The 261,166-nt window shown below is 34.4% G+C and overlaps 4 protein-coding genes across 10 annotated transcripts; 3 read left to right on the top strand and 1 right to left on the bottom strand.

The window, feature by feature from the left end:
- Positions 1–1,214: 1,214 nt before the first annotated feature.
- On the top strand, positions 1,215–4,460 carry LOC148947870 (uncharacterized). The gene has a single exon (XM_089095506.1). It carries the CDS (start codon positions 1,339–1,341, stop codon positions 1,999–2,001), a length of 663 nt encoding a protein of 220 aa, XP_088951632.1. The 5' UTR covers positions 1,215–1,338; the 3' UTR covers positions 2,002–4,460.
- Positions 4,461–31,625: 27,165 nt separating this feature from the next.
- Positions 31,626–105,790, top strand: LOC148947869 (uncharacterized). The gene is made up of 9 exons (XM_089095517.1): positions 31,626–31,712; positions 43,292–43,438; positions 55,334–55,480; positions 58,603–58,749; positions 74,121–74,267; positions 77,029–77,571; positions 86,770–86,943; positions 100,665–102,318; positions 103,483–105,790. Exons 2-9 carry the CDS (start codon positions 43,294–43,296, stop codon positions 104,108–104,110), a joined length of 3,585 nt encoding a protein of 1,194 aa, XP_088951643.1. The 5' UTR covers positions 31,626–31,712; positions 43,292–43,293; the 3' UTR covers positions 104,111–105,790.
- LOC148947868 (uncharacterized) lies at positions 94,889–157,832 on the bottom strand. Of its 7 annotated transcripts, none has more exons than XM_089095509.1 (5): positions 156,500–156,531; positions 142,104–142,182; positions 137,185–137,331; positions 135,554–135,700; positions 94,889–95,468 (listed from the first exon to the last, which is right to left on the bottom strand). In XM_089095509.1, exons 3-5 carry the CDS (start codon positions 137,327–137,329, stop codon positions 95,452–95,454), a joined length of 309 nt encoding a protein of 102 aa, XP_088951635.1. In that variant the 5' UTR covers positions 137,330–137,331; positions 142,104–142,182; positions 156,500–156,531; the 3' UTR covers positions 94,889–95,451. The 7 variants fall into 7 exon arrangements, with proteins under 7 accessions (XP_088951635.1, XP_088951637.1, XP_088951641.1 ...); XM_089095511.1 differs by lacking the exon at positions 156,500–156,531 and adding an exon at positions 147,727–147,802; XM_089095515.1 differs by lacking the exons at positions 142,104–142,182; positions 156,500–156,531 and adding an exon at positions 157,651–157,832.
- A 43,505-nt stretch (positions 157,833–201,337) lies between these two features.
- Positions 201,338–255,779, top strand: LOC148947867 (uncharacterized). Its single transcript, XM_089095516.1, has 9 exons — positions 201,338–201,471; positions 205,732–205,878; positions 207,381–207,527; positions 216,026–216,172; positions 235,489–235,635; positions 236,783–236,929; positions 239,686–240,228; positions 250,140–250,313; positions 252,399–255,779. The coding sequence occupies exons 1-9, from the start codon at positions 201,405–201,407 to the stop codon at positions 254,678–254,680; spliced, it is 3,801 nt and encodes a 1,266-aa protein (XP_088951642.1). The 5' UTR covers positions 201,338–201,404; the 3' UTR covers positions 254,681–255,779.
- The last annotated feature ends 5,387 nt before the right edge of the window (positions 255,780–261,166 follow it).

The following is a 261,166-nucleotide window of genomic DNA, read 5'->3' as shown; positions in this document are numbered from 1 at the left end:
GAGTCTCTGGTAGGTCTTTCAGTACAACGGCATAGGATGGCTTAGTACTGACATGAGCATGACCATTATTGATAGAGACACTGTTGATAGAAACTTCAGTAGTTGCAGATATATATATATATGTATATATATATATATATATATATATATATATATATATATATATATATATATATATATATATATATATATATATATATATATATATATATATATATATATATATATATATATATATATATATATATATATATATATATATATATATATATATATATATATATATATATATATATATATATATATATATATATATATATATATATATATATACATATATATATATATATATATATTAACGAATATTTAAGCCTAGTATTTGACATGTTTGCATGAAATAGTTTGAGGTTCAATTTACAAATGATTGGAATTATTATAATGGAATATGCTAGTATGTAAATTAGTTGATTTTAAAATTAAAATATTGACTAGCTCGTATTTAGAATAAAATTTTGTTAATAAAGATTTTTTGCGCCATTTTAAAATTTTAATTGCAAATTTAATAGATATGAGACGAAATCAAAGGTGTCTTTTCGTACACCAAGGAAAGTATTAGGAATCCCACTTCTATTTTTTGCTACCAGGCTTAATACAGTGGAGTTTCCGAAACTAACATTTCCTAAGCCAACTGCCTCTTTTCTGAAAAAAGGGCCGGATTTTAGGGTTTGTACTAATAGATACATGTTTCTTGTGAACAAAAAATAAATAAATAAAAGCACTTTAGACATTTTTTTCTTTGTAATCTCATTAAAATGAGCCTTGAAATTCCTTAAGTTTTAAAAATAGTTTTAGCGACTTAAAAAAAAACTGATATCAGTAAAGAAAAAACTATAAAAAAAAGTGGCAGATTAGCTGTTATGTATTAATTACTTGAGGCAAAGTCATGCAAATGTCTGCACGCTGAATTTTTAATCTACTGTTGCAGATCAATTTTTAAATATATTGTTAACGAACAAACATAAAAAGCAATAATTTAGTTTGATTTTTTTTAGACATCTCTGTTTCATCGTTGTTTGAGAATGATCTACCCAACCATGTAAATGGAGTACCTAGTATGCCTGGCTTAATGAATATATGTCTAAAACAAGAAACAGATTTTCAACATGGGGTATCAGATCGCATCCAAGTGATGCATGATATGTCTGAATACCAAAGAACTCATTCTGGAGAAAAGCATTTTGAGTGTGAAACGTGTGGAAAAAATTCAGTAATAGTTCTAATCTATCGAGACACCAAATACTTCACACTGAAGAGAAACCTTACAAGTGCGATATTTGCATGGAAAAGTTCAACCAAAGTTCTGATCTGTATGAACACCAAAGAATTCACACTGGGGACAAACCTTTCAACTGTGATATATGTAGGAAAAGGTTCAACCACAGTTCTTATTTAACAATACATCGAAGAATTCACACTGGGGAGAAACCTTTCAAGTGCCAAGTATGTGAAAAAAGCTTTGCCTCTAACTCTCAGTTGTCTCGGCATCAAAGAATTCATTCAGGGGAAAACCCTTACATGTGTGATATATGTATGAAACAGTTCCGTCAATGTTTTTACTTAACAATTCATCGAAGAATTCACACTGGGGAGAAGCCTTTCAAGTGCCAACTATGTGAAAAAAGCTTTGCCTCTAACTCTCAGTTGTCTCGGCATCAAAGAATTCATTCAGGAAAAAAACCTAACATGTGTGATATATGTATGAAACACTTCCGTCAAAGTTTTTACTTAACAATTCATCGAAGAATTCACACTGGTGAGAAACCTTTCAAGTGTCAAGTATGTGAAAACTGCTTCATTTCTAGCCCTGAATTATCTAAGCATCAAAGAATTCATTCAGGGAAAAAACCTTACATGTGTGATATTTGTATGAAAAAGTTCCATCAAAGTTCTTATTTAACAATGCATCGAAGAATTCACACTCAGGAGAAACCTTTCAAGTGACAAGTACGTGAAAAATCCTTCATTTCTAGCCCTGAATTATCTAAGCATCAAAGAATTCATTCAGGGGAAAAACCTTACATGTATGAAATATGTTTGAAAAGGTTCTGTCATAGTTCTTATTTAACAATACATCGAAGAATTCACACTCAAGAGAAACCTTTCAAGTTTCAAGTATGTGAAAAAAGCTTTGCCTCTAGCTCTCAGTTATCTGGGCATCAAAGAATTCATTCAGGAGAAAAACCGTACATGTGTGATATATGTATGAAACAGTTCCGTCAAAGTTCTTATCTAAAATTCATCGAAGGATTCACACTGGTGAGAAACCTTTCAAGTGTCAAGTATGTGAAAAATGCTTCATTTCTAGCTGTGAACTATCTAAGCATCAAAGAATTCATTCAGGGGGAAAACCTTACATGTGTGACATATGTATGAAAAAGTTCCATCAAAGTTCTTATTTAACAATACATCGAAGAATTCACAGTCAGGAGAAACCTTTCAGGTGTCAAGTTTGTGAAAAAACCTTTACCTCCAACTCTCAGTTATCTGGGCATCAAAGAATCCATTCAGAAGAAAGACCTTACATGTGTGATATTTGTATGAAACAGTTCTGTCAAAGTTCTTATTTAAAAATTCATCAAAGGATTCACACTGGGGGGAAACCTTTCAAGTGTCAAGTATGTAAAAAAGGCTTTGCCTCTAACTCCCAGTTGTCTCGGCATCAAAGAATTCATTCAGGAGAAAACCCTTAAATGTATGATATATGTATGAAACAGTTCCGTCAAAGTTTTTACTTAACAATTCATCGAAGAATTCACACTGGGGAGAAACCTTTCAAGTGCCAAGTATGGGAAAAATGCTTCATTTCTAGCCCTGAATTATCTGAGTTGAAAGAATTCATTCAGGGGAAAAACCTTACCATGTTTGATATTTGTATGAAAAAGTTCCATATATCAAGGAATTTGCACTAAGGAGAAACCTTTCAAGTGTCAAGTATGTGAAAAAAGCTTTCCCTCTGACTCTCAGCTATCTGGGCATCAAAGAGTTCATTCGGGAGAAAACCCTTAAATGTGTGATATATGTATGAAACAGTTCCGTCAAAGTTTTTACTTAACAATTCATTGAAGAATTCCACTGGGGAGAAACCTTTCAAGTGTCAAGTATGTGAAAAATGCTTCATTTCTAGCCCTGAATTATCTAAGTATCAAAGAATTCATTCAGGGGAAAAACATTACGTGTGTGTCATTTGTATGAAAAAGTTCCGGCAAAGTTCTTATTTAACAATTCATCCAAGAATTCACACTCTGGAGAAACCTTTTAAGTGTCAAGTATGTGTAAAAAGCTTTGCCTCTAACTCTTACTTATCTGGGCATCAAAGAATTCATTCAGGAGAAAAACCTTACATGTGTGATATTTGTATGAAAAAGTTAGTCAAAGTTCTTATTTAACAATTCATCAAAGGATTCACATTGGGAACAAACATATTAAGTTCCAATTATATGAAAAAAGCTTCACTTTTAACTCTAAATTATCTGTAAATCAAAGAATTCATTCAGGGAACAAATTTTACAAGTGCGATATACAAGCATGTACCGTGTGAAAAAGTTCCGGGAAAAGTATAATTTATCTGTACACTGAAATATTGTGTGAGTAAATAGTTATTCGAAAGCCCAGGCTTCCATAAAGCTTATTTAATAGGAGATAATTATCTACTAGATGACTAACCCAAGTGAATCCACCAGTAAGATTCTGTTAAGTTAATCATACTCATTATCATCAGCAATGTAAATAACAATATCCTTCCTATTGTCAAAAGAGTTCTATTTTTTTGTGTTCAGAAAATGTTGGACGTCTCTAATCAATGCAAATTTTATAATAAAATGTTTTAGAATAGAATAAGGCTTTATTTTTTAAACTTTTCACAAGTGATAAATCGCTGAATGTTAGTTCGTGTCACAAAAAAGTAAACAACAACGATGGCAAGCACATCAATGAATTTAGGATCAGGGACACCAAAACATTAAGAAATATAAACAGACAAAATATAGACAAATAAAATTAAACAATTAAGAAAAATATTAAAGTAGCTAAATTAATGTCATATCAAACAGGTCATACATTAAAGGTAAAAATTTAGTCATAAAACGGCATATAATATAATAAGTAAAAAAAAAAACAAAAAACAAGAGTGTCAAAAGAGTATAAAAAATAATTCATTAAGAGGTATTGGAGGTGTTGAGTATTTGAGTGAAGTTTGGTATAAAGCTGTCTAAATATCTTTTGTTTTAGTCTTTACAGGTTCTAGAATGGGGATGGGATTTTTTGCCTCTCTTGGGAGAGGCTTCCGTTCAGGATTATGGGGAGGCGGAAAAAGGTCTTCAGATCGGATGTTGGTTCTCGCATTACCACCAAAAGTTATATTGAATGAGATCCATTTTATGGCTATTTCGTCTCATTAAGGTTCAAACCAGCACTAGAAAAGAAGTTTGAATTTTTTTCATAGTTTTTTAATGCAACCAAATTTGACTTTTTAACTTGTTATTTTCAGTCTGAATAATTTAACAACATTTTTCATATTTTGTGAGTTAAAAATATTTTAAAATTAGGTAGCCAACAATTAGAGCCTTTCTAATCATCATATTATTACCACTTTAGAGTTCAAACATTTTCCAATCTTTGTGCTGGGGGTCCATCCATTATTATCACCAAGACCGCGTCAGAGTGGATTGCCGGGTATAAATAAAACTTGATGGGCAGGAAAAGCTAGTGCCATATTTGTGCTTTTTTGGGGTTCATTATCGGTTATACCTCTCTGGAATAGGAATAAGAGAAAAGAGGCGTTGATTTTTCCTTGTGATCAGATCGTCTATCGAAAAGGGAATTTGGGTTTCAACAGAGTGTGGCGGAAAAAAGATGTGCGGTTTTTGTAGTTACAATTAGATTACTGTAAGAAGGATCTCTAAATAATTGTCGTCGTGACACCCACCAGAAAAAATTATTCAACTCTGGAAAGAATCTGATTAGAGTTAACAACTTATGTTCTAGTTTATTGTTTCAGGGAGCCATGGTCAACCTACCCTGTGAGGGTGAGGGATAAAGGGTAAATAATTTATATCCCTCAAGACTTTTACTAAAAGTCGGATCTTACTAAGCTTAGTCAGGAGTAACAGTTAACGTTCTATCTATACGATTTTATCACTTAGGATCGGTTTGACTGATTATGGGGACAGTGAAAAGGTCACTAATCTTTGGAATCATTTATACAAAAGGCATTTTTGGAAGGGAGTCATTCTTAGCTATGGTCTTAATTTATACTGTGTAAATATTCCACCACTAAAATATTACTTGATTCGGTACTTGGTTATTAATGAAACACACTCAAGAATTGCGCTCTGTAAGATCTGTTGAATTTTTAAACAACCAGTTTACTGTCTTAGCTCTAGCTTTGGCTCAGTGAACAACTAAAATGTAGGTATGTTTAATTAAATATTTAGTATTTAGTCGGTTTTTTGGTTAGGTTTGTTTAGGTTAGGTGTTCAATATAATGCGTTCTGGGCAGCCTGCTTTCCATAATTCTTTGTCGTAGTCTCCATAAATTTGTTAATAAAGCATTATATTTTCATTATATTTTGGTATATTTCATTAGGATTAACCATTAGGCAAACCGGTTTTTCATCACATATTACGTTCCGTAATTCTTGAGTGTGTTTTATTCCATTAACAAGTACGGTGGTCAGTGTTCAAAAATTGTGCTACATAAAAGCTGCGACGAATCATTCTATATCAGCAACATCATTGATTCCAAAGTATATAGTCTGGCACCTCAACCATCAGCTATCAGTTGATAACAATGTTATAATCTTACACTGAAACATCATAAACTATATGACTATAGAAGAATAGCATGCCGAAAAAACTGGAAGTAACATAAAATTAATCATTCCTAATAGGAACATTCCTAGTTCTAGTCTGGTTGTAACCCCCCCCCACAAGGAATATTTAATTATTTTGGTGACTATTTCCACATTCAACATTCCCTGAAAGTAGTCACAAGTAGATATTGTAGCAGTTGCAAGCATTCGTATTCACAGTTGCAAGTTATCCGAGTCGTAAGTAAGTAGTATAGTAAATTTATGTTCTGGACCACTCATCAAATCAATTAAATTTACCCCCTTTTCAGTCGAATTTAAAACATTTTAAATGAAAATCTGCAACATTTTAACAATTTCCCTCATAACTTTTAACATCAAAAAAGCTCTTGTGAAATAAGAACTTGATACATATTTTACTTATATTCAATATTTTATATTATATACTACTACATTTTATATACTACTAGTATAATTTAATATTTTAAGGATATTTTGATATACTGCGTCAATATAAGTATCTAAATAATTTTGATTATCTTTCTCTTTCCTTTCGATAATCTTGAAAATCCTACCTTTATCAATTTTTTTAAATTTATTTTCAAAATCAGCTGCTTTAGAATTAAAACGCTTAGATGTAAATAGATCAACCATTTCGCCTTTAAATCAATAGTGATAACGAGTTTATTTCCATATTTAGTTGTAACACATTTCACTGCTTTAATTGTATATTCTATTCCAATGTCTAAATCTTCTTTCCTAATAGTCCGATTTATTTCAATTTTATTTCGCTAAAAAGTTTCTTTATTTATTCGTAAATTATTTTATTAAAAAAATATCCAAATCGAAAATAATTTATATATTAAATATATAATTTAGTATCAATGATTTCCATGATTGCTTTTCTTTCTGAAATTAGATTGCAGTAAATGTTGTATTGATTAGCAGGTACTTGATCTAATAAAAGTTTAATTTCTATATCAGCAGTTGATCCACTTCGGTAAATATTATATTCATGCTTTGAAACCTCAAAACGAAATAAATGTTTTAAAACCATTGTAACTTACATTTGTTCCACTATCAACATTTTTATATTTATATCCTGTAAAAATCGTTGATAAGTGTTAAAATAATTTTCCATATTATAGCTTGAGTCACATTAAAGATCTTCTTGTGGATATCTATTATCATATACTCTCACTGTTAATTTTGTTAGTGTTTACATGGCCAAATACCATGATGTTATACGTATAACTATTTTTTTTAGATTTCTGTAACACAACAACGATTTTAGTTGTATTATAGCGTTCACTGACTAGCATCCATGTTAATTCTTTATCCGTTTTACTGTCACTTTAATAGGTATTACATGCTTTCCAAATCTTAATTCAAATGAGCTGCCCTTTCCTAATCCAGCTTTTAATTGTTCTGCCTTGATCGTTAATCCAGCTTCTAATTGAGTCGCTATGGGTAAACTGGGATTTAATACTGGTAACATCCATGATAAATGCATTACATCTACTTTAAAATTTGGAGCTCCAGATTTTATAATCATATTGGAAAGATAGTTTTTTTATATATAATTTGATGTGTAACGCCTCTAAAAATAGTATTAATGTTTTGAAACATTCCAAAAAAGCGTTTTAATGGTAAATACATATTAACCACGTGACTTTCTTTTGTTTTATTCAATCTTTTAAATAAACCAATATTAAAAGTATTGTTTTGTTTTGTCGTAATTGTTCCACCAACTGCTGCAACAGGTGTAAAAATGCTTTCAAACTCGTTTTTCTTTTTTAAAGGGATCAACGGATGGGGTTATATCCTCATACAAAAACATATAAGTAGTTGCGCTTCGACTGTAGTCATCTGAAAGTTCTAATAAATTTTTAACAGTAGTCGTTATACCTAGATAATCGATACTTTTAATATATTTGCCATTAAGAATATATATTTTTAGTAATATGTTTTAAGCATTTCTAAACAAATTGAATCAATTATTTGTTAAAGTAGCTTCATCATTATGTCGCATATTCGTTCCATCCAATCGAGTTGTTTTCACTTTTGCATAAAGATAACTATCACTTGGAAGAATCCAAGATTCCACATATTTTAAAATGAAATTATAATTTAATTGTTGAGATTTATTCACATTATTTTCTCTAATTTGTAGAATCATCAATAATAGGGTTTTCAAATATTTCCCAATAAGGAGTAACAATTTGATTCACTGCAATCTTTTCCATATTCAATTTTAATAATTCTAGTCGAGGTTTAATCATAGTATTATACATGAAACGAGATTCATCTTTATATTTTTTATGGACATCTTGAATAATTGAGAATTGGTGATATTTTTAAAGAAACTACCAATCCTGCTACCATACTGTTTTGCATACAATAACTGTTTCTGATGGATCAGTATTTATTATAGATAAATTTTACTAAATAATTTCATTCAACTTTTTTCAAATCCAAAACATATTCAATATTCTCTCTATTCAGATCAATTAACCTACCTAATTGATCAATTATAGTCATTTTTAGCGCGTTATTATATTCGTTTTGATTGATTGGAAGATATTGTCTCTCTATAGGAATCTCACAGACTAGCGTTCCAGGTTCTGTTCTTCGAGCAAAACTCCAGATCACATCAGAGGTTGTATCCCCATTCACAATTGAGCTATACACTAATGAACTGTGAATATGTATTATATCAACTAATCTTGCAATATCTGGAACTTTAGGACCTTCATTATATTTACTACTTAGTTCAACTCCATTTCAAAGCCTAAAATAAAACATAAATCACTATTAACCCGAAATTTATAATTCTCTTCTTAAAATAATTACAAATTTTATTGTTGCTGGATTGGATGATATGATATACTGATTGGGCATAGATCTAGGGATGAATTGAAATAACAACTTTAAAAAATAATTTAAACCCTTTTCATCACACAACCCATTGGGTATAACAACGTTTACCCATTTATCCTTATTTTTCCCTGTATTCAAACATATTCTTTTTAAATTGATCACTAATATCATACCATGAACAACATATTGTACATTGAGTTAAAGCTATTTCATGATCAGTTTCGATCTAACGTGATCGGATTACTTGTATAAGACTGTTCTATTTCAATTTTGTTACCACTAATAATAATCAAAACCATTTAATAGTAAGGTATTTTTCTTCATAAAATTCAAATTCTGAGACAGTTGTTGTAAATAGTATTATAGTCCCTTTTCTGAATAATTTTATTTTCGAATAATGAATCGAGCAGGTCAATAGCTTCATTTCTCACTTCGTCAGATGTATTTCCAGCAGCTCTGCTACCTAGCAAACTATATAATTTTTGAATTATATCATTTCATGTAAATCCTAGTTCCTTGCTGAGGATGTATAACATCAAAATTACCTTTAGCAGCTTTTAACCTTCTACTGTAGATTTTTACGAATTGAGACCTTTTTCTAATTCACTAGATTTCACACATTTCATCTTTCCTCCATATCTTTGATTAAGTGTTCCTGATTCATCTATTGTCTCTTTTAAAAAATGTCAATTTTCGAAATAAAAACTAGGTATTTCAAAGTTGAATCTTTTAGGATCATAGTCCTTATTGATCTCTCTCAAAGGTTCTTCATATATCCCAGAATCAACATTAGCAATTAAACTGGTTTGTTCTGGGGTAAAATAGCTTGACTTGAGTGAGCTTTATTGCTTGCTTGAAAACTTGCTTGTTGCTTAAAAATTGATCCAGTTGTTGAAATCGTCTTCTTAAATTAGTGTCATTTCCATGCAATTTATCACTAATCATATTTGCATTTTGATCTTCTGCTTCAATGATTGGAGCACCCAACTTTCGGTATGGTCACGAAATCAGCTTGCTCTAAGGTAAGTTCTTGAACTATATTTCTTTGTATTTCTCTACTTTTCACTATACTCGCTAACAATTTATTTGACTTTATAGGATCCATTTATAGAGTGAAAGTTTTTATTAAATAGCTTTCGAGAGTTCGTTTTCCTAAAAACCAACAATAATGAGTTCACCAGTTTTATTCGAGTGTTCTTACGTAATAGGGGTAGTACGTTTCTCAGCAGGTGTTTGAAACAGTTTAGTCGTGTCATTGGGTAGGTAACATTTATAGAAAACACCCTTACTTTTATTAATTCTAATCAAGCTACCAGCATTGTATTTGTTTATGGATGGTTTTGAACTTCGACATCAGGAAATAAATTAGTGTACACTTTGTTTTCATTTCCTTTTTTACTCGCTTCTATTGGTTTCGTTTTTATTAATCAAGGATAAAAATTGTTATTACTATCAACGAAAGAGGGTAATACATCAATCCAGCGTTTTATACTGTTACGAGAAAAACATTTCCGAAATTTCTCTTTGATTCTTCAATTAAACCGTTCAAGAGTTTTATCTTGCGAGTTACTTTCAAACGAGAATCAATGCACTTTATGACTCTTAAATAATATTTGAACGTTACTCATAACAAATTCATTACCTTTATCTGTTTGTAATTTTTTTAGGCTTTCTATTTTTAAATAGATTGGTAAAAGCATTAATAATTTCCTTATCCGTTTTATCCTTTAAAGGAATACACCAAGCATATATACTAAAACAATCGATGACTGTAAAAATATAATTAAAATTACTATTTTAAATTTTACACAGCTGCATATCAACCAAATCTGCTTGCCACTGGTCATTGACACTGGAATGTAAACGCGTCTTCTTTTAAATGTATCATAAACTGGATGGTGTAAAGAATAACTATTTCGATTTTGCTACACTACTTTTATTTTAGTTTTTGATGAAAAATATTAATAAAAACTAAAAAATTTCCACGCTCTCAAAAAAGTCTCAAGAATAGTAAATAGCAAGCAATAGAATTCCTCAAGCTTGACTATGAGGAATATAGTCAAGATACCATATTTGGTATATATGGTTCTCATGGAAAGGATGGTCCTATAAACTTAAGAGAGGGCTCATTTGATTGAAATTGAAAGTTCTATATCACTTTTGCAAAAGATTCAAAAGAGATCCAATGGCAACTACCCCCCCCCCCCCTCATGCCCTTTTTTCTCTAAACTGATCCAGTAAAAAAATTGAGATAGCTATTTTGTTATAAATAGTTCAAAGATCAGATAAGAAAAACTCCGGTGTTGATACAACATCCCCCCCCCCAGGGCCTGAGGGATAGGCGTTGTAAGCTATATTCTGGGGGTGTATATGGTTCTTATGAAAGGGATGCTCGTATAAACTTCAGAGAGGGCGCATTTGATTGGAAATTGAAAGTTCTAGTTCACTTTTTAAGAGTCAAAAGTGATCCGAGGGTAACTAGCCCCTTCAGACCCTTTTTTACCCAAATCCATCCGATAATTATTTTGAGATAGCCATTTTGTTAAAAATAGTTCAAAGCTCAGATAAAAAACTCAGTGTCAACGCAACCTCCCAGGGCCCGGGGGTAGGCTTTGTAAGTTACGCTCTGGGGACATATATGGTTCTTATGGAAGGGTCCCGAGGGCATATAAGGTTTTATGCAAGGTTTGGTCGTGTAAACTTCAGAGATGACTCAGTTTGATTGGAAATTGAAAGTTCTAGTTAGCTTTTTAAGAGTCCTCAAAAGGGATCGGAGGGTATCTACCCCCTCCCACGCCTTTTCCTCCAAAACATCCAATAAAAATTTTGAGATAGATATTTTGTTCAAAATAGTTCAAAGGCCAAATGACTATGCTTTTGGGGTTGAACGCCCCCCCCCATGCCTGGGAAATGGCTCTGAGCTACAGAACTTAATTATTGTTACTTTGATACTTTGATACTTGGATTTAGTGATTTACGTGGTATCTTGGATTTACGGGGTAAGGGCTGTAAGTTGTGCTTGCTTATTGTTAATTTGATACTATGTTTACTTTGATACCTTATTAACTTTGATCCTTTCCTTAATTTGATACTTTGGTACTTCGATATTGTTACTTTATACTAGTTTTGATACTGAAAGTTTGATGTCGAAAAAAAAATCTTATTTTGAAATAGGGAGTTTTTTTTAAACTTGGAACTTTTTGCAATAAATAACGAACAAAAATTAATTAAAAAAAAATTCACGAAAGTTTTTTCACCCAATTCTTTCTGGAGGAATTGAGGTGTGCTTCTAATGAATGGTGTCTTCACTACAAACAAGAGTATGGCTACTGCCCGTTTCCCTAACGGTAAAAGTATCATTCTTTTACTTAAATAACCAGTTCTCTTACTTAGAATTATCATTCTCTTACTTAAGTGGCTACAAAGTTTTGCAAAATCAGTTTACCTTTTTTTTTTATTATAATAGTTAGGAGAACAATTAAAACAAAAATTGAGAATTGGATTAAGGATTGGTTGTTAGATTGCGGTTATTTTCAGGAAGTAGGGGTTATGTACTTCTACGGAATAGTGTCTTGACTACAAACAAGAATATGGTTACTGCCGTCTCTCTAACGGTAAAAATAAGGCCTGCTACGTATTTGGGGCTTAACTAAAAGGAATTATATTACTAATATTTTCTTTTGTTCTTATTACAACATTGAAAATAAAATGAAAATTGCCGTGAAACCACACCAAGATTTACCAATAGCCCCACCAGGTCCTGCGGCTTTCACTATTCCCGAAGTTTTGGGGATTTACCCGAAAATCTTGCAAAAACGGAGCAGCAAAAACACTTGTGCCTATATGCGTCACAGCTTTAAATCCAGCCTCGGTAAAACACAATCTTGAGGTGGTGAGCTTTCAGCAATTAATATGATTATATATCCAATATTCAGTTTTATTTATTAGTTATTATCAAAATTGTTAATTTATTTTGGAATAAAAAAAAAATATTTGAAATAGGGAATTTTGAAAAACCTCAAATTTTGGCAATCGAACACGGAACGGATATTAATTAAAAAAAAAACTCTCCAAAAAAGTAGTTTTCTAAAGAAAAGTAAAGCCCACTTTAAACATAATATCAGAAGAGATAGAAAGCTAAAATAAATCAAACTCAGAACAGCCAGAACCTACTTTTAAATAATAAATGAAACCCACAACAAACAGAAACCAAATAAACGATCACAGCAAAAAAACTTAAAACAGGTACTAATATAAATGAATAAATAAATCTCAAAATGAATAAAGCTAAAGTTGAATGTGCAAATCAAGCTTAAATCGAACAAAAATATTGTGCTATTGAGGCATAAATTAAACCCAATACGAACAGAACTTAAATAAATAATCATAGGAAACAAACAAACAATAGTTAGTAATATAAATGAGTAAATAAATCTTAAAACAAGTGAAACTTAAATTGAATATGTAAATCTAGCTTGAAACAAAAAAAAAATCTTCACAAAGAAGACTTTGGATTTTGCCTCCTCCTTCCGCTGTAAAATTCTAAAACCTACTTCGTCATTGGCACTTTACTGAAAACAAATGATGTTACAAATATTTTCTTTTATTCTTATTACAACATTGAAAATAAACTCAATGATTACCTTAAAATTAAAAATTGAAATGATGATCTTTCACCAATTGATATAATTATATATCAAATATTTAGTTTAATTTTAATAGTTGTTTGCAAGACTGTTTAAAACAAATATAGCTTCACTACAAACAAGAATTTGGATATGGCCCCCTTCACTAACTGCATAAGTCTAAAGCCGTCTACGTCATTGGTGCATCACTGAAAGCGAATTATATTATAAATATTAATTCCTAATTATTCACTGAAAGCGAATATATTACAGACTGAATGTCTAATTATACAAAATAATTAAGTATACACGCCCCTAAGACTAAATTGGGTTATAGAACAAAGTTGAAGCTTAAAACAAACAAAATTATGACCCCTCTACTTGTACTGTCATAAAATTGACTAGCGCTTTAATGAAAGTAAGATAATGGAATAAAGATTGTTCTCTCAATTCCAGAAAAAAAACAGCCACTTAGTGGGCAGTACCTATTATCAATTATTGTCCATGAGCCTCTGGAGCATATTTATCTGGTAAATTTGGAAGTGATATGCTAAAAGCTTGGAACAAATTAGTGCAGAGCCAGAGAGCTCTTTTTGCTTTTGACCTATACTTGTGTGTACGTTATCTGCCCTATTATTGTGTAGGTATATGCGCTATTACTGGTCCTCAATTCCAGTCTTCAATCAGTTTAAAAATTTTGGAGGAAGAAGAGGCTTGGCTCCATTCTTTCCATACCCATCTTCTGGATCTCTATGATTATAAGCAGCCATCAAAAGAAATGTACCTTTCATCTCGCATCCTTTCAACTTGTCTCTTTCGTCTTAGATGTGGCCATGAAAAGACAAAATCAACACTATTCCATTGGAAAATGGGCCCTTCCTCCAACCACGATACATGTGGAGTGTATGAAGACATACTTCACATCATCTTCAACTGTAGAAAACATGAAAAAGAGGGGGAAACACTAAGGAATTGCTGTGAGAAGGCATTCACAAAGCGTTCTGTTCTGGGACATCACACATCTCCTCCTTGGGCTAGACGACTAAGAACAAACCTATTGGGTAGATTTGTTAAGACTACTGGTTTGGTTCATTCCCTATAAGTTTTTTTCCCCCTATAATAGTTGACTTGAAAGTTATCATATTTACTAATTTATTTGTTTTTACTATCTTATGTTGTAAAGCTTCTAATTAAGTCAATATGGAATTTAGTAAAAATATATTAAGACGCAAATACAAAGTTTCGAAATACCACTTTTTATTAAGATAAGCAAAAATATCCTACAAAGTTTTCTGCTTAACGGGAAATGGAGAAATCATCACTTCCTAGCTAATTGCGTCGGTTGGGTACAGGAAGGTGTGGTTGATAAAAATGTATAAAAGATACATTCTATGGGAAGGGGGAGACAGATACTAACTTTATGCCGGACTGACCTCTGGTCTGTTGATTTAGAAATACCTTGGAATATTGTAGGACCATTGAAAGTGTCTAAGGATCTTATTATATATTATTGTAGTTTTCTGAGACTTGTGGTCTACTTGGGGCAGCCAGTCCCAGTAGAATATATATATCTGGTATTAGTATATGTTAACTGAATAAAAGTATTGTATTATAGCCAACCTCTCTATAATCTACTTTTAGTCCCTCGAACATACCCAGCTGGTACGCCTCATTAGTCCGGCCATAGCCTAAGGTAAGCTACCAAAGTTTAAATACCTTAGGGCCAGAGTTTATCTCCCCTATAAAGGGAGAATAAAGGCATCTACAACAGCATCACCCAAGTACTGGTGGCCGTTGAGAAAACTGGGTCCAGAGGGCTAGATAAAAATAGTGAATTGAAATAAAATGGCTTTACCAGAGGAAAAAATGACTTCCCTATCAAAGATACTTAAAATTGCAAAAATGATACCCAAATATGCGGGAATTTCAGATGTAGATGAGTTTATCGAAAAATTGAAAATTTTCGACGAACTAACTGAATCATTTGAGGATAAGGTCAAAGAGCAATGCGTTGTAGCCAGATTAAAGGGAAGCGCCGTTAAACATTTTGAGGCAATTAAGGAAAAAGAGCCCAATGACATCAGTACTCAAATTGAATCTTTTAAAACAAGATTCGTAGAGACAAGCATCTCCGAGAGGCTAAGAACAGAGGTAGTGACATTCAATACCTCACCTAGTATCAGAGAATATGCTGAAAAAATTAGTAGATCTGTATGCTTACAGTTAGAGAAAGGCGGAAATGACGAGACAGTACAGAAAGTAAAATTACATACGTTTACCCTAGGGTTACCAAAAAAGCTATTAAGACTAATATTATCACGGAAACCTGACAATTTAGAGCAGGCTATAATACTAGTCGAAACAGGTAAAAATTAACGAGGCTATGATAAAGTTTGATCAGATGTCAATAAATAACACAGGAACCCAAGAAAGTATAAAATATGAAAGAGGACAGAAGCGGGTGGACTTTGAGGAGCCAAATCGTGAACCAAAAAGCCGCGACGGAGGCCGAGGGTTGCCGTCTAGGGAAATACCTGACAGATTCCATGACCTTGAGAGATTAGCAGCTAATAACTGTAGAAAATATGGGCACCCTCCCCCACCAAAGACAGATAGTTGGGGAACCAATAATGACAGATCAAAAATATTTAGAAGTAACCAGGAAACAAACAAACAACTTAAGAGAAAATTCAATTGCTATTATTGTAGCAAACCAAACCACTATTCAGCAGATTGCTGGCATAGAATACACATAGAAGACCAGACGTAAAAGACAAGACATCAGTTCAGAACGCAGGGGGTAGAAATTTAGGAAGGCAGAGAACAAATAAAACTTGGCAAACACCTAATAATATTCCTGAATTTAGGCTAGGAGGCAAACAGTTAACAATACCCAGGGTCAAAGTGGCGACGCTGAAGAAAACTGGGATAACCCCAGAAACTTTTGGCCAAACAGTGGGCATTTAAACGAGGAAACCAGCCTGTAAGGGTCGACAGAGCTGTTTCCTTACAAAGACCCCTATACAGTTTAGAATGTTGTGATACAAATGCAAATATTAATAGTCTACCGATTTTGCGTTGTTTTAAAATTGAGTGTTTTCAAAATTTACCATGCTTACTAGATACGGGTGCAACAAAATCATTAATTCGAGAGGAAGTTTTTAAGAGGTTTCCTCCTAGTGTCAAAAATCGCGTAAGCAGATGCCAGAATACTCTGACATCAGTAACAGGACACAGGCTGACAATCTTAGGGGAATGTCCATTAAAATTTAGCACAGGGGATAAGGAAATAACAGTAACAGTGATAATATGCAAGCAGCTACCATTTCCTTGTATTCTAGGAATAGATGCTATCAGGAAATATGGGATCGTATGGGAACCCATATCTGATACAATAACCAAAAACCAGGCAAATAAAACTAATAGGCAAATTTGCGTAACAACAGATAAAGAGAGTAACGATTCGAATTATAACCTGAAAATAAGCGGAAAAATTACAATAGAAGGGGGAACAACTGCTCAAGTTCTAGCGACATTAAATACAAAAGAAGGAAAGGTTAAAATGATAGACGCAATGATAGGAGGATACACCTTAAAAGAATACCCCATGATTTTCGTGGAAAATCAAGTTATTAAAATTGAAAATGGTATCACATACTTAAAACTATCAAATCTAAGTAATAATAAAGTAAAACTGAACCAAATAGAACTAGGATCAGTGGAAAAGATTTCAAATTCAGAAATAAAATCTCTAAACAGTCCAGAATTAAGCGTAAATTTCACTAGCCACGAACAGTGATCCTCATTAAAACTGCAACCACAAGAAAAGTATGGAATGTCGAAAACGAATTTTTTTTCAAAAATTTGATTTCAAACATTTACCGAAAAGCGTAAAAACCCGTTTGGAAAATATGCTTTGGGATTTTAGATGGACTTTTGCAAGACACAGACCGGATTACGCATTAACTCTCTTAATCACGCACAAAATATCAACAGAGGGCCCTCCAATTAAAGAGTCACCGCATAAAACACCTTATCATTTAAAACCATGGCTGGACGACCAAATAAAGGAAATGGAAGAACAGGGTATAATGAAAGAAAGTGTTAGCAATTGGTGTTTTCCACTAGTAATAGTCAGAAAAAAAGATAATACATGGAGGTTATGTACAGATTTTAGAGGGCTAAAGGCCGTCACGGTAAAAGACGTGATGAAGTTACCAAGAATTGATACGATTTTAGATTCGCTAGGAGGTACAAAATACTATACTTGTTTTGACATAATAGCAGGATATTGGCAAATAGCTTTAGATCAAGAAACAAAGCATAAAGCCACAGCGATCTTAGACGATGGAAGAACGTTCAGATTTGAACGTATGCCTTTTGGCTTATCCTTTAGTCCAAATTGTTTTAGTCGACTAATGAATTTGGTGTTAAAAGATAATGAACCAGGAAGGAAAAAAGTCACCTTGCCTTATTTACATGATGTAATTTTGTTTAGTGAAAACCTCGAAGAACATTTATTGGGACACATAAAAATACTGAAAAACTTCTAAAAAGCAGGCTTAAAACTAAAGCCAGAAAAGTTAAAAATAGTAGTGCCAAAACTGGGTTTTTTTGGACATCTGATAAACCAGGGTACTATTTCACCAAACGCAAAAAATTTTACAGTCCTAGAGAACTTACAGCCTCCTAAAGATCAAAAAAGTTGCATATCAGTTTGTGTTTTCTTAAGCAATTTCAGACAATATATTACAAATTTTGCATCAATAGCGCAACCTTTGACAAACCTCTTGAAAAAATCAGGTAAATTCGAATGTCCAGTGGACGCAAAACAAGGGCTGGATGAAATAAAAAGGCAATTATTACAGGCACCAATACTTAAACTACCAGATTTGTCACAAGACTTCTGTTTACAAACAGATGCTTCGGGGTACGGTATTGAAGCCATATTATTAAACATATATTCGAAAGGAGTAGAATCAATAGTCCAATACGGCAGCAGGTCACTGACGGATGCAGAAAGATAATATTCGACAGTTGAAAGGAAATGCTTAGCAGTTGCAGTTTTTACAGAATATTTTCGACAATTTTTACTTGGAAAAAAATTCATTTTACGCGTAGACCACAAATCACTAATTTGGCTACATACGATGCAAAATACTTCAGCACGGCTGAAACGGTGGATAATACGTCTGCAAGCATATTAGTATACCCCAATATATATAAAGGGCCGTACAAACATTTTACCCGACCATTTGTCACGAAATCCTGATACGGAAGGAAATTTGATAACAACCATCCGGAACGAACTGGAAGGACTAGAAATACTATCTAATGAAAATATTTCGAATCATCAGGATAAAGATGATTTTTGTTTAGCGATGAAATCCTTTTTATCAAAAGGAACGAAACTGCTAGAGCACTTTAAACATTTTTTGAAGGACTTAGATAATTTTGATCTTGATGAAAGTAAAAATATTTTGGTAAGATATCACAGACCATCGCAAGAGTATAGAAAAATTGACCTAAAAATTATTCCAGTAATTCCAAAATCATTGGAAGGAGAAATTTTACAGATGGCACACGCAACGATTTGCTGTCACAATGGAGAAGCGAAAACTATGGGGAGGCTAAAGGAAATTTTTATTTTCCAAAAATGTGCTCAAAAGCAAAAGCATTCATACAAGGCTGCCAAGAGTGTGCCAAAAAAAAGTCGCCACCAAAGACGCCTAGGGCCAAATTAGGTCTCTACCCCACCCCTTGAGGGGTAGGAGAATTAATGTCAATAGACATTTGGGGAACAGGAGGAAATTTGCCAGTTTCCAGGAAAGGAAACAGGCGTGTACTAACCCTAGTAGACCATTTCAACTCGTACTTATACGCTTTTCCAATTAAAGACGAAAAGACAAATACCATTGCGAAAGTTTTAGTCAACCACCTCTTTTTGGAACACGGAATTTTTCCTAGAGTTTTACTTAGTGACAGTGGGCCATGTTTTAGAGCCAAATTATTCGATGAAATTACGGAATACCTGGGGTGAAACGATGGTTTACCTCGTCTTAAATGGCATCAGCTAATGGAAAGGTTGAACGCAAACATAGGGAATTAGCTTACATGCTGGGGATACATGCAAGAGAGGAAAATGAAAATTGGAATGAACATTTACCATTCGTAGTCTTTGCAATAAATACGGCTTTTTCACGTACCTTAAGAGAAACGCCATTTTTTTGCAACACATAAGGGATCCCAGAATTTTTTTATACATATATATTCATATATGTGTGAAAAATATTTGAAAATTTAAAAACCAAAATTGTTATGTGTAATTTATCCAAGGCATTTCTAAACCTGAAAAATAAGCGGTATATCAACCACATCACACAAATAAATTGAATTATTAATGGGAAAATTTAAACTCAAATAATTCATAAACGTTTCTAACATAACTTGAAATATAATTTAAGCAGAACCACTAATATAATGTTTAAGCCACTTGGGTTCAAGCTAAAACATAAGATGCATATGAAAAGGATAAAAAGAGTATTCTTCAGTCCAAGAGACAGAGAAAAAGAGAAAGAAGGATGAATTTCAAATTGAAATCCTTCGACAAAAAAAAGAACATTGCTTTTATTTGACCTGCAACCAGCATAATAGCTGTAAACAAAAATTAAGTTGTTTAAAAGTAAAATATTGAGAGTTGGGACAGCCCTTCTTTAAACGGGGAGTATTGTGGTAAAGCTTTTAATTAAGTCAATTTGGAATTTATTAAAAATATATTAAGAAGCAAATACAAAGTTTCGAAATACCACCTTTTATTTAGATGAGGAACATATCCTACAAAGTTTTCTACTTAACGGGAAATTTAGAAATCACCACTTCCTAGCTAATTGCGTCGGTTGGGTACAGGAAGATGTGGTTGATAAAAATGTATAAAAGATACATTCTATGGGAAGAGGGAGACGGATACTAACTTTATGCCGGACTGACCTCTGGTCTGTTGATTTAGAAATACCTTGGAATATTTTCGGACCATTAAAACTGTCTAAGTATCTTATTATATATTATTGTAGTTTTCTGAGACTTGTGGTCTACTTGGGACAGCCAGTCCCAGTAGAATATATACATCTGGTATTATTATATGTTAACTGAATAAAAGTATTGTATTATAGCTAACCTCTCTACAATCTACTTTTAGTCCCTCGAACATACCCAGCTGGTACGCCTCATTAGTCCTGTCATAGTCTAAGGAACGCTACCAAAGTTTAAATACCTTATGGCCAGAGTTTATCTCCCCTATAAAGGGATAATAAAGGCATCTACAACTACATCACCTTAATAAAATAAAAACCACCTTATCACACTTATCTGTTTAGATTCTTATATATGTGTAAGGTATAATATAAATCTGTATTATTTATTTTAATGGTGTTGTATGTGTATTTTAATTGATTTATGACAAAGCACAGCTGCATTATTCTGATTCCCGTTTTTCAACGCAGGCAGTTGCTGCAGGTGAATATCCCTACCAATATCAATCAATATAAGGGATATATGATCCGGTTCAGTAATTATTGACTGATATGACATCCAAGCAAGATAGTGATTACAGAAAGCACAGAATAACAGAGTGATACGAACGAACATGACCAGTGTTGCCACTACTCGTGATTTATTACCAGATCTGGTGATTCTTCATCCTGCTTGTGATTTTTCTGGTGATATCCTTGAATCTGGTGATTTCTGATGATTTTCTTTTTAAATTTGATTATTTTTGGTGATTTTCACTTAATTTGGTGATTTTCTACAAAAGTGTTGACATTCCATGCATGATTGGTTTCCACTATCTTACTGAGGTGAAATAATCAGTGACTTTCATATTTCATGTCTTGCTTTTATTCGTTATTTCTAAAGAATGGTATTATCTTGAGCTTTTCTGTGTGCTTTTAGCTTGGCAATCGGCTTCCCCGTAGTTACAAATTTTAATTTATAAATAAATAGGTGTCCCATGTGGGTCATGTGTGCTATAAACGGATTAAGGCTCAGAAACGAAAAAAAGTAATTTCTCAGGTAAAGAAAGCATAGTCCCATATGAACATAGATTCAGCAGCCTATTATAATTTTTTTTTCAAGGGAGTTAACAGCTTCAGGGAAAGGAAAGAAAAGATACTAGGTTTTGAACGCAACATATATTTTGTTTTTAGTGTCTTGAACACAATAAACAGAGAAATTGTCATAATTGATTTTGGTTCTTTAGGCTTTTGTCAAACCTACTTGTCTACGACACATACAGAAACATGCATAGTTCACTCTTACCAGGACTGAGATTAGGCCAGAGACAGGTCCAGGATTTTTTTTAGGGGGGGGGGCAAAATAGGTTGATCCGATAAGCTTGCGTTAGGAGCAAGTATATTTAACACAAACTTGCGTTAATTGAGAAAATTACACTACTTTAGACTACTTTAGGGGGGCACATGCCCCCCTCCCCCTGGATCCACTAATGGATTAGGTTTAGCGTAGCTAGGTTTCTGATGGGATTTTCCTCAGAAATTACTCTTTAGCATTAAAGTAAATGGACCCTTGAGGGAGAGGTTTAAAAACTAAATTTTTATCTGATGTGCAGAATGTTGATATGGGACAAGCCTTACTAGAAATGTGTCATGGTTGATGCTTCATTAAATTTAAGTCTGATATTCTTGCTTTGGCCTATTATATTCGTACTAAGGGTTGGATTCAAAACATTCACATTCCCTGTGCTTGCTGGACTTTAGGCTGAACTAACTTCGGTATAAGAGTTCTGTTTTATTACTCTTACAGTTGGCAAGTAATCATGAGACAAAGAGAGGATACATGCTTTATTCGTTTCTTTCAAGTCCTTTTTCACTGGTGTTTCTGGCCAGTTATATTGTATTACCATTTTGTGCTTTGCATTCAGCAGATGCAATCAGGAGTGTAAAGTCAAACAATATACATGGTTACCAAACAAATGTTTTTAGGCATCAATAAAGACAAATTGAAGTTATTGACGATAAATTATTAGTAGTTCATTGGTCTTGATCTTTGACGCCTGAAATCTAAATTTTGATCTTGAGTACATTGATAATTTTGCAGTGTTTTTGGCCATTTTCTTGTCTAGGTCATAAGGCTAATGCTCAAATCTTCATCATCATCTTGTAGTTTCTTGTCATGAAGTCGTGTCAACATCATTTATATGCAGTCATAGATCAAGAAAGAAAAGTACATGAATCTTAACATTGCTAATTTGGACAGAAAGTTTCGATCCCTGAAGCACACAGACGATACAATCCTTTCCAAAACTTGCGACATTCTAGCCAAGTTTTGGTCATTCCTGTCTGAATGTAAGAATGGAGAAGGCGATTTTCTTTTTCCTACCTTGCCGAAATTAATGGGTATCCTGATGGCACTGCCACACTCGAGTGCTGCAGAAGAGAAGCATTTTTTGCTGCTACAGGTAATCAGAGGTCCCCTCAAAAATAAATTAGAGCCAGAAACTTTAAGTGCTGTGATGCATGTGCACAGGTTTCTTGAAGACCCAGCAACATGGGAAATATCATCATCACTAGTCACAAAGGCTAGGCTGTGGAAAAGGGAAGACCAGAAGCACAAAATATGTTCCTTTGGGACAAACTTTAATATTTTTTATCTATTTCTGTTTCATACTTGAAGAGCACAAAATTTCTTTTTCATTTAGGTCTTCTGCACAAACTTCTGCAAATTAATATGATGCTACATATTTAATATGATTTATTATGATATTCTGTATTTGATATGATTTTATTTGAATTACAGATTTTGATTTGATATTATTTGAATATTGACAGATTTGGTTTTCTTGTGTATAATTTGTGCTGCTTTTTAGGACTAGTACATAATCAATACAAGATTTTTGCTAAACTGTAGTAGAAAGGAAGGGTAATTAAAGTATATATATTTCTGCCTAATATGGAACTAATGATTAATAGTAAACGTTGCTCTGTTCTGTAAATAGTTTGTCTCCGGCTAAAGTCCTCCTTCTCACTTCAGATCTGAGAACAGGACTCACGGGTACCTATTTAGATACTATAAGTATTCATGGTCCCCTTTTTTATGCCTACACTGCTAATCTAACTTGTTAGCTTAAAAATAAACTGTAGCATTAGACCTAAAATTCTTGAAGATTCAAAGTAGGTCTTTGGCATTCATTCCCGAGGTCACAAACTGACGCATTGATTAATGGAGCTAACGACAATAAATTTATTACAGGGGAAGGAGGCCAACCCCACCAAGTACATTTTGTGAAGTTTAGGGTTCGGAAAAGGAATGCTGTTAAAAACTTAATGATGAAATCTATTTCTGCTGGCTGGTAGAATTGCGTGCTCTCTGGCCCATGCGTTTTTTTTTGCTAAGATGCTTCTTTTTTCTATACTCCAAATCACAGTATTTAGATGGTCGGGTTGCTCTGGGTTGCGGGTTGCCCAGGTTCGTCTTGTCAAAGGAACCAGGGAAGTAGGATTTATCACCGCTTGTCCGACATTTCAGCTTAGACCTGACCAATGACAATTTTCCAGAAGAACAGGAAATATATAAGAAATCGACACCATTTGAATGGTCTTTTTCAGAGATAAAGTCTACCATTTAGGATACCAACTGTGGCAGGAGGATTAAAAACGCTAATAAGCAAATTAAATTCGATTTGAGGACGAAAGAGGAGTATTGTGCTGATTTTTTTCAATGGAAGCCTAGAAAAAAGAAAAAGAAAGATTTCGCAAAGTAAAGACAAAGAAAAGTAAAAAAGTAGTTAAATAAATAAAAAGATTCTTTATGTTCAGAAACAGGATTTTCGGTCAAAACTTCAATTTTGGCTAAAATTCCAGTTTTGGTATAGATTTTCTTCCTTCTTGACCTGTAGCCTTTGAAAAACATAATGACTTAGCTCAGGGTGCCCAACGCGTCTTTTTGGTGTGAAGCCTATCATTATTGACCACAGATTTTTGGTGATTTTGGTGAAATACTGGCGATTTCTGGTGATTTTCTTGGTGAAAAACTGGTAATTTTTATTTCTTTGTGCTGGCAATCATGCACATGACCTTGTTGGAACGCGTTAAACCCGAACAACAAGAACAACAGCAACAAAATAATCTTTTAAAATTACTGTTTTGAGAAGAAAGGGACTAAAGATGCTTTGACAGCACCAGGGTTGCCACCGAGGTTACGTTCGTACCATTTTTAGTACGTTTTAAATATTGTGGTACGTTTTACGTTACGGTCAAAAAAACGTTACATTTTTGTTACGTTTTTGAATTTATGGTACAATTATGTTACGCTTTTAAATAATGAACAAGTTTTACATTTTTTGAGTAATATATTTTTTCCCCTGTGAAAAAATTCATTGTTCGCATTTTCATTAAACTGGCATGAGTATTTACGTTCTTTCAAATCACGGTCATTTAGACTTATACAACAATCCCTCGTCTATTTGAATGAGAAAATACCCACTTTGGATAACTAAATTAAGAACATTCTCTCTCGAGCAAAAATTATCATTCGCTTAGAGACAAGTGACAAAATTCAGCTAGTCACCAATTTTCATCAGTTGGTTTTGAACTTGAGTCTTGTGCCGCAAACAGTCATATTGAAATTATATTGAGAAGTAACAGACTGAAGCCAGGAAAGAAAATATTTGATAAAAACAGGTAAATAATGGAAGAAGCTATTTTATTTATAATTTCTTTTTAAATATGTGATTATAGGCTATATGTATTATTCTTCGGGTAACAACACTAAAAACCTCCCCCCCCCCCCAAGGCCGTACCCAGGATTTTTTTCGGAAGGGGTTTTACACAAATTTTTTTTTCGGGGGGGGGGTTACACAAAAAACTTAAAAAGCACATGCAAAATTTGTTTACATCCATTTTTTTTACGTTTTTACGAGTCAAACAAACATTTCGGGGGGGGGGGGGGTGAACCCCCCCTCCTCCCCGCGGGGTACGGGGGTGTCTCCCCCATCTGATTGGTTGGACGTAATATCTGGTTATATACAAAATTTGGTCTCTTTATATGGGATTATGAATGGCTGATATTAACAAAATATTTGAAACTGTAAAAATGAGCCATTTTTTGGCTATAACCAAGGCTATATCCAAAAATTGAGAAGGGGGTGGGTTAGTTGAGCCGGAATTTTTGATTTCATGCTAGACTTTTTCCATGCATCATGGTCACTTTTTTTACACTTTACCCCCCGCACATTCTGACGTCCCATATATAGCTGTGTAAATTTGTTTCATTGTTATGTAGAATCTTGTGATGGCATTCTTACTTGCAATATTCTTTCATGTTCTTTTATATTGTAAAGTAAGAATTTGATTGGTTGATTTCTTTTAATATATTCCTAGGACTATATCCCGGACCATCAAGGGGGTGGGTGTATTTTCAGAATAAAGCCATCATATTTGGAAATACTATAAAATAAAGAATTCACTGGTTCTGCTTTTGCGTATTTAGCGTGTTTTTTTTCAGAAAAGGACCATAACTAAATATTTGGATTTATAAAAAGACACCTGGACTAGTGCCCATCTTATGAAGGAGATTAACAGTTTTGCCTCAGTTAGGGTAGACTTAAAGTGTGATTAAAAACTTATGCCGTGGGACCACGTGGAGGGTGCGGGGGCCACGGACTCCAAAAACATGATATTTAGACAAATGTATCGGTATTTATTTATTAGATTTTATTTCTTTTTTCAGCCCCCAAAATTTTTTAAATTATTTAATTCTAAATATTTTTTTACTAAATAACTTATTTGTTTGTTAAATAGTCAATTTATTTCTTAGTGGAACAATTTTTTTTAACTTTTGTATTATATTTAACACAAGCCAGAATTTTCATGTAAGTAAAATTTTGATAAGTGTTTAACAGAGATAGGAGCACCCCCTAAGGCTCTGCTCACTTAGATTTTCAACCACACAGTTCAACCTCAATACTGTTAGCCTCAAGCAGTTTTGAAGGGTTTCACAAGTCCGGGCACGTAAAAAGAATTTTTAGGGGAGGAGGTCAAACAAACAAACAAAAAAAATCAACTCATTTTCAAAATGAACTAAAAAGCAGATAATTTTTTTTCTCAATAATATATGAATATAAATGAACAAATCAAAAAGTGTTTTGTTTTACATAACATAAACACAAAATTTTTTTTGTTTTTAATTGCATAAACGATAAAAGTCGATGAATTGAGGACATAAGTAAAAAAAATCAACTTATTAAAAAACGAGTCGATTTTTTGGCCGTAATTTTCAATTATGTTTATAGATTCTGAAGAAAAAATATTTTCAGATTTTTATTTTCCAATTACAAAAAAAAATATTGTGTCTCATCCAAGATTAAAACCTAAGTTAGCACAGCCTCAGGAAGTGCTCTTACCGTTGTGCTATACTGATAAAAGTGTGAAGTAAGTGAACATTCGGGAGTGGTTGAAAAATAAGTCACAAATTAAAAAATTGTGTCACAAAGAAATAAAACCTAAGTTAGAAATAATATTCTCTTATTTCTTGTTTTCTTTTGGTTGGGAGTTATGATTCAAATTACAAAAAGAACAAATATATTTAATGTAAAAATAACTGCTGTTTGAAATAGGAAGTTAAGACAATTATTGAAATATATTTTGTTTAATAAAGTAAAAACAAAACAAAAATTCTGTCATTCAGAATTCCTCAACTCTTCATGTTGAAGTGATGCGAATTTAAGGCTGGAGGAAGTGAGACTGAGACCGAGCCAATCTAAAAAATTAGACGGGAGGGGAGCGATTAAAATAATTTTTAAGGTATTTTTAAGAAGCTGGATTTATTAAGATCGGTTTTTATTGAAATTTAACAATAAAAAAAAATCTAGTTGGTTATCTGGTTTTCTGAAAAACTCTAAATTGTCCTGTGTTCATTGATTTACCTTTTATCTTGTACGTATTACTCATCAACTTTTGGTTTAAAACACCAATAATGGCAATTAAAAACAACAACAAAATAAGTAAAATAGTAGCCTGAAGTTATATACACGCGTTGAACAGGGGGAGAGGAGGTGTTTTTTTGTTTTGCAGGTAAACCGGAAGCACAAGTTGCAGTTGAATAAATAGGAATTTCTTAAAGGTAAAGAAGCATAAATTGTTATTATTGTGTATTTTCATTTCAGTAAAGGACATAAGCGAAGTCTAGATCGGTGTTAAAAACTGAATGATAGAAAAGTAAATAAAACAGTTCAGGAAAAAAAAAAGATCTCTTAAAGACCAAAGCAAGCTTTAAACTTTGGTGGAATGCACTAAAGTTGGGGAGAAATTAAATAGAGGAAATTTCAAGCCTTTGAATGATTGGGAGTGGGGATGCTGAAGTCAAATAAAACATGATAGAATTTTAATGTGAGTTTCTTTTATATTGGTTTTTCTTCATTTGTTTTGCTGAGGACGGCCCTTGGATATAGGGTCGAAATATTCATTTAAAGTTGCGTTCCAGTGTCTTATATAAAAATGTTCCTATTGTTATACTTTTTGTTTATGTGGGGGTATTTTTAATGAGATTTCGGTAAAGTATATTTTTAAAATTATACAGGCAACAAATGTCCCCCCCCCCTGAATTACCGGCGTTGTTAAAAAAGTCAGTGACCCCAGCCTTGAAAAAAGACAGACTAGTCAAATGTTACGTTTTAATATTTTGGGAGGTACGAAATGTTTTGGTCTGGCGGCAACCCGTACCATTTTTGGTACGTTTTAAATATTGTGGTACGTTTTACGTTACGGTCCAAAAAACATTACATTTTTGTTACGTTTTTGAATTTATGGTACAATTATGTTACGCTTATAAATAATGAACAAATTTCACATTTTCTGAGTAATATATTTTTCCCCCTGTGAAAAAATTCACTGTTCGCATTTTCGTTACACTGGCATAAGTATCGATATTCTTTCAAATCGCGGTCATTTAGTCTTATCAAACAATCACTCGTCTATTCGAATGAGAAAATACCCACTTTGGATAACTAAGTTAAGAACATTCTCTCTCGAGCAAAGATTATCATTCGCTTAGAGACAAGTGACAAAATTCAGTTAGTCACCAACTTTCATCAGTTGGTTTTGAACTTGAATCTTGTTCTGCACGCAGTGATATTGAAATTATATTAAAAATTAACAAACTGAAGCCAGGAAGGAAAATTTTTAATAAAAACAGGCAAATAATGGAAGAAGCTATTTTATTTATAATTTATTTTTAAATATGTTATTATAGGCTATATTTATTATTATTCGGTTAAAACCACTAAAAACCCCCCCCCACCCAAGTCCGTACCTCGGATTTTTTTCGGAAGGGGTTTTACACAAAAATTTTTTCGGGGGGGGGGGGGTTTACACAAAAAAACTCAAAAAGCGCATACAAAATTTGTTTATATCCATTTTTGTTACGTTTTTACGAGTGAAACAAACATTTCGGGGGGGGTGGTGAACCCCCCTCCTCCCCTCTGGGTACGGCGTTGTCTCCCCCTTCTGATTGGTTGGACGTAATATCTGGTTATATACAAAATTTGGTCTCTTTATATGGGATTATGAATGGCTGATATTAACAAAATATTTGAAACTGTAAAAATGAGCCATTTTTTGGCTACAACTAACGCTATTTCCAAAAATTGAGAAGGGAGTGGATTAGTTGAGCCGGAATTTTTGATTTCATGCTAGACTTTTTCCATGCATCATGGTCACTTTTTTGACACTTTACCCCCCACACATTCTGACGTCCCATATATAACTGTATAAATACGTTTCATCGTTGTGTCGAATCTTGTGATGGCATTCTTACTTGCAATATTCTTTCATGTTCTTTTATATTGTAAAGTAAGAATTTGATTAGTTGATTTCTTTTAATGTATTCCTAGGACTATATCCCGGACCATCAAGGGGGTGGGTTGATTTTAATAACAGGGCAATCATATTTGTAATTACTATTACAAAGAATTTAATGTTAATGAGGTTGCTTGGTTGGCGTGTTTTTTTTTTTCATACATTTAACAAAAAGCAAAATTTTTCGTCTTAAAAATAAACAATTAAGAATGCCCATTTTTATAAATAATATAAACAGTCTTGTATCTGTTAGGTTAGACTTACAGTGTGATTAAAAACTTATTGAGAGGGATCACGCAGAGTGGGATGGGGCCCCAGTCTACTGAAAAGTAAAGGTATACAAATTTTTCATTAGTTATGTACGCGATTTTAGGTTTTTTATTAAAACTCCTATTTTTTTTAAATTAATTCATTCTCAATTTGCTTATATTAAATATTTGATCAGTTTTTTACATCGTTCATTCTTTGTCGCACAATTTTTTTTAATTTGTGAATTATTTTTAAACCACTAACGATTGTTCAGTTAATTCCAAGTGTTATAAGTGTATAACAACGGTAAGAGCACTTCATGAGGCTGTACTCACTTAGGTTTTCAATCACACAATTAAACCTCAAGAATGTTAGCCTAAGGCTGTTTTCAGAGTTTTCACAAGTCCAGGCACGTACAAAGAATTTTTTGGGGAGAATGTCAAACAAACAAACAAAAAAATAAACTCATTTTCAAAATGAACTAAAAAGCAGATAATTTTTTTTTCTCAAGAATATACGAATATAAATGAACAAATCAAAAAGTGTTGTGTTTTACATAACATAAACACCATATTTTTTTAAGTTTTTAAGTGCATAAATTATAAAAATCAATGATTTGAGGAAAACAAGTAAAAAAAATCAACGTATTCACAAACGAGTCTAGTTTTTTCCCGTTATTTTCACTTGTTTTCATAGATTCTGAATAAAAAATATTTTCAGATTTTTTTATTTCCAATTACAAAAAAAAATAATGTTTATAATACCATCTTAAAAAAAAAGTTTTCAATGACTCAGGAAGTGCTCTTACCGTTGTGACATACTGATACCACTGGGAAGTCAGTAAGAAGTTGGGTGTTGTTGATAAATAAGTCACAAGTTAAAAAAATTTTGTCACAAAGAAATATAACCTAAGTTAGAAAAAATCTTCTTTTATTTCTTGCTTTCTGTTGGTTTGGAGTTATGATTCAAATTACAAACAGAACAAATACATTTTATGTAAAATAACTTCTGTTTGAAATAGGAACTTAAGACAACTATTGAAATATATTTTGTTTAATAAAGTAAAAACGAAACAAAAATTCTGTGACTCAGAATTCCTCAAATCTTCATGTTGAAGTGATGGGAATTTAAGGCTGGAGGAAGTGAGACCGAGATCGAGCCAATCTAAAAAATACGACGGGAAGGGAGCGATTAAAATAATTTTTTGGGTCTTTTTAAGAAGTTGGATTTATTAAAATCGGTTTTATTGAAGTTTAACAATAAAAAAAAATCTAGTTGGTTATCTGGTTTTCCGAAAAACTCTAAATTGTCCTGTGTTCATTGATTTGCCTTTTATCTTGTACGTATTACTCATCAACTTTTGGTTTCAAAAACTAATAATGTCAATTAAAAACAACAACAAAATAAGTAAAATAGTAGCCTGAAGTTATATACACGCATTGAACAGGGGGAGAGGAGGTGTCTTTTTGTTGTGCAGGTAAACCGGAAGGACAAGTTGCATTTTAATAAATATTAATTTATTAAATTTCAATAAGCATAAGTTATTATTATTTTAAATTTTTATTTCAGTAAATGACATAATCGAAGTCTAGACCGGTGTTTGAAACTTAAGGGTATAAAATTAAAAAAAACATTTCAGAAAAAAAAATGATTTCTCAAAGGCCAAAGCAAGCTTTAAACTTGGGTGGAATGCACTAAAGTTTGAGGAAAATTAAAGAGAGGAAATTTCAAACCTTTGAATGATTGGGAGTGGGGATGCTGAAGTCAAATAAAACATGATAGAATTTTAATGTGAGTTTCTTTTACATTTGTTTTCCTTTATTTGTTGTGCTGAGAACGGCCTTTTGATAGAGGATCGAAATAGTCATTTAAATGTAAGGTAATTTGTATTATTTAAAACTGATCCTATGGTTAAGCTTTTTTTTTATCATGGAGGTTTTTTATTGAGATTTCATGACACTCTATTTTTTAAATTTTCACTTACACCCCTGCCCCCCCCCTTAAGTACCGCCTTTGATAAAAAAGTTAGTGCACCCAGAGTTGAAAAGAGACTTTCCTATCAAAAGTTACGAAAAAGTTACGTTTTAAGAGTTTGGACGGTACGAAATTTTTTGGTCTGGTGGCAACCCTGGACAGCACCACTGAAAAGTGATAACATATCACGAATTTACTGTTAAAACTCATAAATCTATTTATTATTTCAGCAAGAAAACTTTCAGACTTGCTAAGTAGGCTATAGAACCTTCTAGTCTTATGCCAAAAAATTAGCAAATGATCAGCCATTGTAACCTAGTGATAAATTTTTTGCAGTTCATATTATTGACTTAAAAATAAAGTAAACATACTATTTGATGCCTTTTATTATGCTCTTTCCAAATATAATAATCATTTTTGGTGAAAATTAATTTAATCCCTGCTCCTAGCCTATATATACCAATTTGGTAAAGTTCTACCAAATCATAGGCCTATTATTGAGTTAGCCTAGGACAAAAGTGGGTAAAGTTCTATCAAATCATATTATTGAGTTAGGACTAAAGTGAATACACCATTTGATGCCTTTTTTTATGCTGATTACGAATATAATAATCATTTCTATCAGAAATGATTATGATTTCACACTCCCTTCCTGATGGTACACTCACCAGTCACAATCAAAGAAGTAACCAAACAGCTTAAGGACCTTGATCCCAATAAATCGACGGGACCTGATGGTCTCAGCCCATGACTGATGAAGGAATTAAGCCCTGCAATATCAGCCCCACTGGTAAAACTTCAATCTGTCACTGGCATAAGGAAAGCTTCCCTTCCCAATGTGAATTGGGAAGGGAATAGTCATCCCAATTCACAAGAAGGGTAGCAAAACTTCTGCAGCAAACTACAGACCTATCAGCCTTACATGTGTGGCATGCAAGGTCATGGAGAGAATCATAAACAAGTGTATCATTAACCATCTTGAGGCCAACTCACTTATCAGCAGTAGTCAGCATGGTTTTCGCTCAAAGAGATTGGTGGACACAAACCTTCTTGAGTCATATAGTCTTGTAACTGACCTACTAGAGAGAGGATTACCTATGGATATAATATTGTTGGACCTAGCCAAAGCATTTGACAAGGTTTGTCACCAATACCTCATTCACAGGCTACTTACTCTATCTGTTAGTCCACAAGTGGTCAGTTGGACAGAGGACTTTCTGAGGGACAGAACACAGCAAGTGAAAGTGATAACCAGACCAAACAGCCATGTCCTTTTTGACAAAATCAAAGTCACTAGTGGGGTTCCCCAGGGCAGTGTCCTGGGCCCCACCCTGTTCAACATCTATATAAATGAGCTACCCCTCATCACCAGCAACAAAACCACCCTATATGCAGATGATTTGGAACTCATAGGTCCTGCCAACACCTCTTCTTCCATCCAATCCCTCCAAACTGATCTCAACCACATGTGCTCCTGGGTCAAAAGATGGCTGCTGGAATTCAACGCAGAAAAATGCAAGGTCATACACTTCGGACACAAAAACCCCAAACATCAGTACCTCTTGACCCAAAATTCTGGAAGTCACCACACAATTGAGCCTGTCCAAGAGGAGAGTGACCTTTGCGTCATTGTTGACTCCCAGTTGAAATTCAGCTCCCACTCACAGAAAATCTCAGCCAATGCTAGTAGAGCCCTAGGCATCATCAAACACAGCATCACCAGTAGGAGTAAACACGTAATCACCAAACTCTACAAAGGATTAGTGAGACCTAGACTGGAGGTGGGGACAATACTGGCCACCCCTTGATTCAAAAAGGACAAGGCAGTTCTTGAGCAAATCCAACAAAGGGCCACTAAGATGATTGCCAGCATGGAAAACAAGACATACAGTAAATGGCTGAAGGAACTCAACCTCCCCTCCTTAGTATACAGACGGAAACGTGGAGACATGATCCCAGGTGCACAAACTCCTCTCAACCAATCAAGAAAATGAGATCCTGGAGATCAAGACCTCCCACAAAACACAAGGACACCCTAGATGAATCCGCAAACATCACGCTACAACTGGAGCAAGATGCAATTTCTTCTCGAATCGGATTGAGAACCTCTGGAATAACCTCAAGGAGGACACTGTTGCTGCTGAATCAACAGATGCTTTCAAACGCCATCTGGATGCTGAGTGGAAAGATACACCATGGAAGTTTGACTGGGAAGCACCAGAACTTAACCAACTACAACAGTCATCATAAGGCGTGATTCAACAGGATCAAAAGTCCTTATTTCACTCCAAGCTGTGATTTAAGGTAATGAATTTCAGCCCCCCTATATTCCAACCTAACCCTGAATTGGCATATATTGGGGGGGGGGGCTGAAATCCATCTCCAATAAAAATGATTATTATATTCATAATCAGCATAAAAAAAGGTATCAAATGGTATATTCACTTTAGTCCTAACTCAATAATATGATTTGGTAGAACTTCACCCAAAAGTGAATACACCATTTGATGCCTTTTTTTTATGCTGATTACTAATATAATAATCATTTCTATTGGAAATGAATTTCAGCCCCCCCCCTATATATGCCAATTCAAGGTTAGGTTAGATTAAAGTTCTACGAAATCATATTATTGATTTAGGACAAAAGTGAATACACCATTCAATGCCTTTTTTATGCTGATTACAAATATAATAAGCATTTCTATTGGAAATAAATTTCAGCCCCCCCCCTATAGGCTATAGGCCAATTCAGGGTTAGGTTAGGTATAGCCTATATAGGGGGGGGGCTGAAATTCATTTCCAATAGAAATGCTTATTATATTTGTAATCAGCATAAAAAAAGGCATCAAATGGTGTATTCACTTTATTCCTAACTCAACAATATGATTTTGTAGAACTTTACCAGGTTAGGTTGGGTTAGGTATATATAGGGGGGGGCTGAAATTCTTTTCCGATAGAAATGATTATTATATTCGTTATCAGCATAAAAAAAGGCATCGAATGGTGTATTCACTTTATTTCTAACTCAATAATATGATGTGGTAGAACTTTACCACCAATTCAGGGTATATATTTGCACATTATAGGAAGTGGGGGTAAAGTTCAGGTAAATTTTTACCAAATAATATTATTGAATTACAAATAAAGTGAATATACTACTCAATGCCTTTTTTTAAGCTATTTCCAAAAATAATAATCATTTTTGTCAGAAATTAATTTTACCCCCACCCCTATATACCAATTCAGGGTATATATTTGCACATTAGGAGGGTAGGGGTAAAATGATTATTATATTTGGAAAGAACATAAAAGAGGCATTGAGTGGTACATTCACTTTATTTGTAAGTAAATAATGATTTAGTAAAAATTTACCAAAGTTTACACTCACCTCTCATTTACATCAGAAATAAAATTTATCCCCCCCCCTAATGTGTAAATATGTACCCTGAACTGGTATATATAGGGGTGGGGGCAAAATTTTATTTCCAACAAAAATGATTATTATATTTGGAAAGAGCATAAAAAAAGGCATCAAGTGGTATGTTTGATTTATTTATAAGTCAATAATATGAACTGTGAAAAATTTACCAACCTAGCTTGGTATAAATTTGGGACCAGTACAGGCCATAAGACTTGAAAATCAAAATCAGAATTGCAGTGTATATATTTGCACATTAGGGGGATGGTGGTAAAGTTTATTTCTGATGCAAATGAGACAAAAGTTTAAACTTTACCCTCACCCCCCCCCCCCCTTATGTACAAATATATACCCTGAATTGGTATATATAGGGGTGGGGTTAAAACTCATTTCCAACAAAAATGATTATTATATTTGTAAAGATCATAAAAAAGGCATTGAGTAGTATGTTCACTTTATTTGTAAGTCAATATAATATGGACTTCAAAAAATTTACTGGCATCAATACATGGCTAATTGTAGAACAAAGACATGACAGATAGTTCCAGTAATTAAAAGGCAAAAATGTTTAAATGGTGAGAGTAAGTATGGCTCTCTTATTGGACAAATACTTGTGTATTACTAGGCGCACCTGCCTAGAGTCTCAGGTAGGTTGACCAAGAATTTTAGAGAGCACAGGACCATTAGATTGCTTGGAATGAGAGGTAAACAAGGCATGCCCACCTATGGTCTTAGGAAGGTTGATCAAGAATTTAGAATTGACACAGGACCATTTGCTAAGAATATCAGGCAAACAATTGTTTAAAGCCATCTTCATCTTCCAAATAATACCTATTCATTGCCTAAGCTCAGCCCTTCATTCTGAGCCAATTTTAATTTTTAATAAATTTTCAAATTTTTGGGTCTCTTGCCCAAGACTCAGGGCAGGTGGGTGCCCACAAATATTGTTCCAAACTTCTCTCTCAATTTAGCACTTTTTCATGGATTACCACCATCACCAATCACTTTCCAAATAGTATCTATTCAATGCCTCAGCTCATTCCAGCATTCTGAGTAAATTTTAACTTTTTGCAAATCTAAAATTTTTAGGTCCCTTTTTTAGACTCTGGGCAGGTGGGCACCTCCAAAAATTGTCCCAAATTCCTCTCACACTGTAGAACTTATTGATAGATGCCTAAAGCCATGAAAGCTTAGACTGTTTCCCTAGTGGTAATCATGTGCTACACACATACCAACAATATTTGTTTCATTTTCAAATTTGTTCCAAATCTAGCCCATGTCCATTCCTTAGCATTCAAGCCTATTGGAAAGGCATGCATGCCTAGAGTCTCAGGCAGGTTGACCAAAACTTAAAATTGACATAGGACTGTTAGATTGCCTGTAATGAGAGGTAAACAAGGCACATTGCACCTATGGTTTGGTAAGATTGACCAAGAATTTAGGATTGACACAAGACCATTAATTTGCTTGGAATGACAGGCAAACAAGTGTTTAAAGCCTAATAGCAAGGGGCGTCAACTACCTAAAGTGTCAGTCAGGCAAGTGACCTGCAAACTGAAAATTAAGCTAAGTTGTTTTATCTAATTTCTAATTTTATTAATATTCTAATTGCCTCTGAGAGTATATTTTTGGTCCTGGATTCATTACTGAAAGTTTCATTTTCCTCACTTAACCCCTTTCCAAGATAGCAAAAACTAGCTAAATCAGAGTTTTGCTTGTAGCTTCTTCAGGAATTGAAATTATTATTTTCCTTAATCTCATTAGTAAAATGTTACTTTGAATTCCTGCAATTTTTTTCTTTAATACAACATTTTGCTGTTAAGACTGAGGAAAACAATAATTACCATTCTTGAATCAGCTAAAATTAGAAACAGGATTTAAACCTTAATTACTATGGGCTGCTTTGAGCCCTTTTACTGCTTTCAGAGTTTACCATGTAATTTACCCAAAAAAAATGATTAAATTATGAAAGGGCATAAAAAGGGCATCAAATGATATATTCACTTTTGTACTAGCTAAATTGTGTTGTTAACTACAAATTTACTAAGGATTTTTTATTGAATGTAAATAAATTGCTAATAAAAAATTTATAGTAGTGTATATTGACTGAAAAACTAGTACGGTGCCATACTAAATTTACAAAAGAGTTGGCTACTATACCATGTGATTCGCTATTCAATTATGTTTCCAAATGCAATGCCTACTGCTGTGACAGTTGCACATCAGGAACTAGGAGTCCAATATACTCCTAGTAAATATACAAATCTTGATAATCCTGTTTAAAGATTTCCTCCTAATAAATAAACAGTAAATCCTCTAATTAACATAATACTGGGATAGCTTTTAGAAGCAGAATTTCATCCTGTATCATAATTTAACATTCATTTGTGTCAGAAAAGAACTTTGCATCACCCCTCAAATGTTCAAATATATACCCTGAAATGACTATGCAGGCCTGTATCCAGGGGGGGGGGATGTAGTGTGTTTTGAACCTACAATTATAAAATTACTGTTTAATTAAAACCAAGTAAGTAAAATTGGTAAAATAAGGTACTCCCTAGGAAATATAGGGTAAAAATTCTTAAGATTGTCTTTAATTAGTGTTGTAAAATTACTGAAAAATACAAATTTGGTGAGTAAAATTTTGATTTTCCTAGGCTTAAATAAGGTAATGCCTTTTGGTCTAGAGTTTCATCAATTTAATTAACAGTTTAGTTTATCCATTTGGTAATCTTGTACCTAGGCTAATACTTCAGCACATGGACAATGCTGGATATTGGACATCCATTGTGTAATAAATAATGATAAAAAAACATCATTTGGGAGTAAAATCACATTAGCAATTTTTTTTCTTATATTTAAGCCTAAGAAGTGTTACCCTAACAGCCTTGCATATTTAAATAGCTACATTTTTTGTATCATATACTTGTTACTTTTCATTTATTTATAAAAGCACAGAATACAAGTACAGAAGTGGTTTGTAATAAATTGATGACTTTGATAAACTAAGCACTGAATCATAATAGCAGAACATTCAATCGCTTTTAGTCATTAAGACAATCTTCAATGGAATCCGCTGGCAAATCCATCCCCTCTCCTACAGACTTGGATTTTGATTCAAATGACTATGCCTGTTCTGATGCCCCTGCAACAAAGTCCTTGATATAGCCCTAAGAATTATGTATCAATTTCTACCCCCAACCTCCCCTCTGTTAGACCTAATTCAGTATTTATCTGAAGATTCTTTCAAAGCAATTGCTGGAACACAAGGTCTGTTACACTGGAATAAGAATTTCTTAAAAACACTGTGGTCATTAACAACACATTTGGTTGAAAAGGAGGTCAAACCTTAGAAAATGGCACTGGAATTTTGAATTTCCAATTGATTGAGCCCCTTCCAAAATTTATTCAAACACCCCCTCCACATGAAGTGCATCTGGGAAAAATAAATGAACAAATACTAATACTTTGAACCCTTATTTGTTGTTTCTATGGGCAATGCTAAACAGTTGCCTTTGACTTGAACAGGAGAGTAGAAATTTTGATTCCCCTTCTAAAGAAAATCTGGAATTATCCATGGGGGAAATGGGGGGGGGGGATTTTCCAGAGGAAGGGCAAATGTTGGCTCCTAGGGGAACAACAGGATGCAAGCAAGATGTCTCTGGGATGTGAAATTTAAAATAAGAATTATAAATCCTATATTGTTGACAATCCAGTTCTTTTTGATGAGGCAACTTTAATATCTGAAGCAAATTTTCTTACCACATTCTTTTAGGAAGGCAATTGAAAATACAAAAAAAATCCATAAATACCTTGCTTTAAATAGAGATACTAGAGGTATTCCTATAAGCCCAATTTACAATAATTTAAAATCAAAGGATTGAAATAACCTTTTTTCTTCAGTTTAAATTAAGATCATCTGACCACACTTTTAATGAATATTAGGTCAGTAGACCAGCTAACCCAATCACTAAGCAGAAAATTCTTGCCCAATCTAATTGGTAAATAGTCTTTTGTATATTCTTGCTTGGTCTAGTCTTTCTTCTGCTCTGTTAAGAGTTACTTCAAAAGGTTAGTTTCCCTTCTTTTTTTGAGCACTGAAGATGGATGGGCGGAATTCCATGACAAGATATATGCTTTTGTCATTTTTCTTCTTTTCTGTCCACTGACTGATATTACCCTGGCTTTTCTGGGGTATTCAACTTTATTATTATTTTTTCTCATTTGTTATATGTCAATCCTGCTTGTAGCCCTTTCTGTCTTTAACAGCTCACAGAACTAGTAAAATTTTATTTCTTCTAATAGTTCACCATTTTAAATTATAATTACTTGTACTGTAATACACTGTTATTCTGATAAAAAGAGACTGAATGCAGACCGACAGCCTTTTGAACTGGGTAATAGAGCTATACACAAAACAAAGTCATATCCAAAACTGTTACTGCCAGTCTCTTTGGCTTTTGTGCTGTCAAAACTGCAAGCCCTCATAAAATATGTAACATACTACTAAAATATGTAAAATACTGGTAAAATAGTAAATTACGTGAAATAGGTAAAATACCAATTTTACAGGGGTTTGGAAATTTATGGTAAAATATGTAAAATGTCCAATAACACCATGATCAATTTTACCAGGTACAACACTATCTTTAACCTCATACAGAATTTTGTTTCAAGTAATATTCCAACATCTCAAAACTATCATTTACTGTATTACACTTTATTGTCCTGAAAGGCCTTGTTCAGTCAGATGGCCTTTTAGGCCAAAGACACACTTGGTGTTTTTTTGTTTTTTTTTACCAAGTGGTTCTTAGAAGTGTATAGGATAGGATTGCGAATGACACATTGGGCAGTAACGTACTCTTTAAAACAAAAGTCAATGGCAGCAATGCAGCCATCCATTGTCACTATAATAAACAAAGGGCAAAATGAAAATTTTTTTATTTTAAAGCATATGCTGAGATGGAAAAAGAACTATATGGAAGGGGGTACACTTGACTTACTGTTTTTTTCTTCGTTTTTTTTTTACAGCTGATGACTACTGATTAATGAGTGTGTATGCAGAGGGTTTATCATAAAAATAAAACTAGATTGAAAGTGATAAATGATTTTTTTTTTCTTCCTGGGAAGGGAGAGGATGATTGTAAAACAATACTAGATAATTTGATTTTGGAGTGTCCAGTGAATCAAAGAAGTTTGAAGTGTCAGGGGATTGGGCCCAAATTAGCCCCTGCCTCTGACCCTAAGCAAATACAAGCCTATTTATCAGAAGTGTCAGGGGATTTGCTCCAAATTAAGATTGATCCAGGACATTTTTGAAACTGTTTAAGGTTTCTGATTTCACAACTATTTCTGGGAGTGAGTTCCAGTCAGCATCTCCTTGGACACTCCAAAAATTGGCCTTTGATCTATCTACTGTTATAGGTTTGGATATTTTTGGTACTTGTCTGTTATATAAAAGAAGCTCAAGAAGTGAAATTTGGTAAATGCTAATGAAGTAAAACAAAATATGATGAAAATATAATGCTTTAGTAACAAAATTATGAAAACTACCACACAGAATTATGGAAGGGGGGCTGCTCAGAGCACAAAACCTAAAATAACTTAACCTAACCAAAATACCAACTAAATATTGAAAGAGAAAAAAGCTATAATGTGGTTTCTCAACAAGCCAAAGGTTATTGTCTGGTATAGATAGCATGAAAAACCGGGTATTTGCAGTACGAGTTCTCAAGTGTGTTTTATATTTTAGACAAGTACCAAATTTTTTCATGGTATCCTCTTGTGGTTTTTATTTTTGAAGGGTGAAAATACTTCTGGAAACACAGTTTTTCCAGGTTGTGCTTTACTTTGTACAGCTGTATCTGGTATCCTTTCATTTGTCTATATTTCAGGGTGGGTATGTTCAGTTTGAATAGCTGTGGTTGATTGCTTAAGTCTCTTAGGCCAGGAAGAGGTTTGGTGGCATGTCATTGGATGCTTTTCAGGTTGGCTGAGTCTGTTTTATAGTGAGGTCCCCAAATCACGCTCCCATACTCTATTGGAGGTCTGACAATCCCCTTGTAGAGTTTTACAAAAGTATGGTTATCCGAGTGCTTGAAACTTTGTCTGATCAGCCTGATTAGCTGTGATACCTGGGAAAAAGTTTTCTGGGTGTGTCCATGAAATTTCAGCTGCAAATCAACAATAATGCCAAGATCTCTTTCAGAGTCAGCAATTGCCAGTGGTATTCTGCTGCCCTCTTTGATGTTTATTGTTATTTGGGGCACAGAAACAGTATTTTTCTTCCCTATCAACAGGACCTTGGTTTATGATGCATTGAAGCTGAGACCAAGGCTTTGGAGGTTCTAAGTTAAAGTGTCAATATATTTTTATAGTGTTGTTACATCTTCAGATATTATTATCTTTTTGTGTCGTCTGCATATATTTTGGTAGTGCTGATGATATTTCTGTTGATTTTGTTGATGAAGAGTATGAAGAGAAGAGGAGTAACCACCACCCTGCTGGTCACTTTTTTTGATCAGATATGCTATCACCCCCTCTAACTTTTTAAGCTTGATTTCTGAGGAATGATTCTATCTAGGATAGCATTTATCTTGGACAATTGTACTGTTGGAGTTCATCCATTAGATTTGCATGTAATGCTTTTTTGACATCAAATTGTATGTGTCGAATCATTGAACGTTTCTAATAATTGTAATGTACAGCTTTTGTTTGGTAGAAATCCATAATCATCAGGATTTATCATATTGCTCTGTAATATGTGGTTAATTATCCTGTCTCTTATGCATCCTTCAAAAAGTTTACTGACTAGTGATGTCAGGCACACAGGTTGGTAGTTTTCCGCTTATGATTGTTCACCTTTCTTATGGATGGGGACAAAAATTGCTTTGGACCACCTCATGTGGTCCTTTGTCTTGTTTAAAAGATTTCTAGCAAAGGTTCAACAATATAGTTTACACTCTCTCTGAGCTTTTTATCTTAAGCAATTTCTGCCAATTGGTTTTTAGATTAGACTTTAGTTTAACTGCCCCCCCCTCTCCCTGAATGATGCCTTTACATGTAACTAATTTTTACTTATTCAACAACACAAAACGCTTGGTAAAAAAGCTAAGTATGCCTTGGGTCTTAGACCATATAACAATGCTACAGACCCATGGACCCAATGATATTGCTTTCTGAAAGTTCCTCCATTTCAGGATTTTGATGCAACATCCCTGTTAAGGCACAACTCAAACTTCTCTGCATATTTACCAATGGTACGCTTAGCGGAGGTACCAACCAACTGCAATTTGTAATTATTGCAAGATCTGTTGTTAAAAAAAGCAGGAAAATACGATTTTGGGTGTAAGTTCACTAGAATGTATTTTAGACTTGGAGAAAATGAGCTGGGGAGGAGAAATGTGCATATTTTTGTCTGTTTTCTTTTCTTTTGCCTAGATTTAACATCTTCATTTAGGATAATTATTTCTGTTCTTTTGATTAGCTTTCAATTATCTTATATTCTTCAAAGTTTTTAAAGCATAGGCAGTGCAGTCGGCATAATGTTTTTTATTTTATTTTTTTTTACCAATGCACTTCCTATAGAAGATATTCTCGTAGAAAGTTCGAAAGATTCTCATTTGGCTGGAAACTGAACGTTCCGGTGCTCATTTTTAAGAGTCAAAAGTGATTGGAGGGTAATCAGTTCCCCATGCCCTTCATTTCCCAAACAAATCCTATCAAATTTTGAGATAGCCATTTGCTTCAACATTTTGAAAAGTTCAGTAGTTATGTATTGGGGGGGGGGGGGGGTTCAACCCTCATAACCCTTAGAGTTAAGGGCTATAAGTTATAATATTTGTCCCTTATTAATATAAAAAGTTTTAAGGAAGGAATGATTGTATAAATTTCGGAGGGAGCTCATTCAATTGAAAATCCGAAGTTCCAGTTCACTTTTTCAGACTCAAAAGTGACTGGATTGAAACTACCCCCCCCCCTCCGCCATGCATCTGATACAAATTTTTAGATAACAATTTTGCTCAAAATAGTCTAAAGGTAATATAATAAGGCCTTCGGGTGGTGACAAAACTAAGTCTTTTTTTTACCATTTTCGAGAAAAAGGCAGTCACATTTTAAATTTGTTCATTTTTTTCCAATGGTTTAGCGATTCTCATTTTGACTGGATGACAACCCTTGTGAGACTCACAGAGATTTGAATGTTTTTTGGATGTCCTCTGGTCCTCTTTGATGTCTTCTAGGGTTGGCGCTAATGATAAGAAATTACTGATGCCCTTTCTCTATTTAGATTGATAGCTTTTTTGAAGTATTTTTGACGTGTCAGTTATTATTGACTTCATGTTGCCTCTACTCTTTGCTAATATTTTTTCTTTCATGTCCTTTGTTGCGTTTTATGCATCATCTTGTATATTTCAGAAATGATGGATCATTTGCAAATTAATACTGATGAACCCTTGGAAGTTCCAAATATTGTTCATTCATCCTATGGTTTGGACGCTCCTGTGAGCAATTCTTGCAGCACGTCCCGGGTTCTGCTTGGCTCTTTTACATTAAAGGAAGAAGGTATGCTTTCAAAAAGGAAGAGTGCAAAAGCCTCGTTTTGTTTATTTTAGCCTACACATCGTTTTTTTTTTAATAAACTGAAGCGTAAACATAGATTTTGACACACTTTGTCTCTGTCCATATGAAACTTGATGGGATTGTTCTTTTCATTTGTGGGAGTAGATGCCTATTTTTTTGGATATAAAATAGTTTAAATGTTTTTATTTTCCAAAAACATCCAAACAAAATTTTGAGATGACCTGTTTGTTCAGCATAGTTGAGTGGTCCAGTAACTAAGTCTCTAGGGATATTGGCTGTCAATCTCTTATAGCTATGCATTTTTTCCATTATGCCTTAAAACTAAATGTTGCTTTAAAACTGAATTAAAAGGCGCTGTGTGTATGCTGGTTGCCCATAAAATATCTCAGCAATATCCCAAGAACGACTGAGGGTATTAAGTTGAAACTTTCAGACCATTACTATTATTACATCTGCTCTTGCAATTTCATTTAATCAAAAAAACGTAAGTGCATCCAGCCTGTCAAAGAGCATAGAAAGAATATTTTGGGAATGGTATTAAGTTTTATTTTTCAGGTCAACTTGAGGAGGTATAAAACTAAAGTAAATAATACTATTTATGTCCAGGTTTTCAAAACGGTGTTTGTTGTTACAAAATTTTCTCCAACATGCAAATAGCAAGCCAAACTATGTATTCTTATAGATAAGTTTGTCAATGAAAAGTAAAGAGCTCCTTTGGACCAAATACGAACAGAAATAAAGTTAAATAATCTTCCAAGCGTTAAACTACCAAAAATCGCCATCAATAAATAAATGAAAATAAAAAACCAACAGAAATTACAATAAACAACACAGTCAAATTCAAAACGAGCAGAAACTATCATGAGTAGGGTTGACAACCCCCATGTCTTCTCAAAAATTGCAAATGATTTGTATTTTACTGAAAAAAAAATGAATATTTGTTGACAGTTTAATATACATAAAGTAATATTTATTTCGTAAAGTCTCAATAATTTCGGATTTATCTAAGTTAAAAATGAAAATATAAAGCTGATTATTGCAATGTTTCTTTTCTAAAAATTACAGTGTTAATGTAAATACGAAAAAAATTTAGCCCTTTCAAAGATTTCTCCTTCTCAGGGTTTTGATGTTTGCCAGATTTTTTTTTTTAAGCGTCTGAATTTTATAAATGTATTGAGAATGAAATAGATTTAAAGCTAAAGAAAAAACGCTTCTTTCTATCCTAACTCTGATTACTTCATTTGAACTAACTTATCATTCAACCTACATTTTTCATGAATATAACGAACTTTTCTGTATGCTGACCAATGAAATGCGTAGTGCAGGTACCAATCAATTGCAATACTTTTCTTTTTTTTTGTTTATACTTACCATCGAAATTTATAACAGTTATTTCTGTTCTTCTGATCAACTCTGATCAGCTGATCAAGTGTTTTTTGTGTCATTCAATCATATTATATTTCAGAAATCGCAGATCCTTTCCAAATTAAGAATGGTTAAGCCATGAAATATTCAAATTTTTCTCAATCATTATATGACTTTGCCACTCCTCAGAGCAGTTCCTGCAGCTCGCCTCAGGCTCTGGTTGGCTCTGTCATATTAAATGAAGAAAGTATACTTTCAAACAGAAAGAATGTAAAAGTCTTTCCGTCCTTTTGTTTATTTTGCATTAGGCTAATTTTTGTTGTCAAATATAGTATAAACAGGTATTTTGACACACTTGGTCTCAGTCGTTATGAAACTTGACGCGATTCTTTCTTTCATGGAATTTGATTTTGTAAGTTGCTGATGAATATAGAGAAAATGCTTGCAGTGTCTAGATGCTCCCAGAGGGTTTAAAAAAAAATTAATGCAAAATTTGTCATAAAAAAAAATCCTGGGTGCAAGTGTCTAGACTAAGAGAAAATTAACTTGGGAGGGTAGGGGAGGAGGAGGAATAGCGATGGATTTTACTGACTGGCTAGTCATTTTTATAGACTGATTTGGGTGATACTGCTATTAAAATTACTTATTTTTTTTTTCACCAATTGAGAGTGATCTTCTTCCATTGATTTTCCGTCATTTATATTTATCATCTCGTTTACCAAAGAAAACAAGATTTGAGATAGTGAAATAGAAGTGCTTCGTGCCATTGTTTTACCGACTGGCTTAAAATATCGGGGAGGGGGTGGGGGAGGGTGAGAGTTATATGGAGTTGGGTTGAAAAACAGCAAAGAATCTATTCAAGGAACTGAAACCTACAAACCGTAAAGTAGGTGTGCACAAGGGGGAAGAGGGTGGTACCCCGGTAACCATGTTACTCGGCAGCCTTCATGGTTTAGTGGAATTTACTGAGAGATTTTGTCAAAAAAATGTTTTACGTTGAAAAAGCAGTTTTAAGATAAAACTTATTCACATTTAATGAAGCTTTTAAATTTTTCATTCTTCCCAGCTAGGATTTAGCTGATTGTCAGCAGATTTGGCAACTAATGCTTGAAGCTAACATAGTTTATTCTGCAGATTTGGTCAAGAAATGCCAAAGCCAAAAAACTGCTTGAAGTTTTAATCCAAAAATTCTTCCAAAATTGTCATTGCCAGTATATGTAACCATGGTATTAACGCCACTCTTTCGAGATGTGACTTAATCCTGACCGAACCAATTGAACATTAACCAAAATGTTATAACAAACCTCTCTAAAGTGGCGTTCACAAGCGTGTCTAGCTGGAATCCCATGTCTAAACATGTGTCTATCCAGAATTCAATGTCTAGGCAACGACAGTTCACAAGTAAAATATGGTGCTTAGCTAAAACTAAAAATTTAGTTTCAAATTGTCATTTCTAACCAATCAAGAGAGCTTATACGGGCAAAACTTTCAAAATTCTAATCCCTATTTTTACTGTCACAAGATAATGGATGAGATGAGCGAAACAATTGCCTTAGTGTGCTTCACCATTATGCCTGGTGTTGCGTATTTGCCTAAAATGAGAAAAAACATTTAATGAGAAAACAAAAATTAAATTTCAGTTTAAAAATGTTAACAAAAATGATGAAAATAGTGGAACTTGACGTATTCTGATTGGCTGTAACCGAAAATCCTAGACATTGAGTTTTAGAGTCTAGAACTCGATGTCTAACCAAGCACCTTGTCTAGGGTGTCTAGCTAAGCGCCGAATTTTACTTGTGAACGGTCGTTGCCTAGACATTGAATTCTGGATAGACACGTGTCTAGACATGGGATTCTAGCTAGACACACTTGTGAACGCCGCTTAAGACAAAGCAGCTCATAAGAATCTCCTCTGCAAACTGTTTTTTTTTTTTCAGTAAAACAAGATTTGCATAGAGTAAAACAAGACCAAAAATGTGCAAATCAAATATTTTCCAACACTTATAGAGAATAAACAAATGCATAAATTGTTACGATAATGTTGTAAAATTTCAGTATAAGTAAAGTACATAAACAAAAACCATTTAAAATATGAGCATGCAACATCTTAGAAACAAGACGAGGGTTAATTTAAAAGCTTGACAATTCCTTCCCAGAGTGTATTTTTGGCCCTGGATTCTTCTCTGAAAGTTTCATTTTCCTATCCTAACCCATTTCCAAGGCAGAAAAAAGTAGCTAAACTAGAATTTTACCTGTAACTTATTCAGGTATAGACATTATTATTATCTATGGTTTTATTTTTGTAAATGCTATTTTGAATTCCCGCAATTTTTCCTTCAAAATAACATTATGTCGTTAAGACTGAGGAAAACAATGATTACCATGCCTGAATCAGCTAAAAATGCCAATTTTGTTCTCACTAGGCAGTTTTTTAGAAACAGGTTTTAAACTTTTAGTTACTATAGGCTGTTTTCAGACCTATTAGCTCCTTAAGGCCTTGCCATGTAAATTACCCTAAAAGCAATTATTAAGTTATGAAAATGTATAAAAAAGGACATCAAATGATGTATTCTCAGTTATGCTAGCTAATTTGTGTTGTTAATTACAAGTTTACCAAGGATTCTTTTAATGAATGTGAATAAACTCCTAATAAAAATTTATAGTACAACAACTTAAAAAATAAGTACTATACTATATTTACAGAAGAGTTGGCTACTACACCATTTGATTTACTATTCAAATATGTCTCCAAATACAATGGTTATTGCTGTGACAGTTGCATCTCAGTACCCCTTAAGGAGTCCAATATACTTCTATTAGATATACAAATTTTGATAATCTTGTTTAAGATTTCCTCCTAATAAATAAAAAGTAAATTCTCTAATTAACATAATATCAACATAGCTTTCAGAAGCAGAATTTCACCCTGTATCTTAATGTAACATTCATTTGTGTCAGAAAAGAGATTTGCCCCACCCCTCAAATGTTCAAATATATACCCGGAAATGTCTATGCAAACCTGTATCCAGGGGGGAGGGGGTAGGATGTTTGAACCTACAGTTGTAAAATGACTGTTAAATAAAAACTGAGATAGGAAAATGGGTAAAATAAGGTACTCCTGAGGAAAAATAGGGTACAATTATCTAGATTATCTTTAACCTCGTACAGAATTCTATTTCAAGTAATATTCCAACATTTCAAAGCTATATTTACCTCAACTTTATTACACTTTATTGTCTTTATATTCTTTGTTTAGTGAGACGGCTTATTAGGCTTAAGACACACTTGGTGTTTTTTTTTACCAATTATTTCTTAGAGATGTATAGAATAGGATTGTGAAGGACACATTGGGCAGTAAAAAAATGCTTGGTCAAACAAAAGTCAATGGCGGCAATGTAGCCATCCATTGTCACTGCAATAAGAAAAGGGAAAAATGAACAAATGTTCATTTTAAAGCCTATGCTGAGATGGAAACTGAACTGTATGGAAGGGGATACACCTGACTTACTTTTTTTCTTTTTTTTACAGCTGATGACTACTGATGGATGAGTGTGTTGCAGAGGGTATATCGTAAAAAGAAAACTAAATTAAAAGTCATAAATGATTTTCATTTTCCTGGGAAGGGAGAGGATGATTGCAAAAAAAAAGAAGCTAGATCATTTGATTAGGAAATGTCCAGTAATTGTAAGAAGTTTGAAGTGTCAGGGGATGGGGTCCAAATTAGCCCCTGTCTTTGACTCTAAGCTAATCAAAACCTATTTATCACAAATAAATAAAATTAGTGTTAATCCTAAACTTTAAACTAAATAGTATTTTAACAAAACTTGAATTTCTTTTAACTTACAGGATTAACTCGCAGGTTTCTCAGTGCCATAAGGGACACGTCCCTGTTTCACCGCTCTCTAGATGGCTATCAGTTGTTTCATCACAGTCTGCAATTTTAACCAACGGGAAATGTCTCCCTTACCCTAGTCTATGAATCATGAGTGTTAAAATGTTCTTTCCAAAATCAACCCAGGCTATTTTTGAGATTTCACAACTATTTCTGGGAGTGAGTTCCAGCCAACAACTGCTCAGACACTCCAAAAAATGGCCCTTGATCTATTTGCTGTTATGGGTTTGAATATTTTTTCATGGTATCCTCTTGTGGTTTTTATTTTTGAAGGGTGAAAATATTTCTGGAAAGACAATTTCTCCCGGTAGTGCTTTACTTTGTACAGCTGTATATCGTCTCCTCTCATTTTTCTATATATCAGGGTGGGTTTGTTCAGTTTAAATAGTCGTTCTTCATAGCTTAAGTATCTCGAACCAGGAAGAAGTTTGGTGGCAGGTCTTTGGACCCTTTCCAGGGCGACCCAATCTGTTTTGTAGTGAGGTTCCCAAATTGCGTTCCCATACTCTAGGTCTTACAATTCTCTTGTAGTTTTATACAAAAGTATGGTTGTCCAAGTGCTTGAAACTTTGGCTGATCAGCCTTATGATCTGTGAGGCTATGGAAATAGTTTTTTGGGTGTGCCCATGAAATTTTAGCTTCAAATCAACAATAATACCAAGATATTTTTCAGAGTCAACAATTGTCAGGTTTCTACTGCCCGCTTTGTCCTCTATTGTTAGCTGGGGTACAGAAGCAGTACTTTTCTTCCCTATGCACAGGACCTTGATGTTTGATGCGTTGAAGTTGAAACATAGGCTTTGGAGGTTCTCAGTTAAAGTGTCAATGTTTTTTTGTAGTATATACAAATTAGATTATATGAACCTCCTATAGACTTTTGTATCATCTGCATAGATTTTGGTTGGGCTGATGATATTTCTGTGATTTCGTTGATGTAGAGTTTAAAAAGGAGAGGACCGATCATGGCACCTTGTATCACCTTGCTGCTCACTTTTCCTGGATTGGACCTGCTATCACCCACTCTATCTTTTCGACTTCGATTTTGTGATGGATGATTCTATCCGGGAAAGAATTTGCTTGGAAAATGTTACTGTTTGAGTTAATCCATTAGCTTTGCATGTAATACATTTTCGAATGCTTTTTCGACATCAAATTGTATGTGTCTAATCATTGAACGTTTCTAATAATTGTGTTTTACAGCTTTTGTTTGGTAGGAATCCATAATGATCAGGATTTTTCATATTGCTTTGCAACACAAGGTTCAATAACCTAAGTCTTATGCATTCTTCAAAAAGTTTACTGACTAGTGATGTCAGGCACACAGGTTGGTAGTTTTCCACTTTTGACTGTTCACCTTTCTTATGGATGGGGACAAAAATTGCTTTAGACCACCTCGATGTGGTCCTTTGTCTTGTTTGAAAGATTTCTAGCAAAGGTTCAACAATATATTCTACACTCTCTTTGAGCTATTTATCTTAAGCAATTTCTGGCAATTGGTTTTCAGATTAGACTGTAGTTTAACTGCCCCGCCTCCCCCTGCATGATGCCTGTACATGTAAATAATTCTTACTAATTTAACAACACAAAAACGCCTGGTAAAAAAAAGGCTAAGTTTGCCTTGGACCTTAGACCATATAACAATGCTACTGACCCATGGACCCAATGATATTGCTGTCTGAAAATTCCTCCATTTCAGGATTTTGATGCAACATCCCTGCAAAGGCACATAGAAATTTTCTTTGCAAGTATGATTTTTCTAATCTTATTAAGAACAAAATAGATTTGAAACGCAAAGAAAAAAGGCTTCTTTTTATTCTAACTTACTTAGTATTTGAACAAACTTGTCATTCCAACCTACATTTTTGATAATTTTAACTCAAACTTCTCTGCATGTTTAGCAATGGTACGCTTAGCAGAGGTACCAACCAACTGCAATTTGTAATTATTGCAAGATCTGTTGTTAAAAAAAGCAAGAAAAAAAATGTTGGTGCAAGTTCGCTAGAATCTATTTTAGACTTGGAGAAAATGAGCTGGGGAGGAGAAATGTGCATATTTTTGTTGTCTGTTTTCTTTTCTTTTGCCTAGATTTAACATCAACATTTAGGATAATTATTTTTGTTCTTTTTATCAACTTTAAATTATCTCATATTCTTCAAAATCATAGGAACTGCAGTCGGCATAGTGTTGTATATTTATTTTTTTCTGGCCGTCTATTTTTTTTTTCTTAGACACTTCCTATCGAAGATATTCTCGTTGAAAGTTCTAAAGAAGCTCATTCTGCTGGCAATTGAAAGTTCTGATGCTCATTTTTAAGAGTCGAAAGTGATTGGAGGGAATCAGCCCCCACGCCCTTCATTTTACCAAGCACATCCTATCAAAATTTTGAGATAACCATTTGTTTCAGCATAGTCAAAAGCTCCAGTAATTATGTATTTTGGGAGTTTTAACCCTCATAACCCTTAGGGTTAAGGGCTATAAGTTATAATAGTTATTATAATAACTTATAGCCTTCTTAATAATACTTATTTAGATATAAGGTTTTAAGGAAGGAATGGTCGTATAAATTTCGGAGAGAGCTCATTCGATTGAAATTCCGAAGGACCTGTTCATTTTTTCAGACTCAAAAGTGACCGGATTGCAACTCCCCAAACCCCCAAGCATGTGAAGGAAATTTTTAGATAACCATTTTGTTCAAAATAGTCCAAAGGTAATATAATAGTGCCTTCGGGGGATGAAAAAACCTAGAGCCTGGGGGCAAGGGTTGTAAGTTATGCCCCGGGGGCTTATAAAGTTTGTATGAGATGGGTTATCATATTGGCCACGGTGGGGGATCATTTGGTTTAAAATCGACAGTTCTCCTTTTTAAGAGTCAAAACTGATTGGAGAGCAGCTAGCCATCCCCGCTCATCATTTCCCAAAAACACATTAAATAAACATTTTGAGGCAGCTATTTTGTTCAATATTTTTCAAAAGGTCCATTAATTACGTCTTTGGTGATATTAACCCCCACACACCTCAGGGCAAGGGCTTTTGGTTAGACAATTCGTCAGTGGTTCACATATGGACACATGCAAACATGTGGGAACATGCTATAAGCATGTTTGACTTTTACTTTCCAAAAAGACGAAGGGCATTCAGGTGAGCTTTTCAAAGAATGTTGAGGAGAGTGTCTAGCTAAATCAAAACATGTCGTTTGGATACGGATTGTCAAAAGGACGGAACTCAGGAGTGACTGAGTATATAAATTTGCGTCCCAGGAAAAGACAAATGATATGATCAATTAACCAAAAAGGCAATATTTGCAGGTTACCATAATTACGACTACTACTACCTCTAAAACTACTGCTTCTTATAAAGCCTGAGGATATCGAAATGAACATATGAGGAAATGTTAAGAGAGATGTTCAACTGACCAAAAAGTCACATGTACCTGCTACTACTGTTATTAATAATGCTGTTACTACTGTTCCTACTACTACTAATGCAACACTATTACCGCTCCCACTAGTACCACTACTACTATCATACTACTACTATTAAGGCTACGCGTATGAAGGTGAAAATTTTACAGAATATTGATGGGGAATTTGAAATAAAGCAAAACACACTTTGTGCATTCTGGTTGTTAAAAGGATGGATTCTAAGAATTTATTTGGATATTAAGTTGTAACTATCATAGAATGGTTCAAGAAGAAGATCATTTTACCAAAAGGTAATATGCAAATGCTACTACTAATACTTCTACCCCTGCTACTACTGCTGCTACTAATCACTTCAACTTTTACTACAATTGCAACCACTTGTACGGTTAAGAGTATTAAGAGGAAAAATGCGTCAAAAGGGGTTCAAAAGGGCCCATCCGTAATGTTGTTTCTTTTTTTCTTTTTTTTTCTCACCAAGGTACTTCGTATAAAATCGTAGAAACTTCAAAAGAAGCTTGTTTGATTGGAAAATAAAAGTTCTATTGCATTTTTGTAAGTCAAATAGATTGGACGCCAACGAGCTCCCTTTTCCCACACCCCTTGTTTCCCAAAGCACATCCTATCAAAATTTTGAGATAGCCTTTTTTTTCAGCATAATTGAAAGGTCCATTTATTATGTCTTCGGAAATGTCACTCCCCCCACAGCCCTTAGGTCAAGGGCTAAAGGTCATACTAGCTGCCCTTTATTAACATATAAGGCTTTTAAAGAATGGGCGGTCGTATTAGATTCAGAGTAGTAGCATTCGATTGCAGGTCGGAAGTTCTAGTGCCCTTTTAAGAGTCAAAAGTGATTGAAGGGTAATTAGCCCCCCCACGTTTTCTTTTCCCCAAAAGCATCAGACGTGACTTTCGATAATAGCCATTTTGTTCAAAGATGTCCAAATATCATATAACAAATCATTCAGGGTTCTCCCAGAACCTGGGAGCAAGGGTTGTAAGTTATATCCTGGGAGCGTATAAGGTTTTTATAGAAAAGGTGATCGTATAAACTTTAGAGCAAGTGCATTTAATTGGAAATTCTTAAGTTCTAGTTACCTTTTAATGCTCAAATGTAATAGGGATAATAACAGAACTAATCCTGAGGACACTAGTCTTCCAAAAACATCCCATCAAAATTTTGAGATGGTCATTTTGTTCAGCATAGTTGAACGGTATAGTAACTAAGTCTCTAGGGATATTGGGTATGTCAATCCCATACATTTATGCATTCGTTCTATTATGCGTTAAATCTAAATTTTGCTTTAAAACTGAATCAAAAGACACTGTGTGTAAGCTGGTTGCCAATAACATATCACAGGAATTTCCTAAGAACTACTGAGGGTATTAAGTAAAAACTTTCATGCTACTACTGTTACTGCATCTTCTCTTGCAATTTAACTTAAATAAAAACGTGTAAGTGTATCCAGGCTGTCATAGATAGAATTTTTGGGAAATGGCATTAAGTTGTTTTTTTTTAGGTCAAATTGAAGAGGTATACAACTAAATTAAACAATGCTATCTGTGTCCAGATTTTTAAAAGGGTGTATGTTGTTACAAAATTGTTGAACAATTGTCTCGAACATGCAAATAGCAAGCCAAACTATGGATTCTTATAGAAACAAAACTGAAAAGATATAGAATATTATTTACTTTTTCCATAAAAAAGATTATATAAAAAAAAACAGAAATTAATTTTAAAAACTTTTCTAGTAAGATAAGTTTGTCGAAGAAAAGTAAAGAGTTAAACCAAAGATGAGCAGAAATAAAGTTAAATAATTTTCCAAGCGTAAAACTACCAAAATTCAGCATCATTATATAAAGGAAACTTAAAAAGAGCATGAATTACAATGAATAACCCAGTGAAATTCAAAACTAATAGAATTAACATAAGTAGGGCTAAAAACCCACATACCTTCTCGAGACCTGAAAATAAAAATAAAATGAATATGTATCGACAGTTTAATATAACAATCTTTTTTATATGTTATTTTATAATATAATTATTTAATAATTATAATTCCTTAAAATCTTAATAATTGGGTTTATTAAAGTTAAAAATGAAAATTACTCCTGATAATTGCGAGATTCCTTGTTTAAAAATTACAACGTTAATGTAAATACGAAATAATTTAAGCACTTTGAAAAATTCCTCCGTTTTGGGATTTTGATACAACATCCCTGTTGAGGCACGTAGACTTTTACTGCGCCATTTTTTTTTTTTTTTTATATGCCTGATTTATTTAAACGTATTGAGAATGAAATTGATTTAAAACTAAAGAAAAAACTATTTTTCTTCTTATCCTGACTAAACTTACTTAACATTTAGCTTAGATGAGCAGTAAATTCGTTTACCAAGGGGTGAGCAAAAAAGATAATAGATTCAAAAATGTTAAAGGATCGATTTCTTTTTAAATATGAAAAGAGGATATAAAAAGTTTAACAACACTTTTACTGGAAATTAAGCCATGTCTTAATTTAAGCCATGTCTGTTGCAACGACTTTCTATGTAAAAGTGAAAGTCATTACACAAAAAGACGGCAACAGTATACAGACTACAAAGAATTAGGGTCGAAATTTACTCGAAAAGTATAATAATTAGGGTCGAAAATTATAAAATATATAACAAGTCGAAAATTACACGAACTTATCATTCAACCTACATTTTTAATGATTATAACTTAAACTTATTTCCATGCTGATCAGCATTTCGATCAGCATTTAATCATGCTGATCAATTCGTAGTGCAGGTACCAATCAATCGCAATTTGAAATTATTGCAAGGTCTGTTGTTAAAAAAAGGAGGAAAAATAATGTTTGGAGTAAATTATTCACTAGAGTCTATTTTAGACTTAGACAAAATGAGCTGGGGAGGGAAGGAGAGGTTTAACATATTATTTAGGATTTTCTCTTTTCTTTTGCCTAGACGTCTCCTCGAAATTTATAACGGTTATGTCTGTCAATACAAAATAAAATTTACATAAATAATAATTAGGAAATATTAGAACTTAAATCCCAAGCAAGGCGTACGAGGTAATTTTCAAGCCAAGGCTTGTCCTTTGAGAGAATGCATATAGTGTTCATTGTATAATTTACTACACTTTCTGTTTTGTCATGTTTTCTGTAGTTCTTTTTCTGTCATTCAGTCACTTTATGTTTCAGAAATCGCAGATCCTTTGCTAATTAAGAATGATGAGCCCACGAAACTTACAAATTTTTCTCAATCATCTTATTGTTTGAACACTCCTAAGAGCAGTTCTTCCAGCTCGTCTCAGGCTCTGGTTTGCTCTGTCATATTAAATGAAGAAGGTATGCTTTCAAACTGGAAGAATGTAAAAGTCTTTCCATCCTTTTGTTTATTTTCCATTAGGGTATTTTATTTTATCAAATCAAGCATGAACTGGTATTTTGACACACTTGATCTAAGGCATTATGAAACTTGACATGATTCTATGTTTCATGGAATTTGATATTTGTAATTTTTGACGATTATAAAATACTTTACAAATGACAGATCTAGTGCAGACCTGGGGAATATTAATTAAAACAAAAACCTAAGTTCCTCTAATTGAAGTAAAGAGTAAAACTTAAAATAAGCAAGAATTAGTCTATTGCTTTGCACCTATTATAACATGTATCTGTAAACTGGTTCATATAAAATTGCTTGTGACACCTTCCTTTAGTTGTAGAATTCTGTAAAACTGGCACGACTATACTGAAAACCCAAATCCAAAATAACAGAATAGGAGCAGGAAAGACCTCAGGTAGACTGCAGAAAATACAAGACTAGTTTATAAGACTCTCAATAGTATTTTGTTGTATATAGTTTAGTTCCCCAAAAACTTAAGCAAGCTCATTTTTGTGCAAACTGTTAGTTTTTTAGAATGCTAGAATATAGGGAAATATCACAAGTCAGTTTATTTGAGCAGGTTTTGTAGAACTGTGTAGTATAAACTGTAAAGCAACAATTTTTATTCGCTTTAGTTTCTGCTTTGCTTTTTACTTCCATTCAGAAAAAATCTCTCGTTTTTTAAATGAATATTGGGTAGAATCAACTAGTTTGTGATAGCAAGACCACCAAAAAAACGATCTTCATAGGTAACAAACTTGAATCACCAGAATCAATTTTGAATCACCAGAATTAAGTTCCTGAATCAATTTTGCATCTCATCGTTTATTGGCTCCTATATATATTAAAAAAAGAATATTTTCCGAATCACCAGAACCTGAAGAATATTTACACCATGGTCTTTGTATCCTTTGTTTAAGAGCCAGGGTTAACACCCTTAGTTATGTAACACTATTTGCTAGGGGTCTTTTCTTGCCGTTTTTTTAGTAATTTTTTTTGCTACTATTGGGGATTTTTTTATGATCAAAAGAATACCGTAAACATCAATGGAAATGGCATATAAAGGCTTGATTCAGAATAAAATTAGTGATGATATTCCAGTTTTGAGGAGACATTCTGAAAGCAAGAATGGACATATTGCCACACAAAATGTACTATTGTTTTCATTTACCTGACCCATTCATTTAATGCCTACTATGTCTTATTTTTTACGATAATGTATCAGAGCGTTATTAATCCGGACCATAAATCAAAAGGCTTTATATGCGTTGGGTGGGGGGGGGCTGCCTTGAAATATTTGTAGCTAGTCAGAAAAATCGTGACCCCAAGGAGTATAGTTTTGCTGGTTCGCTATATTAATTGACTGTTCAAAAATACAAGAACTAATACAATTGCAAGATGAAAATACTGACACCAGAACCACCGAAACTTCAAACTGCAAAAATCTTATTCATGGTCAATTCCACCCACTCAATTTCTAGATTAGTGAAAAAGATGAATTTAAGAAATTAATTTGTGGGATTAAATACTAACAAAACATCTAACATGGTCTACATAAAACTCAGTAACTATAGCGGTTGGATTATTGCTTTTAACTGCAAAACAACCAAGTAACTACACAAAATAAAAATGTTAATTTTGCTGACTAATCGATAATAAATTAGTGCTGCAAAGTGATATGAAAACTCGTAAGTTATTTGATAGTTTACATAGAATGTTTAATTTGATTTTTCTCGATATTCCTCTACCCGAAATAAGTTGATGCTCCTAAGGTCGTTCTGGTACATTCAACATTCGTATTGTTTCTTTCTGCATCCAAATTTCAGGAGAGTTGAATGGTTGAAAACCGAGAAAAACTGAACAAACATTTTCAATGATGATTCCATATTTCGAAGGGAAATCATTGAAGGATTGGAATTTTTTCCGTGTTATTTTAATTAACAATGGCTTCGGAAGTATATTAGTAAATGGCCTGTGTGAGTTAATCCCCAATGTCTCCTCTTTTCTGGAACCAGTATACTATTTGGCAAGGTCTTTTCTGCAAAATAAAAGCTACCCTACAGGAAAAGGCCTTAATCCCTTAGGGATCAGACAGGGTCGTACCCAGGTTTTTTTTTGGTTGGGGGGAGGGGGGTTTACAAAAAGATTTTTTTTGGGGGGGGGGGGGTACAAAAGAATTTTTTTTGGGGGGGGGGTGTTTACACAATAAAATGTATAAAATTGGGTTTTTATGCGTTATAAGGCCTTAATACCTGCCCCCCCTCCTGAATACGGCCTTGGAATCAGATATCTTGATCAAAACTGTAAACATCCCTGATTATCTTAGCACCAGATCCTGTGAAAGTTAACAAACTGCAAACCTAGTTAAACTCAGACTTCTATTTTACAAAATCAGAATATATCTAATCCAATACTACAGTGTTAAATCTATCTGGCACTATCCAAAGTCTCGTTTTGAATATCTAATTACTTCTACAGATTCTTCCTACTGTAGAGCAATGCAAGAAGCAATTCTTTTCTACGTTATAAGGTATGAAAGACACGGGTATTTTGTGAATTGTTGATAAAATAAAATCTTCTCGTAAAAATACCGAAAAGTTAGTAAATTTACGACCCTCGCCCCAAGTATTTTGGCTAGTGACACTCTGCCTAAAGCTGGCATTTCGCCATCATATTGTCTACTGCGGTGATAATTTCTGAACCTTCTGTTGCTCCACATTCGGATCACTTTGCTCTTTGCCCTCGTTGGCATCACCAGCAATAACATAACTGACCCTTGTATTTCCTAAAGAGAACTGACTTAAACTTTTTCTGAAGTGATAGAGATTCAAAACAAAGTTTTTCTACCTTTTTTGGGAATAAAGCAGTCGTATTAAACATTTTTTTCCAAGTGTTTAATCTTTTCTGGATGCCGTTTTGTCTCCTTTAATGTCTTCTAGACATAATGCTTGAGTTGCCTACAATTGTGCTTGAGTTGTCAGCCATTATTGACTTGATGTTGCCTCTGCTCTTTACTAGTATAGTTTATCTTATCATGTCTTTAGTAGTATATTATGCGTTGTTGAATCACTCTATCTTTTAGAAATTGTCGATCCTTTGCAAGTTGAGACTGATGAACCCTTGGAAGTTCCAAATATTTTTCATTCATCGTATGATTGGGATGCTCCTAAGAGCAATTCTTGCAGCACTTCCCAGGTTCTGGTCGGATCTTTTACATTAAAGGAAGAAGGTATGCTTTCAAAAAGAAAGAGTGCAAAAGCCTCGTTTTTTTTTACCCTTAGGTCAATTTTTATTAGATGAAGCATAAATTGACCTTTTGACACAGTTTGTCTCAGTCCATATGAAACTTGATGGGATTATTCCTTTCATTGGCGGGAGCAGTGGGAGGTGGGAGCCTAATGTTTTTTTTGGACTCACAAAATGGTTTATGTCTTTTTTATTTCCAGATTATTCTGAATGAAAATTCGGATTTTATCTTTTTAATATATGAAAAATTCAAAGGAATGAATACAGTCGCTAGAGAAGGTTAAACACAATTATGTTGATTGATTCATTTAAATTCAGTATATAGACAGCTGATTATTGTGAGATTCTTTGTCTAAAAATTATAATGTTGAATGCAAATGCAAAAAATTTGAGCCCTTTCAAAATTCTCCCATTTGAGGTTTTTGATACAACATCCCTGTTAAAGCAAAATTATCGTTTATTTTTTTGGTGTTTTAAAAAAAACTAAACTTGTGGGGTTTTCAACCCCCAGAGCCCTTATGGCAAGGGCTATAAGTTACACTAGTTGCCTTTTATTAACATATACGGTTTTCAAAGAAGGAATGGTCATATAAACTTCGGAGGGGCTCATGTGATTGGAAATTAGAAGTTCTATTGCACTATCTAAGACTCAAAAGTGATTGGAGGGCAACTAGCCCTTCCTCATCACGTCGTCTTTTGTCCAAATGTATCTGATACAAATTTTGATATAACCATTTGTTCAAATTAGTCCATAAATTATATAACAACGCCTTCGGGGTTGACAAAACCCCCTAGAGTCTAGGAGCAAGGGTTTTAAATCACCACCACTACTAGCTCTAAAACTACTGCTTCTGTAACCAGTACTATCAAGGCTGAAGATAATGAAGTGAACGGGGGTCGCTTATACCCCCCCCCCCGGCGAATACCCCCCCCCGGCGATTACCCCCCCCCCCCCCCGGGAAATACCCCCCGTGGAAAATAAGGCTTTCCAAATTTGAGAATTTTATTTGAGTTTTATTTTTTTAGCTTCGGTAGGGGGATGGAATTTTGGTATTTGTGTATTATCCGCCAGTCACTCAAGTTTACGCTGTGTAAAATTCGAGAACACGCCGTTTTTTTGTTAGTTTCTTCGTTACTTTAGAAATAAATTTGTGCTATAGATTTGCACATTAGGGGGGTAAGCATAACGGGTCTGCATGCAAAACAAAATGTGTTTGGTACAATTATTCTGCATATTTGATAGATAGACAAATAAGCGTATTTTAAAGCCAAATATACGGCCATGAACTCAGTAAAATAACATAAATGAATATAGTGGATGGGGAGGGGGGGTTTAACCCCCCAAAAATGCCCTCCCCCCCAAAAAATACCCCCTCACCTCCTTTGAAAAGTAGCACCCGTGGGAAAGACCCCCTCCGTGGAAAATACCCTCGTGGAAAATACCCTCCCCCCCTGTGGAAAATAATGTTTCTAAATTTGAAACTTTTATTTGAGTTTTTTTATAGTTTCGTTGAAAAGTGCTAAGGAACGGGAAAAAGAGGAATTTGCACACCAGAAGTGTCTTAAAAACTTAGAAAAAAAGACAAATCCATTTCTGTTGAAAAGACTTCCAAATGAACTTCTGCAATTTTTGGCAGTAGTGGGTGCCGAATTAAAAAAAATTGAAGAAGAAAAAAAAATTAGGCGAACAATGATCGATATTAAGCAGAAACACATGGCAACAAAAAGTTTAAGAAGATGTTGCTATCCTTTGAAAAGATAGTTGCTTTTGGGAACCAACAAATTTTAGACTCTTTAAGTTTTTACGGACGAAAGCGCCGTCAAATTCTTCGAATTTGTTTTTTTGGTTTCACTAGTGTTGAGTTAATACAAAAACCCATTAGCCAATGAGTGAAATCCAACAATAACTGGAGTTATAGAGAAGAGCCAGTCTAAGCTCAAAACGAGCGCAGTGTAAATGGAGTGTGGCTGACATACTCCGTGCATCATTCGATCAAGATAATTGCATGAACTTTAATTAAAAAAAAACGTGTATTGTCAGTTTGATATACATATTCTGATATCTATTCCTTATAATCTTAATACTTCTTTATTTGTTGAAGTCATAAAAGTGAAACAATTTGAAACGTATTTTTTTGGTGATGTTAGATATGACTTTTATGAAAAGAAAATAATAATCAAAGTAAGTATTAATTTCAGATATGAGCATTCTGGACCCAAAGTTCTTATTTTTATATTATTTCCAAATGGGTTTCCACCAGTTAACAATATTGTACTTTTATTAATATCTAACTCCACTCTGGCTAAGCACGCTGAATCTATTTATCTGTAAACTCAAAGCTATAAAAGAGCTGACGCATTTGTAGTAGTCTAAATGTAAGTGTTTGGGGATATGATGGGCGTGGAGGAGGGGGGGGGGTGTTGTTGCCCTCCAGTCACTTTCGACTATTTGAAACGGCACTAGACCTTTCAATTTCCAATCCAATGAGCGTGTTAGTTTTACGACTTATTTTTCGTCGACCCAATGGTCCTAGAATTTTGGAAGTCTGATGATTTGAACGGAAATTAAAAGCTCTACTGCCCTTTTTAAGTGAACAAAAAGATTGGATGGTTACTACTCTCCCTCCCACGCCCCTTTTCCTTAACGTCGTCTGACAAGAATTTTAATAACGTCATCAGATTGAGCGTATCAAAGAACCCTACTGAAGTCGTTTCAAGCTCATATCATCAAAAATGTGGAATTTTGTAATTTTTACGAGAAGATAAATCACGGATGCGTGTTTATTTGTTGTTTTTTTTCCCCAGGGGTCATCGTATCGACCCAATAGGCCTAGAACGTCGGGATAGGGCTCATTTTCATGGAAATGAAAAGTTCTTGTGCCATTTTCAAGCGACCAAAAAACTTAGGGGGCAACTAGGCCCTCTCCCACGACACTTTTTCCCAAATCGCCCAATCAATATTTTGAGATAGCTTTTTTCTTCAGCACAATTGAAAGGCCCGATAACTTTATCTCGGTAGATAAAATGACCCCTACAGCACCTTGGAAAAGGTTTTTAAATTATAAAAATCGCCATGTGTTTTGTGTGGTATTGGGAAGTATATATACATTTTTTAGGTGGGGAGCGGAGGACGAATTTTCTGAGATGAAATTTTAAGAAGAAATTTTACGCTGGGTGAATTTGCAAGAAGGCATATACGAAATTTCTTTTTATGTCTTGCTTTCTCTTTGCCGATTTAATTTTACGCGTGGGGATGTTAATGGTAAATTTCCAAATTAAGTTTTCGCCAGAATTGATTTGGCTGGAGAATAATATTATGGGGAGGGGAATTTTTCTACAGACGTGAAAGCAGTTATCTTGCCGTTATTTAAAAAACGATGAGAAATAAAAAAAACAAGTTTTTTCAATTGAAAGTAAGGGATAAAATTAAAACGTAAAACAAACAGAAATTATTACGCATATGAGGGGGGTTGCCCCCTCTACAACATCTCACTCTTTGCGCTAAAGTTTAAATTTTGTCCCAATTCTTTAAAAACGATCCCCAAACCCAAGGATCGTTTAATTAGAACAATAAGCAACTTTTTTAAACTTCCAAAAACTTGTAGCTTGAATAGCAAGGTGTTTAGGAGGGGCGCAACCGCCCTCACATGTGTAATATTTTTTTTCATTTTAAGTTTTAATGTTGCTCCTTACTTTCAGTTGAAAAATTTTTTTTTATTTTCTTTATTTCATGAAGATTAGAGGCAAAAAATTTTCTAAAGGCAATAGATGTCGATTAAAGTAAAAGTATTTAAAAATGAAAAAAGTAAGTAGTTACAAAAGATAAAAAAAACAAGAACCTACTTACTCAAACTAAAGTGCAAACTCCCAGCATTAAGTTTTATTGAGCAATGGGGGAGTGTTGGATGGATATTTTTTAACAATATCGACAGTTATGAACTTGGTTATCAAATACCAAAAAAGTTAATGCCTTTAGACTGAGTGTTTATAAAAAGTAACACATTATCAAAGTAACTTGTTCAATGCAGAACATAAAAATTAAGATTAAGAAAATCACATAAAATTATGTAATTCAATACCTTCCATATGCTTTTGAATGCCAAAACCCAGTTTATTCAACAACTTTATACTTCATAACTGTAAAAAATTAAATTTTTTTCAAAGTGACAATTAAATAAAAACAGTCACTCCTGGAAAAAAATTGATAATAAAACACAAAAAACGTATCCGTTCAGGGGGAAAATACTGAAATATAGCATTCCATCCAGGGAAACATTTCTGATTATTGTGGCTTCATAGATCAGCTTATGGGTACTCTTGCAATGCAATCAAAAGTTGACGGCATATTTGTACCGAAATCGCCCCTTATTAAGTTGTTTTCCTTGTGTTTTCTATAATTATGCAAATTTTCTTGTGTTCTAATAACTACACTAATTACTAATAAGCAAATACATATTTAAAATCACCATAAAAAAGCTGATTCTTTGATTAAATAATATCAAAAGTGTTAGGCTCTTATACTTTCGTTATTGACAAGGATCAGTATTTACTTACCATTCATTACTAAGAAGAATTTTTTGGTTGTTTTTTTTTTTTTTGCTCCAACGAAATCATATAAAAATTTTTTTGTGGAAAACTTGTTAGGGTCACTCAGTCACAAATTGAAACTTATATTTTTCCTTATTATGGGTCAAAATCTATTGGCAGGGAACCAATAATGGGGCGACTAATATTTTTTCCATGGTTTTTCTCTGTTCTGCTTTTTCTCCTTTGGTTTCCTTATAATAACTATGTAGTTCCAATTTTCCCTGTTGGGGTCATGACCCCCCCCTCTGTCCCCCTTGCTGGTGCCCATGGCCTCGTTAAGCCAAAAATGAGTAGAAATAGATTCAAACAATCCTTCCAAGCGTAAAACTACCACAAATCACTATGAATAAATTAATTGAACCCAAAACGAACAGAAATAACAATAAATAACCTATTCAAACTCAAAATAGCAACAGTTAGCATGAGTAGGGCTGACAACCCCCACATATCCTCAAGACCAGAAAGTAATTTGCGCTTTACTGAAAACAAAATACATTTTAGATGTTTTCACTTTTTTGACTTTAACAAATAAAGAAGTATTAAGACTATAAGGAATAGATATCAGAATACGTATATCAAACTGACAATACACGGTTTTTTTTTTTTTTTTTTATTTTTAATTTTTTTTTTTTTTCTTTATTAGTAAAGTGCAAATCATGTTCTGGTCTGAAGAAGACATGGGTGTTGTCAGCCATACGTATTATAATTGTTGCTCGATTTTAGTTTGTCTAGGGAATCTATTATAATTTCAGTTAGTTTTGGGTTTCATTTATTTGTTAATGGTGATTTGTGGTAGCTTTACACATGGAAGATAAGAAAAACAAAATTTTAGAACCTGGCAATGATTTCGTGAGCAAAAACTCAGACAATCTAGAATGTGTTGGTTCCCAAAACCAACTATCCTTTCAAAGGATAGCCAAACCTTCTTAAACTTTTTGGTGCCATGTGTTTTAGCTTAATATTGATGATTGTTTGCCCAAATTTTTTTTTTCTTCTTCAATTTTTTTTTAAATTTGGCACCCACTACTGCAAAAAAATTGAAGAAAATCATATGGAAGTCTTTTCAACACAAATGGATTTTTTTTTTCTAAGTTTTTCAGACACTTCTGTTGTGTAAATTCCTCTTTTTCCCGTTCCTTAGCCCTTTTCAACGAAATAAAATAAAACTCAAATAAAAGTTTCAAATTTAGCAACCTTACTTTCCAAATAGGGAGAGGGTATTTTTCAAGGAGGGGGTATTTTCCACGGGGTTTACTTTCCGTGGTGGGGGGGGGGTTCCGAGGGGTTTCAACACCCCCCTCTCATTCACTATATTCATTTGTGTTATTTTACTGTGTTCATGGCCGTATATTTGGCTTTAAAATACACTTATTTGTATATCTATCTAATATGCAGAATAATTGTAGCCAACACATTTTGCATGCAGACCCGCTCTGCTTACCCCCCCCCCCTAATGTGCAAATCTATAGCGCAAATTTATTTATAAAGTAGCGAAGAAACTAACAAAAAAAAAACGGTGTGTTCTCGAATTTTACACAGCGTAAACTTGAGTGAGGGGCGCATAATACACAAGTACCAAAATTCCTTCCTACGGAAATTAAAAAAATGAAACTCAAATAAAACTCTCAAATTTGGAAAGCCTTATTTTCCACGGGGGGTATTTTTTTTTTGGGGGGGGGGGTATTTTCCGCGGAGGGTACTTTACGGGTGGTATTTTCCGGGGGGGGATATTTGCCTGGAACCGAAATGAACATCTGAGGAAATGTTGAGAGGGATGTTCAACTGACCACAAGGCAACATGTACCTGCTACTACTGTTATTATTGCTGCTGCTACTACTGTTACTATTACAACTAATGCAACGCTATTACTGCTAATACTGCTCCTCCTACCATCACTATTACTATGATACTACTGCTGTTGAGGCTACGCGTATGAAGGTGAAAATTTGACAGCATATTGAAGGGGAATTTGAACTAAACCAAAACACATTATGTGCATGCAGGTTGTCAAAGGGTGGATTTTAAGAATGGATTTGGGTATTAAGTTGTAACTGTCAGAGAATGCTGTAACTCAAAGAGGAAGGTCAATTGATCAAAAGGTAATATAGTCATGCTGCTCCTAACATATACCACTGCTACTACTACTGCTACTCAACTGCTCTAACTTCTACTTCAATTGCAACTACTTGTAAGGTTAAGAGTATTAAGGTGAAAAGGGGATCAAAAGGGAACATCAGCAATGTTGTCTATGTTTAGTAAGGTTTTTATGTAAAACGTGGTTGTACAAACTTTAGAGAAGACGTATTTGATTGGAGATTGAAATTTCTAGTTCACTTTTTAGAGTCAAAAGTGATTCGAGGGTACCAAGTCCCCCCCCCCCCCCTGATACCCTCATTTCCCCAAACACTTCTGATCGAAATTTTGAGATAAGTATTTGTTCAAAATATTCGAAAGGTGATATAATGATACCTCAATCATTAAAAATCTAATTTATGCCAACTGGAATGATAATTTCGGAAAATATCAATTTAAAAATTAAAAAGTGAAACTTCGCCAAAGCTTCACATCTGTAGGCAAGTAAAATCTTATTGCAATTGTGTCTTTGGGGATGTCATCCCCCCTCACGGCCCTCAGGGTAATTCGTCCATTGTTTACACATAGTATATGATATTGTGAAAGGTGAGCATGTTTGACCTCTACTTTTCATAAAGACGAAGGGCATTCAGGTAAGCCTTTCAGACAATATTGAGGGGAAAGTTGAATTAAATCAAAACACATTATGTGCGTACGGGTTTTCAAAAGGGTTTCACTCAGGAATGACTGAGTGTATTAATTTGGAACTTTCAGGAAATAATTAGCGGGACGATTCATTGACCAACAAGGCAATATTTGCACGCTACTACTGCCACAACTATTCCTATTTCTACTGCTACCACTAATCCCAGTAAAACTACTGCTTCTGTAGTGAGTACTACCAAGACTGAGGATATTGAAATGAACATATGAGGAAACCTTGAGGGGAAAGCTGAACTAAATCAAAACATACTATGTGCACACAAATTGCTGATGCAGGTGTATCAGCAATATTTTGGAAGGCTTACATATCAAGATGTAACTTCTGGCTCATCGTGATGGAGATATTCAACTGACTTAAAGGCAATATGTACCCACTACTAATACCATTAATAGTACTGCTACTACTGTCACTGCTACTACTAATGCAACACTATTACTGCTACTACTGCTCCTACTACTGCCACTGCTACCACTATGCTAGTACTATTGAGACCACATGTATGAAAGCGAAAATTCGACTGAATGTTGAGGGGGAAGTTTAATTAAATCAAAGCACACTTAGTGCATACAGATTGTCAAAAGGGCTTTTCTTACGGATGGATTTGGGTATTAAGTTGGAACTTTCAGAGAATGCTTAAAGGGGAAAATAAATTTACCAAAAGGCAATATGTGCACGCTACTACGGTTGCTGCTAATACTACTACTGCTACTTCTATTGCAATCTTTTGTAAAGCTAAGAACATTAAGATAAAAATTTCAGGAAGTATATGAAAATACAGGTTATCAAAAGTATACATCGGCAATGTCCATAGCAACAGCTATTTGTATTAAGTTGAAACTTCCAGAATTTATTTTTTATGCTACTACTACTACTACTGCTACTAAAACTAAGGTTACTATTTAAATTCTACTGCTACTACTACTACCACTTTTAATGCTGGTACTAATACTGCTACTAAAGTTAAGGGTATTAAGGCAAAGAAATTTGGTAATATTGAAGTTGTACTGAACTAAATCGAATAACATTATGCCCATACAGGTTGTCAAAAGAGTGCATCAGCAATGTATCAGGGAATATTATGGCAAATGTTGAACTAAATCAAAAACAGACTATGGTTATGTAGACCGTCAAAAGGGTGACACAGCTATATCTCAAAAACGGTTTACATTATTAAGTTAGACCGTTTAGGGTAAGTTGTGGCAGATTTTGAACTAGCCAGAAGGCACTATATGTACTTTTAATACTACTACTACGATTATTGTAACTATTGACGCAAAAGGTACTAAGGTGAAACTTTTAGGGAGAGCTTCAATTAAACGAAAAACGATATATGCAGCTTTTCAAAAGGGCATGTGTGCAGCTTTTCAAAAGCGGATATAAGTAATATCATAGGCAGCGCCGCTCTATCATAGATAGCAATTTCATTGAAATTTTTAAAGGAGCTAACTCGAATGAAATATAAAGGCTCTAGTGCCTTTTTTAAGAGTCAAAAGTGATTGGAGGGCAAGCAGCCCTCATTCCAAGCCCACTAATTTTCAAAACACGTATTATCGAAATTTTGAGATAGTCTTTTTGTTCAGCATAGTTAAATGGTCCAGTAACTATTTCTCTAGGGATATTGGCTATGTCAACCCCTCCCAGTTATACAATTTGTCCATTATGCATTAAAACTAAATGTTGCTTTAAAACTAAATCAAAAGGCACATTATATATGCTGGTTGCCAATAAGATCCCAGCAATATTCCAAGAACGACTAAGGGTATTAAGTTGGAACTTTTGTGCTACTACTATTACTGCATCTTCTCTTGCAATTTAACTTAATTAAAAGAGTGTAAGACTATCCAGGTTGTCAAAGAGCATAGATGGAATTTTGTGGGAATAGTCTTAAGTTTATTTTTCAGGTCAAAATGAGGAAACTAAATTAAACAATGTTATTTGTGTCCGGATTTTCAAAAGAGTGTATGTTGTTAAAAAATTTTGAAAAATCTTCTCCTACATACAAGTAGCAATACAAATTATGGATTCTTATAGTAAAAGACTGAAAAGATATAAAATGTTATTTTCTTTTTCCCTGGAAAAGACTGAATCAATAAAAAAACGAACATAGATTAAATCGAAAATTTTTCCCATAAAATAAGTTTGTCAAAGAAAAGTGAATAGCTCAATTAAATAAAATGAGCAGAAATAAAGTCAAATAATCTTCCAACCGTAAAACTACCACAAATCACCATAAAAAAATAAAGAGAATTCAAAACGAACAGAAATTACAATTAATAACTGAGTCCGAGCAGAAATTAACATGACTAGGGCTGACAATCCCCATGCCTTCTCAAGACCAGAACGTAATTTGCACTTAACTAAAAAAAAGTTGAATGTGTATTGACAGTTTAATATACATATAAGTCTTAATAATTTCTTAAAATCTTAATAATTTCTAATTTATTAAAGTTAAAAAAAAAAATGAAAATAGACAGCTGTATGTTGCGAGGTTCCTTGTCTAAAAATTGCAATGTTAATGAAAAATGCAAAAAAAATCAAAAAAAAAAAAGTCAAAAAAAAATCGAGCCCTTTCAAAAACTCCTCCATTTCAGGATTTTGATGCAATATCCCTGTTTATGCAAGTAGACTTTTTCTGTGCCAAAATTATTATTTTTTTTTTTAGTCTGATTTTTCTTATGCTATTAAGAATCAAATATATTAAAAACTAAATAAAAGAAGTATTTTTTATCCTTACTTAACCTACTTAGCATTTGAACAAACTTACATCCATCCTACATTTTCGCATGCTGACCTTAAACTTTTTCACATGCTGACAATAGTGTTTGTAATGCAGGTACCATTAAATTACAGTTTGAAATCATTGCAAGATTAAGGCATGATAGAGAATGCTGTAACTCAAAGAGGAAGGTCAATTGATCAAAAGGTAATATAGTCATGCTGCTCCTAACATATACCACTGCTACTACTACTGCTACTCAACCGCTCTAACTTCTACTTCAATTGCAACTACTTGTAAGGTTAAGAGTATTAAGGTGAAAAGGGGGTCAAAAGGGGACATCAGCAATGTTGTCTATGTTTATGTAAAGTTTTTATGTAAAACGTGGTCGTACAAACTTTAGAGAAGGCGTATTTGATTTAATTAAAAATCAAATACGAATTAAATTTGATTTAATTAAAAATAAATTAAAAATCTAATTTATGCCAACCGGAATTATAATTTCAGAAAATATCAATTTAAAAATTAAAAAGTGAAACTTCGCCAAAGCTTCACATCTGTAGGCAAGTAAAATCTTATTGCAATTGTGTCTTTGGGGATGTCATTTCCCTCACGGCCCTCAGGGTAATTCGTCCATTGTTTACACATAGTATATGATATTGTGAAAGGTGAGCATGTTTGACCTCTACTTTTCATAAAGACGAAGGGCATTCAGGTAAGCCTTTCAGACAATATTGAGGGGAAAGTTGAATTGAATCAAAACACATTATGTGCGTACGGGTTTTCAAAAGGGTGTCACTCAGGAATGACTGAGTGTATTAATTTGGAACTTTCAGGAAATAATTAGCGGGACGATCCATTGACCAACAAGGCAATATTTGCACGCTACTACTGCCACAACTATTCCTAATTCTACTGCTACCACTAATCCCAGTAAAACTACCGCTTCTGTAGTGTGTACTACCAAGACTGAGGATATTGAAATGAACATCTGAAGAAACGTTGAGGAGAAAGCTGAACTAAATCAAAACATATTATGTGCACACTAATTGCTGATGCAAATGTATCAGCAATATTTTCGGAACGGCTTACGGTATCAAGATGGAACTTCTGGCGCATCGTGATGGAGACATTCAACTGACTTAAAGGCAATATGTACCCACTACCAATACCATTAATAGTACTGCTACTACTGTCACTGCTACTACTAATGCAACACTATTACTGCTACTACAGCCACTGCTACCATTATGCTAGTACTATTGAGACCACATGTATGAAAGCGAAAATTCGACTGAATGTTGAGGGGGAAGTTTAATTAAATCAAAGCACACTTAGTGCATACAGATTGTCAAAAGGCCGTATCTTAAGAATGGATTTGGGTATTAAGTTGGAACTTTCAGAGAATGCTTAAAGGGGAAAACAAATTTACCAAAAGGCAATACGTGCACGCTACTACAGTTGCTGCTAATACTACTACTGCTACTTCTATTGCAATCTCTTGTAAAGCTAAGAACATTAAGATAAAAATTTCAGGAAGTATATGAAAATACAGGTTATCAAAAGTATACATCGGCAATGTCCATAGCAACAGCTATTTGTATTAAGTTGAAACTTCCAGAATTTATTTTTTATGCTACTACTACTACCACTTTTAATGCTGGTACTACTACTGCTACTAAAGCTAAGGGTATTAAGGCAAAGAAATTTGGTAATATTGAAGTTGTACTGAACTAAATCGAATAACATTATGCCCATACAGGTTGTCAAAAGAGTGCATCATTAATGTATCAGGGAATATTATGGCAAATGTTGAACTAAATCAAAAACAGACTATGGTTATGTAGACCGTCAAAAGGGTGACACAGCTATATCTCAAAAACGGTTTACATTATTAAGTTAGACCGTTTAGGGTAAGTTGTGGCAGATTTTGAACTAGCCAGAAGGCACTATGTGTACTTTTAATACTACTACTACGATTATTGTAACTATTGACGCAAAAGGTACTAAGGTGAAACTTTTAGGGAGAGCTTCAATTAAACGAAAAACGATATATGCAGCTTTTCAAAAGGGCATGTGTGCAGCTTTTCAAAAGCGGATATAAGTAATATCATAGGCAGCGCCGCTCTATCATAGATAGCAATTTCATTGAAATTTTTAAAGGAGCTAACTCGAATGAAATATAAAGGCTCTAGTGCCTTTTTTAAGAGTCAAAAGTGATTGGAGGGCAAGCAGCCCTCATTCCAAGCCCACTAATTTTCAAAACACGTCTTATCGAAATTTTGAGATAGTCTTTTTGTTCAGTATAATTGAATGGTCCAGTAACTATGCATCTAGGGATATTGGCTATGTCAACCTTTCCCAGTTATACAATTTGTCCATTATGCATTAAAACTAAATGGTGTTTTAAAACTAAATCAAAAGGCACTTTATATATGCTGGTTGCCAATAAGATCCCAGCAATATTCCAAGAACGACTAAGGGTATTAAGTTGGAACTTTTGTGCTACTACTATTACTGCATCTTCTCTTGCAATTTAACTTAATTAAAAGAGTGTAAGACTATCCAGGTTGTCAAAGAGCATAGATGGAATTTTGTGGGAATAGTCTTAAGTTTATTTTTCAGGTCAAAATGAGGAAACTAAATTAAACAATGTTATTTGTGTCCGGATTCTCAAAAGAGTGTATGTTGTTAAAAAATTTTGAAAAATCTTCTCCTACATACAAGTAGCAATACAAATTATGGATTCTTATAGTAAAAAACTGAAAAGATATAAAATGTTATTTTCTTTTTCCCTAGAAAAGACTGAATCAATAAAAAAACGAACATAGATTAAATCGAAAATTTTTCCCATAAAATAAGTTTGTCAAAGAAAAGTGAATAGCTCAATTAAATAAAATGAGCAGAAATAAAGTGAAATAATCTTCCAACCGTAAAACTACCACAAATCACCATAAAAAAATAAAGAGAATTCAAAACGAACAGAAATTACAATTAATAACTGAGTCCGAGCAGAAATTAACATGACTAAGGCTGACAATCCCCATGCCTTCTCAAGACCAGAACGTAATTTGCCCTAACTAAAAAAAAGTTGAATGTGTATTGACAGTTTAATATACATATAAGTCTTAATAATTTCTTAAAGTCTTAATAATTTCTAATTTATTAAAGTTTAAAAAAAAAAAAAAAAAATGAGAATAGACAGCTGTATGTAGCGAGGTTCCTTGTCTAAAAATTGCAATGTTAGTGAAAAAGGCAAAAAAATCGAGCCCTTTCAAAAACTCCTCCATTTCAGGATTTTGATACAATATCCCTGTTTATGCAAGTAGACTTTTTCTGTGCCAAAATTATTATTTTTTTTTTTTTTTAGTCTGATTTTTCTTATACTATTAAGAATCAAATAGATTCAAAACTAAAGAAGAGACGTATTTTTTATCCTTACTTAACCTACTTAGCATTTGAACAAACTTACATCCATCCTACATTTTCGCATGCTGACCTTAAACTTTTTCGCATGCTGACAATAGTGTTCGTAATGCAGGTACCATTAAAATACAGTTTGAAATCATTGCAAGAAATCTGTTGTTAGAAAAAGGAGGAAAAACAATTTTGTATGTAATTTGTTGTCTAGAGTCTATTTTAGACTTAGAGAGAATGAGCTGGGGAGGGCAGGAGAGGTCTCACGTAGTTTGTAGGCTTTTCTCTTTTCTTTTCTTTTATCTTGACATACCATCAAATTTTGTAACAGTTATTTCTATTCTACTGATTAATTTTCAATACCACTGTATTCTTCAAAATTTTGAAATTTAGAATAAAAGCCCAAACAATATGTACGAGGCAATTTTCAAGCCAAGACTTCTCCTTTCAGAGAATGAACATAGGGATCATTGCATAGTTTACTGCACGTTTTATCATGCTCTGTAGTGCTTTTTGTGTCATTCAATCACTTTATCTTTCAGAAACCGCAGATTTTTTGCAAATTAAGAATGACGAGCCCATGAAAGTTTCAAATTTTTCACATTTATCCTGTGGTTTGGACACTCCTAAGAGCAGCTCTAGCAACTCTTCTCATGCTCTGGTTGACTCTTTCACATTAAATGAGGAAGGTATGCTCTCAAACAGAAAGAATGTAAAAATCTTTCCATTCTTTTGTTTATTTTGCATTAGCCTAAATTTTTTATCATATAAAGCATAAACTGGTATTTTGACACACTTGGTCTCAGTCTTTATGAATCTTGACGCGATTTAATTTTTGGAATATGTGAAGAATGTAGAGAAAATGCTCGAAGTCTCTAGATCCTCCCAGAAGGCTAAACTAAAGAATTATTGTGAAATTCGTAAAATCAACCCTGGGCTCAAATTTTTCAATAGAGTCTATTCTATACTAAGAGAAAATAAACTTGGGGGGGAAAATTTGCTCAGTGGAAAATTTGTCGGCAGATTTTGTCAGAAAATACTCTACGTTGAAAATGACTGGTATTTCTAAGATAAAACTCATCCAAATATAATTAAAAAAATAATTTTTTCATTTTTCCCAACTAGTATCTAGCAGATTGTCAGTAGATTTCACAACTAATGCTTGAAGCTGACATATTTTGCCAACAGATTTGGACAAGGAATGCTTCGAGCCAAAAAATTGCTGGTAGTTTTAAGCTAAAAATTCTTCCAAAATTTTCATTGCCAGTAGAGGTCAACCTGGTATTCCCGCCACCCATTCTAGATTTGGCTTAATCACGAGTGAATAAATTGAACATTAACTAATACATTAAAACAAATCTCTCCGAGATAAAGTAGTTCTCAACAATCTCCTCCACAAACTCTTTTTTTCGGTCAAACAGGATTTTCAGAGTGTAAAACCTAATCAAAAATATGCAAATCAAATATTTTCCAGGACTTATAGAGAAATAACAAATGCATAAGTTGTTACAACAATTTTGTATAATTTCAGTATAAGTAAAGTAGGTAAACAAAAACCTGTCAAAACACGAGCATGTAATGTCTTAAAATTAAAATTTCACGTAACAAAGTTGAAACTTTGCTTGCCAGCAATTTAATTTTTTTGAATACTTTTATTTTCTTTAAAATTTTGAAATTTAAACATAAGCCTAAGCGAGGTGAAAGAGGCAATTTTCAAGCCAAAGCTTCTCCCTTGAGAGAATGCAACAAAGGGTTCCTTACACAGTCTACTGCACGTTTTGTTTCGGCATGTGTTCTCTTGTGCTTCTTGTGTCATTCAGTCACTTTATGTTTCAGAAATCGCAGATCCTTTGCTAATTAAGAATGATGACCACATGAAAGTTTCAAATTTTTCTCGTTCATCCCATGGCTTTGACACTCCTAAGAGCAGTTCTTTCAACTCATCTCAGGCTCTGGTTGACTCTTTCACATTAAAGGAAGAAGGTATGCATTCATATAGAAAGAATACAAAAGCCTTTCCATCATCATGTTTATTTTACTTTAGGCTAATTTTTTTTATCAAATAAAGCATAAACTGGCATTTTGACACACTTGGTCTCAGTATTTTGAAACAGGACATGATTCTTTTTTTCATGAAACTTTAATTTTTGTAATGTGTGAATGATATAGAGAAAATTCTTCGAGTCTCTAGATGCTTCCAGAAGGGTTAACAGAATAATGTTAATTAATAAACAAAAAATTAGTAAATTAACTAACCTACTTAAGGAATTATTGCAAAAATCGCAATAAAATACAAAATAATAAAATTCTGGTTGCAAATTATTCACTAGATTCTGTTCTAGTCTAAGATAAAAAGAGCAGATGGGTTTTTACATATTTATGCAGGACTTTTGTATTTCTCTTCTCCTGAATCTTTTTTCAAAGCTCAAACTTTCAGACATTATTGAGATACGAAACATTAAAAAAAAAATTGAAAATTATCAGGAATGTTTAAACTTTTGGAGGAGAGGGATAATTTAAAATTTCGTCTGAAAAACGTGTTTGTAAGGCTTCCTAATAGCTTTTCTAACGGTATGTATTTTCCCCAGAGCTCATTACCCCTGATGGTACACCCTCTTTTCTCTTTCTAAATACTTCAGACCCTCTTCTGTCCGAAAAAGTCCAAAAAAAGAAGAAGAAAAAAATATCAGCAATGTTTTGACATTTGGAGGTAAAAGTATTTTTTAAAATTTTAAAAATGCGTTTTTATTTACCCTTGCCTGTCATTGTCTTTAAGTCTGTCGGGGATCCAGGGAGGGGGGCAGGGCGCCGCGCCCTCCCCCCTAACAAAGTCTAAAGTAGTGTAACTTACTTAATTAACGCAAGTTTGCGTTAATTAAACTTGCTCCTAGCGCAGGTTTATCGGATCAACCTATTTTGCCTCCCCCCTTAAAAAAATCCTGGATATACCACTGCTTTAAGTTAACACTGATTTACTGTAGTTCAATGCCTCTTCCAATGAATTAATGCATTATATTCTTCTTAGCCTTTTACATAGAAGAGAAAACTATTCAAACTTTGGAGATGACTTGTTTAATGTAAATTGAAAACTAATTCTTGAATCTGATCCGAATTGAGTATGCAGATCAAGTGCAGACTAACTTTGTAACATAAGAGATGTTATCTGATTTTTGCTAAAAATAGCAAGTGGTGACTATGTACAGAAATTTGTACATAGTCGCGTGGAATATATACAAAAATTATATGTATATAGGAATATGTACAAAAATTATATATACATAGGAATATGTACAAAATTATATGTACATAGGAATATGTAAAAAAAAATTGTACATATTCCTAACAAAGCCCTTGTAGTCCTTATTCCTTGCCGATTTTTTAAAATAAAAGATAGCCAGATAACATTTCGTTTAAATTAGAAACATGCAATATAAAACCTTCCCCCACTGCCAACTTTTAAGGAAAAAGAAAAGCAGGTCTTTCTTTCACTAACTGGTTTGGAAACTATAAGACAGGTGCTTTAGGCTGGTGAGACTGACGGTTTTCAGCGATGTGCACCCATTTTTTTCCTTTTTCAAGAAAATGCTCAGTTCTGCTCGAAACTTCATTGGGAAATGCTTAAAACCAAAAAAATGAAATTTTTTCAGAGGGTTACACGACTCCCAAACACTGCCAAGCTTTTGCTGGCTCTTAATTTTTAATTGATGATATCCAGTATCTCATATGCATCTTCTAAAGTTGTTGAATTCTTGAACGCGGAAAAATTAAGCAGAATTGTTAATTATATAAAACATGGCCTCAGGTGGGAGGGGGCTTAATGAAATTTTTAAATTTACCATCTGTCTCAAACCTTTTACATTGATGGGCCTTTGTTTTTGCTAATATTTTCATTAGTTTTTATTTATTAATAATTTTTTTAGTCCTAATTATTTTGTGTACTTCTTTTTCGGTTTTTAGTTCAATTGAAATCATCCGCTTAAATGTATATGGGGCTAAGTCAAGTGGAGTCCATCATTGATTCATAACCTTGGAGGTTGTAAAGGATTTTTAGAAGATCACAAAGTAGCGTTGTAAACTATGAATGCCCCCGACAAAAACAATTGTGTGGTCGAAATAGTCAACCGAAAGCGATGTCAGTATTGCCGACTGAAAAAATGTTTGGCATTGGTAATGTAAACAGGTGTTAAGTTTGTCTTTTTTCAAGCCTCTTTCATTCCAATCAAGTCATTGAACAGTAAGGGGGGTAGTAGAATGTCAGTCACAAAACAAGTTTTGTTTCGTAATCTTTCTCCTCTCCCACTTCTTATAGGATAAATAAAATGACGTCTTTTGCTATAAATAGCTTTTAAAACCCTGCACTAGGTTTTGTGAAGGTTAAATAGTATTATATAGCCAACACGAGTACACAGTAGCAAAGCCTTCGGACATAACTATAAAAAACAGTTTCGTATAATCTCTTGTGATAGTATGAGAAACCCCCCCCCTCAAAAATTAAACAAAATTTTAAGTTTTCAAAATTTGAGAATTATCAGGTCAGTTTGACCAGGGGGGGGACAGGGGTGTAATAAACAAGTCAGAAAGCTCGGAAGTTAAAATAGTTCTTAAGTTATAGTTTACTGCACCTATTCATAACAGTGTTCCTTTTATATTCTAACTTTCTCACCTTGAATCTGACTGCTTGGTATATTAATATTGACTATCGGGTGATAATTCAACTACCTTACATTTTCCTCTGATCTTTTAGTCTCTTTCCGTAACGGTCGTTCTCAGAAGGAGCGTAGTGAACTTGTTAAGGATTTTTCAAGTACTGGAGAAACTACTTGGTTGACCAGTGGGTCCAACAATTCTAAACTAGATGAAAAAATTTATTTAAAAACAACTGTTGAGATGCAAAAGCTAACAAAACGCACTATTGAAGAAAACTGCGGTGGTAAATGGCGGTGTATTGCTTGTGGAAAGATTGAAAATTCTTTTTATTTCCTACAACTTCATAAGTCTACAAACTGTCAAACAGGGTCGTCATTTAACTGTGAAATTTGTCGTAAAGAAATAAATAACTACTCAGATTTTGCCGTTCATTATATAGAACATGAAACTGATGAAAAAAAGAAATGCCCCATTTGTTTATGTCCGAACGTAAATGATATGAAGGAACATGTCATTGTGGAGAATCATCTTTCTGAGGATATTACTGGATTTAAGTTTACTGATAATGAGTTCAAGAGAAGTAATGAAAAGGCAAAACAAGACGTTTTTTTCAATTCCACCATTGATGGATACTGTCAAGGTATTTATTTGTTATTTTTGTAATGTTCACTGTGATTCCAAGTCAACACAAGTTTTAGAATATCTTACACTTGCTTTAATATGCTAATATATTAATATATTATATATTATATTATATATTATATACTATATAATATATGCTAATATATTACATAATATGTATATTATAATATAATATATGCTAATATATATTCACTGAGAATTGGTACGGCACATATTGAAAGTATAATTGAGCCTCGCCATGATAATGAAAGCTTAATTACTTCAGTATGTCATTTTGATCTTCAAAGGTTGAGTATGAGCGGGGGGGGAGAGTTGTGGCGATTGGGGGTGGTGAGAGATGTGGAGATAGTTGGGCGGGTTTGAGGAGGTGTTAGTGGTCCTGGATAGAGGTGGCGATAGTCGTTGGGGATAGAGTAGTAGTGAGTTGTTGGGGCGAGAGGAGGAGATAGTTGGCGGGAATAGTGGAGGAGATTGTTGGCGGGGATAGAGGAGTAGATAGTTGGTGGGGATAGAGGAGGAGAGAGTTGGCGAAGATAGAGGTGGAGATAGTTGGCCGGGATAGCGGAGTAGAGAGATGTCGGGTATAGAGGAGGAGATAGTTGGCCGGTATAGAGGGGGAGATAGCTGGTGGGGATAGAGGAGGAGAGAGTTGGCGGGGATAGAGGGGGAGATAGTTGGCGGGGATAGTGGGGGATTTTATTGGCGGGTATTGTGGTGGAGATAGTTGGTGGTGTTAGAGTAGTAGCGAGCTGGTGGGGATAGAGGAGGAGATAGTTGGCGGGGATAGAGGAGGAGATAATTGGCGGGGATAGAGGAGGAGATAGTTGGCGGTGATAGCGGAGGAGATAGGTGGGGGGCATAGAGGAAGAGACAGTTGGCGGGGATGGAGGAGGAGAATTGAGTTATCCTAATTTACAGAATAAATTCTGTTTGTTTTATGTTTCAATATTGCTCCTTAGTTTCAGCTGAAAATTTTTTTTGGTTTTCAAAATTTAATATTACTAAGAATAATTTTTACCAGAAATCTGGTTCAAGTTTGCGTGGCAAAAGTACACAAATGAAAAAGTGCTGAAGGTTCTAGAACAAGAACGTACCGAATATTTAGTTTTTCAAAAATTGATTTTAAAACCGGGCAACAACAAAAGTATGCCACCAGGTATGTGCGCTGTTTTGTGACATTTATTTATGTATATCTTATAAATAAAAATATTCTACTCTACTCTAACTCAAAGGAGCACCCAAATACACCCATCCAACAGAGGATACGTAAGTAGGAGGGCTGTGGCCCGGACCCTCTTCCGAAATTCTGAATTTTAACTAAAACACAGGGGCCGTTGAATTTGAATAAGTGGCTTTTTTAAAGCACAAAAAAAAAATAGTGTAACGAGCAAGAAATGGAGAATGGTACAGCCCCTCTCATTTTTGGAATAATTTTTGTTTGTTGAAGTTTTAATCTTGCTCCTTCCGTAACAAAGACAAAAATAAACCTAAAAATGAAGAACGGGACTACGGTCCGTAGACGGAAAAAATAAACTAAAACGATGGATATTTCGCCTGTATAAACCAATGCGTATGCAGTGCTAAATATAGAAGAAAGTAAATAAAAAAACTAAAGATAATGTCTAAAATAATCTATACAATCAAATAAAATCCAAAACTAAAAACAATAAAAAAAGAAATAAACTAATATCTGTATTTTTACAATTAGTACTACTGTGGTTCAACACCAAAGAGTATTTCTCTATATATAGTAATGGTCTATAAACAATTACTTGTGACTTCAGTGAACACACAGAAGCAACTGGATACAAAAATAAAGAAAATGAATATTAAATTGATTATTTTGTTGTTAAATGATATTTTTTTCGCAGTTAACGCTGAAATTCTTCTGTTCTTGTGTTAAGATCTTATTAGCATTATTAACAATATTATCATTTTTAAAAATTTTGGATTAAATTGAGTCAATATTTAAATTATCCGTTAGCAAAAATATGTCTTTTCGTTTCAATGGCTTCTCTAACCCATTTTTTTATGCCTCTGTCGTTAGAAATGGCTATCGCCTCCTCAATTTCTACACAATGATCAGGGTGGAAGAAAGTGTGTTCTGCCAAATCAGAAACGAAAGTATCAATTTTAGAGCCTTATTGATTGAATTATGATGCTAATAAACCGTTTCACAAGCTGTTGGTGGGTTCGGCCAATGTAAAATTTTCCACAAGAATAAGGAATGCTATAGACACCACTCCCTAAATTCCCACGATTCCGATTCTTCCAAGAATTCAGAAAGTTACTGAATGGTCTAATTGATTCAAGGCAAGCATCAATGTTATATTTACGTAAATTTTGTTTTTTTTTGACCTATACCAGGTACTTATGTTAAAGAGATATAAGTATTAGTCATTTTCGAGTCGGAAGACTTTGGAAATTTGTTTATTTTTTTATTATGTTTACTCTGTCTGTTTTCTATTATTTCATTTACGAATTTAATTGTAACAGCCAAACTGTTTATTTTGTAACAACCTAACTGTTACAAAATAAGATGTCTTTTAAATGAACCAAAATATTGACTAGGACAGCTTCTAAAAGCCTGTAAGTAAAGTAAATATGACGGCACTAGACCCTCAAGGTCCAAACCGGCACTGCTGGTCTCCGTTTCGTGGCCCTTCAGCCAGGAATTGCAATGGGGAGTTGAGGTCCAGCCAGCCTGTGCTTTCCCTAACCCTTCCTGTTTACCTTCCCCAGATATCTCCAGGTACCCATTCACAGCTGTGTGGACTCTGGCTGAGCTTACAGAGTCAAACCATCGACCCCCCCCCCAAACCAATTACTGGCTGTTTTTTTCCCTTGTTCTGGCCGCAGTCCGGTTTGTTTTTTATATTCATTTTGATATTTTCCTCTCTCCCTGTGCGTAGTCATGGCCGGCCAGTTCGGTTTTAGATCTTTTATGTTTCTTACTTTCAGTTAAAAAAATGATGTTTTTTACTTAAATTTCTGATCCTTTCCATAAATCTAGTCTAAAAATTACCTCCCTCTCCGTCCCTCTTTCGCGAAAAATTTACCATACCTGCAAATTCCCCTTGGATACTTCTCCCCACGTATATGCATATATGACTGAACAGCTAAAGACAATGAAAGCAAAAATCGTATATGATTTCCGGATTTTGTCACTGATAAAGGGCAGTAGAACTTTATACTTTTGTTCGATTGAGCTACCTCTTGATCTTCTAGAGCCATTAGCTCGATAAGATCACCCCTGGGGAGAAAATACAAAAAAGCACGGATCATTGGTCATTCTTCTAGGAAAAAAATATGCAAAATTCTACATTTTTGAGACGGAAGCTTGAAGCTTCCGTCTCAAAAACCGTCGGAAGCTTCTTCAATATGCTGAATATGATGGTGTTATTTTCATTGAGATCTTCCGACTTTTGGGAGTAGTCCCACATTTTTTCGAAAATCAGACACATTTTCTCATGCTCTTAGCTTCTGACGGGTAACATTAAACTTAATAAATTTTATATATTCCGAATCACCATAAAAAGCTTATATTTATTGTTATTAAAATTGTTTTTTTTTTAAGTTTTGTTTACGATTGGGTGAAGTTGTTCCTTACTGACAGTTCGTTACAACGAACTGTTTGGCCAATAAAGTGACGACAAAATAGCAAAATAGGATATAGATTAGTCTTAATAATATGTTTTTTTAGACAAGTCAATTAAGTAACAACTTGAATTGTTTATTCTTCAGTGAATGATAAGCATGTAAATGCTTAGTTTAGATTTTATCTATTCAGTGATGTATATATTTCTTTTCAATTCCTACTTGATAACAAAATATTAGAGTTTCATTCTTACATTTCTCACAAATTCAAAAACTTGTCAGACCTGAAACATATCTTTTATAAGCTGCATAAATACACATATTAATCTCTTCTAGGTATTTTTATGGTTTTTCCTATGGTATCAAGATTAATTTTATCCATAATGTTATTCCTTTTCAATTCCTTAGCTACAAAGAACCGGAAACTGCTTCCCCAATGTTACTCCAACTACTCCAACTCCAAACTCCAACTACCCAATGACATATTTTTGTAAGAACCGTGAAGCATACTGTTTTTCTTTTCAAGTATCTTGTGACTTTGACATTTATACAGCTAGAAAAAAAAAACCCACAAAAACTACTGGGCGAAGCATTCTGACGGTTCCTAGCAATTGTTTAGGTTTGGCTAAGCAGAGGATGGTTCAGAGTTAAATTTTGTGTTATTCACTTTTTTTTGTCACTTTTTCTTTCCGGTTTACTGCCAAGTAATGGTGGTGTTTGTCTTTTGCTACAGTGATCAGGAATGTCGTGCTTTCTAGAACTGCATGATAGTATATTCTTCTTTGCTCATTTTCTGCTGATTGTTCACACATTCCTTATTGTCAAACTTGTTGCTGGCTAACTACTAAAACCTGTTTTTTTTTTATGAAAAATTGAGTTCCTGAGTTTTCCTAATTTTTGAAAACATATATAGCTGTTTAAGTTTCCAGTGAACCAGTTTATTGAATCAGGTTTCATTTGTGTTGTCCTTGGCACTTCAAATTTTGATTTCTATTTGGTTAGTAAGAAATTTTTTATGTCTGTTTGTACTGTATTTGGAAATGCAAATGTTTGTAAAATAGTTTAGTAAAGCTATTTTAAAAACACAATGGTTTGAGTTAATCAACTTTTTATCTTTTCCGTCTTACTGAACCTCACTCTTGACTCTTGCTGATGATTCTCAAGAAAAACCGTCCTTTTCTAAGTATAGTAAAACAAATCAAGTATTGAAATTTGCTGTCTTCTATTCTAACAAGAATTTAAAATTAACAGCAAAATCGAGAAAACATTCAGAAAGGGAAGCATCTCGTTTCTGAGATTTTGCTCCCTGTTGGTAACCTGCCTACACGCTTTTTTTCATAGAAAATTCACATAGTGAATTTTCTTAGTTCAACTTTCCTCTCAAATTGTCCCGAAAGTTTAAACCTAATACTTTGTTTTGAGTTATTACTGATACGCCCTTTTGTTAGCCTGTATACAAATAGTGCGTTTCAATTTAATTCAACATCCTCAGCATTTCTTGAAAATTTCTCTGTAGTAGCCTTAGCCGTAATAGTAGTATTAGTTGTGGCATTAGAAGCAATAGTAGCTTTAGTATGCGTATAGTACCTTTGGTTAGCTCAACATCCCTCTTAACATACACTGAAAGTTTCATCTTTATCCTTAAAACTGTTTCTAAGAGATATATGTTATGTCTTTTGAATAACCTGCATCGACATAATTTATTTCGATTTATTTCAACATCCCCCTCAAAATCCCCTGGAAGTTTCACCATAATACTGTAGTAATCGTAATCGTGGCAATAGTATTAGTAACAGTTGTAGTTGTAGTACCAGTTTTAGTAGTAATATGCACATAGTGCCTTTTGGTTAGTTCAATATCCCCTGCAACATGACCTGAAAGTTTCCACTTGATACTTTAAGCCTTTCCTAAGATATTACTTATTTATCTCTTTGACAACTTCTATCTGTAGTGTGTTAGTTGAAACTTCCCCTAAACATTTTCTGAAAGTTTCAGTTAATACCATTAGCCTCACTCACATCAGTAATCGTCGTAGCAGTAGTACACAAAGGTGCCCCTTTGTTAGTTGAATATGCGCCTCAAAACACCCTGAAAGTTCCAAGTTAATGCTTTAAGCTGTTACTGAGGTATTGCTTGTACGGTCTTTTGACAATCTACAGGCTCGTAGTGTCTTAACTCCCTTCATAACCCACGATGAAAGTTGCAACTTGATGTCCTAAACAGCTCCTGGAATATTGCTGATACGTCATTTTGACAATGTGCATGAACATTTAGTTCAGCATCCTCTCAATACTCCCTGAAATTTTCACACTAACACCCTTAGTTTTAGGAATAGTAGTAGTAGTAGTAGTGGTAGCATACAAATATTACCTGTTTCTTAGTTCAACATCCCACACAACAACCCCTGTAAATTTCAGCTTCATACCCAAACTGCGCTTAAGATATTCCTGACACGCCCTTTTTGACAAGCTGCATTCAAACAGTGGTCTTATTTAGTCTAACTTCCCCCTCCGTATTTCCTTAAATTTTTATCTTCACACCATTAGCCTTAGGGGTATTAGTCACGAAAGGAGTAGTAGAAGTATTAGTGGTAGTAGTATTACTAGTAGTAGTATTGCCAACCTGCATGCACATAGTGTGCTTTAATTAATTTAACTTCTCCCTTGACATTTCCTGAAATTTTCACCTTATTACCGTTAGCCATAGTAGTATTCCCAATAGAAGTAGTTGTTCTAGCAATAGTATTAGTAGTATAGTAGTTGTAGTAGTAGTAGTAGCAGTGTTTAACCTTAGTGGTTTTTGGAGAAAGCTTGTGCCACTTTTTGGATCCTCCTTGTCTTATTTGTATTTTCGAGTCCAAAGATCTCTTGTAGCCTGCGCCTTTTTCAATTTGAAGTTTTTGTTTATTAAACATTAGTGTTAAAATTGCTGTGTCCATAACCTAAGAAGAAAACTGGGTTGCAGAAAAACGCCAGAGGAGACAGATTCTTTCGGAAATTTTTAGGATTGTCAATTTAACTGATTCCTAAAAGATGCTTTCCCCTTGTTCTGTGTACTTTCTTTGAAATAATTTAGAATTTCTTTTGGAGGGGAGGGGGCACTTTTCCTCTAGTTGGCTACCCACTAAATAATATAACTTTTATCAAAGCCTAAAAATCTGACAGATTAACTCAATAAAATTTTATAAGCAATTTAATATTGTACTACTTTTGGAATATATGGCTCTAAAACATTCCCAAAAATGCTGCCGTCTTCAAAAAATAGTGGTATACCCTACTTTCCCTCATTAAAAAAGTCCACTATCTTTAGGGAGTTTATCAACGGATTAAGTTAGTCAAAAGATGCTCTATCCTAGTCTAAAATTCCAAGAGTTTTTCACCAAAATGGACCTGCTCAAAAGAAGGAGGAGTAATTATATCATCATTATGCACAAGTTTTCAAAAAATGATGGAATTTTCAATTTGATCACAATTAGCTCTAGCACACCAACTCGAGGGTGACTGAGAATTCTTAAAGGATCATTTTAGTATATAGATAAGAAGGAATTTCTTCCACAATAGATTCGTTCTAAGTGAAGAGTGATATGACTTCCTTGTACTATTCTTTATTTTCACCGTACCCTTTCGTATAGAATGGGCTGTCGTAGAAACTTGAGGAAGATCTTTTGATCCTGGGTCTCAAAAGGCTAAGGGTATTGAAGTTAAACTTTCATGGGATGTTAAGCCAAATCAAACCCCACTGTGGGCAAAAAGTGTTTATCAGTAATATCTGAGGAACGACTTGGGGAAATTTTTACTTAGTTGAAATTTTCAGAGCTACTTTCCGGGGAAAACTTATGGGGATGTAAAACTAAATCAGAAGGCACCGTGAGTATGCATGTAGTCAAAAGGACGCATCAGCAATATCTCAGAAGTGACTGAGGGTGTTATGTTGAAACTCAATACTACTAGTGCCACTATTTTTTCTGCTACTACTTCTACTATTGAGCTAAATCAAAAGCTTAAGTGCGTTCTTCTTGTCAAAATGACACAGATGTAATTATTTCAGGAACAGAACAGAGAATTAAGTTGAAGCTTTCACTCAGATTTGATTGAGATTTAAAACAAAATCAAAAGGCAATATGTGCATGTAGATTGTCAAAGTGTCGTTACAGCAATATCTCAGGAGCGGCAGAGGGTATTGCGTCGGTACTTTCAGGGCTGCTACTACTACCAATACTTCTGCTAATATGCAAATAAATCAAGAATTTCAGTGCATCCGGGTCGTCAAAATGACATAGATGCGATACTCCAAAAACAGACCAGGGTACTAAGTTGAAACTTCAAAGTCAAGTTGATGGTGAAATAAAACTAAGTCAAAACGCACTGTGTATCAAAATTATAAAAAAAAACTGCGTCTGTGCAATATCTCTGGAACAACTAAGCGTATTACGTTGAAACTGTCAGGGCACGTTTTGGGTGTGTTTAACTAAACGAGAAAACCTTTTGTATCAAATGTTGCTAAAAAGGCATATCTGTGATATCTCAGGGACGGCTAAGGGTAGTAAGTGGAAATTAACTGGACAAAATGAGGGGGATTTTGAACTGAATCAAAAGAAACTATGTATATCCAGATTTCAAAAGGGTGCATCTGGAATGACTGGTATTAAGTTGAAATTTTCGGAGACTGCTGAGGTGGATGTTGAACTAAATCAAACACTGTGTGCTTTCAGGCTGTTGAAAGGTCTTATCAGCAATATATCAGGAACTGCTGACGGTACTAAGTTGAAACTTTCAGTTCCTCTACTGCTACTTCCAAAAGTTAACAACTTATGACTGTGACTACTTGTGGCTGTTTCTTTTATTACCACTTTAATTTGTAAACGTAACAAAAATAATATTGTCTACCTTAACTCTTAAACTACCATGTATTTCTTGTTTCATTTTCATTATCTATAGCTGGTTTTTACACAAAATTATTTGTAAAAAATTTTATACTTGGGCTAATTTATTGTCACAGTTGGTAGCAAAATCAAAATTACGCAAGAATGCAGTGCCAATTGTATACGCTGTTCAGAATTTTCTCGAATTGAACACTGTTCAACTTTCAGTCATAAAATTCTTGATTGGCCAATCAAAGTCAAGAGTTCATGCATAATTTTTTTTATAACTGTTCAATATGGAAGCTTGAAACAGTAGTTTTCTGTCTGTAACAGGAATCTGAGAAAAGAATAGAAAAGGTAGTATTGATAGAGAATAGCTCGGGACAAATTTGTTGTGGTACAAACTTTTCAAGCTGATTTCCTGTCAATTTTATTTTCCATTTCCGAAATAAAAGTATGACGTCAAAGTTCAGAAAACCCCATGTTATTATTAAACTTTGGTTTGTCTTATTGACAGATATGACAAGGATGTGTGTCGAACAATTGAAAAAAAAATCAATTATGAAAAAAGTAATGATTCTGATCTTGGATTCAATTCGTTCCGAAGGGAAGTTGTTTATTAGAAACAGTTAGGAAAGACAAGAATGACACTTACCATACCGTACAAAGTCAATTTACAGACTGTGTTTTAAGCAAGGCTACATAACTTTTACTAAGAATCATCTCTTTCATTTCCAGATTTTAAAGTTGATTCTCTATCAAAAAAGAGTGAAAAGAAAGTAAAAAAACAGTTTTTATCAATAGTTGAATCAACAACGGATGTTCAAGAAAAACCAAATCTGCGACAAAGGAAGGAAAATACCATTTACTTTGAATCTTCCGATTCTGATATAGATGATATCAGTGATGAAGGTATGTCATTTAATTAAAAATATCTTAATTTTCATAGGGGTTCACAGAAAGGTGAATGTTGTTTAAATAAGAATGTCTTGGTTAACGAAGAGGTGAAATTCCCCCTCCCCTTCCTTGAGACTGTTTTCAAGAAACCGTCTACTAAAATAATGTTGTTAGCAGTAGACCAAAAATTAACTTTTATGGCGTGGAGACCGGAGTCTCTTGACCCCTACCCGTCTTTCTAAAAAATTGTGTATGGGGGGGGGCTGTTGACAATAAAGTGTCTTTTATGAGTATTGCGGTGCAATTTGTTTTTCTTGTACTCAACATGGCCAAAAGAGCCACACGCAGTTCTATTATGCTTCAAAGAACTATATTTTTTTCCAGTTCAGTTTGTACGGAAAGAGATGCCTTATTTGATTAAAAATTGCATGCTTTATTGTTCTTTTTAAGAGTTTAAAGTTATTGGAAGGCACTCCTCCCTTCCCGTATCCTTTTTAGATTCCCGTCACCGTCAGTCACAAAGACCATCGATCCAAATTTCGAAATACAAATTTGGTTCACTATTATTGAAAGGTCAAATAACTAATAGTCAAGGGATGACACAGTGAAGTGTCATCATTACGTTAACAATTACGTTAGGGCCCTCATTTACGAGCGTAGAAAATACCACAAAATGAAAACAACAAAATAAGCAAAGTGGTAAAAAAAAATACAGTATGTAGACGGTGAGAGCCGCCGTTTACCCGTTTACGCCGTTTTTAAAATAAAACCTGGCCCATAATCCATATTAATTTGGCTACGAAAAAATTTTTCTTTTAATTTTTCACCGATATCCATAGCCCAAGGACTTAAGAACGTAAGCTTTGATTCGAATAAATCAAATTTTATCAGCCGTTTTGGGGCTCACGCCCAAAGCATCATGCCAGAAGGGATGACATGGTCCTCTCAGGCCCTGGGGCAAGGGTTTAAAGTGAGCAAGTTGCCCGTTATTTAAAAAATAGGTTGTATTACTAAGAAGGGGGCATGTTTGGTCCTGGGTATCTGAAAGGGGTAAATGTATTAAGATTAATATTTTAAGGAAAGTTTAAGGCAATATTAAGTAAAATCAGAAGAAACTATGTGCATCCAGATAGTCGAAAGGGTGCATCTGGAAAATGTCAGGAACGACTAAAGGTATAAAGTTGAAACTTTCAGGGCAAGTTACGGGGGATGTTTATCACAGGTGCGAAGAAAGTGTATGCATTATCTCAAAAGCATCTACGGGTTTTGCGTTGGAATTTTCAGCGCATGTCTCCGTGAATATTTAATTTAATCAAAAGACAAAATGTGCATCAGGTAATATGTGCATTCAGTTTATCAAAAAGAATATCTACAATATCTCAGCAACTGCGTAGAGTATTTTGCTTGAACTTGGGAATAATGAAGGGTATTTTTAAATATATGAAAATACAAAATGCACATGCAAGTTGTCTAAAGGACCTACCTGCATATTAAAGAGGGTATTAAACTGAATTAGAAGACCTGTATGTATCAATATTTTCATAAGATTAAATCTGCAGAATTTTAGAAACAGCAAAGTGTATGAGTTTGAAACAGTTAATGTTGAGCGGGATGTAGGACTAAATCGAAAATATTTTGTACATCAAAGGTGTCAATAGGGTGTATCTGTGACATCTCAGGAAAGGTTACTAGTATCCGGTAGAAAATTTTAGGGAACGTTAAGGGGCATTGTGAGTTAAATCTAAAGACATTATGCGCATCCAGGAAGTCTAAAAGGCCTATCTGCAACATTCTAGGAATGACTAAAGATATTTAGTCGAAATTTTTAGGGAATATGGAGAGGGATGTTCAACTAAACAATAAATCACTATAGGCACAAAAAAAGACACATTGGTGCAGATTGTTACACTGGTATATTGACATTATTTTCATATAAGCAAATATATTTCATATAAGCAAATCCCTCCTTGCAAGAATTGATGGTAGTGCAGCATAATCCCGCCCGTGTTATTAGCATCGGTTGTTCTATTATGTAATTCAAATTTTTCCATAATGAAGAAAGTGCACTGTCAGTTTCACGATGTACACGTTTTACTTATGTACTTTCATTAAACGTTTTATTTATCTGCCAAAAATTGTCGCAAAGATTTTATTTTTTATCAGCAGCTTCCAACTTGAATAAAAGAATATATAAATACTTAAACAGTCCGTGGTGTCAAACTTAAAGTAAAAAGCAACCTGTACAATAGATCGCAAAACACTGAAATAGAATTTCGATAATAGTATAAATATCAATACAATTTTATTGTCACGGAGATTCCAAACAAGCAAATTTTTTTCTGTTTGACATAAGAATATTCGCATAATCTTATAAAAAGACAAAACACTTCCAATAAAGAGGAGAATGATGTCGATAAAACCCCACACTGGAGGTATCAAGTTCTAATATATGCAGAGATGCAATTTTATTTTTCTCGGGAGAAGATTGTTCGCGGATGCGTGTTATGGGTTCGTTTTAGGAGTTGCGATTGAGACACTCATAGATAGTTTCTATTAGATCGAATTGACTAGATAACTAGACTAGACTAGACTAGATAACGAATTGACTAGATAACAGAAAAAAAATAAAAAGCAACCAAAAGTATTACTTCAGTGCAGAAAATACAATGAAAGAATTTCAGCAATGTTAGTACGATTAGTTAGCATCACGACTATTCTTTTTGCAAGTGTACCTTCTTACATGAACTTGTTTATTTCTTCGTATTTGCGTCCATTTTTCTTTCGTGTTATGTACCTTCAAGACCCACATGAAAATTTTATATTCTGAATCTTACATATTACTAATTAAAAAAAAAGTTTCCGAAAAAGAATTTTTTTTTTCAAAGAAAAGTAAAGGCCATTTTAAACTTTATATAATAATACAAAAATACATTTTCAAATTAATACACAACGCGATCAGAAATAACTATTAAAGAATAAATGAAATACAAAACGAATAGAAATTAAATAAACAATCATAGCAAAAAACAAACAACAAGTAATAATATAAATGAAAAAATAAATCTTAAAGCGAGTAATGCTGAAATTGAATATGGAAATCAAGCTTAAAACGAAACAAATATTTTGCTATTGAAGTGTAAATGAAACCCAAGACGAACAGAATTAAATAAACAATCAATGCAAACAAACATACATTAGATACTAATATAAATGAATAAATAAATCTTAAAACGAGTGAAAATTAAATATGCAAATCAAGCAAGAAACGAATAGAAATCATTACAAACACGAGTTTGGGTATCGCCTCCTTCTCTCGCTGTAAAAGTCTAAACCCTACTGCGTCATTGGCACTTTACTGAAAACGAATAGTATTAAAAATATTTTCATTTGTACTCAATATTGAAAATAAACATTAAAATTACGGTAAAATTATGAGCTGATGAGCTTTCAGCAATTAATATCATTATATATCAAATATTCAGTTTAATTTATTAGTTCTTTCTAAAATTGTTCAAGACGAATATAGTTTCACTACAAAGAAGTGTTTGGATACTGCCTCCTTTCTTAACTGTAAATAAAAACCAAAAGCCTGTTGCGTCATTGGTACTTAACTGAAACCGAATTATATTACAAATATTTACTTTTCCATTTCTTACAGCATTGAAAATGAATAAAATTACAGTGAAATAAAATCTTGAACTGATGGATCTTAAAACAATTAATATCATTATGTATGAAACATTCAGCTTGTCTTTGTTTGTGATCTCAAACACTATTCAAGACACATATATTTTAACTAAAGCCCAATGACGCAGTAGGGTTTAGACTTTTACAGTGAGAGAAGGTAGCGATACATAGGTTCTTGTTTGTAATGATTTTTATTCGTTTCAAGCTTGACTTGCATATTCAATTCAAGTTTCACTCATTTTAAGACTTATTTATTTATTCATTTATATTGGTATCTAATGCAGTTTTTTTTGCATTGATTGTTTGTTTTATTTCTGTTCGTTTTGGGATTCATTTATACTTCAATAGCCAATTTTTTTTTTAGTTTCAAGATCTATTTCCATATTCAATTTAAGCATTACCCACTTTAAGATTTATTTATTCATTTATATTATTACTCGTATGCTTTTTTGCTATTATTGTTTATTTAATTTCTGTTCGTTTTGGGTTTCACTTATTCTTTAATAGTAATTTCTGGTCGTTTTGAGTTTGAATTTTAACAGGCATTTGTATCTGCTGATCTTAAGTTTAAAATGGCCTTTACTTCTCTTTGAAAAAAGTTCTTTTCTGGAAAGTTTTTTTTTTATCATTTTTTGTCCGTTTTTGATTGTAAAAAGTTTCATGTTTTTGAAAGTTCCTTATTTCAAAATCAAACTTTTTTTTAACATCTAATGTCCATCTAAGTGTCAAAAATAGTATTAAAGTAACAATATTAAAGTAAAAAAATGGGTTTATATCAACCTCCAAGTTTTTATTATCTGATGTTTGAACAATTTTGAAGAAAATGGTTATCTCAAAATTTTTATCGGATGGGTTTGGGGAAAAAAGGCGTGAGGGGAGGGGGGCATAATTGCCCTTCGATCTCTTTTGACTCTTAAAAAGTAAAGTAGAACTTTCAATTTTAAATCAAATGAGCCCTCTCCAAAGTTTATACGAGCATACCTTGCATAAGAACCATACATGCCCCCAGAGCATTACTTACAACGCCTGGGGCTCGGGGGGGGGGGTGCGTCGACACAGGAGTTTTTCTTATTGAACTATTTTTAACAAAATGGGTATCTCAAAATTTTTATCAGAGGGGCTCGGGAAAAAAGGGTGTGTGTGGGGGGGGGGGCTAGTTGCCCTCAGATCATACACCCCCAGGACAAAACTTACAATGCCTACCCCACGGGCCCTGTGGGGTTGGGTCGACAATAAATTTTTTGTTGTTTAATTTTTTAACTATTTTTTAAAAAAATGGCATCTCAAAATTCGAAGCGGATGGTTTTGGGGGAAAAGGGCGTGGGCGGGGCTAGTTGCCCTCTGATCTCTTGACTCTTAAAAATTAAACTAGAACTTTCAATTTCCAATCAAGTGAGCCCTCTGAAGTTTATACGAGCATCCCTTTCATAAGAACCTGTCCCAGGGCCCTGGGGGGGGGGGTGTTGACACCTGAGTTGTGTTATCTGACTTTTCAACTATTTTTAACAAAATGGCTGTCTCAAAATTGTTATCGGATGCAAGTGGGGAAAAAGGGGCGTTGGGGGCCAGTTGCCGTCCAATCTTTTTGACTCTCAAAAACTGAACTAGAACTTTCAATTTCCAATCAAATGAGCCCGCTCTGAAATTTTTACGAGCATCCCTTTTATAAGAACCATACATGCCCCCAGGGCCTAACTTACAATGCCTGCCCCCGGGCTCTGGGGATTGTCGGCCCTGGAGTTTTCGTTATATGATCTTCGAACTATTTAAAAAAATTGTCTATCTCAAAGTTTTTATCGGATGGGTTTGAGTAAAAAAGGGCGTGGAGGGGGTGGTTACCCTCCGATCTATTATCTGATAAATTTTTATCGGATGTATTTGGGAAAAAAAAAGGGCTGGGGGGTAGTTGCCCTCAGATCATTTGTGACTCTTAAAAGGGGCACTAGAACTCTCGATTTCGAATCGAATGAACCCCCTCCGAAGTTTATGCGACGACCCTTTCCATATGAAGTGCCTCTTGGAAAAAAAGAAATAATAATAAATAAATAATTAAACATTGGAGCCGTATGGCATTTACTATAGGCAACGCTATAGCGTTGCCTCTGACAGTTGTATATCTTACAAAATGAATTGTACATCGTGAATGACAGTACATTTTATTACACATGGACAGTGTGTTGTATTACACAGGGGACGTTTTATTTATGCTGTAGGTATATTCAATAGAAAGCCATTTACTAATATCACTACTACTACTATCACACTGCAGTATCAACCCGCCTAAGGCCTACATAGCTTTACACACCCTACTCCTCCATCAAATTTCCTTTCGAATTCCTCCCACCCTATCCGGGAACGGCCTGCTATTTTGTTTGGCCCTGTTTGGTTGATTGACGAGAATAATCTTAGCAATCTGCCATTCTTTGTCCGTAGAACTGTCTTAGCCATCCATCCTTTCTCGCATTATATCCCTAGAAAGCAGGATTGAACCATATTTTTCGTAGAGCCTAGTGATACGGTCAGGCAGTCGGTCACCCAAATCAATCCGTGGGTAATTTAAAATCTACAAAATCCTCCTCCGTTTTTTGGAGTGCCCGCGCTTCAGAACCATACGGCCACTTTCATCATCTTAAGGTTGTAATATTCTAATCTTGGATCGCAGACTTATCTTCGTATTCTTCCTAAGTTTTCTCAGCTGTGAAAAAAAACCTGAGCCTTTGCTATACAACTTAAAACATCTTCACTGCACTCACCGTCTTTACCAATGATACTACCTGTGTGAAAGAAACTGTCAACTTGATCAATGTTCTCACTACCAACATCAACTATTCACCTTCTCTTATTCCTAGGGTTAGTGACTTAGTCTTCTTGCTTTTAACTTCCAAACCTACATTTGCACCCTGAACTCGTAAAACCGCTAAAAGTAAATTTAATCAGACAACACTTTCATCTAAGGTGCGTAAATCATCAGCATAATTTACCTTTCGTAGAGTTTTACTTTCCCATTTGATTCCATGTTATCCCATTGCCTTTGCTGTGCTCGTTAGGACAAAGTTTATAAAAATAATCCATATAAAGGGCGATAGAACGCATTAACGCAACCCTGCGTAACTCCTGATTTATTATGAAACCAGTGACTAATTTCATTTCTTACCTTGACCGGGGCAATGTTATTCTGAAACTAATTACATTGATGTATTTATCTGGTATACCATACGTTGATAGGACCTTCGCTAAAGCTCTTCCGTTTGCTGAATCAAACGCCTGCTCATAATCTATAAAACTGATGACTAAAGGGGTTTGATGACTCAGATACTTCTCAATTGTTAGTCTAAACGTGAAAATTCGGCCGATGCATCCTCTACCCTTCCTAAAACCACGCTGTTCTTCTCTTAAACCTTTCTATAGCATCTCTAAGTTTAAGAAGTATCGTCATACTAAGTAATAAGGTTCCCATAGAAACCAGGCTAATGCTTCTATAAAACTTCCACACTCAGTGTTACCATTTTCTTATGGAGGGGTTTGATTAGAGTTTTTCTAACATCGCTTAAATTTCTCCTTTTTAGGAATATTATTCATAATCTTATCTCTAACCTCAATCACTATATTCAAAATACTCATTTACCACATTATCAGCTCCCAATGCTTTATTATTCTTTAACCTGTCACTAACTCTTAATCATAAAACACATCTTTCTTCATATCCAAAGTGTCGCAAATAAAGACGAAACCAGCTATTAACGTCATTTTTACCTTAACCGGAGCTATTTTATTCTCTTACATAACACAAATCACGTTAATGTATGTATCTAGTATACCATACAATAATAGGACCTTCCTTCCTTAAAGCTCTTCTATCTACTGGATCAAGTGCTTTCTCATGACTACCAGTCTGAGGACTAAAGCGTTGATGACTCAGGTTCTTCTCAATTATTAATTTAAGAGTGAAAATATTGTCGATGCATCCTAAACCCTTCATAGAAGCACACTGTTCTTCTCTTAAAATCTTATCTACATTATCTTTAATTCTAAAAAGAATCATCATTCTAAGTAATTTGTTTACCACAGAAACCAGGCTAATGCCTCTATAATTACGACGCTCACTCTTATCACCTTTCTTATGGAGGGGTTTAATTAGTTTTCCTAAAATCGCTAGGTCCCTTCCCTTTTTCAATAATTGTATCCATAATCTTCAGTAACTTTTCTCTAATCTTACAACCACTATATTTATAAAAACTCATTTACAACAGCATCAGCTCCTGGTGCTTTATTATTTTTTAACCCTTTTAGTACTGTCACTAACTCTTCCTTATAAAAAAAAATCTTTCTTCACATCCGAAGTGTCAAAAACTTTTTCAATCTTTTCAATATCTTTTCCTGTAGCTCTATCACGATTTAGCACATTCTCAAAATCTTCTGTCCACCTCTCTTTACTTCTTTTCTACTCTTTACTAATTGTAAACTGTAAACTGGGACAAGTCCAGATTGACTATCTCTAACTTTCTTCCCGAAGACATCATCAGTGACAGCACAAATTATTTTCCTAAAATTATTCCATCCGTCTTGACATTGTCAAATTTAAAATCTTCAGTTCAGTATCCAACTAATCTTCGAAGTTTCCCTCAAATTTTAATTCTAAAGTCTACCAACGTCGTAACCTCCCAGAAGATTTGTTGTTGTTGTTTGAGGTTTGACGCGTTCGACCAATAGGTCATATGCGTTCTTGTCACTTGATTTATATGTGCCTTATGTAATCACTAGCTTGCTTGGGTGCCACTTTAGTCAATATTCACTGAACTGACTCATGTATCACTTATCTTGCTATTGGTAGATTATTCACCTGCAGCAATTGCCTGTATTGAAAAACAGGAATAAAAATAATGCATCTATGCTTTGTCATGCATCAATTAAAATACATATACAACACAATTATAATAAAAAATAACCTGTACCATTAAAACCCGTCACATACATCCATATATAAAAATTTAAGCAGATAAAATAAGGATAATAAAAACAAATAAAACAATAAATAGGATAACTCTAAAATAAAATAATACGGGAGGGGACATCTGGGCGTACAATATTAAAATAATATGGGGGCATGTACCACTTAACTTGCTATTTGGTAATTCACAAGCAACAATTGCCTGCATGTACAAACAGGAACCAAAAATAATCCAATTTTGCTTTATCAAACCGCAGTTTTGATTCATATACTACACAATTGTAATAAATAACACAAAAAAATTTTAACCTGTCAGCTAAATTCAGATATAACAATATAAACAAATAAAATACAATCAAACAGCTCTAAAATAAAACATGCAGAGAATGAAGAGAGAAAAAAAAATTAGGGAATGAACCAAACCAGTAGTCCTAGGAAATTTACTTAATAAGTTTGTGCTTAATGATCCATCTCAAAATCAAGAAAAATGGTGGATCCCAGAAGATATTTACCCTTCCTAAATTTAAGCTTTAAATTAACCTTTGACATTACTAGATGGCTATCTTTACTTTTAACATCAATAACAGGACTCGTATACACCCTAGTATCTAGTATTGATCCTGCCAGTCTCCGGTTTACAACAACTTAATCAACAAGGTTAGCTGTCATACCATTGTAAAGTATTTAACATCAATTCGAGAAGCTTTTCCGGGTGTCGCATTTCTTAGTTATTTGGGCATTTATGTTTCAACGATAGCTTTCCAGGGGGGCTCTTGGGACTAAAGCTAGTCGTGGGAAAGGGCTCGTTCCCAGGCCTGGAACTTCCGTTCCAGGAAAGTTATATTCTTGGTTCATTTCTAAAGGCAGTCCATCTTTCGCCTTCGTCGTAGCTAGTTGTTCTTGTGATACCTTATTTTCTCTATGTGTATTCTCACGTTATTTAATAAAGACCATGTACCAACGTTTATCGTCTATCTTTGGAATTTACGTAAACCATTACATCTGCCAATATAAAAAAGGGCATATAGAAAGAACTAAAAAGAGATTTACAGAGTGGTGACAGAAGAGGTTTACATAGTGGTGGCAAGCGGTTAAAACTAGTGGAGCATATATCACTATTGGAAAACCTCCAAGTGACATTTGAGTGACCGTTATAAGTACTTACGACATCGTGCGCTAAATACTGGCAACATATTGAAGAGCTATTTCGCCCGCTACCAAAATTGCTTGTGATATTGAGCCGCAAATACTGCAAAAACTGATAAATAAGACATCGAAACGTTACGAGCTATTGAACTTTCTTCTATTCAAAGTGCCTTCTTGAGAAACACTCTTTTAAATGAACATTTTGAAATAGGCTGTTACACAATGCCTAATATGGATTTCCTCGCGATAGCTTCTACCTACTAATTCAAATTTCTACAACTGAGTCTCCGGTTGATTGCTACTTTCACTTTGCCATTCTACGCTTGATGGTTTTTTTTACCTGATTTTATACAGTCGACGTGTGATCTACATTTGACAGTTTCCAACCAATGTTTAACATTTTGAATTCGATAATCGAGAATTATTTCTCAATTGTGACTCCATTTGATACTAGTGTTTTAATTGAGACCAACTGCAATTGAATTTGGGACAGCCTATCTTTCGTAAGTGTTAAACGGCTAAACAACCCAGTAAATTTTATTAGACCCTTGTCGTTAGAACTGAAGTTTATTGCCCAAAATCTAGCGTCCGTAATAAAAAAAAATGGTTTTTAAAACCAATATTTAAATTTTTAGAGTAATTGCTTTTTCAAATTTTGATATCAATATGTCAGTTATTATTTCTATATTCGATCCGGCGGAATCTGGATATAACAAAGGTTGCTTTTGATTTTGTAAAACAGTGGAGGATAAATGGCATATTTCCATTTCTTTTATTTGAATTCCCTCGATTATAAATTTGTCTAGTTTAAAACGTGGATTACTTGTAGCATATGCCCCAGGCAAAATAGTAGGCAAAATGGTTGCAGAGTTTGTAGGCGTGGCTCAAATTTAAGGATGAAAGGGAATATCTATTCTATAGAAGGATGCAAAATTTAAGAAGATCATTTAGAGCGTCCTTAAAAGCCAGGAATGATGTCGCACTTCTTGAAATATTTGCTCTTAATTTAGTCAAGGAGGGTATCAGACCGTCCTACAAATGATATTTATCAGGGCATAGTGCAGAATTTTTTTTTGTTTAAGTGATGCGTACAAGGTTGCAATGCAATATGAACAAACAGAACAGATAGTGGGGGAAGGAGAGACGTCTTCTTTTTCCGATGAATTTCTTTCTGCGCTGACGAGGGTGAAATTTGGACTCAATGATAAGGGTTTTAATGCACTGCGAGATGGTACTGATGCGTTACAGGGTGGTTTGGCTACCCGTGGAAAAGGAGCGGATTTTGAGGTCCCGTTTGATGTTACTGACGCCTCATGGGATGGTGTTTTTGTACTGCGAAATAGTACTGGTGAATCACAGGGTGTTTTGACTACCCAGGGAAAGGGAGCTGGTTTTGAGGTTCCGTGGGAAGAAAAAAAGGTGGAAAGGGGGCTGGTTTTGATGTCCAGTGGGATGAGGTTAATGCCTCACGGGATGGTTTTAATGCGTAGCGCTAATAGTTATGTAGAGATAAAAAAAAAGGTGGAAAGGGGGCTGGTTTTGAGATCCTGTGGGATGAGGTTGATGCCTCACGGGATGGTTTTAATGCGTTGCGCTAATAGTTATGTAGAGATATAAAAAAAGGTGGAAAGGGCGCTGGTTTTGAGGTCCAGTGGGATGAGGTTGATGCCTCACGGGATGGTTTTAATGCGTAGCGCTATTAGTAATGTAGAGATATCCCCAGTAGTACTGCCATTTGTTGAACCACAAGCTAGTAGAGAAAAACCAAATAGGTCTAAACCGAGGCGTTCCGCAGCAATAAAACCCCGAGGATTTTATTGGGAATAATATCTAAACCAAATAGGTCTAAACCGAGGCGTTCCGCAGCAATAAAACCCTGAGGATTTTATTGGGAATAATATCTTAACGTCATTGCAGCATGGTATGATTTTTAAAGTTTCTGCAATTTCATTTATTTGTCGCTGGTATTTTCAGGATTAATTAGCCATTCCCGGTCATTCTTTTTGCCCTAATTCAAAGTTTATACATAATCCCAACTTTCCTTGTCCTCGTCAAATTCAGGGGTATGGGGAACAAGCCTATTTTAAAGTATACAAAGAAAAATGAAGTGATAAAATATCCAGTTTCCGACTACTGTTGTTAGTATGGCTCGCTTATATTATGTAAGTTTTTACTTTTGCAAGTATTGTGTAGTGTTTGTATTGTGTAAATGTTTACTAGTTCATGCTATAAAATGTTATTAGTTGAGAACTGAAGAATTTTAGAAGGCAATGTTTTGGATTCAATTAAAGTTTGGGGGTTTAATAAGAAGGGGATAAGCCAAATTTGGGAAATTTAACTTAAAACAGGGGGGAGAATCTGTAAAGTATTTAACATCAATTCGAGAAGCCTCTCCGGGTGTCTCATTTCTTAGTTATTTGGGCATTTATGTGTCAACGAGAGCATTCCAGGGTGGGGGGGGCTCTTGGGACTAAAGCGAGTCGTGGGAAAGGGCTCGTTCCCAGGCCTGGAACTTCCGTTCCAGGATATTTATATTCTTGGTTCATTTCTAAAGGCAGTCCATCTTTCGTCTTCGTCGTAGCTAGTTGTTCTTGTGCTACCTTATTTTCTCTATGTGTATTCTCACGTTATTTAATAAAGACCATGTACCAACGTTTATCGTCTATCCTTGGAATTTACGTAAACCATTACATCTGCCAATATAAAAAAGGGCATATAGAAAGAACTAAAAAGAGATTTACAGAGTGGTGACAGAAGAGGTTTACACCATTATGTGAATACCATTTTAACTAATAGGCTATTTTCTTGTATTAAATAGATTCTTGTACCTACAAAATTGCAGCCGCCTGAAACTAGTATTGTTTTCGTTTCCTATACCAAATTCCCCTAGGTTAAGATACCATCTATACTTATGTCTACCGACCTTAGCATTAAAATTCCCTATTAAAAATATCTTGCTTTTACCTGTTACCCTGACTATGTGTTTCTATAGCTATTAATCTGAATTATTACTATTTCCATCAGTTGGTTTTACAAGGGTATAAACAACTATGACTGATACCCTGCACATTTTAGTTATGAAATCAGCGAGTAGCATTCTATTATTAATACCTTCTCCACCTAAAAAAGACTTGGCAACCTCCTTATTCATCATGAGCCCTACTCCCTGCCTATGCATCCCATTTCTCCCGCCTTAGTAAATAAATTCTATATTATCTAGTTTCATGTTTCCTACCCCTGTATGTTTTCTACCCATGTTTCCTACCCGATATGAGTTTCTGAAACTTCTAATAATTCCCGTTTGAATCGTCTGTGTTTGTCTGTCAAAATGTTGATACGAAAATTAATTTTTTACATTAAAGTTACAAAGTTACGTTGCTTTTAAAGTTACAATTTTCATATTTTGTAACTGACTGAAACTGTCTTTGCCTATGTTTTGCCCGTGCTTAGTGATTCTCTTCTATCAATAAGAGTTGCAATCCTGCAGAGACAATCTCAAGTGTATAACCTCCGACTCATTATATTCATGTCTACAAACATTATGCTCCTACTAGGATAACGTAGCTAAGAAGATATTTTCCTGCCCCCCCCCCCGCAAAAAATACCAAAACAAACCAAACTCAAAACAATCATCCGTTCATCAGTTCATCAAATTCATCATCAAAAGACAGCCCTGTGTTTAACAATTAATAAAATATTAATGTTTTCGTTATTTTGAACTTGCCTATCGTTAGCTTTTTAACTGTTGCCACATTCAAGAGCCTTTACTATTTTTTACCAAATCTTAAGGAAAAGTAATTTTGCAGCTTTGGGAGTTAGATTAATCGCCAAAAACCTAGTCCCGAAGCTGAATGTTTGTTGAAGTTGTCTTAGACTATTTTCACTGAAGTTGTCTTAGAGCACCCATATGATTTCTCATAATATTCATGTCTTTAGTTTCTTCTTTTTTTTTTAGAAATGGATAGATACAGTGAAGAAGCTTATGAAGTGATGTCCTATGACGAATCTGGCCCTGAAAAAATTCCAGGAGTGATGCCTCCAAAGAGCTCTATTGGTCACATTAAGGCGATAAATCGCTATAACGGCAAAAGACTGTCACAGCCTGAGGAAGTTGCTTTGAAATCCTTTGGTTCACGGTGGAACGAAATGTCACTTTGGTTAAAAAAAAAGCCGAGTATAGAGCCTTCAGAAAACACTCACATTTGCAAAATTTGCAGTGAGTCCTTTTCCATCCGTATTTCACTTTTAAATCATATGGAAGGTCATGATGAAATAGAAATTCAGCAATGTCAGTTTTACCGTTCAGAATTCAAGAAAAAGTGCAATCTTGATTGTCGTTTCGAAACTCAAAATGGGACAAGAGATAGTTCTTATGAGTGCACTATCTGCAAAAAAACATACGCCATTCGTAAATCATTCACAGATCATATGCGATGGCACAGGCAGTTACTACGTGCGACTGCACTAAAGGATAAATCTGCTTCTGCTGTGCAACCTTCAGAAAATTCAGATGCTGAACCTACAAGTAATTCAGAACCACTAACAAATAACATCGTTAGAGAAAGTAATTTTAATGAGTTCGGTATTTGCAAAAAGGCCTACGTCCAACGTAGGTCACTCTTAGGACACTTGCGAAAGCATTCTGAACTTCGCAAAAGATTATCCGTCAACGATAAGCCATCTAAAAAAATAGAAGCAATTACGAATGTGCGATTTATAATTACGACAAATAATCGATACGAATGTGCTTCATGTGGAAAAACGTTCAAAAACCGTCAATGTTTTTTTCAACACTTTCGAAATCAACACAAACAAACTGAGAATGGGAATGAAGATGAAATGCATCAGTGTCCCTTTTGTGAAACAAATTTTGAAAAGAAGTATCATCTTTGTCGTCATTTGATGACTCACAGAGATGGAAGTAAATTAAGCTGTAATAAGTGCTCTGAATCTTTTTCCTGGCCCTTTGAGTTAGTGACCCATCTGGAAATGCACAAAAAGACAGAAATTTCTTCTGCTGTTCAATCTTCAGGAAATTCAGATGCGGAACCTACTAGTAATTCAGAACCAGTAACTAATAACATCGTTAGAGAAAGTAATTTTAATGAGTGCGGTATATGCAAAAAGACTTACGTCAGACGTAGATCACTCTTACGTCACGTGCGAAGGCATGTTGAGGGTAGAAAATACTTGTGTTACATATGCGGCTTAGGTTTTTTTAGAAACATAGACCTTAAAATGCATATAAAAAGACATACCGGCGATAAAAATTTCACGTGCGACAAATGCGGAAAGAATTTCTATAGCATGTCTCTTTTGAATCAGCATTTGAAAAAGCATACTACAGAAGAGAGTGGACAGAGACCAGAAAAATTGTTTGAGTGTGAAATATGCAACACAAAATTGTTAACAAAGCAGATTTACTCAATACATATGAAAAGACACACTGAGGGAACAGCACATGAGTGTGGAATCTGTCGAAGAAAATGCTATTCAAAATACCAATTGACTGAACATTTGAGGATCCATACGGGAGAAAAACCGTATGAATGCAAGATATGCAACCATAGCTTTGCTCAAATAAGGGGTTTAAGAAACCATATGAAACATCACAGTGATAAAAAATTTACTTGTGAATTTTGTAGCAAAAAATTTATGAGCAAAGATATAAAGGATGATCATGTAAATATTCACACTGGTAATAAACCTTATAAATGCACGATGTGCAACTTGCGTTTTGGTTCAAGACAGAATCTAAGAAACCATAAGAAAGTCCATATGAGGAATCCAAAAGAAAAGAAATTCAGAGAGAAGAAATACAGCTGTAACATATGCAACGAAACATTCGCTGTGTCTGCTTATCGTAATCAACATGTGGCTTTACATGCAAATCCTAATCATTTCAGCTGCGAGTTCTGCAGCAAGAATTTCAACTATAAGAAAAATTTGGTGGCCCATGTTCAGCTTGTGCATCCCAGTTGCAATCCATTTAGGTGTAAACTGTGTAGTAAGACTTATGATACTATTAGGAAAGTTGATATACACATAAATTCTCGTGCTTGTGTAAAAAATGATATATTTCATAAGAAGTCGAAAAACCAAGATAAATCCATCGAGGTAGACGGAATTAGGAATTCTGAAAAACTATTTATATGTAATATTTGCAATGAGGAGTTTGAATCAGTTGAGAAAATTGAAAACCATTTTAACTGTTCCCATATGCCTTCTAAGTAGGAATTGATCATAATATTAGTTTGAATAAAATGAGTGGAAAAAGACTTCTTTTGTTCCTTATATTTGGCCAAAAAGTGAAAACCCGTTTTACATTAAATAAACTGAAACTGATAAAATAGGATGAACAATAGAAACACCTTAAGTGAAAAGTTACAGATCAGGATATTGTTTTAGCATAAACATAGTGCGTCTATTTTTTTTCTATTTTGTTGTCTATATCCTCTTGTTGTTCTAGGTCATGAAATGCAAGGATTTCGTTGATTTTGTCTTATGTACAAATCCTAGAATTTAGCCTGGTTGTTTAGAACTTGTGATTGGCTCATTCTTTTTGTTATACGAGAAATTTGGTTATACTCACTGCATATGAAGAAACACAATGAAGATGCCACACATGAGTGTGGATGTTGTCAAAGAAAGTTTTACACAAGTTACAGGTTAACTGAACATATGAGGACTCATACAGGACAAAAACCGTATGAATGCAAAATATGCAACAATAGTTTTGCTCAAAAACAGGGTTTAAATTCCCATATGAAATCTCACAGTGACAAAAGACCTTATAGCTGTGAACTTTGTACCAAAACATTTAAGAAAAAAAGTACGAAGAATGATCATGTAAATACTCACACTGGTAATAGACCTCATAAATGCCAGCAATGTGATATGCGTTTTGGTTCAAGAAAGAGTCTTAAAAAACATAAGAAAGTCCATACGAGGAATCCAGAAAAAAAGAAATTCAGAGAAAAGAAGTACAGCTGTAACATATGCAGCGAAGCATTCGCTGTGTCTGATTATCGTGACAAGCATGTGGCTTTACATACAAATCCTAGCCCTTTCAGCTGTGAGTTCTGCAGTAGAAGTTTCAACTATAAGAAAAATATGGTAGCCCATGTGCAGCGATTACATCCCAGTTGCAATCCATTTAGATGTAAGCTGTGTAGTAAAACTTATGATACCTTTAGGAAAATTGATGTACACATAAACTCTCGTGCTTGTGTAAAAATTGACAAATCCCACAAGAAGTCGAAAAATGTAGGTAAATCCGTCGAGGTGACCGGAAATACGAATGCTGAGAATCTATTTATATGTAATGTTTGTAATGAGGATTTTTTGTCGGTTGAGGAAATTCAAGACCATTTTGACTCTTCCCACAAGCCTTCTAAGTAGAAATTGATCATGGTATTAGTTTGAATAAAATGAGTGAAAAAAGACTTCTTTTGTTCCTTATATTTGGCCAAAAAGTGATAACCCGTTTTCACATTAAAAAAACTGAAACTGATAAAAAAGGATGAACAATAATTACATCTTAAGTGAAAAGTTAAAGATCAGGATATTGTTTTAAGCTAAATATAGTGCGTCTATTTTTGTTCTATTTTGCCGTCTATATCCTCTTGTTGTTCTAGGTCATGAAACGTGAGGATTTGGTTGATTGTGCCTTATGTACAATTCCTAGAATTTAACATGGTTTCGTTAGATTTTTAGTTGGCTCATCCTTTTTGCTATACGAGAAATTTAGTTTTAGAAAATCCGTTATTAATTTGTTTCTAGAAGTAGAAGGTTTATCTTGATTTTATTTACTGTGCATTTTTATATATTATTCAAAATTAATATAATTACTTGTATGGGTTTAGTTGATTGCTTTTAATTGGGTTTGATCCACTGTTTCACAAATTTTTTAAATTAACTTTGCTACATTTTATTCATTTCTATTTATTTTTGTCATGATTTATGATTTAAAAATTCTCTGTGTCTGCTTATTTCGACCAACATGTGGCTTTACAACCAAATCCTAACTCTTTCAGTTGCAAGTTTGCGACAAGGGCTGCAACTATAATAAAAACTTGATAGTCCATTTGCTGTTTGTGGATCCCACCCACAATTTGTTTAAATGTAAGCTGTGTGGTAATACGTACGATTGTATTAGAAGAAATTATCTTCATATTAGCTCTCGTGCTTGTGACAAAAAGATAAATCTCGTTAAACTCGAAAAACCGGGACAATTCGATCAAGGGCGATGGGAACGTGAACATTGATGAAAGGCAAAACTATTTACTTATAACATTTGTGACGGAAATTTTTTGTCTGTTGAGGACATTCAATGTCATTTGAATTCTTCTCATATTATTTTTAAGCACGAATTACCTGTAGTATAAGTTCAGAAATAGGGAACAATGAAATTTTTCTGTACCTTTAATTCGCCTAAAAATTTAATAGTATTTTTTCATAATTCTAAAAAAAAAAAAAAAAATATGAAAGCTGAAGTACCTGTCCATGAAAGATGAAGGAAAATAAAAACTCTGCAGCTTTTTCCCTCCAGCAAGAACTCGAAGGCTTTTTGCTGTGTTTTATATGCTTCCATTTATGGTTAAAAATCTAGTATTATGTTTATCACTTTTCTCCCCCGATTTCTTGCTGATGGATTGTATATATGCTAATAATTGTAAAATGAATAGTAGTTTCCTGCATTTTCAGTTTTTTCTGATTCACGATTAAAATGGTGGGTCATAATTAAAATTTTTTACAGAATTTAAATATTTAGTCTAAATTTTAGATAGACTGTAGTTTTGTTGCAGAAGTCCTTAATAGTATGTTTACTACGGATTTTTGGTCGGAAAAATCCTCAAAAATGATGACAATTATTAATATGAACAGAAATCAGTCTTTTCCGCCGAAATTCTGTTTATATGTAATAAGGTATTTTTGCCAGTTGAAGACATTCAAGAGCGTTTTAACCCTTCTCATAAGATTGCTATGCAGAAATTGCTTATGGTAAAAAAGGGAAAAATACAATATCTTATACTTTTAATTCGGCCAAAAATTTTGTAGCTCTCCTCCATAATAGCAAGCATGCCTTATATATATATATATATATATATATATATATATATATATATATATATATATATATATATATATATATATATATATATATATATATATATATATATATATATATATATATATATATATATATATATATATATATATATATATATATATATATATATATATATATATATATATATATATATATATATATATATATATATATATATATATATATATATATATATATATATATATATATATATATATATACAAATATATATGCGCATAAATGTACAAATATACGAATATACAAAGGTATAAATTTGTAAACGCATAGATAGATACAGATATGCGTATGCATATATATAAATAGATATGCGTACACATATAGATAGATGTTACGTGCACAGTTTAATGTTAACTGGATGTCATTTTGGTTCAAACGCCAGCCAATTAGTTTATTTTTCACCGAAGATTTAAGGTCCTTAAATCGGTGAAAGTTTATTTTTCACCGAAAAATAATATAATGAATCTTACTATCGATTAAACTTTTTACTGAGTTAGACTCATTTATTTAACGTTCCTTGGAACTTGGGGCCGATTTCCTCTGTTAAACAAGATTATATTGTGGTGGGTCCACTTAATACGGCGGCCAGAGAATGGGTTTCGGTTGCTTGCAGGCTAGACTGCTTTCCTAGCCCTTTCTATCCTACTTGTGTCACCGGCCCCATACAATTTAACCTTAGCATTTTACCAGCCAGTAGTCAACATAGGGTACAATTATCCTTTTTTTCTGGTCGTTTGAGCACCTCCCTTTGTACCCGCAGCTTGGCCGTTCATCCTCTCAGTCCACAGGTGTGAGTAAAAGTTTGATTCTAGCTGGGCTGTTTACTTTTTCTTAGAGTCATATGCAGGGTATTTGTTTAGATCAGTGGTGCAATGATTGGTATTATTATCTATTTCTTAGGGATAGCGATTGATAAGATAGGGGGATCATCCTGTGCTAGCATCCGCGGGCATACAGTTTCCTAAAGCAAACATTTTACGTTAATAAGGGGACTTTGAGCCAAGAGCGTCTCACTTTACCAGGGGTGAAATCTGTATTTATCATGTATCTTTTGGTTAAAGTACCTTTTAGGCGGTTAAACGACTAGGATTAGATACCCTATTAGTCCACTCTTAACTAACCTGGGTAGTAGTATCAAAACCTAAAGAATTTGGCGGTTTCTAAACCTACTAGAGGAACCTGCCCCATAAACGACAATCCACGGAAAAATTCACCCGGGCTAGTTATGTAGCTTATACACCGTCATTTAGAGGATGAGATAAAAATATACTCTTAAAGGTCTAGGCTAATAAATAAGATAAATGTGTAGCGTATACCCGGAAGAGAGTGGGTTACAATGAAAACTCATACGGAATTTCTATTTTATGATAGCAAAGAAGGTGGATTTAGAAGTAAGACCTAACATTCTGAAAAAGGCTCTTAGAAATGTACACATCGCCCGTCGCTCTCTTGTCCGAAGAGATAAGTCGCAACAAAGTAGGTGAACCGGAAGGTCCATCTTGAAAGAGGGGAGGGAGTTTGAATAAACATCTTATTTACACTAAGAAGATACTTTACAGTACTCCTCAAACTTTGGTTTATATCATTATTTAAAATAACATTATATAAGTAAAAGAATTGAACTTTATTTACAAAAAAGTACTGAGAACGAAAATTTCGTTAATTTCAAAGAAGTTATTAATTATACCTTTTGTATCAGGGTTTATTTAATCTTGACCATTATTGTCAAATCCAGAAATAAGGTGATCTATGTTAATTAAAGATGACTGTTTCATAATTCTCTTTAAGATTAATGTCGTTGTAAACAATATTTCGTGCCTATATATCTGGGTGGCAGAAGACTCCTTTAGGGTACTCCATAAGGAAAATTTTCTAGGGGACGAGCTCTAGAAATACATTACATCAAATCACCATTAATGACATGAATAGGCTTAAAAGTTGCCAAGGTGTAATAACAAGGTTCACTTAAATAACAATTCAAAGTTGATTAATCCAAACTAGCCGATGCTTGTTATTAAAATCCAGCAGTCATAATGATAAAATTAGTATAAGTACAAAAATGTAATAGAATTTATTCTAAAAATTTTGGAAGGAATTCGGCAAAACTTGCCTCCGCCTGTTTAACAAAAACATCGCCTCCTAATTTTAGGAGGTCGGGCCTGCCCACTGATCAATTAAAGTGCCGTTGTATAGTGACCATGCGAAGGTAGCATAATCATTAGCCTTTTGAGTTATGGTTGGAATGTATTGTCTTACGAGATGCAATCTGTCTCCTTAATGAGCTTGAATTTAATCTTTGAGTGAAAAAGCTTAAATATTCTTGGAGGAGTATAAGAACCAATAGATCTTTACATCCGAGTCTTTTATCTAACAGCGGGTAATTGGGTAGAAGAAAAGGATGTTTGGTTGGGGCGACGTCGAGAGGAGAATAAACACTCGAGAACATACATACCTCAATAAATGATCCTTAGATGAATACAGAGCAAGTTACCTTAGGGATAACAGCGTAATTCTTTACGCTATATTAATCATAACAGGGGTAAATAGAAAATAGGAGAAATAGAGACATGTGAGGATTTGACCTAAGATAATATAAGGTTCCTCTACAGGTCATGCTCCGATTCAGGTAAGGAGTAAAAAGATTGAAACCCACAATCAAAATAGGGGCTGAGCCACAGAATAAAACGCAAGGCCTCGGAATTTGGGCTTAAACGTAAAGGGTAGAAAAATGAGAATGAGAATAGAAGAGACGAGCGGAATTACCCCGCCTAATTTATTTGGAATGGACCGGAGGATAGCATATGCGAATAGGAAATACCACTCCGGTTGAATATGGGCTGGAGCAACTAGTGGGTTGGCGGGAATAAAATTGTCTGGGTTTCCAGGCAGATAGGGACTAGTTAGGGAAAGCGCGACCAGGAGAAATACAAGAATCATAAAGCCCACGGTATCTTTAATAGTGAAGTAGGGGTGAAAGGGGAGTTTGTCCACATTGGCGTTAATCCCTAAAGGATTATTAGAGCCTCTTTTGTGAAGAAATAAAAGATGACTTATGGCCAAGCCGGCAACTAAAAAAGGAATAAAAAAATGAAAGGTGAAGACGGGTGTGAGAATGGGGTTGTCTACGGCAAATCCCCCTCAGAGTCATTGAACTACATCATTTCCGATGTAGGGGACCGCCGACACGAGATTTGTAATTACAGTAGCCCCTCAAAAGGACATCTGTCCCCATGGAAGGACATACCCTAAAAAGGCGGCGGCCATTACTAGGAATGACAGGGCGATCCCTGTTATTCAAGTCTCAAAGTAGTGGAATGAGCCATAATATATTCCTCGACCAATGTGAAAATAAATGAAGATAAAGAAAAAAGAGGCGCAATGGGCGTGAATGTTTCGAAGAAGCCATTCATAATTAGCGTCTCGACAAATGTGGGCCACTCTAGAGAACGCTAGATCAGCTCTCGCAGTGTAGTGTATAGCTAGAAAAAGGCCAGTGACGATTTAAATGATTTGACGGAGTCCCAGTAGGGGTCCAAACTTTCATCAAATAGAGATATTGGCCGGGACAGGTAAATCTACCAGAGCAGAATTAAGAATTTTCAGGGTATGTTGCGTCTTGCGTTAAGATAACATTTTTGTACCCAAGTCCCAACGGTTCTAAATCATGGATCGGAGGGGCTTTTTATTTATATTTAAAAAATTGATAACCAGCAAGAGAGCTAAAAATAAATAAACTACTACGAACGAATAGGTGAGGAGAGCGAGATTTCCGATACTAAAGTTGATCACTATGTAGTCGGTGGGGCGCTGGTACCCCAATGAGGTGTTTACCAGCATCTCAGTTTCAATCGGGATTAATAGAAAAATGATAGCTGTGGGTAAGGTTCAGAGGAAAGAGGTCAATCTAACAGTAAATTTTTCATTAGCGCAGTAAATTTTTCATTTTTATTACTAGGATTCCCCCTAAGAAAATTAAAAAAAGAATTAAAGAAATTCATAGAGAAACATCTTTTAAGGAGATACAAACTAGAAGAGTTTGGACGAAGAGGGATATAATAAAGGCGAGCGGGTGGTTGAGTAGGAGCATCAGTATAGAGATAACAACGACAAATCTTAGTACATCAAAAGGTAGTTTAACAAAAATATTAACTTTGGAAGTTAAAGATGTTCATTACTCATTTGAAGACTGAGAGATTTCTCTAAATCTGGTTTGCAAGCCCAACATTATTTTTTAATTACACAGTCAATTTTAATAATTTATCTATCTCTTTTCTTAGGATTACTAATCTTTTCTTCAAGAAGCAAGCATCTCCTAGTGACTTTACTTAGATTGGAATTCCTTATCCTTTTATTATTCAGACTTCTCATATATTCAAATCATATAAGAATAATGAATGCATTTACTTTTCTTAGAATGACAGTCTGTGAGGGAGCTTTAGGGCTATCGGTTCTAGTGTCTTTAGTGCGATCGTCTGGTTCAGATCAAGTGCAATTTCTAAACGAGTAAGCGATTTTTTACCTCAGGTTTAGTATATTTAACACTCATATATAGATTAATATTGGAATTCCATTTAGGGTGGGGAATTATTGTCCTGACATTGAGCTCGGGGGTGTTTTTTTTATAGTCATCGGACTTAAGCCAAATTGCCTCTAACTTACAGAATTATTTTATTAAGCCTCTTTATTCTTTTATGGTTGATTTTTACTACTCAGTCATTTATCGGATTTTATGTGTTTTTTGAATGCTCTTTAATTCCTACGGCTATCTTAATTCTCGGTTGCGGCTACCAACCGGAACGGCTCCCTGCTTCTTATTATTTTCTGTTTTATACTCTTCTCTCCTCTCTACCCCTCCTCTTTGTCATTGTTACTCACACAAGCATTTATTCATCATCTATCTTGCAATTCTGGGGCAACTTTAGAGATAGCGCAATTTTTTTGCTAGTAATTCTGTCATTCTTGGTCAAGCTCCCCATTTATTTTATTCACATTTGACTTCCTAGGGCCCATGTGGAGGCACCCGTCACTGGCTCTATGGTACTAGCTGCCATTCTTTTGAAACTAGGTGGCTATGGCCTGTACTTAGTTCAAGGGTTAAATATATACAGTGAAACTGCAGTAATAAGAATTTGTATGTTAGGGGGAATTTATAGCTGTATAATCTGTCTCCAACAATCTGATGTCAAATCTTTAATTGCCTTTTTTTCCGTAGCTCATATATCATTTGTTATTCTAGCTATGCTAGTATCTGGCTATCATCTTAATATTAGATCAATTTTAATGATGGTTTCTCACGGGATCAGTTCTTCCGGATTATTTTATTTGAGCTATTTATTTTATACTCGCATCTGAAGTCGTAGATTCTTGTTGACTCGTAGAACAATTTCACTCCTTCCGTATTTATGTTTTTGGTGACTTGGTCTCAGATTTTTCAACATGGGACTCCCCCCGTCGGCTAATTTTTTTTCCGAAATATATTCCTTTATTGGCGTTTTTAGTTTAGATTGGGTGATAATTGCTTTATACGGACTTCTATGTTTTCTTTCATCTTGCTATTACATTTATCTTTACTCTAATATCAGCCACGGAGAGAGTCTTTATATTTCTAGCTGGCTAGACTATAGTTTGAGAGAATATTTAATCAGAAGAGCTCACTTCATTCCTTTATTGGGACTGATTTTTCTTTACTCTTATAGTTTAAAAGAACGTTAGTTTGTGGAGCTAAAGGAGAGCATTTCTGACAGTATTGTTATATTTTGTATTAGGTTACATGTTACTGGCCATTAGAGCGGTGGCTATGTGTTGTTCATTTATATTATTCACATTAGATGAGGTTTATCTATTAAAGATATCTTTCTTATATTTAGCTTATCAAATGTGTTCAGACTGATTAGGTATATCATTCATCTTTTTAGTGCTCCTTATTTCTTCTCAAGTGGTAATCTATTCCTCTTATTATATGAGCTAGGAGGTTTTTATAGGTCGTTTCATGTATATATTGTTAGGACTTATTTTATCCATGATTTTGCTAATTGTTTCATCAGACGGATTGAGATTAATACTAGATTGGGACGGGCTCGGTATTACTTCCTACCTTCTAATTAGATTTTAACACTATTAGGCGTCATCGACGAGAGTACGACTCACAGATTTTAGACACTTTTGCTTATATTTATTAATTTTAATCGTATTTTTTCTATTATTTGCGAAACTTTGTGGTGCGGCATTCTTTTTAATCTAATGTTATTAATAAGTACGCTATTACTGTCGATTGTAGTAAAGTAATCATATATATAAGATAAAAATTTCCGAATTATTAAATGATGCTACGTCAGCTCCTACACCTGTTTCTTCGTTGGTTCATTCTTCTACATTAGTAACCGCTGGGATTTACTTAATAATTCGTCTATCACCTTTGTTCGAGAGAGGGGGGTGTCTTGCTCATTACCGCAGGAGCCATGACTTCATTTTTTTCGGGACTGGCTGTATTTGGGGAGAATGATTTAAAACGAGTAATTGCATTATCTACGCTGAGTCAATTGGGGGTGATGATATTCTCTTTAGGGTTGGGGTTAACACTATTCTGTTATTTCCATTTATTTGCTCACGCACTTTTCAAGGCTCTCCTTTTTATATGTTCGGGGGTAGTAAATCATTCGTTAGGCGTACAGGATATGCGTCGCATAGGGGGGGTTTCTAAAATACTTCCATATAAAAGTCAAATTATTCTCGTATGCTCTTTAAGATTAATAGAATTTCCATTTTTATCCAGTTTCTTTTCAAAGGACTTAATTATCGAATCTTCAGAAGAACTATTTATAGTTATTCCCAGCATCCTTATATTAATTTCATGTCTCTTGACGAGAGTTTACTCATCTCGAATTGCCCTAATATGCCTCTGTTCATATAATTACAATCTGAGTTGTCAATATAGGCATGAAGAGGGGGACTCTCCACGCCCCCTCTCTAGTCGTTAGTGGGGGGCCGTTATAGGGGGTTATTTGTTTTACTGAGGTTTTCTAGGATATATAATACCTTTTTTAGAGTGATTTTAAAAAATTATACTTTTCTCGCGCGGCGGGGCGGGGCCAATATTACCTTACTTTATTAAATTATACAGTTTCAATTTAAGACACTGTCTAGGGAGCATATTTTTTTTTGCCATTCATTACAGGGTACATGAGTTCAACCCCCTTGCGTGTGGGGGAACTTCTTCTCTATCAGGGGGATCAGGGGTGGGTAGAAGAAATAGGCCCATCCCTGGTTTAGGGAAATAGATTGTGGGGGTCATCTTTATTTTCATTCTTGTCATCCTCTCCGTACAAGGTGATTATTTTAGGTTCTTTGTTGTCTTTACTAGTCATTTATTTCCATAGCTTAGCAAGAGCACAACACTGAAGATGTTGGGGGTGGATTATTCCTGGAAATATTTAAAAGACATATGTCTGTCTATACATTGAAAATGTATTGTATTATCTATACTGCATAAATAGGCAATGAGTAGAATTTAACTACCCGGTTGGAGAGTTAGCAGCTCCCTTTCTTCTTCCTGCCTCTTAGCAAGGGCTATCCCTCGCTCTTCAGTAACAATGAAGCGCTATTTATTAGCTTCTGCTAAAGAGTGAGGGCCAATAGGCCTAAATTCAGGTTAAAACTGGATTTGATATATCAATTCTTTCTTACTCCGAGAGAAAGAATATCCTCTTTTAGGATGCAAACCCAAATTTCTATTTGAACTATTCTCCTTATAGGGTAATCTTATAGGGTTATTATTTACTTAATTCATCTAAGGGCGCCTTTTTTCCCTTCAAAAAGCAGTCCGATGATAAGAACAAAAGAAAAGAAAACAACTAGGTAGGTTCTTATTATTGAGACATTTAGAAATACTACAGGTAGAAGAAGAGTAATCTACATCAAAAATAAGAAAAACTAAGGTAATTACGAAAAATCGAATGGAAAAAGGAGTGCGAGAGGAATTTAAGGGGTCAAAACCACATTCAAAAGGAGAACTTTTTTCACGATCAAGAGAGGTTTTTTATTTACCAAGATCCCCAGGGTTAACAAGGCAAATACAATAATTAGAATTCTTAGTCAAACTAAAAGAATTATCTTTCCCTACCAGGTTCTCTTGATTGGAAGTCAAGTATAATATCTATACTAGAAAGATCCTATTCTCCTCATCAGTAAATAGAGAGATAGAGAAATAACCAAACAACGTCCACGAAGTGTCAATATCTAGCCACAGCATCAAATCCAAAGAGATGTTGAGGGGAAAAGTAGCACTTAGCATGACGAATCACGAACTACAAGAAAGATAGTACCAATAAGTACATGAAGGCTATGAAAGCCTGTCGCTAGAAAAAACGTAGGTCCGTAAATTCTATCTGCGATAGTGAAAGAGGCTTCTATATACTCTAATCCTTGCAGTAATGAGAAGTACACCCCTAGAAGAATAGTCAGTAAAAGTCCTTGTAGAGATTCATCAAAATTATTTTATATAAGTGCATGGTGGGCTCAAGTTACCGTCACTCCCGAAGCTAACAGAATTCTTGTGTTAAGCAAACGCACTTGAAATGGGTTAAATCTTTCTACCCTGATTGGTGGCCATAGGGCTCCAACTTCAATATTCGGTGATAAACTTCTATGAAAAAACGCTCAAAAGAAGGATACAAAAAAGAAAATCTCAGAAGTTATAAAGAGGACTAGTTTCCATCTTAGGCCGAAGCCTACTTTACTCGAATGTATTCCTTGGAAAGTAGCTTCTTGTGAGACATCACGTCATCATTGAGAGGAGACTATTATAACTGTAACTAATCCCGTGAGAAATACGATTCTGTCAAAAGCGTGAAATCATTTGACAAGTCCTGAAGTCATCACAAAGGCCCCCATACCTGTGGCCAAGGTCCAGGGTCTAACGTAAACTAAATGATAGGGGTGATTTAATTGATTCATTATTCTCTTGCATAGAGAGTTATCAAAGTCATAAAGACATAGGACTGGATGACAGCGACAGAGAATTTTATCACTAAAAGAACAATTTACACAAATACTACGACTATAGTGACATAAATATTTTCTATGGTGCCTTGGCCTCCCAGAAGAGTTAGAAGGAGCTAACTGGCAATTATTTTGGCTGCGAGTCACACAGAGAGAGTAATAGGCTGAATATGGTTTCTAATAATTTCAATTAGCACCATAAAGGGAATGAGGGGTGCTGGTGTTTCTAGTGGGACGAGGTGGGCCAAGGCATTCAGAGTCTCTTTAACCCAAGCGTAAATAACAAAAGAGGCCCACAGGAGTACTGCCAATCTTAAGGTAACCGCTAAATGTCTGGTAGCAGTAAAAATATACGGAAATAAGCCGACAAAATTATTAAATAGAATAAACAGAAAAAGAGCAATTACTAGAATGTTGGCTCCGATTCTAGCTGTCCCTATAAGCAGGGCCATTTCTCGGTTTAACCCATTCAAGATTCCTCTAGTTAAAAGTTGAGCTCGTGAGGGGACTAGTCAAAAGGCCACTGCTATAAATAAAAGTGGGGTGAGCATTCTTAATCAATTAGATAAAAAAAGAGGAAGTCGGATCAAACACTGAAAATATATTCGTTATCATTTTCAATTCGGGTAAACAACTCGATTAAATAGCGTCCTAGTAGGAGATATCGGTTGCGGCTGATAGAGGAAAAAAACCAGAGCTATAAGAATTCATAGTAGAAACATAGAAGCAAAAAAGACTATAACTTAAGGACGCGGTGTTATTCGGGGTATAAGAGGCTTCCATTGGGTTCTTAAAGTTGACAACCTTATATTAGTTACTAGACTAAGTCTCTACTTCCACAGGGGGTAATCACCATAAGAAAGCTTAAGAGGCTACCGCTTAAATTTCAGCCACCCTATGAAATTTGTAACTCAAGTCATTTCAGGAAATCTCTTTCTCTAACAGCCTCAATTACGATAGGTATAAAACTATGTCCGGAGCCACAAATTTCAGAACATTGCCCGTAAAACACTCCGGGTATATTTACTTATAATCTGGATTGATTAAGTCGGCCCGGGACTGCATCCATTTTAATACCTAGGGATGGTACGGCTCACGAGTGAACGACATCATCTGAGGTAATCATTATACGGATAGCTTGATTATAGGGAACAGGTAAGCGGTTATCCACATCAAGTAGACGATATATACCAGAAGAGAGCTCATTTGAAGAGATCATGTAGGAGTCAAATTGAATATCATCAAAATCAGAGTACTCATAAGATCAATATCATTGGTGTCTCGTCACTCTGATTTTTAGGGCAGGATTATGAATTTCATCAATTAAGTAAAGAAGGCGAACGGAGGGGTAGGTAATAGCTACTAGAATAACAGCAGGGATAACATTTCACACTGTTTCGACTGCTTGCCCATCAAGGAGATAACGATGGAGAAACTTATTGGAAAATACTGCGGCTAGGAAAAATCCAACAAGTGAAGTGATAAGGATTACTACCAACAGGGCATGATCATGAAAAAAATAAGTTTTTCTATGAGAGGTGAAGGTCTGTTTTGCAGACCCAGTTGAAACCATTGAGACATTTTTAAAGGGGTCCCCCATCTGTGGAGCTTAAATCCAATACATATGTTTTTCTGCTACTTTAAAATGTAAAATTTTTAGTAGTTTCTTCGTAAGAGTGGTCAGCAGGTGGGTGGGGGTTAATCCACTCTACATCTCAAGTTTCGTGAAAAAATAGTAATTTGCTTAGCATCCATTTCTTACCAGATGCAAAAAACAAATCTAAGTGTGCCTATTAAAGATGCAATAATTCCTAATGAAAAAACTACATTTCATGATGAATATGTGTCGGGGCAATCTGCATAGCGGCGCAGCATTCCTACGGGACCTAAAAAATGTTGTGGGAAAAAGGTTAAGTTTACCCCTAAAAATATCATAAAAAATTGCACCTTAAGAAGAAACTGATTCATTCTTAGCCCAGTCATTAGAGGGAATCAGTGCACGAATCCCCCTATAATAGCAAAGACGGCTCCTATCGACAATACATAGTGGAAGTGGGCGACAACGCAGGAAGTATAGTGAAGGACGATATCAATTCTAGAGTTCAAAAGTTCATTTGTAGTAAGGCCTCCCATAGTAAATAAAAAGAAAAAACCAAGAGCCCAGAGTACGCAGGGGGTTATAGAGAGTCGTGTTCCGGGATGAGTCCTAATTAATGTGAAAGTTTTAATTCCAGTAGAGATCGCAATGATCATAGTTGTAGCAGTAAAATAAGCTCGAATATGCACGTCTATACTTATAGTAAATATATGGTGGGTTCAGATAACAAACCCAAGAATTCCAGTAGCAAGCATAGCATAAATCATACCTAAAGTGCCAAACGCTTCCTTTTCTCCTCTTTCTTGACGAATAATATGAGAAACCATACCTAAACCAGGTAAGATTAAAACATATGCTTCAGAGTAAGCAAAGATCCGAAATAGATACTGACAAGGGATGAGATCCCCACCACCCGCGGGATCAAAGAAAGAAGTATTTAAATTACGGTCAGTCAACAATCTAGTAATAGCTCCTGCCAGAAATGGTAGGGAAAAAAGTAAGAGGACGGCTGTGATCCCTACCGCCCATACCAAGAGAGGCATACGTTCAATAGATATTAACTGAGGTCGTATATTGATAATAGTGGTAATGAAGTTTACGGCTCCTAAAATTGAGGAGGCCCCAGCTAAAGGAAGGGATAAGATGGTTAAATCCACCGACGGCCTGGCATGGGCAATGGCGGATGATAGAAGGGGGTAGACCGTTCATCCGATTCCCGCTCCTCTTTCAACCTTTGATCTAGCTAAAAGGAGAGTTAGGGAAGGTGGGAGTATTCAAAATCTCAAGTTGTTTAGACGGGGGAAAGCTATGTCAGGGGCCCCCAGTATAATAGGTACTAGTCAATTACCGAATCCCCCAATCAGGATAGGTATAACTATGAAAAAGATTATAATAAATGCATGAGCCGTTACAACGACATTATACACTTATTCATCTCCAATTAGGGAGCCGGGTTGACCCAATTCTGCCCGGATAAGTATTCTTAACGAACTCCACACAAGTCCTGCTCAAGCTCCAAAAATAAAGTATAAAGTTCCAATATATTTTTGATTTGTAGAATAGAATCAACGTTGCATAAGCAAAGTGTCCTATCATATGTGCTAAATTTTAAATTTATTTAAGGAAACTTCCCTTTACTAAAGTCAATTCCAGGCTTAGTAGTTTAAGAAAATTTGAGATTGCAAATCTTAAGATGGTCAATCCCTAGGCTTAATGGTTCTGATTTTTTTTTTCAATTCCCATTAAACAGTAGGACATAAATACATATATATATATAGGTGTTTTGTGCACGTAGGATTTTGATTCCTAAAGAGGAATTTACATTTCATATATAATATACAGGGACGAAGTGCCCGATAAAAGGATTACGTTGATACTCTAAATATGTAGATAATACCCTCGTCTGAGCAAGACTCAAACGAATTAAAGCTTAAGAATATCTTATTTCCGGCTTTGAAGGCTGGTAGTTTAGTTAACTTAAAGCTTTACAAAAATAACAGGGGAGGTAAGACATTAAATCTTATCGATAAAACCGCCAAAACCTCAATGTTTTTAGACTTTATTTCTGAAGGAAACAAAAGAGAGCTCATAGCGATTTTAAAATAGAAATAGACTGAGAGACAAAAAAATGAAACAAGAGCCAAGATAATAAAGGGGGGTAAAATATTTATTTCTAGAGATATTCATTTGATGAAAACCCCCAGGAAAGGGGGAGCCCGACTAAAGAGAGGAGGCCGAATGACATTTAAGTCTTATAGGTTAGTGTGGTGCTATCGCTTATCTGAGTTAGAGAGAATAGCCCCCTCTGCTGTAATAGGGCTACTACAAGATAAAGAATAATTAAGTAAGTGGCATAATAATTTGATACTAAAAAAAATCTGGTTGTATTAATCATAAGCCAGGATAAGTGTCTAATAGAGAAAAAAAGCTATAATTAGGCGGAGATTGGATTGGCTAATACCCCCTAGCCCCCCAACAGTTGTTCTGACAAGGATAAAAAAGGAGCTTGTAAATTGGGTTATAATTAGCCCTAGAAGAGGTCCAAATTTTTGAAAAGTTATTAAGAGGGCTAAGATCTTCCATGACATAGACTTAGAAATACTCACCAGCCATATATGAAACGGGGCTGCTCCGATCTTAATTAATAGGGCAAAGGGGGTCAAAAATGAAAATGATTGATTTAGTGTACTCGCTAAAAAGATCACTGGGGCTACTGATTGAACTAAAAAATATTTTAGTCTATTCTCTTTTCTCTCTTCAATTATAATGGGGATAAATCTCAAAGAGTTTATTTCTATTCTAATCCACAAACCTAATCAGGAGTGAGCAGATACCATAAGGACGTAGGAAAAAAATAAGCATAATCATTTAATCATTTAAAGAGAGATTTCTCTATCATTGGGGTATGAGCCCAGTAGCTTAACTTAGCTTACTCTTTAATTCAGCCAGGGGATAAAGACTCCGCCCGCCCCCCCCGAGAACGCTTCATGAATGAATCAGTTTGAGGGAGGAGTTTTTCTCGGAGGCTAAATCAAAGCTTAATATATAGCGTTATTCAAAGAGTATGTAAAATCTGTATCATTAAAAACCAAACTTCCATGTCAATCACCATGAAAACTGCGGTACCTAGTAAGATTAATTCACCCGTCATTTCAAGTGTTTTTGTTGGTAGGGGGGGGGGGGTCGGAATCCCCATTTTAGAAGTTTTTGGGAGCCAAAATCGGGGTGAATTAAAATTTACATTTTTCAGACTTTAAGGCAGCATGTTGAACAGGGCCATTTTTCGGAATAAACTCAATAGACCCCCCACTAATATTGAGAAAATTACATACAAAATTCTCTAAACGTAATGTTCAAGCTGATTTTTAGTGATTTTAAGGGTTTTTGGACCTAAAATTTTAAACTAATTTATGTATATAGAACGTCATTTAAATCATATTAAATAAGAAAAGTAATTTAATGGAATGTATGTATAAGAACAGATATAAATATACTAGTAGTATATTTGATCCTAACACGTAGTGTTAGGATAAATATACTACTAGTATATTTATGTCTATATTAAATTGTATACCCTCCAAAGAGGGTTGTATTAACTGAGATAATGATTATATTTACCCTGGAACAGCACTTCTTCCAGGGTAAATATAATCAATATCTCTGTGTTATTATAGAAACCCTCTTAGGAGGGTTTAAATAAAATTTAATATATATATAAATGATATAAATAATTTACATTCACCACTCTTTTATTATACTAATAAAAGAGCGGTGAATGCAATATACAGGACGGTATATATTATAATAATATATATATGTATGCAGGCTTAACTCCTTAAGTAAGACCCCTCTCGAACATGTGGGGTTATACCCACATGTTCGAGAGGGGGGGGGGGTCTTACTGTGGAGTCAGCCAAGACAGTGAGAATATATATATAGAAGCGTGCCGGGCTCCTGGTAGGCTACTATATATATATATATATATATATATATATATATATATATATATATATATATATATATATATATATATATATATATATATATATATATATATATATATATATATATATATATATATATATATATATATATATATATATATATATATATATATATATATATATATATATATATATATATATATATATATATATATATATATAGTTATATATATAGTCTATATATATAGTCTTCTAATAAAAGAGCGGTGAATGCAATATAGAGGAAGGTATATATTATAATAATATATATATATATGTATGCAGGCTTAACTCCTTAGGGCGGACCCCTCTCGGACATGTGGGGTTATACCCACATGTCCGAGAGAGGGGGGGTCTTACTGCGGAGTCAGCCAAGACAGTGAGAATATATATATAGAAGCGTACCGGGCTCCTGGTACTATATATATATATATATATATATATATATATATATATATATATATATATATATATATATATATATATATATATATATATATATATATATATATATATATATATATATATATATATATATATATATATATATATATATATATATATATATATATATATATTTTTTTATATATATATATATATATATATATATATATATATATATATATATATATAGTCATGTCAGTGACGTCAATTTGTATACATCAGTATTGCAGTAACATTGTCAAACTTGTCACACTTATGCGGAAAAATTGAAGATTTTAATGCATGGAGAAGTTTACATTAAATTACTTAAAGAGCAAAAAACTGGTAATTGCACAAATATTTGTATATTTTAACAAAGGATTACGACAATTCAAAAACCTTAAAAAAGAAAACCAACACTTTGAAGCTTATTAGACAATCGGTGTTAGAAATGGGACTTGCTTTAATAATCAAATATCTTTGTAAATACTGTGTATGAAAAGATATATCAGTATGAAAAACTTATCTAGAGCTAGATTTACTACCGCATGGCTTAAAAATAAAGAAAGAATATGATAGTTATGCTTTTGCGTGACTTGGGGAAAAAGCAGGAAAATAAGTTCACATATCCCAAGTTACAGTGGAGTTTAGTAAAGGTCAATCTGGATATACTGTTGAACGACATCAATTTCCACTTCGACCCGCATTTGCCATGACAATACATAAGTCGCAAAGCCAAACTTTTGAATTTGTTGACTCAATCTTAGTTCTCCTGTTTTCAATCGTGGTATGTTAAAATACAACGTAGCTTAAAAGTTCTGCTACCTCCTGAAAATGAACGACGAACATATAATGAAGTTTGGAAGGAAGCCCTGACAACTGCCAACAAAACTTTTTATTGTTAGTTACCTTTCTTTTTTCAAATTAATTAAACGACTAATAATTATATATACTACATCATTGACATTTCAGGTCTTAAGAGCAATTTAAATAGGTTAGGACTTTAAGGAAGAATTTGAATTTTTCCCAGGGTGGTTGTAACGAACCTGTGGTGACGTCATGCCATCAAGAAGAGGCTCACGTCTGTGGTTCGAAGACAAGTGACAACGAGAATGCATATACAGAAGCTTGTCATTTGCCAAGTCCTGGGACCCGGTGGTAAAGCCGCCGGGCTCCCGTTACTATGTATACTATCTTTATATGTTAGCAATAACGGTGCAACGGTGTTAGCAATAACATAATATAAAATACATAAATAATGTATTTATGTATATATGTATGTTCTCGAAAACCCTCAGAAATAAAGTCTAGAAACATAGAAGTTCTGGCGGTTTTATCGATAAGATTTAATGTCTTACTTCCCCTGTTAATTTTGTAAAGCTTTAAGTTAACTAAACTACCAGCCTTCAAAGCCGGAAATAAGAGATTCTTAAGCTTTAATTGGTTTGAGTCTTGCTCAGACGAGGGTATTATCTACATATTTAGAGTATCAACGTAATCCTTTTATCAGGCACCTCGTCCCTATGTATTATATATGAAATGTAAATTCCTCCTTAGGAATCAAAATCCTACGTGCACAAAACACCTTTATATATGTATGTATTTATGTCCTACTGTTTAATGGGAATTGAAAAAAAATCAGAACCATTAAGCCTCGTTATTTAAATTATTAATAGGTTCCCTATTATATTTTTTACTCTAAATAGAATTTGGATAATTTGATTAAAGTTACAGGTCCATAAAAAACCTTAATGTTGAGCAAATACGCGATGACCAGTTAAGTCTTACAATTTTATTCTCCTATACAATTCACACATTTATTGGGCGGGTCTACTCAATTGTTGGAGCTTGATCTTAGCTAGTGTGGCGTTCTTTAATCATACTTATCCGGGCGGAACTGAATCAACCCGGCTCCCTAACCGGAGACGAGCAAGTGTATAATGTCATTGTAACGGCTCATGCATTTATTATAACCTTCTTCATAGTTATACCGATCCTAATTGGAGGATTTGGTAGTTGGCTAGTACCTATTATACTAGGGGCCCCTGACATAGCTTTCCCCCGTCTAAACAACTTGAGATTTTGAATACTCCCACCTTCCCTAACTCTCCTTTTAGCTAGATCTATGGTTGAAAGAGGGGCGGGACTCGGATGAACAGTCTACCCTCCCCTGTCCTCCGCCATTGCCCATGCAAGGCCGTCGGTAGATTTAGCCATTTTATCCCTTCACTTAGCTGGGGCCTCCTCAATTTTAGGAGCAGTAAACTTCATTACCACTATTATTAATATACGACCTCAGTCAATATCTATTGACCGTATGCCACTCTTGGTGTGGGCAGTAGGAATAACAGCCGTCCTCTTACTTTTGTCCCTACCTGTTCTGGCAGGAACTATTACCATATTGTTGACTGATCGTAATTTAAATATTTCTTTCTTTGATTCCGCAGGTGGTGGAGATCTCTTTCTTTATCAGAATCTATTTTGGTTCTTTGGTCACTCTGGAGTGTATATTTTAATCTTACCCGGTTTTGGTATGGTTTCTCATATAGGGATTTTGAGCCCTACTCATGTTAATTTCTGCTAGTTTTGAGATTGACTTGGTTATTTATTCTAATTTCTGTTTGTTTTGGGTTTCATTTATTTATTGATGCTGATTTGTGGTAGTTTCATGCTTGGTAGATTATTTGATTTTATTTTTGCTCATATTTGATATAATTGAGTTCTTTACTTTTCTTTGAAAAACATATTTTGTGGAAAAAGTTTTTTTAAATTAATTTCTGTTTGTTTTATATTGACATAGTCTTTTCAGGAAAAAGAATATAATTCTTTGGATCTTTTTGTTTTTGTATGCTGGAGAAATTTTTTTTAGCAATTTTAAACAACATACACCCCTTTAAAAATCTGTACACAAATAGTAGTGTTTAATTTAGTTTCATACCTCCTCTAGTTGACCTGAAATAGAAAACTTGATACCATTTGCTAAAAAAATCTGTCTGCTTTCTTTGATAGCTTGGATATGTTTACACTATTTTGATTTGGTTAAATCTTAATAGCGGAATAAGCCCTGAAAGTTTGAATATAATACCCTTAGTCATTCTTGGGATACTGCTGAGAAACCTTATTGGGAATTAGCATTAACACAGGGCATTTTGATTTAATCTTATGGCAACATTTAGTTTTTAAATATAATGGGCAAGTGGGAGGGGGACTAGTTGCCCTCCAATAAATTTAAAATATTAAAAATGGCATTAGCCTTTTATATTTTAAATAAAATGAGCCCTTTTTTAATTTATTAATAAAAATCCTTTTATTTTAATTGCCCTGGTCTAAAAAAAAAAAAAAAAAAAAGGAAAAATATAAAATTTTACCCACAAAAAACTTTAGGCCAACTATAAAAATTTCAATCCACCCAAACAATTTTTACTATTAAAAAGGGCACTAGTCCTTTCAATTTCCAATCAAATGATCCCTTTTTGAGTTTCTACAACAATGCTTTCTATAAATACCTTATATGCCTCAGATTAGATATAATCTGGGGCATAATTTTTTCAACTTAGAATTTTTCAACTATATTAAAGTAATGGCTATCTCAAAATTTCGATTGGATGTGTTCGGGGAAATGGTGGGTATAAGAAGGGTGTTAGTTGCTCTCCAATCACTTTCAACTATTAAAAAAGGGAATAGCCCTTTCAATTTCCAATCAAAGGAGCACTTCTGAAGTTTCTACAACAACACTTTCAATAAAAACCTTACATGACCCTAGGCAGGGGCCTTCCAAGGCTCATTTTATTCAGGGGGCGATCTTCATAAATTTTACCAAATTGCTAACTGATTTATGCCAAATTTTCTGTAGAAATCAAAATTTTGCTAAATTTTGGCTGATTTTGCAAAATTTCTGCCAAAACTTTTGCCTTCAGTGAATATTTTACCAAATGCCTAAAAAGTTGGGAGGGGGACGGTGCCCCCCCCCCAACTACATTCAACGACATGGCTATCTCAACGTTTGATTGGATGTGTGGGGGGAAACAGTGGGCAGGAGAGGGGGGTTACTTGCCATCATGGGTCACTTTTGACCATTAAAAAGAGCACTAGCCCTCTCAAATTCCTATCGAATGATTCCTATTTGAATTTCCTACAACAACACTTTCTATAAAAAAAAACCTTATATGCTCCAATGGATTAACTTAACAACCCGTGCCCCGGGGGCTATGGGGGAGGGAGTGCCTTTCTTAAAAATATAATTTCAGGACTTTTTAACTATGTCGAACAAAATGGTTATCTAAAAATTTTGATTGGTTGCGTTTGGGGTAATGGTGTGCGTGAGAGGGGTGTTAGTTATCCTCCAATCACCTTCGACTATTAAAAAGGGTACAAACCCTTCTAATTTACAATCAAATGAACTCTTTTTGAAGTTTCTACAAGAGCACAATCTATAAAAACATTATATGCCCCCAAGGAATAATTTACAAACCTTGCACCAAGGGCTTTGAGGGGGTTGTCATCCTAAAAGACCTAATTTCTAAAACTTGTAACTACGTTGAACAAAATGGAACTATTGTTGAACAATCTAAAAATTTTGATTGGATGTGTTGGGGGAAAAGGTGTGCATGAGAGGGGGGTTAGTTGCCCTCAAATCACTTTTGACTATTAAAAAGGGCACTAGCCCTTTGAATTTTTCAAGTTTCAACAAAAAAACTTTCACTAAAAACCTTATATGCCCAGTAAAGATTATTTAACTTTATTTCTACTCATTTTTGGTCTAATGGAGCCTCTTTACGTTTCTTTGACAAACTTATCTTATGAGAAAAGTTTTTAAAACTAATTTCTGTTCGTTTTTATTGATATAATCCTTTTTATGGAAAAAGTAAATAATTTTCTTTATCTTTTCAGTTTTTTTTCTATAAAAATCCATAGTTTGGCTCGCTATTTGCATGTTGGAAAAGTGTTCAACCCGAAAAATTCTACCTATGCTCCTTGACAGCCTGGATATACTTACACCTTTTTTATTCAGTTAAATTGCAAGAGAAGATGTAGTAATAGTAGTAGCATGAAAGTTTCTACTTAATGTCCTCAGTTGTTCTTTGGAAATTGCTGTGATATCTTATTGGCAACCAGCATACACACAGTGCCTATTGATTCAATTTTAAAGAAACATTTATTTTAAGCGCATTATAGAAAAAATGTATAACTGTAGGGGATTGACACACCCAATATCCCTAGAGACTTAACTGGGCCATTCAACTATGCTGAACAAAATGGCTATCTCAAAATTTTGATGGGATGTTTTTGGAAAATTAATGTTCTCGGGATAAGGTCTGTTATTACTCCTATTACTTTTGACTATTAACAGGGAACTAGAAATTAACAATTTCCAATTAAACACGCCTGCTCTAGAGTTTATACGATCACCTTTTCCACAAAAACCTATATGCTCCCGGGACATAACTTACAACCCTTCCCCCCAGGCTCTGGGGAAACCCTGATTGACTTGTTATATGATCTTTGGACCATTTTGAACAAAATAACCATTATCGAAATTCCTGTCTGATGCTTTTGGGGAAAAGAGAGGGGGAGGCTAGTTACCCTCTAATCACTTTTGACTCTTAAAAGGGTACTAGAACTTCTGACCTGCAATCGAATGTTCCTACTCTGGAGCTTATACGATCGCCCCTCCTTTAAAAGTCTTATATGTTAATGATGGGCAGCTAGTATGACCTTTAGCCCTTCACCTAAGGGCTGTGGCGGGGGGGGGGGGTGACATTCCCAAAGACATAATAAATAGAGCTTTCAACTATGCTGGACAAAATTGTTATCTAAAGATTTTGATAGGATGTGCTCTGGGAAACGAGGGGCGTGGGAAAAGGGAGTTGATTGCCATCCGATCACCTTTGGCTTACAGAAAGGCACTAGAACTTTCATTTTCCAATCAAATAAGCTTCTTTTGAAGTTTCTACGATAACTTTTTCTATACGAAGTACCTTGGTCAGAGTCGTAGCATTTGAATAATACCTTTTGGTAAATTGATCTTTCTCTCTAACCATTCTCTGAAAGTTACAACTTAATATCTAAATCCATTCTTAGGATCTACCCCTTTGACAACCTGAATAAACACAGTGTGTTTTGGTTTAGTTCAAATCCCCCAGCAATATTCTGTCAAATTTTCACCTTCATATGCGTAGCCTTAATAGCAGTAGTATGATAGTAGTAGTGGTACTAGTAGGAGCAGTAATAGTGTTGCATTAGCAGTAGTAGCAGCATTATTAACAGCAGTAGAAGCAGGTAAATATTACTTTTTGGTCAGTTGTATATCCCTCTCAACATTTCCTCATATGTTCATTTCAATATACTCAGTTTTTTTTAGTGCGGTTACAGAAGCAATAGTTTTAGAGGTAGTAATAGTGGCAATTATGCTAACGTGCAAATATTGCCTTTTTGGTTAATTGATCATCTCCCTTATCCTGTCCTGGGATGCAAATTTATACACTCAGTCACTCCTGAGTTACACCCTTTTGACAACCCGTATGCTAGCAACATGTTTTTATTTAATTAGACACTCCTCAACATTCTCTGAAAGACTCACCTGAATGCCCTTCGTCTTTTTGGAAAGAAAAGGTCAAACATGCTTACAGCATGTTTACATGTGTCCATATGTGAACCATTGACGAACTGCCTAACTTAAAGCCCTTGCCCCGAGGTCTGTGGGGGGTTAATATCACCAAAGACATAATTACCGGACCTTTAAAAAATATTGAACAAAATAGCTGCCTCAAAATGTTGATTGAATATGTTTTTGGGAAATGATGAGCGGGGACGGCTAGCTGCTCTCCAATGTTTTGACTCTTAAAAAGGACACGAGAAATGTCGATTTTGAACAAAATGATCCCCACCGTGGCCAATATGACCACCCATCCCATACTAACCATCCCATAACCATCCCATACTAACCTTAAATCTAAAAGGAGTGTAATAAATCTACTATAGATAAAACCAAGATTTTAGTTTATCTACAGCTCATGAAAACCTGTGTTATAGATTATTATGGGTTATACACTAAGTTCATAGGTGTACACAAAAGAGCAAAGATAAATTACAAGGATGGGAACTGACGCTGGTTTGGACAAAAAAAAACATCGCCAGTGCTATCTTGTTTTTGGTGCTTCTTCTCATTTTCCAGTGTAGCATAGCATATTAGTAGTAAAGCAGAGCATATATTAAATACGTAATCAAACCTAGGTACCCCCCCCTAAACCCCCAACAACAATCGTTTATATATTGTAAACTCGATAAGAAACCACGTTTTGCATGAAACCACTACTTTAGTATGATCGCATACTAAGTGCTCTTTATTAAAAATTGTGCCAACTCCACAAAGATGTGTATATCGACGTCCGTCAAACAAACACTGATGATAAACCTGAAAGTTCAATTGGGGTAATTGAAGGCTTTTGAAAACAACTATCTATTTATAAATTGGACTTTGAAACCCTTGCTCCCAGGTTCTAGAGATTTTTTTTTTACCCCCGAAGACGTTATTATATTACCTTTTGACTATTTTGAACAACATGGTTATCTAAAAATTTCCTTCAGATGCATGGTGGGGGGAATAGTTGCAATCCGGTCACTTTTGGGTCTGAAAAAGTGAACAGGTACCACGGTTTTTCAATCGAATGAGCTCCCTCCCAAATTTATATGACCATTCCTTCCTTAAAACCTTATATCTGAATAAGGGGCAAATATTATAACTTGCAGCCCTTAACCCTAAGGGTTAAAACCCCCAAATATATTATTACTGGAGCTTTTGACTATGCTGAAACAAATGGCTATCTCAGTATTTTGATAGGATGTGCTTGGTGAAATGAAGGCCATGGGGGCTGGTTACCCTCCAATCACTTTCAACTCTTAAAAATGAGTATCAGAACTTTCAATTTCCAGCAGCATGAACTTCTTTCGAACTTTCTACGAGAATATCGTCCCTAAGAAGTGCCTAGGTCAGAACAAAATAAATATACACCATTATGCCGACTGCACTGCCTATGATTTTGAAGAATATAAGATAATCAAAAGTTGATCAAAAGAACAGAAAACAGACAACAAAAATATGCACATTTCTCCTCCCTAGCTCATTTTCTCTAAGTCTAAAATAGATTCTAGTGAACTTACACCCAAAATTGTTTTTTCCTGCTTTTTTTAACAACAGATCTTGCAATAATTACAAATTGCAGTTGGTTGGTACCTACGCTAAGCATACCATTGGCAAACATGCGGAGAAGTTTGAGTTAAAATTATCAAAAATGTAGGTTGGAATGACAAGTTTGTTCAAATACTAAGTAAGTTAGAATAAAAAGAAGCGTTTTTCTTTAGTTTTAAATCTATTTTGTTTTTAATACGATTAGAAAAATCATACTGGTAAAGAAAATTTCTATGTGCCTTAGCAGGGATGTTACATCAAAATCCTGAAATGGAGGAATATTCAGAAAGCAATATCATTGGGTCCATGAGTCTGTAGCATTGTTATATGGTCTAAGACCCAAGGCAAACTTAGCCTTTTTTTACCAGACGTTTTGTGTTGTTGAATTAGTAAGAATTAGTTACATGTACAGGCAGCGTGTAGGAGGGGAGCAGTTAAACTACAGGCTAATCTGAAAACCAATTGGTAGAAATTGTCTTAACATAAATAACTTAAAGAGAGAATAGAATATATTGTTGAACCTTTGCTAGAAATCTTTCAAAGATTTATAGACCAAGGTGAAATACCACCGAGGTGGTCCGAAGAAATTGTTGTCCCCAGCCACAAGAAAGGTGAAAAATCAAAAGCGGAAAACTACCAACCTCTGTGCCTGACATTACTAGTCATTAAACTTTTTGAAGGATGCATAAGAGACAGGATATTGAACCTTGTGTTGCAAAGCAATATGAAAAATCCTGACCATTATGGATTCCTACCAAACAAAAGCTGTACACTACAATTATTAGAAACGTTCAATGATTGGACACATACAATTTGATGTCGAAAAAGCATTCGAAAATGTATTACATGCAAAGCTAATGGATGAACTCAAACAGTAACATTTTCCAAGACAAATTCTTTCCTGGATAGAATCATCCCTCAGAAATCAAACTCGAAAAGATAGAGTGGGTGATAGCATCTCCAATCCAGGAAAAGTGAGCAGCAAGGTGATACAAGGTGGCATGATCGGTCCTCTCCTTTTTAAACTCTACATCAATGAAATCACAGAAAACTCATCAGCCCAACCAAAATCTATGCAGATGACACAAAAGTCTATAGGAAGTTCATATCATCTAAATTTGTATATACTACAAAAAAACATTGACACTTTAACTGAGAACCTCCAAAGCCTATGTCTCAACTTCAATGCATCAAAAACCAAGGTCCTGTGCATAGGGAAGAACAGTACTGCATCTGTACCACAGATAACAATAGAGGACAAAGCAGGCTGTAGAAACCTGACAATTGTTGACTCTGAAAAATATCTTGGCATTATTGTTTATTTGAAGCTAAAATTTCATGGGCACACCCAAAAAACTATTTCCATAGCATCACAAATCATCAGGATGATCAGCCAAAGTTTTAAGCACTTGGACAACCATACTTTTGTATAACACTACAAGGGAATTGTAAGATCTAGAGTATGGGAACGCAATTTGGGAACCTTACTACAAAACAGATTGGGTCGCCCTGGAAAGGGTCCAAAGACATGCCACCAAACTTCTTCCTGGTTCGAGATACTTAAGCTATGAAGAACGACTATTCAAACTGAACAAACCCAACCTGATATATAGAAAAATGAGAGGAGACGAGATATAACTGTACAAAGTGAAGCGCAACCGGGAGAAATTGTCTTTCCAGAAGTATTTTCACCCTTCAAAAATTAAAACCACAAGAGGATACCATGAAAAATTATTCAAACCCATAACAGCAAATAGATCAAGGGCCATTTCTTGGAATGTCTGAGCAGTTGCTGGCTGGAACTCACTCCCAGAAATAGTTGTGAAATCTGAAACCTTTAATACCTTTAAACGCTAAAATTTCATGGGCACACCCAAAAAACTATTTCCATAGCATCACAAATCATCAGGATGATCAGCCAAAGTTTTAAGCACTTGGACAACCATACTTTTGTATAACACTACAAGGGAATTGTAAGATCTAGAGTATGGGGACGCAATTTAGGAACCTTACTACAAAACAGATTGGGTAACCCTGGAAAGGGTCCAAAGACATGCCACCAAACTTCTTCCTGGTTCGAGATACTTAAGCTATGAAGAACGACTATTCAAACTGAACAAACCCACCCTGATATATAGAAAAATGAGAGGAGACGAGATATAACTGTACAAAGTGAAGCGCAACCGGGAGAAATTGTCATTCCAGAAGTATTTTCACCCTTCAAAAATAAAAACCACAAGAGGATACCATGAAAAAATATTCAAAGCCATAACAGCAAATAGATCAAGGGCCATTTCTTGGAGTGTCTGAGCAGTTGTTGGCTGGAACTCACTCCCAGAAATAGTTGTGAAATCTCAAAAATAGCCTGGATTGATTTTGTAAAGAACATTTTAACACTCATGATTAATAGAATAGGTTAAGGTAGACCTTTACCCTTTGTTTAATTTCAAGATTTAATATCTTCTTTTACTCAGAGAAAAACGACTGTGATGAAACAACTGATAGCCATCTAGAGAGCGGTGAAACAGGGACGTGTCCCTTATGGCACTGAGAAACTTGCGAGTTAATCCTGTAGGTTAAAAGAAATTCAAGTTTTGTTAAAATACTATTTAGTTTAAGATTTAGGATTAACACTCATTTTATTTATTTGTGATAAATAGGTTTTGATTAGCTTACAGTCAAAGTCAGGGGCTAATTTGAACCCCATCCCCTGACACTTCAAACTTCTTACAATTACTGGACATTTCCTAATCAAATGATCTAGCTTCTTTTTTTTGCAATCATCCTCTCCCTTCCCAGGAAAATTAAAATTATTTATGACTTTAATTTAGTTTTCTTTTTACGATATACCCTCTGCAAACATATTCATCCATCAGTAGTCGTCAGCTGTAAAAAAAAAAGAAAAAAAAAGTAAGTCAGGTATATTCCCTTCCATACAGTTCAGTTTCCATCCCAGCATAGGCTTTAAAATGAACATTTGTTCATTTTTCCCTTTTCTTATTGCAGTGACAATGGATGGCTACATTGCCGCCATTGACTTTTGTTTGACCAAGCATTTTTTTACTGCCCAATGTGTCCTTCACAATCCTATCCTATACACCTCTAAGAAATAATTGGAAAAAAAAAAAAAAAAAAAAAACGCCAAGTGTGTCTTAAGCCTAATAAGCCGTCTGACTAAACAAAGAATATCAAGACAATAAAGTGTAATAAAGTTGAGGTAAATATAGATTTGAAATGTTGGAATATTACTTGAAATAGAATTCTGTACGTGGTTAAAGATAATCTAGAGAATTGTACCCTATTTTTCCTCAGGAGTACCTTATTTTACCCATTTTTCTCACTCAGTTTTATTTAACGGTCATTTTACAACTGTAGGTTCAAACATCCTACCCCCCCCCCCCTGGGTACAGGTTTGCATAGACATTTCCGGGTATATATTTGAACATTTGAGGGGTGGGGCAAATCTCTTTTCTGACAAAAATGAATGTTACATTAAGATACAGGGTGACATTCTGCTTCTGAAAGCTATCTTCATATTATGTTAATTAGAGAATTTACTTTCTATTTATTAGGAGGAAATCTTAAACAAGATTATCAAAATTTTTCTATCTAATAGAAGTATATTGGACTCCTTAAGAGGTACTGAGATGCAACTGTCACAGCAATAACCATTGTATTTGGAAACATATTTGAATAGTAAATCAAATGGTGTAGCAGCCAACTCTTCTGTAAATATAGTATAGTACTTATTTTTAAGTTGTTATACTATAAATTTTCATTAGCAGTTTATTCACATTCATTAAAAGAATTCTTGGTAAACTTGTAATTAACAACACAAATTAGCTAGTATAAATGAGAATACATCATTTGATGCCCTTTTTTATACATTTTCATAACTTAATAATTGCTTTTAGGGTAATTTACATGGTAATGCCTTAAGAAGCTAAAAGGTCTCAAAACAGCCTATAGTAACTAAAAGTTTAAAACCTGTTTCTAAAAAACTGCCTAGTGAGAACAAAATAGGCATTTTTAGCTGATTCAGGCTTGGTAATCATTGTTTTCCTCAGTCTTAACAACATAATGTTATTTTGAAGGAAAAATTGCGGGAATTCAAAATAGCATTTACAAAAATAAAACCACAGAAAATAATAATGTCCATACCTGAATAAGCTACAGGTAAAATTCTAGTTTAGCTACTTTTTTCTGCCTTGGAAATGGGTTAGGATAGGAAAATGAAACTTTCAGAGATGAATCCAGGGCCAAAAATACACTCTGGGAAGGAATTGTCAAGCTTTTAAATTAACCCTCGTCTTGTTTCTAAGATGTTGCATGCTCATATTTTGAATGGTTTTTGTTTATGTACTTTACTTATACTGAAATTGTACAACATTATCGTAACAATTTATGCATTTGTTTATTCTCTATAAGTGTTGGAAAATATTTGATTTGCACATTTTTGGTCTTGTTTTACTCTATGCAAATCATGTTTTACTGAAAAAAAAACAGTTTGCAGCGGAGATTCTAATGAGCTGCTTTGTCTTAAGCGGCGTTCACAAGCGTGTCTAGCTAGAATCCCATGTCTAGACAAGTATCTAGCCAGAATTCAATGTCTAGGCAACGACCGTTCAACAAGGAATATTCGGTGCTTAGCTAGACAGGCTAGACAAGGTGCTTGGCTAGACTTTGAGTTCTAGACTCTAGAACTCAATGTCTAGGATTTTCGATTATAGACAATCAGAATGTGTCAAGTTCCACTATTTTCATCATTTTTGTTAAAATTTTTAACTAATATTTAATTTTTGTTTTCCCATTAAATGTTTTTTTCATTTTAGGCAGATACGCAACATAAGAAACATTGGTGAAGCACACTAAGGCATTTGTTTCACTCATCTGATCCATTATCTTGTGACAGTAAAAAAAGGGATTAGAATTTTAAAAGTTTTGCCCATATAAGCTCTCTTGATTGGCTAGAAATGACAATTTGAAACTAAATTTTTAGTTTTAGCTATGCACCGAATTTTACTTATGAACAGTCGTTGCCTAGACATTGAATTCTGGCTAGACACGTGTCTAGACATGGGATTCCAGCTAGACACGCTTGTGAACACCACTTTAGAGAGGTTTGTTATAACATTTTGGTTAATGTTCAATTGGTTCGATCAGGATTCAGTCACATCTCGAAAGGGTGGCGTTAATACCATGGTCACATATACTGGCAATGACAATTCTGGAAGAATTTTTAGATTAAAACTGCAAGCAGTTTTTTGGCTTAAGCATTTCTTGACCAAGTCTGCAGAGTAAACTATGTTTGCTTCAAGCATTAGTTGCCAAATCTGCTGACAATTAGCTAAATCCTAGCCGGGAAGAATGAAAAATTTAAAAGTTTCATTAAATGTGGATGAGTTTTATCTTAAAACTGCTTTTTCAACGTAAAACTTTGTTTTTGACAAAATCTCTCAATAAATTTCACTAAACCATGAAAGCTGCCGAGTAACATGGTTACCGGGGTACCACCCCTTTCCCCCTTGTGCACACCTACTTTACGGTTTGTAGAAGTTTCAGTTCCTTGAATAGATTCTTTGCTGTTTTTCAACCCAATTCCATATAACTCTCACCCTCCCCCCACCCCCTCCCCGATATTTTAAGCCAGTCGGTAAAACAATGGCGCGAAGCAGTTCTATTTCACTATCTCAAATCTTGTTTTCTTTGGTAAACGAGATGATAAATATAAATTACGGAAAATCAATGGAAGAAGATCAGTCTCAATTGGTGAAAAAAAATTAAGTAATTTTAATAGCAGTATCACCCAAATCAGTCCATAAAAATGACTAGCCAGTCAGTAAAATCCATCGCTATTCCTCCTCCCAAAAAACATCTGACACCTCTGATCATAAAAATTGAAAAAGCTTCACAGTTTCTTCTTCAAAGAAGGGGTGTAGCGTATACTAAGTCTTTAAAATGAGAAAGGAGGATACATTATCAGGGACCATATGCTCAGAGGAAAATATATACCATAAACACGTTTTTCGTTCCTTAGCCCCCATTGTCTGAACATTGCCAACAACATATCTTTCTTTCTTTTTTTTATTGTGTTTCCTCTCAGTAATGTATTCTGAAAGTTTGACCTTTGAAACAAGATTCAGGAACTGTTTTCAACGTAATTATTTCAGGGTGATTCTAGGCGGAAGAAAAAGCCTACAAATATATGTGAAACCCCTACCCTCCCAAGTTAATTTTCTCTTAGTCTAGACACCTGCACCCAGGATTTTTTTTTTATGGCAAATTTTGTATTAATTTTTTTTAAACCCTCTGGGAGCATCTAGACACTGCAAGCATTTTCTCTATATTCATCAGCAACTTACAAAATCAAATTCCATGAAAGAAAGAATCGCGTCAAGTTTCATAACGACTGAGACCAAGTGTGTCAAAATACCTGTTTATACTATATTTGACAACAAAAATTAGCCTAATGCAAAATAAAAAAAGGACGGAAAGACTTTTGCATTCTTTCTGTTTGAAATAATACCTTGTTCTTTTAATATGACAGAGCCAACCAGAGCCTGAGGCGAGCTGCAGGAACTGCTCTGAGGAGTGGCAAAGTCATAGGATGATTGAGAAAAATTTGAATATTTCATGGGTTCACCATTCTTAATTTGGAAAGGATCTGCGATTTCTGAAATATAATATGATTGAATGACACAAAAAACACTTGATCAGCTGAGCAGAGTTGATCAGAAGAACAGAAATAACTGTTATAAATTTCGATGGTAAGTATAAGCAAAAAAAAAGAAAAGTATTGCAATTGATTGGTACCTGCACTACGCATTTCATTGGTCAGCATACAGAAAAGTTCGTTATATTCATGAAAAATGTAGGTTGAATGATAAGTTAGTTCAAATGAAGTAATCAGAGTTAGGATAGAAAGAAGCGTTTTTTCTTTAGCTTTAAATCTATGTCATTCTCAATACGTTTATAAAATTCAGACGCTTAAAAAAAAAACTCTGGCAAACATCAAAACCCTGAGAAGGAGAAATCTTTGAAAGGGCTAAAAATTTTTCGTATTTACATTAACACTGCAATTTTTAGAACAGAAACATTGCAATAATCAGCTTTATATTTTCATTTTTAACTTAGATAAATCCGAAATTATTGAGACTTTACGAAATAAATATTACTTTATGTATATTAAACTGTCAACAAATATTCATTTTTTTCAGTAAAGTACAAATCATTTGCCATTTTTGAGAAGACATGGGGGTTGTCAGCCCTACTCATGATAGTTTCTGCTCGTTTTGAATTTGACTGTGTTGTTTATTGTAATTTCTGTTGGTTTTTATTTTCATTTATTTATTGATGGCGATTTTTAGTAGTTTTACGCTTGGAAGATTATTTAACTTTATTTCTGTTCGTTTTTGGTCCAAAGGAGCTCTTTACTTTTCATTGACAAACTTATCTATAAGAATACATAGTTTGGGTGTTGGAGAAAATGTTTCAACAATTTTGTAACAACATACACCGTTTTAAAAATCTTGACACAGATGATATTATTTAATTTAGTTTTATACCTCCACAAGTAGACTTGAAAAATAAAACTTAATACCATTCCCGAAATATTGTATCTATGCTATTTGACAGGCTGGATGCACTTACGTTTTTTTGATTAAATGAAATTGCAAGAGCAGATGTAATAATAGTAGTGGCATGAAAGTTTCAACTTAAGACCCTCAATCATTCTTGGGATATTGCTGAGATATTTTATTTGCAACCAGCATACACACAGCGCCTTTTAATTCAGTTTTAAAGCAACATTTAGTTTTAGCCCATAATGGAAAAAATGCATAACTATAGGGGGTTGGCATAGCCAATATCCCTAGGGACTTAGTTACTGGACCACTCAACTATGCAGAACAAAAAGGTCATCTCAAACTTTTGATGGGATGTTTTTGGAAAATAAAAACATTTAAACTATTTTATATAAAAAAAAAAAAAATAGGCAGCTACTCCCACCAATGAAAAGAACAATCCCATCAATTATCATATGGACAGAGACAAATTGTGTCAAAATCTATGTTTACGCTTCATTTTATTAAAAAAAACGATGTGTACGCTAAAATAAACAAAACGAGGCTTTTGCACTCTTCCTTTTTGAAAGCATACCTTCTTCCTTTAATGTAAAAGAGCCAAGCAGAACCCGGGACATGCTGCAAGAATTGTTCATAGGAGCGTCCAAACCATAGGATGAATGAACAATATTTGGAACTTCCAAGGGTTCATCAGTATCAATTTGCAAATGATCCATCATTTCTGAAATATACAAGATGATGCATAAAACGCAACAAAGGACATGAAAGAAAAAACTATATTAGCAAAGAGTAGAGGCAACATGAAGTCAATAATAACTGACACGTCAAAAATACTTCAAAAAAGCTATCAATCTAAACAGAGAAAGGGCATCAGTAATTTCTTATCATTAGCGCCATCCCTAGAAGACATCAAAGAGGACCAGAGGACATCCAAAAAACATTCAAATCTCTGTGAGTCTTACAAGGGTTGTCATCCAGTCAAAATGAGAATCGCTAAACCATTGGAAAAAAAATGAACAAATTTAAAATGTGACTGCCTTTTTCTCGAAAATGGTAAAAAAAAGACTTAGTTTTGTCACCACCCGAAGGCCTTATTATATTACCTTTAGACTATTTTTAGCAAAATGGTTATCTAAAAATTTGTATCAGATGCATGAAGGAGGGGGGGGGGGGGGTAGTTTCAATCCAGTCACTTTTGAGTCTGAAAAAGTGAACTGGAACTTCGGATTTTCAATTGAATGAGCTCCCTCCGAAATTTATACAATCATTCCTTCCTTAAAACTTTGTATATTAATAAGGGGCAACTATTATAGCTTATAGCCCTTAACCCTAAGGGTTATGAGGGTTGACCCCTCCCCCCCAATACATAACTACTGAACTTTTCAAAATGTTGAAGCAAATGGCTATCTCAAAATTTGATAGGATTTGTTTGGGAAATGAAGGGTATGGGGAACTGATTACCCTCCAATCACTTTTGACTCTTAAAAATGAGCACCGGAACGTTCAATTTCCAGCCAAATGAGAATCTTTCGAACTTTCTACGAGAATATCTTCTATAGGAAGTGCATTGGTAAACAAAAATAAAATAAAAACATTATGCCGACTGCACTGCCTATGATTTAAAAACTTTGAAGAATATAAGATAATTGAAAGCTAATCAAAAGAACAGAAATAATTATCCTAAATGTTGATGTTAAGTCTAGGCAAAAGAAAAGAAAACAGACAACAGAAAACAGACATGCACATTTCTAGACAAAATATGCACATTTCTCCTCCCCAGCTCATTTTCTCTAAGTCTAAAATACATCGTATTTTCCAAACTTACACCCAAAATCGTATTTTCCTGCTTTTTTTAACAACAGATCTTGCAAAAATTACAAATTACAGTTGGTTGGTACCTCCGCTAAGCGTACCATTGGTAAATATGCAGAGAAGTTTGAGTTAAAATTATCAAAAATGTAGGTTGGAATGACACGTTTGTTCAAATACTAATTAAGTTAGGACAAAAAGAAGCGTTTTTCTTTAGTTTTAAATCTATTCAGTTCTCAATACGATAAGTAAAATCATAATGCCAAAGAAAAACTATATGGGCCTTAACAGGGATGTTGCATCAAAATCCTGAAATGGAGGAACTTTCAGAAAGCAATATCATTGGGTCCATGGGTCTGTAGCATTGTTATATGGTCTAAGACCCAAGGCATACTTAGCCTTTTTTTACCAAGCGTTTTGTGTTGTTGAATATGTAAAAATTAGTTACATGTACAGGCATCATGCAGGGAGAGGGGGGGGGGGGCAGTTAAACTACAGTCTAATCTAAAAACCAATTGGCAGAAATTGCTTAAGATAAATAGCTCAGAGAGAGTGTAAAATATATTGTTGAACCTTTGCTAGAAATCTTTTAAACAAGACAAAGGACCACATGAGGTGGTCCAAAGCAATTTTTGTCCCCATCCATAAGAAAGGTGAACAATCAAAAGCGGAAAACTACCAACCTCTGTGCCTGACATTACTAGTCAGTAAACTTTTTGAAGGATGCATAAGAGACAGGATAATCAACCACGTATTACAGAGCAATATGATAAATCCTGATCATTATGGATTCCTACCAAACAAAAGCTGTACATTACAATTATTAGAAACTTTCAATGATTGGACACATACAATTTGATGTCAAAAAAGCATTCGAAAATGCATTACATGCAAATCTAATGGATGAACTCCAACAGTACAATTGTCCAAGATAAATGCTATCTTAGATAGAATCATTCCTCAGAAAACAAGCTTAAAAAGTTAGAGGGGGTGATAGCATATCTGATCAAAAAAAGTGACCAGCAGGGTGGTGCATGGTAGCATGATTGCTCCTCTTCTCTTCATACTCTTCATCAACAAAATCAACAGAAATATCATCAGCACTACCAAAATATATGCAGACGACACAAAAAGATAATAATATCTGAAGATGTAACAACACTATAAAAAATATATTGACACTTTAACTCAGAACCTCCAAAGCCTTGGTCTCAGCTTCAATGCATCATAAACCAAGGTCCTGTTGATAGGGAAGAAAAATACTGTTTCTGTGCCCCAAATAACAATAAACATCAAAGAGGGCAGCAGAATACCACTGGCAATTGCTGACTCTGAAAGAGATCTTGCCATTATTGTTGATTTGCAGCTGAAATTTCATGGGCACAGCCAGAAAACTTTTTCCCAGGTATCACAGCTAATCAGGCTGATCAGACAAAGTTTCAAGCACTCGGATAACCATACTTTTGTAAAACTCTACAAGGGGATTGTCAGACCTCCAATAGAGTATGGGAGCGTGATTTGGGGACCTCACTATAAAACAGACTCAGCGAACCTGGAAAGCGTCCAATGACATGCCACCAAACCTCTTCCTGGCCTAAGAGACTTAAGCAATCAACCACAGCTATTCAAAATGAACATACCCACCCTGAAATATAGACAAATGAAAGGATACCAGATACAGCTGTACAAAGTAAAGCACAAGCTGGAAAAACTGTGTTTCCAGAAGTATTTTCACCCTTCAAAAATAAAAACCACAAGAGAATACCATGAAAAAATATGGTACTTGTCTAAAATATAAAACACACTTGAGAACTTGTACTGCAAATACCCGGTTTTTCATGCTATCTATACCAGACAATAACCTTTGGCTTGTTGAGAAACCACATTATAGCTTTTTTTTTCTTTAAATATTTAGTTGGTATTTTGGTTAGGTTAAGTTATTTTAGGTTTTGTGCTCTGAGCAGCCCCCCTTCCATAATTCTTTGTGGTAGTTTTCATAATTTTGTTACTAAAGCATTATATTTTCATCATATTTTGTTTTACTTCATTAGCATTTACCAAATTTCACTTCTTGAGCTTCTTTTATATAACAGACAAGTACCAAAAATATCCAAACCTATAACAGTAGATAGATCAAAGGCCAATTTTTGGAGTGTCCAAGGAGATGCTGACTGGAACTCACTCCCAGAAATAGTTGTGAAATCAGAAACCTTAAACAGTTTCAAAAATGTCCTGGATCATTCTTAATTTGGAGCAAATCCCCTGACACTTCTGATAAATAGGCTTGTATTTGCTTAGGGTCAAAGGCAGGGGCTAATTTGGGCCCAATCCCCTGACACTTCAAACTTCTTTGATTCACTGGACACTCCAAAATCAAAATATCTAGCATTGTTTTACAATCATCCTCTCCCTTCCCAGGAAGAAAAAAAAATCATTTATCACTTTCAATCTAGTTTCATTTTTATGATAAACCCTCTGCATCCACACTCATTAATCAGTAGTCATAAGCTGTAAAAAAAAAACGAAGAAAAAAAAACAGTAAGTCAAGTGTACCCCCTTCCATATAGTTCTGTTTCCATCTCAGCATATGCTTTAAAATAATAATTTTTCATTTTGCCCTTTGTTTATTATAGTGACAATGGATGGCTGCATTGCTGCCATTGACTTTTGTTTTACCAAGTACTTTACTGCCCAATGTGTAATTCGCAATCCTATCCAACACACTTCTAAGAACCACTTGGTAAAAAAAAAAAAAAAAAACACCAAGTGTGTCTTGGGCCTAAAAGGCCATCTGACTTAACAAGGCCTATCAGGACAATAAAGTGTAATACAGTAAATGATAGTTTTGAGATGTTGGAATATAACTTGAAACAAAATTCTGTATGAGGTTAAAGATAGTGTTGTACCTGGTAAAATTGATCATGGTGTTATTGGACATTTTACATATTTTACCATAAATTTCCAAACCCCTGTAAAATTGGTATTTTACCTATTTCACGTAATTTACTATTTTACCAGTATTTTACATATTTTACTGGTATGTTACATATTTTATGAGGGCTTACAGTTTTGACAGCACAAAAGCCAAAGAGACTGGCAGTAACAGTTTTGGATATGACTTTGTTTTGTGTATAGCTGTATTACCCAGTTCAAAGGGCTGTCTGTCTGCATTCAGTCTCTTTTTATCAGAATAACAGTGTATTACAGTACAAGTAATTATAATTTAAAATGGTGAACTATTAGAAGAAATAAAATTTTACTAGTTCTGTGAGCTGTAAAAGACAGAAAGGGCAACAAGCAGGATTGACATATAACAAATGAGAAAAAATAATAATAAAGTTGAATACCCCAGAAAAGCCAGGGTAATATCAGCCAGTGGACAGAAAAGAAGCAAAAATGACAAAAGCATATATCTTGTTATGGAATTCCGCCCATCCATCTTCAGTGCTCAAAAAAAAAGGGAAACTAACCTTTTGAAGTAACTCTTAACAGAGCAGAAGAAAGACTAGACCAAGTAAGAATATACAAAAGACTAATTACCAATTAGATTGGGCAAGAATTTTCAGCTTAGTGATTGGGTTAGCTGGTCTACTGACCTAATATTCATTAAAAGTGTGGTCAGATGATCTTAATTTAAACTGAAGAAAAAATGTTATTCAAATTTGCAGAACTTAATACAATTACCTATAAAAATCACTTCCAAATGTTTGTTGATGGGTCAAAAATGAATGAGAAGGTTGCAAGTGGTGTTTTCCTTCCTCACCTGAAAATTGCAATGGGCGAGAGATTATTTAATAATTTATCTATAATGTCTGCTGAGTTAAATGCCATAATCATGGCATTAGAACACCTTAAGCAAAACCAATCTTTGATTGAAAAATTGAATAATATTATCATTTATTCCGACTCTTTATCAAGCCTTGAGTTGCTGGCCTCAGCTCCTCAATATAAGTTGGACATTGACACTTATCATTGTCTCAGTATTATTGATAATCTTGCTTCAAGTGGCATAAACACTTACTTTCAGTACATTCCTAGCCACTCTGGCATAAGTGGTAATAATCAGGCTGATGAAATAGCAAAAAATGCTATAAATATTGACCAGCCAAGTGGGAGACCAATCCCAATTAGAGATATTTACCGATGGAGGCTATCAGATATTAATTTTAATAAGATTAATCCTATCCTTTCCCCCTTTCCCAATAAGTATCTTTCTAAAATTTATCATAGAATTCGTTCTGGAACAAATGGACTAAATTTCCTTGCATTCTCATATAAGATTTCTAATTCAAGTGGTTCAATTCCCCTGTCCCCTCTTTGCAGGCATTGTAATATGAATAATGAAACAATTGACCATTGCCTATTTGAATGTAATATGCTGACGTCTGCACAACATACCTTGCTTTCTAAACTGTTAAAATACTTCAAACACCACAAAATCCCACTATCAGTCAAGAGCCTAGCCAACTATACCTGCACACAGAGCATAGAAATCGACATCTATCATCTTATATTTGAACTCCCAGAGTCAAAAGATCTGCTGAAAGATATCTGAATATATCTAATAAATATGAGGCAATCAAGCCAGTAGCTCTGTAGCCCACAGAGTGAAGCAGAAGGAAAAGGGCTAAATAGTGTTACTGAAAAGCCCGCCTGCTGTTAAATAGAAGAAGAAGAAATTATTGTAAATTGGGCTTATAGGAATACGCAACAGCAACAGCAACCTTATAAGAAAATCGAAATATATTTTCTTGTGATTATTATCTCTTCTAATCAGCAGTTGTACTAAACCAATTCTGCTCAAGTCATCCTCAGGGCTATACTGTGGTGTTTATCCTCCCCATAGTATAGTGCAGACGGTTTGATATCATCTATTTTCCCTTCTTGTTTTGGTTTTATTTTTGTGTTTAAAGTTTTTTCCAATAGGCAATGATTAGAAGTCCTCCAAAAAAAAAAGTCCCCCCAGATCCCAAAAAAAATTCCAGTGAAAGTGTCATAGTGAAAGATACCCATCCTGGCTGGTCAAGCACCCTATCTCAAAGCTCTAATGATAGCTCCTATTCGGAGAATAGGACAATGATAAGTGTAGGGGCTAATTTAACTATAAAAGATGATAATGATGGGTTTCAAGAGGTCCTCTCTGGAAGCTCTAAAAAAAGGAAAAAAATTTACCCAATTAAAAGCATTTCCCCTCTCCCTGCCCAAAATTATCCCTCCAAACACTTATGAATCTACCTGAAAATTACTCCCACGACCCCCTTTGAAATAAAAATGATCTCTGCAATAAGAGTTGCAATTTTTAAATTGCTAAAATCAATATTTTCTCTTAACATTAACCGTGATGGATCTCTGCTAATAGCCGTAGAAGATCAGAAATCAGCAGATACAATAATTAACCTTAAATCCCTTCTGAATATCCCAATTATTGCATCTAATTGGAACCCAAAACAATCACCAACAAAAATAGTAGTTTACAATGTTCCCCCAGAGATATCTACTCAGGAGTTAAAAGAAGGCCTTTCAGATAGGGCTGGAAACACAATCCCAGTTGAGGATGTTACCCAACTTGGAAAACCCAACTCTAATGGCCTAAAAACTAGTAGATCATTCTTATTCACACTGAAGGATAAAATTAATATCCCAGAAAAATTATTCCTATTTGGGCAAATCAAACCACACAAGGAATACAAACCTAAGCCTATTCAGTGTCAGAAGTGTTTCAAACTGGGACACACAACAAACAAATGCAATGAAATTCTCCAAGAGTGTAGTAATTGTAAATCTTCCATCCTAAAGAGCTGACAACTTGCAACAACACTCAGCCTACATGCATCAATTGCAAAGGCCCACATGAATCTACAAATAAATCATTATGCCCTGCATACAAGAAAAGAGCTCTAACACTCCAAATATCAACAGAGAAGGCCATCCCATACCCCTTTGCAGCAATGGAAGCAAACTCTGCCCAACAATACCAAATAAAGCCTGTAATGAAACCAACCAAAACCCCCCCGTCAAATGCCCCCAATGCATCAAGCACCCCATATAAAACACCATCTTCTAAGCCCCCTAGCTCAAATCCCTATCAGAAGGAATCACAAAGCCATCAAGCCTCCTTGTCCGGTGAGATGAGGCCAGCCTGGCCCTCCCTCCCAAGAAGAAACAAACCAGAAACACTACCAGGAATCAATCCCTTAACCAACAAACAGGATGCACTACCAAAAATGCAATCCCCAAATATATGCTTATTCATTCTAAACTGTAATGCAGTTCAGGCCATGAACATACATCAACTACAGAAAACAAAAATTATTGCAGAATTGGCAAAAATCTACATCCCAGATGATATGCTCATTCAAGCAAAAAAAGATCTTGCTTTACTTTTAACAAAGCTGAACATTGATACACAGTTATATGAAGAATAAATCAACAACACAACATTTATCAATACTCCAATGGAATGTAAGATCACTCACAGAAAATAAGCTAAATGAACTAATATCATTTATGAATAATAAATCCATTAATATTGCTTGCCTCTAGGAAACTCATTTAAACCAAAATCAACAAATTAAGTCTCTCGGATATACTATCCTGAGAAAGGATAGATCTTCAGAGAGAAAAGGAGGAGGGGTAGCTTTATTAGTTAATAATAATATAAAATTTTGTGGCATCAATTTTCCAGATTTTGAAAATGAGGTTGATGTAATTGGTACAAGTGTTTGGCAGAATAATTTAAAAACCTACATAATAAGCTTTTATAACCCTAATGGCCAAACTACAGATGCCAAGGATTTCTTTAATTATATAAATAATTCTAATATGTTAAAAAATATCATTATTTGTGGTGATTTCAATGCCCACAGCCTTTTTTGGGGGAATAAACCAGCAAATAAAGCTGGTAAATTTATTGAGCATATGACTTCAAATAATAATGAATTAGTTGTTGCTACCCCTCCAAACCTGAATACTTATTTCAACCCCAAAAGTGGCAATTTCTCCACAATTGATCTACAAATTGTGTCTTTAAACTTTTTGAACAAAATTTACATAAATAAAATTGATAGTCTATGTACAGACCACTTTGCTATAGTTTGCTCCCTAAATGAACCTGCTGAAACTTTATCTCATACATCCAAATATATCAACACTAAAGCAAATTGGTCTATTTTCCAAAATAAGCTAAATGATGTAATTACAAGTTTCACCCAAAGTTCATGCATTTCTAACACAAAAGTTGACACACATGCTGAAGCGTTGACATCTTTACTAATAAATACAGCTAATCATGCTATCCCCAGGACAACACCTAAGAAAACATTCCCTAAACAAATTCCTAAAGCATGGTGGACAAATGAGTGCCTAAATAAATGGAGGATAAAAAAGGCAGCTAGGACAGAATTCATAAGAAAACCAACACCTGCTACATATTTAAAAAAATTACAAGCAGAATCTAATCTAAAAAGGACTATAATAGATGCTAAATATAAATACTGGAATAATTTTGCAAATAATCTCTCCAGAGAAACAAATGAGCCAATTATACATAAAGTCATAAGCCACATCTGTGGGAAAAAGACTTCCCCCAACCCACTCCTGTATGAGATTATAAATAATAATACCCATTATGACAATGATAATGAAAAGGCTAATCTATTTGCAACTCTATTTGTTAATAAGCTAACATCAAATAATCAAAGCAAACTGTCTACAATTCCTATGAACCCTAGTTACCAACCGCGCCCAGGATCCGAGTATATAACTAATCCATTTTCAATCCAGGAATTGAATAATGCAATACATCATATTAGGTCCAAAACTAGCAGAAGCTATGACAATATACACCCTACATGGATAATGAATCTCACACCTTCATACAAAAAAGAACTGATAAATTGTTATAATCATGCTTGGGCATCTTCTATTTTCCCCAATATATGGAAATGTTCGTCCCTCCTACCAATCCTAAAGAAAAATAAACCAAAAGATAACCTTGAGTCTCATAGGCCCATAATGATTACACCTGTGATGGGGAAAATAATGGAGAAAATAATTTATCACAGACTCCTCTGGTTTGTTGAGAAAAATAACATGATCCCACACACTCAAACTGGATTCAGGAAATACCACTCCTCAACAGATGCTTTCATTTTGCTAACAAATGCAATAAATGAATCTTTCTCAAAAAATAATATCCTAGTGGCAGCTTTCCTAGATTTTGAAGGAGCTTATGACAATGTGAACCACCAAATCCTTTTAAATAAACTTACAAACCTTGGAGTACCTCCTAAGCTAGTATCCTTTATTAAATCCTTCAGAGAAGTGCGAAGTTTCATTGTTTGTGTTGGTTCAGCCTCTTCACCCCAAAAGACAATATCCAAAGGCCTACCTCAGGGAGCAGTCCTCAGTTGCCTCCTTTTTTCCCTATATCTATGGGACATGAACCTACCCCACACGAATCTACAATATGCTGATGATCTGGTGCTATGGTCATCTGGCAACACCTTTCAGATAGCACAGTCAAATCTGCAAAAGTCACTTTTCCAGTTTGAAAAATTCTCTCAACATTCAGATTTACCCATTGCACCCACCAAGTCAAAAATAATCCAATTTCACCGGAAGCGAAACCATGTTCATGCAAAACTAACTCTAAATAAAACAACTATTCCAGAAGATAATAATATTAATTACCTAGGTCTCATGCTTGACCAAAAACTTAATTTTCACCTCCACATTTCAAACACAATAAAAAAATGTTATAGAAAAGCAAATATACTGAAAAGACATCTTTCCACACCCTGGGGATGTAATGTGAAAACATTACTCCAGTTTTATAAATGCCATATACGACCCCATATTGATTATCGGCTCATCGTTTATTGTGCTTGTGCAAAGACCCAGATAAAAAAAAATGAAAAAACACAAAATGATATAATACGTCTTATATTTGGTCTTAGGAAACCCACAAGCACCAAGTTTCTGCTTATGGAGAGTGGATTAACAACAATAAGGGAGAGACACTTAGCTTTCTCTTGATAAAACATCTTACAAAAATTGAATCAAATAGCTCACACACATTACATAATTGGTTAAGAAATCCAGCCATGTATAGAGGTATTGCAGATGAGTATGCCAATATTCAAAAGAAGTTCCCTGTACCAGCAAAATCTATTGCACCTACTTTCCCCCAATCCCCTCCATGGAATTGGTCATTTCCCATAACAAATACTGAATTTTCAAAATGGACTAAAGATTTAACCCCCATTGCTTTTGTCAAGAAAAAATTTGCAGAACTTAATACAATTACCTATAAAAATCACTTCCAAATGTTTGTTGATGGGTCAAAAATGGATGAGAAGGTTGCAAGTGGTGTTTTCCTTCCTCACCTGAAAATTGCAATGGGCGAGAGATTATTTAATAATTTATCTATAATGTCTGCTGAATTAAATGCCATAATCATGGCATTAGAACACCTTAAGCAAAACCAATCTGATTGAAAATTCGAATAATATTATCATCTATTCCGACTCTTTATCAAGCCTTGAGTTGCTGGCCTCAGCTCCTCAATATAAGTTGGATATTGACACTTATCATTGTCTCAGTATTATTGATAATCTTGCTTCAAGTGGCATAAACACTTACTTTCAGTACATTCCTAGCCACTCTGGCATAAGTGGTAATCATCAGGTTGATGAAATAGCAAAAAATGCTATAAATATTGACCAACCAAGTGGGAGACCAATCCCAATTAGAGATATTTACCAATGGAGGCTATCAGATATTAACTTTAATAAGATTAATCCTATCCTTTCCCCCTTTCCCAATAAGTATCTTTCTAAAATTTATCATAGAATTCGTACTGGAACAAATGGACTAAATTTCCTTGCATTCTCATATAAGATTTCTAATTCAAGTGGTTCAATTCCCCTGTCCCCTCTTTGCAGGCATTGTAATATGAATAATGAAACAATTGACCATTGCCTATTTGAATGTAATATGCTGACGTCTGCACAACATACCTTGCTTTCTAAACTGTTAAAATACTTCAAACACCACAAAATCCCACTATCAGCCAAGAGCCTAACCAACTATACCTGCACACAGAGCATAGAAATCGACATCTATCATCTTATACTTGAACTCCTAGAGTCGAAAGATCTGCTGAAAGATATCTGAATATATATAATAAATATGAGGCAATCAAGCCAGTAGCTCTGTAGCCCACAGAGTGAAGCAGAAGGAAAAGGGCTAAATAGTTTTACTGAAAAGCCCGCCTGCTGTTAAATAGAAGAAGAAGAAGGAATACCTCTAGTATCTCTATCTAAAGAAAGGTATTTATGGATTTTTTTGTATTTTCAATTGCCTTCCTAAAAGAATGTGGTAAGAAAATTTGCTTCAGATATTAAAGTTGCCTCATCAAAAAGAACTGGATTGTCAACAATATAGGATTTAAAACTTATTTTAAATTTCACATCCCAGAGAAATCTTGCTTGCATCCTGTTGTTCCCCTAGGAGCCAACATTTGACCTTCCTCTGGAAAATCCCCCCCCATTTCCCCCCTGGATAATTCCAGATTTTCTTTCGAAGAGGAATCAAAATTTCTACTCTCCTGTTCAAGTCAAAGGCAACTGTTTAGCATTGCCCATAGAAACAACAAATAAGGGTTCAAAGTATTAGTATTTGTTCATTTATTTTTCCCAGATGCACTTCATGTGGAGGGGGTGTTTGAATAAATTTTGGAAGGGGCTCAATCAATTGGAAATTCAAAATTCCAGTGCCATTTTCTAAGGTTTGACCTCCTTTTCAACCAAATGTGTTGTTAATGACCACAGTGTTTTTAAGAAATTCTTATTCCAGTGTAACAGACCTTGTGTTCCAGCAATTGCTTTGAAAGAATCTTCAGATAAATACTGAATTAGGTCTAACAGAGAGGGGAGGTTGGGGGTAGAAATTGATACATAATTCTTAGGGCTATATCAAGGACTTTTGTTGCAGGGGCATCAGAACAGGCATAGTCATTTGAATCAGAATCCAAGTCTGTAGGAGAGGGGATGGATTTGCCAGCAGATTCTATTGAAGATTGTCTTAATGACTAAAAGCGATTGAATGTTCTGCTATTATGATTCAGTGCTTAGTTTATCAAAGTCATCAATTTATTACAAACCACTTTTGTACTTGTATTCTGTGCTTTTATAAATAAATGAAAAGTAATAAGTATATGATACAAAAAATGTAGCTATTTAAATATGCAAGGCTGTTAGGGTAACACTTCTTAGGCTTAAATATAAGAAAAAAAATTGCTAATGTGATTTTACTCCCAAATGATGTTTTTTTTATCATTATTTATTACACAATGGATGTCCAAAATCCAGCATTGTCCATGTGCTGAAGTATTAGACTAGGTACAAGATTACCAAAGGGATAAACTAAACTGTTAATTAAATTGATGAAACTCTAGACCAAAAGGCATTACCTTATTTAAGCCTAGGAAAATCAAAATTTTACTCACCAAATTTGTATTTTTCAGTAATTTTACAACACTAATTAAAGACAATCTTAAGAATTTTTACCCTATATTTCCTAGGGAGTACCTTATTTTACCAATTTTACTTACTTGGTTTTAATTAAACAGTAATTTTATAATTGTAGGTTCAAAACACACTACATCCCCCCCCCCTGGATACAGGCTTGCATAGACATTTCAGGGTATATATTTGAACATTTGAGGGGTGATGCAAAGTTCTTTTCTGACACAAATGAATGTTAAATTATGATATAGGATGAAATTCTGCTTCTAAAAGCTATCTCATTATTATGTTAATTAGAGGATTTACTGTTTATTTATTAGGAGGAAATCTTTAAACAGGATTATCAAGATTTGTATGTTTACTAGGAGTATATTGGACTCCTAGAGTTCCTGATGTGCAACTGTCACAGCAGTAGGCATTGCATTTGGAAACATATTTGAATAGTGAATCACATGGTATAGTAGCCGACTCTTTTGTAAATTTAGTATGGTACTAGTTTTTCAGTCAATATAGCCTACTATAAATTTTTTATTAGCAATTTATTTACATTCAATAAAAAATCCTTAGTAAATTTGTAGGTAACAACACAATTTAGCTAGTACAAAAGTGAATATATCATTTGATGCCCTTTTTATGCCCTTTCATAATTTAATCATTTCTTTTGGGTAAATTACATGGTAAACTCTGAAAGCAGTAAAAGGGCTCAAAGCAGCCCATAGTAATTAAGGTTTAAATCCTGTTTCTAATTTTAGCTGATTCAAGAATGGTAATTATTGTTTTCCTCAGTCTTAACAGCAAAATGTTGTATTAAAGAAAAAAATTGCAGGAATTCAAAGTAACATTTTACTAATGAGATTAAGGAAAATAATAATTTCAATTCCTGAAGAAGCTACAAGCAAAACTCTGATTTAGCTAGTTTTTGCTATCTTTGAAAGGGGTTAAGTTAGGAAAATGAAACTTTCAGTAATGAATCCAGGACCAAAAATATACTCTCAGAGGCAATTAGAATATTAATAAAATTAGAAATTAGATAAAACAACTTAGCTTAATTTTCAGTTTGCAGGTCACTTGCCTGACTGACACTTTAGGTAGTTGACGCCCCTTGCTATTAGGCTTTAAACACTTGTTTGCCTGTCATTCCAAGCAAATTAATGGTCTTGTGTCAATCCTAAATTCTTGGTCAATCTTACCAAACCATAGGTGCAATGTGCCTTGTTTGCCTCTCATTATAGGCAATCTAACAGTCCTATGTCAATTTTAAGTTTTGGTCAACCTGCCTGAGACTCTAGGCATGCATGCCTTTCCAAAAGGCTTGAATGCTAAGGAATGGACATGGGCTAGATTGGGAACAAATATGAAAATGAAAAAAATATTGTTGGTGTGTGTAGCACATGATTACCACTAGGGAAACAGTCTAAATCATTCATGGCTTTAGGCATCTATCAACAAGTTCTACAGTGTGAGAGGAATTTGGAACAATTTTTGGAGGTGCCCACCTGCCCAGAGTCTAAAAAAGGGACCTAAAAATTTTAGATTTGCAAAAAGTTGAAATTTACTCAGAATGCTGGAATGAGCTGAGGCATTGAATAGATACTATTTGGAAAGTGATTGGTGATAGTGGTAATCCATGAAAAAGTGCTAAATTGAGAGAGAAGTTTGGAACAATATTTGTGGGCACCCACCTGCCCAGAGTCTTGGGCAAGTGACCCAAAAATTTGAAAATTTATTAAAAATTAAAATTGGCTCAGAATGAAGGGCTGAGCTTAGGCAATGAATAGGTACTATTTGGAAGATGAAGATGGCTTTAAACAATTGTTTGCCTGATATTCTTAGCAAATGGTCCTGTGTCCTAGCCTAGGTCCTGTGTCCTAGGCAGGTGCACCTAGTAACACACAAGTATTTGTCCAATAAGAGAGCCATACTTACTCTCACCATTTAAACATTTTTGCCTTTTAATTACTTGAACTATCTGTCATGTCTTTGTTCTACAATTAGCCATGTCTTGATGCCAGTAAATTTTTTGAAGTCCATATTATATTGACTTACAAATAAAGTGAACATACTACTCAATGCCTTTTTTATGATCTTTACAAATATAATAATCATTTTTGTTGGAAATGAGTTTTAACCCCACCCCTATATATACCAATTCAGGGTATATATTTGTACATAAGGGGGGGGGGGGTGAGGGTAAAGTTTAAACTTTTGTCTCATTTGCATCAGAAATAAACTTTACCACCATCCCCCTAATGTGCAAATATATACACTGCAATTCTGATTTTGATTTTCAAGTCTTATGGCCTGTACTGGTCCCAAATTTATACCAAGCTAGGTTGCTAAATTTTTCACAGTTCATATTATTGACTTATAAATAAATCAAACATACCACTTGATGCCATTTTTATGCTCTTTCCAAATATAATAATCATTTTGTTGGAAATGAATTTTGCTCCCACCCCTATATATACCAATTCAGGGTATATATTGGCACATTAGGGGGGGGGGTTAAATTTTATTTCTGATGTAAATGGGAGGTAAGTTTAAACTTTGGTAAATTTTTACCAAATCATTATTTACTTACAAATAAAGTGGATGTACCACTCAATGCCTCTTTTATGTTCTTTCCAAATATAATAATCATTTTGTTGGAAATGAATTTTACCCCCACCCCTATACATACCGATTCAAAGTATATATTTGCACAGTAGGGGGGCGGGGGCAAAATTTATTTCTGATGTACATGAGAGTTACGTTTAAACTCTACCCCCACCCCGCTACTGTACAAATATACACCGTGAATTGATATATAGAGGTGGGGGTAAAATTCATGTCTGACAAAAATGATTATTATTTTTGGAAAGAGCTTAAAAAAAGGCATTGAGTGGTATATTCACTTTATTTGTAAGTCAATAATATTATTTGGTAAAAATTTACCTGAACTTTACCCCCATCCCCTATAATGTGCAAATATATACCCTGAATTGGTGGTAAAGTTCTACCAAATCATATTATTGATTTATAAATGAAGTTAATACACCATTTGATGCCTTTTTTTTATGCTGATTACAAATATAATAATCATTTCTATCGGAAATGAATTTCAGCCCCCCCCCCCTATATATACCTAACCCAACCTAACCTGGTAAAGTTCTACAAAATCATATTATTGAGTTAGGAATAAAGTGAATACACGAGGTCCTGTGCATGATTGCCAGCAAAAAGAAATAAAAATTATCAGTTTTTCACCAGGAAAATCACCAGAAATCAGTATTTCACCAAAATCACCAAAAAATCACCAAAAATCTGTAGTCAATACTAATAGTCTTCACACCAAAAAGACGCGTTGGGCACCCTGAGCTAAGACATTATGTTTTACAAAGGCTACAGCTCAAGAAGGAAGAAAATTTATACCAAAACTGGAATTCCAGCCAAAATTGAAATTTTGTGCAGACGTCAGCATATTACATTCAAATAGGCAATGGTCAATTGTTTCATTATTCATATTACAATGCCTGCAAAGAGGGGACAGGGGAATTGAACCACTTGAATTAGAAAGCTTATATGAGAATGCAAGGAAATTTAGTCCATTTGTTCCAGAACGAATTCTATGATAAATTTTAGAAAGATACTTATTGGGAAAGGGGGAAAGGATAGGATTAATCTTATTAAGATTAATATCTGATAGCCTCCATCGGTAGATATCTCTAATTGGGATTGGTCTCCCACTTGGCTGGTCAATATTTATAGCATTTTTTGCTATTTCATCAACCTGATGATTACCACTTATGCCAGAGTGGCTAGGAATGTACTGAAAGTAAGTTTTTATGCCACTTGAAGCAAGATTATCAATAATACTGAGACAATGATAAGTGTCAATGTCCAACTTATATTGAGGACCTGAGGCCAGCAACTCAAGGCTTGATAAAGAGTCAGAATAGATGATAATATTGTTCGAATTTTCAATCAAAAGTTGGTTTTGCTTAAGGTGTTCTAATGCCATGATTATGGCATTTAACTCAGCAGACATTATAGATAAATTATTAAATAATCTCTCGCCCATTGCAATTTTCAGGTGAGGAAGGAAAACACCACTTACAAACTTCTCATTCATTTTTGACCCATCAACAAATATTTGGAAGTGATTTTTATGGGTAATTGTATTAAGTTCTGCAAATTTTTTCTGGACAAAAGCAATGGGGGTTAAATCTTTATTCCAATTTGAAAATTCAGTATTTATTATGGGAAATGACCAATTCCATGGAGGGGATTGGGGGAAAGTAGGTGCAATAGACTTTGCTGGTACAGGGAACTTCTTTTGAATATTGGCATACTCATCTGCAATACATGGCTGGATTTCTTAACCAATTATGTAATGTGTGTGAGCTATTTGATTCAATTTTTGTAAGATGTTTTATCAAGAGAAAGCTACGTCTCTCCCTTATTGTTCTTAATCCACTCTCCATAAGCAGAAACTTGGTGCTTGTGGGTTTCCTAAGACCAAATATGAGACGTATTATATCATTTTGTGTTGTTTCAATTATTTGCATGTGGGTCTTTGCACATGCACCATAGATGATGAGCCCATAGTCAATATGGGGTCTTATATGTGATTCCTAAAACTGGAGTAAGGTTTTCTCTTTACAATTCCAGGGTGTGGAAAGAAGTCTTTTTAGTATATTTGCTTTTCTATAGCATTTTTTTATTGTGTTTGAAATGTGGAGGTGGAAATTAAGTTTTTGGTCAAGAATGAGACCTAGGTAATTAATATTATTATCTTCTGGAATAGTTGTTTTATTTAGAGTTAGTTTTGCATTAACATTGTTTCGCTTCGGGTGAAATTGGATTATTTTTGACTTGGTGGGTGCAATGGGTAAATCTGAATGTTGAGAGAATTTTTCAAACTGGAAAAGTGACTTTTGCAGATTTGACTGTGCTATCTGAAAGGTGTTGCCAGATGACCATAGCACCAGATCATCAGCATATTGAAGATTTGTGTGGGGTAGGTTCATGTCCCAGAGATATAGGGCAAATAGGAGGCAACTGAGGACTGCTCCCTGAGGTAGGCCTTTGGATATTGTCTTTTGGGGTGAATAGGCTGAACCAACACAAACAATGAAACTTCGCACTTCTATGAAGGATTTAATAAAAAATACTAGCTTAGGGGGTACTTCATGTTTTGCAAATTTATTTAAAAGAATTTGTTGGTTCACATTGTCCTATACTCCTTCAAAATATAGGAAAGATGCCGCTAGGACTCCTTTTTTTGAGAAAGATCCATTTGTTATATTTGTTAGAAATATTAAAGGATCTGTTGAGGAGTGGTATTTCCTGAATCCAGTTTGAGTGTGTGGGATCATATTATTTTTTTCAACAAACCAGAGGAGTCTGTGATAAATCATTTTCTCCATTATTTTCCCCATCACAGGTGTAATCATTATGGGCCTATGAGACTCAGGGTTATCTTTTGGTTTATTTTTCTTCAGGATTTGTAGGAGGGACGAATATTTCCACATATTGGGGACCATAGAAGATGCCCAAGCATGATTATAACAATTTATCAGTTCTTGTTTGTATGAAGGTGTAAGACTCTTTATCCATGTAGGATGTGTATTGTCATAGCTGCTGCTAGTTTTGGTCCTAATCTGATATATTGCACTATTCAATTCCTGGATTGAAAATGGATTGGTTATGTACTCGGATCCTGGGCGTGGTTGGTAACTTGTGTTCCTGGGAATTCTGGACAGTTTGCTTTGATTATTTGATGTTAGCTTATTAACAAAAAGAGTTGCAAATAGGTTAGCTTTTCCATTATCATTATCATAATGGGTATTATTATGTAAAAGCTCATACAAGAGTGGGTTAGGGGAAGTCTTTTTCCCACAGATGTGTCTTATGACTTTATGTAGAATTGGCTCATGCGTTTCTCTGGAGAGATTATTTGCAAAATTATTCCAGTATTTATTTTTAGCATCTATTATAGTCCTTGTGAGATTAGATTCCGCTTGTAATTTTTTTAAATAAGTAGTAGGTGATGGTTTTCTTATGAATTCTGTCCTAGATGCCTTTTTTATCCTCCATTTATTTAGGCACCCATTTGTCCACCATGCTTTAGGAATTTGTTTAGGGAATGTTTTCTTAGGTGTTGTCTTGGGGATAGCATGATTAGCTGTATTTATTAGTAAAGATGTCAAGGCTTCAGCATGTGTGTCAACTGTTGTGTTAGAACTGCATGAACTTTGGGTGAAACTTGTAATTTCATCATTTAGCTTATTTTGGAACATAGACCAATCTGCTTTAGTGTTGATATATTTGGATGTATGAGATAAAGTTTCAGCAGGTTAATTTAGAGAGCAAACTATAGCAAAGTGGTCAGTACATAGACTATCAATTTTATTTAGGCTATGTAAATTTTGTTCAAAAAATTTAATGACACAATTTGTAGGTCAATTGTGGAGAATCTGCCACTTTTGGGGTTGAAATATGTGTTCAGGTTTGGAGGGGTAGCAACAGCTAATTCATTATTATTTGAAGTCATATGCTCAATGAATTTACCAGCTTTATTTGCTTTATTCAAATGGTGTCGACTTCTTATATATTTCTTGTTCTTCTGGAAAATTGTCATTGGTCAGGTCTAAGCTGAAATGTCGGACAAGCGGTGATCAATCCTATTTCCCTGGTTCCTTTGACAAGACGAACCAGGGCAACCCGCAACCCAGAGCAACCCGACCATCTAAATACTGTGATTTGGAGTATAGAAAAAAGAAGCATCTTAGCAGAAAAAACGCATGGGCCAGAGAGTACCCAATTCTACCAGCCAGCAGAAATACATTTCATCATTAAGTTTTTAACAGCATTCCTTTTCCGAACCCTCAACTTCACAAAATGTACTTGGTGGGGTTGGCCTCCTTCCCCTGTAATAAATTTACTGTCGCTAGCTCCATTAATTAATGCGTAAGTTCGTGACCTCGGGAATGAAGTCCAAAGACCTACTTTGAATCTTCAAGAATTTTAGGTCTAATTATATAGGTTATTTTTAAGCTAACAAGTTAGATAAGCAGTGTAGGCATAAAAAAGGGGACCATGAATACTTATAGTATCTAAATAGGTACCCGTGAGTCCTGTTCTCAGATCTGAAGTGAGAAGGAGGACTTTAGCCGGAGACAAACTATTTACAGAACAGAGCAACGTTTACTATTAATCATTAGTTCCATATTAGGCAGAAATATATATACTTTAAATACCCTTCCTTTCTACTACAAATTAGCAAAAATATTGTATTGATTATGTACTAGTCCTAAAAAGCAGCACAAATTATACACAAGAAAACCAAATCTGTCAATATTCAAATAATATCAAATCAAAATCTGTAATTCAAATAAAATCATATCAAATACAGAATATCATAATAAATCATATTAAATATGTAGCATCATATTAATTTGCAGAAGTTTGTGCAGAAGACCTAAATGAAAAAGAAATTCTGTGCTCTTCAAGTATGAAACAGAAATAGATAAAAAAATATTAAAGTTTGTCCCAAAGGAACATATTTTGTGCTTCTGGTCTTCCCTTTTCCACAGCCTAGCCTTTTTGACTAGTGATGATGATATTTCCCATGTTGCTGGGTCTTCAAGAAACCTGTGCACATGGATCATAGCACTTAAAGTTTCTGGCTCTAATTTATTTTTGAGGGGACCTTTTATTACCTGTAGCAGCAAAAAATGCTTCTCTTCTGCAGCACTCGAGTGTGGCAGTGCCATCAGGATACCCATTAATTTCGGCAAGGTAGGAAAAAGAAAATCGCTTTCTCCATTCTTACATTCAGACAGGAATGACCAAAGCTTTGCTAGATTGTCGCAAGTTTTGGAAAGGATTGTATCGTCTGTGTGCTTCAGGGATCGAAACTCTCTGTCCAAATTAGCAATGTTAAGATTCATGTACTTTTCTTTCTTGATCTATGACTGCATATAAATGATATTGACACGACTTCATGACAAGAAACTACAATATGATGATGAAGATTTGAGCATTAGCCTTACGACCTAGACAAGAAAATGTCCAAAAAGACTGCAAAATTACCAATGTACTCAAGATCAAGATCTATATGTCAGGCGTCAAAGATCAAGACCAATGAACTACTAATAACTTATCGTTAATAACTTCAATTTGTCTTTATTGATACCTAAAAACATTTATTTGGTAGCCATGTAAATTGTTTGACTTTACACTCCTGATTGCATCTGCTGAAGGCAAAGCACAAAATGGTAATACAAAATAACTGGCCAGAAACAACAGTGAAAAAGGACTTGAAAGAAACGAATAAAGCATGTATCCTCTCTTTGTCTCATGATTACTTGCCAACTGTAAGAGTAATAAAACAGAACACTTATACCGAAGTTAGTTCAGCCTAAAGTCCAGAAAGCATAGGGAATGTGAATGTTTTGAATCCAACCCTTAGTACGAATATAATAGGCCAAAGCAAGAATATCAGACTTAAATTTAATGAAGCATCAACCATGACACATTTCTAGTAAGGCTTGTCCCATATCAACATTCTACACATCAGATAAAAATTTAGTTTTTAAACCTCTCCCTCAAGGGTCCATTTACTTTAATGCTAAAGAGTAATTTCTGAGGAAAATCCCATCAGAAACCTAGCTAGGCTAAGCCTAATCCATTAGTGGATCCAGGGGGAGGGGGCGTGCGCCCCCCTAAAGTAGTCTAACGTAGTGTAATTTTCTCAATTAACGCAAGTTTGTGTTAAATATACTTGCTCCTAACGCAAGCTTATCGGATCAACCTCTTTCCCCCCCCCCCCTAAAAAAAATCCTGGACCTGTCTCTGGCCTAATCTCAGTCCTGGTTAGGGCGAACTATGCATGTTTCTGTCTGTGTCATAGACAAGTAGGTTTGACCGAAGCCTAAAGAACCAAAAACAATTATGACAATTTCACTGTTTTTGTGTTCAAGACACTAAAAACAAAATACATGTAGTGTTCAAAACCTAATATCTTCTCTTTCCTTTCCCTGAAACTGTTAACTCCCTTGGAAAAAAATTATTATAGGCTGCTGAATCTATGTTCATGTGGGACTATGCTTTCTTTACCTGAGAAATTACTTTTTTTCGTTTCTGAGCCTTAATCCGTTTATAGAACACATGGCCCACATGGGACACCTATTTATTTATAAATTAAAATTTGTAACTACGGGGAAGCCGATTGGCAAGCTAAAAGCACACTGAAAAGCTCAAGATAATACCAATCTTTAGAAATAAGGAATAAAAGCAAGACATGAAATATGAAAGTCACTGATTATTTCACCTCAGTAAGACAGTGGAAACCAATCATGCATGGAATGTCAACACTTTTGTAGAAAATCACCAAATTTAGTGAAAATCACCAAAAATCATCAAATTTAAAAAAAAATCATCAGAAATCACCAGATTCAAGGATATCACCAGAATTATCACAAGCAGGATGAAGAATCACCAGATCTGGTAATAAATCTTGAGTAATGGCAACACAGGTCATGTTCGTTCGTATCACACTGTTATTCAGTGCTTTCTGTAATCACTACCTTGCTTGGATCTCATATCAGTCAATAATTACTGAACCGGATCATATATCCCTTATATTGATTGATATTGGTAGGGATATTCACCTGCAGCAACTGCCTGCGTTGAAAAACGGGAATCAGAATAATGCAGCTGTGCTTTGTCATAAATCAATTAAAATACACATACAACATAATTAATACAGATTTATATTATACCTTACACATATATAAGAATCTAAACAGATAAGTGTGATAAGGTGGTTTTTATTTTATTAAGGTGATGTAGTTGTAGATGCCTTTATTATCCCTTTATAGGGGAGATAAACTCTGGCCCTAAGGTATTTAAACTTTGGTAGCGTGCCTTAGGCTATGACCGGACTAATGAGGCGTACCAGCTGGGTATGTTCGAGGGACTAAAAGTAGATTGTAGAGAGGTCAGCTATAATACAATACTTTTATTCAGTTAACATATAATAATACCAGATATATATATTCTACTGGGACTGGCTGTCCCAAGTAGACCAAAAGTCTCAGAAAACTAAAATAATATATAATAAGATATTTCTAAATCAACAGACCGTAGGTCAGTCCGGCATAAGGTTAGTATCTGTCTCCCTCTTCCCATAGAATGTATCTTTTATACATTTTTATCAACCACACCTTCCTGTACCCAACCGACGCAATTAGCTAGGAAGTGGTGATTTCTAAATTTCCCGTTAAGTAGAAAACTTTGTAGGATATATTCCTTATCTTAATAAAAGGTGGTATTTCGAAACTTTGTATTTGTGTCTTAATATATTTTTAATAAATTCCAAATTGACTTAATTAAAAGCTTTACCACAATACTCCCCATTTAAAGAAGAGTTGTCCCAACTCTCAATATTTTACTTTTAAACAACTTAATTTTTGTTTACAGCTATTATGCTGGTTGCAGGTCAAATAAAAGCAATGTTCTTTTTTTTGTCGAAGGATTTCAATTTGAAATTTATCCTTGTTTCTCTTTTTCTCTGTCACTAGGACTGAAAAATACTCTTTTTACCCTTTTCATATGCATCTTCTGTTTTAGCTTGACCCCAAGCAGCTCAAGCATTATTTTAGTGGTTCTGCTTAAATTAGATATCAAGTTATGCTAGGAACGTTTATGAATTATTTGAGATTAAATCTAATTTCCATGAATAATTTAATTTATCTGTGTGATGTGGTTGATATACCGTTTATTTTTCAGGTTTAGAAAAGCCTTGGATAAATTACACATAACAATTTTGGTTTTTTAAATTTTCACATATTTTTCACACACACATATATATATATATATATATATATATATATATATATATATATATATATATATATATATATATATATATATATATATATATATATATATATATATATATATATATATATATATATATATATATATATATATATATATATATATATATATATATATATATATATATATATATATATATATATATATATATATATATATATATATATATATATATATATATATATATATATATATATATATATATATATATATATATATATATATATATATATATATATATATATATATATATATATATATATATATATATATATATATATATTAACAGAAGTTATGTTGATACATAACTTAATTGTTAAAACAAACATTAATTACGTACCCTAACAATTTATTTAGTCACTGCAATATTTATTCTTTTTACAACTTTTAAATAAGTCCCTCAAAACTTTTATCTGATAAGTCTTAACTGCAATTAAAATATAAAAAAAAAATCAACCCTAACTAATAGATTTATAAACTATAATTGAGAAATTTGATTAGCCTCTACATAAAGGCTTGGCAATAGTTCATATAACATGACTTTACTATTAAAATTTCTATATTTACAATTTTTTTTAACGATAATAATTCCGTTTTTATAAAAGGTTTTCAAAATACATTTATAACTGTATATATTTTCTCAATTACATTTGTTACCACTATATAACTTTTCCATATACGACTATATACATTTTCTTATCTTTGTTTTACAACTTTGGTCCTACTTCGAACCAACTTGTGTCATTAACTGTCATTAGCTTACTATATGCCTGTTTGTTTATTAAAACTTTTGAGCATTTTAATTTTTTTTTTAATTTTTAGGTACTTGAGACAGTTTCATAACGTTTTTGTCTGTAATCTCTCTTGTTTCAGCTTTAATGTTCTTCTGGGATTAGGCTTCATTTACAGCTTAGATCTCATAAGCTAAAAATTTAGCTATTCGTCTTTTTACCTGTTTTGGCACTATCAATTGCCTTGTGCCTGCACCTTGGGGGTTTGCTTACCAGGACTGCCTTCTGGTAGCTCCTATAATGTTTCTAAGTTCTCTTGTCAGCAGTTACAGCTAAAAGGACTAATATGAACCTGCACACTTAATAATTAATTATTTATAGTATTGGCACACTTTTTTTGATTTGTGGCCATAGTTTTCTCTTGGCTATTCTGTTCTCAAACAAAGTGACCCTTCTGCAGAAAATATATCTTGCCTTCATGGCACACATTATTTTATTTTTATAAATACAAGTGACAATGACTATTTTCACTTTAACTTCCCAACTTTTAGTGGTCTTGTCTTTATGCCATGCTAGTCATTTTTCCGAAAACGACTCCCACATAAGAGAGCATAATTTTTCCTGTCTACTTGGAGCATTTCTCCAATATTTCTGTCAATCTCGGCCCGAGTTAACCACTGTAACGGTAGCTTCGTAGTATTAATGCTACTTATTTTGTACTTATTTAGTACAATTTTCGTACTAGTCTCCTTCGGTCAGTTCAATATGCGCGTAAAAAGAGTTTAACTGACTCCGTTGATTCTTTAATTTCGTCTGGCTATATTTTCAACTTAAATCATTCTCTTTTTTTTATTATTTACTTCAATGAAGCCTAATGGGTTTTTTTCAAGTTTTTTTTCCGTTTTGTTTTCCAGTAAAATAGGTCTTTTCTAAGCCTATATTTATATATTTCATGTTTTATTCAATAACTTTTACAAGTTTTTTATGCTAATTGCCCTTCTATGGGCAAATTCATTATCTCCTCATTTTTAAGAGGTGGGGGGGGGGTCTATTGTTGCAAACTGCATTTTTTTGAAATAATTTAAATTTCTTCTTCCGAAAGTGTTTGTGTCAGAAAAGTACTGTATTTTTTCATCTGATTTTTAGAACACTTTTAATTAAGTTTTGCCCCGCATTTGCTAGTTCTCATTCCTTCATAAGAATCTAATTTTAGATATCCTGATTTGCGCAAAATTCTGTGGTTTTCATTGCAATCACATTTTTTTTGTCTATGGTACTTCACAACAAAAATAATGCCTCGTTTGTGCCAAATTTTGTTTAGAGATAGGGGTTATCAGTGCTCCTGCGGTTTCCCTATAATCTCTTATATTATTCGTGTCTGGTATTTATCCTTAGTTTAATTTTTGCCTTAGTTTTATATAGTAATTTAGTGTAAGTTGTCCCTTTCGTGATATTTTGACTATTATCCTGTTCTAAAGGCTTATGAGTTTAGTGCCCGGGTAATGTGACTACATCCTATTTTTTTTTTAGGATGTAGGACTCCACCCAAACATTCAGCCCAAACCTTCTCCAGTTTGACCTATATTTCTAATATAAATTTGGTTAGCTTGGTGGATCCCCCCAATGACAAGACGTTGAGCAGTTTTCGTTTTTAAATGCCAATGATCCTGTCATTTGGTGTCTTTCACCTGCATTTTCCTCGCCCTGATTATTTCTGTTAATGGTGTGACGTGAATCTATTTAATATGTGAAATTACTTATACCTGAGAAAAACTTTGTTTTTTACTGTGTTATACTTTTTAAATTGTGACTCATTTTATCCACGGCTTCTTATTTATATATACTGTCCTTATTTGGTAAGTATTCATTTGTTATCTTCTACTATTTATAATAAGATTACAGCTAGCTTATACATGTCGCGACTTAATGTAAACTCTTGCTGTTTTTCTTATTAATATTATTTTTAAATTCCTTTTAAAATAATTTTTTCCAAATTCGACTGGAGTTGCCACCTTAGAGAGTCAAGGGTCAGTAGATGCATTGCATGTACTTAACAACGAGAGACCAGCAGGGATTGAGCTCAACTCCAAATTTGCTAGCTTCCAATGACCCTATTACAGTAGACTAACCTCCTTCGTTTTTTTAATTACCCCCCAAATATTTTTTTCAATATACATATAAAAAGAATTGACTTTTAATGCTGAATCTAAATATGTATAATTCAATTAGTTTTACTACACCCATTAAAAGTTACGAGTAACCTATTAATGCCCTTTGTAATTGTTTCCGTGATCGGGTTTCCGTTGGCTTTTAATGGCACAATCTATTTGTCGACTAATTGGGATATAAGGGACTGTTTGCTTCACTCTTTTTGATTTCTACTATCAGACCGTATTTATTTGATATATTATGAAGGAAATTTTTACATTATTAAAATATAGATTTATCGTTAGAGGCTCTTTACTCGTTTATTTTTTCCGTTATCATTTAATTTTATTCAAATGTTAATCGGCTGGGGGCTACGCTTGTTCTGCCTGTCTCCGCTTCCTGGTCCGAATTTTGGACTCCAAATTTTTGTTTCTCTTCTTTATAATATTTGCAAGTTTTTCCGTGGTCTCTATAGTGTGGTTTACAAGGCTCTGAATTCGAGCGTGGTTTTGTTGTCTCGTCAAATATCTTTAATCTTTGTTTATCATGATGTTTGGCCTTTTTCATAAGTGATTTAGCTACTTGTACTTCTGACGAAGGAACTTGTGGCGTCCTTCTGGTTTCTTTACTTTTCTCGATGATTTCTCTCTTAAGGAGGGTTTTCTTAACGATGGCCCAGGTTTAGTTATATCTGTTTCGGTAGAAGAACTATCGGTGTCACATTCTGTTAACTCGTGTCTGGTAGATGGCGTTTGCTCCAAAAGCCATTTTTGTGTTAAGACTGTGGGTGAGTCTAATTTATGAAAATCAGATAATTCATTGGTTCCTTCCAATTTTTCTTACTATTTGGATTTCACCTTTGGTTTATTACGTTTTAAACCATTAGGTTGTGTTTGAGGCTTTTTATCGCTAGTATCCGATGAGCATCGAATATTTCCCCTTTTCTCTTGTTTGTTGTGGAGAGTTTTTAGTCAAGATTGGGTTAAATACTGTTTCCACTCTTGCCAAAAATTGTGGTTGTTAAGAAAGTCATACAATTCATTTAATCATCGGATATATGCTGGTGTAACTGATCCCTATATTTCTTCTTCTAAAGGAAAAGGCTTTGATTTCCAAGGTTTTGAAAAAAAAATCATTTTTTCATTTTATTATAGTGAACTGCTTCTTCATTTTCATTATACTGATGCTTTAGAACATATGTTAAGTTATTTGGTAGAATTTTTACAATCCTGTAGGGCCCATCCCATTTCGGTTTTAACTTTTTTGTCCCTTCCAGGCTGGTTATTGTATACGTAGACAAAATCTCCTAAACCATAATTCGTCTAATTTTTGCTTGTTCTGTCATATTTGTCTTTTTGTTCTGTTTTCGCATCTTCCAAATTGTCTTTAACTTGTTCCATAGCTTTTTTCATTCGCATCACCATTTGTTGCTTATATTGGTCTAGGTTGTAATCTATTCTAACATTTTGTATTTCATATAAAAAAAAATCTGGGATCTCTTAGATGTTGTAAAAAAATGGCGTTTCTTTTAAAGAACGTGCAAAAGCCGTATTTATTGCAAAGACTACGAATGGTAAATGTTCATCCCAATTTTCGTTTTTTTCTCTTGTATGTATCTCCAGAATGTAAGTTAATTCCCTATGTTTGCATTCAACCTTTCCATTAGCGGCTTCCATATAAGACAAGGTAAACGATCGTTTCACCCCAGGTATTCCGTAATTTCGTCTAATAATTTGGCTTTAAAACATGGCCCATTGTCACTAAGTAAAACTCTAGGAAAAATTCCGTGTTCCAAAAAGAGGTGGTTGACTAAAAATTTCGCAATGGTATTTGTCTTTTCGTCTTTAATTGGAAAAGCGTATAAGTATGAGTTGAAATGGTCAACTACGGCTAGTACACACCTGTTTCCTTTCCTGGAAACTGGTAAACTTCCTCCTGTTCCCCAAATGTCTATTGACATTAATTCTCCTACCCCTGAAGGGGTGGGGTAGAGACCTAATTTGGCCCTAGGGGTCTTTGGTGGCGACTTTTGTTTGGCACACTCTTGGCAGCTTTGTATGAATGCTTTTGCTTTTGAGCACATTTTTGGAAAATAAAAATTTCCCCATAGTTTTCGCTTCTCCATTGTGACAGCCAATCGATGCGGGTGCCATCTGTAAAATTTCTCCTTCTAGTGATTTTGCAATTACTTGAATAATTTTTAGGTCATTTTTTCTATACTCTTGCGATGGTCTGTGATATCTTACCAAAAGATTTTTACTTTCATCAAGATCAAAATTGTCTAAGTCCTTCAAAAAATGTTTAAAGTGCTCTGGCAGTTCCGTTCCTTTTGATAAAAAGGATTTCATCGCTAAATAAAAATCATCTTTATCCTGATGATTCGAAATATTTTCATTAGATAGTATTTCTAGCCCTTCCAGTTCGTTCTTGATGGTTGTTATCAAATTTCCTTCCATATCAGGATTTCGTGACAAATGGTCGGGTAAAATGTTTGTACGGCCCTTTATATATATTGGGGTATATGAATATGCTTGCAGACGTATTATCCACCGTGTCAGCCGTGCAGAAGTATTCTGCATCGTATGTAGCCAAATTAGGGATTTTTGGTGTACGTGTAAAATTATTCTTTTTGCAAGTAAACATTGTCGAAAATATTCTGTAAAAACTGCAACTGCTAAGCATTCCCTTTCAACTGTCCAATATTTTCTTTCTACCTCTTTCAGCGACCTGCTGGCATACTGGACTAATGATCCTACTCCTTTCAAGTTTATGTCTGATAGTTAAGCCTCAAATTCATACCCCATAATATCTGTTTGGGTACAGAAATCTTGTGGAAAATCCAGTAGTGGAATCATTGGCGCCTGTAACAATTATTCTTTTATATCACTCATCGCTTGCGTTGTATCCATTGGGCATTCGAAATTACCTGATTTTGTCAAAAGGTTTGTCAAAGTTTGTGCAATTGTTGCATAATTTTTAATATATTGTCTGAAATAGCTTAACAAACCACAAACTGATCTGCAGCTTTTTTGATCTTTAGGTTGCTGCAAATTTTCTTTGACTGTAAATTTTTCTGGGTTTGGTGAAATAGTGCCCTGGTTTATCAGATGTCCAAGAAAAACTAGTTTTGGCGCAAGTGTTTTTAACTTTTCTGGTTTTAATTTTAAGCCTGCTTTTTCAAACTTTTCCAGTATTTTTCTAAGTCCGACCAAATGGTCTTCCAGATTTTCATTAAACAAAATTAAATCATCTAAATAAGCCAAGGTAACTTTTTTCTTTCCTAGTTCGTTATCCTTTAACACCAAATTCATTAGTCGACTAAAACAATTTGGACTAAATGATAAGCCAAAAGGCATACGTTCAAATCTGAACGTTCTTCCATCGTCTAAGATCGCTGTGGCTTTATGCTTTGTTTCTTGATCTAAAGCTATTTGCCAATATCCTGCTATTATGTCAAAACAAGTATAGTATTTTGTACCTCCTAGCGAATCTAAAATCGTATCAATTCTTGGTAACTTCATCACGTCTTTTACCGTGACGGCATTTAGCGCTCTAAAATCTATACATAACCTCCAGGTGTTATCTTTTTTTCTGATTATTACCAGTTGAAAACACCAATCGCTAACACTTTCTTTAATTATACCCTGTTGTTCCATTTCCTTTATTTGGTCGTCCAGCCATGGTTTTAAATGATAAGGTGTTTTATACGGTGACTATTTAATTGGAGGGCCCTCTGTTGATATTTTGTGCGTGATTAAGTGAGTTAATGCGTAATCCGCTTTGTGTCTTGCAAAAGTCCATCTAAAATCCCAAAGCATATTTTCCAAACGGGTTTTTACGCTTTTCGGTAAATTTTTGATATCAAATTTTTGAAAAAGATCCGTTTTCGACATTCCATACTTTTCTTGTGGTTGCAGTTTTAATGAGGATCACTGTTCGTGGCTAGTGAAATTTACGCTTAACTCTGTACTGTTTAGAGATTTTATTTCTGAATTTGAAATCTTTTCCACTGATCCAAGTTGTATTTGGTTCAGTTTTACTTTATTATTACTTAGGTTTGATAGTTTTAAGTATGTTATAACATCTTCAATTTTAATAACTTGATTTTCCACGAAAATCATGGGGTATTCTTTTAGGGTGTATCCTCCTATCATGGCGGTTATCGTTTTAACCTTTCCTTCTTTTGTATTTAATGTCGCTAGAACTTGAGCTGTTGTTCCCGCTTCTATTGTCATTTTTCCGCTTATTTTCAGGTTATAATTCGAATCGTTACTCTCTTTATCTGTTGTTACGCAAATTTGCCTATTAGTTTTATTTGCCTGGTTTATGGTTATTGTATCAGATATGGGTTCCCATACGATCCCATATTTCCTGATAGCATCTATTCCTAGAATACAAGGAAATGGCAGCTGCTTGCATATTATCACTGTTACTGTTATTTCCTTATCCCCTGTGCTAAATTTTAATGGACATTCCCCCAAAATTGTCAGCCTGTGTCCTGTTACTGATGTCAGAGTATTCTGGCATCTGCTTTTGCGATTTTTGAGACTAGGAGGAAACCTCTTAAAAACTTCCTCTCGAATTAATGATTTTGATGCACCCGTATCTAGTAAGCATGGTAAATTTTGAAAACACTCAATTTTAAAACAAAGCAAAATCGGTAGACTATTATTATTTGCATTTGTATCACAACATTCTAAACTGTATAGGGGTCTTTGTAAGGAAACAGCTCTGTCGACCCTTACAGGCTGGTTTCCTCGTTTAAATGCCCACTGTTTGGCCAAAAGTTTCTGGGGTTATCCAAGTTTTCTTCAGCGTTGCCACTTTGACCCTGGGTATTGTTAACCGTTTGCCTCCTAGCCTAAATTCAGGAATATTATTAGGTGTTTGCCAAATTTTATTTGTTCTCTGCCTTCCTAAATTTCTGCCCCCCTGCGTTCTGAACTGGTGTCTTGTCTTTTACGTCTGGTCTTCTTTGCGTATTCTATGCCAGCAATCTGCTGAATAGTGGTTTGGTTTGCTACAATAATAGCAATTGAATTTTCTCTTAAGTTGTTTGTTTGTTTCTGGTTACTTCTAAATATTTTTGATCTGTCATTATTGGTTCCCCAACTATCTGTCTTTGGTGGGGGAGGGTGCCCATATTTTCTACAGTTATTAGCTGCTAATCTCTCAAGGTCATGGAATCTGTCAGGTATTTCCCTAGACGGCAACCCTCGGCCTCCGTCGCGGCTTTTTGGTTCACGATTTGGCTCCTCAAAGTTCACCCGCTTCTGTCATCTTTCATATTTTATAGTTTCTTGGGTTCCTGTGTTATTTATTGACATCTGATTAAACTTTTTCATGGCCTCGTCAATTTTTACCTCCGTTTCGACTAGTATTATAGCCTGCTCTAAATTGTCAGGTTTCCGTGATAATATTAGTCTTAATAGCTTTTTTGGTAACCATTGCGTAAACGTATGTAATATTACTTTTTGTACTGTCTCGTCACTTCCACTTTTTCTAACTGTGAGCATACAGACCGATAAATTTGTCTGCATATTCCCTAATATTAGTTGATGCATTGAATGTCACTACCTCTGTTCTTAGCCTCTCCGAGATGCTTGTCTCTACGAATCTTGTTTTAAAAGATTCAATTAGAGTACTGATGTCCTTGGGCTCTTTTCCCTTAATTGCCTCAAAATGTTTAACGGCGCTTCCCTTTAATTTGGCTACCACGCATTGCTCTTTGACCTTATCCTCAAATGATTCAGTTAGTTTGTCGAAAATTTTCAATTTTTCGATAAACTCATCTACATCTGAAATTCCCACATATTTGGGTATAATTTTTGCAATTTTAAGTACCCTTGATAGGGAAGTCATTTTTTCCTCTGGTAAAGCCATTTTATTTCAATCTACTATTTTTATCTAGCCCTCTCAAACCCAGTTTTTCCAACGGCCACCAGTACTTGGGTGATGCTGTTGTAGATGCCTTTATTCTCCCTTTATAGGGGAGATAAACTCTGGCCCTAAGGTATTTAAACTTTGGTAGCTTACCTTAGGCTATGGCCAGACTAATGAGGCGTACCAGCTGGGTATGTTCGAGGGACTAAAAGTAGATTATAGAGAGGTTGGCTATAATACATTACTTTTATTCAGTTAACATATACTAATAGCAGATATATATATTCTACTGGGACTGGCTGTCCCAAGTAGACCACAAGTCTCAGAAAACTACAATAATATTTAATAAGATCCTTAGACACTTACAATGGTCCTACAATATTCCAAGGTATTTCTAAATCAACAGACCAGAGGTCAGTCCGGCATAAAGTTAGTATCCGTCTCCCCCTTCCCATGGAATGTATCTTTTATACATTTTTATCAACCACACCTTCCTGTACCCAACCGACGCAATTAGCTAGGAAGTGGTGATTTCTCCATTTCCCGTTAAGCAGAAAACTTTGTAGGATATTTTCCTTATCTTAATAAAAAGTGGTATTTCGAAACTTTGTATTTGCGTCTTAATATATTTTTACTAAATTCCATATTGACTTAATTAGAAGCTTTACCACATAACATAATAAAACAAATAAATTAGTAAATATGATAACTTTCAAGTCAACTATTATAGGGGGAAAAAACTTATAGGGAATGAACCAAACCAGTAGTCTTAAGAAATCTACCTAATAGGTTTGTTCTTAGTCGTCTAGTCCAAGGAGGAGATGTGTGATGTCCCAGAACAGAACGCTTTGTGAATGCCTTCTCACAGCAATTCCTTAGTGTTTCCCCCCTCTTTTACATGTTTTATACAGTTGAAGATGATGTGAAGTATGTCTTCATACACTCCACATGTATCGTGGTTGGAGGAAGGGCCCATTTTCCAATGGAATAGTGTTGATTTTGTCTTTTCATGGCCACATCTAAGACGAAAGAGACAAGTTGAAAGGATGCGAGATGAAAGGTACATTTCTTTTGATGGCTGCTTATAATCATAGAGATCCAGAAGATGGGTATGGAAAGAATGGAGCCAAGCCTCTTCTTCCTCCAAAATTTTTAAACTGATTGAAGACTGGAATTCAGGACCAGTAATAGGGCATATACCTACACAATAATAGGGCAGATAACATACACATAAGTATAGGTCGAAAGCAAAAGAGAGCTCTCTGGCTCTGCACTAATTTGTTCCAAGCTTTTAGCATATCACTTCCAAATTTACCAGATAAATATGCTCCAGAGGCTCAGGGACAATAATTGACAATAGGTACTGCCCACTAAGTGGCTGTTTATTTCTGGAAGTGAGAGAACAATCTTTATTCCATTATCTTACTTTCATTAAAGCGCTAGTCAATTTTATGACAGTACAAGTAGAGGGGTGATAATTTTGTTTGTTTTAAGCTTCAACTTTGTTCTATAAGCCAATTTAGTCTTAGGGGCGTGTATACTTAATTATTTTGTATAATTAGACATTCAGTCTGTAATATATTCGCTTTCAGTGAATAATTAGGAATTAATATTTATAATATAATTCGCCTTCAGTGAAGCACCGAAGACGTAGACGGCTTTAGACTTTTACAGTCAGTGAAGGGAGCAGTATCTAAACTTTTGTTTGCAGTGAAGCTATATTTGTCTTGAATAGTCCTGGAAAGAACTAACAAAATTAAACTAAATATTTGATATATAATGAGATTAATTGCTGAAAGCTCATCAGTTCAAAATTTAATTTTAAGGTAATCATTATGTTTATTTTAAATTTGAAATAAGTATAAAAGAAAATATTTGTAATATAATTTGTTTTGAGTAAAGCGCCAATGACGAAGTAGGTTTTAGAATTTTACAGTGGAAGGAGGAGGCAAAATCCAAAGTCTTCTTTGTGAAGATTTTTTTTTGTTTCAAGCTAGATTTACATATTCAATTTAAGTTTCACTTGTTTTAAGATTTATTTACTCATTTATATTACTAACTATTGTTTGTTTGTTTCCTATGATTATTTATTTAAGTTCTGTTCGTATTGGGTTTAATTTATGCCTCAATAGCACAATATATTTGTTCGTTTTAAGCTTGATTTGCATATTCAACTTTAGCTTTATTCATTTTGAGATTTATTTATTCATTTATATTAGTACCTGTTTTAAGTTTTTTTGCTGTGATCGATTATAGCAATAGCTGTTTCTTATTGATAAACATTTATTATACATAAATTTTACTAAATAATTTCATTTAACTTTTTTCAAATCCAAAACATATTCAATATTCTCTTCATTTAGATCAATTAACCTACCTGATTTATCAATTACTGTCATTTCTAGCGTGTTAATACATTTGTTTCGATTGATTCGAAGATATTGCCTTTCAATAGCGTTCCAGGTTCAGTTTTTGGAGCAAAACTCCAGATCACATCAGAGGTTGTATCCCCATTCACAATTGAGCTATACACTAATGAACTGTGAATATGTATTATATCAACTAATCTTGCAATATCTGGAACTTTAGGACCTTCATTATGTTTACTACTTAGTTCAACTCCATTTCAAAGCCTAAAATAAAACATAAATCACTATTAACCCGAAATTTATAATTCTCTTCTTAAAATAATTACAAATTTTATTGGTGGTAGATTGGATGATATGATATACTGATTGGGCATAGATCTAGGGATGAATTGAAATAACAACTTTAAAAAATAATTTAAACCCTTTTCATCATATAACCCATTGGGTATAGCAACGTTTACCCATTTATCCTTATTTTTTACCCTGTATTCAAACATATTCTTTTTAAATTGATCATTAATATCATACCATGAGCACCATATTTTATACTGAGTTAAAGTTATTTAATGATCAGTGTTTCGATCTAACGTGATTGGATTGCTTGTATGAGACTGTTCAATTCCATTTTTTTTACCACTAATAATAATCAAAACCATTTATTAGAAAAGTGTTTTTATTCATAAATTCATATTCTGAGATAGTTGTTGTAAACAGTATTATAGTCCCTTTTCTTAATAATTTTATTTTTGAATAATGAATCGAGCAGGTCAATAGCTTCATTTCTCACTTCATCAGATGTATTTCCAACAGCTCTGCTACCTAGCGAACTATACAATTTTTCAATCACATCATTTGCCTTCATGTAAATCCTAGTTCCTTGCTGAGGATGTATAATATCAAAATTACCTTTAGCAGCTTTTAACCTTTTTCTGTAGATTTTTACGAATTGAGACTTTTTTCTAATTCACTAGATTTCACACATTTCATCTTTCCTCCATATCTTTGATTAAGTGTTCCTGATTCATCTATTGTCTCTTTTAAAAAATGACAATTTTCGAAATAAAAACTAAGCATTTCAAAATAGAATCCCTTAGGATCATAGTCCTTATTGATCTCTCTCAAAGGTTCTTCATATATCCCAGAATCAACATTAGCAATTAAATTTGGCTTATTCTGGGGTAAAATAGCATGACTTGAGTGAGCTTGATTGCTTGCTTGAAAATTTGCTTGTTGCTAAAAGATTGATCCAGTCGTTGAAATCGTCTTCTTAAATTAGTGTCATTTCCATGCAATTTATCACTAATCATATTTGCATTTTGATCTTCTGCTTCAATGATTGGAGCACCCAACTTTCGGTATGGTCACGAAATCCAGCTTGCTCTATGGCAAGTTCTTGAACTATATTCTTTGTATTTCTCTACTTTTCACTGTGCTCTCTAACAGATTATTCAACTTTATAGGATCCATTTATAGAATGAAAGTTTTTATTGAATAACTTTCGAGAGTTCGTTTTCCTAAAAACCCACCAATAATGAGTTCACCAGTTTTATCCGACTGTTCATACGTTATAGGGGTTGTATGTTTCTCTGCAGATGTTTGAAACAGTTCAGTTGTGTAATTTGGTAGGTAACCTTTATCGAAAACACCTTTACTTTTATTAATTCTAATCAAGTTACCAACATTGTATTTATTTATGGATGGTTTTTGAACTTCGACATCAGGAAAGAAATTAGTGTACACCTTGTTTCCCTTTCCTTTTTTACTCGCTTTTATTGGTTTCATTTTGATGGATCGATGATAAGAATTGTTATAATTGTCAACGAAAGAGGGTAATACATCTATCCAACATTTTGTGTTTTTGTGAGCAAAATTTTTCCATATTTTCTCTTTGGTTGTTCTATTAAACCGTTCAACGATTTGAGTTTTCAATTCACTTTAAGATGAGAACCAATGAATTTTATGACTCTTAAAAAATACTTGAAAGTTACTCATAACAAATTCATTACCTTTATCTGTTTGTAATTTTTTTAGGCTTTCTATTTTTAAATAGATTGGTAAAAGCATTAATAATTTCCTTATCCGTTTTATCCTTTAAAGGAATACACCAAGCATATATACTAAAACAATCGATGACTGTAAAAATATAATTAAAATTACTATTTTAAATTTTACACAGCTGCATATCAACCAAATCTGCTTGCCACTGGTCATTGACACTAGAATGTAAACGCGTCTTCTTTTAAATCTATCATAAACTGGATGGTGGAAAGAATAACTATTTCGATTTTGCTACACTACTTTTATTTTAGTTTTTGATGAAAAATAATAATAAAAACTAACAAATTTCCACGCTCTAAAAAAGTCACAAGAATAGTAAATAGCAAGCAATAAAATTCCTCAGGCTTGACTATGAGGAATATAGTCAAGATACCATATTTGGTATATATGGTTCTCATGGAAGGGATGGTCCTATAAACTTAAGAGATTTGATTGAAATTGAAAGTTCTATATCACTTTTGAAGATTCAAAAGAGATCCATTGGCAACTACCCCCCCCCCCTCCTTCATGCCCTTTTTTCTCTAAACTGTTCCAGTAAAAAAATTGAGATAGCTATTTTGTTATAAATAGTTCAAAGATCAGATAAGAAAAACTCCGGTGTTGATACAACATCCCCCCCAGGGCCCGGGGGATAGGCGTTGTAAGCTATATTCTGGGGGTGTATATGGTTCTTATGAAAAGGATGTTCGTATAAACTTCAGAGAGGGCGCATTTGATTGGAAATTTAAAGTTCTAGTTCACTTTTTAAGAGTCAAAAGTGATCCGAGGGTAACTAGCCCCTTCAGACCCTTTTTTACCCAAATCCATCCGATAATAATTTTGAGATAGCCATTTTGTTAAAAATAGTTCAAAGTTCAGATAAAAAAAACTCAGTGTCAACGCAACCTCCCAGGGCCCGGGGGTAGGCCTTGTAAGTTACGCTCTGGGGACATATATGGTTCTTATGGAAGGGTCCCGAGGGCATATAAGGTTTTATGCAAGGTTTGGTCGTGTAAACTTCAGAGATGACTCAGTTTGATTGGAAATTGAAAGTTCTAGTTAGCTTTTTAAGAGTCCTCAAAAGGGATCGGAGGGTATCTACCCCCTCCCACGCCTTTTCTTCCAAAACATCCAATAAAAATTTTGAGATAGATATTTTGTTCAAAATAGTTCAAAGGCCAAATGACTATGATTTCGGGGTTTAACCCCCCCCCATGCCTGCGGAAATGGCTCTGAGCTACGGAACTTAATTATTGTTACTTTGATACTTTGTTTACTTTGATACTTGGATTTAGTGATTTACGTGGTATCTTGGATTTACGGGGTAAGGGCTGTAAGTTGTGCTTGCTTATTGTTAATTTGATACTATGTTTACTTTGATACCTTATTAACTTTGATCCTTTCCTTAATTTGATACTTTGGTACTTCGATATTGTTACTTTATACTAGTTTTGATACTTGATGTTTGATTTTGATACTGAAAGTTTGATGTCGAAAAAAAATCTTATTTTGAAATAGGGAGTTTTTTTTAAAACTTGGAACTTTTTGCAATAAATAACGAACAAAAATTAATTAAAAAGAATTCACGAAAGTTTTTTCACCCAATTCTTTCTGGAGGAATTGAGGTGTGCTTCTAATGAATAGTATCTTCACTACAAACAAGAGTATGGCTACTGCTCGTTTTCAAAACGGTAAAAGCATCATTCTTTTACTTAAATAACCAATTCTCTTATTTAAAATTATCATTCTCTTACTTAAGTGGCTACAAAGTTCTGCAAAATCAGTTTACCTTTTTTTTATTATAATAGTTAGAACAGAATTCAAACAAAAATTAAGAATTGGATTAAAGATTGGTTGTTAGATTGCGGTTGTTTTCAGGAAGTAGGGGTTATGTACTTCTACTGAATAGTGTCTTGACTACAAACAAGAGTATGGTTACTGCCGTCTCTCTAACGGTAAAAATAAGGCCTGCTACGTATTTGGTGCTTAACTAAAAGGAATTATATTACTAATATTTTCTTTTGTTCTTATTAAAACATTGAAAATAAAATGAAAATTGCCGTGAAATCACACCAGGATTTACCAATAGCCCCACCAGGTCCTGCGGCTTTCACTATTCCCGAAGTTTTGGGGATTTACCCGAAAATTTTGCAAAAACGGAGCAGCAAAAACGCTTGGGCCTAGATGCGTCAAAGCTTTAAATCCAGCCTGGGTAAAACACAATTTTGAGCTGGTGAGCTTTCAGCAATTAATATGATTATATATCCAATATTCAGTTTTATTTGTTAGTTATTATCAAAATTGTTAATTTATTTTGGGATAAAAAAAATATTTGAAATAGGGAGTTTTGAAAAACCTCAAATTTTGGCAATCGAACACGGAACGGATATTAATTAAAAAAAAAACTTTCCGAAAAAGAAGTTTTCTAAAAAAAAAAGTAAAGGCGATATTAAACTTAAGATCAGAAGAAATAGAAAGCTACAATAACTCAAACTCAGAACAACCAGAAATTACTATTAAAGAATAAATGAAACCCAAAACGAACAGAAATTAAATAAACGATCACAGCAAAAAAACTTAAAACAGGTACTAATATAAATGAATAAATAAATCTCAAAATAAAAAAAGCTAAAGTTGAATATGCAAATCAAGCTTAAAATGAACAAAAATATTGTGCTATTGAGGGATAAATGAAACCCGAAACGAACAGAAATCAAATAAATAATCATAGCGAATAAAGAAACAATAGTTACTAATATAAATGAGTAAATAAATCTTAAAACAAGTGAAACTTAAATTGAATATGTAAATCTAGCTTGAAACAAAAAAAATCTTCACAAAGAAGACTTTGGATTTTGCCTCCTCCTTCCACTGTAAAATTCTAAAACCTACTTCGTCATTGGCGCTTTACTGAAAACGAATTATATTACAAATATTGTTTTTTGTACTTATTACAACACTGAAAATAAACATAATGATTACGTTAAAATTAAATTTTGAACTGATGAGCTTTCAGCAATTAATATAATTATACATCAAATACTTAGTTTAATTTTATTAGTTCTTTCCAAGACTGTTCAAGCCAAATACAGCTTAACTACAAATAAGACTTTGGATATGGCCCCCTTCCCTAACAGTAAAAGTCTAAAGCCGTCTACGTCATTGATGCTTCACTGAAAGCGAATTATATTATAAATATTAATTCCTAATTATTCACTGAAAGCGAATATATTACAGACTGAATGACTAATTATACAAAATAATTAAGTATACACGCCCCTAAGACTAAATGGGCTTATAGAACAAAGTTGAAGCTTAAAACAAACAAAATTATCACCCCTCTACTTGTACTGTCATAAAATTGACTAGCATTTTAATGAAAGTAAGATAATGGAATAAAGATTGTTCTCTCACTTCCAGAAAAAAACAGCCACTTAGTGGGCAGTACCTATTATCAATTATTGTCCCTGAGCCTCTGGAGCATATTTATCTGGTAAATTTGGAAGTGATATGCTAAAAGCTTGGAACAAATTAGTGCAGAGCCAGAGAGCTCTTTTTTGCTTTTGACCTATACTTATGTGTACGTTATCTGCCCTATTATTGTGTAGGTATATGCCCTATTACTGGTCCTGAATTCCATTCTTCAATCAGTTTTAAAATTTTGGAGGAAGAAGAGGCTTGGCTCCATTCTTTCCATACCCATCTTCTGGATCTCTATGATTATAAGCAGCCGTCAAAAGAAATATACCTTTCATCTCGAATCCTTTCAACTTGTCTCTTTCGTCTTAGATGTGGCCATGAAAAGACAAAATCAATACTATTCCATTGGAAAATGGGCCCTTCCTCCAACCACGACACATTTGGAGTGTATGAAGACATACTTCACATCATCTTCAACTGTAGAAAACATGAAAAAGAGGGGGGAAACACTAAGGAATTGCTGTGAGAAGGCATTCACAAAGCGTTCTGTTCTGGGACATCACACATCTCCTCCTTGGGCTAGACGACTAAGAACAAACCTATTAGATAGATTTGTTAACACTACTGGTTTGGTTCATTCCCTATAAGTTTTTTTCCCCCTATAATAGTTGACTTGAAAGTTATCATATTTACTAATTTATTTGTTTTTATTATCTTATGTGGTAAAGCTTCTAATTAAGTCAATATGGAATTTAGTAAAAATATATTAAGACGAAAATACAAAGTTTCAAAATACCACTTTTTATTAAGATAAGGAAAATATCCTACAAAGTTTTCTGCTTCACGGGAAATGGAGAAATCACCACTTCCTAGCTAATTGCGTCGGTTGGGTGCAGGAAGGTGTGGTTGATAAAAATGTATAAAAGGTACATTCTATGGGAAGGGGGAGACGGATACAAACTTTATGCCGAACTGACCTCTGGTCCGTTGATTTAGAAATACCTTGGAATATTGTTGGACCATTGTAAGTGTCTTATAATATATTATTGTAGTTTTCTGAGACTTGTGGTCTACTTGGGACAGGCAGTCCCAGTAGAATATATATATCTGGTATTATTATATGTTAACTGAATAAAAGTATTGTATTATAGCCAACCTCTCTATAATCTACTTTTAGTCCCTCGAACATACCCAGCTGGTACGCCTCATTAGTCCAGCCATAGCCTAAGGTAAGCTACCAAAGTTTAAATACCTTAGGGCCAGAGTTTATCTCTCCTATAAAGGGAGAATAAAGGCATCTACAACAGCATCACCCAAGTACTGGTGGCCGTTGGAAAAACTGGGTCGAGAGGGCTAGATAAAAATAGTAGATTGAAATAAAATGGCTTTACCAGAGGAAAAAATGACTTCCCGATCAAGGGTACTTAAAATTGCAAAAATTATACCCAAATATGCGGGAATTTCAGATGTAGATGAGTTTATCGAAAAATTGAAAATTTTCGACGAACTAACTGAATCATTTGAGGATAAGGTCAAAGAGCAATGCGTTGTTGCCAGATTAAAGGGAAGCGCCGTTAAACATTTTGAGGCAATTAAGGGAAAAGATCCCAAGGACATCAGTACTCTAATTGAATCTTTTAAAACAAGATTCGTAGAGACAAGCATCTCGAAGAGGCTAAGAACAGAGGCAGTGACATTCAATACCTCAACTAGTATCAGAGAATATGCCGACAAAATTTGTAGATCTGTATGCTTACAATTAGAGAAAGGCGGAAATGACGAGACAGTACAGAAAGTACAATTACTTACGTTTACCCAAGGGTTAACCAAAAAATCTATTAAGACTAATATTATCACGGAAACCCGAAAATTTAGAGAAGGCTATAATACTAGTCGAAACAGGTAAAAATTAACGAGGCTATAAAAAAGTTTGATCAGATGTCAATAAATAACACAGGAACCCAAGAAAGTATAAAATATGAAAGAGGACAGAAGCGAGTGAACTTTGAGGAGCCAAATCGTGAACCAAAAAGCCACGACGGAGGCCGAGGGTTGCCATATAGGAAAATAGCTGACAGATTCGATGACCAGTGATTAGCAGCTAATAACTGTAGAAAATATGGGCACCCTCCCCCACCAAAGACAGATAGTTGGGGAACCAATAATGACAGATCAAAAATATTTAGAAGTAACCAGGAAACAAACAAACAACTTAAGAGAAAATTCAATTGCTATTATTGTAGCAAACCAAACCACTATTCAGCAGATTGCTGGCATAGAATACGCAAAGAAGACCAGACGTAAAAGACAAGACACCAGTTCAGAACGCAGGGGGGCAGAAATTTAGGAAGGCAGAGAACAAATAAAATTTGGCAAACACCTAATAATATTCCTGAATTTAGGCTAGGAGGCAAACGGTTAACAATACCCAGGGTCAAAGTGGCAACGCTGAAGAAAACTGGGATAACCCCAGAAACTTTTGGCCAAACAGTGGGCATTTAAACGAGGAAACCAGCCTGTAAGGGTCGACAGAGCTGTTTTCTTACAAAGACCCCTATACAGTTTAGAATGTTTTGATACAAATGCAAATAATAATAGTCTACCTATTTTACTTTGTTTTAAAATTGAGTGTTTTCAAAATTTACCATGCTTACTAGATACGGGTGCATCAAAATCATTAATTCGAGAGGAAGTTTTTAAGAGGTTTCCTCCTAGTGTAAAAAATCGCGTAAGCAGATGCCAGAATACTCTGACATCAGAAAAACAGGACACAGGCTGACAATTTTGGGGGAATATCCATTAAAATTTAGCACAGGGGATAAGGAAATAACAGTAACAGTGATAATATGCAAGCAGCTGCCATTTCCTTGTATTCTATAAATAGATGCTATCAGGAAATATGGGATCGCATGGGAACCCATATCTGATACAATAACCATAAGACAGGCAAATAAAACTAATAGCCAAATTTGCGTAACAACAGATAAAGAGAGTGACGATTCGAATTATAACCTGAAAATAAGCGGAAAAATGACAATAGAAGGGGGAACAACAGCTCAAGTTCTAGCGACATTAAATACAAAAGAAGGAAAGGTTAAAATGATAGACGCCATGATAGGAGGATACACTTTAAAAGAATACCCCATGATTTTCGTGGGAAATCAAGTTATTAAAACTGAAAATGGTATAACATACTTTAAACTATCAAATCTAAGTAATAATAAAGTAAAACTGAACCAAATAGAACTTGTATCAGTGGAAAAGATTTCAAATTCAGGAATAAAATCTCTAAACAGTCCAGAGTTAAGCGGAAATTTCACTAGCCACGAACAGTGATCCTCATTAAAACTGCAACCACAAGAAAAGTATGGAATGTCGAAAACGGATTTTTTTCAAAAGATTGATTTCAAAAATTTACCGAAAAGCGTAAAAACCCGTTTGGAAAATATGCTTTGGGGTTTTAGATTGACTTTTGCAAGACACAAAGTGGATTACGGATTAACTCACTTAATCACGCACAAAATATCAACAGAGGGCCCTCCAATTAAAAAATCACCGTATAAAACACCTTATAATTTAAAACCATGGCTGGACGGCCGAATAAAAGAAATGGAAGAACACAGAATAATTAAGGAGAGTGTTAGCGATCGGTGTTTTCAACTGGCAACAGTCAGAAAAAAAGAAAATATCTGGAGATTATGCATAGATTTTAGAGGGCTAAATGCTATACTTGTTTTGACATAATAGCAGGATATTGGCAAATAGCTTTAGATCAAGAAACAAAGCATAAAGCCACAGCGATCTTAGACGATGGAAGAACGTTTACATTGAACGTATGCCTTTTGGCTTATCCTTTAGTCCAAATTGTTTTAGTCGACTAATGAATTTGGTGTTAAAAGATAACGAACCAGGAACGAAAAAAGTTACCTTGGCTTATTTAGATGATGTAATTTTGTTTAATGAAAACCTGGAAGACCACTTGGTCTGACTTAGAAAAATACTGGAAAACTTTGTAAAAGCAGGCTTAAAATTAAAACCAGAAAAGTTAAAAATAGTAGTGCCAAAACTAGATTTTCTTGGACACCTGATAAACCAAGGTACTATTTCACCAAATCCAGAAAAATTTACAGTCATCGAAAATTTACAGCCTCTTAAAGATAAAAAAAGCTGCAGATCAGTTTGTGGTTTGTTAAGCTATTTCAGACGATATATTAAAAATTATGCAACAATAGCGCAACCTTTGACAAACCTCTTGAAAAAAATCAGGTAAATTCGAATGTCCAGCGGACGCAAAAAAAGCGCTGGATGAAATTAAAAGGCAATTATTACAGGCATCGATACATAAACTACCAGATTTGTCACAAGACTTCTGTTTACAAACAGATGCTTCGGGGTACGGTATTGGAGCCATATTATTAAATATAAATTCGGAAGGAGTAGAATCAATAGTCCAATACGTCAGCAGGTCACTGTCGGAGGCAGAAAAAAAATATTCGACAGTTGAAAGGGAATGCTTAGCAGTTGTAGTTTTTAAAAAATATTTTCGACAATTTTTACTTGGAAAAAAATTCATTTTAAGCGTAGACCAAAAATCCCTAATTTGGCTACATACGATGCAAAACACTTCTGCAAGGCTGACACGGTAGATACTACGTCTGCAAGCATATTCATATACCCCAATATATATAAAGGGCCGTACAAACATTTTATCCGACCATTTGTCACGAAATCCTGATACGGAAGGAAATTTGATAATAACCATCCAGAACGAACTGGAAGGGCTAGAAATACTGTCTAATGAAAATATTTCGAATCATCAAGATAAAGATGATTTTCGTTTAGCGATGAAATCCTTTTTATCAAAAGGAACGAAACTGCCAGAGCACTTTAAACATTTTTTGAAGGACTTAGATACTTTTGATCTTGATGAAAGTAAAAATCTTTTGGTAAGATATCACAGACCATCGCAAGAGTATAGAAAAAATGACCAAAAAATTATTCCAGTAATTCCAAAATCACTGGAAGGAGAAATTTTACAGATGGCACACGCAACGATTGGCTGTCACAATGGAGAAGCGAAAACTATGGGGAGGCTAAAAGGAAATTTTATTTTCCAGAAATGTGCTCAAAAGCAAAAGCATTCATACAAGGCTGCCAAGAGTGTGCCAAAAAAAAGTCGCCACCAAAGACGCCTAGGGCCAAATTAGGTCTCTACCCCACCCCTTCAGGGGTAGGAGAATTAATGTCAATAGACATTTGGGGAACAGGAGGAAGTTTACCAGTTTCCAGGAAAGGAAACAAGTGTGTACTAACCGTAGTTGACCATTTCAACTCATACTTATACGCTTTTCCAATTAAAGACGAAAAGACAAAAACCATTGCGAAAGGTTTAGTCAACCACCTCTTTTTGGAACACGGAATTTTTCCTAGAGTTTTACTTAGTGACAGTGGGCCATGTTTTAGAGCCAAATTATTAGACGAAATTACGGAATACCTGGGGTGAAACGATCGTTTACCTCGTCTTAAATGGAATCAGCTAATGGAAAGGTTGAACGCAAACATAGGGAATTAGCTTACATGCTGGGGATACATGCAAGAGAGGAAAATGAAAATTGGGATGAATATTTACCATTCGTAGTCTTTGCAATAAATACGGCTTTTTCACGTTCTTTAAAAGTAACGCCATTTTTCTTACAACATCTAAGAGATCCCAGATTTTTTTTTATATGAAATACAAAATGTTAGAATAGATTACAACCTAGACCAATATAAGCAACAAATGGTGATGCGAATGAAAAAAGCTATAGAACAAGTTAAAGACAATTTGGAAGATGGGAAAACAGAACAAAAAAAAAATATGACTGAACAAGCAAAAATAAGACAAATTATTGTTTAGGAGATTTTGTCTACGTATACAATAACCGGCCTGGAAGGAACAAAAAAGTTAAAACCGAAATGGGATGGGCCCGACAGGATGGTAAAAATTCTACCAAATAACTTAACATATGTTCTAAAGCGTCAGTATAATGAAAAGGAAGAAGTAGTACACCATAATAGAATGAAAAAAGGATTTTTTCAAAACCTTGGAAATCAGAGCCTATTCCTTCAGACGAAGAAATAGAGGAAACAATTTCACCAGTATATATCAGAAGACTAAATGAATTTTATGACTTTCTTAACGACCGCAAAGGTTGGGAGGAGTGGAAGCAGTATTTAGCCCAGTATTGGCTACAAACTCTCCACAACAAACAAGAGAAAAGGGGAAATATTCGATGCTCATCGGATACTAGCGATAAAAAGCCTCAAACACAACCTAATGGTTTAAAACGTAATAAACCAAAGGTGAAATCTAAATAGGAAGAAAAATTGGAAGGAGGCAATGAATTATCTGATTTTCATACATTAGACTCACCCACAGTCTTAACACAAAAATGGCTTTTGGAACAAACGCCATCTACCAGACACGAGTTAACAGAATGTGACACCGATAGTTCTTCTACAGAAACAGATATAACTAAACCTGGGCCATCGCTAAGAAAACCCTCCTTAAGAGAGAAATTACCGAGAAAAGTAAAGAAGCCAGAAGGACGCCACAAGTTCCTTCGTCAGCAGCACAAGTAGCTAAATCACTTATGAAAAAGGCCAAACGTAATGAGAAACAAAGATTAAAGACATTTGACGAGACAACAAAACCGCGCTCGAATTCAAAGCCTTGTAAACCAAACTATAGAGACCACGAAAAAACTTGTAAATATTATAAGGAAGAGAAACAAAAATTTGGAGTCCAAAATTCGGACCAGGAAATGGAGAAAGGCAGAACAAGCGTAGCCCCCAGCCGATTAATATTTGAATAAAATTAAATGATAACGGAAAAAATAAACGAGTAAAGAGCCTCTAAATAAATATCTATATTTTAATAATGTCAAAATTTCCTTCATAATATATCAAATAAATACGGCCTGATAGTAAAAATCAAATGGATTGAAGCAAACAGTCCCTTATATCCCAATGAGTCGACAAAGAGATTGTGCCATTAAAAGCCAACGGAAACCCGATCACGGAAACAATTACACAGGGCATTAATAGGTTACTCGTAACTTTTAATGGATGTAGTGAAACTAATAGAATTATACATATTTAGAATCAGCATTAAAAGTCAGTTCTTTTGATATGTATATTGAAAAAAATATTTGGGGGGTAATAAAAAAAAACGAAGGAGGTTGGTCTACTGAAATAGGGTCATTGGAAGCTAGAGAATTTGGAGTTGAGCTCAATCCCTCCTGGTATCTCGTTGTTAAGGACATGCAAAGCATCTACTCAACTTTGACTCTCTGAGGTGAAAACTCCAGTCGAATTTGGAAAAAATTGTTTTAAAAGAAATTTAAAAATAATATTAATAAGAAAAACAGCAAGAGTTTACATTAAGTCACGACATGTATAAGCTAGCTGTAATCTTATTATAAATAATAGAAGATAACAAATGAGTACTTACTAAATAAGGACAGTATATATAAATAAGAAGCCGTGGATAAAATGAGTCACAATTTAAAAAGTATAACACAATAAAAAACAATGTTTTTCTCAGGTGTGAATATTTTCACATATTAAATGAATTCACGACACACCATTAACAGAAATAATCAGGCCGAGAAAATTGCAGGTGAAAGACACCAAATTTCAGGACCATTGGCATTTAAAAACGAAAACTGCTCAACGTCTTGTCATTGGGGGGGGGGGGGATCCACCAAGCTAGCCAAATTTATATTAGAAATATAGGTCAAACTGGAGAAGGTTTGAGCTGAATGTTCGGGTGGAGTCCTACGTCCTCGAAAAAAAAAATAGGATGTAGTCACTTTACCCGGGCACTAAACCCATAAGCCTTTAGAACAGGATAATAGTCAAAATATCACGAAAGGGACAACTTACACTAAATTACTATATAAAACAAGGGCAAAATTTAAACTAAGGATAAATACCAGACACGAATAATATAAGAGATTATAGGGAAACCGCAGGAGCACTGATAATCCCTATCTCTAAACAAAATTTGGCACGAACGAGGAATTTTTTTTTGTGAAGTACCATAGACAAAGAATATATGATTGCAATGAAAACCACACAATTTTGCGGAAATCAGGATATCTAAAATTAAATTCTTATGAAGGAATGAGAACTAGCAAATGCGGGGCAAAACTTAATTAAAAGTTTTCTAAAAATCAGATGAAAAAAATACAGTAATTTTCTGACACAAACACTTTCGAAAGAAGAAATTTAAATAATTACAAACAAATACAGGTTTCAACAAGAGACCCCCCCCCACCTCATACAAAAAAGGAGATAATGAATTTGACCATGGAAGGGCAATTAGCATAAACACTTGCAAAAGTTATTGAATAAAACATGAAATATAAATATAGGCTTAGAAAAGACATATTTTATTGAAAAAACGGAAAAAAAAAATTGAAAAAAACCCTTAGGCTTCATTGAATTAAATAATAAAAAAAAGAGAAGGGTTAAAGTTGAAAATATAGCCAGACGAAATTAAAGAATCAACGGAGTCAGTTAAACTCTTTTTACGCGCATATTGAACTGACCGAAGGAGACTAGTACGAAAATTGTACTAAATAAGTACAAAATAAGTAGCATTAATACTACGAAGCTACCGTTACAATGGTTAACTCGGGCCGAGATTGACAGAAATATTGGAGAAATGCTCCAAGTAGACAGGAAAAATTATGCTCTCTTATATGGGAGTCGTTTTCGGAAAAATGACTAGCATGGCATAAAGATAAGACCACTAAAAGTTGGGAAGTTAAAGTGAAAATAGTCATTGTCACTTGTTTGTTTAAAAATAAATTACTATGTGCCATGAAGGCAAGGTATATTTTCTGCAGAAGGGTCACTTTGTTTGATAACAGAATAGCCAAGAGAAAACTATGGCCACAAATCAAAAAAAGTGTGCCAATACTATAAATAATTAATTATTAAGTGTGCAGGTTCATATTAGTCCTTTTAGCTGTAACTGCTGACAAGAGAACTTAGAAAAATTATAGGAGCTACCGGAAGGCAGTCCTGGTAAGCAAACCCCCAGGGTGCAGGCACAAGTCAATTGATAGTGCCCAAACAGGTAAAAAGACGAATAGCTAAATTTTTAGCTTATGAGATCTAAGCTGTATATGAAGCCTAATCCCAGAAGAACATTAAAGCTGAAACAAGACAGATTACAGACAAAAACGTTATAAAACTGTCTCAAGTACCTAAAAATTCAAAAAAAAATTAAAATGCTCAAAAGTTTGAATAAACAAACAGGCATATAGTAAGCTAATGACAGTTAATTACTCAAGTTGGTTCGAAGTAGGACCAAAGTTGTAAAACAAAGATAAGAAAATGTATATAGTCGTATATGAAAAGTTATATAGTGGTAACAAATGTAATTGAGAAAATATATACAGTTATAAATGCATTTTGAAAACCTTTTATAAATACGGAATTGTTATTGTTAAAAAAATTGTAAATATAGAAATTTTAATAGCAAAGTCATGTTATATGAACTATTGCCAAGCCCTTATATAGAGGCTAATTACAGTTCTCAATTATAGTGTATAAATCTATTAGTTCGGGTTGATTTTTTTATATATTTTAATTGCAGTTAAGACTTATCAGATAAAAGTTTTGAGGGACTTATTTAAAAGTTGTAAAAAGAATAAATATTGCAGTGACTAAATAATTTGTTAGGGTACGTAATTAATGTTTGTTTTAACAATTAAGTTATGTATCAACATAACTTCTGTTAATATATATATATATATATATATATATATATATATATATATATATATATATATATATATATATATATATATATATATATATATATATATATATATATATATATATATATATATATATATATATATATATATATATATATATATATATATATATATATATATATATATATATATATATATATATATATATATATATATATATATATATATATATATATATATATATATATATATATATATATATATATATATATATATATATATATATATATATATATATATATATATCAAGGAGGCACACTTGTGCCTCTATAAAGAGGCGACCCACCACAATGTTAAGCGATTTCAGGTCCTAGAGGTCGCAGAGAAACGGCAGTAATCGCATTTTGTAGCCCAAGCTCAAACTAAGAAACTTGCAAAATTTCCTCCTCCTCCGACTTTATCTTCATGGGGTAAACTGGGCCGGAAGTTTGGACCCTCCCACCACCGCCCCCCTTTAACGTTGTCCGATTGGGCTGAAATTTAGAGGTTAAGCTTTCCTAGGGCCCGGGAGCTTATCCTCGAAATTTCAGCTTAATCCGATCACTCCTTCCCTGTTTTCAAAAAACCAAATATAGCCACTTAAAATTCATTTCTTTTTTTTTTATTAGCCACGACTAAAGGCCACAGTTGGCACTTGATCCGGTTGAATGAGGACTCATTCGAAGAAGAATTCGACCTGTTAGGGCCTGTTGACATTTTCAGACCGAAAAAATTATCCCCCCAATTTACATTTACGAAAAACCTCGTTTTCCAATATTAGCCCATGTTAATTTTTCCCACCACAACCCCCCCGTTATCATTGTCCGTTCAGGCTGAAATTTTGAGGATAAGTTTTCCTGGGACCTGGGAGCTTATCCTCGAAATTTCAGCACAATCTGATCACTTCTTCCCGGTTTTCCAAAAAACACATATCAAGATTTTTGGGAATTTGCTTGCGTCGAAAATAGCTTCAATTTGCTAAACAACAATCACTATTGTGTTTGTACAGTCCAGCGGCTGATACTCCCGACTTTCAGGCGGACAACCCGGGTTCGATTCACCATCAGAGCAACTTTTTTATATACTTTGAAAATAAACTCAGTTTCTTTTTTAAATTATTGGAAAAAAATTACGTTTTCTAAAGAGTTAAAGAGGCTGAGTTACAAGGTCGACCCTTAAAACGTACAGGGATTAGGAGGCACAGTTGGGGGGCTGTTAAAGAGGCTGAGTCACAAGTTCGAACCTTAAAACGTACAGGGATTAGGAGGCACCCTGTACGACGTGATTTGAGTATTCAGGAATTAAAAGCCTTAACACAAGAATGTTCAAGAGCGGGGGGTTGGGAGGCGGCAGCCCCCCAACTTTAACTCCTGACACGATCAGCTAACAGTTAGTCAAGCAATAATAAGTAATAAACTGTACAAAAACGTGCAGAAATTATTTGAAAAAAACTACGTTTTCTAAAGAGTTAAAGAGGCTGAGTTACAAGGTCGAACCTTAAAACGTACAGGGATTAGGAGGCACAGTTGGGGGGCTACCACCCCCAAACCCCCGCTTTCGCAGCCTTTAAATATAAAAAAAAATTTCTTTAAACTGAAAGTAAGGAGCGACATTAAAACTTAAAACGAACAGAAATTATTCCGTATATGAAAGAGGCTGTGCCCTCCTCAACGCCTCGCTCTTTACGCTAAAGTTTTTATTGTTTAAAAAAAGAGTTGTGAGAAAGTCAAACTTTAGCGTAAAGAGCGAGGCGTTGAGGAGGGCACAGCCTCTTTCATATACGGAATAATTTCTGTTCGTTTTAAGTTTTAATGTCGCTCCTTACTTTCAGTTTAAAGAAATTTTTTTTATATTTAAGGGCTGCGAAAGCGGGGGTTTGGGGGTGGTAGCCCCCCAACTGTGCCTCCTAATCCCTGTACGTTTTAAGGTTCGACCTTGTAACTCAGCCTCTTTAACTCTTTAGAAAACGTAGTTTTTTTCAAATAACTGTACAAAATACGTGCAGAAATTATTTGAAAAAAACTACGTTTTCTAAAGAGTTAAAGAGGCTGAGTTACAAGGTCGAACCTTAAAACGTACAGGGATTAGGAGGCACAGTTGGGGGGCTGCCACCCCCCAAACCCCCGCTTTCGCAGCCTTTAAATATAAAAAAAAATTTCTTTAAACTGAAAGTAAGGAGCGACATTAAAACTTAAAACGAACAGAAATTATTCCGTATATGAAAGAGGCTGTGCCCTCCTCAACGCCTCGCTCTTTACGCTAAAGTTTGACTTTCTCACAACTCTTTTTTTAAACAATAAAAACTTTAGCGTAAAGAGCGAGGCGTTGAGGAGGGCACAGCCTCTTTCATATACGGAATAATTTCTGTTCGTTTTAAGTTTTAATGTCGCTCCTTACTTTCAGTTTAAAGAAATTTTTTTTATATTTAAAGGCTGCGAAAGCGGGGGTTTGGGGGTGGTAGCCCCCAACTGTGCCTCCTAATCCCTGTACGTTTTAAGGTTCGACCTTGTAACTCAGCCTCTTTAACTCTTTAGAAAACGTAGTTTTTTTCAAATAATTTCTGCACGTTTTTGTACAGTTTATTACTTATTATTGCTTGACTAACTGTTAGCTGATCTTGTCAGGAGTTAAAGTTGGGTGACGGCCGCCCCCCAAACCCCCCGCTCTTGAACATTCTTGTGTTAAGGCTTTTAATTCCTGAATACTCAAATCACGTCGTACAGGGTGCCTCCTAATCCCTGTACGTTTTAAGGTTCGAACTTGTGACTCAGCCTCTTTAACAGCCCCCAACTGTGCCTCCTAATCCCTGTACGTTTTAAGGGTCGACCTTGTAACTCAGCCTCTTTAACTCTTTAGAAAACGTAATTTTTTTCAAATAATTTAAAAAAGAAACTGAGTTTCTTTTCAAAGTATATAAAAAAGTTGCTCAGATGGTGAATCGAACCCGAGTTTTCCGCCTGACAGGCTGAAGTTTCAGCCACTGGACTATACAAACACAATAGTAATTGTTGTTTAGCAAATTGAAGCTATTTTCGACGCAAGCAAATTCCCAAAAATCTTGATATGTGGTTTTTGGAAAACAGGGAAGGAGTGATCAGATAGAGCTGAAATTTCGACTATAAGCTCCATGGACCAAGGAAAGCTGATCATCTAAATAACAGCCCGATAAGACAACGGTACAGTGGGGGTTGTGGAGGGAAAAATTAACATGGGCTAATATAGGAAAACGAGGTTTTTCGTAAATGTAAATTCGGGGGATAATTTTTTCGGTCTGAAAATATCAAAAGGCCCTAACAGGTCGAATTCTGCTTCGAATGAGTCCTCATTCAACCGGATCCGTTGCCAACTGTGGCCTGTAGGCGTGGCTAACAAAAAAATAAAGAGATGAATCTTAAGTGGCTATATTTGGTTTTTTGAAAACAGGGAAGGAGTGATCGGATTGAGCTGAAATTTCGAAGATAAGCTCCTGGGCCCTAGGAAACCCTAACCACTAAATTTCAGCCCAATCAGACAACGTTAAAGGGGGGCTGTGGTTGGAGGGCCCAAACTTCCGGCCCAGTTTACCCCATGAACATAAAGTCGGAGGAGGATGAAATTTTGCAAGTTTCTTAGTTTGAGCTTGGGCTACAAAATGCAATTACCGCCGTCTCTCTGCGACCTCTAGGACCTGAAATCGCTTAACATTGTGGTGGGTCGTCTCTTTATAGAGGCACAAGTGTGCCTCCTTGATATACATATATATATATATATATATATATATATATATATATATATATATATATATATATATATATATATATATATATATATATATATATATATATATATATATATATATATATATATATATATATATATATATATATATATATATATATATATATATATATATATATATATATATATATATATATATATATATATATATATATATATATATATATATATATATATATATATATATATATATATATATATATATATATATATATATATATATATATATATATATATATATATATATATATATATATATATATATATGTGTGTGTGTGTGTGAAAAATATGTGAAAATTTAAAAATCAAAATAGTTAAGTGTAATTTATCCAAGGCATTTCTAAACCTGAAAAATAAACGGTATATCAACCACATCACACAGATAAATTAAATTATTAATGGAATTAAATTTAAACTCAAATAATTCATAAACGTTTCTAATATAACTTGAAATATAATTTAAGCAAAACCACTAATATAATGCTTAAGCCGCTTGGGGTCAAGCTAAAACAGAAGATGCATATGAAAAGGGTAAAAAGAGTATTCTTCAGTCCTAGTGACAGAGAAAAAGAGAAACAAGGATAAATTTCAAATTGAAATCCTTCGACAAAAAAAAGAACATTGCTTTTATTTGACCTGCAACCAGCATAATAGCTGTAAACAAAAATTAAGTTGTTTAAAAGTAAAATATTGAGAGTTGGGACAACTCTTCTTTAAATGGGGAGTATTGTGGTAAAGCTTTTAATTAAGTCAATTTGGAATTTATTAAAAATATATTAAGAAGCAAATACAAAGTTTCGAAATACCACCTTTTATTTAGATAAGGAATATATCCTACAAAGTTTTCTACTTAACGGGAAATTTAGAAATCACCACTTCCTAGCTAATTGCGTCGGTTGGGTACAGGAAGATGTGGTTGATAAAAATGTATAAAAGATACATTCTATGGGAAGAGGGAGACGGATACTAACTTTATGCCGGACTGACCTCTGGTCTGTTGATTTAGAAATACCTTGGAATATTGTCGGACCATTAAAACTGACTAAGAGTCTTATAATATATTATTGTAGTTTTCTGAGACTTGTGGTCTACTTGGGGCAGGCAGTCCCAGTAGAATATATATATCTGGTATTATTATATGTTAACTGAATAAAAGTATTGTGTTATAGCTGACCTCTCTACAATCTACCTTTAGTCCCTCGAACATACCCAGCTGGTACGCCTCATTAGTCCGGTCATAGCCTAAGGCACGCTACCAAAGTTTAAATACCTTAGGGCCAGAGTTTATCTCCCCTATAAAGGGATAATAAAGGCATCTACAACTACATCACCTTAATAAAATAAAAACCACCATATCACACTTATCTGTGACCAGTGTTGCCACTACTCGTGATTTATTAGCAGATCTGGTGATTCTTCACCCTGCTTGTGATATCTCTGGTGATATCCTTGAATCTGGTGATTTCTGATGATTTTCTTTTTAAATTTGATGATTTTTGGTGATTTCCACTTAATTTGGTGATTTTCTTCAAAAGTGTTGACATTCCATGCATGATTGGTTTCCACTGTCTTACTGAGGGGAAATAATCAGTGACTTTCTTATTTCATGTCTTGCTTTTATTCGTTATTTTCTAAAGAATGGTATTATCTTGAGCTTTTCTGTGTGCTTTTAGCTTGGAAATCGGCTTCCCCGTAGTTACAAATTTTAATTTATAAATAAATAGGTGTCTCATGTGGGCCATGTGTGCTATAAACGGATTAAGGCTCAGAAACGAAAAAAAGTAATTTCTCAGGTAAAGAAATCATAGTCCCACATGAACATATATTCAGCAGCCTATAATAATTTTTTTTCAAGGGAGTTAACAGTTTCAGGGAAAGGAAAGAAAAGATACTAGGTTTTGAACGCAACATATATTTTGTTTTTAGTGTCTTGAACACAATAAACAGAGAAATTGTCATAATTGATTTTGGTTCTTTAGGCTTTTGTCAAACCTACTTGTCTACGACACATACAGAAACATGCATAGTTCACTCTTACCAGGACAGAGATTAGGCCAGAGGCAGGTCCAGGATTTTTTTTTTTTGGGGGGGGGGGACAAAATAGGTTGATCCGATAATTTTGCGTTAGGAGCAAGTATATTTAACACAAACTTGCGTTAATTGAGAAAATTACACTACTTTAGACTACTTTAGGGGGGCGCACGCCCCCCTCCCCCTGAATCCACTAATGAATTAGGCTTAGCCTAGCTAGGTTTCTGATGGGATTTTCCTCAGAAATTACTCTTTAGCATTAAAGTAAATGGACCCTTGAAGGGAGAGGTTTAAAAATTAAATTTATATCTGATGTGCAGAATGTTGATATGGGACAAACCTTACTAGAAATGTGTCATGGTTGATGCTTCATTAAATTTAAGTCTGATATTCTTGATTTGGCCTATTATATTCGTACTAAGGGTTGGATTCAAAACATTCACATTCCCTATGCTTGCTGGACTTTAGGCTGAACTAACTTCGGTATAAGTGTTCTGTTTTACTACTCTTACAGTTGGCAAGTAATCATGAGACAAAGAGAGGATACATGCTTTATTCGTTTCTTTCAAGTCCTTTTTCACTGGTGTTTCTGGCCAGTTATATTGTATTACCATTTTGTGCTTTGCATTCAGCAGATGCAATCAGGAGTGTAAAGTCAAACAATATACATGGTTACACAAATAAATGTTTTTAGGTATCAATAAAGACAAATTGAAGTTATTGACGATAAATTATTAGTAGTTCATTGGTCTTCATCTTTGACGCCTGAAATCTAAATTTTGATCTTGAGTACATTGATAATTTTGCAGTGTTTTATGCCATTTTCTTGTCTAGGTCATAAGGCTAATGCTCAAATCTTCATCATCATCTTGTAGTTTCTTGTCATGAAGTCGTGTCAACATCATTTATATGCAGTCATAGATCAAGAAAGAAAAGTACATGAATCTTAACATTGCTAATTTGGACAGAGAGTTTCGATCCCTGAAGCACACAGACGATACAATCCTTTCCAAAACTTGCGACATTCTAGCCAAGTTTTGGTCATTCCTGTCTGAATGTAAGAATGGAGAAGGCGATTTTCTTTTTCCTACCTTGCCGAAATTAATGGGTATCCTGATGGCACTGCCACACTCGAGTGCTGCAGAAGAGAAGCATTTTTTGCTGCTACAGGTAATAAAAGGTCCCCTCAAAAATAAATTAGAGCCAGAAACTTTAAGTGCTATGATGCATGTGCACAGGTTTCTTGAAGACCCAGCAACATGGGAAATATCATCATCACTAGTCACAAAGGCTAGGCTGTGGAAAAGGGAAGACCAGAAGCACAAAATATGTTCCTTTGGGACAAACTTTAATATTTTTTTTTTCTATTTCTGTTTCATACTTAAAGAGCACAGAATTTCTTTTTCATTTAGGTCTTCTGCACAAAAGTCTGCAAATTAATATGATCCTACATATTTAATATGATTTATTATGATATTCTGTATTTGATATGATTTTATTTGAATTACAGATTTTGATTTGATATTACTTGAATATTGACAGATTTGGTTTTCTTGTGTATAATTTGTGCTGCTTTTTAAGACTAGTACATAATCAATACAAGATTTTTGCTAAACTGTAGTAGAAAGGAAAGGTAATTAAAGTATATATATTTCTGCCTAATATGGAACTAATGCTTAATAGTAAACGTTGCTCTGTTCTGTAAATAGTATGTCTCCGGCTAAAGTCATCCTTCTCACTTCAGATCTGAGAACAGGACTCACTGGTACATATTTAGATACTATAAGTATTCACGGTCCCTTTTTTATGCCTACACTGCTAATCTAACTTGTTAGCTTAAAAATAAACTGTAGCATTAGACCTAAAATTCTTGAAGATTCAAAGTAGGTCTTTGGAATTCATTCCCGAGGTCACAAACTGACGCATTGATTAATGGAGCTAGCGACAATAGATTTATTACAGGGGAAGGAGGCCAACCCCACCAAGTACATTTTGTGAAGTTGAGGGTTCGGAAAAGGAATGCAGTTAAAAACTTAATGATGAAATCTATTTCTGCTGGCTGGTAGAATTGCGTGCTCTCTGGCCCATGCGTTTTTTTTGCTAAGATGCTTCTTTTTTCTATACTCCAAATCACAGTATTTAGATGGTCGGGTTGCTCTGGGTTGCGGGTTGCCCTGGTTCGTCTTGTCAAAGGAACCAGGGAAATAGGATTTATCACCGCTTGTCCGACATTTCAGCTTAGACCTGACCAATGACAATTTTCCAGAAGAACAAGAAATATATAAGAAATCGACACCATTTGAATGGTTTTTTTCAGAGATAAAGTCTACCATTTAGGATACCAACTGTGGCGGGAGGATTAAAAACGCTGATAAGCAAATGAAATTCGATTTCAGGACGAAAGATGATTATTGTGGTTATTCTCTTCAATGGAAACCTAGAAAAAAGAAAAAGAAAGATTTCTCAAAGTAAAGACAAAGAAAAGTAAAATAGTAGTTAAATAAATAAAAAGGTTCTTTATGTTCAGTAACAGGATTTTCGGTCAAAATTTCAATTTTGGCTGGAATTCCAGTTTTGGTATAAATTTTCTTCCTTCTTGAGCTGTAGCCTTTGTAAAACATAATGTCTTAGCTCAGGGTGCCCAACGCGTCTTTTTGGTGTGAAGACTATTAGTATTGACCACAGATTTTTGGTGATTTTTGGTGATTTTGGTGAAATACTGGCGCTTTCTGGTGATTTTCTTGGTGAAAAACTGGTAATTTTTATTTCTTTGTGCTGGCAATCATGCACATGACCTTGTTGGAACGCGTTAAACCCGAACAACAAGAACAACAGCAACAAAATAATATTTTAAAATTACTGTTTTGAGAAGAAAGGGAATAAAGATGCTTTGACAGCACCACTGAAAAGTCATAACATATCATGAATTTACTGTTAAAACTCGTAAATCTATTTATTATTGCAGCAAGAAAACTTTCAGACTTGCTAAGTAGGCTATAGAACCTTCTAGTCTTATGCCAAAAAATTAGCAAATGATCAGCCATAGTAACCTAGTGGTAAATTTTTGCAGTTCATATTATTGACTTAAAAATAAAGTAAACATACTATTTGATGCCTTTTATTATGCTCTTTCCAAATATAATAATCATTTTTAGTGAAAATGAATTTTAGCCCCCCCCCTATATTCCAACCTAACCTAACCCTGAATTGGCATATATTCGGGGGGGCTGAAATCCATTTCCGATAGAAATGATTATTATATTCGTAATCAGCATAAAAAAGGCATCAAATGGTGTATTCACTTTAGTCCTAACTCAATAATATTATTTTGTAGAACTTCACCCAAAACTGAATACACCATTGGATGCCTTTTTTTATGCTGATTACAAATATAATAATCATTTCTATTGGAAATGAATTTCAGCCCCCCCCTATATATGCCAATTCAGGGTTAGGTTAGATTAGAGTAAAGTTCTATAATATCATATTATTGAGTTAGGACAAATGTGAACACACAATTCAATGCATTTTTTTCAGCTGATTACAAATATAATAATCATTTTTATTGGAAATGAGTTTCAGCCCCCCCCCCTATAGGCCTATAGGCTGATTCAGGGTTAGGTTAGGTTAGGTATAGCCTATATAGGGGGGGGGGCTGAAATTCATTTCCAATAGAAATGCTTATTATATTTGTAATCAGCATAAAAAAAAGGCATCAAAAGGTGTATTCACTTTATTCCTAACTCAATAATATGATTTTGTAGAACTTTACCAGGTTAGGTTAGGTTGGGTTAGGTATATATAGGGGGGGGGGGGGCTTAAATTCAATTCCGATAGAAATGATTATTATATTCATTATAAGCAAAAAAAAAGGCATCAAATTGTGTATTCACTTTATTTCTAACTCAATAATATGATTTGGTAGAACTTTACCACCAATTGAGGGTATATATTTGCACATTATAGGGGGTGGGGGTAAAGTTCAGGTAAATTTTTACCAAATAATATTATTGACTTACAAATAAAGTGAATATACCACTCAATGCCTTTTTAAGCTCTTTCCAAATATAATAATCATTTTTGTCAGAAATGAATTTTACCCCCACTTCTATATACCAATTCAGGGTATATATTTGCGCATTAGCAGGGTAGGGGTAAAGTTGAAACTTAGCTCCCATTTACATCAGAAATAAATTTTGCCCCCACCCCCCTACTGTGCAAATATACACCCTGAATTGGTATATATATATAGGGGTGGGGGTAAAATCCATTTCCGACAAAAATGATTATTATATTCGGAAAGAGCATAAAAGAGGCATTGAGTGGTACATCCACTTTATTTGTAAGTAAATAATGATTTGGTAAAAATTTACCAAAGTTTACACTCACCTCTCATTTACATCAGAAATAAAATTTATCCCCCCCCCCCTAATGTGCAAATATATACCCTGAACTGTTATATATAGGGGTGGGGGCAAAATTTCATTTCCAACAAAAATGATTATTATATTTGGAAAGAGCATAAAAAAGGCATCAAGTGGTATGTTTGATTTATTTATAAGTCAATAATATGAACTGTGAAAAATTTACTAACCTAGCTTGGTATAAATTTGGGACCAGTACAGGCCATAAGACTTTAAATCAAAATCAGAATTGCAGTGTATATATTTGCACATTAGGGGGATGGTGGTAAAGTTTATTTCTTATGCAAATGAGACGAAAGTTTAAACTTTACCCTGCCCCCCCCCCCCCCCCCTTATGTACAGATATACACCCTGAATTGGTATATATAGGGGTGGGGTTAAAACTCATTTCCAACAAAAATGATTATTATATTTGTAAAGATCATAAAAAAGGCATTGAGTAGTATGTTCACTTTATTTGTAAGTCAATATAATATGGACTTCAAAAAATTTACTGGCATCAAGACATGGCTAATTGTAGAACTAAGACATGACAGATAGTTCAAGTAATTAAAAGGCAAAAATGTTTAAATGGTGAGAGTAAGTATGGCTCTCTTATTGGACAAATACTTGTGTGTTACTAGGCGCACCTGCCTAGAGTCTCAGGTAGGTTGACCAAGAATTTTAGAGAGCACAGGATCATTAGATTGCCTGGAATGAGAGGCAAACAAGGCATGCCCACCTATGGTCTTATGAAGGTTGATCAAGAATTTAGAATTGACACAGGACCATTTGCTAGGAATATCAGGCAAACAATTGTTTAAAGCCATCTTCATCTTCCAAATAGTACCTATTCATTGCCTAAGCTCAGCCCTTCATTCTGAGCCAATTTTAATTTTTAATAAATTTTCAAATTTTTGGGTCACTTGCCCCAAGACTCTGGGCAGGTGGGTGCCCACAAATATTGTTCCAAACTTCTCTCTCAATTTAGCACTTGTTCATGGATTACCACCATCTCCAATCACTTTCCAAATAGTATCTATTCAATGCCTCAGCTCATTCCAGCATTCTGAGTAAATTTTAACTTTTTGCAAATCTAAAATTTTTAGGTCCCTTTTTTAGACTCTGGGCAGGTGGGCACCTCCAAAAATTGTCCCAAAGTCCTCTCACACTGTAGAACTTGTTGATAGATGCCTAAAGCCATGAATGATTTAGACTGTTTCCCTAGTGGTAATCATGTGCTACACACACCAACAATATTTTTTTCATTTTCATATTTGTTCCCAATCTAGCCCATGTCCATTCCTTAGCATTCAAGCCTTTTGGAAAGGCATGCATGCCTAGAGTCTCAGGCAGGTTGACCAAAACTTAAAATTGACTTAGGACTGTTAGATTGCCTGTAATGAGAGGCAAACAAGGCACATTGCACCTATGGTTTGGTAAGATTGACCAAGAATTTAGGATTGACACAAGACCATTAATTTGCTTGGAATGACAGGCAAACAAGTGTTTAAAGCCTAATAGCAAGGGGCGTCAACTACCTAAAGTGTCAGTCAGGCAAGTGACCTGCAAACTGAAAATTAAGCTAAGTTGTTTTATCTAATTTCTAATTTTATTAATATTCTAATTGCCTCTGAGAGTATATTTTTGGTCCTGGATTCATTACTGAAATTTTCATTTTCCTAACTTAACCCCTTTCCAAGATAGCAAAAACTAGCTAAATCAGAGTTTTGCTTGTAGCTTCTTCAGGAATTGAAATTATTATTTTCCTTAATCTCATTAGTATTTTGTTACTTTGAATTCCTGCAATTTTTTTCTTTAATACAACATTTTGCTGTTAAGACTGAGGAAAACAATAATTACCATTCCTGAATCAGCTACAATTAGAAACAGGTTTTAAACTTTAATTACTATGGGCTGTTTTGAGCCCTTTTACTGCTTTCAGAGTTTACCATGTAATTTACCCAAAAAAAATGATTAAATTATGAAAGGGCATAAAAAGGGCATCAAATGATATATTCACTTTTGTACTAGCTAAATTGTGTTGTTACCTACAAATTTACTAAGGATTTTTTATTGAATGTAAATAAATTGCTAATAAAAAATTTATAGTAGGCTATATTGACTGAAAAGCTAGTACCATACTAAATTTACAAAAGAGTTGGCTACGATACCATGTGATTCACTATTCAAATATGTTTCCAAATGCAATGCCTACTGCTGTGACAGTTGCACATCAGGAACTCTAGGAGTCCAATATACTCCTATTAAATATACAAATCTTGATAATCCTGTTTAAAGATTTCCTCCTAATAAATAAACAGTAAATCCTCTAATTAACATAATACTGGGATAGCTTTTAGAAGCAGAATTTCATCCTGTATCATAATTTAACATTCATTTGTGTCAGAAAAGAACTTTGCATCACCCCTCAAATGTTCAAATATATACCCTGAAATGTCTATGCAAGCCTGTATCCAGGGGGGATGTAGTGTGTTTTGAACCTACAATTATAAAATTACTGTTTAATTAAAACCAAGTAAGTAAAATTGGTAAAATAAGGTACTCCCTAGGAAATATAGGGTAAAAATTCTTAAGATTGTCTTTAATTAGTGGTGTAAAATTACTGAAAAATACAAATTTGGTGAGTAAAATTTTGATTTTCCTAGGCTTAAATAAGGTAATGCCTTTTGGTCTAGAGTTTCATCAATTTAATTAACAGTCTAGTTTATCCCTTTGGTAATCTTGTACCTAGTTTAATACTTCAGCACATGGACAATGCTGGATTTTGGACATCCATTTTGTAATAAATAATGATAAAAAAAACATCATTTGGGAGTAAAATCACATTAGCAATTTTTTTTCTTATATTTAAGCCTAAGAAGTGTTACCCTAACAGCCTTGCATATTTAAATAGCTACATTTTTTGTATCATATACTTGTTACTTTTCATTTATTTATAAAAGCACAGAATACAAGTACAGAAGTGGTTTGTAATAAATTGATGACTTTGATAAACTAAGCACTGAATCATAATAGCAGAACATTCAATCGCTTTTAGTCATTAAGACAATCTTCAATAGAATCTGCTGGCAAATCCATCCCCTCTCCTACAGACTTGGATTCTGATTCAAATGACTATGCCTGTTCTGATGCCCCTGCAACAAAAGTCCTTGATATAGCCCTAAGAATTATGTATCAATTTCTACCCCCAACCTCCCCTCTCTGTTAGACCTAATTCAGTATTTATCTGAAGATTCTTTCAAAGCAATTGCTGGAACACAAGGTCTGTTACACTGGAATAAGAATTTCTTAAAAACACTGTGGTCATTAACAACACATTTGGTTGAAAAGGAGGTCAAACCTTAGAAAATGGCACTGGAACTTTTAATTTCTAATTGATTGGGCCCCTTCCAAAATTTATTCAAACACCCCCTCCACATGAAGTGCATCTGGGAAAAATAAATGAACAAATACTAATACTTTGAACCCTTATTGGTTGTTACTATAAGCAATGCTAAACAGTTGCCTTTGACTTGAACAGGAGAGTAGAAATTTTGATTCCCCTTCTAAAGAAAATCTGGAATTATCCATGGGGGAAATGGGGGGGGATTTTCCAGAGGAAGGTCAAATGTCGGCTCCTAGGGGAACAACAGGATGCAAGCAAGATTTCTCTGGGATGTGAAATTTAAAATAAGAATTATGATTCTGATTTGGGACTCTATATTGTTGACAATCCAGTTCTTTTTGATGAGGCAACTTTAATATCTGAAGCAAATTTTCTTACCACATTCTTTTAGGAAGGCAATTGAAAATACAAAAAAAATCCATAAATACCTTGCTTTAAATAGAGATACTAGAGGTATTCCTATAAGCCCAATTTACAATAATTTAAAATCAAAGGATTGAAATAACCTTTTTTCTTCAGTTTAAATTAAGATCATCTGACCACACTTTTAATGAATATTAGGTCAGTAGACCAGCTAACCCAATCACTAAGCAGAAAATTCTTGCCCAATCTAATTGGTAAATAGTCTTTTGTATATTCTTGCTTGGTCTAGTCTTTCTTCTGCTCTGTTAAGAGTTACTTCAAAAGGTTAGTTTCCCTTCTTTTTTTGAGCACTGAAGATGGATGGGCGGAATTCCATGACAAGATATATGCTTTTGTCATTTTTCTTCTTTTCTGTCCACTGGCTGATATTACCCTGGCTTTTCTGGGGTATTCAACTTTATTATTATTTTTTCTCATTTGTTATATGTCAATCCTGCTTGTAGCCCTTTCTGTCTTTAACAGCTCACAGAACTAGTAAAATTTTATTTCTTCTAATAGTTCACCATTTTAAATTATAATTACTTGTACTGTAATACACTGTTACTCTGATAAAAAGAGACTGAATGCAGACAGACAGCCTTTTGAACTGGGTAATACAGCTATACACAAAACAAAGTCATATCCAAACCTGTTACTGCCAGTCTCTTTGGCTTTTGTGCTGTCAAAACTGCAAGCCCTCTTAAAATATGTAACATACCAGTAAAATATGTAAAATACTGGTAAAATAGTAAATTACGTGAAATAGGTAAAATACCAATTTTACAGGGGTTTGGAAATTTATGGTAAAATATGTAAAATGTCCAATAACACCATGATCAATTTTACCAGGTACAACACTATCTTTAACCTCATACAGAATTTTGTTTCAAGTTATATTCCAACATCTCAAAACTATCATTTACTGTATTACACTTTATTGTCCTGATAGGCCTTGTTAAGTCAGATGGCCTTTTAGGCCCAAGACACACTTGGTGTTTTTTTTTTTTTTTTTTTACCAAGTGGTTCTTAGAAGTGTGTTGGATAGGATTGCGAATGACACATTGGGCAGTAAAGTACTTGGTAAAACAAAAGTCAATGGCAGCAATGCAGCCATCCATTGTCACTATAATAAACAAAGGGCAAAATGAAAAATTATTATTTTAAAGCATATGCTGAGATGGAAACAGAACTATATGGAAGGGGGTACACTTGACTTACTGTTTTTTTTTTTCTTCGTTTTTTTTTTACAGCTGATGACTACTGATTAATGAGTGTGTATGCAGAGGGTTTATCATAAAAATGAAACTAGATTGAAAGTGATAAATGATTTTTTTCTTCCTGGGAAGGGAGAGGATGATTGTAAAACAATGCTAGATAATTTGATTTTGGAGTTTCCAGTGAATCAAAGAAGTTTGAAGTGTCAGGGGATTGGGCCCAAATTAGCCCCTGCCTTTGACCCTAAGCAAATACAAGCCTATTTATCAGAAGTGTCGGGGATTTGCTCCAAATTAAGATTGATCCAGGACATTTTTGAAACTGTTTAAGGTTTCTGATTTCACAACTATTTCTGGGAGTGAGTTCCAGTCAGCATCTCCTTGGACACTCCAAAAATTGGCCTTTGATCTATCTACTGTTATAGGTTTGGATATTTTTGGTACTTGTCTGTTATATAAAAGAAGCTCAAGAAGTGAAATTTGGTAAATGCTAATAAAGTAAAACAAAAGATGATGAAAATATAATGCTTTAGTAACAAAATTATGAAAACTACCACAAAGAATTATGGAAGGGGGGCTGCTCAGAGCACAAAACCTAAAATAACTTAACCTAACCAAAATACCAACTAAATAGTTAAAGAAAAAAAAAGCTATAATGTGGTTTCTCAACAAGCCAAAGGTTATTGTCTGGTATAGATAGCATGAAAAACCAGGTATTTGCAGTACGAGTTCTCAAGTGTGTTTTATATTTTAGACAAGTACCATATTTTTTCATGGTATCCTCTTGTGGTTTTTATTTTTGAAGGGTGAAAATACTTCTGGAAACACAGTTTTTCCAGGTTGTGCTTTACTTTGTACAGCTGTATCTGGTATCCTTTCATTTGTCTATATTTCAGGGTGGGTATGTTCAGTTTGAATAGCCGTGGTTGATTGCTTAAGTCTGTTAGGCCAGGAAGAGGTTTGGTGGCATGTCATTGGACGCTTTCCAGGTTGGCTGAGTCACTTTTATAGTGAGGTCCCCAAATCACGCTCCCATACTCTATTGCAGGTCTGACAATCCCCTTGTAGAGTTTTACAAAAGTATGGTTATCCGAGTGCTTGAAACTTTGTCTGATCAGCCTGATTAGCTGTGATACCTGGGAAAAAGTTTTCTGGATGTGTCCATGAAATTTCAGCTGCAAATCAACAATAATGACAAGATCTCTTTCAGAGTCAGCAATTGCCAGTGGTATTCTGCTGCCCTCTTTGATGTTTATTGTTAATTGGGGCACAGAAACAGTATTTTTCTTCCCTATCAACAGGACCTTGGTTTATGATGCATTGAAGCTGAGACCAAGGCTTTGGAGGTTCTAAGTTAAAGTGTCAATATATTTTTATAGTGTTGTTACATCTTCAGATATTATTATCTTTTTGTGTCGTCTGCATATATTTTGGTAGTGCTGATGATATTTCTGTTGATTTTGTTGATGAAGAGTATGAAGAGAAGAGGAGTAACCACCACCCTGCTGGTCACTTTTTTTGATCAGATATGCTATCACCCCCTCTAACTTTTTAAGCTTCTTTTCTGAGGAATGATTCTATCTAAGATAGCATTTATCTTGGACAATTGTACTGTTGGAGTTCATCCATTAGATTTGCATGTAATGCATTTTCGAATGCTTTTTTGACATCAAATTGTATGTGTCCAATCATTGAACGTTTCTAATAATTGTAATGTACAGCTTTTGTTTGGTAGGAATCCATAATGATCAGGATTTATCATATTGCTCTGTAATATGTGGTTGATTATCCTGTCTCTTATGCATCCTTCAAAAAGTTTACTGACTAGTAATGTCAGGCACAGAGGTTGGTAGTTTTCCCCTTATGATTGTTCACCTTTCTTATGGATGGGGACAAAAATTGCTTTGGACCACCTCATGTGGTCCTTAGTTTTTCTTTGGCAGTATGATTTTACATATCGTATTGAGAACTGAATAGTTTTAAAACTAAAGAAAAACGCTTCTTTTTGTCCTAACTTACTTAGTATTTGAACAAACGTGTCATTCCAACCTACATTTTTGATAATTTTAACTCAAACTTCTCTGCATATTTACCAATGGTACGCTTAGCGGAGGTACCAACCAACTGCAATTTGTAATTATTGCAAGATCTGTTGTTAAAAAAAGCAGGAAAATACGATTTTGGGTGTAAGTTCACTAGAATGTATTTTAGACTTAGAGAAAATGAGCTGGGGAGGAGAAATGTGCATATTTTTGTCTGTTTTATTTTCTTTTGCCTAGACTTAACATCTACATTTAGGATAATTATTTCTGTTCTTTTGATTAGCTTTCAATTATCTTATATTCTTCAAAGTTTTTAAAGCATAGGCAGTGCAGTCGGCATAATGTTTTTTATTTTTTTTTTTTTTACCAGTGCACTTCCTATAGAAGATATTCTCGTAGAAAGTTCGAAAGATTCTCATTTGGCTGGAAATTGAACGTTCCGGTGCTCATTTTTAAGAGTCAAAAGTGATTGGAGGGTAATCAGTTCCCCATACCCTTCATTTCCCAAACAAATCCTATCAAATTTTGAGATAGCCATTTGCTTCAACATTTTGAAAAGTTCAGTAGTTATGTATTGGGGGGGGGGGGGTTCAACCCTCATAAACCTTAGGGTTAAGGGCTATAAGTTATAATAGTTGCCCCTTATTAACATACAAAGTTTTAAGGAAGGAATGATTGTATAAATTTCGGTGGGAGCTCATTCAATTGAAAATCCGAAGTTCCAGTTCACTTTTTCAGACTCAAAAGTGACTGGATTGAAACTACCCCCCCCCCTCCTTCATGCATCTGATACAAATTTTTAGATAACCATTTTGCTCAAAATAGTCTAAAGGTAATATAATAAGGCCTTCGGGTGGTGACAAAACTAAGTCTTTTTTTTTGTTTACCATTTTCGAGAAAAAGGCAGTCACATTTTAAATTTGTTCATTTTTTTTCCAATGGTTTAGCGATTCTCATTTTGACTGGATGACAACCCTTGTAAGACTCACAGAGATTTGAATGTTTTTTGGATGTCCTCTGGTCCTCTTTGATGTCTTCTAGGGATGGCGCTAATGATAAGAAATTACTGATGCCCTTTCTCTGTTTAGATTGATAGCTTTTTTGAAGTATTTTTGACGTGTCAGTTATTATTGACTTCATGTTGCCTCTACTCTTTGCTAATATAGTTTTTTCTTTCATGTCCTTTGTTGCGTTTTATGCATCATCTTGTATATTTCAGAAATGATGGATCATTTGCAAATTGATACTGATGAACCCTTGGAAGTTCCAAATATTGTTCATTCATCCTATGGTTTGGACGCTCCAATGAACAATTGTTGCAGCATTTCCCGGGTTCTGCTTGGCTCTTTTATATTAAAGGAAGAAGGTATGCTTTCAAAAAGGAAGAGTGCAAAAGCCTCGTTTTGTTTATTTTAGCCTACACATCGTTTTTTTTTAATAAACTGAAGCGTAAACATAGATTTTGACACACTTTGTCTCTGTCCATATGAAACTTGATGGGATTGTTCTTTTCATTGGTGGGAGTAGCTGCCTATTTTTTTTGGATATAAAATAGTTTAAATGTTTTTATTTTCCAAAAACATCCAAACAAAATTTTGAGATGACCTGTTTGTTCAGCATAGTTGAGTGGTCAAGTAACTAAGTCTCTAGGTATATTGGCTATGACAACCCCCTATAGCTATGCATTTATTCCATTTTGGGCTAAAACTAAATGTTGCTTTAAAACTAAGTCAAAAGGCACTGTGTGTATGGTGGTTGCCAATAAAATGTCTCAGCAATATCCCAAGAATGATTGAGGGTCTTAAGTTGAAACTTTCATGCCACTACTATTATTACATCTGCTCTTGCAATTTCATTTAATCAAAAAAACGTAAGTGCATCCAGCCTGTCAAAGAGCATAGAAACAATATTTTGGGAATGGTATTAAGTTTTATTTTTCAGGTCAACTTGAGGAGGTATAAGGCTAAAGTAAACAATATCATTTATGTCCAGGTTTTCAAAAGGGTGTTTGTTGTTACAAAATTGTTGAAAACTTTTCTCCAACATGCAAATAGCAAGCCAAATTATGTATTCTTATAGATAAGTTTGTCAATGAAAAGTAAAGAGCTCCTTTGGACCAAAAACGAACAGAAATAAAGTTAAATAATCTTCCAAGCGTAAAACTACCAAAAATCACCATCAATAAATAAATAAAAATAAAAAACCAACAGAAATTACAATAAACAACACAGTCAAATTCAAAACGAGCAGAAACTATCATGAGTAGGGTTGACAACCCCCATGTCTTCTCAAAAATTGCAAATGATTTGTACTTTACTGAAAAAAAAAATGAATATTTGTTGACAGTTTAATATACATAAAGTAATATTTATTTCTTAAAGTCTCAATAATTTCGGATTTATCTAAGTTAAAAATGAAAATATAAAGCTGATTATTGCAATGTTTCTTTTCTAAAAATTGCAGTGTTAATGTAAATATGAAAAAAATTTAGCCCTTTCAAAGATTTCTCCTTCTCAGGGCTTTGATGTTTGCCAGAGTTTTTTTTTTTAAGCGTCTGAATTTTATAAACGTATTGAGAATGACATAGATTTAAAGCTAAAGAAAAAACGCTTCTTTCTATCCTAACTCTGATTACTTCATTTGAACTAACTTATCATTCAACCTACATTTTTCATGAATATAACGAACTTTTCTGTATGCTGACCAATGAAATGCGTAGTGCAGGTACCAATCAATTGCAATACTTTTCTTCTTTTTTTTTTGCTTATACTTACCATCGAAATTTATAACAGTTATTTCTGTTCTTCTGATCAACTCTGATCAGCTGATCAAGTGTTTTTTGTGTCATTCAATCATATTATATTTCAGAAATCGCAGATCCTTTCCAAATTAAGAATGGTGAAGCCATGAAATATTCAAATTTTTCTCAATCATCCTATGACTTTGCCACTCCTCAGAGCAGTTCCTGCAACTCGTCTCATGGTCTGGTTGGCTCTTTCACATTAAAAGAACAAGGTATACTTTCAAACAGAAAGAATGCAAAAGTCTTTCCGTCCTTTTTTTATTTTGCATTAGGCTAGTTTTTTTTGTCAAATATAGTATAAACAGGTATTTTGACACACTTGGTCTCAGTCTTTATGAAACTTGACGCGATTCTTTCTTTCATGGAATTTGATTTTGTAGTTGCTGATGAATATAGAGAAAATGCTTGCAGTGTCTAGATGCTCCCAGAGGGTTTAAAAAAAATTAATACAAAATTTGTCATAAAAAAAAAAATCCTGGGTGCGGGTGTCTAGACTAAGAGAAAATTAACTTGGGAGGGTAGGGGTTTCACATATATGTGTAGGCTTTTTCTTCCGCCTAGAATCACCCTGAAATAATTACGTTGAAAACAGTTCCTGAATCTTGTTTCAAAGGTCAAACTTTCAGAATACATTACTGAGAGGAAACACAATAAAAAAAAGAAAAAAAGATATGTTGTTGGCAATGTTCAGACAATGGGGGCTAAGGAACGAAAAACGTGTTTATGGTATATATTTTCCTCTGAGCATATGGTCCCTGATAATGTATCCTCCTTTCTCGGACCCCTTCTTTGAAGAAGAAACTGTGAAGCTTTTTCAATTTTTATGATCAGAGGTGTCAGATGTTTTTTGGGAGGAGGAATAGCGATGGATTTTACTGACTGGCTAGTCATTTTTATGGACTGATTTGGGTGATACTGCTATTAAAATTACTTAATTTTTTTTCACCAATTGAGACTGATCTTCTTCCATTGATTTTCCGTCATTTATATTTATCATCTCGTTTACCAAAGAAAACAAGATTTGAGATAGTGAAATAGAACTGCTTTGCGCCATTGTTTTACCGACTGGCTTAAAATATCGGGGAGGGGGTGGGGGGAGGGTGAGAGGTATATGGCATTGGGTGGAAAAACAGCAAAGAATCTATTCAAGGAACTGAAACCTCTACAAACCGTAAAGTAGGTGTGCACACGGGGGAAAGGGGTGGTACCCCGGTAACCATGTTACTCGGCAGCTTTCATGGTTTAGTGAAATTTATTGAGAGATCTTGTCAAAAACAAAGTTTTACGTTGAAAAAGCAGTTTTAAGATAAAACTCATCCACATTTAATGAAACTTTTAAATTTTTACTGTCATAATCCCTATTTTTACTGTCACAAGATAATGGATGAGATAAGCGGAACAATTGCCTTAGTATGCTTCACTATTATGCCTGGTGTTGCATATTTGCCTAAAATGAAAAAAACTATTAATGAGAAAACAAACATTGAATTTCAGTTTAAAAATGTAAACATAAATGATGAAAATAGTGGAACTTGACGCATTCTGATTGGCTGTAATTAAAAATCCTAGACATTGAGCTCTAGAGTCTAGAACTCAATCTCTAGCCAAGCACCTTGTCTAGCGTGTCTAGCTAAGCGCCGAATTTTACTTGTGAACGGTCGTTGCCTAGACATTGAATTCTGGCTAGACACTTGTCTAGACATGGGATTCTAGCTAGACACGCTTGTGAACGCCGCTTAAGACAAAGCAGCTCATTAGAATCTCCGCTGCAAACTGTTTTTTTTTTTCAGTAAAACAGGATTTGCATAGAGTAAAACAAGACCAAAAATGTGCAAATCAAATATTTTCCAACACTTATAGAGAATAAACAAATGCATAAATTGTTACGATAATGTTGTAAAATTTCAGTATAAGTAAAGTACATAAACAAAAACCATTAAAAATATGAGCATGCAACATCTTAGAAACAAGACGAGGGTCAATTTAAAAGCTTGACAATTCCTTCCCAGAGTGTATTTTTGGCCCTGGATTCTTCTCTGAAAGTTTCATTTTCCTATCCTAACCCATTTCCAAGGCAGAAAAAAGTAGCTAAACTAGAATTTTACCTGTAACTTATTCAGGTATGGACATTATTATTATCTGTGGTTTTATTTTTGTAAATGCTATTTTGAATTCCCGCAATTTTTCCTTCAAAATAACATTATGTTGTTAAGACTGAGGAAAACAATGATTACTATGCCTGAATCAGCTAAAAATGCCTATTTTGTTCTCACTAGGCAGTTTTTTAGAAACAGGTTTTAAACTTTTAGTTACTATAGGCTGTTTTGAGACCTTTTAGCTTCTTAAGGCATTACCATGTAAATTACCCTAAAAGCAATTATTAAGTTATGAAAATGTATAAAAAAGGGCATCAAATGATGTATTCTCATTTATACTAGCTAATTTGTGTTGTTAATTACAAGTTTACCAAGAATTCTTTTAATGAATGTGAATAAACTGCTAATGAAAATTTATAGTATAACAACTTAAAAATAAGTACTATACTATATTTACAGAAGAGTTGGCTACTACACCATTTGATTTACTATTCAAATATGTTTCCAAATACAATGGTTATTGCTGTGACAGTTGCATCTCAGTACCCCTTAAGGAGTCCAATATACTTCTATTAGATAGAAAAATTTTGATAATCTTGTTTAAGATTTCCTCCTAATAAATAGAAAGTAAATTCTCTAATTAACATAATATGAAGATAGCTTTCAGAAGCAGAATGTCACCCTGTATCTTAATGTAACATTCATTTTTGTCAGAAAAGAGATTTGCCCCAACCCTCAAATGTTCAAATATATACCCGGAAATGTCTATGCAAACCTGTATCCAGGGGGGGGGGGGTAGAATGTTTGAACCTACAGTTGTAAAATGACCGTTAAATAAAAACTGAGTGAGAAAAATGGGTAAAATAAGGTACTCCTGAGGAAAAATAGGGTACAATTATCTAGATTATCTTTAACCACGTACAGAATTCTATTTCAAGTAATATTCCAACATTTCAAATCTATATTTACCTCAACTTTATTACACTTTATTGTCTTTATATTCTTTGTTTAGTCAGACGGCTTATTAGGCTTAAGACACACTTGGCGTTTTTTTTTTTGTTTTTTTTTGACAATTATTTCTTAGAGGTGTATAGGATAGGATTGTGAATGACACATTGGGCAGTAAAAAAATGCTTGGTCAAACAAAAGTCAATGGCGGCAATGTAGCCATCCATTGTCACTGCAATAAGAAAAGGGAAAAATGAACAAATGTTCATTTTAAAGCCTATGCTGAGATGGAAACTGAACTATATGGAAGGGAATATACCTGACTTACTTTTTTTTCTTTTTTTTTTACAGCTGACGACTACTGATGGATGAATATGTTTGCAGAGGGTATATCGTAAAAAGAAAACTAAATTAAAGTCATAAATAATTTTCATTTTCCTGGGAAGGGAGAGGATGATTGCAAAAAAAAGAAGCTAGATCATTTGATTAGGAAATGTCCAGTAATTGTAAGAAGTTTGAAGTGTCAGGGGATGGGGTCCAAATTAGCCCCTGACTTTGACTCTAAGCTAATCAAAACCTATTTATCACAAATAAATAAAATGAGTGTTAATCCTAAACCTTAAACTAAATAGTATTTTAACAAAACTTGAATTTCTTTTAACCTACAGGATTAACTCGCAGGATTCTCAGTGCCATAAGGGACACGTCCCTGTTTCACCCCTCTCTAGATGGCTATCAGTTGTTTCATCACAGTCGTTTTTCTGTAAGTCGTTTTTTTCTCTAGCTAGGGAGGAGAGAAGTGCATATTTTTGTTGTCTGTTTTCTGTTCTTTTGATCAATTTTCGATTATCTTATATTCTTCAAAATCATAGGCAGTGCAGTCGGCATAATGGTGTATATTTATTTTGTTCTGACCTAGGCACTTCTTAAGGAAGATATTCTCGTAGAAAGTTCGAAAGAAGCTCATGCTGCTGGAAATTGAAAGTTCTGATGCTCATTTTTAAGAGTTGAAAGTGATTGGAGGGTAACCAGCCCCCATGGCCTTCATTTCACCAAGCACATCCTATAAAAATTTTGAGATAGCCATTTGTTTTAGCATAGTCAAAAGCTCCAGTAATAATATATTTGGGGGTTTTAACCCTTAGGGTTAAGGGCTGTAAGTTATAATATTTGCCCCTTATTCAGATATAAGGTTTTAAGGAAGGAATGGTCATATAAATTTGGGAGGGAGCTCATTCGATTGAAAAACCGAGGTACCCGTTCACTTTTTCAGACCCAAAAGTGACCGGATTGCAACTATCCCCCCCACCATGCATCTGAAGGAAATTTTTAGATAACCATGTTGTTCAAAATAGTCAAAAGGTAATATAATAACGTCTTCGGGTGTAAAAAAAATCTCTAGAACCTGGGAGCAAGGGTTGTAAGTTATGCCCCGGGGGCATATAAGGTTAGTATGGGATGGGTGGTCATATTGGCCACGGTGGGGATCATTTTGTTCAAAATCGACATTTCTAGTGTCCTTTTTAAGAGTCAAAACATTGGAGAGCAGCTAGCCGTCCCCGCTCATCATTTCCCAAAAACATATTCAATCAACATTTTGAGGCAGCTATTTTGTTCAATATTTTTTAAAGGTCCGGTAATTATGTCTTTGGTGATATTAACCCCCCACAGACCTCGGGGCAAGGGCTTTAAGTTAGGCAGTTCGTCAATGGTTCACATATGGACACATGTAAACATGCTGTAAGCATGTTTGACCTTTTCTTTCCAAAAAGACGAAGGGCATTCAGGTAAGCCTTTCAGAGAATGTCGAGGAGTGTCTAATTAAATAAAAACATGTTGCAAGCATACGGGTTGTCAAAAGGGTGTAACTCAGGAGTGACTGAGTGCATAAATTTGCATCCCAGGACAGGATAAGGGAGATGATCAATTAACCAAAAAGGCAATATTTGCACGTTAGCATAATTGCCACTATTACTACCTCTAAAACTACTGCTTCTGTAACCGCACTAAAAAAACTGAGTATATTGAAATGAAGATATGAGGAAATGTTGAGAGGGATATACAACTGACCAAAAAGTAATAATTACCTGCTTCTACTGCTGTTAATAATGCTGCTACTACTGCTAATGCAACACTATTACTGCTCCTACTAGTACCACTACTACTATCATACTACTGCTATTAAGGCTACGCATATGAAGGTGAAAATTTGACAGAATATTGCTGGGGTATTTGAACTAAACCAAAACACACTGTGTTTATTCAGGTTGTCAAAGGGGTAGATCCTAAGAATGGATTTAGATATTAAGTTGTAACTTTCAGAGAATGGTTAAAGAGGAAGATCAATTTACCAAAAGGTATTATTCAAATACTACTACTCTGACCAAGGTACTTCGTATAGAAAAAGTTATCGTAGAAACTTCAAAAGAAGCTTATTTGATTGGAAAATGAAAGTTCTAGTGCCTTTCTGTAAGCCAAAGGTGATGGGACGGCAATCAACTCCCTTTCCCACGCCCCTCGTTTCCCAGAGCACATCCTATCAAAATCTTTAGATAGCAATTTTGTTCAGCATAGTTGAAAGGTCTATTTATTATGTCTTTGGGAATGTCACCCCCCCCCCCGCCACAGCCCTTAGGTGAAGGGCTAAAGGTCATACTAGCTGCCCATCATTAACATATAAGACATTTAAAGAAGGGGCGATCGTATAAGCTCCAGAGTAGGAACATTCGATTGCAGGTCAGAAGTTCTAGTACCCTTTTAAGAGTCAAAAGTGATTAGAGGGTAACTAGCCTCCCCCTCTTTTTTCCCCAAAATCATCAGACAGGAATTTCGATAATGGTCATTTTGTTCAAAATGGTCCAAAGATCATATAACAAGTCAATCAGGATTTCCCCAGAGCCTGGAGGGCAAGGGTTGTAAGTTATGTCCCGGGAGCATATAGGTTTTTGTGGAAAAGGTGATCGTATAAACTCTAGAGCAGGCGTGTTTAATTGGAAATTGTTAATTTCTAGTTCCCTGTTAATAGTCAAAAGTAATAGGAGCAATAACAGACCTTATCCCGAGAACATTAATTTTCCAAAAACATCCCATCAAAATTTTGAGATGGCCATTTTGTTCAGCATAGTTGAATGGCCCAGTTAAGTCTCTAGGGATATTGGGTGTGTCAATCCCCTCCAGTTATACATTTTTTCTATAATGCGCTTAAAATAAATGTTTCTTTAAAATTGAATCAATAGGCACTGTGTGTATGCTGGTTGCCAATAAGATATCACAGCAATTTCCAAAGAACAACTGAGGACATTAAGTAGAAACTTTCATGCTACTACTATTACTACATCTTCTCTTGCAATTTAACTTAATAAAAAAGGTGCAAGTATATCCAGGCTGTCAAGGAGCATAGGTAGAATTTTTCGGGTTGAACACTTTTCCAACATGCAAATAGCAAGCCAAACTATTGATTTTTATAGAAAAAAAACCGAAAAGATAAAGAAAATTATTTACTTTTTCCATAAAAAAGATTATATCAATAAAAACGAACAGAAATTAGTTTTAAAAACTTTTCTCATAAGATAAGTTTGTCAAAGAAAAGTAAAGAGGCTCCATTAGACCAAAAATGAGTAGAAATAAAGTTAAATAATCTTCCAAGCGTAAAACTACCAAAATTCACCATCAATAAATAAATGAAACTCAAAACGAACAGAAATTACAATAAATAACCCAGTCAAATTCAAAACGAGCAGAATTAACATGAGTAGCGCTTAAGACCCCCATAGTTTCTCAAGACCTGAAAAACAAAAATTAAATGAAAATGTATCCACAGTTTAATATAATAATTATTTTTATATATTATTTTATAATATAATTATTTAATAATTATAATTCCTTATAGTCTCAATAATTTTGGATTTATTAAAGTCAAAAATGAAAATGACTGCTGATTGTTGCGAGGTCCGTTGTCTAAAAATTACAACGTTAATAGAAATACGAAACAATTTGAGCCCTTTAAAAAATTCCTCCATTTTGGGATTTTGATAAAACATCTTTGTTGAGGCACGTAGACTTTTTCTGCGCCATGTTTTTTTTATGTGCCTTTTTTTGAAACGTATTGAGAATGAAATTGATTTAAAACTAAAGAAAAAACTATTTTTCTTGTTAACCTTACTAAACCTACTTAACATTTAGCTGAGATGAGCAGTAAATCCGTTTACCAAGGGGTGAGCAAAAAAGATAATAGATTCAAAAATGTTAAGGGTTGGATTTCTTTTTAAACATGAAAAGGGGATATAAAAAGTAAAAACAACACTTTTATTGGAAATTAAGCCATGTCTTACAATAAGACATGGCTTAAAATAAGACATAAGACTTTCTATGTAAAAGTGAAAGTCATTACACAAAAAGACGGCAACAGTATACAGACTACAAAGAATTAGGGTCGAAATTTACTCGAAAAGTATAATAATTAGGGTCGAAAATTATAAAATATATAACAAGTCGATAATTACACGAACTTATCATTCAACCTACTTTTTAATGATTATAACTTAAACTTTTTCCCATGCTGATTAATTCGATCAGCATTTAATCATGCTGATCAATTCGTAGTGCAGGTACCAATCAATCGCAAGTTGAAATTATTGCAAGGTCTTTTGTTAAAAAAAGGAGGAAAAATAATGTTTGGTGTAAATTATTCACTAGAGTCTATTTTAGACTTAAAGAAAATGAGCTGGGGAGGGAAGGAGAGGTTTAACATATTTTTTTAGTATTTTCTCTTTTCTTTTGCCTAGACGTCAAAATTATAAAATATATAACAAGTCGAAAATTATACGAACTTATCATTCAACCTACATTTTTAATGATTATAACTTAAACTTATTTCCATGCTGATCAATTCGATCAGCATTTAATCATGCTGATCAATTTGTAGTGCAGGTATTAATCAATTGCAAGTTGAAATTATTGCAAGGTCTGTTGTTAAAAAAAGGAGGAAAAATAATGTTTGGTGTAAATTATTCACTAGAGTCTATTTTAGACTTAAAGAAAATGAGCTGGGGAGGGAAGGAGACGTTTAACATATTTTTTTAGTATTTTCTCTTTTCTTTTGCCTAGACGTCAAAATTATAAAATATATAACAAGTCGAAAATTATACGAACTTATCATTCAACCTACATTTTTAATGATTATAACTTAAACTTATTTCCATGCTGATCAGCATTTCGATCAGCATTTAATCATGCTGATCAATTTGTAGTGCAGGTATTAATCAATTGCAAGTTGAAATTAGTGCAAGGTCTTTTGTTAAAAAAAGGAGGAAAAATAATGTTTTGTGTAAATTATTCACTAGAGTCTATTTTAGACTTAAAGAAAATGAGCTGGGGAGGGAAGGAGAGGTTTAACATATTATTTAGTATTTTCTCTTTTCTTTTGCCTAGACGTCTCCTCGAAATTTATAACGGTTATGTCTGTCAATACAAAATAAAATTTACATAAATAATAATTAGGAAATATTAGAACTTAAATCCCAAGCAAGGCGTACGAGGTAATTTTCAAGCCAAGGCTTGTCCTTTGAGAGAATGCATATAGTGTTCATTGTATAATTTACTACACTTTCTGTTTTGTCATGTTTTCTGTAGTTCTTTTTCTGTCATTCAGTCACTTTATGTTTCAGAAATCGCAGATCCTTTGCTAATTAAGAATGATGAGCCCACGAAACTTACAAATTTTTCTCAATCATCATATGGTTTGGATAATCCTAAGGGCAGTTCTTGCAACTCGTCTCATGCTCTGGTTGGCTCTGTCACATTAAATGAAGAAGGTATGCTTTCAAACTGGAAGAATGTAAAAGTCTTTCCATCCTTTTGTTTATTTTCCATTAGGGTATTTTATTTTATCAAATCAAGCATGAACTGGTATTTTGACACACTTGATCTAAGGCATTATGAAACTTGACATGATTCTATGTTTCATGGAATTTGATATTTGTAATTTTTGACGATTATAAAATGCTTTACAAATGACAGATCTAGTGCAGACCAGGGGAATATTAATTAAAACAAAAACCTAAGTTCCTCTAATTGAAGTAAAGAGTAAAACTTAAAATAAACAATAATTAGTCTATTGCTTTGCACGTATTATAACATGTATCTGTAAACTGGTTCATATAAAATTGCTTGTGACACCTTCCTTTAGTTGTAGAATTCTGTAAAACTGGCACGACTATACTGAAAACCCAAATCCAAAATAACAGAATAGGAGCAGGAAAGACCTCAGGTAGACTGCAGAAAATACAAGACTAGTTTATAAGACTCTCAATAGTATTTTGTTGTATATAGTTCAGTTCCCCAAAAACTTAAGCAAGCTTATTTTTGTGCAAACTGTTAGTTTTTTAGAATGCTAGAATATAGGGAAATATCACAAGTCAGTTTATTTGAGCAGGTTTTGTAGAACTGTGTAGTATAAACTGTAAAGCAACAATTTTTATTCGCTTTAGTTTCTGCTTTGCTTTTTACTTCCATCAGAAAAAATCTCTCGTTTTTTAAATGAATATTGGGTAGAATCAACTAGTTTGTGATAGCAAGACCACCAAAAAAACGATCTTCATAGGTAACAAACTTGAATCACCAGAATCAATTTTGAATTATCAGAATTAAGTTCCTGAATCAATTTTGCATCTCATCGTTTATTGGCTCCTATATATATAAAAAAAAGAACATTTTCCGAATCACCAGAACCTGAAGAATATTTACACCATGGTCTTTGTATCCTTTGTTTAAGAGCCAGGGTTAACACCCTTAGTTGTGTACCACTATTTGCTAGGGGTCTTTTCTTGCCGTTTTTTTTAGTAATTTTTTTTTGCTACTATTGGGGATTTTTTTTATGATCAAAAGAATACCGTAAACATCAATGGAAATGGCATATAAAGGCTTGATTCAGAATAAAATTAGTGATGATATTCCAGTTTTGAGGAGACATTCTGAAAGCAAGAATGGACATATTGCCACACAAAATGTACTATTGTTTTCATTTACCTGACCCATTCATTTAATGCCTACTATGTCTTATTTTTTACGATAATGTATCAGAGCGATATCAATCCGGACCATAAATCAAAAGGCTTTATATGCGTTGAGTGGGGGGGGAGCCTGCCTTGAAATATTTGTAGCTAGTCAGAAAAATCTTGACCCCAAGGAGTATAGTTTTGCTGGTTCACTATATTAATGGACTCTTCAAAAATACAAGAACTAATACAATTGCAAGATGAAAATACTGACACCAGAACCACCGAAACTTCAAACTGCAAAAATCTTATTCATGGTCAATTCCACCCACTCAATTTCTAGATTAGTGAAAAAGATGAATTTAAGAAATTAATTTGTGGGATTAAATACTAACAAAACATCTAACATGGTCTACATAAAACTCAGTAACTATAGCGGTTGGATTATTGCTTTTAACTGCAAAACAACCAAGTAACTACACAAAATAAAAATGTTAATTTTGCTGACTAATCGATAATAAATTAGTGCTGCAAAGTGATATGAAAACTCGTAAGTTATTTGATAGTTTACATAGAATGTTTAATTTGATTTTTCTCGATATTCCTCTACCCGAAATAAGTTGATGCTCCTAAGGTCGTTCTGGTACATTCAGCATTCGTATTGTTTCTTTCTGCATCCAAATTTCAGGAGAGTTGAATGGTTGAAAACCGAGAAAAACTGAACAAACATTTTCAATGATGATTACATATTTCGAAGGGAAATCATTGAAGGATTGGAATTTTTTCCGTGTTATTTTAATCAACAATGGCTTCGGAAGTATATTAGTAAATGGCCTGTGTGAGTTAATCCCCAATGTCTCCTCTTTTCTGGAACCAGTATACTATTTGGCAAGGTCTTTTCTGCAAAATAAAAGCTACCCTACAGGAAAAGGCCTTAATCCCTTAGGGATCAGACAGGGTCGTACCCAGGATTTTTTTTGGTTGGGGGGGGGGGGTTACAAAAAGATTTTTTTTTGGGGGGGGGGGGTACAAAAGAATTTTTTTTGGGGGGGGGGGGTACAAAAGAATTTTTTTTGGGGGGGGGTGTTTACACAATATAATGTATAAAATTGGGTTTTTATGCGTTATAAGGCCTTAATACCTGCCCCCCCTCCTGAGTACGGCCTTGGAATCAGATATCTTGATAAAAACTGTAAACATCCCTGATTATCTTAGCACCAGATCCTGTGAAAGTTAACAAACTGCAAACCTAGTTAAACTCAGACTTCTATTTTACAAAATCAGAATATATCTAATCCAATACTACAGTGTTAAATCTATCTGGCACTATCCAAAGCCTCTTCTTTCTTCTTCTATTTAACAGCAAGCAGGCTTTTCAGTAAAAGTATTTAGCCCTTTTCCTTTTGCTTCACTCTGTGGGCTACAGAGCTACTGGCTTGATTGCCTCATATTTATTATATATATTCAGATATCTTTCAGCAGATCTTTCGACTCTAGGAGTTCAAATATAAGATGATAGATGTCGATTTCTATGCTCTGTGTGCAGGTATAGTTGGCTAGGCTTTTGGCTGATAGTGGGATTTTGTGGTGTTTGAAGTATTTTAACAGTTTAGAAAGCAAGGTATGTTGTGCAGACGTCAGCATATTACATTCAAATAGGCAATGGTCAATTGTTTCATTATTCATATTACAATGCCTGCAAAGAGGGGACAGGGGAATTGAACCACTTGAATTAGAAAGCTTATATGAGAATGCAAGGAAATTTAGTCCATTTGTTCCAGAACGAATTCTATGATAAATTTTAGAAAGATACTTATTGTGAAAGGGGGAAAGGATAGGATTAATCTTACTAAAATTAATATCTGATATACAAAAGCTGTAAGTGTCAATATCTTGGATTGGTCTCCCACTTGACTGGTCAATATTTACAGCATTTTTTGCTATTTCATAAAACTGATGATTACCACTTATGACAGAGTGGCTAGGAATGTACTGAAAGTAAGTTTTTATGCCACTTGAAGCAAGATTATCAATAATACTGTGACAATGATAAGTGTCAATGTCCAACTTACATTGAGGAGCTGAGGCCAGCAGCTCAAGGCTTGATAAAGAGTCGGAATAGATGATAATATTATTCGAATTTTCAATCAAAGATTGGTTTTGCTTAAGGTGTTCTAATGCTATGATTATGGCATTTAACTCAGCAGACATTATAGATAAATTGTTAAATAATCTCTCGCCCATTGCAATTTTCAGGTGAGGAAGGAAAACACCACTTGCAACCATCTCATTCATTTTTGACCCATCAACAAATATTTGGAACTGATTTTTATAGGTAATTGTATTAAGTTCTGCAAATTTTTTCTGGACAAAAGCAATGGGGGTTAAATCTTTATTCCATTTTGAAAATTCAGTATTTATTATGGGAAATGACCAATTCCATGGAGGGGATTGAGGGAAAGTAGGTGCAAAAGACTTTGCTGGCACAGGAAACTTCTTTTTAATATTGGCATACTCATCTGCAATACCTCTATACTTGGCTGGATTTCTTAACCAATTATGTAATGCGTGTGAGCTATTTGATTCAATTTTTGTAAGATGTTTTATCAAGAAAAAGCTACGTCTCTCCCTTATTGTTGTTAATCCACTCTCCATAAGCAGAAACTTGGTGCTTGTGGGTTTCCTAAGACCAAATATGAGGCGTATTATATCATTTTGTGTTGTTTCAATTTTTTGCATCTGGGTCTTTGCACATGCACCATAGACAATGAGCCCATAGTCAATATGGGGTCTTATATGTGATTTATAAAACTGGAGTAAGGTTTTCTCCTTACAACTCCAGGGTGTGGAAAGAAGTCTTTTTAGTAAATTTGCTTTTCTATAGCATTTTCTTATTGTGTTTGAAATGTGGAGGTGGAAATTAAGTTTTTGGTCAAGCATTAGACCTAGGTAATTAATATGATTATCTTCTGGAATAGTTGTTTTATTTAGAGTTAGTTTTGCATAAACACGGTTTCGCTTCCGGTGAAATTGGATTATTTTTGACTTGGTGGGTGCAATGGGTAAATCTGAATGTTGACTGTTGAGAGAATTTTTCAAACTGGAAAAGTGACCTTTGCAGATTTGACTGAGCTATCTGGAAGGTGTTGCCAGATGACCATAGCAATAGATCATCAGCATATTGTAGATTCGTGTGGGGTAGGTTCATGTCCCAGAGATATAGGACAAATAGGAGGCAACTGAGGACTGCTCCCTGAGGTTGGCCTTTGGATATTGTCTTTTGGGGTGAAGCGGCTGAACCAACACAAACAATGAAACTTTGCACTTCTATGAAGGATTTAACAAATGATACTAGCTTAGGAGGTACTCCAATGTTTGCAAGTTTATTTAAAAGGATTTGGTGGTTCACAGTGTCATATGCACCTTCAAAATCAAGGAAAGCTGCCACTAGGATATTATTTTTTGAGAAAGATTCATTTATTGCATTTGTTAGCAAAATGAAAGCATCTGTTGAGTAGTGGTATTTCCTGAATCCAGTTTGAGTGTGTGGGATCATGTTATTTTTCTCAACAAACCAGAGGAGTCTGTGATAAATCATTTTCTCCATTATTTTCCCCATCACAGGTGTAATCATTATGGGCCTATAAGACTCAGGGTTATCTTTTGGTTTATTTTTCTTTAAGATTGGTAGGAGGGACGAACATTTCCATATATTGGGGAACCTAGAATATGCCCAAGCATAATTATAACAATTTAGCAGTTCTTGTTTGTACGAAGGTGTGAGATTCTTTATCCAAGTAGGGTGTATATTGTCATAGCTGCTGCTAGTTTTGGACCTAATATGATGTATTGCATTATTCAATTCCTGGATTGAAAATGGATTAGTTATGTACTCGGATCCTGGGCGTGGTTGGTAACTAGGGTTCATAGGAATAGTGGACAGTTTGCTTTGATTATTTGATGTTAGCTTATTAACAAAAAGAGTTGCAAATAGGTTAGCCTTTTCATTATCATTGTCATAATGGGTATTATTATGTATAAGCTCATACAGGAGTGGGTTGGGAGAAGTCTTTTTCCCACATATGTGGCTTATGACTATGTATAATTGGCTCATGCGTTTCTCTGGAGAGATTATTTGCAAAATTATTCCAGTATTTATATTTAGCATCTATTATAGTCCTTTTTAGATTAGATTCTGCTTGTAATTTTTTTAAGTATGTAGTAGGTGTGGGTTTTTTTTATGAATTCTGTCCTAGCTGCCTTTTTTATCCTCCATTTATTTAGGCAGTCATTTGTCCACCATGCTTTAGAAATTTGTTTAGGGAATGTTTTCTTAGGTGTTGTCCTGGGGATAGCATGATTAGCTGTATTTATTAGTAAAGATGTCACCGCTTCAGCATGTGTGTCAACTGTTGTGTTAGAAATGCATGAACTTTGGGTGAAACTTGTAATTTCATCATTTAGCTTATTTTGGATAATAGACCAATTTGCTTTAGTGTTGATATATTTGGAGGTATGAGATGAAGTTTCAGCAGGTTCATTTAGGGAGCAAACTATAGCAAAGTGGTCTGTACATAGACTATCAGTTTTATTTATGTAAATTTTGTTCAAAAAATTTAAATACACAATTTGTAGGTCAATTGTGGAGAATTTGCCACTTTTGAGGTTGAAATATGTATTCAGGTTTGGAGGGGTAGCAACAGCTAATTCATTATTATTTGAAGTCATATGCTCAATAAATTTACCAGCTTTATTTGCTGGTTTATTCCCCCACAAAAGGCTGTGGGCATTGAAATCACCACAAATAATGATATTTTTTAACATATTAGAATTATTTATATGATTAAAGAAATCCTTGGCATCTGTAGTTTGGCCATTAGGGTTATAAAAGCTTATTATGTAGGTTTTTAAATTATTCAGCCAAACACTTATACCAATTACATCAACATCATTTTCAAAATCTGGAAAATTGATGCCACAAAATTTTATATTATTATTAACTAATAAAGCTACCCTACCTCCTTTTCTCTCTGAAGATCTATCCTTTCCCTGGATAGTATATTCCAGAGACTTAATTTGTTGATTTTGGGTTAAATGAGTTTCCTGGAAGCAAGCAATATTAATGGAATTATTATTCATAAATGATATTAGTTCATTTAGCTTATTTTCTGTGAGTGATCTTACATTCCATTGGAGTATTGATAAAGGTTGTGTTGTTGTTTTATTCTTCATATGACTGTGTATCAATGTTCAGCTTTGTTAAAAGTAAAGCAAGATCTTTTTTTGCTTGAATGAGCATATCATCTGGGATGTAGATTTTTGCCAATTCTGCAATAATTTTTGTTTTCTGTAGTTGATGTATGTTCATGGCCTTAACTACATTACAGTTTAGAATGAATAGGCATATATTTGGGGATTGCATTTTTGGTAGTGCATCCTGTTTGTTGGTTAAGGGATTGATTCCTGGTAGTGTTTCTGGTTTGTTTCTTCTTGGGAGGGAGGGCAAGGCTGGCCTCATCTCCCCGGAAAACGAGGCTTGCTGGCTTGGTGATTCCTTCTGATAGGGATTTGAGCTAGGGGGCTTAGAAGATGGTGTTTTATATGGGGTGCTTGATGCATTGGGGGCATTTGACTTGGGGGTTTTGGTTGGTTTCTTTACAGGCTTTATTTGGTATTGTTGGGCAGCATTTGCTGCCATTGCTGCAAAGGGGTATGGGATGGCCTTCTCTGTTGATATTTGGAGTGTTAGAGCTCTTTTCTTGTATGCAGGGCATAATGATTTATTTGTAGATTCATGTGGGCCTTTGCAATTGATGCATGTAGGCTGAGTGTTGTTGCAAGTTGTCAGCTCTTTAGGATGGAAGGATTTACAATTACTACACTCTTGGAGAATTTCATTGCATTTGTTTGTCGTGTGTCCCAGTTTGAAACACTTCTGACACTGAATAGGCTTAGGTTTGTATTCCTTGTGTGGTTTGATTTGCCCAAATGGGAATAATTTTTTTGGGATATCAATTTTATCCTTTAGTGTGAATAAGAAGGATCTACTAGTTTTTAGGCCATTAGAGTTAGGTTTTCCAAGTTGGGTAACGTCCTCAACTGGGATTGTGTTTCCAGCCCTATCTGAGAGGCCTTCTTTTAACTCCTGAGTAGATATCTCTGGGGGAACATTATAAACTACCATTTTTGTTGGTGATTGTTTTGGGTTCCAATTAGATGCAATAATTGGGGTATTCAGAAGGGATCTAAGGTTAATTATTGTATCTGCTGATTTCTGATCTTCTACAGCTATTAGCAGAGATCCATCACAGTTAATGTTAAGAGAGAACATTAATTTTAGCAGTTTAAAAATTGCAACTCTTATTGCAGTGAACATTTTTATTTCAAAGGGGGTAGTGGGAGTAATTTTAAGGTAAATTCCTAAGTTTTTGGAGGGAGGATCTTGGGAAGGGAGAGGGGAAATCCTTTAAATTGGGGAGATTTTTTTCCTTTTTTAGAACTTCTAGAGAGGACCTCTTGAAACCCATTATCATCGTTTATGGTTACATTAGCCCCTAAACTTATCATTGTCCTATTCTCCGAATTGGAGCTATCATTAGAACTTTGAGATAGGGTGCTTGACCAGCCAGGATGTGTATCTTTCACTATGACTCTTTCACTGGAATTTGAATTGGGATCTGGGGGGACTTTTTTTTGGAGGACTTCTAATCATTGCCTATTGGAAAAAGCTTTAAACACAAAAATAAAACTAAGAACAAGAAGGGAAAATAGATGACATCAAACTGTCTGCACTATACTATGGGGAGGATAAACACCACAGTATAGCCCTGAGGATGACTTGAGCAGAATTCGTTTGGTACAACTGCTGATTATAAGAGATAATAATCACAAGAAAATATATTTCGATTTTCTTATAAGGTTGTTGATGTGTTGGACAAGCCTCGTTTTGAATGTCTAATTACTTCTACAGATTCTTCCTACTGTAGAGCAATGCAAGAAGCAATTCTTTTCTACGTTAGAAGGTATGAAAGACATGGGTATTTTGTGAATTGTTGATAAAATAAAATCTTCTCGTAAAAATACCGAAAAGTTAGTAAATTTACGACCCTCCCCCAAGCATTTTGGCTAGTGACACTCTGCCTAAAGCTGGCATTTCGCCATCATATTGTCTACTGCGGTGATAATTTCTGAACCTTCTGTTGCTCCACATTCGGATCACTTTGCTCTTTGCCCTCGTTGGCATCACCAGCAATAACATAACTGAACCTCGTATTTCCTAAAGAGAACTGACTTAACTTTTTTCTGAAGTGATAGAGATTCAAAACAAAGTTTTTCTACCTTTTTTGGGAATAAAGCAGTCGTAGTAAATATTTTTTTCCAAGTGTTTAATCTTTTTTGGATGCCGTTTTGTCTCCTTTAATGTCTTCTAGACATAATGCTTGAGTTGCCTAAAATTGTGCTTGAGTTGTCAGCCATTATTGACTTGATTTTGCCTCTGCTCTTTACTAGTATAGTTTATCTTATCATGTCTTTTGTAGTATATTATGCATTGTTGAATCACTCTATCTTTTAGAAATTGTCGATCCTTTGCAAGTTGAGACTGATGAACCCTTGGAAGTTCCAAATATTTTTCATTCATCGTATGATTGGGATGCTCCTAAGAGCAATTCTTGCAGCACTTCCCAGGTTCTGGTCGGCTCTTTTACATTAAAGGAAGAAGGTATGCTTTCAAAAAGAAAGAGTGCAAAAGCCTCGTTTTCTTTACCCTTAGGTCAATTTTTATTAGATGAAGCATAAATTGACCTTTTGACACAGTTTGTCTCAGTCCATATGAAACTTGATGGGATTATTCCTTTCATTGGCGGGAGCAGTGGGAGGTGGGAGCCTAATGTTTTTTTTGGACTCACAAAATGGTTTATGTCTTTTTTATTTCCAGATTATTCTGAATGAAAATTCGGATTTTATCTTTTTAATATTGGAAAAATTCAAAGGAATGAATACAGTCGCTAGAGAAGGTTAAACACAATTATGTTGATTGATTCATTTAAATTCAGTATATAGACAGCTGATTATTGTGAGATCCTTTGTCTAAAAATTATAATGTTGAATGCAAATGCAAAAAATTTGAGCCCTTTCAAAATTTTCCCATTTGAGGTTTTTGATACAACATCCCTGTTAAAGCACATAATTTTACTTTGCCAAAATTATCGTTTATTTTTTTGGTGTTTTAAAAAAACTAAACTTGTGGGGTTTTCAACCCCCAGAGCCCTTATGGCAAGGGCTATAAGTTACACTAGTTGCCTTTTATTAACATATACGGTTTTCAAAGAAGGAATGGTCATATAAACTTCGGAGGGGCTCATGTGATTGGAAATCAGAAGTTCTATTGCACTATCTAAGACTCAAAAGTGATTGGAGGGCAACTAGCCCTTCCTCATCACGTCGTCTTTTGTCCAAATGTATCTGATACAAATTTTGATATAACCATTTGTTCAAATTAGTCCATAAATTATATAACAACGCCTTCGGGGTTGACAAAACCCCCTAGAGTCTAGGAGCAAGGGTTTTAAATCACCACCACTACTAGCTCTAAAACTACTGCTTCTGTAACCAGTACTACCAAGGCTGAAGATAATGAAGTGAACGGGGGTCGCTTATACCCCCCCCCCCCGGCGAATACCTCCCCCCCCCCCCGGCGATTACCCCCCCCCCGGGAAATACCCCCGTGGAAAATAAGGCTTTACAAATTTGAGAATTCTATTTGAGTTTTATTTTTTTAGCTTCCGTATGGGGAAGGAATTTTGGTAATTGTGTATTATGCGCCAGTCACTCAAGTTTACCCTGTGTAAAACTCGTTGTTTCTGTTAGTTTCTTTGTTACTTTACAAATAAATTTATGCTATAGATTTGCACATTAGAGGGGTAAGCATAACGGGTCTGTATGCAAAATGCGTTTGGTACAATTATTCTGCACATTTGATAGATAGACAAACAAGCGTATTTTAAAGCCAAATATATGGCCATGAACACAGTAAAATAACAAAAATGAATATAGAGAATGGGGGGGGGTTAACCCCCCCAAAAATGCCCTGCCCCCCGAAAAATACCCCCTCCCCTCCTTCGGAAAGTAACACCCGCGGAAAATACCCCCTCCTTGGAAAATACCCTCGTGGAAAATACCCTCCCCTCCTGTGGAAAATAATGTTTCTAAATTTGAAACTTTTATTTGATTTTTTTTATAGTTTCGTTGAAAAGTGCTAAGGAACGGGAAAAAGAGGAATTTGCACACCAATTTGACAAATCCATTTGTGTTGAAAAGACTTCCAAATGAACTTCTGCAATTATTGGCAGTAGTGGGTGCCAAATTAAAAAAAAATTGAAGAAGAAAAAAAATTTGGGCAAACAATCATCAATATTAAGCTAAAACACATGGCACCAAAAAGTTTAAGAAGGTGTGGCTATCCTTTGAAAGGATAGTTGGCTTTGGGAACCAACAAATTCTAAACTGTTTAAGTTTTTACGGACGAAAGCGCTGTCAAATTCTACGAGTTTGTTTTTCTTATCTTCTAAGTGTAAAACTACCACCAGTCAGCATTAACAAATAAATGAAACCCAAAACTAACAGAAATTACAATAGATACCCTAGTCAAACTCAAAACGAGCAAAAATTCAAAGGAGTGTGGCTGACAACACCCATCTCTTCTTCAGACCAGAAAATAACTTGCACTTTACTTAAAAAAAAGAAAAAAAACGTGTATTGTCAGTTTGATACACATATTCTGATATCTATTCCTTATAATCTTAATACTTCTTTATTTGTTGAAGTCAAAAAAGTGGAACAATTTCAAACGTATTTTTTTGGTGATGTTAGATATGACTTTTATGAAAAGAAAATAATAATCAAAGTAAGTATTAATTTCAGATATGAGCATTCTGGACCCAAAGTTCTTATTTTTATATTATTTTCAAATGGGTTTTCCCCAGTTAACAATGTTGTACTCTTATTGATATCTAACTCCACTCTGGCTAAGCACGCTGAATCTATTTATCTGTAAACTCAAAGCTATAAAAAGAGCTGACGCATTTGTAGCAGTCTTAATGTAAGTGTTTGGGGATATGATGGGCGTGGAGGGGGGGGGGGTTGCTGCCCTCCAGTCACTTTCGACTATTTGAAACGGCACTAGACCTTTCAATTTCCAATCCAATGAGCGTGTTAGTTTTACGACTTATTTTTCGTCGACCCAATGGTCCTAGAATTTTGGAAGTCTGATGGTTTGAACGGGAAATTAAAAGCTCTACTGCCCTTTTTAAGTGAACAAAAAGATTGGATGGTTACTACTCTCCCTCCCACGCCCCTTTTCCTTAACGTCGTCTGACAAGAATTTTAATAACGTCATCAGATTCAGCATATCAAAGAACCCTACTGTAGTTGTTTCAAGCTTATATCATCAAAATTGTGGAATTTTGTAATTTTTATCAGATGATAAATCACGGATGTGTGTTTATTTGTTGTTTTTTTTCCCAGGGGTGATCGTATCGACCCAATAGGCCTAGAACGTCGGGATAGGACTCATTTTCATTGAAATGAATAGTTCTTGTGCACATTTCAAGTGACCAAAAAAATTAGAGGGTAACTAGGCCCCCTCCCACGTCATTTTTTCCCAAAATCGTCCAATCACTATTTTGAGATAGATTGTTTCTTCAGCATAGTTGAAAGGCCCAATAGCTATGTCTTAGGTGATAAAATGACCCCCTACAGCACCTAGGGAAAGGTTTTCAAGTTATAAAAATCGCCCTTTGTTTTATTTGTTATTGGGAAGTATGCATACATTTTTCGGGTGGGGAGAGGAGGACGAATTTTCTGCTGGGAGAATTTTAAATAGTTTCCAGGAGATGAAATTTTAAGAAGAAATTTTACGCTGGGTGAATTTGCAAGAATTCATATACGAAATTTCTTTATATGTCTTGCTTTCTCTTTACCGATTTAATTTTACGCGTGAAGATGTTAAGGGTAATTGTCCGGGGTAAATCTTTGCCAGGATTGAATTGTCCAGAGTATATTTCTATGGGGAGGGGGATTTTTCCATGGAGGTGGAGCCAGGTATCTTGCCGTTATTTAAAAAACGATCAGAAATAAAAAAGACAAGTTTTTTCAACTGAAAGTTAGGAGCAACATTAAAACGTAAAACAAATAGAAATTATTACGCACATGAGGGAGATTGCCCTCTCTTCAACATCTCACTCTTTGCGCTAAAGTTTAAATTTTGTGCCAATTCTTTAAAAACAATTCCCAAACCCAAGGGTCGTTTAATTAGAACAATAAGCAACTTTTTTAAAGTGCCAAAAACTTGTAGCTTGAATAGCGAGGTGTTTAGGAGGGGCGCAACCGCCCTCACATATGTAATATTTTCTTTTCGTTTTAAGTTTTAATGTTGCTCCTTACTTTCAGTTGAAAAAAATTGTTTTATTTTCTTTGTTTAATGAAGATTAGAGGCAAAATATTTTCTAAAGGAAATAGATGTCAATTAAAGTAAAAGTATTTAAAATGAAAAAAAGGAAATAGTTATAAAATATACAGACAGAAAAAACCTATTTACAAAAACTAAGATGCTAACTCCCATCATTAATTTCTGTCGAGCAATGCCGAAGTGTTGGACGGATATTTTTTAACAATATCGACAGTTTTGAACTTGGTTATCAAATACCAAAAAAGTTAATGCCTTTAAACTTAGTGTTTGTAAAAAGTAACGCATTATCAAAGTAGTTTGTTCTAAGTATAACATCAAAACTATGATCGAGAAAGTCAAATAAATGTGTAATTCAAAGTTTTCAATATAGTTTTGATTGCCAAAAGTCAGTATATTCGATACCTTTATACTTCCTAACTATGAAAAATTAAATCTTTTTCAAAGTGAAAAATAGATAAATACCATCACTCCTGGAAAAAAATTGATTATAAAACACAAAAAACGTATCCGTTCACGGGGGAAAACACAGATATATAGCATTCCGTCCAGGGAAAACGTTTCTGATTATTGTTGCTTCATACATCAGCTCATGGGTATTCTTGCAATGCAATCAAAAGTTGACGGCATATTTGTACCGAAATCGCCCCTTATTAAGTTGTTTTCCTTGTGTTTTCTATAATTATGCAAATTTTACTACACTAATTACTAATAAGCAAATACATATTTAAAATCACCATAAAAAGCTGATTCTTTGATTAAATAATATCAAAAGTGTTAGGCTCTTATACTTTCGTTATTGACAAGGATCATTATTTACTTACCATTCATTACTATGAAGAATTTTTTGGTTTTTTTTTTTTTTTTTTGCTCCAACGAAATCATATAGAAAATTTTTGTGGAAAACTTGTTACGGTCACTCAGTCACAAATTAGAACTTATATTTTTCCTTAATATGGGTAATATATTGGCAGGCAGCCAACAATGGGGCAACAGACATTTTTTTCATGGTTTTTCCCCTTTGTGTTTTTTCTCTTTGTTTTCCTTATAATTACTATGTAGGCCCCATTTTCCCGGTTGGGGCCATGACCCCCCCCCTGCCCCCCTTGCCGGTGCCCATGGCCTCGTTAAGCCAAAAATAGAGTAGAAATAAATTCAAATAATCCTTCCAAGCGTAAAACTACCACAAATCACCATAAATAAATGAATTGAATCCAAAACGAACAGAAATAACAATAAATAACCTATTCAAGCTCAAAATACCAACAGTTAGCATGAGTAGGGCTGACAACCCCCACACATCCTCAAGACCAGAAATTAATTTGCACTTTACTGAAAACAAAATACATTTTAAATGTTTTCACTTTTTTGACTTCAACAAGTAAAGAAGTATTAATACTATAAGGAATAGATATGATATGTATAAAAAACTGAAAATAAACGTTTTTTTTTCTTTCTTTTTTTTTTTTAATCAAAGTGCAAATTATTTTCTGATCTGAATAATAAATTGATGTTGTTAGTCATACCACTTGTAATTATTGCTCGTTTTGAACTTGACTAGGCTATCTATTATGATTTCTGTTAGTTTTGTGTTTCATTTATTTGTTAATGGTGATTTGTGGTAGTTTTACTCTTGGAAGATAAGAAAAACAAACTCGTAGAATTTGATAACGCTTTTGTCCGTAAAAACTTAAACAATTTAGAATGTGTTGGTTCCCAAAGCCAATTATCCTTTCAGAGGATAGCCAAACCTTCTTAAACTGTTTGGTGCCATAATATTGATGATTGTTTACCCAATTTTTTTTTCTTCTTCAATTTTTATTTTGAATTTGGCACCTGCTACTGCCAAAAATTGCAGAAGATCATATGGAAGCCTTTTCAACACAAATGGATTTTTTTTTCTAAGTTTTTCAGACACTTCTATTGTGTAAATTCCTCTTTTTCCCGTTCCTTAGCCCTTTTCAACGAAATAAAATAAAACTCAAATAAAAGTTTCAAATTTAGCAACCTTACTTTCCAAATGGGGGGAGGGTATTTTTCAAGGAGGGGGTATTTTCCACGGGGTTTACTTTCCGTGGGGGGGGGGTGTCCGAGGGGTTTCAACACCCCCCTCTCATTCACTATATTTATTTGTGTTATTTTACTGTGTTCATGGCCGTATATTTGGCTTTAAAATACACTTATTTGTGTATCTATCTAATATGCAGAATAATTGTAGCCAACACATTTTGCATGCATCCCCGCTTTGCTTACCCCCCCCCCCCTAATGTGCAAATCTATAGCGCAAATTTATTTATTAAGTAACGAAGAAATTAACAAAAAAAACGATGTGTTCTCGAATTTTACACAGCGTAAGCTTGAGTGAGTGGCGCATAATACACAAGTACCAAAATTCCTTCCTACGGAAATTAAAAAAATGAAACTCAAATAAAACTCTCAAATTTGGAAAGCCTTATTTTCCACGGGGGGTATTTTTTTTTTTTGGGGGGGGGGGGGGTATTTTCCGCGGAGGGTACTTTACGGGTGGTATTTTCCGGGGGGGGGGGGTATTTGCCTGGAACCGAAATGAACATCTGAGGAAATGTTGAGAGGGATGTTCAACTGACCACAAGGCAACATGTACCTAGAACTACTGTTATTATTGCTGCTGCTACTACTGTTACTATTACAACTAATGCAACGCTATTACTGCTAATACTGCTCCTCCTACCATCACTATTACTATGATACTACTGCTGTTGAGGCTACGCGTATGAAGGTGAAAATTTGACAGCATATTGAGGGGGAATTTGAACTAAACCAGAACACACTATGTGCATGCAGGTTGTCAAAGGGTGGATTTTAAGAATGGATTTGGGTATTAAGTTGTAACTGTCAGAGAATGCTGTAACTCAAAGAGGAAGGTCAATTGATCAAAAGGTAATATAGTCATGCTGCTCCTAACATATACCACTGCTACTACTACTGCTACTCAACCGCTCTAACTTCTACTTCAATTGCAACTACTTGTAAGGTTAAGAGTATTAAGGTGAAAAGGGGGTCAAAAGGGAACATCAGCAATGTTGTCTATGTTTATGTAAAGTTTTTATGTAAAACGTGGTCGTACAAACTTTAGAGAAGGCGTATTTGATTTAATTAAAAATCAAATACGAATTAAATTTGATTTAATTAAAAATAAATTAAAAATCTAATTTATGCCAACCGGAATTATAATTTCAGAAAATATCAATTTAAAAATTAAAAAGTGAAACTTCGCCAAAGCTTCACATCTGTAGGCAAGTAAAATCTTATTGCAATTGTGTCTTTGGGGATGTCATTTCCCTCACGGCCCTCAGGGTAATTCGTCCATTGTTTACACATAGTATATGATATTGTGAAAGGTGAGCATGTTTGACCTCTACTTTTCATAAAGACGAAGGGCATTCAGGTAAGCCTTTCAGACAATATTGAGGGGAAAGTTGAATTAAATCAAAACACATTATGTGCGTACGGGTTGTCAAAAGGGTTTCACTCAGGAATGACTGAGTGTATTAATTCGGATCTTCCAGGAAATGATAAGGGAGATGATCAATTGACCAACAAGGCAATATTTGCACGCTACTACTGCCACAACTATTCCTATTTCTACTGCTACCACTAATCCCAGTAAAACTACCGCTTCTGTAGTGAGTACTACCAAGACTGAGGATATTGAAATGAACATCTGAGGAAACGTTGAGGGGAAAGCTGAACTAAATCAAAACATACTATGTGCACACAAATTGCTGATGCAAATGTATCAGCAATATTTTCGGAAGGGCTTACCGTATCAAGATGGAACTTCTGGCGCATCGTGATGGAGACATTCAACTGACTTAAAGGCAATATGTACCCACTACCAATACCATTAATAGTACTGCTACTACTGTCACTGCTACTACTAATGCAACACTATTACTGCTACTACAGCCACTGCTACCATTATGCTAGTACTATTGAGACCACATGTATGAAAGCGAAAATTCGACTGAATGTTGAGGGGGAAGTTTAATTAAATCAAAGCACACTTAGTGCATACAAATTGTCAAAAGGGCTTATCTTACGGATGGATTTGGGTATTAAGTTGGAACTTTCAGAGAATGCTTAAATGGGAAAATAAATTGACCAAAAGGTAGTATGTGCACGCTACTACGGTTGCTGCTAATACTACTACTGCTACTTCTATTGCAATCTTTTGTAAAGCTAAGAATATTAAGATAAAAATTTCAGGAAGTATATGAAAATACAGGTTATCAAAAGTATACATCGGCAATGTCCATAGCAACAGCTATTTGTATTAAGTTGAAACTTCCAGAATTTATTTTTTATGCTACTACTACTACCACTTTTAATGCTGGTACTACTACTGCTACTAAAGCTAAGGGTATTAAGGCAAAGAAATTTGGTAATATTGAAGTTGTACTGAACTAAATCGAATAACATTATGCCCATACAGGTTGTCAAAAGAGTGCATCATTAATGTATCAGGGAATATTATGGCAAATGTTGAACTAAATCAAAAACAGGCTATGGTTATATAAACCGTCAAAAGGGTGACACAGCTATATCTCAAAAATGGTTTACATTATTAAGTTAGACCGTTTAGGGTAAGTTGTGGCAGATTTTGAACTAGCCAGAAGGCACTATATGTACTTTTAATACTACTACTACGATTATTGTAACTATTGACGCTAAAGGTACTAAGGTGAAACTTTTAGGGAGAGCTTCAATTAAACGAAAAACGATATATGCAGCTTTTCAAAAGGGCATGTGTGCAGCTTTTCAAAAGCGGATATAAGTAATATCATAGGCAGCGCCGCTCTATCATAGATAGCAATTTCATTGAAATTTTTAAAGGAGCTAACTCGAATGAAATATAAAGGCTCTAGTGCCTTTTTTAAGAGTCAAAAGTGATTGGAGGGCAAGCAGCCCTCATTCCAAGCCCACTAATTTTCAAAACACGTCTTATCGAAATTTTGAGATAGTCTTTTTGTTCAGTATAATTGAATGGTCCAGTAACTATGCATCTAGGGATATTGGCTATGTCAACCTTTCCCAGTTATACAATTTGTCCATTATGCATTAAAACTAAATGTTGCTTTAAAACTAAATCAAAAGGCACATTATATATGCTGGTTGCCAATAAGATCCCAGCAATATTCCAAGAACGACTAAGGGTATTAAGTTGGAACTTTTGTGCTACTACTATTACTGCATCTTCTCTTGCAATTTAACTTAATTAAAAGAGTGTAAGACTATCCAGGTTGTCAAAGAGCATAGATGGAATTTTGTGGGAATAGTATTAAGTTTATTTTTCAGGTCAAAATGAGGAAACTAAATTAAACAATGTTATTTGTGTCCGGATTTTCAAAAGAGTGTATGTTGTTAAAAAATTTTGAAAAATCTTCTCCTACATACAAGTAGCAATCCAAATTATGGATTCTTATAGTAAAAAACTGAAAAGATATAAAATGTTATTTTCTTTTTCCCTGGAAAAGACTGAATCAATAAAAAAACGAACATAGATTAAATCGAAAATTTTTCCCATAAAATAAGTTTGTCAAAGAAAAGTGAATAGCTCAATTAAATAAAATGAGCAGAAATAAAGTCAAATAATCTTCCAACCGTAAAACTACCACAAATCACCATAAAAAAATAAAGAGAATTCAAAACGAACAGAAATTACAATTAATAACTGAGTCCGAGCAGAAATTAACATGACTAGGGCTGACAATCCCCATGCCTTCTCAAGACCAGAACGTAATTTGCACTTAACTAAAAAAAATGTTGAATGTGTATTGACAGTTTAATATACATATAAGTCTTAATAATTTATTAAATTCTTAATAATTTCTAATTTATTAAAGTTTAAAAAAAAAAAAAAATGAGAATAGACAGCTGTATGTAGCGAGGTTCCTTGTCTAAAAATTGCAATGTTAGTGAAAAAGGCAAAAAAAATTGAGCCCTTTCAAAAACTCCTCCATTTCAGGATTTTGATACAACATCCCTGTTTAGGCATGTAGACTTTCTCTGTGCCAAAATTATTATTTTTTTTTTTTTAGTCTGATTTTTCGTATAGTATTAAGAATCAAATAGGTTCAAAACTAAAGAAGAGACGTATTTTTTATCCTTACTTAACCTACTTAGCATTTGAACAAACTTACATCCATCCTACATTTTCGCATGCTGACCTTAAACTTTTTCGCATGCTGACAATAGTGTTCGTAATGCAGGTACCATTAAATTACAGTTTGAAATCATTGCAAGAAATCTGTTGTTAGAAAAAGGGAGGAAAAACAATTTTGTATGTAATTTGTTGTCTAGAGTCTATTTTAGACTTAGAGGGAATGAGGTGGGGAGGGCAGGAGAGGTCTCACGTAGTTTGTAGGCTTTTCTGTTTTCTTTTCTTTTATCTTGACATACCATCAAATTTTGTAACAGTTATTTCTATTCTACTGATTAATTTTCAATACCACTGTATTCTTCAAAATTTTGAAATTTAGAATAAAAGCCCAAACAATATGTACGAGGCAATTTTCAAGCCAAGACTTCTCCTTTCAGAGAATGAACATAGGGATCATTGCATAGTTTACTGCACGTTTTATCATGCTCTGTAGTGCTTTTTGTGTCATTCAATCACTTTATCTTTCAGAAACCGCGGATTTTTTGCAAATTAAGAATGACGAGCCCATGAAAGTTTCAAATTTTTCACATTTATCCTGTGGTTTGGACACTCCTAAGAGCAGCTCTAGCAACTCTTCTCATGCTCTGGTTGACTCTTTCACATTAAATGAGGAAGGTATGCTCTCAAACAGAAAGAATGTAAAAATCTTTCCATTCTTTTGTTTATTTTGCATTAGCCTAAATTTTTTATCATATAAAGCATAAAGTGTTATTTTGACACACTTGGTCTCAGTCTTTATGAATCTTGACGCGATTTAATTTTTGGAATATGTGAAGAATGTAGAGAAAATGCTCGAAGTCTCTAGATCCTCCCAGAAGGCTAAACTAAAGAATTATTGCGAAATTCGTAAAATCAACCCTGGGCTCAAATTTTTCAATAGAGTCTATTCTATACTAAGAGAAAATAAACTTGGGAGGGAAAATTTGCTCAGTGGAAAATTTGTCGGCAGATTTTGTCAGAAAATACTCTACGTTGAAAATGACTGGTATTTCTAAGATAAAACTCATCCAAATATAATTAAAAAAATAATTTTTTCATTTTTCCCAACTAGTATCTAGCAGATTGTCAGTAGATTTCACAACTAATGCTTGAAGCTGACATATTTTGCCAACAGATTTGGACAAGGAATGCTTCGAGCCAAAAAATTGCTGGTAGTTTTAAGCTAAAAATTCTTCCAAAATTTTCATTGCCAGTAGAGGTCAACCTGGTATTCCCGCCACCCATTCTAGATTTGGCTTAATCACGAGTGAATAAATTGAACATTAACTAATACATTAAAACAAATCTCTCCGAGATAAAGTAGTTCTCAACAATCTCCTCCACAAACTCTTTTTTTCGGTCAAACAGGATTTTCAGAGTGTAAAACCTAATCAAAAATATGCAAATCAAATATTTTCCAGGACTTATAGAGAAATAACAAATGCATAAGTTGTTACGAAAATTTTGTATAATTTCAGTATAAGTAAAGTAGGTAAACAAAAACCTGTCAAAACACGAGCATGTAATGTCTTAAAATTAAAATTTCACGTAACAAAGTTGAAACTTTGCTTGCCAGCAATTTAATTTTTTTGAATACTTTTATTTTCTTTAAAATTTTGAAATTTAAACATAAGCCTAAGCGAGGTGAAAGAGGCAATTTTCAAGCCAAAGCTTCTCCCTTAAGAGAATGCAACAAAGGGTTCCTTACACAGTCTACTGCACCTTTTGTTTCGGCATGTGTTCTCTTGTGCTTCTTGTGTCATTCAGTCACTTTATGTTTCAGAAATCGCAGATCCTTTGCTAATTAAGAATGATGACCACATGAAAGTTTCAAATTTTTCTCGTTCATCCCATGGCTTTGACACTCCTAAGAGCAGTTCTTTCAACTCATCTCAGGCTCTGGTTGACTCTTTCACATTAAAGGAAGAAGGTATGCATTCATATAGAAAGAATACAAAAGCCTTTCCATCATCATGTTTATTTTACTTTAGGCTAATTTTTTTTATCAAATAAAGCATAAACTGGCATTTTGACACACTTGGTCTCAGTATTTTTGAAACAGGATATGATTCTTTTTTTCATGGAACTTTAATTTTTGTAATGTGTGAATGATATAGAGAAAATTCTTGGAGTCTCTAGATGCTTCCAGAAGGGTTAACAGAATAATGTTAATTAATAAACAAAAAATTAGTAAATTAACTAACCTACTTAAGGAATTATTGCAAAAATCGCAATAAAATAAAAAATAATAAAATTCTGGTTGCAAATTATTCACTAGATTCTGTTCTAGTCTAAGAGAAAAAGAGCGGAGGGGGTTTTACATATTTATGCAGGACTTTGGTCTTTCTATTCTCCTTAATCTTTTTTCAAAGCTCAAACTTTCAGACATTATTGAGATACGAAACATTAAAAAAAAAATTGAAAATTATCAGGAATGTTTAAACTTTTGGAGGAAAGGGATAATTTAAAATTTCGTCTGAAAAACGTGTTTGTAAGGCTTCCTAATAGCTTTTCTAACGGTATGTATTTTCCCCAGAGCTCATTACCCCTGATGGTACACCCTCTTTTCTCTTTCTAAAGACTTCAGAACCTCTTCTGTCCGAAAAAGTCCAAAAAAAGAAGAAGAAAAAAATATCAGCAATGTTTTGACATTTGGAGGTAAAAGGATTATTTAAAATTTTAAAAAGGCGTTTTTAATTACCCTTGCCTGTCATAGTCTTTAATTCAGTCGCGGATCCTGGGAGGGGGGCTGGGAGCCGCGCTCTCCCCTCTAACAAAGTCTAATGTAGTGTAACTTACTTAATTAACGCACGTTTGCGTTAATTAAACTTGCTCCTAGCGCAGGTTTATCGGATCAACCTATTTTGCCTCCCCCCTTAAAAAAATCCTGGATCCACCACTGCTTTAAGTTAACACTGATATACAGTAGTTCAATGCCTCTTCCAATGAATTAATGCATTATATTCTTCTTAGCCTTTTACACAGAAGAGAAAACTATTCAAACTTTGGAGATGACTTGTTTAATGTAAATTGAAAACTAATTCTTGAATCTGATCCGAATTGAGTATGCAGATCAAGTGCAGACTAACTTTGTAACATTGGAGATGTTATCTGATTTTTGCTAAAAATAGCAAGTGGTGACTATGTACAGAAATTTGTACATAGTCGCGTGGAATATATACAAAAATTATATGTATATATGAATATGTACAAAATTATATGTACATAGGAATATGTAAAAAAAAATTGTACATATTCCTAACAAAGCCCTTGTAGTCCTTATTCCTTGCCGATTTTTTAAAATAAAAGATAGCCAGATAACATTTCGTTTAAATTAGAAACATGCAATATAAAACCTTCCCCCACTGCCAACTTTTAAGGAAAAAGAAAAGCAGGTCTTTCTTTCACTAACTGGTTTGGAAACTATAAGACAGGTGCTTTAGGCTGGTGAGACTGACGGTTTTCAGCGATGTGCACCCATTTTTTTCCTTTTTCAAGAAAATGCTCAGTTCTGCTCGAAACTTCATTGGGAAATGCTTAAAACCAAAAAAATGAAATTTTTTCAGAGGGTTACACCACTCCCAAACACTGCCAAGATTTTGCTGGCTCTTAATTTTTAATTGATGATATCCAGTATCTCATATGCATCTTCTAAAGTTGTTGCATTCTTGAACGCGGAAAAATTAAGCAGATTGTTAATAATATAAAACATGGCCTCAGGTGGGAGGGGGCTTAATGAAAATTTTAAATTTACCATCTGTCTCAAACCTTTTACTTTGATGGGCCTTTGTTTTTGCTAATATTTTCATTAGTTTTTATTTATTAATAATTTTTTCAGTCCTAATTATTTTTTGTACTTCTTTTTCGGTTTTTAGTTCAATTGAAATCATCCGCTGCAATGTATATGGGGCTAAGTCAAGTGGAGTCCATCATTGATTCATAACCTTGGAGGTTGTAAAGGATTTTTAGAAGATCACAAAGTAGCGTTGTAAACTATGAATGCCCCCGACAAAAACAATTGTGTGGTCGAAATAGTCAACCGAAAGCGATGTCAGTATTGCCGACTGAAAAAATGTTTGTCATTGGTAATGTCTACTGTTTTTAAGTTTGTCTTTTTTCAAGCCTCTTTCATTCCAATCAATTCATTGAACAGTAAGGGGGGTAGTAGAATGTCAGTCACAAAACAAGTTTTGTTTCGTAATCTTTCTCCTCTCAGGACAATCGATTGCTCCTCTCCCCCTTCTTATAGGATAACTAAAATGACGTCTTTTGCTATAAATAGCTTTTAAAACCCTGCACTAGGGTTTGTGAAGGTTAAATATTATTATATAGCCAACATGAGTACACAGTAGCAAAGCATTCGGACATAACTATAAAAAACAGTTTCGTATAATCTCTTGTGAGAATATGAGAAACCCCCACCCTCAAAAATGAAACAAAATTTGAAGTTGTCAAAATTTGAGAATTGTCATGGCTATTTGACCAGGGGGGGGGGACAGGGGTGTAATACACAAGTCAGAAAGCTCGGAAGTTAAAAGATTTATTAAGTTATAGTTTACTGCACCTATTCATAACAGTGTTCCTTTTATAAACTACCTTTCTCACCTTGAATCTGACTGCTTGGTATATTAATATTGACTATCGGGTGATAATTCAACTACCTTACATTTTCCTCTGATCTTTTAGGCTCTTTCCGTAACAGTCGTTCTGAGAAGGAGCGTAGTGAACTTGTTAAGGATTTTTCAAGTACTGGAGAATCTACTTGGAGGACCAGTGGGTCCAACAATTCTAAACTAGATGAAAAAATTTATTTAAAAACAACTGTTGAGATGCAAAAGCTAACAAAACGCACTATTGAAGAAAACTGCGGTGGTAAATGGCGGTGTATTGCTTGTGGAAAGATTGAAAATTCTTTTTATTTCCTACAACTTCATAAGTCTACAAACTGTCAAACAGGGTCGTCATTTAACTGTGAAATTTGTCGTAAAGAAATAAATAACTACTCAGATTTTGCCGTTCATTATATAGAACATGAAACTGATGAAAAAAAGAAATGCCCCATTTGTTTATGTCCTAACGTAAATGATATGAAGGAACATGTCATTGTGGAGAATCATCTTGCTGAGGATATTAATGGATTTAAGTCTACTGATAATGAATGCAAGAGAAGCAATGAAAAGGCAAAACAAGACTTTTTTTTCAATTCCACCATTGATGGATACTGTCAAGGTATTTATTTTTTAGTGTTGTAATGTTCACTGTGATTCCAAGTCAACACAAGTTTTAGAATATCTTACACTTGCTTTAATATGCTAATATATTATATATATTAATATATTATATATTATATTATATACTATATAATATATGCTAATATATTACATAATATATATATTATAATATAATATATGCTAATATATATTCACTGAGAATTGGTACGGCACATATTGAAAGTATAATTGAGCCTCGCCATGATAATGAAAGCTTATTTACTTCAGTATGTCATTTTGATCTTCAAAGGTTGAGTTTGAGCGGGTGGGGATAGAGGAGTAGATAGTTGGTGGGGAGAGAGGGGTAGATAGTTGGCGGGGATAGAGGGGGAGATCGTTGGCGGGGATAGAGGAGGAGATAGTTGGTGGGGATAGAGGTGTAGATAGTTGGCGGAGATAGAGGAGGAGATAGTTGGCGGGGATAGAGGAGGAGATAGTTGGCGGGGATAGAGGAGGAGATAGTTGGCGGGGATAGTGGAGGAGATAGTTGGCGGGGATAGAGGAGGAGATAGATGGTGGGGATAGAGGAGGAGATAGTTGGCCAGGATAGAGGAGGAGCTAGTTGGCGGGGATAGAGGAGGAGATAATTGGCGGGGTGAGAGGAGGAGATAGCTGGCGGGGATAGAGGAGGAGATAGTTGGAGGGGATAGAGGGAGAGATTGTTGGGGGAGATAGAGGTGAAGATAGTTGGCGGGGATAGAGGAGGAGATTGTTGGCGGGGATATAGGATGTGATAGCCGGCGGTGTTAGAGGAGGTGAGTGCTGGCGGGGATAGAGGAGTAGATAGTTTGTGGGGTTAGAGTGGTAGATAGTTTGAGGAGATACAGGTGGAGGTAGTTGGCGGAGAGATAGGAGGATATAGTTGGCGGGGAGAGAGGAGGAGATAGCTGGTGGGGATAGAGGAGGAGATAGTTGGATGGGATAGAGGAGGAGATAGTTGGTGGTGATATAGGAGGAGATAGTTGGCGGGGATAGAGGGGGAGATAGTTGGCGGGGAGTGAGGTGTAGAGTGTGGGCGGGGAGATTGTATGATAGTGTTGGGGGTGAGATAGGATTATATAGCGTTCGTGGTGATTGTAGGTGACAATTTTCGGGGTGTTAGTAGTATAGAGTTGTCGGGGCGATAGGAGTATATCGTAGTCGTGGCGATAGTAGTAGATAATTGGCGTGGATAGAAGTGTAGCTAGTTGGCGGGGATAGAGGAGGAGACAGTTGGCGGGGATAGAGGAGGAGATAGTTGGTGGGGAGAGTGGAGGAGAGAGATGGTGGAGATAGAGGAGGAGATAGTTGGCCAGGATAGAGGAGGAGGGAGTTGGCGGGGATAGTGGAGGAGAGAGTGGTCGGAGATAGTGGATTAGAGAGTTTGTGTGGTTAGAATAGTAGATAGTGTTCCTTGATTGATTAGTAGCTAGTTGGCGGGGAGCGATTATTATATAGAACTCGGGGAGAGAGGAGTAGATAGTAGGCTGCCTGAGAGGCGGAGCGAGTTGTCGGAGATAGAGGAGGAGAGAGGTGGTGGGCATAGAGGAAGAGACAGTTGGCGGGGATGGAGGAGGAGAATTGAGTTATCCTAATTTACAGAATAAATTCTGTTTGTTTTATGTTTCAATATTGCTCCTTAGTTTCAGCTGAAAATTTTTTTTGGTTTTCAAAATTTAATATTACTAAGAATAATTTTTACCAGAAATCTGGTACAAGTTTGCGTGGCAAAAGTACACAAATGAAAAAGTGCTGAAGGTTCTAGAACAAGAACGTACCGAATATTTAGTTTTTCAAAAATTGATTTTAAAACCGGGCAACAACAAAAGTATGCCACCAGGTATGTGCGCTGTTTTGTGACATTTATTTATGTATATCTTATAAATAAAAATATTCTACTCTACTCTAACTCAAAGGAGCACCCAAATACACCCATCCAACAGAGGATACGTAAGTAGGAGGGCTGTGGCCCGGACCCTCTTCCGAAATTCTGAATTTTAACTAAAACACAGGGGCCGTTGAATTTGAATAAGTGGCTTTTTTAAAGCACAAAAAAATAGTGTAACGAGCAAGAAATGGAGAATGGTACAGCCCCTCTCATTTTTGGAATAATTTTTGTTTGTTGAAGTTTTAATCTTGCTCCTTCCGTAACAAAGACAAAAATAAACCTAAAAATGAAGAACGGGACTACGGTCCGTAGACGGAAAAAATAAACTAAAACGATGGATATTTCGCCTGTATAAACCAATGCGTCTGCAGTGCTAAATATAGAAGAAAGTAAATAAAAAAACTAAAGATAATGTCTAAAATAATCTATACAATTAAATAAAATCTAAAACTAAAAACAATAAAAAAAGAAGCGACAAACCAGTATCTGTATTTTTACAATTAGTACTACTGTGGTTCAACACCAAAGAGTATTTCTCTATATATAGTAATGGTCTATAAACAATTACTTGTGACTTCAGTGAACACACAGAAGCAACTGGATACAAAAATAAAGAAAATGAATATTAAATTGATAATTTTGTTGTTAAATGATATTTTTGTTGGCAGTTAACGCTGAAATTCTTCTGTTCTTGTGTTAAGATCTTATTAGCATTATTAACAATATTATCATTTTTAAGAATGATGGATTAAATTGAGTCAATATTTAAATTATCCGTTAGCAAAAATATGTCTTTTCGTCTCTAACCCATTTTTTTATGCCTCTGTCGTTAGAAATGGCTATCGCCTCCTCAATTTCTACACAATGATCAGGGTGGTAGAAAGTGTGTTCTGCCAAATCAGAAACGAAAGTATCAATTTTAGAGCCTTATTGATTGAATTATGATGCTAATAAACCGTTTCACAAGCTGTTGGTGGGTTCGGCCAATGTAAAATTTTCCACAAGAATAAGGAATGCTATAGACACCACTCCCTAAATTCCCACGATTCCGATTCTTCCAAGAATTCAGAAAGTTACTGAATGGTCTAATTGATTCAAGGCAAGCATCAATGTTATATTTACGTAAATTTTGTTTTTTTTTGACCTATACCAGGTACTTATGTTAAAGAGATATAAGTATTAGTCATTTTCGAGTCGGAAGACTTTGGCAATTTGTTTATTTTTTTATTATGTTTACTCTGTCTGTTTTCTATTATTTCATTTACGAATTTAATTGTAACAGCCAAACTGTTTATTTTGTAACAACCTAACTGTTACAAAATAAGATGTCTTTTAAATGAACCAAAATATTGACTAGGACAGCTTCTAAAAGCCTGTAAGTAAAGTAAATATGACGGCACTAGACCCTCAAGGTCCAAACCGGCAATGCTGGTCTCCATTTCGTGGCTCTTCAGCCAGGAAGTGCAATGGGGGGTTGAGGGCCAGCCATCCTGTGCTTTCACAAACCCTTCCTGCTTACCTTCCCCAGATTTCTCCAGGTACCCATTTACAGCGGTGTCGACTCTGGCTGAGCTTACAGAGTCACACCATTGACGCCCCCCCCCCAAACCAATTACTGGCTGTTTTTTACCTTGTTCTGGCCGCAGTCCGGTTTGTTTTTGGTATTCATTTTGATATTTTCCTCTCTCCCTGGGCGTTGTCATGGCCGGCCAGTTCGGTTTTAGATCTTTTATGTTTCTTACTTTCAGTTAAAAAAATGTTGTTTTTTACTTAAATTTCTGATCCTTTCCATAAATCTAGTCTAAAAATTACCTCCCTCTCCGTCCCTCTATCGCGAAAAATTTACCATACCTGCAAATTCCCCTTGGATACCTCTCCCCACGTATATGCATATATGACTGAACAGCTAAAGACAATGAAAGCAAAAATCGTATATGATTTCCGGATTTTGTCACTTTTTGTCACTGATAAAGGGCAGTAGAACTTTCTACTTTTGTTCGATTGAGCTACCTCTTGATCTTCTAGAGCCATTAGCTCGATAAGATCACCCCTGGGGAGAAAATACAAAAAAGCACGGATCATTGGTCATTCTTCTAGGAAAAAAATATGCAAAATTCTACATTTTTGAGACGGAAGCTTGAAGCTTCCGTCTCAAAAACCGTCGGAAGCTTCTTCAATATGCTGAATATGATGGTGTTATTTTCATTGAGATCTTCCGACTTTTGGGAGTAGTCCCACATTTTTTCGAAAATCAGACACATTTTCTCATGCTCTTAGCTTCTGACGGGTAACATTAAACTTAATAAATTTTATATATTCCGAATCACCATAACAAGCTTATATTTATTGTTATTAAAATTGTTTTGTTTTTAAGTTTTGTTTACGAGTGGGTGAAGGTGTTCCTGACTGACAGTTCGTTACAACGAACTGTTTGGCCAATAAAGTGACGACAAAATAGCAAAATAGGATATAGATTAGTCTTAATAATATGTTTTTTTAGACAAGTCAATTAAGTAACAACTTGAATTGTTTATTCTTCAGTGAATGATAAGCATGTAAATGCTTAGTTTAGATTTTATCTATTCAGTGATGTATATATTTCTTTTCAATTCCTACTTGATAACAAAATATTAGAGTTTCATTCTTACATTTCTCACAAATTCAAAAACTTGTCAGACCTGAAACATATCTTTTATAAGCTGCATAAATACACATATTAATATCTTCTAGGTATTTTTATGGCTTTTCCTATGGTATCAAGATTAATTTTATCCATAATGTTATTCCTTTTCAATTCCTTAGCTACAAAGAACCGGAAACTGCTTCCCCAATGTTACTCCAACTACTCAAACTCCAAACTACCCAATGACATATTTTTGTAAGAACCGTGAAGCATACTGTTTTTCTTTTCAAGTATCTTGTGACTTTGACATTTATACAGCTAGAAAAAAAAACCCACAAAAACTACTAGGCGAAGCATTCTGACGGTTCCTAGCAATTGTTTAGGTTTGGCTAAGCAGAGGATGGTTCAGAGTTGAATTTTGTGTTATTCACTTTTTTTTGTCACTTTTTCTTTCCAGTTTACTGCCAAGTAATGGTGGTGTTTGTCTTTTGCTACAGTGATCAGGAATGTCGTGCTTTCTAGAACTGCATGATAGTATATTCTTCTTTGCTCATTTTCTGCTGATTGTTCACACATTCCTTATTGTCAAACTTGTTGCTGGCTAACTACTAAAACCTGTTTTTTTTCTGAAAAATTGAGTTCCTGAGTTTTCCTAATTTTTGAAAACATATATAGCTGTTTAAGTTTCCAGTGAACCAGTTTATTGAATCAGGTTTCATTTGTGTTGTCCTTGGCACTTCAAATTTTGATTTCTATTTGGTTAGTAAGAAATTTTTTATGTCTGTTTGTACTGTATTTGGAAATGCAAATGTTTGTAAAATAGTTTAGTAAAGCTATTTTAAAAACACAATGGTTTGAGTTAATCAACTTTTTATCTTTTCCGTCTTACTGAACCTCACTCTTGACTCTTGCTGATGATTCTCAAGAAAAACCGTCCTTTTCTAAGTATAGTAAAACAAATCAAGTATTGAAATTTGCTGTCTTCTATTCTAACAAGAATTTAAAATTAACAGCAAAATCGAGAAAACATTCAGAAAGGGAAGCATCTCGTTTCTGAGATTTTGCTCCCTTTTGGTAACCTGCCTACACGCTTTTTTTCATAGTTCACTTTTAGTTCAACTTTCCTCTCAAATTGTCCCGAAAGTTTAAACCTAATACTTTGTTTTGAGTTATTGCTGATACGCCCTTTTGTTAGCCTGTATACAAATAGTGCGTTTCAATTTAATTCAACATCCTCAGCATTTCTTGAAAATTTCTCTGTAGTAGCCTTAGACGAATAGTAGTATTAGTTGTGGCATTAGAAGCAGTAGTAGCTTTAGTATGCGTATAATACCTTTGGTTAGCTCAACATCCCTCTTAACATACACTGAAAGTTTCATCTTTATCCTTAAAACTGTTTCTAAGAGATATATGTTATGTCTTTTGAATAACCTGCATCGACATAATTTATTTCGATTTATTTCAACATCCCCCTCAAAATCCCCTGGAAGTTTCACCATAATACTTTTATATTAGTGGTGGTAGTAGTAGTAGTAATCGTAATCGTGGCAATAGTATTAGTAACAGTTGTAGTTGTAGTACCAGTTTTAGTAGTAATATGCACATAGTGCCTTTTGGTTAGTTCAATATCCCCTGCAACATGACCTGAAAGTTTCCACTTGATACTTTAAGCCTTTCCTAAGATATTACTTATTTATCTCTTTGACAACTTCTATCTGTAGTGTGTTAGTTGAAACTTCCCCTAAACATTTTCGGAAAGTTTCAGTTAATACCATTAGCCTCACTCACATCAGTAATCGTCGTAGCAGTAGTACACAAAGGTGCCCCTTTGTTAGTTGAATATGCGCCTCAAAACACCCTGAAAGTTCCAAGTTAATGCTTTAAGCTGTTACTGAGGTATTGCTTGTACGGTCTTTTGACAATCTACAGGCTCGTAGTGTCTTAACTCCCTTCATAACCCACGATGAAAGTTGCAACTTGATGTCCTAAACAGCTCCTGGAATATTGCTGATACGTCATTTTGACAATGTGCATGAACATTTAGTTCAGCATCCTCTCAATACTCCCTGAAATTTTCACACTAACACCCTTAGTTTTAGGAATAGTAGTAGTAGTAGTAGTAGTAGTAGTAGTAGTAGTGGTAGCATACAAATATTACCTGTTTCTTAGTTCAACATCCCCCACAACAACCCCTGTAAATTTCAACTTCATACCCAAACTGCTCTTAAGATATTGCTGACACGCCCTTTTTGACAAGCTGCATTCAAACAGTGGTCTTATTTAGTCTAACTTCCCCCTCCGTATTTCCTTAAATTTTTATCTTCACACCATTAGCCTTAGGGGTATTAGTCACGAAAGGAGTAGTAGAAGTATTAGTGGTAGTAGTATTACTAGTAGTAGTATTGCCAACCTGCATGCACATAGTGTGCTTTAATTAATTTAACTTCTCCCTTGACATTTCCTGAAATTTTCACCTTATTACCGTTAGCCATAGTAGTATTCCCAATAGAAGTAGTTGTTCTAGCAATAGTATTAGTAGTATAGTAGTTGTAGTAGTAGCAGTGTTTAACCTTAGTGGTTTTTGGAGAAAGCTTGTGCCACTTTTTGGATCCTCCTTGTCTTATTTGTATTTCGAGTCTAAAGATCTCTTGTAGCCTGCACCTTTTTCAATTTGAAGTTTTTGTTTATTAAACATTAGCGTTAATATTGCTGTGTCCATAACCTAAGAAGAAAACTGGGTTGCAGAAAAACGCCAGAGGAGACAGATTCTTTCGGAAATTTTTAGGATTGTCAATTTAACTGATTCCTAAAAGATGCTTTCCCCTTGTTCTGTGTACTTTCTTTGAAATAATTTAGAATTTCTTTTGGAGGGGAGGGGGCACTTTTCCTCTAGTTGGCTACCCACTAAATAATATAACTTTTATCAAAGCCTAAAAATCTGACAGATTAACTCAATAAAATTTTATAAGCAATTTAATATTGTACTACTTTTGGAATATATGGCTCTAAAACATTCCCAAAAATGCTGCCGTCTTCAAAAAATAGTGGTATACCCTACTTTCCCTCATTAAAAAAGTCCACTATCTTTAGGGAGTTTATCAACGGATTAAGTTAGTCAAAAGATGCTCTATCCTAGTCTAAAATTCCAAGAGTTTTTCACCAAAATGGACCTGCTCAAAAGAAGGAGGAGTAATGATATCATCATTCTGCACAAGTTTTCAAAAAATGATGGAATTTTCAATTTGATCACAATTAGCTCTAGCACACCAACTCGAGGGTGACTGAGAATTCTTAAAGGATCATTTTAGTATATAGACAAGAAGGAATTTCTTCCACAATAGATTCGTTCTAAGTGAAGAGTGATATGACTTCCTTGTACTATTCTTTATTTTCACCGTACCCTTTCGTATAGAATGGGCTGTCGTAGAAACTTGAGGAAGATCTTTTGATCCTGGGTCTCAAAAGGCTAAGGGTATTGAAGTTAAACTTTCATGGGATGTTAAGCCAAATCAAACCCCACTGTGGGCAAAAAGTGTTTATCAGTAATATCTGAGGAACGACTTGGGGAAATTTTTACTTAGTTGAAATTTTCAGAGCTACTTTCCGGGGAAAACTTATGGGGATGTAAAACTAAATCAGAAGACACCTTGAGTATGCATGTAGTCAAAAGGACGCATCAGCAATATCTCAGAAGTGACTGAGGGTGTTATGTTGAAACTCAATACTACTAGTGCCACTATTTTTTTCTGCTACTACTTCTACTATTGAGCTAAATCAAAAGCTTAAGTGCCTTCTTCTTGTGAAAATGACACAGATGTAATTATTTCAGGAACAGAACAGAGAATTAAGTTGAAGCTTTCACTCAGATTTGATTGAGATTTAAAACAAAATCAAAAGGCAATATGTGCATGTAGATTGTCAAAGTGTCGTTACAGCAATATCTCAGGAGCGGCAGAGGGTATTGCGTCGGTACTTTCAGGGCTGCTACTACTACCAATACTTCTGCTAATATGCAAATAAATCAAGAATTTCAGTGCATCCGGGTCGTCAAAATGACATAGATGCGATACTCCAAAAACAGACCAGGGTACTAAGTTGAAACTTCAAAGTCAAGTTGATGGTGAAATAAAACTAAGTCAAAACGCACTGTGTATCAAAATTATAAAAAAAACTGCGTCTGTGCAATATCTCTGGAACAACTAAGCGTATTACGTTGAAACTGTCAGGGCACGTTTTGGGTGTGTTTAACTAAACGAGAAAACCTTTTGTATCAAATGTTGCTAAAAAGGCATATCTGTGATATCTCAGGGACGGCTAAGGGTAGTAAGTGGAAATTAACTGGACATGATGAGGGGGATTTCGAACTGAATCAAAAGAAACTATGTATATCCAGATTTCAAAAGGGTGCATCTGGAATGACTGGTATTAAGTTGAAATTTTCGGAGACTGCTGAGGTGGATGTTGAACTAAATCAAACACTGTGTGCTTTCAGGCTGTTGAAAGGTCTTATCAGCAATATATCAGGAACTGCTGACGGTACTAAGTTGAAACTTTCAGTTCCTCTACTGCTACTTCCAAAAGTTAACAACTTATGACTGTTACTACTTGTGGCTGTTTCTTTTATTACCACTTTAATTTGTAAACGTAACAAAAATAATATTGTCTACCTTAACTCTTAAACTACCATGTATTTCTTGTTTCATTTTCATTATCTATAGCTGGTTTTTACACAAAATTATTTGTAAAAAATTTTATACTTGGGCTAATTTATTGTCACAGTTGGTAGCAAAATCAAAATTACGCAAGAATGCAGTGCCAATTGTATACGCTGTTCAGAATTTTCTCGAATTGAACACTGATCAACTTTCAGTAATAAAATTCTTGATTGGCCAATCAAAGTCAAGAGTTCATGCATAATTTTTTTTTATAACTGTTCAATATGGAAGCTTGAAACAGTAGTTTTCTGTCTGTAACAGGAATCTGAGAAAAGAATAGAAAAGGTAGTATTGATAGAGAATAGCTCGGGACAAATTTGTTGTGGTACAAACTTTTCAAGCTGATTTCCGGTCAATTTTATTTTCCATTTCCGAAATAAAAGTATGACGTCAAAGTTCAGAAAACCCCATGTTATTATTAAACTTTGGTTTGTCTTATTGACAGATATGACAAGGATGTGTGTCGAACAATTGAAAAAAAATCAATTATGAAAAAAGTAATGATTCTGATCTTGGATTCAATTCGTTCCGAAGGGAAGTTGTTTATTAGAAACAGTTAGGAAAGACAAGAATGACACTTACCATACCGTACAAAGTCAATTTACAGACTGTGTTTTAAGCAAGGCTACATAACTTTTACTAAGAATCATCTCTTTCATTTCCAGATTTTAAAGTTGATTCTCTATCAAAAAAGAGTGAAAAGAAAGTAAAAAAAGAGTTTCTATCAATAGTTGAATCAACAACGGATGTTCAAGAAAAACCAAATCTGCGACAAAGGAAGGAAAATACCATTTACTTTGAATCTTCCGATTCTGATATAGATGATATCAGTGATGAAGGTATGTCATTTAATTAAAAATATCTTAATTTTCATAGGGGTTCACAGAAAGGTGAATGTTGTTTAAATAAGAATGTCTTGGTTAACGAAGAGGTGAAATTCCCCCTCCCCTTCCTTGAGACTGTTTTCAAGAAACCGTCTACTAAAATAATACTGTTAGCAGTAGCCCAAAAATTAACTTTTATGGCGTGGAGACCGGAGTCTCTTGACCCCTACCCTTCTTTCTAAAAAATGGTGTTTGGGGGGGGGGGCTGTTGACAATAAAGTGTCTTTTATGAGTATTGCGGTGCAATTTGTTTTTCTTGTACTCAACATGGCCAAAAGAGCCACACGCAGTTCTATTATGATTCAAAGAACTATATTTTTTTCCAGTTCAGTTTGTACGGAAAGAGATGCCTTATTTGATTAAAAATTGCATGCTTTATTGTTCTTTTTAAGAGTTTAAAGTTATTGGAAGGCACTCCTTCCTTCAAGATTGGAAGGCCTAACATCAATTCGAGAAGCTTTTCCGGGTGTCTCATTTCTTAGTTATTTGGGCATTTATGTGTCAACCAGAGCTTTCCAGGGGGGGGGGGGGCTCTTGGGACTAAAGCTAGTCGTGGGAAAGGGCTCGTTCCCAGGCCTGGCACTTCCGTTCCAGGAAATTTATATTCTTGGTTCATTTCTAAAGGCAGTCCATCTTTCGCCTTCGTCGTAGCTAGCTGTTCTTGTGCTACCTTATTTTCTCTATGTGTATTCTCACGTTATTTAATAAAGACCATGTACCAACGTTTATCGTCTATCCTTGGAATTTACGTAAACCATTACATCTGCCAATATAAAAAAGGGCATATAGAAAGAACTAAAAAGAGATTTACAGAGTGGTGACAGAAGAGGTTTACACCATTATGTGAATACCATGTTAACTAATAGGCTATTTTAAGACCAAATACTATATTGGTTATAACTAGATTCTTGTACCTACAAAATTGCAGCCGCCTGAAACTAGTATTGTTTTCGTTTCCTATACCAAATTCCCCTAGGTTAAGATACCATCTATACTTATGTCTACCGACCTTAGCATTAAAATTCCCTATTAAAAATATCTTGCTTTTACCTGTTACCCTGACTATGTGTTTCTATAGCTATTAATCTGAATTATTACTATTTCCATCAGTTGGTTTTACAAGGGTATAAACAACTATGACTGATACCCTGCACATTTTAGTTATGAAATCAGCGAGTAGCATTCTATTATTAATACCTTCTCCACCGAAAAAAGACTTGGCAACCTCCTTATTCATCATGAGCCCTACTCCCTGCCTATGCATCCCATTTCTCCCGCCTTAGTAAATAAATTCTATATTATCTAGTTTCATGTTTCCTACCCCTGTATGTTTTCTACCCATGTTTCCTACCCGATATGAGTTTCTGAAACTTCTAATAAGTCCCGTTTGAATCGTCTGTGTTTGTCTGTCAAAATGTTGATACGAAAATTAATTTTTTACATTAAAGTTACAAAGTTACGTTGCTTTTAAAGTTACAATTTTCATATTTTGTAACTGACTGAAACTGTCTTTGCCTATGTTTTGCCCGTGCTTAGTGATTCTCTTCTATCAATAAGAGTTGCAATCCTGCAGAGACAATCTCAAGTGTATAACCTCCGACTCATTATATTCATGTCTACAAACATTATGCTCCTACTAGGATAACGTAGCTAAGAAGATATTTTCCTACCCCCCCCCCCCGCAAAAAACACCAAAACAAACCAAACTCAAAACAATCATCCGTTCATCAGTTCATCAAATTCATCATCAAAAGACAGCCCGGTGTTTAACAATTAATAAAATATTAATGTTTTCGTTATTTTGAACTTGCCTATCGTTAGCTTTTTAACTGTTGCCACATTCAAGAGCCTTTACTATTTTTTACCAAATCTTAAGGAAAAGTAATTTTGCAGCTTTGGGAGTTAGATTAATCGCCAAAAACCTAGTCCCGAAGCTGAATGTTTGTTGAAGTTGTCTTAGACTATTTTCACTGAAGTTGTCTTAGAGCACCCATATGATTTCTCATAATAATCATGTCTTTAGTTTCTTCTTTTTTTTAGAAATGGATAGATACAGTGAAGAAGCTTATGAAGTGATGTCCTGTGACGAATCTGGCCCTGAAAAAATTCCAGGAGTGATGCCTCCAAAGAGCTCTATTGGTCACATTAAGGCGATAAATCGCTCTAACGACAAAAGACTGTTACAGCCTGAGGAAGTTGCTTTGAAATCCTTTGGTTCACGGTGGAACGAAATGTCACTTTGGTTAAAAAAAAAGCCGAGTATAGAGCCTTCAGAAAACACTCACATTTGCAAAATTTGCAGTGAGTCCTTTTCCATCCGTATTTCACTTTTAAATCATATGGAAGGTCATGATGAAATAGAAATTCAGCAATGTCAGTTTTACCGTTCAGAATTCAAGAAAAAGTGCAATCTTGATTGTCGTTTCGAAACTCAAAATGGGACAAGAGATAGTTCTTATGAGTGCACTATCTGCAAAAAAACATACGCCATTCGTAAATTATTCACAAATCATATGCGATGGCACAGGCAGTTACTACGTGCGACTGCACTAAAAAATAAATCTGCTTCTGCTGTGCAACCTTCAGAAAATTCAGATGTTGAACCTACAAGTAATTCAGAACCACTAACAAATAACATCGTTAGAGAAAGTAATTTTAATGAGTTCGGTATTTGCAAAAAGGCCTACGTCCAACGTAGGTCACTCTTAGGACACTTGCGAAAGCATTCTGAACTTCGCAAAAGATTATCCATCAACGATAAGCCATCTAAAAAAATAGAAGCAATTACGAATGTGCGATTTATAATTACGACAAATAATCGATACGAATGTGCTTCATGTGGAAAAACGTCCAAAAACCGTAAATGTTTTTTTCAACACTTTCGAAAACAACACAAACAAACTGAGAATGGCAATGAAGATGAAATGCATCAGTGTCCCTTTTGTCAAACAAATTTTGAAAAGAAGTATCATCTTTGTCGTCATTTGATGACTCACAGAGATGGAAGTAAGTTAAGCTGTAATAAGTGCTCTGAATCTTTTTCCTGGCCCTTTGAGTTAGTGACCCATCTGGAAATGCACAAAAAGACAGAAATTTCTTCTGCTGTTCAATCTTCAGAAAATTCAGATGCGGAACCTACTAGTAATTCAGAACCAGTAACTAATAACATCGTTAGAGAAAGTAGTTTTAATGAGTGCGGTATATGCAAAAACACTTACGTCAAACGTAGATCACTCTTACGTCACGTGCGAAGGCATGTTGAGGGTAGAAAATACTTGTGTTACATATGCGGCTTAGGTTTTTTTAGAAACATAGACCTTAAAATGCATATAAAAAGACATACCGGCGATAAAAATTTCACGTGCGACAAATGCGGAAAGAGTTTCTACAGCATGTATGATTTGAATCAGCATTTGAAAAAGCATGCTACAGAAGAGAGTGGACAGAGACCAGAAAAGGTGTTTGGTTGTGAAATCTGCTACACAAAATTTGAAACGAAGATAGGTTACTCACTGCATATGAAGAAACACAATGAAGGTGCCACACATGAGTGTGGATGTTGTCAAAGAAAGTTTTACACAAGTTACAGGTTAACTGAACATATGAGGACTCATACAGGACAAAAACCGTATGAATGCAAAATATGCAACAATAGTTTTGCTCAAAAACAGGGTTTAAATTACCATATGAAATCTCACAGTGACAAAAGACCTTATAGCTGTGAACTTTGTACCAAAACATTTAAGAAAAAAAGTACGAAGAATGATCATGTAAATACTCACACTGGTAATAGACCTCATAAATGCCAGCAATGTGATATGCGTTTTGGTTCAAGAAAGAGTCTTAAAAAACATAAGAAAGTCCATACGAGGAATCCAGAAAAAAAGAAATTCAGAGAAAAGAAGTACAGCTGTAACATATGCAGCGAAGCATTCGCTGTGTCTGATTATCGTGACAAGCATGTGGCTTTACATACAAATCCTAGCCCTTTCAGCTGTGAGTTCTGCAGTAGAAGTTTCAACTATAAGAAAAATATGGTAGCCCATGTGCAGCGATTACATCCCAGTTGCAATCCATTTAGATGTAAGCTGTGTAGTAAAACTTATGATACCTTTAGGAAAATTGATGTACACATAAACTCTCGTGCTTGTGTAAAAATTGAGAAATCCCACAAGAAGTCGAAAAATGTAGGTAAATCCGTCGAGATGACCGGAAATACGAATGCTGAGAATCTATTTATATGTAATGTTTGTAATGAGGATTTTTTGTCGGTTGAGGAAATTCAAGACCATTTTGACTCTTCCCACAAGCCTTCTAAGTAGAAATTGATCATGGTATTAGTTTGAATAAAATGAGTGAAAAAAAGACTTCTTTTGTTCCTTATATTTGGCCAAAAAGTGATAACCCGTTTTCACATTAAAAAAACTGAAACTGATAAAAAAGGATGAACAATAATTACATCTTAAGTGAAAAGTTAAAGATCAGGATATTGTTTTAAGCTAAATATAGTGCGTCTATTTTTGTTCTATTTTGCCGTCTATATCCTCTTGTTGTTCTAGGTCATGAAACGTGAGGATTTGGTTGATTGTGCCTTATGTACAATTCCTAGAATTTAACATGGTTTCGTTAGATTTTTAGTTGGCTCATCCTTTTTGCTATACGAGAAATTTAGTTTTAGAAAATCAGTTATTAATTTGTTTCCAGAAGTGAAGGTTTATCTTGATTTTATTTACTGTGCATTTTGATATATTATTCAAAATTAATATAATTACTTGTATGGGTTTAGTTGATTGCTTTTAATTGGGTTTCATCCACTGTTTCACAAATTTTTAAATTAACTTTGCTACATTTTATTCATTTCTATTTATTTTTGTCATGATTTATGATTTAAAAATTCGCTGTGTCTGCTTATTTCGACCAACATGTGGCTTTACAACCAAATCCTAACTCTTTCAGTTGCAAGTTTGCGACAAGGGCTGCAACTATAATAAAACTTGATAGTCCATTTGCTGTTTGTGGATCCCACCCACAATTTGTTTAAATGTAAGCTCTGTGGTAATACGTACGATTGTATTAGAAGAAATTATCTTCATATTAGCTCTCGTGCTTGTGACAAAAAGATAAATCTCGTTAAACTCGAAAAACCGGGACAATTCGATCAAGGGTGATGGGAACGTGAACATTGATGAAAGGCAAAACTATTTACTTATAACATTTGTGACGGAAATTTTTTGTCTGTTGAGGACATTCAATGTCATTTAATTCTTCTCATATTATTTTTAAGCACGAATTACCTGTAGTATAAGTTCAGAAATAGGGAATAATGAAATTTTTCTGTACCTTTAATTCGCCTAAAAATTTAATAGTATTTTTTCATAATTCTAAAACTAAAAAAAAAAAAAAAAAAAAAAAAATATGAAAGCTGAAGTACCTGTCCATGAAAGATGAAGGAAAATAAAAACTCTGCAGCTTTTTCCCTCCAGCAAGAACTCGAAGGCTTTTTGCTGTGTTTTATATGCTTCCATTTATGGTTAAAAATCTAGTATTATGTTTATCACTTTTCTCCCCCGATTTCTTGCTGATGGATTGTATATATGTTAATAATAATAAAATGAATTGTAGTTTCCTGCATTTTCAGTTTTTTTCTGATTCACAATTAAAATGGTGGGTCATAATTAAAAATTTTTACAGAATTTAAATATTTAGTCTAAATTTTAGATAGACTGTAGTTTTGTTGCAGAAGTCCTTAATAGTATGTTTACTACGGATTTTTGGTCGGAAAAATCCTCAAAAATGATGACAATTATTAATATGAACAGAAATCAGTCTTTTCCGCCGAAATTCTGTTTATATGTAATAAGGTATTTTTCCCAGTTGAAGACATTCAAGAGCGTTTTAACCCTTCTCATAAGATTGCTATGCAGAAATTGCTTATGGTAAAAAAGGGAAAAATACAATATCTTATACTTTTAATTCGGCCAAAAATTTTGTAGCTCTCCTGCATAAAAGCAAGCATGCTTTTCTACATATTTCTAAGTGTTTGGAAATATAACACAAACCCAGCTGATCAAAATGGCTATCTCAAAAATTTGATGGGATGTGTTGGGGAAAATGATGGGCACGAAGGGGGGCTGTTTGCCCTCCAGTCATTTTCGACTATTAAAAAGGGCACTAGCCCTCTCAATTTTCAATTGAACGAACCGCTTTCGAAGTTTTTATGACAACTTCTTCTGTGCGAAGTGCCCTGGACGACAAACAAACCAAAAAAATAATGCATTGTGCCAACATCGTTATTTAGATATGCGTATGCATATATATAGATATGCATATATATATATAGATAGATATGCGTACACATCATTCCATTACGTGTACAGTTTAATGTTAACTGGATGTCATTTTGGTTCACACAAGATTAAATGCCAGCCAATTAGTTTATTTTTCACCGAAGATTTAAGGTCCATAGGATTAGGTTAGTTCCCTATTTTCCTTTAAGTTTTGTTTTGCTCTAAACATAAATAGATTAAAGCTAGTACTCAAGTAAACTCCCGTGAATAATTTATTATTGATTTCGTACAGAGTATTTAACTTCGCTCAACAGCATGCTGGGTGGCGGTCTCATTTAGTGGTCATTTCCGGGTATTAGATGATATTCACTTGACTCTTGTATTAAGTAAGTACTTAAAAATAATATAATGAATCTTACTATCGATCAAACTTTTTACTTAGTTAGACTCATTTTTTTAACGTTCCTTGGAACTTGGGGCCGATTTCCTCTGTTAAACAAGATTATATCGTGGTGGGTCCACTTAATACGGCGGCCAGAGAATGGGTTTCTGTTGCTTGCTGGCTAGACTGCTTTCGCAGCCCTCTATTCTACTTGTGTTACCGTCTCTATACAATTTAACCTTAGAATTTTACCAGCCAGTAGTCAACATAGGGTACAATTATCCTTTTTTCCGATTGTTTGAGCACCTCCCTTTGTACCCGCAGCTTGGCCGTTCATCCTCTCATTCCACAGGTTTGATTAAAAGTTTGATTCTAGCTGGGCTATTTATTTTTTCTTCGAGTCATATGCAGGGTATTTGTTTAGATCAGTGGTGCAGTGACTGGTATTATTATCTATTTCTTAGGGATAGCGATTGATAAGATAGGGGGATCATCCTGTGCCAGCATCCGCGGTCATACAGTTTCCTAAAGCAAACATTTTACGTTAATAAGGGGACTTTGAGACAAGAGCGTCTCACTTTAACAGGGGTGGAATCTTTACTTATCATGAATCTTTTGGTTGAAGTACCTTTTAGGTGGTTAAACGACTAGGATTAGATACCCTATTAGTCCGCTCTTAATCAACCTGGGTAGTAGTATTAAAACCTAAAGAATTTGGCGGTTTCTAAACCTACTAGAGGAACCTGCCCCATAAACGACAATCCACGAAAAAATTCACCCGGGCTAGTTATGCAGCTTATATACCGTCGTTTAGAGGACGAAAAAAAAATATTCTATTAAAGTACAATGCTAAAAAATAAGATAAAGGTGTAGCGTATGCCGGGAAGAGGGTGGGTTACAATGAAAACTCATACGGAATTTATATTTTATGATAGCAAAGAAGGTGGATTTAGAAGTAAGACCTAACATACTGAAAAAGGCTCTTAGAAATGTACACATCGCCCGTCGCTCTCTTGTCCGAAGAGATAAGTCGTAACAAAGTAGGTGAACCGGAAGGTCCATCTTGAAAGAGGGGAGGAAGTTTGAATAAACATCTTATTTACACTAAGAAGATACTTTACAGTACTCCTCAAACTTTGGTTTATATCATTATTTAAAATAATATTATATAAGTAAAAGAATTGAACTTTATTTACAAAAAAGTACTGAGAACGAAAATTTCGTTAATTTCAAAGAAGTTATTAATTATACCTTTTGTATCAGGGTTTATTTAATTTTGACCATTATTGTCAAATCCCGAAAGAAGGTGATCTATGTTAATTAAAGATGACTGTCTCATAATTCTCTTTAAGATTAATGTCTTTGTAAAAAATATTTCGAGCCTTTATATCTGGTTGGCAGAAGACTCTTTTAGGGTACTCCGTAAGGAAGATTTTCTAGGGGACGAGCTCTTAGAAAAAATTACATCAAATCATCATCAGTGATATGAATAGGCTTAAAAGTTGCCAGGGTGTAATAACCAGGCTCACTTAAATAATAATTTAAAGTTGATTAATCCAAACTAGCCGGTGCTTATTATTAACATCCAGCAGTCATAATGATAAAATTAGTGTAAGCACAAAAATGTAATAAAACTTACTCTAAAAATTTTGGAAGAAATTCTGCAAAATTTGCCTCCGCCTGCTTAACAAAAACATCGCCTCTTAATTTCAGGAGGTCGGGCCTGCGCACTGATCAATTAAAGTGCCGTGATATATTGACCATGCGAAGGTAGCATAATCATTAGCCTTTTGATTTGAGGTTGGAATGAATGGTCTGACGAGAGGCAACCTGTCTCCTTAATTAGCTTGAATTTAATCTTTAAGTGAAAAAGCTTAAATATTCTTGGAGGAGGATAAGACCCTATAGATCTTTACATCCGAGTCTTTTATCTAACGGCGGGTAATTGGGTAGAAGAAAAGGATGTTTGGTTGGGGCGACGTCGAGAGGAGAACAAACACTCGAGAACATACATTCCTTAATAATTGATCCTCAGATGAATAAGGAGTAAGTTACCTTAGGGATAACAGCGTAATTCTTTTTGAGAGCCCAAATCAACAAAAGAGTTTGCGACCTCGATGTTGGTTCAGTGATCCTACTCGGTGCAGCAGCATGGTTAGTCAGTCTGTTCGACTATTAAACACCTACGTGATCTGAGTTCAGACCGGCATAAGCCATGATAGTGTAGATCACCCCTATATACTTATCTAAGATAGTAATACCTGACCTCCTGTGATTATATAACAACTTTTCAGAATAATGCATTATTGGTATGATATCTTAATGCGGAGAAATTCGTAGATATAATGTTCCGAGATGTTTTATTTTATCTTTTCTCCAAATAATTATTGTCTTAGTTTCAGTTGCGTTTTTCACACTACTAGAGCGAAGGGTACTAGGGTATATTCAATTACGTAAGGGTCCTAATAATGTAGGGTTCGCGGGGTTACTTCAGCCATTCGCCGATGGAATCAAACTTTTCTGGTTATGGAATCAATCTTGGTTATTTGTGCTATAAGAGTGGGAGTTTACAGCATTATAGTGGCCGGTTGATCTTCTAATTCCAAATATTCTCTGCTGGGAAGAATTCGGGCAGAAGCTCAAACCATCTCTTATGAAGTGTCTTTGATTATCATTATTCTCTCCCCGCTAATATTGTTTAAAAACCTCGATTTAGGGGGGTACCTAGTTAAGTCTTTTTATTTTGGGTGTCCTCTATGCTTGTGTTTTCCCTTGGGAGTCTGCTGATTCATTGCAATATTGGCAGAAACTAACCGGACTCCCTCTGATTTAGCCGAAGGAGAGTCTGAATTAGTGTCGGGGTTTAATACGGAATATATATGGGGGCTTGGTTTGCGCTTTTTATGTTATCTGAATACGCCAACATTCTTTTTATATCTATATTATTCACTGTCGTTTTTGGAAGAATAAGCTTTTTAATGTTTTCTATCATTGTCTACTCCTGTCTCTGAAGACGGGGGTCATATCCTCGTTATCGTTACGACAACTTGATATATTTATGTTGAAAGAGTCTTCTACCGGTATCTTTAATGTTTCTCTGCTTTTACTGAGGCCTTTGTCAAGGTGGTTAATACCAAAGATCCCTGGTTGTACGATCAACCCCATTCTGCTTTCAAAACAGATGCTTTAGTGAGGTAAGGGACCAAATTAGATGATTTTGTCCTTTATATTAATCATAACAGGGGTAAATAGAAAATAGAGACATGTGAGGATTTGACCTAAGATAATATAAGGTTCCTCTACAGGTCGTGCTCCGATTCAGGTGAGGAGTAAAAAGATTGAAACCCACAATCAAAATAGGGGCTGAGCTACAGAATAAAATGCAAGGCCTCGGAATTTGGGCTTAAAAGTAAAGGGTAGAGAAATGAGAATAGAAGAGACGAGCGCAATTACCCCGCCTAATTTATTTGGAATGGACCGGATGATAGCATATGCGAATAGGAAATACCACTCCGGTTGAATATGGGCTGGAGCAACTAGTGGGTTGGCGGGAATAAAATTGTCTGGGTCTCCAAGCAGATAGGGACTAGTTAGGGAAAGCGTGACCAGGAGAAATACAAGAATCATAAAGCCCACGGTATCCTTAATAGTGAAGTAGGGGTGAAAGGGGAGCTTGTCTACATTGGCGTTAATCCCTAGAGGATTATTAGAGCCTCTTTGGTGAAGAAATAAAAGATGAATTATGGTCAAGCCGGCAACTAAAAAAGGAATCAAAAAATGAAAGGTGAAGAAGCGTGTGAGAGTAGGGTTGTCTACGGCAAATCCCCCTCAGAGCCATTGAACTACATCATTCCCGATGTAGGGGACCGCCGACACGAGATTTGTAATTACAGTAGCCCCTCAAAAGGACATTTGTCCCCATGGAAGGACATACCCTAAAAAGGCGGCGGCCATTACTAGGAATAACAGGGCGATCCCTGTTATTCACGTCTCAAAGTAGTGGAATGAGCCGTAATATATTCCTCGACCAATATGAAAATAAATGAAGATAAAGAAAAAAGAGGTGCAATTGGCGTGAATGGTTTGAAGAAGCCAACCATAATTAGCGTCCCGACAAATGTGGGCTACTCTAGAGAACG

This window comes from Artemia sp. Qi Xiang Cuo, chromosome 10 (assembly GCF_049724085.1).
Source record: "Artemia sp. Qi Xiang Cuo chromosome 10, ASM4972408v1, whole genome shotgun sequence".
Classification (NCBI taxonomy): Eukaryota; Metazoa; Arthropoda; class Branchiopoda; order Anostraca; family Artemiidae; genus Artemia; species Artemia sp. Qi Xiang Cuo.
This window is presented reverse-complemented; position numbering and strand designations above follow the sequence as displayed.

Coding starts and splice junctions, on each gene's coding strand:
- LOC148947870 (XM_089095506.1), top strand. CDS start 1,339: ATGGAAAAGTTCAACCAAAGTTCTGATCTGTATGAACACCAAAGAATT.
- LOC148947869 (XM_089095517.1), top strand. CDS start 43,294: ATGATGGATCATTTGCAAATTAATACTGATGAACCCTTGGAAGTTCCA. Junction 74,268..77,028: donor TTTCACATTAAAGGAAGAAG/GTATGCATTCAT, acceptor CTGATCTTTTAG/TCTCTTTCCGTAACGGTCGT. Junction 86,944..100,664: donor AGATGATATCAGTGATGAAG/GTATGTCATTTA, acceptor TTTTTTTTTTAG/AAATGGATAGATACAGTGAA.
- LOC148947868 (XM_089095515.1), bottom strand. CDS start 137,329: ATGATGGATCATTTGCAAATTGATACTGATGAACCCTTGGAAGTTCCA. Junction 135,701..137,184: donor TTTTACATTAAAGGAAGAAG/GTATGCTTTCAA, acceptor ATTATATTTCAG/AAATCGCAGATCCTTTCCAA.
- LOC148947867 (XM_089095516.1), top strand. CDS start 201,405: ATGAATATTAGGTCAGTAGACCAGCTAACCCAATCACTAAGCAGAAAA. Junction 207,528..216,025: donor TTTCACATTAAAAGAACAAG/GTATACTTTCAA, acceptor TTTATGTTTCAG/AAATCGCAGATCCTTTGCTA. Junction 235,636..236,782: donor TTTCACATTAAATGAGGAAG/GTATGCTCTCAA, acceptor TTTATGTTTCAG/AAATCGCAGATCCTTTGCTA.